Source organism: Pristis pectinata, chromosome 3 (genome assembly GCF_009764475.1).
Source record: "Pristis pectinata isolate sPriPec2 chromosome 3, sPriPec2.1.pri, whole genome shotgun sequence".
Lineage (NCBI taxonomy): Eukaryota > Metazoa > Chordata > Chondrichthyes > Rhinopristiformes > Pristidae > Pristis > Pristis pectinata.
This window is the reverse complement of record NC_067407.1, coordinates 84,677,246-84,932,551: the sequence shown is the minus strand read 5'-3', so window position 1 is coordinate 84,932,551 and position 255,306 is coordinate 84,677,246. Positions and strand designations below refer to the sequence as shown.

General features: G+C 40.1%; 5 protein-coding genes across 11 annotated transcripts; 2 read left to right on the top strand and 3 right to left on the bottom strand.

The window, feature by feature from the left end:
• Positions 1 to 2,677: 2,677 nt before the first annotated feature.
• Positions 2,678 to 29,727, bottom strand: mcm8 (minichromosome maintenance 8 homologous recombination repair factor). 4 transcript variants are annotated; one of them, XM_052010636.1, is made up of 19 exons: positions 29,587 to 29,727; positions 26,388 to 26,480; positions 24,743 to 24,825; positions 24,136 to 24,285; positions 23,758 to 23,855; positions 20,711 to 20,909; positions 20,543 to 20,628; positions 20,184 to 20,335; positions 18,143 to 18,341; positions 18,028 to 18,058; positions 17,766 to 17,910; positions 16,489 to 16,626; positions 13,623 to 13,818; positions 12,961 to 13,180; positions 11,766 to 11,975; positions 5,912 to 5,988; positions 4,744 to 4,933; positions 4,125 to 4,265; positions 2,680 to 3,811 (listed from the first exon to the last, which is right to left on the bottom strand). In XM_052010636.1, the coding sequence occupies exons 1-18, from the start codon at positions 29,708 to 29,710 to the stop codon at positions 4,173 to 4,175; spliced, it is 2,484 nt and encodes an 827-aa protein (XP_051866596.1). In that variant the 5' UTR covers positions 29,711 to 29,727; the 3' UTR covers positions 2,680 to 3,811; positions 4,125 to 4,172. The 4 variants fall into 4 exon arrangements, with proteins under 4 accessions (XP_051866595.1, XP_051866596.1, XP_051866598.1 ...); XM_052010638.1 differs by having other exon boundaries at positions 2,691 to 3,078; XM_052010637.1 differs by having other exon boundaries at positions 2,691 to 3,075.
• A 184-nt stretch (positions 29,728 to 29,911) lies between these two features.
• Positions 29,912 to 48,829, top strand: trmt6 (tRNA methyltransferase 6 non-catalytic subunit). The gene is made up of 11 exons (XM_052010639.1): positions 29,912 to 30,232; positions 35,075 to 35,202; positions 36,566 to 36,675; positions 36,806 to 36,897; positions 37,407 to 37,490; positions 38,072 to 38,196; positions 42,773 to 43,119; positions 44,372 to 44,457; positions 45,367 to 45,469; positions 45,555 to 45,641; positions 47,445 to 48,829. Exons 1-11 carry the CDS (start codon positions 30,057 to 30,059, stop codon positions 47,616 to 47,618), a joined length of 1,512 nt encoding a protein of 503 aa, XP_051866599.1. The 5' UTR covers positions 29,912 to 30,056; the 3' UTR covers positions 47,619 to 48,829.
• A 3,038-nt stretch (positions 48,830 to 51,867) lies between these two features.
• Positions 51,868 to 66,630, bottom strand: chgb (chromogranin B). Its single transcript, XM_052011228.1, has 5 exons — positions 66,455 to 66,630; positions 65,071 to 65,152; positions 64,876 to 64,966; positions 58,984 to 60,557; positions 51,868 to 51,951 (listed from the first exon to the last, which is right to left on the bottom strand). The coding sequence occupies exons 1-5, from the start codon at positions 66,628 to 66,630 to the stop codon at positions 51,868 to 51,870; spliced, it is 2,007 nt and encodes a 668-aa protein (XP_051867188.1).
• A 39,683-nt stretch (positions 66,631 to 106,313) lies between these two features.
• Positions 106,314 to 170,945, bottom strand: LOC127568232 (shieldin complex subunit 1-like). The gene is made up of 3 exons (XM_052011748.1): positions 170,932 to 170,945; positions 155,784 to 155,968; positions 106,314 to 107,206 (listed from the first exon to the last, which is right to left on the bottom strand). Exons 2-3 carry the CDS (start codon positions 155,962 to 155,964, stop codon positions 106,791 to 106,793), a joined length of 597 nt encoding a protein of 198 aa, XP_051867708.1. The 5' UTR covers positions 155,965 to 155,968; positions 170,932 to 170,945; the 3' UTR covers positions 106,314 to 106,790.
• An 80-nt stretch (positions 170,946 to 171,025) lies between these two features.
• Positions 171,026 to 223,023, top strand: gpcpd1 (glycerophosphocholine phosphodiesterase 1). Of its 4 annotated transcripts, none has more exons than XM_052011747.1 (22): positions 171,026 to 171,159; positions 175,217 to 175,287; positions 177,302 to 177,375; positions 178,040 to 178,130; positions 181,410 to 181,500; positions 182,500 to 182,584; positions 184,806 to 184,881; positions 190,050 to 190,091; positions 192,870 to 192,993; positions 197,165 to 197,402; positions 199,126 to 199,282; positions 199,666 to 199,795; positions 202,877 to 202,931; positions 206,799 to 206,891; positions 209,204 to 209,281; positions 210,600 to 210,639; positions 214,247 to 214,305; positions 214,657 to 214,722; positions 215,854 to 215,990; positions 217,580 to 217,715; positions 217,814 to 217,974; positions 220,853 to 223,023. In XM_052011747.1, the coding sequence occupies exons 4-22, from the start codon at positions 178,082 to 178,084 to the stop codon at positions 221,094 to 221,096; spliced, it is 2,061 nt and encodes a 686-aa protein (XP_051867707.1). In that variant the 5' UTR covers positions 171,026 to 171,159; positions 175,217 to 175,287; positions 177,302 to 177,375; positions 178,040 to 178,081; the 3' UTR covers positions 221,097 to 223,023. The 4 variants fall into 4 exon arrangements, with proteins under 4 accessions (XP_051867707.1, XP_051867703.1, XP_051867704.1 ...); XM_052011743.1 differs by having other exon boundaries at positions 177,264 to 177,375; XM_052011745.1 differs by lacking the exon at positions 171,026 to 171,159 and adding an exon at positions 173,572 to 173,802 and having other exon boundaries at positions 177,264 to 177,375.
• The last annotated feature ends 32,283 nt before the right edge of the window (positions 223,024 to 255,306 follow it).

Below are 255,306 nucleotides of genomic sequence, written 5' to 3'. Positions count from 1 at the left end.
GGCTAAGTTTGCAGATGACACCAAGATAGGTGGAGGAGTAGGGAGTATTGAGGAGATAGGAAGGTTGCAGAGGGACCTAGACAGTTTAGGAGAATGGGCAAGGAATTGGCAGATGAGATTCAATGTTGAGAAATGTGCAGTTGTACCCTTTGGAAGCAGAAATAAGCAGGCAGATTATTATCTAGAAGGAGAGAAAATTCAAAGTACGGAAGTACAAAGGGACTTGGGGGTACTCGTGCAGGATACCTTAAATGTTAACCACCAGGTCAGATCAGTGGTAAAGAAAGCAAATGCTATGTTGGCATTCATTTCGAGAGGTATAGTGTATAAAAGGAAGGAAGTGTTGATGAGGCTCTACGGGGCACTAGTGAGGCCTCATTTGGAATATTGTGCGCAGTTTTGGGCCCCACATCTTAGGAAGGATGTGCTGACGTTGGAGAGGGTTCAGAGGAGATTTACGAGGATGATTCCAGGAATGAAAGGGCTTACGGATGATGAGCGTTTGTCGGCTCTTGGACTGTACTCACTGGAGTACAGAAGAATGAGAGGCGACCTCATAGTGACATTTAAAATGTTGATAGGAAAGGACAGAGTAGATGTGGCTAGGCTGTTTCCCTTGGTGGGTGAGTCCAGGACCAGAGGGCACAATCTTAGAATTAGAGGGTACAGTTTCAAAACAGAGATGAGGAGAAATTTCTTTAGCCAGAGGGTGGTGAATTTGTGGAACTCCTTGCCACATACAGCAGTGGAGGCCAGATCAGTGGGGGCGTTCAAGGAGGAGATAAATAGATATCTAAGGTAGTCAGGGTATCAAGGGATATGGGGATAAGGCCGGAAATTAGGATTAGAATAGGTTTTTTTTCTTTTTTCCCCATTTCTCATTTTTTTCCCCTTTTCCTTGGAGCAGAGTCGATGGGCCGAATGGCCTGCTTCTGCTCCCTTGTTTTGTGATCTTCTGACTTCCTGGCAGCAACCTCATATCCTACTTCAAACACTACAGCATCCATTTATTCGATAGCAACACTCCCCTGTAGCTAAACGTGTCCCTTTAAAAGCTGCCTGCAAAGATTACACACAGTGTTAACAATTGTGAGAACTTGCAACATATCAAAGGAAATGTCTTGCTGAAATCAACCATGTCAATTTCAACAGAGGGAAACCCAACAATACTTGGTCCCTTTGTAACTTTCACAAACACTCATAGTGCGAGCCAGAATGTTGTTTAAACTCCAAATAAAAACAATGATCAATCTCAGGTCAAGATCTTGAATACACCAAACAATTCTGTTTTTCTAGCTTTGGAGACATACAGCTCTCATATTCTCCAATGAAATGTAAATAAACCAAAATAATCATGCAACTGGAATCATCCCCAAACTTCATGAAGCTGAATTACAGACCACTATTTTTCTTTCAGTAAAAAGACATAGGAAGCAGCTTTAATCTCAAGGCTCTCAAGGTTACCAACTCTAAATGCTAATGCCAGAATACAAGTTCCAAGTCCATAGGACACTCAAAGTGGCTGCGCAGGTTGACTCTGTGGTTAAGGCGGCATATGGTGTATTGTCCTTCATCAATCGGGGAATTGAATTTAGGAGCCGTGAGGTATTGTTGCAGCTATATAGGTCCCTGGTCAGACCCCACTTGGAGTATTGTGCTCAGTTCTGGTCACCTCACTACAGGAAAGATGTGGAAGCCAGAGAGGGTGCAGAGGAGATTTACAAGGATGCTGCCGGGAATGCGGAGCATGCCTTAGAAAGCAGGTTGAGGGAATTTGGCCTTTTCTCCTTGGAGAGACAGAGGATGAGGGGGGGGACCTGATTGAGGTGTATAAGATGATGAGAGGTATTGATAGGGTAGATAGTCAGAGGTTTTTCCCCAGGGCTGAATTGGTGGCCACAAAAGGACATAGGTTTAAGGTGCTGGGGAGTAGACATAGAAGAGATGTCAGGGGTAAGTTTTTTTTACTCAGAGAGTGGTGAGTGCGTGGAATGGGCTGCCGGAAACGGTGGTGGAGGCTGATACAGTAGGGTCTTTCAAGAGACTGTTAGATAGGTATTTGGAGATGAGAAAAATAGAGGGCTATGGGTAAGCCTAGTAATTTCTAGGGTAGGGACATGTTCGGCACAGCTTTGTGGCTGAAGGGTCTTAATTGTGCCGTAATTGTTCTATGTTCTAATACATGAAAAGAACAGAATGAATTGCCATGATGCACAGACATTGAATTAAATGTTATACATGGTGACTATTGTATTTTCACTAGCCTCTGCCAGTAATGCTAAAGTGTACAGTGCAACTTTTCACTGCTTTTAAATGTCTCGAAATCCTTCTCTTTACTTCCCTCAAAAATACAGCTAACACCAGAACTCGTTATCTGGAGTGCAAAAGGATGTAGATTCAAGCCTTCATTGCTGAGTGAAGATCAACTTCCAACTCTAGTTCAGCTTCCTTACTGGAAGACTGAATGTTTCTGGAGATAAGGAAAAGACTGTAATAACAGAGCCAAGTATTGAGAGTACTAGGACTGGGAAAAAATCTATAATTTCTAGAAACACAATAAAGTATCTGCATTCCACTTCTGAATTAATTTCTGTATTCCACTGAAAATCCAGGTCATGTTTTCAAGAAAATAAAAAGAGCATGAAAGTCTGAATAAATGAAAGTCTGAAACAATGAAAAGGTGTGGACATTGCATTTATTTTGAGACTGTTAATAAAAATATAATTTTAGTAGTTTTTATGTTTTCAAAATACATTTCTATAAGACCAACAAAAACTGTTGTGTACATTTGTAAAAATGATGATGTCACAGTATTTTTGAATCAACTAAAAGCTATGTTTGTATAAATGATAATTCATTCTACTAATGAAGTAAAATTTCTGCAGAAATGAGATGCATTTCCATACAATAAATATGCAAAGTGACAAAATATCATCCATTTAATATTTGTAATAATGTTATTAAATCAAGGAAAAATATTTGCTGAAAAATGTTCGCTTCCTTCACCCGACACTGGGTAGAAACTTCTCCAAATGCCTCAAATCCATATACAACCCACACTTCCACAGTGGACTCCTACTTGTGGATGAGCACAGATAAAACTCAGTTGAAGAAACCAGCAAACTGACATCAAATTTTATTTCTTTAATTTCAGACATCCAACATCAAAAAGTGCATTAAACTAATCCACATGCTTCTTTTCTGTCCCCACAACTGATTTTAAAGTAATCTTTTACTATATATATTTAGTCAACATGTTCCTGGTAGAAATTCTTAGATTCATATTTCTAATGGGTTAGAGCCACAAATGGCAGGATACAATTACAAGCTGACAAGTTTAAATTTGAAGTTTCCATCATGAATTTAAAAACGAATTTATAACTGCAAAGGCAAAGACAAAATAATACAATTTTAAAATGGCAAGTAAATGTCTGCATATTGTGGTCTAATTCCACCTGTTCTCTCACCACTTCAACTAAAGTCTCTTATGTAAACTCAACTTCCCTTTGTAATATTACAGAGATTATTTGTAGATTTCGATTACTTTTTAATCACTCTCCCAAGCAACGTGTACACCAGAGGATGGTGACTATTGTATTTTCACTAGCCTCTGCCAATAATGCTAAAGTAGTACAGTGCAACTTTCCACTTTTTGATGACTCAAAATCCTTCTCTGTACTTCCCTCAAAAATATAGCTAACACCAGAACTCGTTATCTGGAGTGCAAAAGGATGTAGATTCAAGCCTTCATGGCTGGGTGAAGATCAACATCCTACTCCAGTTCAGTTTCCTTACTGAAGACTGAATATTTCTGGAGATAAGGAAAATAATCAGAATAAACAATTCAGTTCCACTTCTAACTCAAAGGTTAAAAAATTAAGTATCCTGAATGTATACAGCACTGTCAGGAATGACTAGTATAATTTCCAATCCCTACCTTCCCCCCCGCCCCCCAACCTAAAGACTAAAAATGTGCTTCATCACAAGTAATTAAATACTTCCAACACCTATACTATATTGATCTCTAACTTAAAAGACATACCCCACAGAAGTAATGTCATTTTAGTTTCCATTGCCTTTGTTTTCCTTTGACGAGGTCAAAATAATTCTACAAAGGCACTTACTGTAGGAGAATGTTTGGTCTGAGAGGCAGACTCCCGATTAGCCTGCAATTACATGGTTTGGAGCTGATAAAGCCTTGGACCCTTTTTTAACAAGTAACCCTGATCATTCAGAGAATGGATAAATCCTTCAAAGTCAGATACCTGCATAATTTAAGACAAAACATTATTGAAATTTAATCTTTATCTGAGATTACAAAGCACCCTAAACATACAAGGCATCCCAAGGCTTTTTGCAGAGAAATACTACAAGAAAAGGTCAGAATATAAATGAGGATATTGAGGGAGTCAGAACAATTCTCCAAGGTTAGGTGAAAAAGATGGGTTTGCAAGATGTTTGAAGGGAAAACTGATTTTGGGCAATAGTTTTGAGTAGGACGAAAATGACTGCAAGTTACACCAAAGGTGGGCTGATAGAGCAGTCAAAAAGTGAAGTGTTGAATTGGGATGAGGTGGGGTATGGAATGTTAAAAGGCAGGGATGAAGACAAGGGAAAGAAGCTGAAGAAAGGTCATAAGAAACAAACAAAAGGAACAAACAGCATTTATATACTTTTCACCTCAGGACATCCAAATTAACTTCCCAAGCACCATAGTACTTCTAAATTACAAAAGAGATTTACCTGTATTTGTATCTCTCTTGCTATTTCCTTGAGTTGTTGAAATTCAAAAATAGTTTTATAAGTCTGTTCTGCTGTTCTGTTCAAAGCAGCCACAAATCGCTTTGCCTGGGATCGTTTGCTCATACCAGATCCATGCTGTGAGCGCTGAAAGTCTAATCTTCCAAACTCATCAGAGAAAGTATCTAATAAGCTGTGAAAACAAAAAAGGTGATTTACTGAAACAAAAGAAATACATTAGCCCTATAAAAGAAATGAGCAAACATGCAATATATAACTGTCCAAACAAAAACCAGTATGACAGAAATGAGTTAATGAAATTCATCACTTAAGAATTTTACTGCATTATGTTATTGATAAGGTAATGGCTGCCAAAATGTTAAGTAGGTTTAATTGGCTGTATGACGAGCAAGGTACTTCATATTTTTTAAACCACTGATCCTTCAAATTAGTATAAAAACTAGAATACTATGCTGATTTCTATACATTTTTAATTTTACTTTCTCATCTGGTTGGGAAATTCAATTTCTTAATAATCTGTGCCACCATTCAAAGCACTCCATCAAGCTACCAATTTATATTTATAACTCAGTTAATCCTATTACAAACTAAATGGGATTTTACAAATTTATATGAAGCTCCAAGCCACCTCTCCAAAATACTAGAATAATCAGACCAATTTTGGACTATACATTCAGCTCTAAAGCATAATAACTTTCTGTTTTACTTCTCCAACATGCTCTTGCAATCTTAAAAATAGGGAAAGAATTCATAAGCAGAAAACTGAGCATGAATGACCTTTTGTCTTTATTATAAGGTCTTTGAAATAAGCCACCCAATTGTATTCAACTTGATATTATTTAATTACAACAATAGCCCTCCAGATGTCCTCTCATTAGATGTCATGGACTTGAAATGCTAATTCTGTTCCTCTCACGACTGATACTGCTTGACTTGAGTATTTTCATAAGTTTCTGTTTTTATTTCACATTTCCAGGATATGAAGTTTTCCTTTACAACTCCGTTCACTGCCAACATTAAACATAATTATGAGGAAGAAATGAATTAGCCTGTGTTCATGTTATGTTTCATAATGTAGCCTTATATAAAGAGCAAAATATGCACTTTAATTACTACTTCTCATCCTGTAAAAGAATATTTGAAAGATTACCTGTGTTTCATGATCTCCACAACATCCTCTGCATCACCTTTTGTTGCATTTTCTCGAAGTTCTAATCTTGCTCTTGCCTTTCAAACAAAAATAAAGATTTCTTCTCCAATATCAAGTTGAACTGAATAATAATGTATCCCACTTTTAATGAGACTACTGAAAGTGAGGTTAGGATTGAGATTTTAGAAGAAAATGCCAGAAAACTGGACTAATACAATTGAAGTCATTATCAATAATGATGTACTAGAGGAAGCCTCAAGGCAACCTTGCCTATCAGTTCTACCCTCCCAACCTGCGCCCTGGACTGCCAGTTTTGCCACTACATCTCAGGTTCAGGAACACTTTCCTACAACCATTAGGTTCTTGAACCGAGCGGCACAATCTTAATCCTACCCCAGCAACAGAATACTATGGACCACCTCATGCACTAACATGGATCTGTGTTTTTTCACTAATGTCTTGTTTTGCACAGTATTTTTCTTCACTGTCTTGCATAATTCATGCACTATTTATGTTGTTTGTTGTCTGAATCTACATGCCTGTGATGCTACTGCAAGTTTTTCATTGTACCTGTACCTCTCCATACTTGTGCATATGACAATAAATTTGATTCGACAACACGCATTGGTAAATCCAGAAGTGAAATATTTGGTAACTTCTGCCTTCAAGATAATGTTCAAGTAAACATCATAATTTTTCAAATCAATAAGAAGTTGTTAGGAAACTTTAGCAAGGTGGGGACTGTAGAAAGGATGAGCAACCTAACCATGGCACCGTGGTTCAGGGATCCATTTAAGAGGGGGGAAAGAGAAGAGAAGAGAAGAGAAATGTAGATGTAACTGGGGATAGTATAGTCAGGGGAATAGACACAATTCTCTGTCGCAAGGATCGAGAGTCCCAAAGGCTGTGTTGCCTGCCAGGTGCCTGGGTTCAGAACATCTCATCTGACCTGCAGAAGAATTTGGAACGGGAGGGGAGAGATCCATTTGTCATGGTCCATGTGGGTACCAACGACATAGCAGAACCAGTTTCCTTGTTCTACCTAAGAGAGTTTGGGCAGCAAGGGACTAAATTAAAAAGCAGAACCAAAAAGGTAATAATCTCTGGATTGCTACCTGAGCCATGTGCAGATTGGCACAGGGTCAATAAGATCAGAGAGTTAAATACGTGGCTCAAATATTGGTGTGGGAGACGTGGGTTTGAATTCGTGGGACATTGGCACTAGTATTGGGGAAGGAAGGAGTTGTTCCGATGGGACAGGCTCCATCTGAACCATACTGGGATCAGGGTCTTTGCAAATCACATAACTAGGGTTGTGGATAGGGCTTTAAACTAAATAGTAGGGGAGTGGGTTCAAAATATTGGAAAAGCATGGATAAAGTAAACGGAAAGGAGAGGTTATTTAAGTCCCCAAAATAAAGAACAAGAGAAAATTTAGAAAGGGATTGAATTTAACCTCAAGCAACATTAAGACAAACTTGAGAAGAAGGGTGGCGAATACAGGACTGAAGGTGTTATATTTGAATGCACGCAGTATACGAAATAAGATAGAGGAGTTTATAGCGCAGCTAGAAATTGGCAGGTATGACTTGTGGCCATCACAGAGTCGTAGCTGAAAGGTCACAGCTGGGAGCCAAACATCCAAGGATACACATCCTATCAAAAAGACAGGCAGGTGGGCACAGTGGGTGGGATGGCTCTGCTGGTAAAAAATGAAATCAAATCCTTAGCAAGAAGTGACATAGGATCAGAAGATGTAGAATCCTTGCGAGTAGAGTTAAGAAGCTGCAAGGGTAAAAAGACCCTGATGGTTATAAACAGGCCTCCAAATAGTAGCCAGGTGTGGGGTACAAATTACAACAGGAGATAGAAAAGGCATGTTAAAAAGGGCAATGTTATAGTGGTCTTGGTGGATTTCAAAACGCAGGTAGACTGGGAAAATCAGGTTGGCACTGGATCCCAAGAGAAGGGATTTGTAGAATGCCTACAAAATGGCTTTTTAGAGCAGCTAGTGGTCAAGCCCACTAGGGAAAGGCAATTCTGGATTTGGTGTTGTGTGATGAACCAGATTTGATTATGGAGCTTAAGGTAAAGAACTCTTAGGAGGTAATGATCATAATATGATGGAATTCACCCTGCAGTTTGAGAGGGAGAAGCTAAAATCAAATGTATCACCGTTAGAGTTGAGCAAAGGTAACTACAGGGGCATGAGAGAGAAGCTGGCCAAAGTTGATTGGAAGGGGACCCAAGCAGGGATGACAGTACAGCAGTAATGCCAGGAGTTTCTGGGAGTAATTTGGAAGACGCAGGATCATTTCATCCTGAAGAAGAAGCATTCGAAAGGGAGGATGAGGCAACTGTGGCAGACAAAGGAAGTCAAAGACAGCAGAAAAGCAAAAGAGAGGGCATACAATATTGCAAAAATTAGTGGGAAGCTAGAGGATTGGGAAGCTTTTAAAAACCAACACAAGGCAACTAACAAAACAATAAGGGGAGGAAAAGATTAAATATGAAGGTAAGCTAGCCAATAATATAAAAGAGGATACCAAAAGTTTTTTCAGATATATAAAGAGTAAAAGAGAGCCAAGAGTGGCATTGCACTGCTGGAAAATGATGCTGGAGAAGTATCAATGGGGAACATAGAAATGGCGGACAAAGTGAATGAGTATTTTGCATCAGTCTTCACTGTGGAAGACACCAGCAACATGCCAGAAATTCAAGAGAGTCATAGGGCAGAAGTGGGTGTAGTCACTATTACTACGGAGAAGTTGTTGGTAAGTTGAAAAGGTCAGAAGGTAGATAAGTCACCTGAACCAGATGGACTACACCCCAGGGTTCTGAAAGAGGTAGCTGAAAAGATTGTGGAGGCATTAGTGGTGATCTTTCAAGAATCACTAGATTCAGGAATGGTTCCAGAAGACTGGGAAATCTCACATGTCACTCCACCCTTACAGAAGGGAGGGAGGCAAAAGACAGGAAATTCTAGGTCAGTTAGCCTGACTTCAGTGGTTGGTAAGATTTTAAAGTCCATCATTAAGGATGAGGTTTCAGGGTACTTGGAAGCACATGATAAAATAGGCTTAAGTCAGCATGGTTTCCTTAAGGGGAGATCTTACCTGACAAACCTGTTGGAATTTTTTGAGGAAGTAACAAGCAAGAAAGACAGTGGAGGGTCAGCGGATGTTGTTTACTTGGATTTTCAAAAGGCCTTTGACAAGGTGCCACATGAGGCTGCTAAACAAGATAGGAGACCATGGTATTACAGGAAAGGTACTACCATGGATAGAAGATTGACTGATTGGCAGAAGGGAAAGAGTGAGAATAAAAGGGACCTTTTCTGGTTGGCTGCCAGTGACTAGTGGTGTTCTGCAGGGGTCAGTGTTGGGTCCGCTACTTTTTATGTTATACAGTATGTTAATGATCTGGAAGACGGAATTGATGACTTTGTGACCAAGTTTGCGGATGATACAAAGATAGGTGGAGGGACAGGAAGTGTTGAGGAAAGCAGGGAGTCTTCAGAAATACTTGGATGGGTTGGGGGAATGGGCATGTAATACAGCATAAGGAAGTGTATGGTCATGCACTTTGGTAGAATGAATAAAGGCACAGACTATTTTCTAAATGTGGAGAGAATTCAGAAATTGGAGGTGCAAAAGTACTTGGGAGTCCTAGTGCAGGATTCCCTAAAAGTTAACTTGCAGGTTGAGTCGATGGTAAAGAAGGCAAATGCAATGTTAGCATTCATTTCAAGAGGACTAGAATATAAAAGCAAGGAGGCAATGCTGAGGCTTTACATGGCATTGGTCAGACTGCATTTGGAATATTGAGAGCAGTTTTGGGCCCCATATCTAAGGAAAAATGTGCTGGCATTGGAGCGGGTCCGGAGGAGGTTTATGAGAATGATCCCAGGGATTAAAGGGTTAATGTATGAGGAGCGTTTGATGGCTTTGGGCCTGCACTCACTGGAGTTCAGAAAGATGGGGGGGGGGGGGGGGGGGGGGGAGATTCTCATTGAAACCTACTGAATATTAAAAGGCCTGGATAGAACGTACATTGAGGGGAGGTTTCCAGTAGTTGGAGAGTCTAGGACCATAGAGCACAGCCTCACAATAGAAGGACGTTCCTTTAGAACAGAGATGAGGAGGAATTTCTGTAGCCAGAGGGTGGTGAATCCGAGGAAATCATTGCCACAGATGATTGTGGAGGCCAAGTCAGTGGGTATATTTAAAGTGGAAGTTGATAGGTTCTTGATAGTAAGGGCGTCAAAGATTACAGGGAGAAGGCAGGAGAATGGAGTTGAGGGGGAAAAATAAATCAGCCATGATTGAATGGCAGTGCAGACTCGATGGGCCAAATGGCGTAATTCTGCTCCTATGTCTTATGGTCTTAGGTTAGGGATAATATGAGACAGAATGCCACAAGTAAAATTTTGGGAGGGTTGGAATTTGACAACTAGCAGCTCTAGAGGCTAGAGAGTCTTAAACAGTACTGAATAATATATCCGTTATACAGCTCAGCCTCATTTGAGATGCGAATGCAAAATTTTGGAAAAGGAAATTAATCTATATATTAGTCATTTAGCATTATGTACAATTCCTTTATTTAAAATGATATTTTTAATAACCAGATGACTGGGTATTCCAGGCCTCAAATCTGACAGCTGAAACTAGGGGAGAAGGGGTGAATCCATGAGTTAAGTGATTTTATGGTATTGCTTCTAATCCAGAAAGAACATAAGCATTTCCTGATGCTTACCAGAAATCACCACCTGACCATCCAATTTCCCATTTTGACCCCAGCTGCTGACCCAGACCCCACTCAACCACTGGGATGTGCAGCCAAATTCTGATGCCTCCCTCCATGATCTTTCTCATCCCACACCTGCTGCTCTTACCAGTTATGCCCTTTGAGGCAAACCTCCAACCCAAAAGGCATGAAGCTTGTTATATCAAGCTTCACACTTAAAGGAACCCTGCAGGTAAGTTCTGCAGGACTTCTCAGGAAACTAACATTCCCCACTAATTCTACAGGTTGAAATTAATTTGAGTAATCTTTCCCAAAAGAAGTGCAGAATTTACTCAAATAAGTCACAACATTATGCTTTGAATAATACTCAATTTCAATGCTCTCCATCTGGTTTCAAGATCAAAATGAAGAACAAGGAAAATGGAAGATTCTGACATACTTATATGTTGTGTTTGCTTTTGTCAAATGTAAACTAAGCATCACCAGATGCCCCAAGAACATTTTTGTGCACTTGATTAAAATTAGGAACTTGTTCTGTGAATTGAAGAGTCCACAATTTTCCTCCGAAGTCTTCCATGCATCTGACAAGCTAACATGTAAAATTGGGATATCTCCTCCATGAATTTATGTTGCACGTGCATGCATGGGCTAAACCTGCAGAAAAAGCTTTGCCAAGGCATTAGAGGCATGCTTTGGCACAACTTAAAAGAGGATCTGCCAGAGTGTGAAATCTGGTGCTGAAAAACAGTTTTCAGTTGGGTCTACACTTAAATTAAAAATATAACCTTCATTGTGACTCTTGCTCAATGACCCCCAACCCAATTGCTTCTCCCACATAACTATGACACCAACCCTCCACAATTTTCAGGGTCCCCACCTCATCGTGACCATCCCCCTTCTTCACAGCCCTCTCTCTTATAGCACAGAATGTATGGTTTTACCCATTGGAAAGGATTTGAAGTCTTGTACCTCACATACACAAAAGAATTTTGTAGTTTCAGGCCCTCTTAAGGAAAAAAATCTGTTGGCCCATTGAATGCTTCCCACTTAACACATCTTTCCAGGAAGCAAAGAATTTTTTAGCTTTTGAAAATATATGCATATTTACCTCTGTGAGCCTTATAAGAGACTCCAGTTGTCTTGTGGTAATTGGAGTACTATCTGGACCTTGATTTTGTCTCCTCAACTCTAGGTAAAACTCTTGAAGTACTTGAGCTGCTTCAGCAGATAACTTTGGACAAACATAATGACGTGCATATCCTACATATTTTCTTAATAACTGATGAGGTATAGGATCAAAATATTCTCCAGAGGAAACCTTTCAAACACAAACACTTTAGATGACAATGTTATACTGTGAAGGAAACAAACATCAGATTTCAATTTACAGTCAACCATGGAAAAAGACATCCCAGTCAACAACACTAAATGCACTGTAGCACTAAATGCACAAGTAGTTTCAGAGGATTACTCAGCTTCTGAAATTCAATTTTGGTGGCACAGTACAATGCACTGATGCTACACTATAGAAAATTTATTGCTGCTGACAGGGAATTAATTTATAGGTATGTGTATTAAATTACCCAAAAAAAAATCTAGACACTTGTTTCAAATACAGAATGCTACTTGTTTGGAGCCTAGAATAATCATAAAAGCCACACAAATGAATTAATATCTGATACTAGTTTTATGAGCCAGTATTCATTTACCCATATCCCTAAGTACTAAATCCACATTGTCTCCCATTTCTTACCAATTGAAGGCTGTCCAGGTGTCATGGAACAGTATTGCCCTCTCAGCACTTAGCTAGAGTAAGCATTAAAACTATGACTCACAGACAAGTACAGAGAAATCACATCTATTCTGTCTCAGTTATCTACTTAAAGATCAGTCTTAGAAACACATTGTGAAGCTCTATTATGATTATTATACATCTCATCCACAACCCTAGTGAAAGTGATCAAATATCCCAACTGCGAAAATGTCTTAGTTGTGCCTCTAAACTTGACCATATTTACACCCAGACACCTAGTGATAGGATACGCTTCACCCAATATAATGTACATTTTCCCAGAAATTTCTCAATTCTAAATTTTGGATTTTTAGGGTCTCCATAGCATTTTAACCTTATCTGTACAACAAGCAGAAAATTGTATTTCAGTTTTGGGTTAATGGCTGGTGAGAATTTAATACTTTAATTCCAGTTACCATCAAAGTGCTGTCTTATTCATGACTATTATCATACAATTATATACAGGTCACATAAATACTTATGGTTTCATTATTTATGGATATATTTGTACCTTTAATCTGTCAGCTAAAGGTCTATCTGGTGCACTTTCAAGAAATGAACCATTCGCATCTTGTGTGCTTTGACGCGAAACTGAGGCACTGCTCAAGACTGCCTTTTTCCCAGCATGCAAGGCCATCACGTGCTCTGAAAGAAGGTTGTCATGATCTTCGTTTGGAGTATCAAGCAGAATAAATACCAAGTCGAATCTTGAAAGAAGGGCACTACCCATTCTATAATATTAAATATAAAAATGTAAACTATACGCTGTTAAGGTATTTTTGCATAATTTCATTCTGTAAAAATAGAACACTGATTGCCATTGACATGCTTAATATTACTCTACATAAAAAAGAAAAATCAAATGGTTATCTTAAGGAAGCAATATTTTTTAGATGTTTGAATAACCTCAGACGATTTTGTTAAACTAATAAATTTTATCGGATTTTTGGAAAAAATTAACTAGTTGTAGCTTTTTAATGCCCTAAATTTAGCTCCCTCTAGCTAGTTGCTAAGGCTTATGGAAAATTAATAAGGAGAAATACATCTATTATATGAGAAAATTATATAAAATCACATACATCTATATTACATAATATGGAATGCTGGAAGGACTGCCTGTCACACTACTTGAACTGTCAATGCATCAAACTTCCTTATACAAGCACAACTTACTTCAAGTTCTCAGACACTGTTTTCGCTTTACTGTAGTGACCTCCTACTGGATTAGCAGCTGCAAGAATTGAAGTTCTGGCTGGCAAATTGCAAACGATTCCAGCTTTGGCTAGACTAATACTTTGTTGCTCCATGGCTTCCAGTAAGGCCTGGTGCTGGTTTCCCATTTTATCAAATTCATCAATACAGCATATCCCTGAAATGTGTCAGAGAAAATTTAGTATAACACTCTACCATAACAGAAGAAATTTCAATTATACCAAAATAAATAATACTAGTAGTTTCTGGCAAACCAATAAGCCTACAATAACATTGCTACTACTGTTTTGGAACAAGGTGAAAAGAAAGCTAAACTTAAACTTGCTGAAATACATGCTGAAGCTTCAGGATTCAAATCTGAGTAATAATGAAATGCAGATTGTGATGGCCTTGCTGACAGGCCTAGATCTTATCCTAGCACTAGTCTTTCAAATATGACGCCACTATTCAACTCCGTGCTCTGCCAGCTCTTTGAAAGAGAAATCTAATTTAGTCCTACTCTCCATCCTTTTCCTCATAACCCAACAAATTAGTACTCTTCAATTACATTTTCAATTGGCTTTCAAAACTTATAGAATCTTTCAAGTTCTAGTTTCCAGATCTCAACAATTCTTAATGCATAGAATAGTCTCTTGATTTTCTGTTTAGTTCTTTTGCCACTTTTATCAGACAGATTAAATGTGCAGAAATATCCAATAATAATGAAACAGCAAAACCAGAAAAATCTATTCTCATAATTTTGAATGGCTGTTTTCCCCACAACCTTTCCTGCCTTTAGGAAAATAATCCCAATATTTCTTTAATCTCTACTCATAAATGAAGTTCATCATCCCAGATAAATTTATTCTGTAAACTTTCCAATGCCTTGTTAAAACTCTGACCTTTTCACCGAATCATAGTCAGGAAGCACAGAAACAGTTCTTCAGCCCACCAAGTTCACGTTCCCATTCACAATCATCGTATACTAATTCCATTTTTATTCTTCCCATATTCCTGTACATTACACCAATAACCTACACCGCAGTGGGAATTTACAGGGGCCAATTATCCTACCAACCACGCAACTTTGGGATGTGGGTGGAAACTGAAGCAACAAGAGGAAACCTATGCAGTCACAGGGGAAATGTCAAACTGCACACAATCAGCACCAGAGGTCAGCATTGAACCTTGGAGTAAGAGGCAGTAGCTGCACCACTGTGCCATAGAGGGTCAAATAGTTATTTGTAAATGTGACTTCTTAATATTTGTACTCACTGCCACCAAAGTAAAAGTATCCCATACACTTCTCTCAGCTGCCTCATCAACCTTATCTCCCACCTTCAGCAGCCTGGCAAGTTGAAGAGATATTACGAAGTTCTTCAACAAAGGGTTGGGGAAGGGGCTTCATTGGATGAGGCTCACAGAAAGCATTACAAATTTTTTTTGAATACTCTAGTGCAATTTTTTTCTGCACTATTGTGTGCAATTATGCATCAGAAATGTAATATTTTAACTTACAGTCACATTTATTACACATATTAAGAGCAATTAATTGACAGCCCAATTTTTGTTCTTGAGTATTGGCATTGAACTTGTACTGCACCCAAAGAAGCATGTTAATGTGACACAAGGTCATTCAGCTGCAATCGTCCTTCATTTGTGATGATATCATGTGCAACAGAGGTACGTTTAAATCAGGAAATTCATACAAAGGTCTTTTCTCTAGGATTGCTGCCTCAGCAGAGAGCGAAGATTACAGAAGGTTTGGAAGCACGTTAGCTAGCAGAGAGGGGAAAAGAGAGGATTGCAGAGCTGTTGGGATCAGGGCAACAGTCCATAGGGAGGGGCAAGAAATTGTGTGTCAGGAAGTTGGCAGGTAAAAAAAAACCTGAGGACATTGTTAGTGGAGAAACAGTGAAGTCTGAGAGCAAATCACTAGGAAAAACAAAACACTTGGAAGGGTAGCACAGTGGCTCAGCAGGTGGGGCTGCTGTCTCACAGCTCCAGTCACCTGGGATCAATCCTGATCTGTGGTGCTGTCTGTATGCAGTTTCCATGTTCTCCCTGTGATGGTAAAGGTTTCACTTCACATCTTCAAGACATGCGGACTCATAGGTTAATTGTCCACCGTAAATTGTCAGTAATGTGTAGGTCAGTGGTAAAATCTGAGAGGTGTCGATGGGAATCTGGGAAGGATAAAATGGGATTGGTATAAATAGGTGCTTGGTGGTCACCATGGAGTTGATGGGCCAAAGAACCTGCTTCCCTGCTGCAAGAAAAATGGATACCTCTGAGCACGGTCAGAGCTGCTTTAAATAACACCAAGGCTCAGTCCAACTCCTTACTTAAGCTATTTCACTTGTGCATACCTCACAATTATGTGGAAGTTATTTCAAGACAATCACTGCATGTCTTCAATATCACTGCGCATGCACAGACCCAGAACAAAAATCCAGAGGTGTATCAAATATTCAATTTTGTTTGTGATCAGGATTTTGATAACGATTTCTTTGGCTATCATACATAAATTTTGTGTTACAACATTTCTAAGCTATGTTGAAGTATTTTTTTTATTCCCCACCCTATCCCATAGTCACAAAGTAAATACAGCCAAGAATTCAACTTATTTCCAAAATCTAATCTACTACTCGCACCGATTTTCCTGTTCCTTTTAAATAACTGGCAATTATAAACAGACAGCATCTCACAGACTAATGAATTAGGCTAGATTAATTTTACAATTCTTAAACACTCAACCAAGTACTGTGGTCAGAAATACACTCAATGAACTTACAGTTGTATTGTAATACCCAAGTTTTCAATCACTGACATCTAATTTGTGAATTACCTTGATCACCAAGTACAAGAGCCCCTGCTTCCAATGCAATGTCTCCTGATCCACCGTCCCGAGACAAAGTGACAGTAAGTCCTGAAGTGGTGGTGGTGTTGCCACAGACATATACTCCCCGTGGGGCAATATTGCACACTGCCTAAGAATAAAATTAAAAGTAGGTGCTCAAGCACAAAACAGGGCTAAATATAAAGTGAAAAATTAGCACCACAGTTCTACAGTCAATAGCTGGTAGAATCAAAACAGTCAACATGCTCCCAAGTATCAAATCTTAGCATTTATTATGCTTTTAACATTTCATAGTACATTATTTCCAATAAGTATTCGCAACCAAATAAGTCAAATAAAATGCCCAACTATAGATTTGTCAACAATAAATTTTAGCCTACAGGGAACATCTGAGTAAATAGAAACAAAATAAATTGACGGTATAAAGGACTCTATCAAATTCAGATTTATAATTTAGTTTTTGCAACAGGTCCTTGATTTTAATGATGTAGTCTGCAAGAAGGGCATACAAGTTACAGCTTAGGCATTTTAAACATTTTCAGCCATTTACCAGAGTTGTATATTCTCCCAAGCAAAAAATAAAAGCCATTAAGTTGCCCTGAAATATTACTGCATGAGGATTCAACATATGTGAAGTTACTTCATCAATATTTTTTCGATAGAAGAGAGCACAATTCATATGTGGTATCAAATCATTTAAATATGCCTTGTTTCATAAGTGAGTTTGATAATGTAGAGACAACAATGAACTTCCAGGAATGGATATCTTTATTCCAACATTTTGCTTAGTTTGCCCACTATAAACTGCTTTGGAATCAGCCTATCTCACTTGTATACTGAACTTTATCCAATGAAAGCAAACAGCTGAACGGCATGAAAAATTAAGTTTTTTACAATGTAATAGTATTAGCAGACAGAGCAATGTAGAATTCAGTGGGGAATTAAAGAACAGCAATTACAAATCAGCATCAGCAAAAAAGACACTAGTCTATGTTTCTGCTTTCATTCACTATCACCCACTCCAGCGCCAAAATTTAGTTGTAAGATAACATTTAGAGAAAAATCAATAAGATATCCTCCTTATCTTAAAAAGATGCACAACCTTGAACAAGATATCAAATGACAGCTGACACTCCAACCACTGTGCCTTAGTCAACAACTCAAGATGAAAAAGCATTGAAGATATTTTGTTTTAAAGAAATGATTTATGCAAGTTTGAGAATGGTCAAATTTTCCTTTTTATAGGAGATATCCGTACATGATACTTGCCTGTAAAAGTTGGCTTTTTCCAAGTCCAGGGTCACCAACTATCAGCACATGAGGATCACCTCGAACAGGAATACGATTTTTATCATCCACATATTTTTGGCAGCCTCCAAAGAGTGCTAATGATAATCCTGCTTTGACAAGCTACAAATAATAAAAGAACTATTTACCTGAAGCTTTCATTATCTTCAAAAAAAGCTGAAAATATGTTTGAGCAAGGAAAAAGTTCTAATTTTTTTTAAACTAAACCATGACACTCACCTCGTGACCATATATAGCAGGGCATAGCGAACTACAAAACAAAATATAAACGTATATGTCTTTAAAACTGTAGAGTCATTCTGACAGGCAACTAAAGAAATAGGGAACAACATACTTAACAAATAATTTGAGAAGATTTTCTTCAGCTTGAATCTCTTGAATTGCATAAAGATCTTTAAGTGTAAACTCCATGGATGACGAATCACCAGAAACCTCTTCAGAACTCACATTCCTCCGTCCTTTACTATTACTTATAGAGTTGGCCTCAATATATAAGAGGAACATGCACTTGTCATCTTTGTTTCTGGATTTTCCTAAAGAGATGAAACAGAATAATGAGTGTATAGAGGACTAGTGTATTTTCTCCTAACTTCGTCACAGTTAATCAAAAGAACCAATGGAGTAAAAACTGCACAGAATAGGAACAGCCTCCCACATTCATGTAAACCTCTGGGATAGAATGCTACCAGTTTCTTTGGCACAAGTTCATAAATCTCATAAACAGGTTTAAAATGGCACAAGACCCTTATTTTGATTTTGGAATGTGGACGATTGCATTAAACAAAAGCCAATGATGAATTTGCCACTGGTAGAAAAATACGGATACAGGTGTTACTATTCCCCTTTGTTGTGGAAGTGTGAGTGTTGCCAACTCAATTATTTTAATCAATTTGCAGATAAACAGCTTTTCTAGAATATGACGTGGGAAACCCCAAGTATTACTTTAGCCCCAGTAATTTGTTTGATTTAGACACTGCCACTAACAGCACAATGTCCTTTGTTATATCCACATGCAGCCAAAAGTGAAATCTGCAGCCACAAACTCAGCATTGCAAGTTGCAACACAAATTGCAACAAATATTGAAACTACAACACATCTCAATGATTTAGATTGCATTGCAAAATTAGCAGGATATGAATCACAGGATGACTTACTGCCTTGAAACACACTCCATTCTAATCAGTTCTCTGATATAAAGGAGACTCAGCGGCACTTGGTCAGGACTGTCCTTTCTTTGCTTTGGCGTCTCCAGATCAGCATTCAGAGTGTGGTATAGACTATTAGCTTGTAACTAAACTAACATAATCATTCCAGCACACATCATTAACCTAAATCATTTGAATCTTGTACAACAGAATCAGTTGCAAAAATCAGCACCATCCGACTTTGAAAAACAGTACTTCAAATTGAAAATATATATTCTTCCTAACAACATTAAGCTATTTTTTGATTGGTATGAAAGGTGGAGAAAAGGAAATAGCAATGTTGCAAAACAAAGTTAGACGGTTGCGTTAAATAATTTTAGTGCATGAATAACAATGTTGAGAGGGAGAATATTAAGCCTACAGCAATGGCGCAAGCACACACAGAATGGCTCATGAGGATCCAGGTGAGGGGTCAACATCTGTCAGAGAATGGGAAAAATGGCAGACGTGGTGGACTGCTGACAAAAGTTTCAAATCTTAAACCTTCCACAGTGGCGAGGGTCATTCAATGAATCAATTGGAACGGAGGCTGGGGCTGGATAGGCCAAGTGTTGGAACTGCAGGTGCCCCAGCCTGGATCTGAGAGATAGCGAAGCAACCCCACCCTCCAAGCCATCAATGTCAAATGCTATCATGTTGAATCCAGAGTCATAGCTAGAGTATTAAAATTTGAGACATAAGAGACTGCAAGTGCTGGAATCTGGAGCAAAAACAAACTGCTGGAGGAACTCAGCTGGTCAAGCAACATCTGTGGAGGGAGATGGACAATTGATGCTTCAGGTCGAGACCCTTCATCTGGACAGCATGATGGCTGAAGAATGACAAGTGGATCTCAACAGGAGCGACAAGATGACATGGTATAAAAGCGTTTTAAAAAGTATAGACTTTAAGATATTCTCTACTCCCCCTCACCAAGCTCCAGAAACAAATATGCCTACTGATTTTTGCAAATTACTAGTATTAATAAAAGATCGATATTACTTTTCCAGTTTTGTCGGTTTTGTCCACAGCAGGGTGTACTTTTTTGCAGTTCATCCAGCAACTTAAGCAGGAGCTTATGCATAAAGCATAACCAATGGATAGATCTTTTTTTGCATAAGAAGCCACAAAATACAACTGCACTTGGTAGCAAGGAAAAGATGTACAAGTAACTTGAACTGCAGTCATACCTTCACTACTATTTGCCACCTTGACAATCCCTGTGATAGTCACCATATCACCTGGAACACAGCTGTCTACCAAGTCCTGAACAAGTTCACATTCTATAGTTCGAGGAATTCTCCCAGCCTCTCGCTTATCATCTGACGCAAGCTCCTGGAGTCTGTATAACAAAAAAAAATAAAATACTTTAGCTACATTGTAAGTGGGCTTTCCAGACTGAAAGATTTGCTCATCTGTGTATGCCAGAAGTAAGTTAGTGCCTGCATTTCAAAAATGTCTCCCCAGAGAAAAATCGATTCTACAGTATCTCAACTACAAACTCGAACTCTCTAAATACAGAAAATTCAAAAATCAATAGTTCACTTACTTGATAGTTTGCCAGTCTACAGTAACCGTTAATGAAGAACTTCTATTCGGTGTAAATGATCGACTACGACAATCTGATGCTAAACACTAAAGAAAGAATTTAGAATTAGTTTACACATTTATTTATAAATTTATTAGTACTTTTTCTCTGCAATATCATGTACAATACCTTTGTTGGGAGTGTGTATTTCCCATCAGGAAGAGGTAGACTTTGAGTATCTCCGCATGTATTGCAAGTAAAGGCCATTCTAGTACAGAATGGTTTGACATTGCTGACACGGACAACAGTTCCACGCAAAGAAACATACTTTCCATAGCAATTAGCTCGCAAATCTTTCAGCAAAGTCAAAGGCTCATAGTTAAAGACCCTAAAAACGTACAAATATTGCATGAGTTTTACACATTTATTTTTTATTAATATATTTTAGATATATTTTCACACATTTTGTTTTATACATTTTATGCTGATTCTCTGCAAATTGCAAATGCAAAATGCAAGCTTTTACCATCACACTGGTAGGAGGAAGGTGATATAGTGATCAGGCAACACAAATAAACAAAATTATACTTACGCTTCCCTTTCAGAACATTCAGATGTTTCTGGTATACCATAAAATAAATATTAGGACAATAGTTTAAAATTGACAAAATGTACGTAATTACAAGAATAGTATAGTTACATTCAAACCTCAAAATTTGTAATATTGTTTTCCTGAAGTCCTCATTTTAGATTTACAGGCTTCAGTCTATTGTCTAAAAAGAGTAAACCACCTTCTCGACTACTAACTTGGACTGAATCAGATTGGTGTCAGAATTCTCTTCCATCCTAAATTAAGCCTCAAACTCCAACACCATCTATCATAAAATACTTACGTGAACTTTTGCAACATGATACATCTTTCCCTTTAACCTGCCTCTTCCATAAATTCTCAATGAACTACCCAAATCCTACCCCAAGCTCATAATATGTGCATTTTATTCAACAATTTTCATGAGACTAAAAAAGCTGACACTTGACACAAAGACAATTAATTCCTGAACATACATTCAATTAGGTAGGAGTAAAACCAGGCAAGAGCAGTCCTACAGAAAGAGTGTGATGAAGAATCACTTGTTCAACAATGTCAAATCCAATAAAGGACAAAGAAGGATTCTACAACATAACCATAAAGGACATCATTTGCAATCACGTGCACACTCAGTGCCATAAGTAGGCCAGAAGTCAATGAAAATTTCAACAGCTTTTGAGAGAGAAAGGCACAAAACTACATAGTGATGAAGTTAACCTTAATGTGACAAATTACTTTGCTCTATTAATACAGCACAAATTTAAAGGAAAGAAACATAATGATAAATAAAAATTTAGTCTGTGAATATATAGATTATATTTGTGGTTCATTGCATGTTTAAATATTGTTACGTTTCCAATAATAAAAAACATACAAGTGATCCTTAAATTGTATTCTTTTGCCCAAATTATTTCAGCCTGATTTAATGGCTCTCAAGAGCTTTCATGAATGGTTATAGAGCAGCAAAAGACTACAAAAATACCAGCTGTATTTCTTTATAATCACATCCACGTAGTATAGATCTAGATTTAAAATTCCTACTGTGGAATTAAATCTTAAATTATGTAAATATGAACAGCTGAAGGCAGTAAAACAAAAACTGAATAATTTTCTCAAAAGCACTTTATCAAATTCGAGAATTACAACATCTGGGCTACCTGAACAGAGGAATTCAAAATTCAACTGGATTGGTTTGGTCTGAACACAAAAATAGACCAAAGGAATTACAGAAACAACATTCTAGCAATTTTCTTTAACACAGTTTACTAAATGCTTCATAAATTCCAATTTAATTGTACTGGTTTCTCTATTCATTCTCTTTTTGTTTACCACACAAAATATTTCCTGTAAAGGAATTATTCATTGTGTTAATCTTCTTACACTATATACCCAAAACTGCTGCATTACAATTCTATAACCACATTGTCAAATTCTGTCTGTTCCAGTTTTCAGTTTAGCATGTTCTCATCATTTTCCTGACATACTTATTCTCCATTTTTGCATCTTCAGTTAGTGAATAATTTTGTGATCCTCTAATTATCACTTTTATGCAACTTGTTTTCCCTGTACTGCCTCTCAATTTGTAGTCACTTTTGTTATTTCTAGTTACTTCTTTCCTAATCAAAATGTCTCAATGATCCTTCTCTAAAGGTGTTTTCTTTCCAGTTTTATCAGTCTTATTTCACATCTAAGATGGCCAAATTACAGAAGTTGTTTCTAATAATTAAGAGGCATGCAAATTTCAAAGTACATATTGCACTTAAAAATAAATAATCTGCAGCATCTGATTTCAATGTCATGCGGCAGCGGCAAAACAGTTTCCTTGAAAAAGATTAGCAAAGACTAAATTTGCTATTGAGATACAATTTTCTGTATCATCAGACTACTTAATTATGTATTAGGCATTGTTTCCTAGCTGTTTGACTCATTTGTCATTTGGCCAGTGCCCATATCTGTTGAGAACAAAGCACTAATATTATTTCTATATACTAATGCAACAAGTTATGATACACTTAAAAAAAAATCATTATGTGGGGAACTTTTGGTTGGATATAGCACATGTCATATGCATATGTTGGAAAGTCACTGGGTTTGAAGAAATTGAGATTTTTTTGGTCTTTTTCCCCCTCTCTCCCTACCTTACTCTAATTACTAAATGGTTGTCATCCTTTCAAAGATTACAGCTAAGCTAGAATTTGTGAAGTCTGAAATCAGTAATTAATTAACCAATTATTTGGAATCATAGCTACACTTAATATAAAACTGTGTTGGTCTGACAGAGCAAAGATTTCAGTATACTGACAAATATTTGCTTCTCTTATGTTTATTATGCTGCACATATTAGTATGATGGTTACATACATAAAGCATTGAATTTAGAAAAATATTGACGGGATAACATAACTGTGGCATAAATACCTCTTAGTAAAGTATATCTGAAATGTTCTAAACTAGTATTAATAATGGCAGGTTTTAAATGGCAAATTGCTTCTATTAATGATGTTTAAACAATAACCTTTGGAAGTTTGATCAATAAATCCACTATCCGCACCAGACATGCTTTTACCTGATCCTTTTCATCTGATTCAAAAACAAATACAACCTTTCAAGAAAACGTTTTCATTTCAAGATTATTGTTTTAAACATACCGTACATGAATGAAAGGAACATTTACAATTGCAGTCTCTTCACTTGGTAGCCCTTGTTCCAACTGAGCAGCCTGCCTTTCAAGATCTCTCGTTATTACCTGAATCAATGTAGTATAAACAACATAAAGTTAGTTATAAGCTTTACATTAGTATTTAGTTTACTTTTGAAAGAGATATAATACAATGAGACTTTCAGAATAGTATTTTTACAACAGTAGAATTTTTGTAAAAGAAAGAATGCTCTTTTACTTTTAGTTTCAGAAGAAATAAAATAACAAAAAAATATCCATTTTGATCTTGTAAAATAATGAGTATTATTTGTGACTTAACATGCACAATTAACTGAGTGACTACACAAAGAGTTACAAGATACTTCACCTGATGAACTGCCAAACCCAGGCAATCCAACAATTTTTCTGGCGTATCCCTCAATTCAGTGGCCAAATTTGGCATGAGAACAGTTAGCTCCTTATCATTAACAAGCTCCTTAAAGTCAACCAGGATGCTTCCTTTCCTTTCTATTTCATCCTTTGGAGAGAAATATTTTATATTTTCAAATGAATTTCATTTTTTACTTCTCCTATTACTATTTGCATTATTGCTGAACAGAGAGCAACAATGAATTAAATTTATTTTCTTCTTGATTACACTCCAATGCAGTATAAGAGTGCTGCATGTCATTGCACTGACATATTAGAAAGTTTGACTAAGAAGCCTCCAAGAGTGAATGTGCACTTCTGATGTTTAAAAAACATAAATAGCCTCAGACTCTGTCATATTCCTAATTCTATCAACATTTTAAATTCACTGACTAAACTAAACTTAAGAAAATGTTTTCAATAAACACAAATGTTTTAAAAATACTAAACTAGTACCTCTTTATTCCCTAGTGTGCAAATCAAACTTCCCATTATGAAAGGCAACCCATCAAAAGTAAACATTGAAGGTCGAAAAATACATAAAAGTATAGGGTTGTGATGCTTACCTTGTCATACAAATCAATATGATTTGTGAAGAACTTTTCAAAAGCTTTAATCTTTTGTACAGAAGGGGAGCTCCCAACATAAACTTTAAAAGAAATTTGAAAATCTAATTTATTATAACCCTACAAGGAAAAAGTCATATTATCATTTGCTTTATGAATGTTCAGATTACAGAAATCAAGGATATTTAATCTTTAATATATTCATTTGCTTCAATGAAAGACTTTCGTATCAGGTAAAATACTTCATACCTATTGGAGTTAGCATTTTTCCGTTCAAAGCAAGCAATTCACAATCTCTAAACTTTTGCAGCCATTTCAATACATCAGCCTTGCTAGGATAAACTTGCAAGTATATTATGGCTCAACGGGCATATGGAGGCTCCTTACATTTCACCATGTACTGTATATAGTTCTTTTTTTCTTGATTTTCTTCTCCCATTTATCTTTTAATTAGGCATTTACAATTACAGGAAGTCCCTGGGTTACGAACGCCCGACTTACAAAAGCGTGTACTTACAAACCAACCTCCATAAAGCCTATTATTTTTTTTAAAAATCGAGTTACACATAATGGTTCGTACTAACGAACAGGCGGACTACTTTGCGCGACGCTCAAAACACTGCGCGTTTTAAGCAGTTTGTCGGCCCATGAGAGGACAATTGTTAATTAAGGCTCCTTCCGGTATGCAAGACATCAATTGGAACAAGAGTGTTAACCTTTAATCATTATCTTTTCTTTTCTATCTAAACAGTTTAATATTTATGATGTTTTGGTAAAATATATACTATATACTAAGACAAACATTTGACTAATTGACACTAGATATGAACTGTACGTAACTGTTCTGACTTACACACAAATTTGAATTAGGAACTGACTCAAAAACGGAACTCATTCGTAATCCTGGGACTTCCTGTATATTACTCGCATTTAAAAGTTTTGCAGATTATCATTGAGCAGAGCTCTATTTTTAAAAATACTAGATTCTAGTTTGAAAGTGGCAACCATATGTGTGATTACCTTGTCTACCAACTGCTCTTGCATCCACAATATTGACATAACTAGCCCAGTTAATCATCAAGTCAAAATGAGTTAACAAAATCAGTCTGTCCCAAAACGTTGGTGGACTGTTTTGTTGAAAATCAGGTATGTGGTTCAGCTTCCTCCCTTGTTGAAGGAAATCATAACCTAATATTTGCAACATCAATTCTACCTACAATTATCAGTTCAAGTTCCGCACAGGATACTTTATCACTGATGGTAAGAATGGATCTAAGCACTGAAAGTTCCAAGTTACCGAGAGGAGATGGGAATGTGCAGTTGAGGTTACAATCAGAATAGCCATGATTTCATTGAATGGTAGAGTTGGCTCAAAGGGGCCAAGTCTCCCAGTCAGAATAGCCTAATCTTATTGAATGGTAGAGCTGGCTCAAAAGGGCCAAGTCACCCAACCAGAATAGCCTTATCTCATTGATTGGTAGAGCTAGTTCAAGGGAGCCATCAGGCAAACCTGCTCCTAATTCATTCTGCCAATCAGATGACAGATATACAAATGTTTGATATATTTGAAAAAATTTCAAAGTATTAAAACTTTCACATAGACACTTGCAATTATTTGCAACACAATTCCTTTTGAAAGTTTTACCTTCTGAAAAATAAAGGTTCCAACCCTTATAGGGTATAAACTCATTCAAAGTTCCTTGAATTAGGCGAGAATGAGGCTTTAGCTGTTGAAAACCTAAAACAAATGATGTTTTTCATTAATCAAAATTGCTTGCAAGGTGAAAAACAATTTTCAACATATTTTCAAATAACTAATCTGTGATTCTTGTAACAAATTACTATAATAGCATCATTTGTAGATTTACAATGCATAACTAGCTGAAAATAGACTCCAGAATATTTAGCTCCATACAAACAAGTGCTGGAAACAAATAAAGTCAGCTTACATGATTGAACATGATTTCAATCTTAAACAATCTTAGCTAACATCAACAGTAAATGAAATTTGCTAGCAAGTGTAAATGCATGGCTTCCAAACACAGTAAGTTAATTAAATCATTTTCAGATGGGGATAAACATTTTTTTCCTGGAGAAAGTGTCTAATTTCACCTGGACTTGATGTCTTTTGCTCCTTTATCTATTCTCTGAAATATAGTCAACTTGGCTAAGTTTAAGTCTTGGCGGAAAAGGCCCAATGGCATGAAGTTAATTTGCCCCGAATGGGCTCTTTTTAGATTGTTAGTGAATGAAAGGGGAAAACTGTTGTGCAACACTGATTTTTTTTTTATTTTCAAGATGGGGCTGTGGAACTTTGTTAGAACATTGGTTACTGAATCTAGATGTAGAGTGCTCCTGCTTTTGGAGGCCTTGTTGCTGACAGACAGCTTTAATGGCTGCAGCTGTTGTTATGTATTGTCACTCACTGATATTTTTACCCTTGAAAGAAATCCTTTCTATTCAGTGCTAAAACTGCAAGTAGCTGAGAAATTAGAAAAGGAAGAAAAGTGAACTTGAAAGGTTATTGGGTACCTTAACTTATGGTCTTCAAGACACTATTGCACTTTTAATGACAGCATTTGCTTACCCCCCCCCCCGCCCCCCCAAACTTAATAAAATCAACTAGTTTTAAAATGCAAGTCTAGGATTCTGCATGATACTCCCTGCCAAGTTTTATGCTGATCCTCCAGTGTAATTTGAATCTGCTCTCACATGGCAATAAAGTAAACCCAAAAATTCACTGTTTAGCCATGTGAGAATTACACTTGAATTTAACAATTAACACTTTTTGATGCACACTAATTCGTGTAGTACTTCAGAAGAAATTTTATGCATATTTAGTTACATGCTCTGCTTCTCCTAGTACTTCTGTGTCAAAAATAATTAATCTTGAAGAGAGAAAAGTTTACACATTTCATTTTAAAGCAAATTATTTTTTTCTCTGCATGACACTCAATTTAATGTTTTCCCCTACCATTTTCCCAGATAAGTGATGTTAGTATTGAGGAATAGCTATTTTTTCTCATTTCTGTCACCCACTCTATTATCACCCCTTTTGCTTTGCTCCACCATCAAGTTCTTAATTGGACCACTTGTCCACGAGGTAGAAATATTAGCTATGAAATTTTCTGTGGCCGTCACAAATTGACACAAAATCCATGTTAAATGATTGGCATTTAATTATCCCTATCCTTCACTCATTACAGACCTTTCCAAATGACCCACCACCTTCCCACTTTTTTGATCCTTAAAACCTGTTAATTCTCCAATTTTTCCCAGTTCTGATAAGACATTATTAACATGAAACATTAAGTGAAATGTTGCCAGTGTTTTCTGTACATTTCAGATTTCCAGCATTCACAATCACAAGGTTAATAAAGGTTTTGGCATCTATTTGTGCCAACAACAGCAAAAAAAAGTGCAAGATTAGATTATTCATGCTAATAACAATAACCTATATTGCAAGTAACAATAAAATTTTTCTAACTTCACTGGTCTAAGGCAAGTGAATACTAGACCAGAGAAATGACAACAAAGATAAATCAATAGGTTGGTCAAATAAATGAGCCTTCGAGAACAACTACACGAGAGGAAAGGGTTGTAAGGACTGAATTCCAGCAAATGGAACCGAAGCGCCTCAAGGGGTGATACACAAGAAGAAAACACAATAGGAAAAGTGGGAGGAATATTTTTGCAAGCAGTTATAGGAAGGGAAAAATAACACAGAATAGAATTAGAATCATGAAGAAGGCACACCAGTGGCTCCACTTCATTAGGAATTCGAGGAGATTTGGTATGTCACTAAAGACTCTTGTAAATTTCTACAGAAGTACGGTGAAGAGAATTCTGACTGGTTGCATCACTGCCTGGTATCAAGGCCCCAATGTAGACTCAGCCAGCTCCATCATCAACATAACCCTCCCGGCCATCGAGAACATCTTCAAGAGGCAGTGCCTCAAGAAGACGGCATTCATCATTAAGGACCCTCACCATCTGGGACATGCCCTCTTCACGTTACCACCATCTGGCAGGAGGTACAGGAGCCTGAAGACCCACACTCAAGTTTCAGAAACAGTTTCTTCCCCTCTGCACTAGATTCTGAACAGCCTGTGAACCTATCTCATTATTCCTCTTTGCACTATTTATTTATTTTTTGTAACATAGTAATTTTTACATCTTTATATCTTCACTGTACTGCTGCACAAAACAACAAATTTCACAACTTATGTCAGTGATAATAAACCTGATTCTGATTCTACATTGGAGATAGTGGACAATAAAAAGCCAAAACAGTGCATCAAAATGGTGTGTTGATAACCATAGAATTAGGGCAAGACTGGAAAGGTTTAGATGAACTGAAGCTTTGGGAGATTGCAAAACAGGTGGTTGACTGAAAAAGGTGCAGTATCACGTTAAGTGACAAAAACGCGTGCGGGCTTTAACTTTATATTTTTTTTCCCACTGAAGATGAAGTAAGTTACAGAGTCATGAGAAAAAGCAATGAGGTGGGATTGACTGGATTACTTTACTGAATCGGTATGAACCCTATAAATTCCTTAATTCCCCGATTCCATGCCCCGGGCACGATCAAACATCCAAGGATGGTGTCAAATGCATCAAGGTTGAGTAGGCATAAAGTTTCTCAGCCGGTGAACATATAATTTTACTTAGTGTTGGTCTGGTGGAGCAGCTGGTGAAGGTGGCACCCCACAGGCCAACTCGGGAATAATAGCTAACGCCGTTTCTCTCTGCCCGACTTGATGGGTGTTTCCAGCCTTTTCTTTCAATATACGTTTCCGATTTCCAGCATCTGCCGCTTTTGTTCTGACTTTCACCGGACTTACTTCCGTCACCCCGCCTGGATTTGTCCCAGTTTCCTCTTCCTCGCCAGGGTTTCCCCTTCCATGCACCGCCGCCAGCCCCTCTGGCACCCCTCCAACTTCTGCCGCCTCTCCAACCGGACGACATTGCAGACCTTCCCCCTTGTCTCCACTCAAATTGCCCCGAGGGTAGCCGGGCGGGAGAACGTCCTTCCCCGCTTTGCCTAAAACCGGTTCACCGGCGAGGCAGGGGGACCCCGCGACCGACCAGCCAGAGCCCCGGGCAGCCGTTCAACGTCCGACCATTCGAACCGTTCAAACCAGCTTCCCGCGCGCTGCGTCGCTTATCACTTCCGCTTCCTGCTTGCGTACGGGCGATTAAAGCGAAGGGCGAGCCAGGCGGGGTTGTTTGACATCGAGCGGTGTGGGTCGCTCCTTGTGTTTCTGTTTTGTGTGGTTCGAGGGCTCTCTTCGTTTGGCCTTTTTTGGAAGGCATGCTGGAGAATGGGAGTGGTTTGAATGTCCCTAACCGTGGGGAGGAAGGTGACAAGGGAGCGGCGGCGACGTCAGCCGTGGCGAATGCACCGAGTCTCGACACGGTCTGTGAGGGGCACCACGTGGTCCTAAAGAGAGACGACGTGTTTAAAGCTGTGCAAGTGCACAGGAAGAGGTATTTCTGCTTTAGCATCCAGTATGTATGAACCTTGAAAAGGGGGTGGTTCTCGACTTCCACAAGAACGTTTTAAGTGTTATACTAGAACAATGCAGATTTATGGTCATGTTATTAATGTCTTTAATGATCTCTCCATTACTAAAGGCGATTAGTTGTGGCATATTCTGCCTTCTGAGCAGTAAGGTTTTCGTGTCAACCAGGATACTAAGCTGGAAAATGCCTGTGTGTAAGTTCTGTTAGTGTGAAGCAGCTGATGCAATCTCAGCGGCTTCCTGGACTTGACAGAGTTAAATCTTAAAAACTGTAAAAAGGACTAAGATAACTAAAACCCAGCCTCGGCTGCATGGACTAAGACACAATAGATGCGAGCATTTTAATATACCCTGCCCATATGCATGTGCATCCTGTTCTCTCACAGAACATTGTGACCTATGGATCGTTACCCATGGATTATTCCTCAGTCCCCTACATCACTCTGCTGCAGCCCTATCCCTTCCCTTTTCGCTTCCCAATTACAAAACGTGCACTCTCAGAATCAAATTCAGGACCTGGAATGCCAGGGTGGTCATGGACAATCCCAACAGTGACAGATCATCATACCGCTATATAGCCCAGGAACTGAACCACTTTGAAATTAACATCACCATCTGAATAAGAAATCATGGATAGAAAATAGCCTGTTCAGAGAATGAGATGTATCTACGCGAATGACCAACAGGAAGAGAAATTCTGTCTTCATGACTTTGGGTTTGCCATTAGAATGAGCTAAACTGGCTTCTCAGCAATTTCTCCTGTAGATGAGCAAATATCTCAAGACCCTTCACTACATTCTGACATAGAACACGCTCATGTCAAACACTCAGACTAACAGATGAGGCCAGGAAGAAATCCTCAACAGGAGAGGAAAGAGTCTCAACAGGAGAGCAACTGATAAACCCTGGTCACTTCAGTCACCTCTGGAAAGGTGTGATTGACAAGGAAAGAATGGGGCAAGTCAACTCCAACAGAGTTATGACAGAATGCCTGGAACATGATCTTGCACTAACCAGCACCCTATTTTATCTGAGAGATAATGATAAAATTTCATTCTCAATCTAAACATTGGCACCTGCTAGCTTACATCATGAAGGAACTAATAGGCTGTCCAATTCACCTCACATGTGATGCATGCTGAAAGCTGATGAGCTGCATAATGCAGTTTATCATTTCCATCAATCATGCTCCTAAGCAGTAACGACAACAGAAATGCTGTTGCCGGAAAATCAATATCAAAGCACTTGATGCCTCTGCAAAGAGAGCTGTGCTCAATCAGCACCTCCCATATATTCTGACAAGTCCTAAACAACAGGAGCCAAGATTCTTCACAATACTTAATTTACCCTAAAATCCACTATAATTAACACTTGACACTTCTCTACTAGAGAGAACAGAAGCTGGTTTGATGGGAAAGGTGAAGAGATCCAGACGTTAATTAATTGTAAAAACATAGCAGTCTTGTGCTGTTGTTTAAAAAAAAACACCTCATTGAATGAAAAACTGGTCCGTAGGCATAAGAAAGCACTGGTTCAATATAAGAACTTGTGACCTAAAGAACAGATAGAATGTGGAAAGACAGCAGAAGATCTACCAACCAGTCAATAACAGCGATGTGTAGATTCTTCAACTTTCTCAAGACCATCTGCTACGCAAGGACCCACCTCATTGAGATCAGAAGAGAGCTTTTCAAGGATGGATGTCTTCTGGCTAGAAGGAGCACTTTAAAGAAGTTCTCAGCTGAGACTACCTTTGACACAAGTATGCTTTACTTCCTCTCACAGCACAGTATCCTCTACAGGCTCAACGCTACCCCAACCAAGCAAGAGGTTGAAAACCCACCCAATGGCTGAAAAACAAGTGTTTTTGTCTTCAGAGGCAAACAGGGCCCTTGGAGCAGAGAAAATCCCTGCTGAAGTAATAAAAAATGATGGAGAAGTACTACTGCTAATTCAAGACCTTATGAAGAGCAGAGCATGCTGGAGAAGACAGGTGCTGTAATAAAGTCCATCTTCTTGCAGAAGCAGACAAGTGTTATTGTAATAGTTACAGAGGGGTCTCCTTGCTCTACGAGGAAGAAAGTCATCACAAAGACCTTTTAAGCCAAAAAGCTCCTCCAAGGAGCAAAGTAGATTGACTCCATTAAGAGGTACAGTGCACATAACCATCATGCGGCACATCCATGAAAAATATAGGGAACAACATTAGCCACTTTGCATGGTCTTGCTTGACCACATAAAAGCTTTGATTCCATCAATGGCTGAATTATGGGAATTTCTTCTCAAATTTGGTAGTTCTCAGAAATAATTATCATTCTGCTCTGCTTCCTGGTGAAGTTGGTTAATCTACAGTATGAGCAAGAACATTGATGCTGTTTGTTTCCGCTCCATAACCCAAGATCACCCTAACCTCGGTCATTGATTTATAGTGTGTAGATGGCGCTGGTGTATGTGCACATTCAGAGAGTGAGCTCCAAGTCATTGACTCCTGCACTGGTGTACAAGAGGATCAGCCTTACACTAAACATCCAAAAATGAAGATCCTCTGAGACGGAGTCCTGATGAAGGGTCTTGGCCCAAAACGTCAACTGTTCATTTCCCTCCATAGATGCTGCCTGACCTGCTGAGTTCCTCCAGCACTTTTTGTCTGTTGACAAAGATCCTCTTTACCAGTCTGCCCCTGCCATACAATGCTGCCCTTGACCATCAGAATCCATAATAAGACTCTGGAAAACAGGAAATAAAAGCAGAAAATGCTTGAAATATTCAGCAGGTTAGGTAGCGTTTGTGGAAAGAGAAAAATAGAGTTAATGTTTCAGGTCTGAACTGTAAAAGTGAGAAAGCAAGCTTATTTAAAATTGCAGAAGGGGAGAGACAATAAGGTGCAAGGTCATAACGAGGTAGATTGTGAGGTCAGGAGTCCATTTTATACCAGGGAACCATTCAATAAGCTTATAACAGCAGCGGGATAGAATCTGTCCTTGAGCCTGGTGGTACGTGCTTTCAGGCTTTTGTATCTTCTGCTCGATGGGAGAAGGGAGAAGAGAGAATGTCCGGGGTGTGTGAGGTCGTTGATTAAACTGGCTGCTTTACTGATATTTTTACTTAATTAGGTATCTTTTGAAAATTCAAGTATACTACATTGATTCTCGCTTATTCAGCCTGGTAGTTGCATCTTCAAAAAAGTCTTCTGTTCATCAACCCATGGTGTAATCAATTATATTCTAAGTCTTCCATTCATAGAACCATGGTGTAGCCAATTGTATTCTCAATGTCGCGTTACCTCTTTTCAAGTGAACTGAGTTACAATTCAGCTTCCTCCTTTCTCAAAGCAGTGTTACCTTTGATACTTTCCTATCAGTTGAGACTGTTGCAGAATTTTGGGATTTTTGGAAATCATCACAAATGCATCTGTATCTCACTGGTCACCACTTAAAACACTGGGTTATAACCTGGGGATGTGGATAATTCAAATCCTGGGGAAATTTTTAGTTTTTAATAATTTCTCCATTACTTTCTTTCATTTAAAGTTGCTCATGCTTTAGACCCGTTGGTTCCCCATTATTTTTAATGCTTTATTGTATCTTTAAATTACATTTTGTAAGTCAAATCAACTACAAAAATTATTCAATGTCTAAGCCATTTCTTTATTCCCATTATAGTTTGCCCTGCCTCAAAGGACTGGCATTTGTTTTTGTTACTTTCCCTTTTTCATAGTCCATTTACTCACTAGTCCATCTAATTTGTTATGAATGCTTTTTGCATTCTTATGCAACACTCTTTAGTTGTATGCTTTCTGGCTTCTCAGAACAATGTGGCTGTGTGAGATTAAGGAAAATAATGTGGAGTGGAAAGCCATACCCCTTGTGATGTTCTGTTTTATGATGCTGTTATCTCCTTTTTTATGTTGTCCCAATGTGGAAGTGCTTTGCCTCTTCATCTTGAGTGGTTAAATTATTTTGTATCCCACTACTTGTAAACCATTTTGAAATAAGAGCCATTTCTTCTGATTTTTGGGTTATGCAACTACATCTGGGGAATTAAATTACTTTGGGCCACTGTCGAATTCGGTTGGAGAGAAGACTCAAAGACCACTGTTCTCGTTCAATCTCTTCATTACTTGATCCGAGGAGAGAGCACCAAGCCAGGCACCTACGTCCCGGACTGGGTGGTCTCTGAGATACATTGATCTACATACATTCTTATACTTTTTCAGAGGTGCAAACAATTGCCATACAAGGAATGATCATGCATTAGTCAGGCAGGATTGCATTTATTTTCTACATCATGATTGGTTACAGACAAAGGAATTTACTTAAAGTTACTACTTCTACAAAGCTATAGTTCCTTAATCTTTTCGGACCATCTGGTTCCACCATTTATCTTTGTATACATAAGATTCCTCATGGTGGTCTCAGGGTCAGTTTAGTGGAGCAGGAGTCAATTGTGCAGAGTTGCTGAGACAGGAACTGATTGTACTGGTACTATCATACCTCAAGGCTGCAGAAAACTAGCTGATGCAAGCAAAATCTCTGGAGCAAGGCACTGCAAAGCGAAGCACAGCTATTTCAAGCAGTCTATTACAGCCATAGTGATGTACCCTTTAATTCACATCTCAGGGCTCAATCTTTTACTCTCCTAACCTTTCCTTATACCTTATACACATTCTCACCACAACCAATACTCATGACATGCTGAAATGAGCTCTTGAGATTTTGAGAATATTTTACTTTGGTAATGAGACTTGAGATGAAAAATTAATTTTCAGTTCAGAACTTATTAAATCTCAAACATTTCTTCTCTATAGAAAAATCATCTTTGAGAAGCAGTGGTTTTACTTGGACAATGCAATTGGACATAAATATGGCACGACTTTTGAAGTTTCCATTGGTGGGGCACTCCAACCACGTAAAGCAAAATCTGAAGAAATTGAAGGTAATGACAGAAGCTCTTGTTTTGAAATCTGTATCTATGAATTGTATTTTTTTGCAGCTTAGTGTCAGTGCTACAGTTAATACATAATTATGGAACTGAAAAGGAAGGTGAGTTAATTTGCTTGGGGAGGAGAAAATGAGGGCCAAAATGTGCTTAACTTTTTGGGGGTTTTTAAGAGTATTACCAGCGAAGTGCTCCTCACAGGACAGCATGTTCAGCGATATAAGTATGGAACACTACTCTGCTGCTGGACTTGGCACCAAGTCTAAGGGAGGAGCAAAAACATTCCTGATCTTGGGGGCTGCTTCACGAGGTCCTTCAGAGAACGAAATCTGCCATCTTTCTTTCCTGGTCTGACCTATATGTGACTCCAGACTCACCCATGTGGTTGAGGCTTAATTGCCTCCTTGGTTCGGGGGCAATTGGGAATAGGCAATAAATATCAACATTTGACCAAGGATGTCTACGTCCCATGAATGAATAAAAACAAACTTTATTTGGTCCTATGGCTTTATACCAGTCATTAATGGAAAGTTTGAGTAAAATGCTTTATTTAAGCAATTGATGTCAATGTTTTGATTAATTTGCAGTGGATAAAACTGCTTTTAAAGATCAAAAATTGTATTTATTCTTAATTATATAAGTCTATTACAATTTTATTTGGATGTTTCTCTAATTACCAAGGTCATATAGAAGTGGTTGGTAGTCTAGGATTCTGTTGCCCTGGCCTAGTCACCACTTATCACAGAATGGCCATGGCAGTGAAGCTTTAAGCTCAATTAAATCTGCAGGGGAGGAAAAACTTGATGTGGCTGTGGGAGCCACAGTACATTGTAGAGGGTAGGCAGGAATGCATAGTTGAAGTTGCAGTCAGATCAGCCATGATCTTATTGAATGACAGACCAGGATCGATGGAGCCATGTAGCCTACTTTTAATTCATATGTGAGTAACTCGTGGCACAGCCCAGTCAAGCATCATTGGGCCCAGGATGTTTTCTAAATTCCCAATTGTTTAGCTTCTGGGCATTTCTTAATTGGTGGCAATGTTGTAGACTCTTTGTTTAAAGTTTAGTGCTTTGTTCTAAGAAATGAAACAAGATGGATATTTGTCATCAAGGATAGGGCAGGGTAATATTTCTGCTTAATAGCTTTATTCTCTGAAACGCACAGCCAATATTGGTTGCAGCTCAGTTATGGGAAGTTGAGTAATGTGGTTCTTCCACATTAAACACTAATTTGAGTGTTTTACACTAGTTTACACCTTGAAAACCTTTTAACCAAATAAGTGAAGCTAGATTTTTATCCATGTAAAAGGCATTGAGTGTTTTCTGTTTTAGAACATTACACATTATTTTTGCTACAGAACCCAATGAAGCAGGTGTTGATAACCGAAACATAATTGATGATGGCAAGTCTCAGAGGCTCAGCAGAGATGATATTGAGGCACTTAAAGGGCAAGGCTTGAAAGGGCAGGTAGGAATGTATTTTATACTATTGGGCATGGGCATTTGCCAAGTGTTAAACTTTTCACAGTAATTATATCCATCAGTATTCACAATAAACATTTTATTCTTAAAAGAAAAGTTTTTTTTTAATTTTACAGGATATTGTTCAACGTCTTATAGAAAACAGCACAACATTTAGAGATAAAACTGAATTTTCTCAAGAAAAATATATCAAGAAAAAGAAGAAAAAGTAAGCTGTTCATTGGGTAGGAGATGGGAAAACAATGCTTTTTGTTTTGGATGTAAATATTTTCACCCAAATTTCTTTTTTTCTTAGTTGCTATAATCTATAAATCAGTGGAGGAGGTGGTTGGGGATGGTGGATAATGATACCGATTACATATATTTTACAGTTTTCTTTCTTTAATTGTAATAAATATTAACTATCGTATTTTACGGTCAGCTTTTCCTTTTGTAAAATCCTGATTCAGTGGCTGTGCCATTTCACTACTTTGCAATGAGTGTGTAGTTAACTGACACATTGTATTAATACAATGTGTAGGCAAATTTCTGAATACTTACAGCGGCAGACTTGATTATCTTTAAAACAAAATTTGTGTGAAAGCAAGAAATATGTGTAACTAATCAGGTAAACAATAATTGTGTAACTGTTTTTGCAGTTCAAATTTTTAATTTTGCTCCAAGATGGTGAAAGCTAATTCCTAGTAACATTTTAACTTGGTTACATCTTGTTCACAGATATGAAGCATTTATAACTATCTTGAAACCCACTGCAAGAATAATGGCCATGATGTATCATTGCCGTGAACCAGGTAAAATTTGGTGAGTGATCATGCTGATCTTTTTTCCGTGAAGTTTAAAATGTTTAAAACACATTCCAGACCAGTAGCTGCTATAGTTTTGAATCCACTTCATTAACTGCCTCTTCACCATAAATAAACCAGTTTGATAGCTTGGTATGAAAGTGTCTGTTGTGACTAATGGAGATTTCTTGCTTGATGTGGGTATGTAGGTGAAATTACTATATCAATTCTTGGGGCTATAAATGGCTTTATTGTGCATCCAGGCCATGCTATCTCAAATTACTTTGTAATAGAAAGATTTTCTTCAGTTTAGAAATAAAGGACTGTAATGGTATGTCTGTGAAAGGTGATTTTTATTTCGGGGAAAGGCACAAGGAAGCGAAAAGCAACCTGTTTGGTTTAGAAATCAGTTTATAAAACATTTTATTAAATTTAATCTATTATTGTTCTGGTTCCTTCAGTATCTTTGATGAAAGAAAGTTTAAATCATTTGTGCTAAATTGCACTAAGTTAATAGTGCAGTACTTCACAAAATGATGATTATTAATTGTCTAACAACATGATATTTGAAAAAACTATTATCTAAACATTCTCTTCCAGTCATTTACGTTATGACACCCTGGCTCAGATGCTCGCTTTTGGGAATATCCATGCTGGCTGCAAAGTAATTGTAGTGGAAACCTGTGCTGGCCTGGTACTAGGCTCTGTAATGGAGAGGTTAGGAGGTAAAAAAAAATCTAAATTTGCAGACTTCTGACATGAGGATTTCTAATGTTGCAAACGTACTTCTTTTAAAATTACATTGTATTCTTACACTGACCACCCCCTCTCCACCCCCCATCCCCCCCCCCACCCCCCCCCCCCCCCCCCCCCCCACTGCCAACCCTCTGAGAACTTTATTGCACAAGCCTTCTTTATTTACAATGAGGCCCTAAACCATGGCAGGAACTTCCACACTCAGACCCATTACGTTGGCAGGGTTGGCTTGAAAAGCTCTGCCCTTGAAAATCTGTGGTAGCTGGCTATGCCAACTGTCAAAGTACTAAACCTTTTCTCGCATTCTGAAGCATTGAAAAATATTTAATCTATTATGAAATCTATTAAATTTGAAAAATAATTTTAAAAAGTTAATAATTTAAGTATAAACTAGAAATGACGTAATTCAAAATGGATAAATCTAAAAATGCAGACACTTGCCTTAATGTCTCTGGCATTTTACTCCTTCTGAAATAAATAGCAAAGAGCAGGTTGTCCATGCTGATTTTGCATTTCCCTATAAAATCCAGCCTGTTTCGTCTTGATGAAAATACCACAATGCATGTAAGAGAAACTACAAACTCCTAAAGGAAAAAGGTTTCTCAAAAAAGATAGGCTTAATTGGTCCTGAACAACCATGCTCATTATTCTCTTGTCCAACTCCAGTTGCCTCTAGTCTGGAAGGAATAGAACTTCCCAAATTACCTGTAACTAACTGTGCTAACTTGCTGTCAAATCTTTGATCTCTCCCCTCTATAATGCCACTTCTTCACCTCCTCATTTGATGTCCTTGACTGCATATCAGCCATTCGTAAAAAAGCTGTGTGTCCTCTTCAAATCCAACACAAGATCTTTGTGTCACCTGTGTAAGCCTTAGCATACTGTAAGTGGTAGCATTTTCGTCTCTGAGTGAAAAGGTCATGGGTCCATTATCACACTCCAGAGAGTTAAGCACAGAAATCTAGGCTGAAATTCTAGTGCATAGTTGAGAGAGTGCTACATTATCAGAACTATTATCTTTCAGATGAGGCATTAAATTGAGGCACTGTCAATTCTTGCAAGTATACGATAGCGATTCCATGCCATTAGTTTGAAGAAGAACAGCAGCAATATCTCTGGTGTCCTCACCAATCTTAATCAGCATCACGAAAACAGATGTATCTGTTGACAATAACATTGGCGGTTTGTAGTTTATAAATTGGCTATCTTGTTGCCAATGTTTATAGCAGTGATTACACTTCAAGCATGCTTCATTAGGTATAGAACACTTGGGGTGTCCTGATGTCATCTACGTAAATGCTGCTTTCAATCATAACTGGTTTAACTGGCCATCTCTGGATCCCTGCCTCAGAATCTGCCCCTCATGAAATAGGATAATAAGAAATAGAATCAAGAGTAAACCATGCTGCCCTTGAGCCTGCTTTGGTATTCAATGAGATGGTAGCTGAACTCAATCCTACCCATTTTTCTTTCCCTGGGGCCCTTGATTCCCACACTGTCCAAAAATCTATCAGTTTGCACCTTAAATTTAATCAATGGCTGAGCATCTATGGTCCTCTGGAGTAGAGCCATCCAGATTTTCATCACTTTGCATAATTCTTTTGCTCTCAAGTCCTAAGAGGCTGAACACCTTATCCCATGACTGCCCACCAGATGATGAGTCTTGACGCAAAGTTCACCTGTCTTATTAGTCAGACTCTAATGCTGGGTCTTGACCCGAAACATTGACTAACTCTGCCTCCACAGAGGAAGGGAGGCAGGTAGGTAATCAGGGAAACTTCCAGAGTTCATCTTGCTCCCAAACCACTACTGTGTTGGAAAATGATAGGCTGATTGTATTCTCTGAGGAATCCCAACTAGAGGCAAGATTACAGCACTGTGGGTAGCTTGGTTGCACAAGGGAAAAGGATCAAAAGTCCAAGGGTTGAGGGGAATAGACAGGTGCTTCTGCAGCCAAAGATGTGAACCTAGAATTGTATGTTGTCTCCCTGGTACCAGCATCAAGGATGTCACAGAAAGGTTGCAGGGCTTTCTAAAGGAAGATAAACAGCCAGAAGTCATTGTCCACATTGTTTCTCAAGTTATAAGTAAAAACAGAGGTGGGATCCTACAAAATGAATTTGAGGAGCTTGGTAACAGATTAAAGAGCAGGATCTGTAAAGTTGTAATCTCTGGGTTACTTCCAGTGCCATGTGCTAATGAGTAAAGGAATAGGATAGGTCAGATAAATGCATGGCTAAAGGGATGATGCATGAGGGAGGGCACTAAATTTCTGGAAGGGTTTAAGCTAACTCCGAAAGGGAATGGGGCATAGAGTCAATGTACAATTGGACGGGAGTAGCAGATAAATAAAGAAGGAAAACTAAATCAGTCGAATAGGCAGAACAAACAAAGGCAAGTTAAGGCACATTGGCTAAATGCAAGGTGAAATTGCATCTTTTTTTTAAGGCAAGGAGTCTGACTAATAAGACAGGTGAACTTTGTGTTGATCAGCACCTGAGAATATGATGCTGTTGCTTTCAACAAAGAAATGATTGAAAGAAGGGTAGGACTGGCAGCTCAACATTCCAGGGTCTAGAATCATCAGGGAATGTAAAAGGGGAGGTGGCATTGCAACATTACTGCAGTAATGGACTCCAAAATTCGTGAGGAATGAAATCCTAAAAAGCTGTTCCAATTTGGCCCATATAAGTGGACGTTAGAAACAAATAGGCCACAATCATTTTGTGGTTGGGGAGGAGGATGCTAGGTTCCCTAACAGCAGGAGATAGAGGAGCAGATATATAGATAAATCACAGCAATGTCAAAGTAATAGGATTATAGTGGTAACAAGAGAGATTGAGGACTGGATAAAGAGGGAGGAGCCTGGGGTGGGACCTAATAGAAATATACAAAAGCATGAAGGGCATAGATAGGGTAGATATTAGGAAGCTTTTCCTCATGGCAGAAGTACCTTAAAACTAAAGAGGATAGATTTAGGGTAAGGTGTAAGAGACTTAAAGGGAATCTGAGGAAGAACTTTTCATCCAGGGGGTGGTTGGAATCTGGCAAGTGCTGCCTGAGTGAATGGTGGAACAGTTTTAAGAAGTATCTAGACTAGCACTTGAATCAGCAAGGTATAGAAAGCTATGGACCAAGTGCTGGTGAAAGGTATCTGCTCCAGCTTCCTATATCTCCATTGCTCAGACTTGCTGCTTTTGGCAACTTTGAGCCTCTCATTTTAGTTTACTTCTTTGTTGGCATGGACATGATGGGCTAAAGGGCCTGTTTCTATGATGCCCAAGTCCTTTAATCTCACAACACTTAAAAAAAAATACCCTTTCTTTTTGTTTATTTTTCTACCAAAATGGATGACATTTTTCCACATTATTTTCACTTTGCCACATCCTTGCCACCTTCCCTGTCTGTATCCCCTCAAGATGAAAAACACTATGATGCTGGAGGAACTCAGCAGGCCAGGCAGCATCCGTGGAGAAAAGCAGGCTGTCATCATTTCGGGTCAGAACCCTTCTTCAGGAAGAAGTTGACCACCTGCTTTTCTTCAGACGTTGACCGCCTGCTTTTCTCCACAGATGCTGCCTGGTCTGCTAAGTTCCTCCAGCATTGTAGTGTTTTTTCATCTAGATTCCAGCATCTGCAGTCCTTTGTTTCTCCTGTATCCCCTCAAAGCCTCTTCACAGCCTCTTCATAATTTACTATCCAGCTTTGTATCATCAATAAACTTGGATAGATTAATTGTGGTACCATCAAACAAATCACCGATATTGATTGTGAATAAACCTAAGCACCAATCCTTGCAGCATCTCATTATTTACAGCCTCCCAAGCTGGAACTGACCCATGCCTTTACACATAATTATTAAAACATTCTCAACAATTTACTCTTGTATTCTATCCTCTCCATCTTTATCAATGTTTTAGTCATCTGTTCCAGCTTCCTTAAGCTCCAGCACTCAGGCTTGCTGCTGTTGGCAATTTTCAACCTCTTATTTTAATCTGTTGTTTTTTTCTTTAATATCCATAGCTTCTCACAATGGGATATACAGTTGTTGAGAATTTAAATATTTATTTACATATTTGCCATTGTTTATCTGCTGGAAAACCTTGTCTGATTTCCCAGTTGACCTGACCCAAATTGCCAGTCGTGTCCATGTGATTTACTTTATTTAAAAATTCTAGTTTCTGAGACAATTGAATCTCATTCACTGAAAATAAAAATTCCATATTTATGTAATCAATTTTCTTCTGAGGATCCTTTGCAATGAGATTAATAATTAATCCAGCCTCTTTATATAAATTAAGTCCTAAAGTGCATGTTCCTTTATCTCACCTAGATATTTTGCTCCAGGATACTGTTTCAAATGCATTCTTGTTCTCTGCTTGACCAAGCACTTTACTAACTAACCTGACTTACACAAAGTATGAGCTAAATATTATTTGAAATTAATTTCTCATCTGCAAGATAGCCCCAAACCAGAAGACAAACATGTCTGTATTTAGCATTCAGTTTCTCATTCAACATAACCTATTCAATTTCTCTTTGCAGGTTATGGCTCTGTTGTCCACATGTATCCAGGTAGCATGCCTATTAGAGCAGCAATGGAGAACTTTGGATTTCCAAAATCATTTTATGACCACCTGTATGATTTTCCTATCAACAAATTGAACAGTCTTCTTTCTGGAAAATTTTCAGCTGAGAATGAAACATTACAGAATCAAACCAAAGTTGAGTTGGGAGAAGGTAATAGGAGCCCACTGAGCACACAACAGGGTGATGGGGTGCTTTGTGCCAAGACCGTGATGGATAACAACCAAGCTGGGGAAACTGAGGCCAAGGATGTTGCTTGTGAGGACACAGAAAATAAAGAGACAAATGCAGATAGAAAATCCAATGTAAGATTTGTTTCAGTAGGATATAGATGTAGAATGTTAAATTCTAATACATCTGATTTCTGGGGCTCAGTGATTAAAATATTTATTGTGCGTGCGTGTGTGTGTGTGTGTGATATCTATTTCTTCGGATTGATTAGTTTTTATCTGGGGATAATCAATTTGTTTGATTGCTATTGAGAGCAGAATCCCCAGGTGCCCAATCCCCACTAACTTGAGCAAATGTGACAAGCAATAAAATAATGTTCAATATTTTCCATCTTCACAAAGAGACTATTTTTGCTGTTTTTCTTTTGGTTTGCATTTTCTAATTGAAATTGTGTTTGAACCTAATCAACACTTTTTATTTGCCTCTGCTCTTAACTGTTTTGTAATTTTGCATTAATTGCTCAGGCAAATTTGGTCTTGCGGAGGGGACGGGGTATGTACATTTTAGCTGTCTCATGGCATTGTCTTGGTCAGTTTAATTATTTGATCCACTTCTCTCTTCATATGGGTCACTAGAGATATTGGGGCAAGTTACTGACATGGTTGAAATACTTGCTCTGCTGTAGACTTCCACTCAGTGATCAAAGCAGCAAATTTCAGTTTCATACTACTTGTGATGCTTGAATTTCAGCCTACAGAAATTCCCAAGCAGAAGTTTCTTGGCAAGTGTGCATCTAATCATTGACTTAAAACTTAGCAAGTCTTAGTGATAACTTCAATGGGAGAAGGCAACAGAATAATTGATTTCTTCTTGCTTTCTTTGAACTGAAAAAGTGAATGCTTGTGTGGCAATTCAGAATGCTTTGGGTTTAACTATATTGAACAATACTAATCAATGTAATTTCAAAATGTAATCTGTTAAATAGTCCCTCTTTGAAAATCCGAGTGTCCTGGCTAAAACACATCCTGGGCAACTATTAGCTCATGGTTTTTGATGCTCACCTGCATCATGCACTGCTGACAAAATTTAGCCTGGAGGGAGTGGGGAAAGAACTTGATATATCTCCTTTCTGATAGTCCCTTACTTCCATACAGGGCCATACTCTTGCCATCTAATTCTGGCTGCATTGTTACTTGATAGCAGTATTGTTCATTTACTTCCTGTAGGATAGGAGATTTATTTTAATAATTTAAAAAAAAATAAAAAGACAATGCTTGTGATCTGCAGCCAGACCTTTCTTATTTGATTGTTCTTGAACAGTACTGTGCAGACTTCAAAACATATTTATATTTGCTCTTATACAAGTCAAAACATGTCTCATGACAGGTCGAAGAAAGGAAAAGTAAGCAAGAAGATCGACTCAAGAAACTGCAGGCTGCTGCTGCTGTGCTTCAGGAGAGAAATGCAGATGGGTCTGGATTTTAAACTCTTTGCTTTTGTTTTGACGAATGTTATAACTGATGTGAAAATATTGCGTGCATTTGATTTTTTTTTTGTTAAGGTGAACACTTAGTGGTTATGTTGACGGTCAGGGGAGATGCAGCCCAAGTAATGGATCCCATTGACCCACTGACTGCCCTTCACTGCTGGGGCAATTAATATCCTGAAACTATAGCAGCAAATCGCTATTCTTGCTATTTCACACCCCACCCCTAGCACAAGTGATGCAGAACCAAACCTACATGTGCTAGACTCCATGCATGCTCTTTCCCCTTTCACTTTCCTTTCTTCCCCTCTCTCTGTATATGATGCCACAGACAACCTGAATTGTTGCCGACTGATATCCATTAAAGGACTGTCCCCCAATGTGTGCAGACTTTTAAGTAATTATTTTTTATTTGAAAATGAAACTGACCCTAGCCCACTCCCTCCCATATAAAATCTTAGGATCAAATATTTTATGATTACCTGTCCATTTGTAAATTATCATTGGATGTGCATAATTGCTTGTTTGCAGTAATTTCTTCTGATATAACTCTTCATATATGTGAATGTACTATAATGGTTTTTGGTATCTTTGTCCTAAATATATGCTTTCACTTCAGCTCTATCTTTAAAATCCATTTCTGACCAAGCTTTTGCTCATCTGCCCTAACATCACCTCCTTTTGGATGGTGTGATTTTAGTGCAATTGTGCTTTTGTGAACTGGCTTGGAACATTTTACTCTATAAAGGTGTCATACAAATCCAATTTGCTGGTAATGGCAGCTCCATATAAATGCTATATGCCCATATTGTTCTTCATATAGAACAATTATAGTCACTAGCTAACTTCACTTAAATGAAAATTCTCTATGTTTTATTAAATTTTGATGTTTTAGGTTAATTATTGCAAGTAGGCTGTATCCTAGTCCCTTACTACTTTCTCTTCTGGAGTTTGTGGCACCATCCAGACCATTTGTCATCTACTGCCAGTACAAAGAGGTAAAACTAGATATTTGGTACATAATTAGTTTGATTGAATATTTGAGAGCACAGCTCAATTCATTGATTTTCTTACCCTGTCTAGCCATTGCTCACGTGCTATGCGGATCTGCGAGAAAGAGGTGGAGTTATTAACTTAAGACTATCTGAAACGTGGCTGAGGGGTTATCAGGTAAATTTAAATTCATGCTATTTGGATGTGCCCCCTTAAATAGAATTTCAGAAACAGATATTCAGCACCTTCCATTTTCATTAAATCTTAAGCTGCTGTATGGTATCCTTGTAACCAAATTGTAATGTTTTTCTAGAATATTGCAACAATTATGCAATAGTTCTTTCTGTTTTAGTCACATTGAGTGTATTATAGAGTGAAGTTGAGTGGGCAAGTTGCCTCCAAATAATTACTGCAAGCCAGAATGCAATCAGTGACCCATCCTTGTGCACACAAGCTTCTTAGCTGCTACAGCAGTTGATATGGTAATCCATGCACATTATATTAGGATAAGATACACATCAGAATCAGATTTGTTATCACTCACATATGACATGAAATTTTTTGTTTTGCGGCAGCAGTACAGTGCAAGATTCTTTAATTTGTCCAAACAATATTTTGTTTGGTATGACAAATCAACATTTTTTTTTCTATATTTATCTTGGTAACTCTGCAAATGTGGCTATTGCACATTAGCTTTTTTCCTCCAGGTCACTTGTATTAAAGTCATGGAGTCCTCAGTCATATCTGTGTTGATCATCAAACACCCATTTACACTAATTTTGCATTAACTTCATTTTATTCTCTTAGCTCTCCAAGTTTCTACCATTCGCCTACAGACTAGGGATAATTTACAATGGCTAATTAGCCTAGGATACACTTTGTACAATAAAGACTGACACAAAATATTTAATGTGATCTTTTCACAGCCTCATTCTTCAGGGAGCCAATGACACCTTGGACCTCTGTCTTCCTTCTTCGACACTTAAACTCTTATTGTCTGTTCTTATATTCCTTGCTTATTTGTCCTCGTGGTTAATTTTCTTCTTTTTTTCCTTATATACTGGAATCTGAATTTATTTTGGTCTAAGACTCCACTACTAATTTTTGGCTCTTTGTTTTCTCTTTTGACTTAATCAAGAAAATTAAGCATGGTTAGTTTAATCCTCCCTTGGAATCTTTTCTCCTTACTAAGATACATATTGCTTAATGTCATAGATTATATGTCTGTCACTGCTTGCCCACTTTCCAGCTATTCTTTCAGCCCCAACCCTTCTAGCTAACTCTGTCCTCCCTCCAGTTAAACAGTTGTTTCTAACCCAGGTTTCCCCTTCCTGAAACCTAGTGGGTGATCATTTCAAACAACTTATGCCAGGTTGAACCTAATGTAGAGACCGAGTTTACTGGAATGGTTTTTAATCATTTTGATTTATTTTAAAAAAACCTTTAATTATTATATTTCTAATTTTCAAAACCTTTTGATAGCTTAAGCAGTTCTTAATCTATTATAAGTTTTCAAAAGTATCTTGGGAACATTGCAAAGTTTTAGCAGCTTTTACACTCCTAGCTAAGGCAAGGAGGCATGGCTTAGTCAATGTCACTTTTTTCATTTCTTTTGTGTGTGGCTCTTATTTTCCTGCCCTTGGTGCCAGACCTCGTCCTCTACCTCCTCCCACTCTCTCTCTCCACCACCCCATGCACCCTAGTGATGGTATTTATTTCATGGATGACTTCTCTACACATTCCCAGTGAAGGAACCATGAGATAAATCCTGTCCTGAAGTTCCTGGTGAGCATGGCTATCTTGCCATTGATTGCAAGTTCTGGGCCATTGAAGACAGTTTACAAACTGGGCAAGCGAAAGCCATTACTGCTATTGTGAATAATTATTGAAAATGTGTAAATTTTAAAGAAAGTAGACTGAATGACTTTCAAACCTAGCTAATCATAACAACATACAAATGATTTGTCCAAATTTTTTCAGGTTTTGCCAAACCGAACTCATCCGAAGTTGACAATGAGTGGAGGTGGTGGTTATATCCTGACTGGTATCACTATTGCTATGGACAGAGACAAATCTGTTGCCAGTATTCCTGAGCCACAAGAGTTTGAAGAAGCTCTAGCTAAAAGACAAAAAGTAGAAGATTCTATAAGTTAGCTGTCTGTCATTCCTCAAAGCATTGCTGGTTATCCTGAAGCTGCTCAATACTGGAACACCATTGAAAACTTCAAGTCATGGGTTTTAAAGAGGCTACACTCTGTTAATGTAAAATGGAATTTGTGTGTTTTTGGAGGAAAGTTCAAAAGGTATACTCAATGCAGTGAAATGTATAAATGTATATCATTTGTAAAATACTTATTTTTGTGTGGATTTAAAGGGGCAAGAAAGGAAAAGGAATTAAGTATTTTGGAAAATGTGTACACGCTGAAGTTTAGCTCAAGAAGAGCAGGTTGCAGAACTCTTATGCAGACAATGCTGTTTGATTGTTCCATTTGTCTTGCCCTGCTGTAGGGCCTCCAACCTTAGGAAATGAAGGTCCGATTTAGTCAGATTTGTGGAGCCCTAGGGAGATACAACATAGGAACAGGCCCTTTGGCCCATCGTCTATGCTGACCATCAACCACTCATTTACCTTGTTTTTTTTAAAATTCCACCCACATTCTACCACTCACCTACATTCTAGGGGCAATTTACAGTAGCCAATTAATCTTATCAATCTGTGTGGCTTTGAGATGTGGGAGGAAACCAGAGTACACTGAGGAAGACCACATGATCACGGGAGAATGTACAAACTCCGCACAGACGGTACCCGAGGTCAGGATTGAACCCAAATCGCTGATGCTGTGATTTAAACATTTCTGTAAATCAAGATATGAAAATTAATTTACTGCACTGAATGTTTTTTGCTCAGTAATTTTAGTGATTTTATTTATACATTTTGTCATTGTTTTCAAGAACAATTTAACTATGTTGTCTCATCACTTTAATTAACTAATGGAATTACTTAAGATATTTTAATCAAAATTAGCTGCATTTTAAATTTTGTTCTGTCTGCGTCTTTGTGATGTGTCCTAGTGCTTTGACAAACTGCATGGATGAAAGTACTGGCATTAAATTTCTTCTTTGCAAATCTTGTTACTTTGAAAACTAATTTATTCTTTAACCCCTTTTTAAATACGGGCTTTAAAATCAACAGCTGCATGTGTTTTCAGAAAGCAAATTGTGCTATAAAAGTTAGCATGCATTGAAGACTTGTTATGTTGCTTTCTGGGTTGAAAACCAATTTTCTTAATTGTAATAAAGATACTTTCATATTTAAAAATATTCAATTTAAATTGCAATAAACTGTAATTTGCTATAGAAAATCATTTATAGAATATGTGAAAATCTTTGAGAATTACTTTGATCTATTTTCAACTATGACATATTAATCACATGAATGCATTTTTGAATGTTCCTTTCGGTTTTGACTGTTCCACTTCACCTAGATGATTCCGACTATTTTAAGATCATAATTCATATTGTTAGATGAAACTCTGAGTTTCCAGTCCCAACATTCTGTTTGCATGTGCATTCTTGTAACATTTAAAATGATGAAACCATTTCTCCCATGTTCCTTGTGTCATTGTGGAAGGTAATGTCATATTTGTTATAATGCTTTGCTCAATTAGTAATACTGAAAGTGTGGGAACAGACTTGCCTGACCATGTACCCTGATATTTCTGCATTGCTGTTTTTTTTCTGACTCAACAGGCCCACTTTAAGTAGACCTCAGTTAGCATTTACTTAATGAAGTCCTTCATCGTAGCAAAGATGTATTAAATTTGTCACTTAACAAATGTTTTATTCACTACAAGAAAGGGCAGTGGATACAGTTGGAGACTGTACCTCTTGCACGGTTCTGTGTAAACCAATACCACAAAAGTCTTTCTGTTCAGATCAATAGGAAGAAGTCCCTTAAGTAGGAGTAGGAAGCTCACTTGGAACACCAATGCTCTTCCATCTGGCAAGAATGAAGATTAGATGAATGACTGTTATGCTTCAAATTGAAATTTGAGATTGGCTAGTTTCTGACTTCTCTTGCCATCCACAGCAGCTGGTAGTATTTGACTGTCACTGAAGCAGCAAACAGCAGCGTTACTGGCAAGATATATGATTGTGATATTCACAGTTGTTTCTGGAATTGCACCCAGCGAAGTTGAGTTTACTGTACCTCCCACTATATAAATGTTAGCATAATGGAGGGGTTTTAGGAACCTCACACCTTCGTTAATCAGGGGAGTGCTAGGATCTTACAGTGCTGGATCTTGAACATATACAGTAAGTGAATGGATTTGAAGCACTGGTGACACATTGAAAGGCTGCTGCTCCAATAGCTCTCAAATGATTCCAAACTTTTAAATATGCTGAAGCAGCTATGTTTCTGAAAGAGAAATCCATTCTTAACGTCCATTTTGAGCACAAAGCATAAACAACAAAATTTAACAACTGTTTATCCCATATGTATGATTGGTGATGTTAACTTGGTGGTGTGAGAATGGTTGCCCTGAAAGGCACAAAAGAGCACAATTCCCAGAGTACGTATATGGAATAAGACTCCACTACAAAGTTAAACCAGCAACTGTATAATTTGCTTAAATAAATGTTACAGTGTTACAAAATGGGCAAGGGGCAATGTAAGAGCTAAAAGATGATACATATATCTAAACAGGATTTATGGTCAAAGTGCAATGTAGAATAAATACTGCTCCACATGTGCACCTGCCAGGACTTTGAGGCTTTAATTTGATCGTGGTCGTAAATATCAATATATACTGTTGCAGTATATACACTGCAACACTGAACAATGTTGCAGTGTTTCCCAAGTACTGTTATTGTTTTTACCTGTACTACATCAATGCACTCTGTACTAACCCAATGTAACTGCACTGTGTAATGAATTGACCTGTACGATCGGTATGCCAGACAAGTTTTTCACTATTCCTCAGTACAAATGACAATAATAAACCAATACCAGCTGTGGGTGGACCAAGAGTTAAGTGTTGATTCTGCAGACTGACCTATCTTACCTTTTCGATAGCTTTGCAATTAGCTCTGTACCTGAGTACCAGATATACATAACATCTGAGGAAGATGGTGCTCTGGTTTTCCAGTCCTTGTGCCATGCCTGTGAAGGAAGCATGTTTGCTAACAGCTGACAGAGTTTTAAACTGGCGATTTAAAGCAAAGCAAGGCAGTTTGGCACATGTGCAAATGGATTTTCCAGGATGGTCTGGGCATCCTTTCATTGTGTACCATCTGTTTCTAAAATGTAAAGTAATTTTAATCTGCTCCTATTTCGAGAAAGGAGCCAAAGTGGCTGCCAATAATCCTACAAAATACTTTCATAAATTCCAGCATGGGGAAAATGTACATCAAGAACAGTTCACCATAAAGGCACTGCAGATATTTTGAGAAATATTCTTTCACCCAGGACAAAGAGAAAGTTTGGTACAAGCTTTGGGAATCATTGGGGCTGTTTTAAATATTTGTGCATGAAAACCGCAGTCCTAATAATCGGTGGGCAAGAACACTGTTGTAAAAACTTCACCAAGTGAAGAATGTGAAACTTGGAAAGAAGTTAGCAAAATGCATTCACTTCCAATTCTAATCATTAGTAGTCAGTTATCTGGGATTAAAGGACTGGTAAGGGGCCAGTCATAAATGCATAATATTTCAAACGGCAATTCTGTAATGTCAGCCATCCTCTTTCCTCCATAAATGCTGCTTGGCCTGCTGTGTTCTTCCAGCATTTTATTTTTTTGCACTATTATAAGTTTCTCCTTTGAAGTAACTTATCATAAATGAGATGAAATAGCTATCCTACTGTTTCCTTATACCTTTGTGTTTGTGTGCGCATTAATATATAATTTTACACTTGCTGCTCAGGCTTTGAAGGTCAAGTAATTTTGACATTGAGTTAACTTCACTTATTAATACTCCATTTTTACATAGCTGTTTAAAGTAGAGAGGACACAGGAATTTGGTCTGAACACACCACGATTTTTATTTAATCCAAATTACAAGCTGAACAGTACAATAACAACGTGAAACCAGAATATGAAAATTATGAGTTATGATAATTTTCATGGATCTAGAACGAAATGTCATTTAATTTTTCATGCCTTTATCTCTGTCTGATGTTTAGCAATATAGGAATGTGCAATAGAAATATTTCCAACAGTTTAAAATACAACACAAGTGGACAACAAAAAATAATCGATACTCTGAAAACAGCCTCTTCAACGATTTTTTGTATGCATTAGATAATGAAATATATGTATTTTTTTTAGCTTTTAGAAAAAAATATGTTCAGTATAGTATGAGGTGCCTTGATAATGTAATTGACTCCTCTGACAACATTGTATTAATCTCTATGATGGTCATGCAGCTTCTCTGCCATTTTCTCCAACTCCAAGTCCATAGCTGCCAGATTTTCAAGTTCCTTCTGCTTTGGAGATAATGGAAAGCATTTCATAATTAATATGATGGCTTCTTCCTGACTATTATATAAAAACCTTACCCACTGTAGTACAGATAGTATGACATTCCAACTGCATCACTGTACATTCTGAGACAGGTTGTTCAACTCATTTGTTCAATTGCCAAATATGCTCAGTGTAGTTATTCATATCTAATATACTGTTAGAGATAGCTATTTCTAACATTATATTAGATATGGATGATCACACTGTGGTTATACATACCCCTGCAACAAAAGCCTGATGAGAGAAATGAAAAAAAATAGTTAAGTAATATACACTATATTTCTTATATAGTTTAAATATATAGTTTAACTATATAGCTTATATATTAACTATAAAACTTAAATGGAGACAGGCTGTGCTATTCATGGTTGTTTCTGTTTTTGGATTCATTCATGTCCTAATTAATTGACTGAATGTGGATAAATATTCCAGCTTATTTCAGTACCTGTGGAATTGTCAAGGAACAGCTCATAGGGAGTCCATTTAGCCCATTGTGCCTATGCCAACTCCCTGAAAAAAACGACCTTATCAATCCAATTCCACCTGTTGTTTCCTAAAGCTCTGCAAGTTTTCCCCTTTCAGTTACTTGCCCATTTCACTCCTGAAGTTCTTGAATGTGTTTCCAGGTCTCATAAGTAAAATAAAATTATCATCTTTCTGCTGGCTTTTTTTTGTTTGTTTTCTACTGTTACCCGTCTTCCTGCTACCAGATATGATTTCTTATTCATTATATCAAAAATATCATTGTTTTGAATACTTCTATCAAATTGTCTTTCCTGCTTTAAAGAGACCAAATCTAGTTTCTCAGCTAATTCCATGTAATTGAAGCCCTTTATCTCTGAAACTTTTCCAAGAAATCTCACCTCACTAAGGCATTGACATGCTTTCTCAGGCATGTAATGCCCAGGACAGGTCACAATGTTTCAGATGGGACCAAATGACAGTCCTGAACTTGCCCCTTTGCCAGTCCCAGGTTAAAGCAAAAATGGGATTAGCTTGGGGATTAAAAATGGGTTGATCAGACAGATCATGACCCAACTCAGTCTGTATAAATGGGTCTGTTTAATCTAAAACAAAGTACATGTATTAATAAAAGATGTGGCTAAGATGCATACAATCTAATAAAACATCTGATATTTGTATTAGGAAAATAAGGATGGATTTACAGCGTTTACTCTGCAGGGAACTCAAAAATACTAAATTATGTTGAATATAATCCCCAAATGCCTAATGGTTGTTTTCCAGTGGCAGCACTTTATTTCTAGATTTAAAAACAAAGTAAATTATATTATTATACTTGGTATTACATCATTTGCATTGTACTTTCATTTATTCCTCAAGGTCTCTGGAATATTAGTCCAACAACCTGACCACTACACCAACATTCCCCCAACATAAATTAGTAGCTTACAGTGAGTAATTTAAGAACAATTGATCCTGGTTAGATCAGATTTTGCTGTCATTTTCCTCTCTATGTTCCACAACTTCAGAAGTAGCTGGTAAATCAAGGTCAACTTGAAAACAGATATCTTACTATTTTAGCTCAGCAAAGTAACCATTTCCTTCAGCTGTATTTCTGTGAAAACCTTCAAGAAATCCTTGGTCAATGGAAGTAGAGGAATTAATATCTGTTCAGATGGAGATAATGGATGTCATTTTCAACATCAGATGATCTAATTCTTGAATATACTCTTCAGATAAGGATATAGGTAACCGCTGTGCATTCCTGACCATGCTCCTTAAAGCACAAACTCAGAGGGCACCATTATGATCTTTCCCCTCTGGAGAGGGCAGGCAATAAAAATGAACTGAATGTAGATTTTATGTGTTTAATTTGGTATTGGTATTGGTTTACTATTGTCACTTGTACTGAGGTACAGTGAAAAGCTTGTCTTACAAACCGATCGTACAGTGCAGTTACATTGAGTTAGTACGGAGTGCATTGATGTAGTACAGGTAAAAACAATAACAGTACAGAGTAAAGTGTCACAGCTACAGAGAAAGTGCAGTGCAATAAGGTGCAAGGTCACAACAAGGTAGATCGTGAGGTCAGGGACCATCTCATCGTATAAGGGAACCATTCAATAGTCTTATCACAGTGGGATAGAAGCTGTCCTTAAGTCTGGTGGTATGTGCCCTCAGGCTCCTGTATCTTCTACCCGATGGAAGAGGAGAGAAGAGAGAATGTCCCGGGTGGGTGGGGTCTTTGATTATGCTGGCTGCTTCACCAAGACAAAGAGAGGTAAAGACAGAGTCCAAGGAGGGGAGGGTGTCCGTGATGTGCTGGGCTGTGTCCACAACTCTTTGCAGCTTCTTATGATCCTGGGCAGAGCAGTTGCCATACCAAGCCATGATACATCCAGATAGGATGCTTTCTATGGTGCATTGGTAAAAGTTGGTGAGAGTCAAAGGGGACAAACCAAATTTCTTTAGCCTCCTGAGGAAGTAGAGGCACTGGTGAGCTTTCTTGGCCATGGCATCTATGTGATTTGACCAGGACAGGCTATTGGTGATGTTCACTCCCAGGAACTTGAAGCTCTCAACCCTCTCGACCTCGGCACCATTAATGTAGACAGGTGCATGTACACCGCCCCCTTTCCTGAAGTCAATGACCAGCTCTTTTGTTTTGTTGACATTGAGGGAAAGGTTGTTGTCATGACACCATTCCACTAAGTTCTCTATCTCCTTCCTGTACTCTGACTCATAACTGTTTGAGATGGCCAAAGTATTTTATACACTTCTATCTTACTTAAAATTCTGCAAACCATACTTCCTATGTGCTCTGATTTTTCTTTATTTTCAATCTTTTCTGTCAACATTTACTACTATAACTTGATACATCAACATATCTTCAATTTTTGCTATTTAAGTTTCACAACATCATTGCAAGTCTTGTTCACGAGATGGCAGCATGGAACAAGAATCTAAGCCTCCCAACTCACTAACTTGAAAAGTTTACAGTAGAGTACATAAGTACTATAGACATACCTGCACCACAGGGACTTTAATGGTTCAAGAAGGTGAAACATCACCATCACCTTCTCAATGTGACTGGGATGCTCAATAAATGCTCACCTTTCCGGTAATGCTGACATGGATTAACAATAAAAAAGGAAGAACCTTAAATGTATTAACTGGCCATAGGCATTTTATTTACCAGCACCATGAATATCTCAAACAATTTTAAATTCTTGTTTGCAATCACCAGGGTATGGAAAACCAAATTTGGTCCATTCTTCAAAATATGGAATTATCATGTCTGTGCCACAAAACAATAAGAACTCGCAACAATTAAACTTACATCCCAGTCTGTTTTCTATCAAGAGAAGTTTTATCTACAAGTCTCAGAGGATAATTTTACTATTGTATACTCAAGGGTATTTGCACCATTTGAGTTTATCGGCCAATCCTGATAGCCTCAGCTAACTTCTACTTCCACTTGTAAGCATTCTTTAATATTTTAATAAATATACTAAGGTGCATGACAAATCATGGAATTAAGAAATGGTTGTTGAAGTTGGAGCCTTACAAAATGACACAATGGACCCCCATTCAAATACATAGAGGGGTAGTGATGTTCTTGTGTTTGCTTCCACTCCAGTTGTGTGAATTTCAAGGTGACAAAAGAGACCTTTGCAGAATCTGCAAAATCTGTCACAGAGGGAGTAGACTGAGCCTGCTGAGGTGAAGGGTGTATTGTTTAAGATGTTATGCACTCCTTCCACTCTTTGTGCTTGGCCTCCACATGCTTCTATTAGATACTTGTGATTGGATATTTTCTTTGTGCTTCACCGGTCTTGAGCCAGGGTTTCTCATGAATTGATGAAAAGACATATTTCTTCAAGGAGGCTTTGAGGACATCCTGCATGTGCTTTCTTTGTGATCCTGGAAATCATTTGCTGAGATGAAGCTTGAAGTTGTGTTTATTTCAAGAGTCAAATGTTGGGCATGCAAACAATGAGGCCCAACATCGGAGGTGTTGAATGTGATCAGAGCTTGAATCCTGTGAATGCAGGGCTGGGAGAGAATGCTAACATTGGTTCACCCATCCTGCCAATGGATTTGGACAACTTGCAGACGCAGCACTGGTGACACTTCTACAATGTTTTGAGGTACCTGCAGTAGGTTGTCCATGTCTCCAATTCATATGGGAAAGTGGGATTGCTGCTCAATGGTTTGTGAGCTTAGTGTCAGGTTTGAGATCTTGATTTTCAAACACTCTTTTCCTTAGATGGATGAAGGCTGACTGAAGGCAATGGTGAATTTCAACATCAAAGGCTGCCTTTGCTGAGAGGTAGCTCCCAAAATATGGGAAATGAGCCATGTTGACCACAGTCAGGATGGTATTGTGTGAAGGAATAAGATAGTAAAGAACCTTTGTCCCCCGACTGTTTAGTATAAGGTCTATGCTCTCAGACAGCTCTGTGAAGACATCAACAATGATCTGGAGCTCAGCCTCCAAACTAGCAAATGTGGAAGCTTCATCTGAGTACTGTAACTTAGTGACTCAGGAGGGAGTGATTTTGGTTCAGGAAACAAAGAGAATAAACAGTTTTCCACTCATCCTGTAAATTAAGTGAAGGAACTTATAGGAAAGTTGGGAAAGGTGTTGAATAAGATTGCAATAACACATACTTGTTTGACCCCACTTTGCAATGGGCTTGGATCTGTGGTGGGTCACAGTTTGCATCATGGTGGAATAGATAGAGGATAGCCAAACATAGGAAGGATCTTCTAATTACTGCCAATTTGTTTACTGGGCTTCCTAGACCCTGATGAACCTTGACTTCCACCTCACTCATTTTTTCACTGAAGGTTTTCCCACAAACAATACTTGGCTTGCTTCATCCTCATATGTAATGCTGCTGCAGATAGTATCAGATGCTGCACCATCTTACAGCCAGAAAATAGATGCCAAAGTGTCTCATGTGACTGACAATGTGCGCACATTCTGCACAGAAATGTACAATCCACCATATCAGTAAGATGTAGGATCAACATGAGCCCCCTACAATAAAGGTCCATAATGAGTCCCAGGAAAAAGTAGATCACATTCCATTTCTTGACATCCATCTCTCCACCAAGGCAGACATTGATGATGAAATTCAGCACTGCTTTTAATATGCCAGCACAGCCTTTGGCTGTCTGAGGAAAAGAGTGTTCAAAGATCAAGACCTCAAACCTGACACAAATGTTGTGTTCTTCTGGGCTCACCTGTATGTTTCCGAGGAGACACCTCAAAGCACTGGTGAGATACCACCAAAGCTGTCTCTGCAAACTCTCCCAACTCCATTTGCGGGATAAGCAAATAAACATCAGCATCCTCTCCCAGGCCAATATCCCCAGCATCGAGGATCCAATTACATTAAGTCAGCTCTGTTGAGCAAGCCATTTCATGGGTATGTCTGATACCAGACTCCTGAAACAGACGTTGTATTCCAAGGTCCACAATTTATGTATAATTTATTTATAATTTATATTCTGTGTGTTGTCTGAATCTATATGCCTGTGATGCTGGTGCAAGCAAGTTTTTCATTGTACCTGTACCTCAGCGTACTTGTGCACGTGACAATAAACTTGGCTTGACTTGACTTAACAGGAGGTTAGAGGAAATGATTCAAGGATGTTCTTGAAGCCTCCTTGAAAATCCTCACTTGCTGTTGGGAATCCCTAGCTGTTACCACTCAAAAATGGAGGAGGCACCAAGAAGCTCCTGTCTCTCCATCAGGAGCCACATGGAAGCCCAGTGACTTTAGTGGAAGAAGTGTACCACGGCTATACTACCCACCCACCTGCCCCATCAAGCATCTCCAGCCGCATTTGTGGCAGAGTCTTCCCATGCTGGCTTCATTGGCCACTTCAGAATATATAAAACTGGAGAGGAAGCAAATTACTCTTGACCTTGGAGGGCTGTCAATGAAGAAGAAAGATTAGGCTCCAGGGCCCAATGGTGAAGAAGATGTTAGGTATGCAAATATGAGACTTAAGAGTAGTTCCAGGATCCCTTCTGAACAATGAGCTGGCACAAATACAGTTTAGCTGACTACATTTGAGATAACCACAAATACATTTGGATTAACCTGTGGTCTTTAGAGGGACTACTGGAAGTTGATACCATAAAAACATGTTTAAAAATGCTTACCTGACTGTGGAACTAGGTTTACTTTCTGACCACATCCACAAAGCAGTCCAATGATCATTGCTGGCCCCTCTCAACCCCACTCCCAATCATACCCTCCTCTTGTCGATCACCATTACTCTTCTGGGGCTTCTATCTCTCTCCAAATCACTTTCCTGATCACTTCCTAACCTCAGCTGGTGACACAAGAGACTTAAGTTTCAATACATTGTGAACTACCTATGGATATGTAGTGTGTCCACAGCCTGATGATCTTATTTGAAGCCTTAATTCCAATACTGAATAGACCTTCAACTTACTGGACACATGGTTCATTCCCTATGGCTGCTTCACCATATGGGTATTATTCCAATTTCAACCCCCTCCAACCAAGAGGCCTTTGAACTCTCAGTCACTCAACATATTCTAGACAGAGATCAGTAGAGATTTAGATACAAAGGGAATCAAAGAAGTGATTTCATATTATTATCTCTGTAATAGATAATGGATGTTGCAAGAGTAACAGTGCTGTAGATGTTCTTAGAATTGAAAAAAATATTTCTTAAGAAATATTTATTGGGAAAATACTTCACATCCAATTAAGTTGCAATAATTTTGTTTTAGAAAATGAAAAAAATAAGATTATAACATAGCTGTGGATGATTATGTCTTATAAATAATCATTGTTTTATTATATAATGATGCATCATTGTAGGGTTCATCAGATTATTTTAGATTATGGGTGGAAAATCAGCCATTTTGCAAAGTAAATCATATCAGTTATTCCCTCAAACATTAAGTACTTTTTCTTAAAATTTAAAAATGTAAGTTAACAAATACCTTTATTATTGTTCATTTAAAAAAATATTAGGCTTACCTCTTCTTCAGTTAATACTCTGTGGTTCATTTTTTTCTTTCCTTCATTGTGATTTTGCTTTCCCTTCTCATCCTCAGAACCATAAAGTTTTGGGATTTCCATGGACGGCTTCCTGGACTTCAGATAGTGTGCCAGCTTGTCCATTCTATCATACATCCTTTCCTCTTGGAAATCATGGTCAAGGTTTTGCCTTATGGGGTGTTCTTCATTACGTTCCTCATTCTGGCCTTGGTCCTGCTCCTCACGTCTTTTTTCATACTCTGTTCTCTGCCTCTTGTCATCATGTTCTTCGTATTCCGGATAGAAGTGACCATGCTCACTGCGCTTTATTTCCTCTTCACTGCCAGGATATCTATCCTCCAAACTATGCCTTTTCTTCGACCAAAACTGTTGGACTGTATTTCTCTCTTCCTCTTCATCTTTTCCATTGCTAGTATATCTTTCTTCTGTACTTTCTTCTCTTTGGTGCTTCTTTTCATTGGGATTATTTGTTTTTTCCTCACTGCTGTGTTGCTTTTCCTCGCTGTAATATCGTTTTTCATCCCCCTCTTCTTCCTCTTCACTGTGGTGCCTCTTGTAGTCAGTATGATGTCTCTTTTCTTCCTCTTCATTGTATTTTTTTTCTTCACTATTGGTCCTTTTGTCAAGGTGTTTTTCCTCCTTTGATTCCTCTGAGCTACTCATGGAGTGCCTATTTGTTTTATCCTCATACTCCACCTGGTTTTCATATCTTTTAAGGTAATTGTGGATATTTTTGATGCTTTCTAGATCTTCACTAGATTCATCAGATATATCTGAGTCCTTCTTATTTCGGTGGACACTCCTATCCTCATCTGAATGACCATAGTTGTTTCTCTTCTGGTAGTGTATGGGACCATTATGTAATTTCTCTCCTTCTTCACTATCTTGCTCTTCCAAATCTTCAGAGTCAGGTTTCTTGTGGTCATAATGACCATTTCTGTTATCTTGATTATTGAGATCTTCATTAGATCCCTCTGCCCCTGTGTCAATATGTCCAAGTCTTCTTTCATTCGAGTGTCCATGAATGCCAAATTGTTCATCCTCCTCAGAAGGCTCTTCACTTCTAATGTCTTGTCGCTTGTGATGAGACACATTGATTGTACTCTCGGTACTGTCTGCTTTCTGTGAGCCTTCTTGCTCATGAGTGGTATCTTCCTCGCTGTGTTTCCTGTATGTTCTTTCATTATCTTGCTCAATTCTTTTATCTGCATATCTCCTTTCTTCATGTTGTTGATTTGAATGGCGATCTCCATGGTCTCTGACATGATAAGTGTTTTTTACTGGATAGAAGTCTTCTATACTTCTACTTTCTTCCTTGCTGTTATTCACCTCAGTTTTTTCTTCTTCATGGTCTTGTTTGTAATGTTGTCTTTCCTCACTCTCATCTTCACTTTGTTTGTCTTCCTCATAATGCCGCCTCTGGTATTCCTCAACAGCCCTCTGGCTTCCCTTATCTTCATAGGGAGGATTTTCAGAGTCCTCAAGGTGCTTGTCCTCTTCATAATAATTATTTCCTCCCTCATATTTCTTTTCTGCTACTTCATGCTTCTCACCTGGAACAGGATGCAACAATGAAGCTTTAAGGAGAAAGCAGCCTGAAAACTCAAGTGCTTATTATTGGGAACTATGTGTTTTTAAAACACTGTGAGAGTGAACTATGCTGAATACAAATGGTGCCTTACAGCATATATAGCATATCATGGATATTTTGACCATGCGGTTCCATGCATGTAAAGTTGGGTACATAGTGGTGACACCAATCATCATGTAATGCAGGTTTGATGCATTCGGCCACATTGGTTTCCATATGTGCAAAAGATTTATAGGCATCAACTTATGAAGAACATACAGAAAATCAGATGCTAAAAGAAGGAAGCAGCATTGCTTGTGCATTACTTAAAGGGCTACACCATTACTGACATCTTTGTGGGTGAGGAGGTGGGGGAAATGTTTTGTAGCAAATATCAAAAGGATAAGCTGAATCACAATGATGGAACAGACTATTCAGCCAAATATTACAATGATTACAGCACAGAATGAAACCATTCAGCCCATCTTGTCTGCACCAGCTCTAAGCCAGAGCAAATCTCCAGTTCCATTCACTGGCCCTTTCTTTGTAGCCTTGCAAAATTTTCTTCATTATATATTTATCTAATTCCTTCTTGAAGGCCACAGTAGGACCTCCCTCTAACACATTTGTTGTTGGTTCCAACCACACAATGTGCAAACATGTTTTCCCTCACATTATTCTTAGTTCTCTTCTCCTTTACTTTATACCTTGGCCTCCACCCATGGGTACAGAAGAGGTTCACCAGGATGTTGCCTGGACTGAAGAGTATTAGCTTTAAGAAGAGGTTGGGCAAACTTGGATTATTCTCTCTGGAACGTCAAAGGCTGAGAGGCAAATTGACATAGTTTAAAAATTATGAAAGGCATGGATAAAGTAGGAAGTCAGAGTCTTTTTCCCTGGGTGGAAATGTCCAATATTAGAAGGCATAGGTTTAAGGTGAGAGGGGGAAAGTTTAACAGAGATGTGCAAGGCAATTTTTTACACAGAGAGTAGTAGGTGCCTGGGACATGCTGCTGGGGGAGGTGGTGGAAACAGATACAATAACAATATTTAAGAGGCACATAGACAGACACGTGAACAGGCAGGGAATAGAGGGAAATGGACCATATACAGGAAGATGGGAAGAGTTAGATTGGCATTATGGTTGGTGCAGGCATGGTGGACCAAAGGGCCTGTTCCTTTGCTGTATGTTCTATGTTCTTCCACCAAAGGGAACAATCTCCCACACTAGTGGGAGAGCACGAACAAGGGGACATAGCTGCAAAATAAGGGGCGTGTCATTTAAAACTGAGGTGTGTAGAAATCTTTTCTCTCAGAGTGTGTTGGATCTCTGGAATTGTCTGCTCTAGAGGGTCATGCAGTACAGATCACTAGATATATTTAAGGTGCAGATAGATAAATATTTGGAAGATCGAGGAATTGAGGGCTGGGGAAATGAGGGAGTTGAAGCCTGCATTGATTAGCCAGGATCATATTGAATCATGGGGCTGGCTTGAGGGGCCTGGTGGTCTGTTCTTCCTCCTATTTTCTCATGTTCCTGCGTTGTCTTCTACCCACTCTGTCCAGACACTCATCTTTTTATAGACTTCTAACCAAATGTCCCCTCAGCCTTCTCTTCACTGGAGAAAACAGTCCCAAACTCTCCAACCCCTCCTTATAATAATTCTTTATCTTAGGAACCATTCTGGTAAGTCTTATCTGGACCATCTCCAATGCATTCACATCTTTGCTATAACATGGCAACCAGAAGTGAACACAAGACTCTATATGAGACCGGGTGCTCTGTTATATTTTTCACTGTGGGAGAGTTGAAGTTAGTTTGTGTTACTTTTCTTCAGACTTAAGTATTGTGCTCTATTTCTCTGCCAATACCCCTCCCTCAAATAACAGAGTTATAGAATCATAGAGCAGTACAGCACAGATACAGGACCTTCGGCCCAACGAGTCCATGCTGACCACGGTGCCCACCCATCTAGTCCCACTTTCCTGCATTTGGCCCATATCCCTCTAAGCCCTGCCCCTCCATGTATCTATCCAAATGCTTCTTAAATGATACTATTGTACCTGCCTCAACCACTTCCTCTGGCAGCTCGTTCCATATACTCACCACCCTCTGCAGGAAAAGTTGCCCCTCAGGTCCCTTTTAAACCTTTCCCCTCTCACCCTAAATCTATGCCCCCTTGTTTTGGACTCTCCTACTCTGGGGAAAAGACTGCTACCATCCACCTTATCTATGACCTTCACGATTTTATAAACCTCCATAAGATCACCCCTCATTCTCCTATGCTCCAAGGAATAAAGACTTATTCTGGCCAACCTCTCCCTGTAGCTCAGGTCCTCTAGTCCTGGCAACGTACTTGCAAATCTTTTCTGCATTCTTACCAGTTTACCCACACCTCTCCTACAACAGGGCGACCTAAACTGTACACAGTACTTCAAGTGTGCCTTACCAACAACTTGTACAACTGCAACATAGTGTCCCAACTTGTATAGACAGTGCCTTGATTGATGAAGGCCAGCATGCTAAACACCTTTTTCACCACCCTGTCTGCCTGTGATACCGCTTTCAACAAACTATGCACTTGTTCTCCGAGGTCCTTCCGTTCCGTTACACTCCCCAGTCCCCTACCATTCATAGTGTAAGTCCTATGCTGGTTTTACTTTCCAAACTGGATCACCTCACACTTATCTGTATTAAAATCCATTTGCCACTCCTCAGCCCACATCTCTATCTGATCAAGATTCCCCCTGTAATCTACGATAACTTCCTTCACTATCAACAACACATTCTAATTTTGTGTCATCCACAAACTTACTTATCAAGCCTCGTGCATTCGCATAAAAATCACTTATATACAGAGCCAATAACAAGGGCCCCAACACTGACCCCTACAGTGCACCACTCCACTGCAGTCATCAGCCTCCATTCCGAGAAACAACCTTCAACCACCTGCTTCCTACTTCCCAGCCAATTTTGAATCCACCTAACTAGCTCTCCCTGGATTCCATAGGACCTCACCTTCCAGACCAGCCTACCATGTGGAAGGCCTTGCTAATGTCCAAATAGACAACATCCACTATCCCGCCCTCATCTACCTTCTTGGTTATCTCTTCAAAAAGCTCTAAAAGGTTCTCAACATTGCTCAGTATCACGTTGCTCTTGTGGGATCTGGGTGTGCTAATTTGAAAGCTGCATTTTCCATATTCCAAAAATGACTTCACTTCAACAAGTGTTCTGGTGTCTTTGGAAAGCCAAGATGCAAAAATCAGTGTACTAACACCCCTCTTACTTGGTCAGAATGCAAGTAATAGAGACATCGTTATATTCCATGATCATTTTGGGGGCGAAATCCCCGTAAATACTACCCTAGCGATCGTTTTAAGAAAGCGATTCTTGGCGTTGAATGACCTGGATCACAAAATCCAGGCTTGTACCGACACAAGGGTTTCAGTGCAGCCCTTCTCGGTACCCTCAGTCAGGTAACCGAAACTCACTTTCCTTCACATTAAACAGAGCAAGGAAACGCCAACATCGCTCGTTCTTCTTTGTAAGTGAATTTGAAATTTGGGAACATTTAAGGGCAAATTCGATTGAGCGCAGGGGAGTTTCGTGCACTTACCCAACTCATTCTCACGGCTTACACATGAACATTCCCTGGACTTGAGTGCATGTAATAGAGAGACTTAAAATCCCCAATTAGACACTGTTCGATCAACACAGTTTTCGTAACGATCAACGACAAAAATATTGCAGCAAATGCGCAAAACTTGCTGATGTTTATTGAAACCTATCTCAATGCCAGCTCGCCCAGGGCGCCGTGTTTGGGATTGCATCCATTCGCTAAATAGACTTGGAAAAAGACTCCAACCCTCCCAAACCCAGCACCCTTAATAAACCGCAACTACATAGTTTAAGAAAATGTATTTGAAACATTGGAACAGTAAAAGGCAGCGAGATTGTCTATTATTGGTAGTAGTTTGTTTTAATCCCTCCTCATTTGAAATGAATTTTATCGGATTATTATTTTAAATTACCACGGTATATTGAGTTGATAAATAACTATCGCATCACCGCCAAAAGATAAATTCCTAATTTAAACATTTACTCTCCTCCCCACCCACAGACACAGACACACACACACACACAGAGTCTTTGTTCCAAATTTCAGCGTCGATCGTAGATTCGACCGAAGACAACCACTTGTTTAGCATTTTTCAGTCATCTTGCATTAATGATCAATGTAATAGTTAAACTCGGGGCGGTTGGTGATGTTATTGACCATACAAAGATATACGCTTACTTTTCAGGATTTCCCTGCATTCCGAAGTCACTGGAGAAGAGTCTTGTTCGGAAAGAGCATTGGAAAGTGCCTCGATTATACACCGCGTCACCTAAACGAGAAATGTCGGACATGCTCAGCACTTGTCTCCTCTGTTCGTGCTTCAGAAAAGAGAGAGTTAAAATTCTGCTTTGGAGACATGTTCATGCAACGTACCAGTTCATCCTTCTGTGCGTCCCTCTCTACCGGCAGCGCGCTGACCACTGCCAAGAACAAGAAATAAACATAATGACTGCTCCTGGAACAAAAACAAAACTACCCCACAGGAAAACGAACTGGAGAACCCCAAGCAAGAGAAAGTTTGCTTGCACCTGACCTGCAGGTTAGAGTCTGGTCGTGTTTTCAATATGTAAAACTATGGATGAGAAAGAAACTTACCAAAATGGTTCCCAGGATAAAGAAATTCTGAGGGTTGGAGAAGCTGGGACTGTCTACTCCAAGGAGAAAGTGAGGGATATTTGATAGACGTCTTATAAAATGATGAGATTCTGGACAGAGTGGATAGAACACATGAAAATAGGAGCAAGAGTGGGCCACTCGGCTCTCAAACCTGTCCCGCTATTCAGTATGATCATGTCTGATCTATCCAAGTCTCATCTCCTCTTCCGCGCCAGTTCCCCCAAACCCTTAATTAAAACAGAAATACTGGAAGAACTCATCCCGTATTCTCTGATGGAGCACAACTTCAGTGGAAGTTTTCATTTTAATATCAGCAGGAGCCTTATTGGTTTGCCTTTCATTTTGCGTGTTTTTAATTTTATAATGAGGTAGCTGGAGGAAAAGTATTCGGGAACATGTGGGACCCCTTGGCGATATGTTCACAATGTGTCCAGTCCCAGGACCTAATGTACAATGTAGCCTGAGTAATCTGCTAATGGAACTGATTGCAACCCACCTTTCACGGTACTGGGCATTGATCTTGTCAATAAATGACGGGTACTCTGGACTGTGGTTGTCAACATGCGCTTTTAAATAAAACAAACAAGAAATGATGGAAATATGAACAGACTATATTCGAAATACTCAGCAGGTCGGGCAGCGTCTGTGGAAAGAGAAGCAGAATTAACGTTTCAGGTTGAAAACCCTTCATCAAAACTGAGAAAGAGAGAAAATAAATGAGGGAAGGAAATGATGAAAACACTCAGAGGGTCTGGCAGCTCTTGTGGCGAGTGAAGCAGAGCTAACGTTCCATCAGGACCACAAGCCCCACGAGAACTTGTCCTCCTGAATATATTCCAACATTTTGCTTTCATTTCCACTGCCCAGCCTCCGCAGTATTTAGCTTTTGCACTCGCTTTTATATGAACAAAGATTTAACAATAAATCGATGCTGGGATATCACAAATCTGGTTGCTTTTGTTGTGATCATCAAGAATATGAGGGGAAAATGCCACCCAAAGGTCTGCCCAATCGCCTCGGGGAAGGTTCGCCAGACTGGCTGGATCAGTAACCAGGACCCATTCGCTATCCAAGGTGCTGAAACAGAGAAACTGTTGATTAAGAATACGGATTGAAATAAACAGGCAAAAGCAAACATTACCTGCCACGGCAGGCAGAAAAGCCAAGGTTAGGAGAGGCAAAAAACGCATAGTCTTGCTCGAAGCCTTGCGCGCTGAGAGGAGTTTGTGGGATGATGGTGCTTTTCACCCGCTCTCTGCAGTCTCTGGATGGAGCCGAGCACCAGCAATCCCAATTTAAAGCGACGGCACAGCGCATATAACGCGCTGCTGGTCTTGGAGGCGGAGGCAGCCTCCACACCCGAGAATCATCGTCATCAAAGCTCCACAAAAGCTTCGGCGGAAAATGTTTCTGCGTAATCGTTCACTTCCATTTATTATTTAGTTCATTTTTTTAATCTTGGTAGACGGAACGAGTGAATCTCCATCTCGTTTGTTTGTCTAGCTCAATCGCACCATGGCGTTCTCAACTTATTGATTCTGTGCAGTAGTTCTGCGGTTATTGGGAGACGATATCAGCCTCAGAACAGATAAAGAAAATTATATTACACTTTTTGTTGTCATTTTAGCCCAACCTCTTCCCATTTATTTCTCTCCTGTGGTATAATTCTACAGGCAATCAAATCTCTTCAGCAAAAGATTATTCTTTTGGTTTAGGACAAAATAACAACCTGAGAAACAATTCTGGCTGCGAAGCTTGAACTTTGGAAATACAATTAATGGACTCTTCCTAATTATCAGATTTACATAAAAAGGAATGGGTTCTTTTTTTTAAATACCGATTTCCCTTACAAGAATTACTTGAAATTAGAGCCTCAAAAGTATTTCCACGAATCACATCGTTGATCTGTATCGAGGTTAAAGATGAACCTTAAATGCCTTTTTTAAAAACCTGTTTAACAGTATCCGTTTTTATATTCATACGCTGTCATTTTCTTTAAGTTGGCCAGATGCAAATGAGCCGAGGATGAAAGAGAAGCTCGTCTACCAATCTATTTTTAATGAGAATAGCCTGAATGTTTCCTTATTTTAGGTCACGTTTCAACTCACACAGGTAATTGAGATCATATAATATTTAAATGGAATCCAACGCCAGAATAAACATTGGTGGTTAATTACCTAAAACCTAAAACTGCAGACAGTGACTGAAGATTGTTCCAATCCAATAAACCTGAATCAAGAACTGCCACCAACATCATTGTCCTCTGTCACAAAAGAAATGTTCCTATACTGTTGTTTACTTCAGTTGCACTGGCATTTAAAAGCACTTTATTCACAGCCATTGAAAACATTGGAGGATTAGAACTCAAATTCATTTTGATCTTGTCTGTAAAATGTGACTAAATGGAGCATGGAATTAATGAATGTGTGGAGAAAGTGGTATATTTCAGAAGAAAGAATCTTTATTAAATTTTAATAGACACATAAGTTGCATTTTGAGGTTTGATACAATAAGTATCAAGTTGATGGTTTGTTGGTTATGCCTTGCAGTAATGTGTAGGCCCTAGAAATAGAGTCGTAGAGAGATAAAGCACAGAAACAAGTCCTTTGGCTCACTGCATTTGTGCTGTTCATCAAGCACACATTTTCGCACAAATCATACCCTAACCCATTTTATTCGCCTCACATTCCCATTAGTTCCCTCATAGGTTCCACCACTCAGCGACACACAGGGTATTTTACCATGATCACTTTTAACCTACCAACCTGCCTGTTTTTGGAATGTAGGAAGAAACTAATGACCCAGAGAAAACACACACAGAGGCAGGGAAAATCTACAAACCCCCCAAGTGACAGCACTTGAGGTCAGGATTGAAATATTCTCAGCTCAGGATTAAATGATTTGACCGATATTCAACAAAATAGTGTGTAAATTGCCTACTTTGAGGCAGGGGGAATTTTGATGTCCTCTATGACAGGTGATCTGGACATCATATCCGACCATGACAGCTTGGGAAATTGCCTTCAAGTGATTAAATATATCCAGAATTTAGAAGAAGCTCTTTTCCGTATTGGTGATTTTGAAACAACTGAATTGTCATAAAAACCTCATTGATTTCCTTTTGTGGAAGACATCTACTCCAATTGGTTTGTCTGTAATGTGACTTTAAACACTCAGCAATATCATGGACTCTTAAATGGATGTGCAAGTCACCTGGAGCACCTAGAGATGATGAATAAATGTCATTCCTGTAAGTGATATCCATGCTTGAAACCTTAATTTTAAAAATTGGAGATCCTTAAAGAACTTTAGGGTGGCACAGTAGCACAGTAAAGTGCTGCCTCACAGCTTCAGTGATCTAGTTCAATCCTGACCTTCAATCTAGAACATAGAACATAGGCCCACAGTGTTGTGCCGACATTTTATCCTGCTCTAAGATCTATCTAACCCTTCCCTCCCACATAGCCCTCCATTTCTCTATCATTCATGTGCCTATATGAGAGTCTCTTAAATGTCCCTAATGTAGGTATCCCCACAACCTCTGCCGGCAGTGCATTCCATGCACCCACCACTCTTTGTGTAAAAAACTTACCCCCGACATCCCCCTTATATCTTCCTCCAACCACCTTAAAATTATGCCCCTTTGTGTTAGCCATTGTTGCCCTGGGAAAAAGTCTCTGACTGTCCACTGGATGTATGCCTCTTATCATCTTGTACACCTCTATCAAGTCACTTCTCATCCTCATTCTCTCCAAAGAGAAAAGCCCTAGCTCACTCAATCTATCCTCATAATACATGCTCTCCAATCCATGCGGCATCCTGGTAAATCTCCTCTGCACCCTCTCTAAAGCTTCCACATCCTTCCTATAATGAGGCAACCAGAACCAAACACAATACTCCAAGTGTAGTCTAACCAGAGTTCTATAGAGCTGCAACATTACCTCGCAGCTCTTGAACTCAATACCCCGACTAATGAAGGTCAACACACCATATGCCTTCTTAACAACCCTATCAACCTGCACAGCAACCTTGAGGGATCTTTGGACATGGACCTCAAGATCCCTCTGTTCCTCCACATTGCTAAGAGTCCTGCCATTAACCTTGTATTCTGCCTTCAAGTTTGATCTCCCGAAGTGTATCATTTCACAATTTTCTGGGTTGAACTCCATTTGCCACTTCTCAGCCCAGCTCTGCATCCTATCAATAGTGTGGAGTTTGTGGAGTTGTGGAGTATATTCAAACTGTGTGGAGTTTGCACATTCTCCCTGAGTTTTCTCTGGGTGCTGTGGTTTCATCCCACATCCCAAATACATGCATGTTGGTGGATTAATTGGCCACTGTAAATTTCCCCTACTGTGTAGGTGGGTAGTTCAGTCTGGGGGAGTTGATGGGGAATGGGAGGAGAATAAAATGAGATTAGTGCAACTGGTGCTTGATGGTCAGCATGGACTCAGTTGGCTGTAGGGGCTGTTTCTGTTCTATTTGACTCCATGAGAACTTATAAAGATTAAAAGAATATGGCCTTTTAAACGCATGGCAATTAAAATGTGTTTGAGAAGATGTATTTCAGAAATAGGTAACAGAAGTGTTTAAGTGTTCAGCCTTTACAAAATCAGGAAGTTAAGGGAGGGGAGGATAAGAAAATGCAGGGAAGGGCCAAAAGTTAATATCATGACTTGAAATGGAGCCTGTGGCCAATGTCATACTGACACTGTCCCATTAAGTTAAATAATGCCTGGCACAAGTATCTTTCTGATCAAGGATAATCACAATCTTTGTCATTTCAGGATACCCTCTTCAGAAATTGAGAGTACATTATATCCATCAGAATGCTGGCTATCATATCCAGAGGTCCTGAGGACTGAAGCAAGGAAAAATGTCACATTTAAGTCTGGTGCAGTATGTTTAATGATCAAAAACATGAACATGATAAGCAGTACAAGCTCCAAGGTGCAGTCTATCAGTCTGTTCCATGTTTACTTCATGCCCATACCACGACATCATAAAGTAAGTAAATCCTGAAAAATCTTTAGGATACTCTGGAGGTGCAACACATAAATTGAAACCTTGCCACAATCACACATTCCAACAATTTTAAGTATAGCACAATAAAACCACCTTTTTTTAAGAAATGTACTGGTATGATTAATCTGGGTAGCCTTGTCATATTAATCAATGACCAATGTATCAATCACCCAGGTGATCATATGTAGGCAACAATGGTTTTAATGGTGCAGTTCCAAATCATTGTTGGTGGTGATCTTGCCATTATTGTGTGGATAAACCACCTTGGTAATATGGTTGCTTGGGCTTTGCTCTACTAATGTGTAGGAACCTGAGGTAATTGTCCTAAATTAGCTGTAGTGTGATAACTGATCTAAAACCTATTGATAACATCAGAAGACCTCCTTTTATCCTATCTCAATGGAGAAATACTGTCTTTCAAAACAAACCTGACCATAAAAATGACTCTTTGGAAAAAGAAATTCATGAGAATTAAGACATATGGGGGAAAGAATCTAGCAAACACAGCAAAGGAAAAATGCAAAGAAAGTCCATGGAGACTTCCTTTCTCCCATTCCAAATGGAAAACACGGAACAGAGAGCAATGCCAGAAGAAATTTGCCTTGCAACAAATCTGAAGTCTTTGTGAAACTTGACAATGGCTACAACCATCTCAACTCTCTCAAACAGAAGAGTGAGGAATTGCAAGCTAAAAAGAAAATGGGCAGAAGTCTTGCACTCCTAACTCCGTGCTCTCTCCACACCAGATGAAGCAGCTGCAGCAACAACAAACAACTCTCATTTATAAAGCACCTTTATCTTAGAAAAATCTATGCATGTTTCTTCACAGGTGTGCCATCAAGCAAAACGTTGTTGCCATGTCACATCAAAGAATAATTGGATAGAGGACCAAGGGCTTGGTCAAAGAGATAGGTTTTAATGACGGCCTCAAAAAAAGGCCATTGACAGGTAGACAGAGATTTAAGGTTTAAGATGGAGGCAGGTGCTGGAATTTTAGTTAAGGTCCTCACTGGCAAAGCCATGAATGGTGGAAGGATTAAATGTTGGATGCTCAGAAAAGGCAGAATTAGAAGAGTCCATATATTTTGGTGGGTTATGGGACAGGAGGAGATTACAGTGTCAGGCAGGGCCAGTTGCAGGAGTGCTTAGAGATGGGATGGCTATGAGTTCTGGAACTCAGCTAAGGGTCAAATATGAAACCAGGATTGTGAGCAGTTCTGGTTTATTTTGAAGGTTGCCATGGAGAGGATGGAGTTGATGGCCAAGGAGTTTGTGATGGGGACCAAACATGAGAGCTTTGGTCTTTCCAGTAGTTAATTGAAGGAAATTTCTACCCATCCAGTAGAGGATGTCAGACAACATCTCTTGATTTACAGCAGTCAAGAGCAATCGTGGCAAGATGAAGCTCGGTGTCATCCATGTACATGGATTGATGCGATATTGGTTAATCTTGCCTCCACACAAATGGTTGATGAGAAATAGATAAGAGCCAAGGACATATCATTGGGGAAGACTAGAGGAACAGGAATGATGTGCGAAAAAAAAAACAGTAGAGATAATTTTCTGCTTATGAGAGGATAGATATGAATGGTAGCAGCTGAGTTTAGTCTCATCCAGAGTAGGGGTATTGGATGAGGATGGTGTGGTTATCCACATCAAAGTCCATGTACAGGAATATGAGGGGGAGTAAATTACCTTTATCACAATTTCACAGAACCTCATTAGGAACTTTGATTAGAGTTGTCACAGTATCAAGATAGAGGTAAAAAGCCCATCAGAGGGATTCAAACAAGGAACTCTGAGTAAGAGGGGGTTGAATTCGGGAGTTTACAATATATTCAAGGCCATTGGCTGAATGGTTGACTCCCATTCCAATATTCCAATGTAATCTTTTTCCCATTTGTATAAAATATCTTGCATTTATTTGGGGGATGTTCTTGGGAGAAGAAAGAGCTTGGAGAAGGAGAAGAGTTGTGCATTCATTGTGCTGCTACACTAAACAGTTGACATGGTCTTTGAATAGAACATAGAACATAGAACAATTACAGCACAATTCAGGCCCTTCAGCCCACAAAGCTGTGCCAAACATGTCCCTACCCTAGAAATTACTAGGCTTACCCATAGCCCTCTATCTTACTCAGCTCCATATACCTAACAGTCTCTTGAAAGACCCCATCGTATCAGCCTCCACCACCGTTTCCGGCAGCCCATTCCACGCACTCAGCACTCTCTGGGTAAAAAACTTACCCCTGACATCTCCTCTATATCTACTCCCCAGCACCTTAAACCTATGTCCTCTTGTGGCCACCAATTCAGCCCTGGGGAAAAGCCTCAGAATATCTACCCTATCAATACCTCTCATCATCTTATACACCTCAATCAGGTCCCCCCCCCCCCCATCCTCCATCTCTCCAAGGAGAAAAGGCCGAGTTCCCTCAACCTGATTTCATAAGGCATGCTCCGCATTCCCGGCAGCATCCTTGTAAATCTCCTCTGCACCGTCTCTATGGCTTCCACATCTTTCCTGTAGTGAGGCAACCAGAACTGAGTTTATTAATTTCATCCTGCATATTTAGTTTTACCACAACTAAGATGACTTTACATAGCAACGTAAAAATAGAAGAATAGGACCTACTCCACTGTTTAATTATACCTTAGCTGACCCACCAACGACATTAGTTCTAAAACCCTTGGAGTCTTGAGCTTACAAAAATCTATCCCAGTTTTGAAGTTTTCTATGAATTTGAGAATGTGCAAAATCAGTCATTTAAAAACAGCCATTGCAGGACCGTGGAGATTTATATAGTAAATATGGAATGAGTTATCCAGAAATTTGCACTCAGAGCATATTTTTGAAAGTACACATTTTGTCTTACTTGCTCTAGCAGATTTACACTTTATTTTTTAATAGCTTAAATTCTTCTCTAGTCCCAGTTGACAACAGAATGACTTCAATCAAGAGGATTATTGGTCTAACTTCCGGTCCCCTTCAACACTGTCCTACATAATGGAAAAAATGCATGATTATAATAACTTCTTCAAATTCCTCTTATGCCCTTCACCCCAAAAGACACTGGGCCATGACTCGCCCCTCCCCATGTAACATCAATGCAGATGTGTTTCAGGAAGAAATTTTATGGCCTGCCAGATTAATATGTACTATAAAGAGAGACAGACCTTACACATAACTCAACCAGTTGAATCCGTCCTTGTGGCTGAAAATGTCTTCCTCCTGCGTAGTCATGCCATGCAAATGATGGAGTATGAAGATGTTCCAAAATATTTGGAGGCATACAAAAAATAGTGCATAAAGAAAGGAAGAAGGCCTGAATTTATATCATCTTTCACATTTTCAGATCATTCCAAAGAAGGAATTCATTTGAAGAGTAGTCACTGTTGGATATGGGAAACACAACGGCCAATTTGCCCACAAGCTCCCACAAATAACAAACAATAACAACCACAGAAGGAGAATTAAATACTGGTCAGGACATATATTGCTTGCACAAATTGGTTATAACTTTGTTTATGTGTCGTATCAATGCAGAAAATGTCAGCAATGATGTAAGTAATGATGCGCTTCCATGGTTCGAAAAAACCTTAAGGAGACAGCCCTTGTAAACCCAAGATGCAAAGTTCATTTCCAATTTGAAAGAGAAAAGTAATATTTCAGGAGTGACCTGAACAGGTGAACCAAAAGTCCCAGATAAAGCACTGAGCATTTCGTCTTTTCCCAGATGCTGATCAATCTCTACAGGCACATCCGGGTCTTTTTTTTTGCTGTGTTGTTTTCCCACTGGTTTTGCCCTTTTGACATATTGATTTAACCCAGTGTGCATGCTGAGCAACAAGTGAAGTAAAAGCAAAATGCTTCAAGTTGTCTAATAAGAGAGATTTTATTAATTGGCTTCAGTGAGTCTTGACTTGATTAGTGAATTTAATAAATCAGAAATATATTCCCTGAAAATGCAAAATTGGTTTCTCAATGCCAGATTAATCTTAGTATCAGGGTACAGTGTAATTAAATTAAAGCCAATTTTTTCCTCAATTTATATTATAAACAATTTAAACTTCAGGCTTATGTGGCAGGAAATTAAATTATATATTTAGTTGTCTCCACTGTAACAAAAAGTAAGTGTCATTAAGATTCGTATCGGGCTCAATTCATTGATGCCCCCAAAAGATTCCTGTCAGAGCACAGAATTCGATTACTTTAACTGCAGGGTGTGCAGTTGTCTGCTGCACTTTCAGAGAGCAATGGTTTCTTTCACTATTCATTGTATCCAAATCAATAAAGACAAGTTACAGAGAACTTTAGGAACATTGTGTGGGTAAAAGTGCTGATTGCAAATAGATTGAACTTAATAAGACCCATATATGTAAATGATATTAAATGATTCACGTCACTTACTGAAATGTGATTATATTAGTACTCCTGTTAGACCACACAAAGCTTTCAGTGTCTGGTCCTGATTTAATCTCATGGACAGTGAGGGCAGTAAATCAGAATACCCTGAGTGCTTAAAGAAAGTAATTACAATACACACAGTATTACAGATTCTTTTAAAATTTCCTCTCACAGCAATTCTTTTCTCCCCTGTGGTGCCATCTAGAGCCCCATCATAATCAGGAATGAGCTCAGTGAAGCTTTTTTTTTATTCATTTTTGAAATGTAAGCATTTATTACCCATCCCAAGTGGCCATGAGAAGGAAGTGGTGTGCTTTCGTTGAGAACTACTGGAAGATGTTACTTACAAAGGAATGGCTTGCTGGAGACGTTGAGATTTAAGTATATCAGCAGGACCAATTAAGGATGGTAGATATTCTTCCCAAGAGTATATTTGTTAATAAGCTGTGTTTTTAAAAACAAATTGATAGCTTCATATTTTTCTTCTATTTCCTTACAACAGAGATAGAGGTTATTCAGCTCATTGAGTCCATACTGGCTCTCAGAGCATTTCCATCATTCTCTTTCCTCTACTTATTTCCTGTAACCTATTCTCTCAGAAATGCTGATTAACTTCCCCTGATTCTCCTGGCCACCCACCTACACTAGGGGGTAATGTATAGTGGCAAACTAACCTACCAGCCAGCATGGTGGGAGGAAATGGGAGCATTTGGGGCAAACCAGTGACAGGGAGAACCTACAAACTCCATGCAGACAGCACCTGAGGTCAGGATCAAACTCTGGTCTCTGGTGCTGTGAGACAGCTGCTCCAACTTCTGTACCACTGTGCTTCATAAGAACTTCCATTAGTACTAGCTTTTACTTTTAACTCTGGTGGTTCATCCAGCTTTTGTGATCAAACAGTCACAAACAAACTGTCCCCAAGGTTAATTACATTAACACTTGCCTACACACTTTCTCTGGAACATCTGGATATGGAACTCATAGTGATTAGAAAGCCAATGCCACATACTGAGATCTGAGACCTTTGACTAGGACAAGCAGGTTTACCAATCAAGTTTACCAATTTACCAAATTAAAGAATCCAAGTGCAGTCTGAAACAGCAAACGTTAGCAACAATATTTAATTCAAAGTAAACACATACAGAAAATGAAAAAAGACTTCGCAGTGGAGCAGCAAAACGGAGAGAAAATGAAAAAGAGAGATTAACAAAGAGAAGAGTGAGAGAGACAATGAGAAAAAAATTGCTTAATAAAAATACATATTTTTAATATTCCAAGGTGTTAAAATCTGACAGAATGACTCTCCAGACTTTGGTGATAGAGTTTGGTAGAAATAAAAGCCAAACCTTGTGTGTAAACTGGTATGGACAGGCTCAACCTCTTACAGGCAAGTTCAGTGAGTATCTATGAGCAAGTCACACAACTTCATAGCCTTAATGACATGACAGGTGATGGTGTTATGACCTGTTGAAATGAGTCATTCTTCATTCTTTCATTCTTTTTGCTTTTTTCAGCTTTTGAGATAAAACATTCATTATCAAGACAGAGTTAGTCAACTTTTTCTCATTGAGATGAATGCAAAGTTTGTATTTTGAGAATTGGAGCTCCAGTGACATTTTATGTCGAATTCAAACGAATTTGGATATTGAGGGATTCATGGAATCACACAGCATGGAAAGAGGCCATTCGGTCCAACTCATCCACGAAACCAGTGGGCACCCTTCCGTATTAGTCCCATCATCCAGCACTTGGTCCATAGCCCTCTATGCCAGAGCAATTCAAGTGTTTATGTAGACACTTCTTAAAAGCTGTCAGTGACCCAGCTTCGACTGCTCTCTCAGGCAGTGAATTTCAGGTACCTACCACTCTCTGGCTGAAGGTGGTTTCCCTGATCTCCCCTCTGAATCTCTTCCACCTTACTTTAACCCTATGTCCTCTAGATTTAGCTACCTCTGATATGGGGAAAAGTTTCCTGCAGCCTACCCTATCAATACCACTCGTAATTTCATATACTTCAATCGTATCCCCTCTCAACCTCCTCTGCTCCAGGGAAAATAGACCCAGCTTCTCCAGTCTCTCCCCATAATTGAACTGCTCCATTCCAGACAACATCCTGGTCAATCTCCTCTGCACCCTCTCCTGTAGTATCACATCGTTCCTATACTTTGATGTGTGGTGGGCAAAACTGCAGGCAGTACTCCAACTGAAGTCTGACCAAAGTTTTATAAAGAGTAACTTCCCTACTACTGTATCCACTGCCCTGACTAATGAAGTCCATTATCCCATATGCTTCCCTAATTATGTTGTCTACATGCATTGCCACTTTCAAGGATCTATTGACATACTCTGAGGTCCCTCTATTCCTCAATGCTCTCTAAGGCTTTACCATTCATGATGTATGTCCTAGCCTCATTAGCGATCCCACACTGCATCCCCTCACATTTGTCTGGATTAAACTCCAACTGCCTTTTTACAGCCCATTTCACCAATATGTCAATATCTCTATGCAGCCTAAGACTACCTTCCACACTATCAACAACTCCGCCAACCTTTGTGTCATCCACAAACTTACTGATCTTGCCTCCCACATCCACATCCGAGTCATTCACACATATATTACAAACAACAGTGGTCCCACCACCGATCATTGTGGGATACCATAGTCACAGGCATTCAATCGCAAAAAACAGCCCTCTACATCACCCTCCGTCTCCTGCTGCCAAGCCAATCTTGGACACAGTTTGCCTGCATCCCATGGGCCCTAACATTTTGAGCCAGTCTCCCACGTGGGACTTTGTCAAGGGCTTTACTAAAGTTCATGTAAATCACATCCACTGCTCTGCCCTCACCAGTTGTCTTCATTACCCCTTCAAAGAATTCAGTCAAATTCATCTGACAAGATCTGCCCTTGACAAAGCCATGTTGGCTGTCTCTGATTAGTCTCTGCCTTTCCAAGTGATCATTAAACCTTCTCACTCAGATTTTTTTTACAGTCAAATATATCAAAGAATATGAGGTAGATTCAGGAAAGTGGCACTAAAATAGAAGATCAGCCATGGTCTTATTGAATGGGGCGCAGGCTTGGGGCACTGAATAGCCTATACCTGCTTCTATTTCTTATGTCCTTATTACAGCACAGAAATAAGCCATTTGATCCAATAACCTATGCCTATAATTATACCCCACACAAGATGTTCCCATTGTACTTAACCTAATTCTATGAACATATTCTTCTATTCTTTTCTTTGTCATGTATTTATTTAACATCCCACAACTATGCTATTATCTTAGCTACTTTTTTCTGTTTGCGAACTCCATGTTCTTAACATCCTTTCAGTAAAGAAGTCCTCCTGACTTCCTAATTTGATTTATTCGTGACAGTATTTATTATTCCTGGTTTTGGTCTTACCCACAAGTTGATAAACTGGGAAGAAGTTTAACGTTCGTGAGCACATGCAACTGAATGTAGATGGGGAAATGAGGATAATAGAACTCCACGTGCTTTGGGAATAAGCTCAAATCCACCTGAGCCTTTTTTTTCCAGGGAGGTAGAAGAAGAATTCTGCAGCCAATTCATTTGGAGGAGACAGGTGGCAATCTAAATATGAGGAAAACAAACACTGCTTTCAGAAAACCAGTAAATGATGGAAGCACTCATCAGTTAAGGCAACTTATGTGGAACGAGACTGTTGGTGACCTTCATATAATGCTTTAACTTGCTTTGCTGGTTTTACTGTTGGCAGGTGGGTTTAGGGGGAAGGAAAATGCCTTTTTAGTAGTACTTATGGGGAAAGAGAAGCAGGAGCACTTCCCAGGTTCCATAGGCTGCAATGCACCAGGTTACATTATCGTCACATTAGGCCAGAGAATGAGTCCCTCCAAGTCCAGTCACAAACTCCTGACATACAGTGCTATTACTATTTCTAAGTTCCCCGTCATCAACATCTTAAAGACCACGATTAATCAAAAACCTAACTGGACCAGCCAATAAGAGCAGGTCATTCTACTTAACTTAGCCCTATGAACATATCCTTCTATTCTTTTCTTCCTCGTATATTTACCTAACATCCACAACTGTACTTTTCCTGTTAGTGAACCCAATGTTCTTAACAATCTTTGGGTAAAGAAGTTTTCCTATTGTGTCAACTCCCCCCACCCCCACATCCCCCCCCCCCCCACCGACTCCCCAAAGACGTTTACAAGCTACAAGTCAGGAACATGATGAAAACTCTCCACTTGCCTGGATGCGTGCAGTTCCATCAGCATTCACAAAGCTCAATACCACGTAGGACAAAGCAACCTGTGAGATTGGCACCTCATCCGCCACATACTCCACCACCAGCCCACAGTGGCTGCTGCACGCTCCATTTAAAAATGTACTGCTTTCACTTGCCAAGGATCCTCTAACAGTGATTCAAAAAATCCACACCCTCTACCACCAAGAAGGACAAGGCCTTCAGGTGCATGGGGACACCACCATTTGCAGGTGCCCCTTCAAGTGACATTTCATCCTGTAATTTCATACCTGTTATTAAACACCTGTTTGGAAATTTCTATTGTCAGGTCGCATCAACTGGCAAGTGTATCAAAACTGTTTTCCCCTTCGCTCATCATCCGACTGACATTGTGAAATTAGCACCCAGTAACTCACTGCTGATTGCCATTCACCGAAGACTCTGGTTTACAGCCGGTAAGCTCCCACTTGCTCCTTACTCCTTCAGTGCAATGGCTGTGGAAGTTATATTTGACAAGCAGCAGAGACGCAGTTGAAATTCATCCCACAGACATGCTGCAGTGAAACTTAACCGCAGTTTTACTGACAATATTTATCTGTTCATTTGCAGCTCTTAATCACACCTTGGTATGTGCATAGGTTTTGTAATTAAAGCCACAGAACAATGAATTCAATTAAGATGAGCCAAGGCAACTATCGATGCAGTGTTTCATAATAAACTTTCATATCTTCACAAACCTGTGATTAATGCTGTGCTATTTCAGGCACAAATCTTAACCAAAAATACTCTACTTGCAATGCCCTGGATTTCTTTTGTCTTGTTTTATTTCCGTATATCATACCACATACCATATTCTGTAGGGTATTTTCCTGTTACATGCACTAAGAACTGTATTTAAGTAACTGAGAAATATCATGCAGAAAAACAGTGAGGTCCCTGCCAAATGACTTCTGCTTATTGTCACTGTCAGTGAAGGAAAATTCTCACTTCATGTAAATGCTTCAATTTGTGTCAGTACCATAGTTGGTTTTCTGAATTGGAGAGTTTGTCAATGTTTCATACAATATCTTCACAGTGCGTTCCATCAACATGTCCATGTGGCAGATGACACTCCACATCAACTCAAACTCACCAGTTTGATGCTCCACAATGGCTGCATTTCAAAGCTGTACAGGGATTAGAAATAAAATAAATACAGCACAATTAATAGAAAATGGCTTAGGTAGCTCAATAAAAAAATATATATGCCAGTTATTTTTACTAGATTCATAAAGTGATGTGAGAGTTGTGATCAGAATGTTAATAGGAAAATCCCAATCAAGTGAAAAGGTTCGTTACATATTACATAAATGAAGGGGCCACTTCAATGTTGTGAACATTTTGCCAGATAAAAGAAATTTTGCTCAGCTCCTGACAGACATGGAAGGACGGACTCTGAATGTACGTGCCCAGTCTAATTTCACAATCTGTACAATTTGACATAAGTAATGATCACTAATAGTAGATTCTTTGCATAGTGCTAAATAAACAAGTATTAAGGGTTCAAATATTAAAACATGCACAGCTAAGGCACACATTTAGTCCCAATTTTGTCAATGTTGCTTGATATAAAACATCAGATCTAACTTTATTTGTTACATGGCAAAACCAATAAAATAAGTCTTCAAAGATTGCTAATGATTTTTGTCTACAAGCTTGTTCAGTATCTAATAAACCCATTTTATTACAATGTATTATTGCAGTGTTCTCAAAGGACTCCTTAAGCAAAGTTTGTATCTGCAAACATTTTTTTGTGTCAAATATTAAACCCAACAGCACTGTGAAGTAAAGATTTTATCTGACCTGACATATGTGAAGCTAACAAGATTACCAAAGCAAACCACACGGAGAGTGGAGAAGTACTGATGCATACTGAGCAGCTTCAATTGAAAGAATTTTAAACTGGGTTACTCTGGCTAGAAACAAGTCCTGGAAACATCAATGGTTGAAGAACTGTTACAGCACAGATACATGCCTTATGGTTCAATAAGCCTCCAAGCATGTTTTTTGTCACAAGTTTTCTAAATTTTTCATATTCTCCAGCTCATCCTAACTTATATTTCTCCTTTTCCAAACATTATTTTTGAAAATACTTCATTCAGTGGGAGTAGTATAGATAAGTATTTGATGGTCAACATATACATGATGGATCAAAGGACCTGTTTCTAAGCTGTTTGTTCAATGACTCTATAATTCAACCACTGATTTCCGGCTGTGGCTTCAAAATTCCAGCACCCTTTTGTGTAAAGTTTAATTTGGTTTCCTAAACCATCTTTAATTGGTTTTGTCATTATCTTAAATTAGTGCTCTCCCCATTGCAGTGGCTACAGTCTCTGGCTGTTTATTTATCTCAGTGTAATGAGATCATGGTTAAGGGCATTATCAGAATTCAGAAGTGTGATGCACAGCTTTGCATTCTAATTCTTTTTTACAACTAAATTACTAAGAGCTGCAGGGACATTGGAGAAATGTGTGTTTTATTATTATGATCAAGAAGGATCATCAAAAAGAGAATTGGTTCAAGGGAGGGTCTTAAAATATTGATGTGAAAAGCCAAGGAGCCCATGATGTTGCATTCAGCTGTAAACTGTTAATAGCTGCCACAGTTTCTCCACCCACACCAGAGGGAGTTATATAAACAACCTGCATTTTATTCATCCTCCTTAATGCAAATCTAACATTCCAAGGCACTTCACAGGAATGTAAATCAGGCATAATTTGAGAACGAGTCACAGAAGGAACCATTAAGAAATTGATCAGAAGCTTGGTCAAAGAGGTTTTTTTAAGGAAAGTAAGGAGAGAGTGTTAGAGTGGCAGTGACGCTTATAGAGGGATTTAGGGTGTAACCTGATGAAGGAGAAGAGGCAAGGCCAAGGAGAGAAAACAAGCAAGAAAATTTTTAATTTGAGCAAATGTTTGAACTAGGAGTCACATATCTTGTCAAGCACAAAAGCAAGGTGGGAATGGTGTAAGTGGCACTAAAGACAGTTCTAATTGTGTGATCAAACATTGCAAATTCCTTGGTTGGGATATGGAATGTGCTGCCTGGGGCAGTGGTGGAGGCAGGTACATTGGTCAAATGCAGATTACTAGATAAGTATATGGAGGAATTTAAAATAGAGGGATATGTAGGAGGAAAGGGTTAGATAGTCTTAGGCAAGGTTTAAAGGTTGGCACAACATTATGGGCAGAAGGGCGTGTATTGTGCTGTGCTGTTCAATGTTCTGTGTTAACTGTGTATCAAAGGAACACATTCTCAGTAATGCAAAAAGACTCATTTCACTGTGTGTTTTGATGTACATGTGACTAATATGTAAAAAAATTTTACAAAACTACTTCACTCACAAGGAATTTCAATTGCTGGAAACACCTGGAGGAACTTTATCTATGTGTTGTTCACAGTTATTCACCTTTTAAATTACACTCCCAAACTCACTGTTGTTCACTACCCTCTGGGTTAATCAGAAGCAGAGAATTTAAAATATGTTTGCCAATCTCCTATTGAAGATAAAAACACATCTGAGAACATTTTTGTAGAACACAACAGAGATTGTGAACTCTAATCTGGCATGTATTCTGAGTTTCCTATTCAAAATATTTGCTACTGGTGAAATGACAGTTAATTCTATTAGAAATAAAAGGAGATAAAGTTACAATCCCCCCCCCCCCCAGTTCACCATTCACCAAATGATGCGCCAATTCACCTGATTAAGTTTGTTGGCCTGCAGATTCCAATGCAGACATTTGCTCATCTTGTTTTAGTTGCTGAACTATACTGGTCAACTGAGGATTCTCAAAGTAGGACCAAGAGATGATTTCCCTGTTGCTGGGGAAAATTAGAATTTTCATTATCAGCAAAGAATATATACCATTAGAAAGCACAATAGCAAGGCAGATTGTTCCATCGGGCTTCATCTCAATGGTTAAATCTCAGGAAGACATGCTGATGAATGAAGAAGAAGCTTGATGTAAATAATTACAGAGATGACTTTTGCATTTGTGAGATTTTCTAAGCAGGCAGCCAACTTAAATCTTTCCACGGTCCCTAACCAATTAGAAGTTTGAATATAGTGCCCTAGCACAGATACAGAATCATGAAGAGTCTAATTACAGCGAAGGAGGCCATTTGGCCCATCAAGTCCATGCTGGTTCAATGCAAGAACAGTCTAGTTTATTATGATTCACAGATGTTTCTTCCAAAGGAATAAAAATAAATGGAAGGATCCTTAGGAGCATTGATGTACAGAGGGATCTTAGGATGAAAGTCCATAGCTCCCTGAAAGTGACAACACAAGTAGATAGAGTGGGAACCATCTCCTAGTAATATCCTGTTGTAATCTACAGCAACCTTCTACACTATCCACAACACCACCAACCTTTGTATCATTAGCAAACTTACTAACCCACCCTTCCACATCCTCATCTAAGTCATTTATAAAAATCACAAAGAGCAGGTGTTCCAGAACAGATCCCTGTGGAACACCACTGGTCACCAACCTCCAGGCAGAATATGATCCATTACCACCACGCTCTGTCTCGTATGGGCGAGCCAATTCTGAATCCACACAGCCAAGTTTTCCCTGGATCCCATGCCTCCGGACTTTCTGAATAAGCCTTTCATGAGGAATCTTATCAAACACCTTACTAAAATCCATGTACGCCACATCCACTGCTCTACCTTCATCAATGTGCTTTGTCACATCCTCAAAGAATTCAATCAAGCTCATGAGGCACAACCTGTCCCTCACAAAGCCATGCCCATAAATCCTGTTTCTAAGAATCTTCTCCAGTAATTTGCCCACCACTGTAGTAAGACTCACTGGTCTGTAATTCCCAGGGTTATCCCTACTCCCTTTCTTAACAAAGGAACAACATTTGCCACCCTCCAGTTCATCTGGCACTACTCCTGTGGCCAGTGAGGGACTCAAAGGTCATCGCCAAACACACAGCAATCTCTTCCTAGCTTTCCATAATAACCTTGGAGATATCCCGTCCAGCCCCGGTGACTTATCCATCCTAAGTCTTTTCAATAGTTCTAGCACATCCTCTTTCCTCATGTCGACATGCCCTAGCATATCAGCCTGTTGTACACCCTCCTCACAAATGTCAAGATCCCTCTCTCTCTGGTGAATACTGAAGCAAAGTATTCATTAAAGACCTTCCCTACCTTTAACGACTCAAGGCACATGTTCCTTCTTTTATCCCTGATCGGTCCTACCCTCACTCTAGTCATCCTCTTATTCTTCACATACATGTGGAATGCCTTGGGGTTTTCCTTGATCCTACTTGCCAAGACCTTCTCATGCCCCCTTCTAGCTCTCCTAAGTCCATTCTTAAGCTCCATCCTGGCTACCTTGTAACTCTCCAGGGCCCTGTCTGATCCATGCTTTCTCTCTCTTGACAAGATATTCTACATTTCGTGTCATCCACGGTTTGTTCACTCTACCATCCTTACCCTGCCTCAATAGGACAAATCCATCCAGAGCCCCATGCAAGTATTCCTTAAACAACCTTTACATTTCCTCTGTGCACTTCCCCAAGGACATCTTTCCCAATTTACGCTCCCCAAGTTCCTGCCTAATAGTATCGTAATTCCCCCTTCCCCAGTTGAACACTTCCCCATATCGTCTGCTCCTATCCCTCTCCAAGGCTGTAGTAAAGGTCAAAGAGTTATGGTCACTATCTACAAACTGCTCTCCTACTGATAGATCTGAAACCTGATGAGGCTACATTGCCTAGTACTGGGTCCAGTATGGCCTCTCCTCTCATCGGCCTGTACAAATACTGTGTCAGGAAATCCTTCCTGTACACACTGAACAAACTCCGTCCATCTATCCCCTTACACTATGGAGGGTGCCAATCAATATTAGGGGACAACAACCCTGTTATTTTTGCACCCTCCAAAATCTGCCTCCTGATCTGCTCCTCAGTGTCTCTGCTGCTATTGGGGAGTCTGTTGAATTCTCCAAATAGAGAGATTGCTCCCTTCCGGTTTCTGACTTCCACCTACACTGACTCAGTGGACAATTCCTCTAGGACATCCTCCCTTTCTACAGCTATGACACTGTCCCTGATCAGCAAAGCCACTCCCACCTCTTTTACCTCCGTCCCTGTCCCTTGTGAAACATCTAAACCCGGAATATCCAGCAGCCAACCCTGCCCTTGCGACAGCCAAGTCTCTGTAAATGGCCACCACATCATAGTTCCATGTACTTACCCACACTTTAAGTTCGTCAGCCTTGTTCCTGTACTTCTTGCATTAAAGTAGACACACTTTAGCCCATCCAACTGATTGCAATTTTGCCCTTTCAACTGCCTATCCTTCCTCACAGTCTTTCTACAATCTGCATTTACTTGTACACTACATGAACCAAGCTCTGACCTATCACTCTGGTTCCCATCCCCTGCAAAACTAGGTTAAACGCTCCCCAACAGTTCTAGCAAATCTGCCCGCAAGTATATTGGTCCCCCTCCAAGTTCAGGTGTAACCCATCCCTTTTGTACAGGTCGTACCTTCCCCAGAAGAGATCCCAATGATGTCTCCTGATCTGTCCAGCCTCTCCTGATAGCACATGCCCTTTAATCGAGGCAGCGTCCCAGTAAGCTCCTCTGAACCCTCTCTAAAGCCTCAACATCCTTCCTATAGTGAGGTGACTAGAATTACATGCAATACTCTAAATGCGGCCTAACCAGGTTTCTATAGAGATGCATCATAACTTCTTGACTCCTATCCTCAATACCCCAATTAATAAATGCAAGCATTCCATAAGCCTTCTTAACCACTCTGTCTACCTGTGTAGCCACTTTCAATGAATCATGGATTTGCACCCCAAGGTCTCTCTGCTCTTCAACACAGTTAAGGGTCTTGCCCTTAAGAGTGTACTGCCTCTTGACATTAGTCCTACCTAAGGTGCAAACACTCACATTTATCCGGGTTAAACTCCATCTGTCATTTCTCTGCCCACATCTGCAACTCATCTATATCACGCTGTATCTGTCGCCAGTCTTCTACACTATTCACAACTCCACTAATCTTGGTATCATCTGCAGATTTACTAACCCACCCATCAACATACTCATCCAGGTCATTTACGTACATCACAAATAGCAGAGGTCCCAGCACAGATCCCTGCGGAACACCATACTCACAGGCCTCCAGCCCAATTAAGTCCCTTCAACCACCACCCTTTGTCTTCTATGGGCAAGCCAGTTCTGGATCCACACAGCCAATTCTCCACTGACCCCATGCATCCGAACTTTCTTGATTAACCGATTGTGTGGGACCTTATCAAATGCTTTACTGAAGTCCATATAGATGACATCCACAGCTCTACCTTCATCAATATCTCTCGTCACCCTGTCAAAGAACTCAACCAGGTTAGTAAGACACGACTTGCCCCACACAAAGCCATGCTGGGTTTCCCTAATCAAGCCATTGGATTCCAGATGCTCATATATCCTACCTCTAAGAATTTTCTCCAGCAATTTCCCTGCAACTGACATGAAACTCACTGGTCTATAGTTCCCCAGATTTTCCCTTGTTCCTTTCTTAAATAGAGGAACATCATTAGCCACTCGCCAGTCATCTGGGACTTCAACCTGTGGTCAAAGAGGACACAAAAATACCGGTCAAGGCCCCATCAATTTCCTTTCTCACCTCCCTCAGTAACCTGGGGTATATCCATCGGGCTCCGGGGACTTATCTACCTTAATACTGTTTAGGAGACCTAACATTACTTCCTCCTTGACCTCTAAATGCCCTAACATGTTACCGCCCTCAGTTCCAATTTCCTGGGTAAATACTGAAGAGAAATACTCATTCAGAAACCTCACCCACATCCTCTGCAACCAAACATAGATTCCCTTCTTATCCTTAAATGGTCCTACCTTTCCCTCATTATCCTCTTATTCCTGACGTAAGTATAGAATGCCTTTGGATTCTCCTGAATCCTACTTGCTAAGGATTGTCTCATGGCCCTCCTGGCTTCCTAATTCATTTCTTGAGTTCATTTCTAGCTTCTCTATATTCATCATGTGCTTTGTCTGATCCTAACTTCCGAAGCCACTACATACTTGTCCTTTTTCTTCTTGACTAAGTTCATTACTTCTCTGGACATCCAAGGTTCCCTTATTTTCCCCATGCATGTCCCTTCCTTCTAATCGGGACATACCTATCCTGCACGCTGTGTAGTTGATCCTTAAACACTTTCCATATGCTTGACGTGGACTTGCCAGCAAAAAGTGTTCCCAGTTTACTCTACCTAGTTCCTGCCTTATGCCTTCATAATTAGCCCTGCTCAATTTAAAGCCCTCCTGCTAGCCCCATACCTATCTTTATCTATAGCTATCCTGAAAGTTAATGAGCTGTGATTACTGTTCCCCAATTGCTCACCCACTGATAGGTGAGTCACCTGGCCAGGCTCATTACCCAACACCAGGTCCAGAAAAAGCCTCTCCCCTTGTTGGACTGTCAATATATTAATTTGGTAACCCTCCTGGATACACCTAACAAATTCTGCCCCATCTAACCCTCTTGCACTAAAAAGGTCCCAATTTATATCAGGGAAGTTGAAGTCTCCGATGACCACGACACTGTAATTTTTACACATTCCCCAAACTGTTTGCATATCCATCCCTCAATGTCCCAGTGGCTATTAGGAGGTCTGTAGTACACCCCAAGAGAGTGATTGCACCCTTCCTATTCCTGAGTTCTACCCAGATAACTCTGTATTCGAGCCCTCCATTTTGTCTCCCTGGAGTGCAGCTGATACTGTATTTTGATCTCTAATTAGTATTGCAACTCCACCGCCTCTTTTAACCCCCTCTCTATTCTTCCTAAACTTCGAAACCCTGGTACATCAATCACCCATTCCTGTCCCTCCCTCAACCAAGTCTCTGTAATGGCCACATCATAGTTCCATGTACTGATCCATGCTCTAAGTTCATCACTCTTGCCCATGATACTCCGAGCATTAAAGTATAAACACTTCAAACCATTCGTCCCACACATCTGCCTAATACTACATACCCTGACATCAGCCTTTCTACACCCGTTCCCCTCACTTACCGACCTGTTTTTCCTGTTCCCATCCCTCTGTGAAGCTAGTTTAAATCTTCCCAGTAGCATTAACAAACCTCCCTGCCAGGATATTGGTTCCCCTCCAGTTCAGGTGCAAACCTGTCCCTCTTGTACAGGTCATCCCTTCCCCAGAAAAGGTTCCAATGATCCAAGAACTTGAAACCCTGTCCCCTGCACCATCTCCCCAGCCACTCACTTGTATGTGCTATCATCCTGCTCTTTCCTTCACTAGCTTGTGACACTGGAAGTAATCCGGATATTACTACTTTAGAGGTCCTGCTCTTCAGCCTCCATCCTAACTCCCTACACTCATTTCGAAGGACCTCCACCCCTCTCTTGACTATGTCATTGGTACCAATATGCACCACGACCTCTGGCTGCTCACCCTCCCCCTTAAGAATATTCTGCAACCGTTCCGAGACTACGCATGTTAGGGTCACAAAGGATAACAAAACTGGCCGGTAAGGTGGCATAAAACCAGAACAAACCCTTGCTCATTTTTTTTGTCAAGTTCTCACTTCTGAAATGTATTCATTAATTAAATTTGGAAGGAAATATTTAGAACACACAATAATCACCAGTTTGCTGGTTGTCAGCAGGAAATTTGATAAAGTACACGATCTCTAGTGTTCTCTGGAAATCCCATGCATTAAGTCGATAATTTGTGGGAATTCTTTTGCTTTCAAAGCCTTTCTGGAATACTTTTCAACAGTTACTTTCAGGGGATACAGAAGTTTTATAAGAAATCTTTAAATATTTATCATCGGGCCAGTACTTTGGAATGAAAATTTAATTTCACTGCAAAAATCCTTCACTTGAGAACATTAAAGATACAAACTATCTAAACTATAATCAACTTTAGTTTTAAAGAATTCATAAAATATGTGTCTCATCGCATAAAGAACTTTTTGAGAGGAAATATAAGAAAGGTATTGACATTAAATGCAGCAGAGTTTTAAACAGTAAAACATTTCTATAATACTGTTAAAATATTAACATTGACACTTCTTGTTTATTCTTTATCAAGAAGTTATTTTTTTGAAATATTTCATAAACTCCGTCAATAAACTCGAGCATCTAATGGAAAAAAGATATGTTCTAGAATTAATAGCTGAAAGCAAGATATTTATTCAAGGCAAATAACCTCAATGGGCATAATTTTTGACATTATTTTCTTAGATTAGCCATCTGTTATAAATTTGTGAAGATTGCAATTATGTTGACTATCTTCCACGGATTCAGTTTAATGTAGAAATCTGGCCATCTATATCACTTTGCCCTGTTTGCCTGTCTACTTTCTTGCCATATATTCCATATTTTTATTTCACATTTTCTTACAAAATTGAAAGAGGCCACTTGGCCCGTTGAATCTATGCCAGCTGTCAGATCATTCCCATCAGTCCAATTCCAACCCCCCCCAAATTATTTCCCTATTCCCTTTCATATGTCCATCAGTTCATCCACCACACCACCACCCCCTTGATTCCCCACCTACACTCGAGGCAATTACCCCACCAGCATGTCTTTGGGATGTGGTAGGAAATCACAACATATGTCAGTGATAATAAACCTGATTCTGATTCTGATCTGAGCACCCATTGGAAACCCATGCAGTCATAGTTATAGAGTCATAGACTAATACAGCACAGAAACAGGCTTTTGACCACATTTGGCCTGTATCCCTCTAAACCCTTCCTATCCATATACTTATCCAGATGCCTTTTAAATGTTGTTATTGTACCTACCTCAATTACTTTCTCCAGCAGGTCATTCCAGTCATTGGGAGAACATACAAATTCCCAAGGGCAAGATTGACCCAAGTCTTTGAAGCTGTGCAGCAGTAGCTCCTACAGCGCTGCTGCATTGCCCAGACTTGGTTCTTGATTACAAATCAAATCTGGGGTCTAAATAGGATAGATGCACCAAGTGGGGCACATGACTTCCAGTTCACCAGAATTAGAAGAACTGGGAAATGGTAACATTTCAAGGATTTGAATCTGGGCCTCCCTCTGCTTTCAATTTATCCCCACTCCAGTCCATTTGTACTCCTTGTGTGAGGCCCTAAGGTATCAGCACAATTCGGAACATAAATCCTCAGGACAGAAGAAAAAAAAAATTTTGCAAATGCAGCAACTTACGAAAACAGAGTTAACGTCTCACAAGCTGACCTTCAATTTGAAATGTGCAAATGAGGTAAAATTCACATGGATCTTGAAATTATTTTTAAGGATTTGCAAGGGACCTGAGGGGCAACTTCTTCATGTGAAGGGTGGTGTGCATATGGAATGAGCTGCCAGAGGAAGTGGTTGAGGCAGGTACAATAACAACATTTAAAAGGCATTTGAATAAGTACATGGATACGAAGGGTTTAGAGGGATATGGGCCAAACACAGGCAAATGTGTTTGGTTGGCACCATGGTCAGCATGGACGAGTTGGGCCAAAGGGCCTGTTTCCATGCTGTAATACTCTATGACTCTGTGACTCTGTATGTAACCAAGCAGGATTGCACATTTTTACAAATAACATATTTTGTTTAAATTAGTTAAATATTTTATTTTACCTCTGTGGCGACTCACCGTCTAGTCGGGCGAACCGGCTCGGCAGTCGGGTCACGCGGTGTCGGAGCGACGAGGCCCAAGATGGCGGCGGGCCTCGTCTTTCCGAGCGACGGGGAGAACCCGCGCGCGGGAAAGTCCTGATGACGTAGGACTTACGTCATTGCCGGTTTTTCTTGGGCGGGAGTTTTCTCCCTTAAAGGGCCCGCGCAAGGCGGGAAAATAAACCAGTTCTGTTTGGCAATCCTCCGAGTGAGTCTTGTTTTATTCTGCGGTAGCAACCGCTACATTGGTGACCCCGACGGTCCAAACGGCTTTTGGACCCACGAAATGGACGACAGCGCAGCAGCCAACGCAGTGGCCCTCAAGCTGCCCACCTTTTGGACACTTCGGCCCAGCGTCTGGTTTGACCAGGCCGAAGCGCAATTCCACCTTCGGCAGATCACCTCCGACTCCACGAAGTACTACCATGTTGTTAGCTCTCTGGACCAGGAGACAGCCGCCCAGGTTGGAGACTTCATCCAGTCACCTCCGGAGGAAGATAAGTACCCAGCTTTCAAAGACCTTTTGATCCGGACCTTCGGCCTCTCCCGTCGTGACCGCGCCGCCCGCCTGCTTCATCTGGATGGCCTGGGGGACAGATCCCCATCCGCCCTAATGAATGAGATGCTGGCATTGGCCGAGGGACACAAGCCATGCCTGATGTTCGAACAGGCCTTCCTCGAACAGCTCCCCGATGACATCCACTTGTTGTTAGCTGACGCCGACTTCAGCAACCCCCGTGAGGTGGCCGCCCGGGCAGATGTCCTGTGGAGGGCCAAGCGCGAGAGCGGTTCGTCCGTCAGTCAAATCACCAGGCCGCGAGCCCAACGCCCGCCTTGCCCGGCCCCAGCAACCGAGCAGCCACACCCCAGGAACGCAGACGACGACACGGGTGACCAGCTGTGCTTCTACCATCAGAGGTGGGGTGCGGAGGCCCGTCGATGCCGCCCACCCTGCAAGTTTCAGGGAAACGCCAGGGCCAGCTGCCGCTGATGGCTACGGCGGCTGGCCGCCAACAGAGCCTCCTCTTCGTTCAGGACAAGAAATCTGGATGGCGTTTCCTCGTTGATACTGGAGCAGAGGTCAGTATTTTGCCCCCGACAGGCCGCGACACTCGTGACAGGCCACCAGGTCCTCTACTCAATGCCGTCAACGGTACAACAATACGGTCTTTCGGCACCCGTACCCTTCAATTACACTTTGGCGGCAGCCGTTTTACCTGGACCTTTACCCTTGCCACCGTCGCCCGACCACTCCTAGGAGCCGATTTCCTTCGGGCCCACAACCTGTTAGTCGACCTGCGAAGGAAGCGGTTAGTCCACTCTAGCACTCTCCGGACCTATCCCCTGGGAGAAATCAGCCCACCAGCCCCGCGCCTGGACTCCATTTCCCTTTCTGGCGACGATTTCGCCAAGCTCCTAGCCGAATTCCCATCGATTTTGGCACCTTCATTTACAAATTCTAGGCCCACACATGGGGTACGACACCACATCATTACCACAGGGCCACCCCTTCATGCCCGAGCACAGCGATTACCTCCAGACAAGCTCCGCCTGGCAAAGGAAGAGTTCCGTCACATGGAGGAGCTGGGGATTGTTCGCAGGTCAGACAGCCCCTGGGCCTCCCCCCTGCACATGGTCCCCAAAGCCACCGGAGGGTGGAGGCCCTGCGGCGACTACCGCAGGCTGAATGACGCCACCACCCCGGACCGCTATCCCATCCCTCACATCCAGGACTTCGCAGCGAACTTACACAGGGCCCGCATCTTTTCCAAAGTGGACCTCGTTAGGGGATACCACCAAATCCCGGTCCATCCGGATGACGTCCCCAAAACTGCGATTATCACCCTATTCGGCCTGTTCGAATTCCTTCGGATGCCGTTCGGCCTTAAGAACGCCGCGCAGACCTTCCAGCGGCTGATGGACGCGGTAGGCCGAGACCTGGACTTCGTGTTCATTTACTTGGACGACATACTGATCGCCAGCCGTAACCGCCAGGAACACCTTTCCCACCTCCGCCGGCTGTATTCCCGCCTCCGCGATTTCGGCCTCACAATTAACCCGTCCAAGTGCCAATTCGGACTTGACTCTACCGATTTCCTTGGCCACAAAATCACCAGCGACGGGGCAACACCCCTACCCGCCAAGGTGGATGCTATCCGCCATTTTGCCCGCCCCGACACAGTCAAAGGCCTACAGGAATTCCTTGGGATGGTCAACTTTTACCATCGTTTCATCCCTGCAGCAGCCCGTATCATGCGCCCATCTGTTCTCGCTGCTGGCTGGTAAGGGCAAGGACATCATCTGGACTGACGAGGCTGCAGCTGCTTTCGTTAAGGCCAAAGACGCCCTGGCAGACGCCACGATGCTGGTACACCCCAGGACTGACGTCCCGACTGCCCTCACGGTAGACGCGTCCAACACCGCGGTGGGTGGGGTACTGGAACAGCTACTCGAAGGCCGCTGGCAACCCTTGGCATTTTTCAGCAAACACCTTAGACCGCCCGAACTGAAGTACAGCGCTTTTGATCGGGAACTTCTAGCGCTGTATCTGGCGGTCCGGCATTTCCGATACTTTCTAGAAGGCAGGCCTTTCACCGCTTTCACCGATCATAAGCCTCTGTCCTTTGCCTTCTCCAAAGTCTCCGATCCCTGGTCAGCTTGTCAGCAGAGACAATTATCCTACATTTCCGAGTTCACAACTGACATCCAACATGTCTCCGGAAAGGATAATGTCGTTGCTGATGCACTTTCCAGACCAACCATCCACAACCTATCCTTGGGTGTCGACTACACGGCCCTGGCTGACGCACAGCAAGCCGACGACGAACTGCCAAGCTACAGAACTGCAGTCTCGGGTCTACAGCTCCGAGATTTCTTGGTTGGTCCAGGTCAGCGGACCCTACTTTGCGACGTTGCGACTGGTCAGCCCCGCCCTATAGTCCCTGCAGCCTGGCGGAGACGCGTTTTTGACTCGGTACATGGGTTGGCGCACCCGTCCATCAGATCTACTGTCCGACTGGTCGCCAGCAAGTTTGTCTGGCATGGCCTGCGCAAACAGGTCAGTGAGTGGGCCAGGACTTGTCCGCACTGCCAGACGTCAAAAATCCAGCGACACACCAAGGTCCCACCACAGCAGTTCGAGCCTACCCGTAGGAGGTTCGACCACATACATGTCGACCTCATGGGCCCTCTGCCGGTTTCAAGAGGAGCCCAGTACCTCCTTACTATCGTGGACCGGTTCACGAGGTGGCCTGAGGCAACCCCCCTGACTGACATCACAACTGATTCCTGCGCCCGAGCGCTGCTCACAACTTGGGTCTCACGTTTTGGCGTTCTGGCCCACATCACTTCAGACAGAGGCACCCAATTCACTTCCAGTCTCTGGGCTGCATTAGCGAACCTGCTAGGGACGCAGCTGCACACCACCACGGCCTACCATCCTCAATCAAACGGGTTGGTGGAACGTTTTCACCGCCATCTAAAATCGGCCTTGATGGCCCGCCTGAAGGGTCCTAACTGGGTTGACGAGCTGCCTTGGGTCCTGCTCGGCATACGCACTGCCCCCAAAGAAGACCTCCGCACTTTGTCAGCTGAGCTTGTATACGGGACGCCACTAGTTGTCCCCGGGGATTTCATACCTGCCCTTCGGGACCAAGAGGAACAACCCCCAGCAGTCCTACAAAGACTGCGTGAGAAGCTTGGCGCCTTGGCCCCGATTCCCACCTCATGGCACGGTCAAGCCCCATCCTGCCAGCCCAAGGAACTACGGGACTGTAAGTTTGTTTTCGTTCGCAGGGGCACACCTCGGGCGCCATTGCAACGACCCTATGAGGGACCGTTCCGAGTCATACGGAATAACGGATCCACTTTTATTTTGGACATTGGAGGCAGGGAACAGGTTTTCATGGCGGACCGCCTCAAACCGGCCCATTTGGATCTGCAACAGCCTGTCGAGGTTGCCACGCCGCGACGCAGAGGCCGCCCCCCTAGGCGGCAGCTGGCACAGCCCATGGACCTTGGGGACTGTCTCGCCGGTTCTGGGGGGGGTTGTGTGGCGACTCACCGTCTGGTCGGGCGAACCGGCTCGGCAGTCGGGTCGCGCGGTGTCGGAGCGACGAGGCCCAAGATGGCGGCGGGCCTCGTCTTTCCGAGCGACGGGGAGAACCCGCGCGCGGGAAAGTCCTGATGACGTAGGACTTACGTCATTGCCGGTTTTTCTTGGGCGGGAGTTTTCTCCCTTAAAGGGCCCGCGCAAGGCGGGAAAATAAACCAGTTCTGTTTGGCAATCCTCCGAGTGAGTCTTGTTTTATTCCGCGGTAGCAACCGCTGCACCTCATTTAAATAAATAATACAGTAATTTTGCACAGACTGAATTTCATTACTTATTAGTTTTACTAAATCTGTAGATATATTCTTCAAGAACAGAAACACCATTTCATGTTTTCTAATCTATTATTGTGTGACTGTGTGACAACTTGCTGAAAATCTACATGCAACAAACTTAAAGGTCTTTTTTTTCACTTTCAGCACTTTCTGCGAATCAAAATGCTAACAGTCCACTAATAAGACATTTCCAGTGAAAAAGAAACGTGTCTAAAGGAGAAATGAACAGATAAATTGACGTCATTAAGAGCATGACCTCTCTGACTTGAAATAAAAACAGAAAATGCTGAAAATCCTCAGTAGGTCTGGCAGCATCTGTGGAGAGAGAAACAGAGTTAACAGGTTCAATTATCCAACCCATTGCTAGCGGTTACACTGATGGGACAGAGGTGGTTTGGTGGAGGCACATGTTGGTTACCAAAATGCTGGCCTTCGAACTACCTGTACTCCAGCTTCTAACTGCACTGTGAGCATCAGGAATCTCTTGGCCTCTGTGTCAGTGGGCAACTTCTTGGATTCAGGCTCTGCCAAGATTTCTTGGCATACCTGGATCACTGATAGTGGGAGGTCTCCAGCTGAATGAGACCTCAGGAAGGAATAGAATCTTTGCCCAGTCTGGGTCTTGGATGAGTTGGAGGGTGGGGAACTTCTAATTTTAATATATACTTTAATATATTACTCTTCAGTTCATTTTATATTTATTTATTGGTTAGAGGCAGAGAATACAAATCATGCAATGACTAGAACTGAGCTTTGCCCATTAGCTGTGCCTATCAGAAAATTCTAAGTGCACTGCCATAAATTTATAGAGCCATAGAGTCATACAGCATGGAAACAGGCCCTTTAGCCCAACTGGTCCACGCCAACTGTGCTGCTCAGTTAGCGAGTCCCATCTGTCCACATTTGGCTCATAGCCCTCTAAACCTCTCCTATTCATGAACTTATCTAGATGTTTTTTAAATGTTGTTAATGTGCCCACTTCAACCACTATTTCTGGCAGCTCATTCCAAATACGTACCACCCTTTGCGTGAAGAAGTTGCCTCTGATATCCCTTTTAAATCCCACACCTCTGATCTTAGACCTATGCCCTCTTGTTTTTAGCAACCCCTCCCTGGGGAAAAAGACTATGTGCTTTCACTCTGTCTCTGCCCCTCATGATCTTATATATCTCTATCAGGTCACCCCTCGATCTCTTACCTTCCAGGAAATAAAGTCCTAGTCTGTGCAACTTCTCCTCGTAACTCGGGCCCCCAAGTCCAGGCAACATCCTGGTAAATCTCTTCTGCCCTCTTTCTAGTTAAATATCATCTTTTCTTTAACAGGGTGGCCTAAACTGTACACAATACTCCAAGTGTGGCATCACCAACATCTTATATAACTGCAACATAACTCTCCAACTCCTGTACTCAGTGCCCTGACTGATGAAGGCCAGCGTGCCAAAGTCCTTCTTCACCACCCTATCAACCTGTGATGCCACTTTCAGCAAACATTGCACTTTTTGTTTATTAATTCTAATATGGATTGGAAGAATTCCTGCTGGCAGTATACAATCAGAAAAAAAATGTCCTACAATCACTTGCGTTAAAAAACATACAAATAAGTTACAGTTCCTGCCTACAGGAGAAAACAGCAAGGCTAACCTAGCTGATTAGATTGTGGGGATTATGGTGCAAGCAGAAATGAGCACCAGGAGATGGATAACTATTCTGCGCATCTCCTTTCCAGGCAGAGTATTTAGTGTTGGTACAATGTTTCTTCTTAAAATGAAACTGTGTTAGCCCAAGGATTTTGGATGTTGCCCACTGCCTCCCTCCTTTCTTCTCCCTCTTCTCTTGCCCAGCCTTAGGATGTTCTCTTTAAAGACCATCCTATTAACCATGGAATGTCATGAGAGGGATGTAAACAGAATAAAACGGTGTTCATTTAATCCGATGTGTGTTACAGGAAAGCAATTAATCTAGCTATCGATTGACAACATAATGACTATAGTACAGAACATTCTTGGAGCTCAATTCAAAACAAGTCCAATTAGGTACATCAGTATAGTTTTGCCAAAGGTAATTTTTTATTAGATTTTAACACATGGAATGAGAATTTAATTATTTATTGAGCACAGAACACTTATGCTGTTCTGATGTCAAAATTATGACAGCCATGTTAAGTTCAAAACTAAATGGTAACATGAAAGTTAACAAAGATTTGAGATAATTGACATTTTTCATAGTTTTGTAAATAACTTGAATTTTCTCATCTTAACTCTTCAAATATAAGCTTTGAGCCTTGAAGCTGGTGACTTAAATCTACCCATTTATCCTGTGGGTTTCTCAGTGTCCTCAGTGATCTTCCTCTTGGATGGCTAAAAGTCACATCATTTGGTTTCGACATTCTCTTTACCGGTACAATTCAGCTGGATAGATCACCCTTCATCCAAGTAAGTGAAACCTTGGCTGGTAAAGGAATGGAATCTGCCTTTTCAAAACTTTTCTTTCCTTCTCAGTTCCACTTCCAGCCTCACAGTTCCAGTGACCCAGGTTCACTCCCGACCTCCAGTGCTGTCTACATGTTCTGTGTGACCATGTGGGTTTCCTCCGGGTGCTCTGGTTTCCTCCCTCATCCCAAAGGTGTGCGGATTGGTCGGTGAATCGGCCACTGTAACTTCCCCCAGTGTGAAGGTGGATGGCAGAATTGGTAAGGAGTTGAAGGGAACGTGATGGGAGAATAGGTTACAGAGAAAATTAGTTGGAGAATAGAATTGGTCAGTGGGTTGGCGTAGAGTTGATGTGCCAAAATGGCCACTATTTATGTTGTAAGGAAATTGGGAATTATGGAAATTCTGCTCACAAATTAAGTTACTTGTTACTTTTCTGAATGATATGGTCTTGCTGTGCTGTAGCCATTATTTGGCAATAGATCCCTTGGCTGTGACGTTAGAGTGTTTTTATCCTTGTTTTCATTTTCCTTCATTGCCTCGCCTCCTCTCTTTACCTTTGTAATTTGCAGCCCCACAACTATACACAAGTTAACAATGCTGACCACTTGAACACCCTACAAAGTTAACAATTTCAGTATCAGCAGACAGGCCACCAATTGCCAAAGCCCTAAGCTCTGGAATAAGACGATAAGGAATAGGAGCAGGTGCAGGCCATTGATGCACTTTCTGTTTATTAATTCTAAGATGGATTGCAAGGATTCCTGCTGGCAGTATACAATCAGAAACAGGAAGCCCTACAATCGCTTGAGTTCAAAAACATACAAATAAATTACAGTTCCTGCTTACAGGAGAAAACAGGAAGACTAACCTAGCTGATTAGATTGTGGGGATTATGGTGCAAGCTCTGTAGCTCTTTAGCTGTGACACTTTACCTGGCATTCTGTATTGTTTTACCTTGTGCTACCTCAATGCACTGTGTAATGAATTGATCTGTATGAATGGTATACAGGACAAGTTTTTCACTGCACCTCGGTACAAGTGACAATAATAAACCAATTCCAATTCCAAAGCGGAAATAAGCACCAGGAGATGGACAACTATTCTGTGCATCTTCTTTCCAGGATGTGTTGCTGCAGGCCATACAATCCTTCCAGCCTGCTCTGCCATTCAATAAAATCATGGTTAATCTGTTCGTTGGCCTCAACCTCACTTTCCTGCCTAATCCTCATAACACCTGATTCTCCAGTAGTCTAAAAATCTATCTCAGTCTCGAATAAACAGCTTTGCAGTATAAATGTTACCATTCACAACCATCCTAAACCTCTCTGCCTCACTTTCCTCCCTACAGAAATGTATTAAATTATATCTCTTTCATCTGCTAAACTATCACCTCATGAGGGTTGGTGACCAACTGAGTTCGATAGGTTGCCTTGTAATTTATTACTCATCATAAAAGCATTAGCTGAATACAACATTGTTGATGAAAATGAGGTGTAAAGCTCTCAAGATGTTTCTTTTTTCCCCAGATGACAGTAAGAAAGTGCCACTTTTTAAGAAAAAACAAACTTCCTTTTTACACAAAGGCTTTTCAAAGTGGCTTGAAGATTTAATGCTCCTCATATAACCATGCACTCAGAGAGACATTCCAGGTATAGAGATGGTGTGGTGAACTGATTGATAGTTAGGAATGGTAGCAATGGAATCACAGCAGAGTCCAGCTGAAGTATACTGGTGGATTGCTGACTTCCAAGGAGATGACACTGAAGGCATTAACAGTCTGGAGCTGAGTTCAAATCCCACCCATGATAGCTGAGGAATTTAAATACAATTAATAATCTGGAATTAAGAAATTGGTATGAAAGCTCCAAATTGTTATTTGGTTCACCACTGCCCTTCAGGGAAGGAAATTGGTCATCAATGTAGTCTATAATATTCTGATGAAAGGTCATTGATCTGAAATGTTAACTCTGTTTTTCTTTCTCCACATTTTGGTATCTCCAGCATTTTCTGTTCTATGTTGCATTTCCAGCATCTGCAGTTTTTTGTTTTGTTTAGTCTATAACGTTACTCCATATGTAGCTGACTAAAGTGGTTCAGAATGCCACCCAGTTGTATCAAAGCACAGTGACCTCCCAGCATTGACCTCAGTGCTTCAAGAAGAAACCACCACCTCCTCCAAGAAATGAATATTAAATACTGACCTTCTCAATGACACCTAGATTCCATGAGAAAATAAGAACTGTCACCAGTGCTAGATTCCATTCTCTAGATTTAATAAGTAAGGAGGGAAGGAAAAGGGTTAAAAAGTTATCTACAGAGTGCTCGTGACTTCTCCCATGGTCATGTGTGGCAGTGTGACTTAGCAGGACTATTTTTGGATATCAAGTACCAGGACATAAAAGCTTCCACATTTTCTTTTTAATTATTGATGAACGTTTTATAACTTCTGTGAAAAAAAATTTAAATAAATGTTGTAAGCTGCACATCTTTGTAGCTGAATTGAGAAGAATATTCAATGTTTTACAATTTTTTCTCAAGGCATTGCTGTTAGTTTAGCCTTCAAAAATTTTGCAGTGCTAGGGCACTTGGGCAGTCTGTTGAGTTTGGGGTTGGAGCACCAACTCACTGTGGCACAACATGGGTTTGTAGCTCTGATTTCCTCATGTCAAGTTTTAAATCTTTAGCTGTGCTAATTTGAAGAGGCCAGAGGTACCTCAGCTGAGAAGGACAAGGAATTAAGTTATCAATTGCATTGCCTTTGCACATCTTGATGAGTGGTTATAATGCAGGGAATTTCTAATTTCGTCAGCACAGGAACAGCAGGATGTAATTGATGTCTGTTGAATTAAATACAGCTCTCAAGGGACTGAATTCACAGAACAGCAGGGATGGGAAATGCAGATTCAGATTTCAGCTGAAGTATTTTGACCAATGAAAGATGGCGTGAAAATTCACACTTTAATGGGGGCAGGATGAGGCCTTGAGAGCGGTTGTTGTCAGGCTAACTGACAAATCACTGGACTGGGAAAGAGGCTGTCATCCTATACTCCTAGTTCATAGCAATAATCAAAGAGCACAGTTAAAGGACTCACAATTTTAACCAGAGGTGAAATAAAAATTAGTGGAGATGTAGAATGGGCTGCCAATTTGCTATTTCCATTTTATATTGTTGCACAAAATTAAAATCTACCCTAAAATGTCTGAGTTAGCTGGCTATTATCTTAAAAAGAGTGTCGTGAATAATCTTCCAAATGTTCTTATCTTTCACTGGTAAGAAATGTATTTCACATCCTAGTGATATCAGGACATCAGCAGTTTTATTGCTGAAATCCTCCCTTTGTTCTCTCTGGACTTGACTATTCCAACTCATTCTGACTGGCCTTGTAGCTTCCATTCTTCATAACCCTGAGGCCATCTAAACTTCAAATGTGCATGCCCTAACTTGCAGCAGTTCCTCTTCACTAATCACCCCTGACTTCAATGGCTCACAGTAAAATTAATGGCTTGATTTTCAAATGCTCACCTAAGCTTTCAATACCTCCAAAGCCACAATTCCTTTCCTCTACAACCTTGTCCAGCCGACCACTAGATTGTCATAAAATCCCATCTCTTTCATTAACATCCTTCAAAGAAGGAAACCTGTATCCTTACTGTCTGCTCTATATGTGACTCCAGATCTGTAGCAATGTTGTTGACTCTCAGCTGCCCTCTGAAATGGCCTAACAAGCTACTCAGTTTTATAACTGCTACATTAAGACATGAATGAAACTGGACTGACCACCCACCTTCTGCCTAGGTACTGAATTTTGCACAGCAAAGTCACTCCCAGCACTGTCAGCCTTGCAAAGTCATCCTCGTAAAGTCATCCTCACAAACATCTGGGGACTAGTGTCCAAACTGACAGTGCTGCCCCACAGACTAGTCAAGCAAAAGAAAAACGCAGTTGTCCTCATAGAATCAGAACTTACAGGGAACGTCCCTGACAGCTTCCTCACAAACTCTGGGTATATCCTGTCTCAACAACAGGACAAATCCACCAGAGATGGTGGCACAGTGGTATTCAGAGAGAGTAACGCTTGGAATCCTGAATATTGACTCTAAAACCCATAAAACCTTGTGTCACAAGAGAGACTGTGGATGTTGGAACTCTGGAGCAACACACACAAAATTGCTGGAGGAACTCCGCAGGTCAGGCAGCATCTATGGAGGGAAATGAACTCCTGATTGCAGCACTACCAGTCCTGATGAAGGGTCTCGACCCAAAATACCGACTGTTCACTTCCCTCCATGGATGCTGCCTGACCTGCTGAGTTCCTCTAGCATTTTGTGTGTGTTGAAACCTTGTGTCATCAGGTCAAACACGGGCATCAAAACTTACTCCTGAATACCACCTACCATCCCACTTCAGCTGATGTATCAGTGCTCCTCTCTGTTGAGCAACACATGGAAGAAGCACTGAACATAGTGAGGACATAGCATGTACTCTGGATGGGAGGCTTCAATGTATATTACCAAGAGTGGCTTGGTAACATCACCACTGGCTGATGCTAAAAGATATAGCTGCCAGAATGAGCTTAGACCAGGATGCAAGTGAACCAAATTGAGGGATAAACCTATTTAACCTCATCCTCACCGATCCATCTCACCAAAAATCTGTCCTTGGCCATATAAGTAGGGAGGACCAGTATGCAGTCTTTCTGGAGACAATGTCCTGTCCACATCAAGGACCCCCTCTACCGCAATATCATCATGCTAAAAGGGAACAAACTGAGAACAGACACATGAATTCTGAAAAATGAACAAATAAGAATGCCTCTAAGGTATATGTGCTCTTCCATTTCAAAGGCCCTTTGCATTGCTAATTTTAATTGGTCTTCTGGTGGGGCTGTGCTTTCAGCTGCTGAGTTCTGGAGCTCTGGAGTTACCCACTGTCTCTTATTTTACCAGTAGGGTCCTTAAGACTCACCTCTCTGGCTAAACCTTTGTTCATCTGTCCAAAGAGGTCCTTAAATGGCTTGGAATCAATTTTTGTTTGCTGCTTCTTCTCAGGCAGTTCCCTAGGATCGAGGATGACTTTCCTCCATTCTAGTTTTGTGGGTTCTGAGGTAGCTCATGAGAGCAATGTGGGAAGTGGACTCTTTCATAGATGGGGCAGTAGGTGACCACTGGGGCAAATGGATGGGTTGTTCGTGAGGTGGTCTGCTTTTTCTGCCACCTACACAAGGCTTCAATGTACTCCAGATGCATGGACCTGAGATTCCTAATATCCCAAATGCTCCTTCCCTGCCCTGACAGTCATGACCCAGAAATTCCCAGGAGTCAAGAGGGGACATTGTATTTCTTCAAGAAGGCTTTGAGCACATCCTGGAATCTATATTTTCATTTGTCTAGCTAATGTGGTCTGGAATGTTTTACTACAATAAAGAAATCTGTATAAATTGTTGTTGCTGTTGGTATAATGAAGTGTAACACTGCTGCTTGATGTGGCATATAAGTATCATTTGACTTAGATTTGAAGGATACAGGACTAGTCATTGAACCTTCCTTACAAAATGACCTTTGCCTGTGTAAATATGAACTGCTTTCAGCAGTAATTTGATATTCAGTACTGGGATCTAACCTGGATTGAAGGTAGAATCCCACTTGCAAGTAAATGGTCATATTTACTGACATATTCTTATCATCAATACTAATAAAACCAAAAAAGCTGCATTCATCTTCTTTGATACAACAGGGATGGATTTTAAAAAATTACCTTAGTTAATAATCCAACTTTTCATAATTGTTTCCACCTCTCTTCTTTTTGAAGCAAAGCAAAACCATCACTCAATAGTCCAAACACTGCACTTCTTCCACAATGTTATAAATAGAACACATTTTGAATTGATTTTAAAGTTATTTTCTCCTTTTTATAAATGACACTCTTCAGCCTGCACATCATTACCAAGAAACTATGGGACCATTCATGGCTTGTAGTTTGCTCCACTGTTGTTGGATCAGAACTTTTACTTCAGTTGCCAAATTAGTTGATGAACTCAGGGCAAGACTGACCTACAAAAGAGAACTGAAGGACCGCTCTGTGCTTTGTCTCACCAAAACGTGGCTTATACCTGCTACACCTGACTGTGCCATTCAACCTGAGGGCTTCTCAATCCATCGAATGGACCATACAGCATCCTCAGGCAAAGTTAGGGGCGGAGGAGTCTGCTTCTTAATCAATAACTTGTGGTGTTCGGACATGATGGTCCCGGCGAGCTCCTGCTCACCCAGCCTGGAATATCTAACGGTGAAGTGTCGACCATTCTACCTGCCAAGGGAGTTCACTTCAGCTATCCTGATGGCAGTCCACATCCCACCACAGACGGACATGAAGACTGCACTCAAGGAGCTATACTCCGTGGTCAACAACCTTGAGACAGGATGCCCTGAGGCCCTCTTCATTATCGCAGGTGACTTCAACCTCAAGAGTGTGTTCTCAAAATACTACCAGCACATCTCCTGCTCCACCAGTGGCCCTAACACCCTTCACCACTGCTATACAACCATCAAAGATGCCTTCCGAGCCACCCCTCGCCCTCACTTTGGGAAACCAGACCACCAGGCTGTGCTCCTTCTCCCTGCATACAAACAGAAACTGAAACGGGAGGATCCAGTACAGGGAGTCGTGTAGTGCTGGTCTGAGGAAACAGATGAGCTTCTATGCGACTGCTTTGACACAGTGGACTGGTCCATGTTCTAAGACTCAGTTGCCAGCCTAGATGAGTATGCCACCACCATCACAGATTTTATCAGCAAGTGTGTGGAGGACTGTGTACCAAGGAGGACGATACGGGTGTTCCCAAACCGGAAACCATGGATGAACCAGGAGATCCAGTCCCTACTGAAGTCGAGGACTGCTGCACACAAATCTGGTTATCCTGACCTGTACAAGAAATCGAGGTATGACCTTCAGAAAGCTATCAGGAATGCCAAGAGACAATACCAACTCAAAATAGAGTCCCAGACCAGCCGTCAGTTATGGCAGGGCTTACATGCCATAACAGGCTACAAGACAAAGACGGGCTGCATAGCTAACAACAGCGCATCCCTTCCTGATGAACTTAATGTATTCTATGCGCATTTTGACCAGAAAGGAAGTGGATTGTCACTGCCCACCCTGACAGACTCCAATGCAACTGAACCCATGGTCACTGTCGAGGACGTAAATCAGTCTTCCAGAGAGTGAACACAAGGAAAGCACCCGGCCCAGATGGTGTCCCTGGCCGTGTGCTCAGATCTTGTGCTGATCAGCTGGTGGAAGTATTTGTAGACATACTTAACCTCTCCCTGCTTCAATCTCAGGTTCCCTCCTGTTTTAAGAAGACCACTATCATCCCGGTACCGAAAAAAAAGCAAGGTAATGTGCCTCAATGACTACCGACCAGTGGCTCTGACATCCACTATCATGAAGTGCTTTGAGAGGTTGGTCAAGGCACACATCAACTCCAGCCTCCCAGACAATCTCGACCCACTGCAAATCACCTATCGGCGAAACAGGTCTACAGCGGATGCCATCTCCCTGGCCCTACACTCAGCTCTGGAGCATCTGGACAGTAAAGACACCTACGTTAAACTATTGTTTATTGACTACAGCTCTGCCTTCAATACTATAATCCCAAGCAAACTCGTCACCATACTCAGAGACCTAGGACTAAGCACATCCCTCTGTAACTGGATCCTTGACTTTCTGACCAACAGACCGCAATCAGTGATAGGCAGCAATACCACCAGCACGATTATTCTCAACACTGGTGCCCCACAAGGCTGTGTCCTCAGCCCTCTACTCTACTCCCTATACACTCATGACTGTGTGGCCAAATTCTGCTCTAACCCCATCTACAAGTTTGCAGATGATACCACTGTAGTAGGCCGTATCTCAAATAACGATGAGTTGGGGTACAGGAAGGAGATGGAGAGCTTAGTGGCATGGTGTCAGGACAACAAACCTTTCCCTCAATGTCAACAAAACAAAAGAGCTGGTCATTGACTTCAGGAAAGGGGGCAGTGTACATGCACCTGTCTACATCAATGGTGCTGAGGTCGAGAAGGTTGAGAGCTTCAAGTTCCTGGGAGTGAACATCACCAACAGCCTGTCCTGGTCATATCACGTAGATGCCATGGCCAAGAAAGCTCACCAGCACCTCTATTTCCTCAGGAGGCTAAAGAAATTCAGTATGTCCCCTTTGATACTCACCAACTTTTATCAATGCACCATAGAAAGCATCCTATCTGGATGCATCACGGCTTGGTACCGCAACTGCTCTGCCCAGGACTGCAAGAAACTGCAGAGAGTTGTGGACACAGCCCAGCGCATCACAGAAACCAGCCTCCCCTCCTTGTCTTTATCTCTCGCTGCCTTGGTGAAGCAGCCAGCATAATCAAAGACCCCACCCACCCAGGTCATTCTCTCTTCTCTTCCATCAGGTAGAAGATACAGGAGCCTGAGGGCACGTACCACCAGACTTAAGGACAGCTTCTACCCCACTGTGATAAGACTATTGAATGGTTCCCTTATATGATGAGATGAACTCTGACCTCACAATCTACCTTGTTGTGACCTTGCACCTTATTGCACTGCGCGTTCTCTGTAGCTGTGACACTTTACTCTGTACTGTATTGTTTTTAATGCACTCTGTCCTAACTCAATGTAACTGCACTGTGTAATGAATTGACCTGTACAATCGGTATACGAGTTTTTCACTGTACCTTGGTACAAGTGACAATAATAAACCAATACCAATAATTGGCTGGCAGAGCCTGTTTTGCTTGTTTTTATTGAAAAGGTAGCAGTGTGGTCAAAGACATGGGGTTCAATTATCATAGCAATTGTTCCACATTTACTAAACAGAGTCATTAATCCTTGCATTGCAGGTAAAATAAACTCCCAGAATAATGACTTCAGATGTTTTTTGATGAAATCAGTCACATAATTTAAAATGTAAGTCTGGATACCACACTTAGTTGTAGTTGGGGGTCAAATGCTTAAATCCTCTTCTGCTAGTTTAACCTGGATACCAGCCCGTTTAAATAGATTAATACTTCCACTAACATGGAAATCAGATCATTTTCATGCAAATACACTTTCTACAGTTGGAGTAATTATATAGGCATTAAATGTCACAAAATATAACAGATCAACATCCTTGTTTGTACCAAGAAACAACAACTAATAACAATATTATTACAAAAGTTGGGTGTCTGTATCTGGCAGATGGTTAAGTTATGCATAGTTCTTCACTTTAAAATCTCCTGTTGTATAAAACTGACAACATCCTGTGAGAGTCCAGGCAAAGGGTGGAATTCTGCAGAATCTCCAGCTGCACTGACAGAGCAGCAGAAGTGCATATTGTTAGCATTCCCTTGCTTGAAAATATCAGGACCATGTGTATGAAATGAGACCAGTGCCATTTGAAAGCTTCGAAGCAGATATTGGCCACCCTTCTCTTGTTTCAATTGTGAAATTTTTGAGGTCAACAGGCGTACAATTTTCTCCGAAAGAGGGTTAGACTCCAAAGGCTTCTTTTGTTCTGTCTCTTTAAAAAAATCTTCCATTGTTTGTGTGATGCCAGTACATCGCTGCTTATCTTGACTGCTTGGATGCAGCTCTGCAACATCAGCAAGGCCATCTTCAGAATTTGGATGGTCTGAACCTGCTGACGACATTATTCGTTAACAGTCTTAATTATCGTTCCCACATTAATAATTTAGAACCAAAGTATGAACTAGTGAAAAACTAACATTATAATCTTCAACTTCACTTGTTCATGACTTTAAAAAGTGCCAATGTAAAATAACTTTTCATTTGTTGTTATCATTAGTTGAACAAAACTGTACAAATTACTTTATAGTTGAAATACAAGTAGATAGAAAAATTAAAAATACAGCATTCCACAGTAGATGTTATTTTAAATGCCCTTTATGTGCTCCTACCAAGCCTAAATAGACTGTTTAATATGCTGTTTTAAAACAAGCATTCTTATTCTCATTTTTTAAATTAATTCATTCATCCTGATTAATAAGAATTAGCATATATTCTATCGTTGGTATTGTGCACGTTACTAGGATATTCACTGGAATGAAGAACAATGAGAGGGGGCCTCAATGAAACATGCAAGATTCTGAATGAAATTGACACGTTCAATGCTGGGAGGCCGTTTCATTAGGATGGATGACCTCGACCTAAGGAGCATTGTCGAAGGTAAGGGGTCAGCCATTTAAGACTGAAGTGAAGATAAATTTTTTATTCACAGGGTTGAAAGTATTCAGAATTCTCTACCGTATATGGAAGCTCAGCCACTGGGTACATTTAAACTGAGATGGAGAAATCTAAAGCTATTAATTGATATGGGAAACGGGCAGCAAACCAGACTTGAGAACTGGGATCAGCCGTGAAACTGCATGGCAGAGTGTGGCTAGGTTTTATTTCTTATATTCTTAAATAAAGATTAATCCATCCACTTTGTGAATGTGGCCTTTAATAAATCCTGTGAAAGGATGAATGATAATCAAGTGCACCATAAAAACCTGGTGAATTATTGACTGTGCTATGATGTGCTGTTGATTGGCACTGAGTAGGGGAGAACTCATACTGCTCCCCATGATTTCCACTCATAGAACTCTGGAAGAAAGAAAAGCACATGTATATAATCATATCCTACAGACAGACATTAAAAATAAATCAAGGAGAATTCCATCTTCTGCTCATACATGCTTTCTAGGCTTGTTGTTCAAAAACAGCATTGATAGGGACCAAATAATTGGTCATTTTCCTGGGGAGATGGAGCGGGGGAGTTGGGCTTTGAACTGGAAGTGTAATGTTAATCAAAGGATCACTTCTGATGAAAGGTCAATGACCTGAAACACGACGTCTGATTCACTCTCCACAGATGTTCCTTAACTTGCTGAATACTTCCAGCATTGTTTCAGTCCTGATGCAGGGTCTCGACCTAAAATGTTGACTATCAGTCTTAGAGCATAGAACACAGAACATTACAGCACAGTGCAGGCCCTTCAGCCTACAATGTTGTGCCGACATTTTGACCTGCTCTAAGATCTATCTAACCCTTCCCTTCCACATGGCCCACCATTTCTCTATCATTCATGTGTCTCTTAAATGTCCCAAATGCATCTGCCCCCACAACCTCTGCAGGCAGTGCGTTCCACGCACCCACCACTCTCTGTGTAAAAAATTTACCCCTGACATCCCCCTTATACCTTCCTCCAATCAACTTAAAATTATGTCCCCTCGTGTTAGCCGTTGTCGCCCTGGGAAAAAAGTCTCTGACTGTCCACTCGATCTATGCCTCTTATCATTTTGTACCCCTCTATCAAGTCACCTTTCATCCTCCTTCTCTCCAAAGAGAGAAGGAGGATGCCTCTACAAATGCTGTGTAACCTGCTGAGTTCCTCCAGCGGTTTGTTTTTTTGCTGCAGATTCCAGTTTCTGCAGTCTCTTCTGTCTCTGTTTTATTCCATGTTTTCAGCATCTGCAGTATTTTGCTTTCAGATTAAGATAATGCTTCAAGCATTTTCCACTATGGGGAATTGTTTCAGATGGTGCAAACTGTTTCCATACCCAACATCCTGGAAAACAAGCAGAGCAAAGCAAAGGTCTCACTGATAGAATGCAAGTCAGGTCCAATTGCAGGTTCAATTAATTCCCCGAGGTAAACAAGGGAAAAAGGGATTGTAATTTTTCAGTTCCCATTCTTTGTATATTTTATCCTTGATCATGCCATAATGGATATTTAGCTACAGCTAACCTTTAGGGTCACTGTGAAACCAACTCATTAGAAGCAGTAATTATATCTAAACTCTATACTCAGTCTTTTCTGAAGTGCTTCAGACATATTACTGCACTGAGCAACTTATTCCAGTGCAAATAGAAAAATGGGCACAATGACAGACTTTGTACACCTCCAGTGACACAATGGCACTTATTTAGGTTCTATCATCAAAATAATTAACTGCCGAAACAGCTCACTGCCTCAGCACAACTATCGGGACTGGAGCATACCACTGTGTGCACATTATTCATGGTTTGAACCTTGAAACCTAGAAACGATGAATAATACACAGTACACTGGGGAATCAGGGCTGCATTAATATTTCATTCTGTCAAAGGGAATAGCTTATACTTTGCGCAAAGAGGAGAGCTCTCTGACAAGGCAAATGTGCTCTTTATCTTGATGCTGTCCAAAAGATATAACTTACAAGAAATAAATTGTTCTTTGTTTGTCATCCAACCAAATTCAATCTGGCAATATTGAGCACAAATTTAAGAATGAGTGGTGTCTCCTTTCCCATTTGCTTTGCTTTCTTCACAATAAATTGATTTCTGGTGTGTATCAATGGAATAAACTAAATTAACATCTTTCGGATCTCTGTAGTAATGAAAGGCAGAAATGGTATTATTACTCCTAATAAGCAGCAGAGGTTGTTCCAATATCAAAAATCAAAGGTACAGATTTTGATCTGGTAAAAGCTGTTTTGGTCCTTAATAACTTTCTTTTCAAAATAACCATCAGTATCCCATTTCATGTTTTGCCAGCACAGCCTTTGATCAGTCAAGGGATTGGGTATTTGAGGATCAGGACCTTGGACCTGCCACAGAATTTGTAATGGACTGGACCACGGTGATTGCTGCCTTCCTATGTGTTTCTGAGACCTCAGCTATCTGCAGCAAGTACCACAAGGGACTGGAAAGAGATCACCAAGCCTGTCTCTGCAAAATTCTCCAAATTTACTGGACCAACATCAGTGTCCTTTCCCAGGCCAATAAAAGGGCAGGCATGGTAGTGTAGCGGTTAGCGTAACGTTATTACAGCTTCAGCGACCCGGGTTCAATTCCGGCCGCTGTCTGTAGGGAGTTTGTACGTTCTCCCCGTGTCTGCATGGGTTTCCCCCAGGTGCTCCAGTTTCCTCCCACATTCCAAAAGACGTACGGGTTAGGAAGTTATGGTGTTGTGGGCATGCTATGTTGGCGCCGGAAGCATGGCGACACTTGTGGGCTGCCCCCAGAACACTATGCAAAAGATGCATTTAACTGTGTGGTTTGATGTACATGTGACTAATAAAGAAATCTTATCTTATCCTCAGCACTGTGGCTTAGTTAGCTCCGTTGCGCCACACCACTTGCATACCCAACACGAGACTGCTGAAGCAGACACCCCTATTGACGAGACACAAGAGACTGCAGGTGGTGGAATGTGGAGCAATAAACAAACTGCTGGAGGAGCTCAGCAGGTCAGACAGTATCTGTGGAGAGTAACGGACAGTCAACATTTCAGACCAAGACCTTCATCAGTCCAGACCCGCAATGATGAACGTCCATCTCCCTCTACAGATGCTGCCTGACCTGCTAAGTACCTCTATTCACAAATTAGAGTCATAGAGCAATACAGCATGGATACAGGCCCTTTGGCCCACTGAGTCCATGCCGTCCATAGTGCCCAAACACCTAGTCCCAATTTCCTGTGTTCAGCCCATATCCCTCTAAGTCCTGCCTGCCCCTCCAGGTATCTATCCAAGTGCTTCTTAAATGATACTATTGTACCTGCCTCAACCACTTACTCTGGCAGCTCGTTCCATATACTCACACCCTCTGTGCGATAAAGTTGCCCCTCAGGTCCCTTTTAAATCTATGCCCCCTAGTTTTGGACTCCCCTACCCTGGGGAAAAGACTGTTACTGTCCACCTTATCTATGCCTCTCATAACTTTAAACACTTCTATAAGGTTGCCACTCATTCTCCTACACTCCCAGGAATAAAGACTTAGCCTGGCCAACCTCTCCCTATAACTCGGGCCCTCTAGTTCTGGCAACATCCTCGTAAATCTTTTCTGCACTCTTTCCAGTTTAACCACATCAGTCCCATAACAGGGCAACCAAAACCGTACACAGTACTCTGAGTGCAGCCTCACCAATAACTTGTACAACTGCAACATAATGTCCCACCCTGTATACTCAGTGCCCTGACTGATGAAGGCCAGCATGTTAAACACCTTTTTCACCACTCTGTCCACCTGTGATGCTGCTTTCAATGAACAATGCACTTGTACTCCTAGGTCTCTCTGTTCCATTACACTCCCTAGTGCCCTAACGTTCATAGTATAAGTCCAACGCTGGTTCAACTTTCCAAAATACATCATCTTATGCTCATATGTATTGAAATCCATTTGCCACCCCTTGGCCCACTTCCCCAACTGATCAAGATCCCCCTGTAATCTCCGATAACCTTCTTCACTATCAACAACACCTAATTTCGTGTCATCCGCAAAATCACTGATCAAGCCTTGTGCATTTGCATCCAAATCATTTATATAAATAACGAATAACAAGGGTCCCAACATCGACCCCTGCGGCACACCACTAGTCACTGGTCTCCATTCCAAGAAACAACAGTCACCCACCACCCTCTGCTTCCCATCTCTGAGCCAATTTTGAATCCACCTAACTGGATTCCATGGGACGTAACCTTCCAGATCAGCCTACCGTACAGGACTTTGTCGAAGGCCTTGCTAAAGTCCAAATAGACAACATCCCATGCCCTACCCTCATCTAACTTTTTGGTTACCTCTTCAAAAAACTCTAAAAGGTTTGTCAAGTACAACCTTCCACGTACAAAGCCATGTTGACTGCTCCTGATCAGACTCTGTCTATCCAAATGCTGGTCAAATAAGAAGAACAGGCGCTTATTCAAAGCTGCCAATGGAAGACATTACCAGGGGAACAGAGGGAAGAAATTCAGGGAACTAAGGGGTTATTGTTTAAGAATAAAGGATTACTGATTGAAGACAATATAAAGTGATCTTTTTTTTCATCTCTTGGAGAGTCATGATAGAGGCAGATACATGGATAGGAGGGGTTTTGAGGGATATGGGCCAAAAGCAGGCAAATGGGACTGGCTTGGAGAGCACCATGGTCGGCATGGATAAGTTGAGCCAAAAGGCCTGTTTCCAATCTGTATTATTCTATGACTTTATGAGTCCTTGGAACTTCCATCCTTAAAGGGTGGTGAAAGCAGAGTTTTTGGATTAGGTTAGCAGGGTTAGATAGATTCTTATTAGGCAAGGGGGTGAAGGGTTACCAGGGATAAAGGTTACAATCAGATCAGCCAGGATCTTATTGAAAGGTGAAGTGGAACTTGAAGGACGAGCAGCCTACTCATGCTCTTAGTTTGTATATTCCAATGTTCATACGAGTGGAGAATGTGGAGTACTATGGTCTGGAAGGCGCTACATTTTATCAGGGGATGGTGATTGTGGAATGATCTGACCAAGAGAAGCTGTAGCCCATAGAGTCAGGGGAATTTATGGCAATAGAGTGCTCATGAAGCACAGGTCCAGTCATTTGTAGAGGTTGATGAGAAGCAAATGAGGTTGGGCCTGTGGTAGGGGACAAGGCATAGAATGCAGGGTTATGGAGAGAGAGAGAGAGTGAGACTAACAGGACACTGTTTCAGAAAGTCTGCATGGACCACTGGGCCAAATGGCCTTCTTCTGTGCTGTAAGACTCTATGATAATCCTGACCAATAACCTCTGACAAATCTAAGCTAACAGTGTGGGAGAGAGAGTGACTGTGCAATTGTGTGAAACATGCAGATATTTTACATCTCTCCTGATCTTTATTTCCTTTAACTTTTGCACAAGCTCCTCCATTGGGTTTTACTGCATGCTGCTAGGTCAACACAAGATGAACAGTTGCTTATTCAAATAAGAAGGGTGTCTGAACTACTTTAATGGAAGACACCAATTAACCCAAGATAGCTAATGTTGGAATTGGTAAATGAAAAATATTGTGGCTTCACAATTCTTTGCTTAAGGAAAGCCAAGAGAAGAAATGTTCTCCTCAGTCAGGTATATGAGAATGTTCCAGACAGTGTAGAGGAAAAGGGACACACAGTACTACTTGGGACACTTGTCACACCAGAATAATCAAGTTGCAAGTAATTTGTGATCCAATTACAACAAAGCGAGCAAGGTTTATAACTTTAAAAGAGCTAAATTCAAAAAGAGGAGGGATGAAAATTGCTGGAAAAGGATGGTTGTCTACATGGGCTACCTTTAAAGGAAAAGTACAGAACAAGAACACACTAAAATTGTAGAACATACTGAAAATATGCTGCCTTGGGAAAACAAAAGTAACCTTAAGCAGACTAACTAAGTGAAATAAGGAAGAGGAATTATTCCCATATTCATATGTGGAGAAGAATCTCAATGGGACACGAACACATGCTGATAAATTACAAGAATGATGAGCCTAAAAGAAGCCTAGAAAATAGCAGAGTGATATAAAAACAATCTAGTAGTTTCACTGTTACCATCACTGATGCCAGCTTTTCACTCCCATGCCCCAAAATTTATTTAATTAGTTGAATTCAAATTAATTAGCTGCTGTGACTTGAACTCATGTCCTCAGATCAATAGTTTAGGTGTCTAGAAATGAGTCCAGGAACTTAACCACTATGCACCCTGACTTATTTTCGGTTAGTGAAATTTGATGGAAATCTTTAGGAAAATTAAGCCAAGAGCAAGATTTGGATTAACAGAGGAGTCAGTGGTTCCTCTCAACAAAATTCCTCTCAAATTTGTTCTGCTCTTACTCAAAACATTTTATTATTAAAAATTAGGAGTAAAGACCTTTGGTGTCAAGTCAATTTGGTAGCACTCCTTCCAGTCAGAGGTTGTGTGGTGAAACTGTGCAGAGAGATCTGGGCTGGACATTTCAGTTCAGCATTGGTGAAGGAGTTATCTGTGAGATTGAAGAAGCTTTACTGAGAAATTCAGTGTCTGAACCAAGAACAGGTCAATAGAATATTTAATTCAATGTAAAATCATGTAGAGAAAGCAAAACAAAGAGGGGAAGAAAGTATGGATTAAGTGAGAGGGATAAAAGAAATAGAAAGAAACATTTGAAACAAAAACATAGCACTTTAAAAAGACATTGATAAAATCCAAAGGAATAAGACTCAACACTTTAAAAAAATTCAGTGCCAGAGAGGCCATAGTTAGCAGTACTGAGGACACAACACACTGATAAAGATTCACTTAGACTTGAATACAAAAGGTCTATGTTGTGCAGTGGTTACCTGATAGGTAAATACACCACCCATGTGTTTCAATGTTAAAATCTCTTGGCAAGATACTGTTAAAACAAAGCTTCCAAAGAAGCAGGACAACTTGGACAAAGGCTTCCTGATTCCCATTTCTCTTTGCTGTCTGATCTTTACTCTTTAATAATGATGCGTCCAAATTGTCTCACAGTTATTCATCCCCCATTGTTGGGGAGAATAAGTGACACAGAAATCTATTTGATTGGGATTTGTCTTTAAATATGATTACTAGCAGAAGATCAGGAAACCATTGACACCTTTGGATTTATTGCAAGTTTTATTGGAGGAACCTCAGACTTACTCGAAGAAGTCTCTGTACATGAATATCACAATAGGCAAATTGAGGCAAAGCTCCTGGAGTCATTATTATTCTTTCAATCTTTTGCCTTTCGTGAAGCAGCCTATTTGAGGTGCTGGCTGGTGACCCTCCTCTTCACGTCACAGTGCTGCATTCAGGCAAAGGCTCTGATGCTTGAGGTCAAGTTTTCACTGTTAATGTCCATGTCATCCATGGATTATCACAGGCTCTTTTTATCTTTCAAATGTAATTCAGATCCACGTGGTCCAAGCAGTCATTCCGTAAGTACAGTCGGAATCCATAATGCAACTATTAGCATGGTTTTAAAGACACCTCTAAGGCCTACATTTTTAGGAAGTCATTTCAAAAATATTGCCAGGCATAGAGCAACCCACAGCAGTGGTCCACCATTCTGCAGCTCTGAATGTAAATGTACATACCACAATCCCTAAGAGGAATTAAACAATTTTCTTCTGATATACTGTCTCCATTTAACCATGTTGTGTTCATCTTTCTTTCAAGCCACTAACTCATGCTTGAAGTGTTGATGACAGTCACACACTCACTAGCAATCTAAAACTTCTGAACTGTAAACCCAGTCTGGCAGGCTGAAAATTCTCAAATCCAGAGGGGTTTGAAATAAAATTTCACTTATTTCCAGAGGAGACAAAAGCACACCGCAAAACTGACATCATCATTTAATAGAGCATAATGGAGCTGATGTGGGAACTGATATGACATACTTAATTAGTAAAGTTACTTATGAGTTTCATGTAAGGTATATTATCTGAATAAATATAAAGTCAGCTTTCTCTGTACTTGTTCAAATGCACTTCTCATCACAGTTGCAATCGATGCAAATGCAGCATCAGGACTCACAGGCAGTTATGAGATAAACAGATGTTTATTGTTGCTGGTCAAAGAATAAACGTTTGTCAGAATGCTCTGAAAAATCCCCACCCTTCTTCAAATTGCAACTATGGATTTTTGTTCTTGCACTTGAGGTGAAATGCAGCCTTGGATCACAGCTCGATGCTGAAATGAAACCTCAATTTACATCATGTTCCTGGAATAAGGGTTGAACTCACAATCTTCTGACTTAAAAGGGAACAACACAAACACTGAGACAACAGGCACTGTTTAGAATCTATTCAGTAAAGCATGAATTAAGCCTGAGCTGGGAAAGCTGAATGAGAATGAATAAAGCATTACGGGCTAAATACTCTGAGGTTCTGCTTCTGGTGAGGAATGAGTGCAGAAAATTATGCAGGCCAACATTAAGTCTCCCGTCCACCAGTGCTTGTGGGGTGTTATAGCAAGAGGGAGGTTTGTGCCACCTTCCCACCACTTTTGCTTATTGAAAGCAGGCACAGGAAGGGCATCTGATCCAATATATAAAAGGACCTAATATAGATGGTGAATGCAGAAAATGCTCAGGCATTTCTGAGGCAGATGCAACAAGTCAGGCAGCATCTGTGGAGAGAATGCCAGTTCTAACATTAGCTCTATTTCTCTCTCTACAGGTGCTGGCTGAACTGCTGAGTAACCCCAGCATTTTCTGATTTTATTTCAGATTTCAGCATCTGCATTTTTTTTTGCTCTTCATTTGCTATTTACTTTAACTGCTGACTAGAGTCCATAAGTTTGGATGTGTATGCTATTTTAAATAGGTGCCAACTGTGGATGGCACACTCTCCAGGTGAAGGCAGGTGGCAGTAGGGATCCTGACTAGGAGGCCCAGGTTAGTATGGTTAGTATAACTTCTTATGGTTCACTTTGGATACCACAGGAGTCATCTTTCCCACAAACCCTCACCGCCTTTGATCAATGACTTACCAACAGCATCCACCCCACATAATCATTACAGAATTGGCAGGGACCTAGGCTCTAACAAGTTTTAACTTCTACCCATTAATGATTCATCCCTGTCAACATCAGGAGGGAATCAGAACTGGGAAATGTACACAAATCCCCGGGAGTTGACGCTCTGAGATTGTAGAATCATACAAAACAGAAACAGGTCCTTCAGCCCACTGAATCCCTGCCAAATATCAAGTACTCATATACTCTAATCCCATTTTATTTTCCACAGCAGTGTAGCAGTTAGCGTAGCACTATTACTGCATCAGCGACCTGGGTTCAATTCCACCGCTGTCTGTAAGGAGTTTATATGTTCTCCCCGTGTCTGCATGGGTTTCCTCCAGGTGCTCTGGTTTCCTCCCACATTCCAAAGACGTATAGGTTAGGAGTTATGGGCATGCTATGTTGGCACTGGAAGAGTGGTGGCACTTGCGGGCTGCCCACAGCACATTCTCAGTAATGTAAAAAGATGCATTTCACTGTGTGTTTTGAGGTATATGTGACTAATAAATAAATAAAATTTATGAATATATAGATATAAACTCACCCCAGATCCTACCATGCAACTGCACACTAGGGGCAATTTACAGTGGCCAATTAATCTACCAGCCCACATGTCCTTGGGATGTGGGAGGAAACCTGGGCACCCAGGCGAACCCCATGCATTCACAAGGGGAATGTGCAAACTCCACACAGACAGCAGCTGAGGTCGGCTGGAGGTGTGAGGCAGCAGCTCTACCAGCTGCACCAATGACCACCCCTAGATGTTTAAAGTTGGTCACCTGCTTTGGCCCCACAGCCCCGAGATAAAACAGGATATCTGGACTGTGATAAAATGTGGTCTATAGTTTCTGAGCTGCAGGAAGAAATAAAATTACCTAAAAGAGAAATAGTAGCAAATTAATTGGTCTTTTTTAATGTCAGAGGAGTGAGATAATGTCCAGACAATATCCTCTTGTGATGTTAGTTAGAGAATATATCAGGATGGGGGAAAACATCGCATGTTTTACTTTGGTTGTGAGATCTCCCCAAGGGATGTGGGCATTGCTGGCAAGCCCAGCATTTAGTGCCCCATCCCTAATTGTATCAAGAAGGTGGTGGGTCATCTTCTTGAATCACTCACAGTGGCTTGGTACAACAGAGTGATTTGCAGATGTTGGAATCTGGAGCAACAAACAATCTGCTGGAGGAACTCAGCGGGTCAAGCAGCATCTGGGGGGGAAAGGAAATGTCGACATTTCAGGTCAAGACCCTGCGTCAGGACAGTTAAGAGTTAATCACATTGATCAAGATTCACAAGAACAACAGATCAGATAGCAGGCTTTAATCTACCTTCAGAGCTACAGCTGACACTGTCATCAGTAACTAACAAATAAGGACATCTGCATTTGCCACAATAAACTGTATATAGATTCTTCATTAGCAGTCTTGCAACTTGAAAACTTTTTCTTGCTTTCATGGTAAATATTCCTTTAGATAGATTTTCCAGTTAAACATTAATTTTATGTAATGTTCTTGATCTGCTGTACACGGATAAATCTGCCGCCACCATTTTGAAAACATTATTTATTTTCTTTTTTAACTGTAAAGTATTTTTGTAATCGAAGTATGTCTGAATTAATTAATTTCAGTGAAGCAGTCGTACAGATCAATATTGAAAGTATAATGCCTTTTGATTAAGGAAAGCAATTATCTTGGTAAATTCCTTGGAGTGGCAGCATAATTATTTATCTTGAACAGAGATGTGCAGCACTGGAAAATAGATCTCTCCCAAAGGAAAATGCATTAGCTATCCATCCCCTTGTGGTTCTTCCACCATTCATCGAGGTCACGGTTGATTTCTAAATTAAACCCATCTACCCATCTTGGCAGCATATCCTTTTATTCTCTTGCTATCAACATCAGACTTAAAATTATTATTGAACTTTCATCTACTGCTTTTATTGGAGAGAGTTCCACAACTCTCCCACCTAATGTATGAAGAAATCTTCCCTCCTGATTATCCTGGCTCTAATTTCAAATTATACTCTAAACTCCCCAGCCAGCAGAAAAAGTTTCTACCATACCATTTTTAATATTATAAAATGCTCCAAGGTACTTCACAGAAGATTTATTAAACAATTTTTGACATGAAGCTATTTAATATTACGGCAGATAGTAAAAGGTCAGGTAGTGAGGAAGCTTTAAAGAAGCGCCTCAGAAATATAAAGAGGGGGGAAGAAGTGGAGGGAGTGAGTTCCTGAGCTTAGTGCTTTGGTAGCTCAAGGCCTGGTTGTCAATAGATGAGAGATTAAACTGAGAGACGCTCAAGAAGCCAGCAGCTACATCAGGCAATTATGCAGCTGATGATGTTACACAGATCAGGAGGGACAAGACTGGAGAAAAAGATTTGTAAAGAAGGAGGACTATAAAACTGAGGCTTTGTTAAATCAGGACTCAATGTAAGCCAGTAAGTACAGAGAAAATAGATGAAAAGAACTTGGTAATCATGTAAGAACATGGTTGGCAAAGTTTTGGATGACCTCATGTTTACAGTAGAACAGGAATAGTCAAGGCTAGAGATAATAAAACTATGGACGAGAGATCATCTGCCCAGCCCTTCAAAATCCTAATCAGGATATTGTGTGTGGGTTTTGTGTGTGTAGCACATGAGTTTCTGCTTGTCCAAGACTAAGTGCAGCTTTTTTATAGGTGAATTTTTCAAAAAAAAATCAGACGCCTCATTATTAGGTTTGCTTCTAAACAGAGACACTGGTCATGATGACTATTTGCATGGTGCAATATTAACTCCCAGTTTTCCAAAAGAAATTCCAAATTAGCCAGTTGAAGAAGTTTGAAGGTGGGATCCAGAGGGAATGACGTGCCAGCATGAAGTCCAGACGTACAAGATTGTGCCTTTGCCAGTAACTCCTCTCTTGATGTTCTGCTGGAGACTATGGAGGGTCAGAAAGAAGGATACTCTTCCAAACCAGAAGACATGGTTTTTTATGAAAGATCATCCAACTAAAACATTAATTCTGTCTCCCTCTCCACTGATGATGCCTAACCCGTTGAGTATTTCTAGCTTTTTTTGTTTTTATTTCAGATTTCTACATCTGCATTTTTTTTTGCTTTTCAAACACATGGTTGATGTGCATTTGATGCTAATGCAAGTAAGTTTTTCAATGCACCTGTGCATACATGTACTTGTGCATATGACAATAAACTTGATTTTGACTTTGAAGATCACGGAGGAGTGCAAAGCGCTGAAATGAAATCCAGAAGTCGGCAGCTGGAGTTGGCTTTCTGACACTAGGTTTCACCAGTTTTAACTGTCCCAACATTCCCAATCCACTCACCACTCCACACAAAAATTTCCCCCCCAAACTAAAGTAAAAGCTGAGTGAATTCTATAGTGCCGAACAAAATGCCAGTTTTGTCCCAGATGGCAGTCTGGAAAACACAGGCCCAAGTCTAATCATTCTGCACACTGCTCTGCTGATTATAATCAGTCAGCTGAATAATGATACAGTCCCTTTATTTCTGCACTCAGCACATTGCTGCTTAAAGGACAAAGGCTCAAATGGAGTCATTCTCATCCTGTTTTGACTTCTTTAGAGATAAAGTCCACAATGGAAAAGGTAGAAATACCTAATTCCCAACAATATACTTTCTACCAAGAAAATGTAAAAAAAACTTAAGCATTATAGGAAAATATATTTCATTTGTCACAGCTTCAATTTTTGCTTTAAATTGGGTTTTGGGTTTGTTAGTTCGGAGTAATGCTTTGTCTCCTTGCAATAATATAAAATTAAAGCACTGGATAAAAATAAGAACAGAATGTAAGGCTTTAGATTGGGACCACAGTTAAGTATGCTCACTCTGGTTTGGTTATTGCCTATCATCCAATCCATGTTCAACTGGAGACTACTTTTGTATTCAATACTGAGGAAAATCAGCTAATATGTATAAAACATGTGCTTTAATTACTTAACTTGCAATATCTCTGAGGTATCTCTGAAAAATGACATGGTACGAAAATATATAACATCAAAACCTTGTTATTCTTCTTAATGACTTTCCTTCATTGATAGTATGAATGAATCACTGCTTGTACATTATTTTTACTTACAGAGAAGGTGGAAGGGTGTCTTTAATAAAGGAAGAATTTAAAACTAGTTTTTGATCAAAGGCAGATTATGGTCCTCAAGCATTCAATTCCTCATGCAGACAAAATTAAAAGATAACCACATTTATGGTTTTGATATATGGTTACTGAAATAAGCCTTGCAAAAACAAAGCAATCTACCTGTTTATTATTGTAAAATGGGCTACAGTGCAAATGAATGTTTTACTTTGATCTCAATTTTCTTTTCATTGTTAATTTAAGAATTTTCTGATGCCATCATTAAAAATAGCAGAACATGGTTGATTCTCAGCAAAATCTGACTTATATTCACTTTTGATTGTAGCATAATATTGGAGACAGAATGTTTTTGTTGTGTATGTGAGTACAACTTATCAGCACTGAAAGCAAATATAAGGAAGTCTATTGGAGTGATAACCTCAAAGAGTGCACAACAACTTCCATTTATACATCTAATAAAACATTAGTCTGGCATAGTAATTACATTAGATGGTGCACACAATTAACTCCTACTGAGTTTGCTGCACTACTTCAATCCATGGCAGTGCCTTTAACATTTGGAATATCTGGAAACAGTCAATCCCTAAAATCTTGTTCATACCAGAGCCAAATTTCCCACCTGAACATCAAATCTTCTTATAATCTACTGAAGGCATGTACACATTTGTAGAAACTAAGAGGAGAAATGTATCTGTTCTTCAAGAGAATATTTGATTGGGAATAACCAGTGAATGAGTCAGAGAATCAAAGAATTGTCATACACTTAATGAGGCTATTCAGCCCACCAAACCTTAGCAGAAAAACTCCAGCAGTTCTACATTTGTTCCTTCTCAACAACATTGCAAATGATTCTCTTTTAAATGTCCATGCAATTTCCCTTGGAAGGCACTGATTGGTTCTGTTTCCATCACCCTTACAAGCCGTGAATTCCACAAACTAATTACTTTCAGAATGATAAAGTACCCTTTGCCTTAAATATTAAATCTCTGTCCCCTGGTCCTTGAACAGCTTGCATCTATTTACCCTATTTATATCTGTTATGATCTTGTACACCTCCACCAAATTTTCTCTCACTTTCCTTGATGCAAGATAAACAATCTTACTTTCTTCAGTCCAACCTTGTAGCTAAGCTCCCTCATCCCTAGAATCCCACTGGTTAATCTTTTCGGCACTATATCTTGGGATTTCATTTCCTACTTAAAGATTCAACCTTTAGTAATGTCCCAAACAGTGTTTTGTACCAATTCAATGTGATTCATTTAAATCAGAAAATTTCACTTTAAACAGTTTATCCCATATATGCACCTTAACAGAATGATTGCACTATGTGCATTAATTTTACACATGCACACAGCCAAAAGTCAAACATGTAGAAAAACAAAATATGCATATTAATTATTATTGTTTTGTTTTCAGCTAATGGAAGACCATTGTGTTTTCTAAATTCTAAAGTGACATATGACAATGGAAGCCAATATATATCAAAGTTGAGTCTGAACATTTTAATTTTCTGAATGACTAATTTTAAAACCAGTAATGAAGACATAATCCAGTTTTATTCCTTTCTGTTTATAAATATCATTAACACAGTGCCATTTTTCTAAGCTATACAATTCATCATCTGTTCCTATGTGTATGATACGGAAAGTGGTTTGCGTTCAGATACATTTTTATGAATCATTGCCGCACTAAAATAAATAGGGCTAATTTAGATAATGTAACAAACAAAAATATAGCCCAGAATTTCCTGTAAACTTACACCTTAGTCGGCATAAAATTAATCCGTGAGTTCTCGAACATTATTGTTCCAGTGATACATGTTACTGTTTACAAACCAAAATTACATCTGCATTGCTTCATTGGAATCATTGTCATCTTCCTAAAATTTCAATTATGCAAGCTCCATTTCAACTCCATTCAAATCAATGGCAATTATTAGCTTATTTGATTCTTAATCGTTGCTCATAATCAGAGCATGATACAGCATAGAAGATGCCCACATGCTATGCGAGCTTTGAAACAGCTATTCAATTAATCTCGCTTCCATGGTCTTTTGCCAGAGCCTTGCCAATTTTCCCCTTCAGTAATTATCCAATTCCTTTTTCAAAGTTATTATTGAATTTGCTTTTGCTGCCTTTCAGGTAATGGTTTCCAGATGACATTGCGCTGCAGATTATTTTCCCTTCATCTCGCCTCTGCATATCCTACCATTTACCAAAAATCTATCCCTTCTGGTTACTCAACCGTCAGCCACAAGACAACATTTCTCTTTGCTATCTCTATTAAAACCCTTCCTATGAACACCTCTATCAAAACCCTTCCTATGAACACCTCTATCAATCTAGAACATAGAGCAGTACAGCAGATGCCAAATTAAAGTAATCCCTTCTGAGTGCACATGATCCATATCCCTCAATTCCCTGCATGGTCATGTTCAACACCATGACTTTGTGTTGAACAACGTTAAACACCATCAGTACTCATAACCAAGCTTCAGAACCTGGGCCTCTGTACCTCCCTTTGCAACTGGACCCTTGACTTCCTTATAGGAAGACTACAGTCAGTGTGGATCTGGAATAACATCTCCTCCTCGCTGGCTATCAAGACAGGCACACCTCAAGGCTGTGTGCTTAGGCAACTGCTCTACTCTCTCTACACTCATGACTGTGTGGCTAAGCACAGGTCAAGCACCATCTATAAATTTGCCGATGACACCACAGTGTTGTTAGTAGAATCCTATCCCTAAAAATTCTCTTCAATAGCTTCCCTACTATTGATGCGAGGCTCACCGGCCTATAATTCCCTGGATTATCCCTATTTCCCTTCTTAAACAAAGTAACAACATTGGCTACTCTCCAGACCTTGCCTTTAAATTTCCCAGAAGCTGAAATTTTTCCAGATTCTCCAACTAGTGAAGTCCAACATCTCTGGCACCATTCTGGCAAATCCTCTTCGGATTAATACCGGGAGTTTAAGATATGTGGGAATATTTGTTGGATTCAAATAACTAAAATGCTACTTCTTGTCACAGTCCTTGAAAGAAAGAGACTTGCATTTGTACAGGTCTATCAAGCCCTCAGCGTATCCCAAAGCATTTTGTAAACAATGCAGTTTATCTGATACGTCCACTGGAACAAAGTGAGGAGATGCAGCGGCCTGATAGGTTCCCACAAACAACAATGATACAATTTGATGATAATCATCTCTGAGTACTGTTTGAGGGATAAATATTGAGTGACAAAGATTGGAGAAGTACTAAAGCAGTATTTGCTTTGGAAAATAATGGTTTAATTGTTTCATAGCTATGTAAAATTAGCACAATGCATGGATCACACCTAATGTTTGCCCCCTGCTCTGCACGAACCTCACATGGTCCCGGGGTCCAAGTGAGCTGGAGGTTTTGCCGTCACAAAGAAGAGTGGCCCACAAGTTGGCAAGTCTTGCACTCAGACTGCCCTGGTGGCATTTTCATGTCTCACTATTAAAGGCCTTTTTCATTGTTTCTAAATGTCTCTGAAATATGTTTAAATAACTTACTTTCTAATTAAAAAAATAAGCAAATTTAAAACTCATAAATCTAGTATAAATTGATAAAACCATTGACATTTATTAAAATAAAACAAAAAAAAAAGACTTTTCTTTTCAGGCTGCTAATAATGCCAGGTACAAAGTGCATTCCAGGCACTCAGCTCAGCAAGACTGAGCTCCATCCCAGATTCAGTTCTGGGCCCAGTGGCTGAGCAAGAGGTTGCATGCACCAGCAACTAACCTGCAGCCCATTCTGTACAAATTATGCTAAATAATTTTGAATGCTAAATAATTCTTACAGCTAAGGAAATCTAAGAATAATGATTTATTGGAAGAATTAAAATGATGGTTAAGTATAATATGCTAATTATTTCAGCTCCTCATTTTTTTGTTTTTTTTAGGGAATAGAAATAAGCTTTAATAGTGATGACACTATATTGTATTTTCAAAAAATTGCATATTAACCTATTTATAAAGACAAGGCAGTAAGTACCTCTAAAAGGCAAAAGCTTCAGCAAAATTTTACCAGCAATATTTCTACCATATAGTTAAGGTATAGAGTCAATAATTAAGATACCAGGCTTAAACAATGGAAGAGAAAGTGGAAATCTGGCAGACAAGGAGAGTGATAAAAATAAAACATGGTACAAAGAAACTAATCAGAGGTGGAAAAGAATGAAATAGCCTTGGAAGGAATATCAAAGTCTACAGCAAGTTCTTTAATAAATACATTAAGAGAAAAGGGCAGGTAATGGGGAATAATGTGACATGGGTAAGAGAAAAAGAGAAAGCAAAGAAACAGCAGGCTTGTTAAATGTTCGCTCCATTTTAAGGGAGAGCAAAACAACAGAACAATAATGAGTTAAACAGAACAGCTTAGTAGATTTAGTATAAGCAAAAACTGTTATTAGAGAAAATAATTAGGCTCATAGACAAAGCCACAAAGTTTACCATGAGGGCAAATTGCAAAACTTGCCTTTCATTTCTTTGATTTAGAAGGATTATTGGTGGTCTGAGATGCTAATAACCATATCAAGATTCTGCAGTAGTTGCTGAAAACAATTTCTTCCAGTGAATGAATTGAAAATAGAATTAGCAGTAGATCTTTTTGGGCATAAAATCAGTACACACACTTTTTACACCAAGTACAGTGAAAATCTGGAATGTCCTTTCCCCAAAAAGCAAATGCTGCCGGATTAATTGAAATATTCAAGGCTGAGACTGTTAATTTTTTGTAACGTAAAACATATCAAGGGACATGGAGCAATATTGACCAGTTACAGGCTGGCCATGATCAGATTGAATGGTGCAATAGCCTTGAGTGCCCAATTGGCCAATTCTGTTCTTGTGTTGTTGTTTCAATAATGATTATAAATAATGCATGTTATAGAATAGGCCATACTCAAGAGCTTTAAACACTCTTATTCATTAACAATTAACACTTTAACACAAGCTCAGACATACCCTCAGTGTTGTTTGCCTAATTAATCAGTGTTAGATATGAATGTACAGCTTTAATACAATGTAGACAATTAATTATTGAAAAGGAAGAGCTCCTTTGTTATTCTTCCCTTAGAGAATCATCATCTACTGACATAATAATACAGCCCAGTCAGAAATAGTTACCAAAAAGGCAGCTCTGGTACACTTTAAATACCATGTAATCCATGTGATGACTTTATCTCTTTGACATACTTTTTACATTTCTTGAGAAGTATAACATGATGTTAGCTAACTATTTCCTTTGAGGATTTATTTCCTCAAACTTGATATCAATGTTATTTTAAGGCACAGCTCTGACAGGTGACTGATGGAGTTACCTGTCCATTGCTGTCAGGTGAGATCTAAGCCATTTCCTGCTGGATGAAGAGAGAAGGGGAGAGGAGAAAACAGAAAGAAAGAGAGAGAGAAAGAAAGAAAGAAAAAGAGAGAGAGAGAGAGAGAGAGAGAGAGAGTTAATTATTTGCTAATGCAGAGTCCAGTTAATAATACAGCCTAGTTTGGGAAGTGGAAAGGCATGAGAGCATGGGGAGGATGTTTTTATGGTTGGTTTTTGCACAAGCTGCCTGTAGGCTGGATTTCTTTTATCCACTCCTCCTTCTTTTCATGCGTCCAATAAAAATAAATGGTTAGGCAAAACTCCAGTTGTTGTCTGATTGAATGACATCCAGTAGGCTGCTAGGAACTCAAACTAATCCAAGCAATGGTGACGTAAATGGGTGATCGATACTCTTTTAATATTTGCATGTTCAAAACAAAATGACATGGATGTATTTAGTACTAGTTGACATCTGCAAGGTCAGAGGCTTGGGGAATTTTCAAAGGGAAAGTTGTCAAAGAGATGAATCATAATCATGGAGAATTTTAAGGAATGATTCTGTACAAGACTCCTGCATACTTGAGTTAGCAAAGAGGAATAAATATTCACAGCAAACATTTATAATTTCTTGTAGAAAACATTGTTTTTACAGCATAAGTTATGTGAACTTTCATCTTATAAATCTGGCTTCCAAGAAGTATGAGCCCCTTCTCCACATGAACACACACAGCTTTCCAAGTACTCATCTCTAATTTTCGTGACTCCAGCTCTAATTTGCATTGCAAAATCAAAGTTGTCCTCATTAATGAATGCACTCCCTGCACAAGGTTTGAGTGACAGTTATAATTTGCTGTAAGTAAGATTGAAGTTCAATCAAATTTTGTACTCTTGCATAAAATCCTAAAGCTGGTTAATAAACAGGATTAATACATCTTCAAAATAAGGTAAAGTAGTTGCAAACATGCAAATTTTATAACCTTACTTCAGCTCATTCCAAGGCACTGTAATCAATTCTAAATTTTGATGAGTGTGACCACATCAGCCACACCTTGGGTCATCTAATTAATTGTCCAGAGATATACAGTAAATAGCAGGGACCTTAGAACAGCTGATGAACAGAGGGACCTAGGGGTGCAAGTTCATAGCTCCCTGAAAATGGTGACACAGGTGGACAGGGTAGGACAAGCAGGTATTTAGCTTGCTTGCTTTTCATAGGCAAGGATATTGAGTATAACAGTTGGGACATCATGTTGCAGCTGTACAAGACATCAGTTAGGACACTCTTGCAATATTGTGTGCATTTCTAGTCATCAGACAAAAGAAAGGAAGTGGTAGCGCAAGAAAGAATACAGAAGAAGATTCACAAGGACATTGCCTGAAATGGAGGGCTTTAGTTACAAAGAGGAATTGAATCACTTTCACCCTACCAGCCCTTCGATCCAGCACATCGTCCTTCGTCATTTCCACCAGCTGTGAAGGGAATCCCACCACCAGTCACATCTTGCCTTCTCCTCCCCTTCCTGCTTTCCACAGGGACCACTCTCTCATGACTTCCTGGTTCACTCATCCCTCCCCATGAACCCCTCCCCGTCCCCTGGCACTTTCTTTTGCAACCAAAGGAGGTGCAAAACTTGATCCTTCTTCCCCACCACCATCCTGGGACCTGAAAAGCACCTTCTAGGTCAGGCAAAGATTCACGTGCACCTCCTCCAACCTCATCTACTGCACTCAGTGTTCTCGATGTGGACTTCTCTACATTGGCAAGACCAAGCTTAGACTAGGCGACTGTTTTTAGCTCCCGGTTGCATTCTATTTCAACTCTCTTTCCCATTCCCACTCCGACTTGCCTTCTGTACTGCCAGGGAAAGGCCAAACGCAAATTAGAAGAATTGCACCTCAAATTCTGTCTGGGTAGCCTACAACACAATGGTATGAACATTGAATTTTCCTATTTCAGGTAACCCGCAGCCCCCGCATTCCTTTCTCCTTCTGATCCACCCAGGTTACCTCCCCCCTCCCCCCTTTTTCCCACCACCCTCCAGCTCTCTGTAACTAGTTTCATTCCCCTCCAGTAGTCTATCACCCACACACTCAAACCAATGGTTCTCTTATCCCCTCCCCCAAATGGTTCCATCTACCCATCATGCCTCCCTTATCTGGTTCCACTTATCACCCTGCTTACATATCAGATTCCAGTATCTGCAGCCTCTTGTATCTCCACATCACCTTCCAGCCTGTCTCTATATCCACCCTTCCCTCCCTGGCTCCATCTGCCCCCTTGTTTTCGCTGACTCCAAACTCCATCACTCCCCTTCCCTCACCTGGCTCCATCTGCCCATCATCTCCCTCCTCACCTGGTTCTACCTATTTCCTGCCAGCCTCTCCCTTACTCCTCCCTCTCATTTTATACCGGCTATCTCCCCTCTACACTCTCAGTCCTGATGTAGGGCCCTGACCCAAAACATTGACCATCCTGACCACTGAGTTCCTGCAGAAATTTGTTTCTCTGTGCCAGAAATTGAATAGGCTGGGATTGTCCTCACTGGAATGTAGGAGGCCGAGGGGTGACCTTATAGTAGTTTATAAAATTATGAGGGACATAGATAGGGTACATAGTACAGTCCTTTTCCAAGGGTAGCTGAGTCTAAAACTAGAGGTTTAAGGTGACAGGTGAAATATTTAAAGGAGATCTGAGGGGTAAGTTACTCACACAGAGGGTGGTGGTACGTGGAACAAGCTGAAGAGGGTAAGTCAAGGCAGGTACAATCACAGCATCTAAAAAGTTCATGGATAGGAAAGATTTAGAGGGATATGGGCCAAATGCAGGAAAATGGGACTAGTGTGGATAGGCACCTTGGTCAGCATGGGATGAGTCAGGCCCAAAGGCCCTGTTTCTGAGTTGTACGACTCTATGACACCTTTCCACATCAATCCGGGAACACAGCAGGTAAGAGCACAACTTGGTATCCTGGATGGAAAATGCAGACAGATGCAATAGATTCAGGCAGACATTACGAGTATATTTTATATTTCTGTGGATTGCATATGCACTACACATGTAAAATAAATGAAGATATAATGATCATGGCTACAATGTCAGCACATTCAGATGATGTTTATAAAATAATACAATAACATTCTGCTGGTTTATTCAATATTGGTAAAATTTAATTTAGACTTTGTAATATTTCTAGCTAATAAATAAAAGATTGCTGGAGTACTGGACACTAATGTACACTCTGGCAGAGTCATGACATAGATCCTGCAGATCTGTATTTAGCCTGAGGAGGAAGGTGTCCAAATAGCAGATAGAAACAAGGTTCAAATTAAATTTATTTAATATAGCAATAGCGAGGCCCTCAGGTTATAATTTAAACCCATGTGATAAAACAAGAGTTTTATCCTTTGTACAGATGGTTGATGTCATTCTGTGACCTTCAGCAAAAAAAAACAGGATCAATAAACAGATTTAAAATTTGTCAGCACATCCTTTTTTGGGTCATTTACCTCAAAAGGATCACAGAGCATTATTTTTCCTTTTTGTTGCTTGAGACTAAGACTGATAGCCAGGAGAAGGAAATACTTGTAGAAGACATTAAAAAGTTTTTACTTCCACAAGATTTTCAAACAAAAGAAAAGAAATGCTCCTAAAAGCAGCAAAGCCTAGATTTTGTGAGTCTGGAAACAACTCTGCAGATGTGGTCCAATCATAGAGAGACTCTGTCGAATCAGATTTTGTGTCCCAGTAATCTTCATAACAGAGGTATACAAATATCCCCAGGAGCTTAACATTTTAAACACTTGCCTGGGGAACATGAGGTAGCAGTTCTTAGGAGCTCACCATTAATGAGCAAATTGTAGCAGTGATAGACTCAATATTCCTGTGTTCATTGTGCACCTACGTAGCTGAGGCCGTTGCTTTTTACTCTGGGTGCGAGGCTCTGCTGTAGGAGGTAACTCCAGAAATGGTCCTACTTGGGAGTCCCAACATCTCCAGTTCACAGTCAACACAGTACACACAGGCCATTCAGCCCACCAATCTGCACCGACCATCAAGACACCCCATTTACACTCATCCCATCTGATTCTTCCTCACATTCCTATCAACACTCCCGTGACTTCCACCACTTACATACACACCAGGGGCAATTTACAATGGCCAACTGATCTATCAATCCACATGTCTTTGGAGTGGAAGGGAAATCAGAGGACCCAGAGGAAATCTTATGCGGTCACAGGGAGAACATGCCAACTCCACACAGATAGCACCTGAGGTCAGGATTAAACCTGGGTTGCTGGAGCTGTGAGGCAGCAGCTCTACTGACTGCGCCAATGTGATATCTGTAAAATTCCAGACTGAAGCTCCAGGGAGCTGCTCAACAAAGTCAATGTAACTCAGCTAAGTACTGATTAAACGTCTGCCTTTCCAGCTGAATGTTTCCTGCAAGGATAGGCAGAAAGGAATCATTTTCCTACTGTCAGCTGGTTTAGGTATATATGTTATGAAGCTATATGGTGCCTTAAATTTAACGCCCACGTCCTTTTAAATCTGGTATCAAAATTCAATATTAACCTCAAGGTTGGTTTCTTTTGGTTGTGGGGAACAATAAGTACTGAGGCAAATGTTCAGGATTTTGCAGGATATTCTCTAAGATTTGGTTCCTCAGGTAATTGCCCTGACTGGTGACTTAAATTTTATTGTAGTCCCTCCTCACAGTGGAATACATTATATAACTGATGATGATATGCTCCTGCCATTATAAAGCAGCAAATCATCTAACACAGAGACGAAGGACCGAATGGTCACTGTCCGTGTTGTACTATCCAACGGAAAACTACAGAAGGTTTGGGTAACTTCTGTGAAATCCTAAGTCATTTGCACCTAGCCTGGACATAACAGAACCCTGTGGGTGGGCACCCATGGCTTTTTGTTTGATCTGCTGAATGATTACAAGGCACAACCAATAGCATAAAATCTCATAGAGTATATCTTAAACCCTGAGGAGATTTGCACTTTGTGTGCATGGGTCAACCGGACTCACAGAAGTTTTATCTGTCTTGCACACACTGCAAGAACTCTTATTTGTCAATGTAACTGCAGGGTTACACGTATCTCATTCAAATAATAGATATGGTGAAGTTACAGAAATCATTTACTCAACAGCAAGTGGATAAGCGTACTTGTGGGAGGGTCAAGGCTTCATTTTGTGGCATAGGTTTCAAAGTACATTCTGAACCTTTAATTCTGTGCTAGTATATTTCTTAGAAAGGATTTACTTATATTTATAAAATATCAGACAGAAATATTTAATTCCATTTCACAAAATGAAGGAAGATGTCACAGATTCAAAAATGCATTCTGACTTGCCTTCAAATCTTCTGCCTTTTGAAGAAAAAAATTTGCATTATTTCATGATTTCAAGATGTTCTGAAGCTCATACAGGCAGTAAAATATTTTTGAAGTGTATTCACTATTGCAACATCAGAAAAATGGCAGCCAATATACCCACAGCATGCTGCTTGAGACAGCAATACGATAGTGGACAGGTAATCTGTTCTCTTAGTGATGTGTACTGAGAAGTAAATATTGATCAGATCACCTTGATAACTATCTTTGAAGCTGTGCCTTGGAACATGAAAGAGCTAATGAGTCCTGGTTTCATGTTTTCTCTGACAGGTGCCACCTCTTGACAGTGTAAGCCTAAAATTCTGTACTCAAAAGTTTTGGAGTAAAACTTAAACTCATGGACTTCTGGAACAGAAGTGAAAGTGCTATCCACGGTGCTTTGGTTGTGACTTTTGGAGGAGAGGTACCAATAACTTTCAGTGGCAGATCTTCTAGCCCTGGCTTGCAGCAGCTTTCATAGTTTTGTTTTTATACCCTACATAACCATGTCTCTAAGAGTGAAGCACTGTTGTTTTATCAATAGGTGGACTGCAATTAAACAATTCTAGACCAAGATCTCTTAGTAAAATGAACGTTGCAAAGTCCTGGTTAATGAAAGGCAAGACAAACCAAAAACAAAACCATATCATTATAAATAAACATTTTAGAAGGGAAAGTTTTTTTTACAGATAACAATTGCATTAGTAAGCATAGCGACTACGTAGGAAGCACTTTGGATAACATTATGCCATCAAATCCTTTAGCAGCGTGCCACATAAGGCTGCATCATTTACAAAACAAAACATACTAGCATTAAAAACTATGCAATCTTAGGACATTTTTCCCATTTTATTAAATAGTTATCAAACGGATATTATGGAATTTATCAGATTATTAAAAAATATCCTTGCTGAGAACGATGCAATGTATTTAACTCTTAAATCTGTTTCATTTAAGACTGTCTTTGTAATAAATTATGGAACCTTACCAACTAAAATAGGTTTTCCAATAAATCCATTCCATCTGATAGAATGAATTTAATTTCCTGTCAAGACATTAGAGATCCATAATGCAAAGAGAGTTCAACAAAATCTTACAATCTGCTGCACCTATCAGATTTGCATGAAGCCATTGATACTTCCTTGTTCCCAAATGATGTCATCAGACACTGATTTGTTGATTTAAAGTTGGACTCCACAAGTTTCAGGCAGCTGTCCTTGCCACTTGTATAGAAGGACAGGTTAAGATTCAAGACAGTGGATATGCCCAAGTAAGAACTCCATCTGATCCCAATCGCTACTCAAGCCATTATATTTGCTACTGAAACTTTTTCTCCCATGTTTCCAACCATAACATTGATTTTCAAAAGATGGTTTCTCATTTCTTACTCAAGGTAAAGGATCCACAGAGCCAACAATTTTGTCTTGTCCCTTTTAACTGATTGTTGGCAGAGCACATGTGGGCAAATACAAGCCCACAACTGCAACCTCCTATGGGAGGTAGATCAAAGAGGCTGTAAATTATCATTGACCATTTCTGTCTCCAACCATAATGTATTACTACATCATCCAAAACACAAATGTCAATTACAACTATACACCAAGAAATCCTCAACTTAGTGAGCAGAGTTGATGTTTACTCTTATCTCGTTTGTGTAATCAATGATTAATGTACTATTCAGCCAGTTTATTATTTAACCCCCAAACTAGGCCATATTAAATTGTAGGCAGCAAGATATGCCATGACGTAGTAAGGACTTCATGCTTAAGAATCAAAATACGGTTCCCATGCAGGCACACTGGTAGCTTATTCATTTTACTTCCTTATCATTGAATGCAGTCCCAAGAGTTAATAATAAAGCTGTTTATTGTTCAGAAAATTTCATTGAGAAAACAAATTGTAGCGCAAAGCAATCAATAATGACTTGCAGTTCCTTTTGATTTAACTGGCTTTTGTGATATTCAAGATTATGGAAGTCTCACTTACATCACTTCAGGATATTATAAATTAAGCAGGTTGCCTGCAATTTGTCATACTATTTCTTTGCTCTGGGATCATCATTAAAAAGATGAATTGGTACTTTAAAATGTGGTAAGCACTAAGGTAACACTGGCATGTAAGCAGCTTCAGCTCTTTATTGCAGCAGAGTTTTGCTGCATTTTGGTCTGAATAATAAGATTCAAAGGCTCAAAATAGAAGCTGGCTACCTATGTTTCCTCATTGCTGATCCTCTCCACATATAATGGCCCACTCCAACTGGAAAATGGAATAGTTAAGAACAGAAGGAACAAGAGGAGTAGGCCTGTTCATAAAATCATGACTGACTTTCAATATCCACTTGAATTTTCCAGTCTAGCCTCATAACCCTTGATTCTGTTTGTACCCCAAAACTCTGACCTCAATCTTGAACATATTGAACAACTGAGCATGCACCCATCCCAGGTAAATTCCAAAGAATCAGAACTTCCCAAGTGAAGAAATTTCTCCTCTCCGCAGTCCTCAATGACCAACCCCTTCCCTTGAGACCAAGACCACTTGCTCAGTACATTCCAGCCAAAGGAAACAACATCACAATTTCTAACCTTCTAATCCAGTAACCTTTCCTGATGGTGTTTGAAAATTATCACTAAATTCTTTATAGCCAGAATGAATTTGCACCCTTAAGATCACAGAAAGTTATGGACAACTACCAAGCTGCCAATTCTAAATAATAAGGCTTTTAAAAAATACATATATCAGGACCTTTTATAAGCATAAACATAATCAGCAGATCATGAAAAATGTCAGGGATCAGAAGTCAACCAAAATAAATTTTATACAACCTTTACCTGGAATTTGGAAGAGGAACAGGCAGGAGCTCGACCATGAGGAACTCCACAGATCACAATAACAAAAGATATTCCTTAAATGCTTAAAAAATTTTCGTAGGACATATAGAGTAAATGATACGGATCTTGCTGAAAATGGCGACACAAATGGACAGAGTAGTGAAGAAGGAATTTGGTATGCCTGCCTTCATAGGCTGAGGAATTGAGTATAAGAGTTGGGACGACATGATGCAGCTGTACAAAACAATGATTAGACTGCACTCGGAGCAATGTGTACCGTTTGGGTCGCCAAGCTACAGGAAGTATGTGGAAACAGTATAGAGGGTGCAGAAGCGATTCACCAGGATGTTTCCTGGAATGGAGGGCTGTAGTTATAAGGAAAGATTAGATAGGTTGGGTTTATTCTCACTGGAACATAGGAGGCTGACTAGTGACCTTAGAGAGGTTTATAAAATTATGAGAGGCATAAATAGAATACGTAGAGTATTTTTTCCAAGGTAGGGAGTCTAGAACTAGAGGACACAGGTTTAAGGTGAGAGGGGAAATGTTTAAAAGAGAGCTGAGGGGAAAATGTTTCACACAGAGAGTGGCAAATATCTGGAATGAACTTCCAGAGGAGGTGATAGAGACAGATGTAATTACAACATTTAGAATGTATTTGGACAGGTACTTGGATAGGAAAGGCATAGAGGGCTATGGGCCTAATGCATGCAAATGGGGAGAAGCGTAGATAGCTATCATTGTTGGCATGGATGCGGTGGGTTGAAAGGGCCTGTTTCTCTGCTATACAGTTCTATGACTCTATGCCCTGGTTATTGGAACTGCAGGAAGATGCTGAAGATGTAGGATGATCAACCACCTTCGACAACTCAATATGTAGGAAGGGTGATGAAGGCATGCTCACACTTCCTTTGGGTTAGAGACTACAGTCAACAGAATGGTTACTATCCACTTATATAAATTGAACTGAAATCATACTTCCTGCAAACATTCTTGTGCATCTGTGAGCTTTACTGAGACCTTATTAACACAACTCATAGCAGGCCCCAGCCAGGAACTGCCCATTATTATGTAGCAGCTCATGACAAGCTGCAGTCCCATGTCTTCAAGGAGCTTGTTTCCCTGATGCTGCTAGAAGTGCTGCAGCAAGTACAATGCAGTTATACTCACTGTACTCAGCCGCAGCATCACAATCTATGCAAATCCATCAAAAAATTAATCCGACAGCTCCTCCATGTTACAAGCAACAACACTGATTTGCATCTAAAAGGAAAGTTATACATGGTATAAAATGTTAGTTTTCCACCCAAATTTCAGACCTAGCCACATATAGAAATAACAAGTAACCAAAAGCATTGACGTATAAAATTCCTCTAATGAAGGCTTCAAGGTTCCTGTGAAATGTCATGGGACATTTTACTGTGTCAAAGTATGTAAATAAATGCAAGTGTTGCTGTTCTCTGCACCGCCTCCAGTGATTAAAGACTTTCATGCACAGAACAGAACTGGATGTGGTATTCGTTCAGTAATCAATGTGAAGGGCAGTCTTAGATTTGATAGAACGGATGAAAATATAAAACACTGGATATTGATGTCATTTGTTTTAAAACAAGAAAGAGATGAAGAAGACCAGTAAGGTACTAACTATGAATATAATTGAGTCACCTGTCATTTGAAGATAGGAGCAGGTCAAACTTCTGTCTATGTTCAAGAAACAACTACAGACAACCACAAAGCATATTATTCCATGCAGATTAGTAGATTCCATTGTCATGAGTCTATTTGAGGAGAATTTCTGTTACAATAATGTAATAAACATTAGAGTGTTTTACTTAGAGGGGAATAAGTATGCTCTATTGATTTCTTCCAGGAAAATCTTGAAATGGTGTACCAGAAGTTTGAAAATGCATTTGATAAATTCATCAGAAAATGTTATTAGTCAGACTCAAAGCTCTGGGAATGCAGAGTAAATTCAGGAAATAAATAAAGAGCCAATCAAAGTGAAAGAAACCAAATTATCATGGATACCCAAGGATAGAGAGGAAGTACTAAGCGGACGGCCCCAGGAACTCATTTACAAAAATGATTCAACATTTGGAAACTCTTGTTCAAATTGTTCGGAAATCAGAAGCAGCAGCTCAAAATGAACACAATGTAATGTACAAATTAGGTACAAGTCCTTCCCGGGTTTTAAATGCCCGACCTATGGACACCCCATTCACACAAATGGGCATTTGGGAGACCAAAGGGATGGATGTGGATGGATTTGCTGGCTGCTGCGGGGCTGCAGGCATCTTCTGCTGGGTGGGAATGGGGCATTTCCATGTGCCTTTTCTCCCCTGCCCCCCACTCCAAGCTGCAACAATCGGGGCTGGGTAGGGCCGAGCCGAGTCAGTGAGGCCAACTGGCGACCGCTCTCCCTGCGCCTGCTCGCTCTCCCATCACCACTGTTTCTGTGATCCTCTTGCACGCACTGTTTTTATTCATTTCCAACTTACAAACAGTTCTCATTACGAACAGTTCTCAGAAACAGAATCCTGTTGTAACCTTGGAACTGCTTGTATCTGGACATATGAAATCCAATGCAGATAATTGCAAACTATTCCACATCTCCATGCAGAATGGAAAAATAGCCATGTTTATTCCAAAAAAGATGTTGACTTTTATTAGGGTAAAGTGAAACAAGGGCTAGGAAACCTGGTAACCTCCACACTGAACATTTTCAGCCGATGCAAGACCTGTAAAAGGTAACTTTAGAACTGATATAAGGGAGCTCTTCTCCACACAGTGTGTGATCAATACATGGAATAAACTTCTAAGTAAAACCATGGATGTAATAAGGTAACAATTAGATATTGCCATGCTGGTGGTTATCCAATCAAAGACTTTCCATAATGTTGATTACTGAACTTAACATATTAACTCATCCATCCTTACTTTACTGTCATTTTAGAACGGCATAGTGGGGCAGCAGTTAGTGCTGCTGCCTCACACCTCCACAGAACCGGGTTTGATTCTGACCTCTGCTGATGTCTGGGTGGAGATTGTACATTCTCCCTCTGACCACATGGGTTTCCTCTGAGTGCTCCTGTTTCTTCTTAATGCTAAAGAGCACTGGGAAGTTAATTGGCTACTCTAGTGTAAGATTGGAAGGCAGGGAGTGGTAGAGTATGGAGATGTGAGAGGAAGAATGAGACAAGTGCAGATGGATGTCTGAGGATCAGTGCAGACTCAGTGGGCTGAAAAGCCTGTTTCCATGCTGTGTAACACTATGACCGTGAACCATGGTCTTCCTTGTCCACAATTATTTTGTGATTTTCCATATTTTAATCACTGCATGGTACATTTCAAACATTCCCATCAAATAAATGTAGTAACGGAAAGGTGTTGTCCCTGTGTTCTCTATTTTTCTAAATGGTTTCACAGGCTGAATGAGTTCATACTCACAAGAAACAAGAGCAGGCATCAACCAATTGGCCCCTCCAGCCTGATCCGCCACTCAATGACATCATGGCTGATTCAGTCTTGGTCTCAACACCACTTTCCTGCTCTCTCCCCACACCCCATCATTCTCTGGTGGTTCAGCCCAGGACACATATCAAGACAAAGGTGGTGGCCAACATAACAACTGTTCCTTCATTACATCCTGGGATCTAATTGGAAATTTATTCCAAGGGCTGATCATATTGTGTGTGGAGAAGGTGTTGAAATCAAAGGTCATAGGAGATGGTACAGAATCCAAAATTCTAACAAATTCTGATTTGACTAATGGGTTTAAGAACCCTGATGGTGGAATGACTTAAGAGATGCTAAGGCTTTTTCTAATCAAAAAGACTTGTTAAAGAAGATAATAAGTGTAGATTAATTAGAATCTATAAACGCAACATACAAAGACTGCATGCAAAGGCAATTTCAATCAGCAAATTTAAATTAAAAAAGCAGCAAAACTTTAACTAAATTACAATGAAAAATCTAACAAATTCAGACAAGTGACTTTAATGCTATCGGTATAGGTGCTACAATGTCTGGTCCCAATGTTAAAATTGGACTTGGCAATGCAAATGCTGAGCCTGTGCATGGAAACTCTTCTCCCTGAACTTAAAGTGCAGCAACATTGAACTGTATCAGAACTGGCCAGTTCTAATGAAAGATCATCAATCTGAATTGTTAAGTGAGTTTTTCTGTCTCCATGTGGATAATCTGAATTAGGAGACAAATCGGACAAAACAAAACTTAATCATGGACAGGCTCAAGGTGCATAATGGTCCATTCTTGTTTTAGTTTTAGAACCATAGAACAATATGGCCCAATACAGGCCCTTCGGCCCACCATGTTGTGCCGCCCTTCAAACCACACCTATGACTATCTAACCCCTTCCTCCTATCTATTATATTGATCTATTCAATATAATTCTCCCAAAACAAAGGAAATTAAAAGTTAATCATTATCATTTATACTATCATATTAAGCTTGTGACAGCCAAAAAGGTTATTTGGTTTGCTGCAAACATTAATATTATTATTATTACAATAACAACCATTCTTGGTCACCTTTTACTGGATCAGTATGGGAGAAAGAAAGGCAGACAGCACTGAAGAATTTAAATGAAGATTTTTTTTTCCTTATCTGTTTTTATTCAAGAGGCATATCAATCTGATTGAAACAAGGAGAAACAGACTTTTGTACAGTGGCCTTCACAACTTCAGGCTGTCCCAAGTCACCTTACAACCAATGATCTTCTTCTGAAGTAATTGCTGTGGCTTCGGGGAAACAAGGCAGAAAAATTGTGCTTAGCAAGATCTCACAAAATGAAACTCATGACCAGGCAGCCAGTTTCAGTGACAATGTTTGAAGGCTAAGTGTTGTCCAGGATACCAGTGCCATGGGATTACATACTTCCACTTTAAATGGCAGATGGTGCCTTGACTTATGTCTCATCTGAAAGTAAGTGCTTCTTTCATAAGCTAGGAAGTGAAACTCTCATTCAGGCCAGCTGCCTTCTGCTGATCAGTGGTGATCAATGTGAGAATCTGATTTCCATAGAAACCTTTTAGCTCTGAAACTGAGAGGAGTGATATCAATACATGAAAAAATGGGCAAACTATATCATGAAAATCTTTATTTTAGAAACTGTGGTTAAGCTTTATAGAAGAAAAGCTAAACACCACCGAGCTGGGTTGACTATTAATAATTAATTCTGCCCTTTTCAAAACTTTCACCCGAAATTTCAAGTGTCCTTTTTGTATCATTCTCACTGTCAGAGTTGCAATGTTTAGCATACAGTTCAGTCTCCTGTTCAATCCCACTCAAACTTCAAAATGTGCACCTTCCCCCTTATTTTGTTATGCATCGTGTTTCCCCTATGTGGTGCCTTTTACATCTCTCTACAGTGCTCCTTGAAATGTTTTGTTTCACGAAGGGTGCCCCATAAAGTTAAAACTGCTGTTATTAAAGGAAGTTAAAGGGATATAAATCAAAACATCCGTGATAATAATCTAATCTTGCACCGTAAAGTATTTGGATACATAACTATTATTCCCACAATGTTATCAAGTACTGTACCGAAACAATAATGGATGTATTTAGCCCAATGACATTACGTTACTCATTTTTCAATCTTTGTTAGCAGATGAGATTATCATTTATATGCTTTTGCATCATAACATGCTTTACAATGGAAATTTAGGCTTTGCTGAGATTGTTTCTTTTTTTTCCAAGAGCTTTGAGGTCAAACTATCAATGAAATGCTCACATTACTATTCACAACTGCAAAACAAAACCTGCGTCAATTAATTGATTCCACTAAGTCACTGACACTGGGAGTACCAGGAGTCCTATGCACATGCACTATAAAGTAAAATGAAAATAAATACAGGGCCTTTGTCTCATTTAATTAAAACATTCTTTTTAAAGGACAGACCCAATTGCAATACATTGTTTCATTTTTTATCTGCTATTTGAACAGAATACAAGATGGAGATCTTACTTATTTTCTCAGGTATTATTGGAGTAGTTACAGTGAATAATGGCACCTCTGATGAATAAAATAACCCAACTATAGGTAAGTGTGACTTATTGCAGGATGAAGCATTTAGCAGTCCAAATAAAGAAAATCAGTTACAAGGTTTCACTAAGTGTACACAGTAAATGCAGCATTGAGTATACCCAGCAGTTCTATAACACCATAACAACTCCAAACATTCCATAATTCTGAAACAGCAAAATGGCCATATCCACTTCATTATTCTAAAGAATTAATTTCATAGGTCCCTCATTGGCACAATGCATTCATCCATTGACTAATTCAGCCACCTAAATTCAAGCACTAGTCTCTGTTGTGTGATTTGGTCTCAGCAGAAGTGCCAGCAGAAATGCTGTAACTTTACCTCACACTGGGTTCCTGCTCCTTCCTGTTTGCCTAGCTATCTCTCCACATCTGTGATGCTATCTGTAGTTAATGAACCATGTTAATAAATTTAGCAAAGGATTGACTCTGCATTGGTGCTGAATGTCTGAGCCATGAAATGTTGATTTACATTCCCAATTGGTCAATTTTTACAGTTGAAGTTAGACGCTTAAGTTTTAAGGATAAGTGAGGAACATGGCCGTTGGCACAGTAGAAATATTTAAGGACCCCGGGGATCAGTTAACGACAATAAACAGGGTAAGGGTGTCCATGTGTTGTGAATTTCTGCTCATGTTACTCTGGGACACAGGAGAGATTAACACTGCATCAACTTTTCCAGACAGATGGAGTCTACTTAATGCTTCCCATAACAGAAGCTTTAAGTAGACTATAACCATCGTTCTCAAATTCACCATAGGAACAGTTCACCAGGCCAGTCTCCCATAACTCCTTGGGGATGCATCATGAGTGGCACTTGCAGTAACCTGCCAGCAGGTAGAGTGCTTGCACTTTCAATCGAGAGACATTGATGTGACTGGAGCTGGAGATTTGCAAAGCAAAGACTGTGCTCCACAAAAACTATAATTTATTTTCTGTTCAACAAACAATAAAAATGTAATTTTAAAAAATAGTTTCTACACGTGAACAATGCTATGTAACGCTGAACTTGTTCAAACTGAAAAATAAATTTTGGAAGGTTGAAAATCCAGTGAAGGCTTGTTCAGTCAGGGTAATGATAGTTTTGAGAATCAAACTTAACCTTCAGTAGTTTAATACATGACAGCCCTACTAAAGAATACCCTCCAATCTGGAGCTGGGATAAAATCTGAATTCACTCACTTTTGAACCTCTTTATAACACTGGGAATGACCAACTTGCTCTTTTACCAATGAACAAAAGAATTCATGGCATTCTTCGCAACTTTAGGCCTAACAATGAGATCGCTCTAAGAAAACATGGGGATGGGAACTTTTACTTTTGGCACAGACATGAAAATGAACTGGCCACCCGAATTTCCTTTCCAAAGATACCAATACATAATCACAAGTTTGCTCTGTCCCCTGCCCAAACTGAAATTCAACCCTGCATGATTCAAAGGTAGGTGTTGCTGCAGTTTCATTCGAGAGCATCCTCCCATTTTCAATGTATAAACAAAACTCAGCATTAACTGAATAAATTCAGCACAAATTGATGTGAATAAAACTAAATTAAGAGTGCAAAGCACAGTATTACTTTAAATTCTTCATTCACTTTCAACAAATACCAATAAGACAGCTATGCAATCGATGAAAATAAACTCAAAAATAATACTTAATTTTCAATGCTGACTTTCCTTAAATTATCTCCCATCAAGGAGTTAACAACTAAATCCTTTTCTTTAACAGATTAGACTAGAATGTTAATATTCCTCCACAACTCCCCTTGCTTTGGTCTGAACTCACACCTTTCTCAAGTGAATGAGGTCACCATCTGTACACCAGCCAGCCCTGACATTAAGCCAAGGAGCCAGATGTGAAGTGCAATCAGCCCCCCTCTCCAGCATATCTGTGTTCTAATTGTGACGAGTCCAGCAGCAGGGCATGAAGTCAGATGCACCAGCATCTATCCTCCTGTTTGTTTTGGACTTCTGCATTTGTCTGGAACAATTTGAGCCATGGATAGCTATCCCTATGGAACTGAATTTATTGTCAAATGCTCCTATGAAGCACTATATAGCGGTTTGCTTTGTTAAAAGTGTGATATAAAATATTAATTGTTTCTGTTGCTGTTGTCATGAACAGTTCAAATGAAGCTCAACAGAAGATTAAGGAAGAGCACCTCATCTGTCAACTGAGCAACCCAAATCATTTCTTAGTATCATGTGCAACTATTTCATAAACAATATCCTCATTTATTTCAGACTGAAGGCCCTGGCAATGATTCTTCTCCTGTCACTTACACCTCATCCAGACCTATCTTTTGTCTCACTGCTGCTGACTTAACTTGCACCATCTTGGCCTCAATGGAGATGACTTTGAGAAGCTGTGCATGACACACGTACGCTTCTATATTGCATGGTCTGTGTATATGACCAAGAACAAATTCTATCCCATTATCTCTGCTTGACCAGCTGAGCATTTGCAGGATCTTTTGTTTTTATTTCGAACTTCTAGCATCTGCAGTATTTTGCACTCGTATTATTGTGCATTTTGCACATTCTAAGTGGGAAGAGGAAATTTTGTAAATGAGCACTTAACTGGCTATAAAATGATTTGGTACTGGTGTGCTGTAAAGCACTATACAGTTTGGAATAGCTGTTACTTTCTTTTGCAGTTCCTACTATAGCCAATCATTAAGTTTGCCACAATTGCTTGTTAGACTTTGGGATTTGACTTGGGACATGGAATTATAGCTTTGGCAAAAAATGTCCATGTTCATTCTTCATTAGCTATACATACCTTCAAATTAGTTGAGGTATCAACTGATTTTTTTTCATCCCTACAGCAAAAATCAATGGTCTATTCACTCTAACAGCCCATTCAGCTGACTTTGTGAATTTTTCTGATTTTAAAAGGAAAGGAGACAAATTGCTTCAGATAGAACTTCTCTCTAGAAAGTTTAAACATTATTCTTTCAAGTGAATAACGATTGAGCTTATACAATCATGTAGATGTCCTTTGACTCATGAGAATCATCTGACTCCTATTAATAACTCCAGATATATGATTCCAGATAATTCTGCTAAGAGGGTAATTGATACTTTCTATATATTTTCAGACTCTGACATGGGGTATATTAGCTTCATCATCTCTCCAAAGTTTCTTGGAAACATTAATTACTTATGGACTGTTAGCACTTCAGAAACACTGCCCCACAGTTACCATCTTACATCAAGAACCTCAGTGAGGCATTTAAGTTACTGAATCAGACTGCAGAAAGGTAGTTCTTTAAGCTGCTACCAGAAGCAAACCAGCTGTCAGAATTTACCAAGTGGCTAAGTCAATGTTTTCTCAAGCCCCATTACCGTGAAAGACAGGCTTTACACATGTGGCATCTGAGGACTTTACTGACAATTAAATATTTAGCTCATGGCAAGGATCCACGAAGAGTAATGCGGTAAGGACCAAATTGTCTGTTTTAGTGCTGTTGGAAAAGAGACACAAATTGACCACGGTGCAAGGGATAAATCCTCTGTTCTTCTTTGTAAGACCTTTCACACCCACCTGATAGGGCATCTAGGGAGCAAGTTTAGCATCCTATCTAAAATACCATCAAGGTCATACTCAGGCTAAGTTCTGACATCTTTATCCCAACTTGACATGTAAAGAAAGACTCTGCTGGAGTCAGGGGAGTATTGCATGATGCCTGTTTGGAAAAGCAGGTCAAAGCAGTAGCTGGCAAGGTCATGTTCAAATCCTTTCTGAAGAGGATCACAAAACTGCAATTAAACACCCAAGCCTCCAAATTATAGGGGCCAAATTAAAAGCATTTATCAGAAATGATCCCTAAACTGTGATAACCGTAATGCATACTAGGCTTGTTTCACTTGCAGTTGCTCCCACTCCACTGACATAGCTTTACTCGATATGCCAAAGGAACTCCATGTTAGAGGTTGCAGCCCCTATATGAGTATCTGAAGGGGCTGCTCCTCAGGTTATAGCTGCACTTCAGCCCCATGCTCCTGATCTTCAGTCACCTGGTGTTGGGGGGGGAGGGGTGTGGTGGGTAGATCAGTCGAGGGGTCTCTTGGTAGGTCTTGGACTCCATGATGTTTATCAGCTGGGAGAGGGGGAGATGTTTCCTTTCTGCTTTTATACCCTGGATGATTTGAAGTTGGCTCCCCAAGTTTGTAGTCACAACAGATGGGATGGGAAGTACCTAAGTGATGTTCATACATGGGAATATTCAAGGATGAAAGCAGGTTGCACAATGTCTTTCTGTGGTTATATTTCTGGGTGTGCTCTCAAGACTGCATGCGAGTTTGACATGGTCACCCCAAACCCCTCATCATAGTAAAATAAATCTTACTCAGAGTTTAATTTTCACAAGTCAAATTTGGGGAACTGAATAGGCTGTAGTGAAACACTCTCTTTCATATTTAACTATATGAAAGGTGTTCCAGAATAGTTCAAGTTGTTTCTGAGTTTATGCCACGAGTACGCTTGTCTCATCTCTGAGAAATTGGTAAGAAATGTGGTATGATCACTAACCCATGATCACATGTAGTTCCATAACCATTACGTCATCACTACACTGATGGCAGTGCTTCAAAACTGCATGACATTTTTTGCATGATCCTTGTGACTGCTGTTCTGCAATGATCAGCTCACAGCATTATTTTAAACTGCAAATAATGCAAATTATTTAATAGAAAGAAGCACAAAATAGGATAGCAATTTAAAGATATATGCTGTACCTTCAAATTTATCCAGACCGGTGAGGTTTTGGAGAAGGCTGAATCAGAACTTGACCTCATATTTTACTACTCATGTGCTGCTGCAGTCGATGGTGTTTAGTTTCATGTTGACAAGAAAGAGTTTATCCTGAACAGAATAACGTTCCATTCATCAACCCATACAAGATGACTCATTGTGTATGATGATTCCCATCTACTTTTGAAGAGCAGGTTTGCCATTGCTTGCTGTATATTTGTTTGTTATTCCATCCTTTTGGGTTGTCTCCTTTGTAGATTTGATTTTTTGTCAATTGAAGAAGTAATATGAAGGACAGAGTCCCTTACAAGCATTTGATGCTGGTACCTGACCTGGTCAGGTTTCTGCACCCACTCTACAAAAAGATCATCTCTCTTCTGCTTTGCTCCACCTGCTTTCCATCTTCATTTTCTGTACTCTGCTCCATTTGCCCTTCAGGATTCTTCTTCCACTCCTTACTGGACTAAGTGGAACACAAGAAGCTCGTCCACACCCATTCTGGCCATTGGTTATCCTTCAATCAGCGTCACTAATCCATTTATCTGCTATTTATCTCATTACAGCCTTTGGAACCCTGCTGTGTCCAAATTGGATGCAGCACTTCCAACAACACAGCAGTTACTGCTCTCCCAAAGCAGGTTTGGATCTCTAATGCTGCGAAATGGACTATGTAATTTGAGACTTCTTAACCATGTCATTCATAATAATCATAAGTCAAATAATTATTGTCAGCAGAAAGCCTGGGGCTGGAGTGGTCATGCATTACCAAGTAGCAATTTCAGGGGTGCTTTTTTAAAACAATGAACCTGATTTTAATTCCATGTCAGTTTTCAGTGGGTAACAACATGAGTTGGACACCCACTATTGCAGAAATCAGGCAAGTACGACTGAAAGAACTATAAACGTCCAGGTGTACTCATTATTTTCTTGATTTTGCATCTTACAACTTAGAGAAACTCGTTTCAGCACTGTTACAAATGTTACGTTATTCAATCTGTGATGACAGAGGAGCCACTGCATATTTCAGCTGAAATGTGTAACAATGAATAGTTCACAAGTTGGTTTCAAATTATTGCAAAGCACTGCAATTAACTATGGTCCCCAATGATCAAAAAGGATGTATACACTTGGCCTACCAATAACCATGCACACATTTCCCAGTAAAACAGCGTCTGGACTAGATTTCAAAAATAACTCATTGCTTGAGATCAGGAAACTATCTATATAGTGCAAGGCCTGCTCTTGTTCTTCCTCACCTTGAGCTACTTCTTGCCATATCATCTCCAGAAGCAGAGTCAGTTTCTACACGTGTGTCCAGAGCTCCCAGCTCAATCTCACGCCCAACTCTCTCGAAAACTACACCAAACGTTAGATTGCTTCTCCAACATACAACAAGATCTCCTGTGGGTTTCTGTCCAACGCTCCAGATTCCTCTCATTTAATTGGCTACTGTAAATTACCCTTTCATGTGGATTAGTGGCAAAAAAAGTTGATTGGCATGTGAGAGAGAATAAGATACAGAGAAATAAGGAGAGGGAGAATGCAATTGATGGGCTTGCTCAGCCGGGAATTTTTGTGATATAATACATATGTAAGTGTAGTCATCCTATTTGCTCAGCTTCTGCTCTTTTCCAGCCTCCTTGAGATTATTAAGGTTTTTATTTTTCTACTCCTTTTCAAAACAAGGCTGTTAAGCAGGAAGTAGTCCCCTGCACCATTTCAATTAACTGAGCTACTCATCCCGTTTTGAAAACAAATGCCACAGCAGATTCCTAATATTAAAACTTGTACCTTCTTCCATGCACCTCAGCAAAGGAAGGCTCTTTACCATAAGAACATAAGAATTAGGAGTAGGAGTAGACCTTCTGGCCCTTTGAATCTGTTGTACCATTCATCAAGATCATGGCTGATCCTTTTACCTCAGCACCACTTTCATGCTCTATCCTCTTATCCCTTGATTCCCTTCAGAAATCTGTTGTTCTGTAAATGAACTCAATGACAGCCCTCTGAGGTAAACAATTCACCACCCTCCAAATGAAGTAATTTCTTTCCTCTCTGTCTTAAATAACCTACCAGTTGCTGTGAGACTGTGATTCCTGGCTCTAGACTGCTTAGTCAAGGAAAACAATCATTCTGCATCTGTCCTGTTGAGCCCTGGAAAAATTGCTTAAGGTTCAATGAGATCACATCTATTTCTTCTAAACTCTGCAGAATGCAGGTCTTCTCTACTCATTCTTTTTGGCAAACCCAGTATCCTAATAACCAGTCTGTTGAATCTTTGTTGTACTCCCACTGTGACAATATATAAAGGAAACCAAAACTGTACACAATGCTCCAGGTGTAATCTCACCAAAGCCTTGCATAACTGCAGTTTATTCTTATCATTTACTTTCCTAATTGCTTGCTCATTCGCTCAAAATGGCCCTGTATGTCACACATTTCTGTTTGGAAGTATCACAGATATTAGCAATCATTGATAATGATCAGTTGGTACAGTACTGGCATGTGTTTAAGTTATCAGACAATCAACTAGAGGTCTGGACTAACAATCCAGAGGTGTCAGTTCAAATCCTAACATAGCACCTGGCAAATTTAAAGTCAAAGTCAAAGTTGAGTTTATTGTCATATGCACAAGTACATGTATGCACAAGTGCATTGAAAAATTTAATTGCAGCAGCATCACAGGCACATAGCATCATTTAAGTAGCATTTGCAAGAAAAACATAAATTAAACATAAATTATACACAAATTTCACAAGAAAGAACACAATCACAAGAACACAATTAGATGAAAACAAAGTCCATTTCAGAAGAAAAGATGAAAAAAAAGCAATTTAACCACCAGATTTCAGAGCAGCTCATATGGTTCACTAATATCCTTTAGGGAAGAAAGACTGCCAGTCATTACCTGGTCTGGTTTATGGGTGACTCCACAATTTCAATAATATGCTTAATGCTCGCCACTTGACTGGATGAATATTGCTTTGACAACACTCAAGAAGCCTGCAACATCCAAGACAAAGCAACCCATTTGACTGGCACCACATGGCTGCCTTAGCATTTATTCCTTCTGCCACTCATCATGGCTGTTGTGTGTGCCACCTACAAAATGCACAGTCATTATTTGCTAAGGCTGCATGACAGCACTTCTCAAACTCCTGACCTGAACAGCTGAGAAAGAAGAGCTCAACAGGTATATGGTAAAATTAACACCTGCAGGTTTCCCTCCAAGTTGCCCAACATCCTGATTTGGAAATATACCATCATTCCTTCATTATTCCTTATCCACTGACATGTTCTACAAACCCACCGATGCCCACAGCTACCTCAGTTACAGCTCTTCCCACTCTGTCTCTTGCAAGGATGCTATCCCTTTTTCTCAATTTCTCTGCCTCCGCCGCATCTTCTCCCATGATGAGGCTTTTCCACTCCAGGACATCCAAGGATGTCCAACTCATTTTCTAACCGGGGCTTCCACACCACCCACCCACCCCCCCCCCCCCCCCCCCCCCCCCCCCCCCCGCTGACTGCTGACTGTGGTCGAGAGAGCTCACACCTGTATCTCTGCCATTTCCAGAACCTCTGCTCTCACCTCCACCCCTCCCAAACCCAACAGGGATAGGGTCCCACTTCTCCTCACATTTCAACCCACCAGCCTATTCCTATATACTGGGCTTCCCCTTTTCCTATCTTCAGTCCTAAAGAAGGGTACTGACCCAAAACATTGACTGCCTGTTTTTCTCCATGGATGCTGCCCGGCCTGCTGAATTCTTCCAGCATGATAGTGTTTTTCCCTAACAGCACTGTGGATGCACCTACACAGAAAGACTGCAATGGTTTAAGGAAGTGGTTCAACACCATCTTTTCAAGGGTAATAAAGGATGAGCAATAATGCTGGCCTTTCCAATGACAGTTAAAAAATGTCTGAAAGAAAATTGTGATTATTTAGATTGGTGAATATTCTTATTATGGTAGTTCAGCTGTTCTTCCATAGACAACAAATACAATAACATTCTACTGCAAAATTCACACCAGTATTCAACACATCAGACAACACCAGTGAAGAGAGAAACCAAGATAATATTTGAGGTCACCAACCTCAGATCAAAGTAGATAAGAACAAGGCAACTTGGATCAGACATCACCTTAAACTCTGAACATCTGACGAGTTTTGACTGACGCGTGGAATATTTAATACTTTGAGTCATTTTCTTCAAAAACGCCAGTGTTATTCAGTCCCTCATCCTGCATTTATGTATCCAAACAAGAATTTACAGTTCCTCACACAACAATGTTGGATTTCTATTCTCTGGCATGCTCTGAAACTTATCTATTTCCTACAGTAGCTGACTAATTTCTGACTACCAGGGAGGATGAGGAATCCTCAGCTCTCGCCACAAGGGGAAGAGAAGGGAATAGAAGATTAAAGAAGCATAATTGGTTGGTGGAAGAGATAGACAAAACAAAAATATAGAGCTAATCTGGGAGTTTTTGAAATAAAACACTATCTCAGTAAGGAATGAAGAGCTTAGACATCAAAGAAAAAGGAGAAAAACCACATGTAAATGGCAGGGTTTAACCACACACACACACATACATAGAAACGGATGGTGGAGGAGGTGCTTTTTGAAGGTGGGGTTACGAGAGAGACAGGGGGAGAGAGAGGGAGTGAGAGGGAGGGAGAGGCAGGGAGAGGTTTCCCTCCAAATTAATTATTTCCAAATTTTAAGCATTCTCTTCTGTTAATGTGCTACTTATGCACATTTAAGTCCTACTATTATGAACTGCAGTAGTGTGCTAGTATTGACTGGGAGCATTTGCTTGCAGCTGTGAGTTGATAGCAACCACTTTCCCAGCCAGGAAAGAGGAAGCAGAGCTCCATAAATGGATAACCAGATGGAGTCAAGGATAGTTCCTGCTGCTTGTACCCTAAGTGCATTTTTCACAGACTGAAAATAACTAACGGAGCAGCTGACTGCCAGCCAATGTTTTCCTGGAATTGGTGACCTTCTGTGCATTTATTCAGAGTAAATAAAACTGATCCAGAATATAAACAGGTTCTCCTATCACATGCATACTCGAGAGCGGGATACCTAAAATATTGAGCTGAATTCAGCTGCTGTAGCCAGTGGTTCTGGAGGAAACCAGTAGCACCCAGCTGCTCCCACAAAATTAATTCTTGGGCTTGCTGGGCTTGCTTGGTTGTCAGAAAAAAAATTAGGAAAAAAAGTACTGAGCAACTCCCATTGAGTGACTCAGTTGATTGAAATCAGGGCAAGCAGTGCTGTGGATCAAATATCACCTATAAAGACACTCACAACCTGCATGGTGCAATCTCTGCCTCAGTTAGGAAGCAGTCGAGCTACCGCTTGAAAGTTTGCATGGACTCAGCGTCAACCACCAAGGTATTTCAGAGGTTTGCTACTCTCTGTAAAGAGAACTGCTTAATATCTGGACAGTCAAGAACTTTCAGTCTTAGAGGTACCCTCAGAGTTCCTAAGGAGATATACAGGAAGTATATACAAGAGATATGGAAGTAAATCTTAATGAATAATCTCAGAGATGCCAAGTCAGCAAGGGAGGAAGCAGACATTGAGTTTGGTAGGAATCGAATCATCATATAGACAAGTTTTTTTACACAAAAGATGATGACTAATTTGACAGGCTGCCAGGAACATGAGTATTGGACTCATTTAAGATAAAACTAGCTACTGTAGTGGGAAGGTATTATGGTTAGTATTCTGAAGGGATGGAATTAGGTCAATGTAATTAAGTCTATGCTCCACAATACTAAGGAAAGGCTCTGATGAAATAGTTATGCCTCTTTGGAATCAGTGAACGTAATGATTTCTTCTGAAAAGGGTGAAAAATAACCCAAGGGATCACAGAGAGGCTAACTTGAAAACATTAAGAAATCAGAATAATAAAAAAGTTAACAATACTGCATGTTTAGAAAAGTATGTATCAATCATAGATAATCAATGCAAATTTATAAGTGGCAAATGTCTTTTATTGAAATTAGTTAGGACATCAGCAAGTGCACTGACAAAGTGACGGAAGTCAAATGATTCTTTTGTACATACGTAAGGCAGTTAGTAATACGTTGCACAAGAAAGTTTAGTCCACTTGACAAAACACGATGTTTTATAATTATTGCAGGATCAAGACTAATGCCCTTAAATGTATCTCCAGATCACTGAGACACCCAATTCTGATGCACAAATTCTTCAGCAGCAGTGCTATGTTGTTGCTCAGGGAAGTGGGATTTGCAGTCCTGGTTTGTTCCCATTCTCCTTGCTCTGTTGCCGCATTCTGCCTCAGCACTGAGTCATTGGACCTCACAATAGCATGTGCCTTGAGGGACCAGCTAGTAACATGCCAAGCAAACAGATTGCTCCTCCCAGTCATTGCATTGCTACCTCTGTGCTTGAGGACAACTTTGACCACGCCTTTTGTACTGTTTCTTCTGGTCACCTCTTGGGTGTCAGAGAGCTGGGAGAAGCATTCCCTTTTCTCATTGCTACCATCAGGGAGAAGGCACAGGAGGCTGAAGACCCAAATTCAATGATTCAGCAACAGCTTCAGATTCCGCCATCAGATTTCTGAACAATCCATGAGCCCATGAACACTACTTCATTATTCCTTTTTTTGCACTATTTATTAATTTTTGTAATTTATAGATTTTTATATCTTTGTACTGTACTGCTACCGCAAAACAATAAATTTCATGTCATACATCAGTGTTAATAAATCTAATTCTAATTCTGAAGGGTACTTAGGATAATTTTACTGTGGTAAAGATGACAGATAAATGGAAATTGTTGCTGTCATACAAATGGCAACATTTACCTTCATACCTGTTATATCTATTGATGGTATGGCGACTGAAGGAAAGGCTTTCTGAAGCTTAATGTTTTACTGTTGAGCTAAAGTTTCAAATTCAGGTTCTAACAAATCACGTAGTCTCCAAATCTCTGAAATTGGATCATTTTCTTGATCTAAGAATTAGCAAGAATATTAAAAGATACAAGGCCAATACAAACTCTACTTCCCCACTGAAGTAATTTTCCCTCTGACCACACTGACCCCAAATGTGAGTGGTCCTTGCCACCCTGGTGCAGCACTTCTCCTCCTCCCCCAATTCCCTAACCAAGATTTCCTCTTCTACAGCTTCCTTCCAACTGCTAACAACACTGTTTCACGTGGTCCCATCAATCCCACCATAGTGATTGCACAACCCACACTCCCCACTACCGAGTCAGTTTCCTAGTCCCCATACCTTACTGAGGATATAATTTCCAGCTAATTTCCTGGATCCCTCTTATGCTGAAGCTATTAACCCTGTAGCCTGGGGAAACATCCTCAGAAGTCCAGCCAGAATTTTGGACATTTCAGTGATATTAACTAAAGTTTAAAATAATTATAAGAAATAAGGACTAGTCAAATCAAACTCTACTCATACGACAGTAGCATTGTCCCAGAAATCTGTCTGCTAAATCTTCGCTGCTCAGCCTCTATGGCCTCTATGTCTTTTTGGCAAAAAGACCAAAACTGCAAACAGTATTCCAGGCACAGTCTCATCAAAGCCCTGTAAAGTTGTAGTAAGACATCCATGCTGCTGCACTCAAAATTTCTTGATAGTAAGGCCAGTACATCTTTTTCTCCTTCTTAACTTGCTGGATGTGCATGTTTGTTTTCAGTGGCTGGTGCACAGGACATCCACAGCAATTTGTACATTAACATTTCTCAGTCTATCAACATTTAACTAATACACTGCCCTTCTGTTTTTCCTATCGAAGTGGATAATTTCACATTTATTCATGTTATGCTGCATCTACCACGCAATGTCCACTCACTCAATTTGTCTGATTTGTCTTGAAGCCTTTTTTGCATCTTGCACACAACTCATTGACGTATATTTAGAATAGCTCGAGACCAAGCAGTGATACCTGTGTTACCCCAGCAGTAAGCCTCTGCCATTCAGAGAAAAAAGCATTTACTCCTACTCTTTGTTTCTAGTCTGTCAACTAATTTTCAATCGATTATCCTAAAGTCCCATTGCTTTAAATTATACATGCTAAGTTCTTCTCTGGGACTTTATCAAAGGCCTTCTGAAAATCTAAAAACTCTGTGTCCATTTGTCCTCCACTACCTATTTTACAATCTTCAGAAAAATCCATTAGGTTCGTCAAACGCAATTCCCCATCAATAAATCCATATTGATTTGGTCTATTCCACTGATATTTTCTAAATGTCCTGTTATCATTTATTTTATAAGGCCCTAGCACTTCCCCTATTAATTATGTATGTTCTGTTGAAGGTCCTCCCACAGCACTATTGGGTAGAGTATTCCAGGACTTAGATGATGAGGAACTAATGAAATATTTTCAAATCAGGATGGCGTCCAACTTGTAGGGAAATCTGCAAGTTCCCATTTGCGCGTTGCAGTGTATTTTTTTGATGGTACACCCTGTGGCCACTGCACACCAGTGGTGGAGAGAATGAATGTTTATGGTGGCTGATGGGGTGCCAACCAAGTGGGCTGTTCTCTTCCTGCTTCGCATCTAGCTCCTTCTCTGACCTTACATGTACCTTTGACTCTGTCAACCAAGAGGGACTGCGAAGAATCCTTCTCAAAGCTGGCTGACCTTAGAAATTTTTCTCCTTTCTACGTGTCACTTTATGGCATACATAAGACTGATTCCAACCGTTGAGTCCACCATAGACCCAATTCCAGTGCAGACTAGGGTCAGGTAAGGCTGTGTCATCACTCCAACCCTTTTGTCAATCTTTCTTACTGCAAACTGCACACTTCCAACAAGTTTCCTGCAGGAGTGGAGCTCATCTTCTGGACAAATGGGAAACCTGTATCACCTTCACTCCATAAACAAGGTCACTCCAACCAGTATCAGGTGCAGTATGCAGATGATACCTGTGTATATCCATATTCACAGCAGAGTTCCAAGTCACTGTTGACTCATTCACTGAATCAAACAAGAGAATGGCTCTTTTGCAAAACATGAATCAAATAACTATCCTTTGCTGACCTGCCCTCACAATATGACACTTACCCCAATCCCCAAACATAACGATCCATTACGAATCTCTGGAGAATGCGGATTGCTTCCCAAGTCTCAGGAGGCATCTCTGAGAGAAGTGGATATCAATGATAAAATAAACCACTGCCTCCGGTGCGCCCCTCCAGTCTTTGAAAACTGCTTGATGAAAATGATCAAGGAATTCTGGAGGTAGGTATTCTTTGATTAGAAACTCCACCTCTCCACGAGGGAGAGAAACAGTTTGACTGGCATTTGAAGTCCACAGTCCAACTGAAGTGTGTGATCTGAAGAACAAACAATAGGTGGAAAAAGCAAAGGAGATCCAGCAACTTTCTGATAACTATAATATTCATGGACCTTTCAGCATTATCAAGAACACCTACAACTCAAGAGCCCCACCTCATAGTAACCAAAGAACAAAGGACATCTTATCAAGGACAACAAGGCAATCAATGGCTGCCAGAGGGAGCACTTAGAAAAACTCTTCGGCTGAGACTTTCTGCCTCATGGATTTGTCTTTGACTCCATTCCACAACAGACTATCGAATTCAGTCTCACAGCTATCTTGGGTGGACAAGAGGTTGAAGAGGCCATGTGCTGAATGAAAAACAACAAGCCCTCTGAACCAGATGACCTCCCTGCTGAAGTTCCTAATCTTAGCCATGAGGAATTCCTGACTCGAATTCACAGCTTCATGTCCCTCAGCTGGGAAGAAGAGGAAAAGGCACAGAACTCAGAGGTACCTTAATTGTGAAAAAGTAAACATTGAAAATTAGCACACAAACAAGGAATAATAAGAAAGTCTATCTTTGCACAAATAGTGACTTGAACATGGAATAGTTTCCTGGTTAGATAAATAGAGACAACAAATCCTGGCAACAATTAAATCTTTCTTCATACAAGTAGTGACTTGAACACGGGAGACTTTACTGGTTAAACAAACAGAGACAAAAACTCCTGGAATCACATACAGTACATACAATGAGATGCTACAGTGCGAGAGCTTTGGATATTTCTATTTAGATGAATTAAGAGGGGCTGTGCAAACCTTCTCATCATAAATTGTCGTGTCATTTTGTCATTTGTGCCTGTCAGATGCATGTCCTGATATCCTAGCCACAAATGAAACTAAGGCTAAACACTGTTATATTTAATTTCAAATTTTCATTTTTCAAAGCAAAAAGCAAACAAAACTTTTATCTTTCATTTAGTATTTTCTAGACTCTCAGCCTTTCTTGTAACAGTTGGAAGTGTGAAATCTCCCTAAAATGATCATGAGCTAAACTGTCTTGCTGCGCCAAACAATGGGATTGTATTTCTTTTGTTTAATTCTGCCTTTTGTAGGAATGCGCAATATTGATGAAGGCACTTATTAAAATTCCTATTGCATACCTGTATCTATTGTAGGCTTCACTGAGAATAAAGTGTTCACAGTTGACTCTGAAGTACATCCATCAATATCTTCATCAGACATTAGCTGACCATCTCCAACTGGTAAGCTGAATGTAGCTGGTAAATCCAGTACACTATTGCATTCTGACAGGTTACTTGATAAAAAATCATTCGCAGACATGATGCTGAGGGAGAGGAATGAGCAATTATTTCAGTAACTCCTAAATACATGCTATATACAGTAAACTGCAAGATCTGCTGCTAAGTCCATCGTAACTTTGCTGTTAAAAACAAACATATGCACACGCGCGTGTGTACACACACACACACACACACACACACACACACACACAGAGATTTTTAACCAGCAATGATTATACATTTTATGAGACAGACATAATTTCTGTTTAGCATGAACATGTATCAAGCTTCTATTATACATATTAACACAGAAACACAGCTGAGCTCAGTGGACTGGGTAAAAAGTGCCAAAATCCACTTGGAAAGGAGAAACATGTGAATGGGCAGATGAGAAGAAGAAATGTTTCTGAGAAAAGACAAGAAGTTGGATGAAATATCCTTGTGTTCCTGATTCCAGCATCCATGCACATAGATCACAGAGAAAACTAAATCCAAACGTTGTCAAGCATGCCTCCAGCGGTAGCATCACAAAGGCTAATAATCCACAGGTACTAATCCAAAGGCTTGAGCACAAAAACCTAGATTGAAACTCCAATGCAATGCTAACCAAGTCTTTTTGAAACCATGCCTGAGTTCCTCCCACCGGACTGATAAAAAAATCCTAAAACACTACTCACAGGATAACCAGTAGATATTTTTGGTGTCGCACTTAATGTTTATTGATTAATCAATATTAATAAAACAAATTATTTGGTCATTATCTCATTTTTATTTGTGAAATCTTGCTCTACATCAGTCATGATGTTGCTTTATTGCTATTTAGTCTTGGTTGCCTTCTGTTATAGTGTGAAATTTCAAGTATTAAAATAGAGATATATTCACAAATAGTTCAGGAATCCCTGAGCTTAGCCCTTTAGATTTCATGATATTCAGCAAGTTGGCATATCAAAGTGAAATAAAGCTGATTCCTCTGTAAATGATGTGTAGTTCTGGTTACCCCAGGAAAGAAGGAATGTGGAGGAACGATGTGGAAGCTTTGGAGAGGATGCAGAAGAGTTTCACCAGGATGCTGCATGGATTAGAGAGTATTAGCTCTAGGGAGAGGTTGAACAAGTCTAGATTGTTTTCTCTGGAGTGTCAGAGGTTGAGAGGAGACCTGAAAGAGGTCTATAAAATTATGAGAGGTATAGATAGGCTAGATAGGACTCTGAGGGTAGAAATGTCAAATGCTAGAGAACATATGTTCTATCTTCTAAAATTTCTGCTTTCCTAAATCCACTACTCATACACTGAAGTTGTATTTTGAAACTGATACAGCATCTTTCGAACAGGATCAAAACCAACATAATTTCAGGATACTGCATTGTGTATAACAAAGAGATGATATATTTGCATAGAAATTATATTTCTTCTTCTTCGGTAGTCTCATAGGATTGAGGACAACTTATTTCTACTCTGGTTTTGTGGGATCTGAAGTGGCTAATAAAGCCAATATGGGCAGGTGATGTCCAATGGGGCAGGCAGGTAAGTAGCTTATGAGATGGTGCTCTTCTTCCGCCACTTATGCAGGGCCTTTGTGTCCTGATTCATGAAACAAAATTTCTCAGTACCATCCTAAATGCTCCTTCTCCACTTTGAGCAGTCATAGGCCAGAGGTTCCCAGGAGTACACGGGGATTCAAGCAGGCTTTGAACGCATCCTTCAGTCTTTCTTTCCATCCGCCTGGTAATCTTTTCCCATGACCGAGCAAGGAATAGAGTGCCTGTATTGGGTGTTTGGCGTGCAATTGACCTAGCCTGCCCAACACAGCCAACAGTGTGATTAATATTGTGGTACTGGCAAAAAGACTCACAAAAACAGAGACATTCCCCACGCGTGCCTCTGAAATATCTTCCTTCTTCCTGAACTGTGGGTTGCCCTCTGCCATAGTGGACTGAGCCCTTGAACACATCTCATCTATTTCCTGCATTTCTGGTCTCACCCTTCTCCTTTTGGACCAGGCAAGAGCAAAGTTCCCTTTGTCCTCGCCTTCTGCATTCACTGGATAATCCTTCACAACTCCGACCAGTTCTAACAAGACTCCACCACCGCACACATTTATCCCTCTCTTTTCAGCACTTTGAAGGAATTGCTCCCTTCATGACCTCCCGGTCCAGTCTTCTGTCCCCACCAAACACTCCCTGTCTTTTGGCACTTTCCCATGTATCCACAGGAAATGCAACACCTGTCATTTTACCTCTTCACTTCCCACCATCCAGAGACCCAAATTGTTCTTTCTTTTTCAATCTTTTTATTAGGTTTCAAATTAATACAGATTAATATATAACATCAATGTTTGTACATGTAATACAAAGAGATCAGGAGAACAATCATGGCATGGATAATCATAAAGAACAATAAAGTATTAAAAAAATCTGTAGATCCAACGATCTCTTAGTGAATGAATATAATATATAAGAAAGGAAAGAAAAAGATTTATTATATAAATATAAAAGAAAGAAACAAAATCCCCAAAACAATAAGAAAAATTATAAACAATATATCAAACCAAACTAAGCTAAACAAAAAAAAACAAACAGAAAAAAAAACTGGACTAAAATTTCTCAGTAGAAACAAAGCAATATCATGTCGTCAACTCCATTCCTCCCAAATTGTTCTTAAAGATGTTGCAGTGAATCACTGCACTTCTTCCAATCTAGTTGTACTATAATCTGTGTTCATTGCACTGGAGAAGCCAAACATAAATTAGATGATTGCTTGCAGAGTACTGCATTCAGAGAGCAGGAGTGTCCCCAAGCTTCTAGTTGCCTGCCACTTTAATTCTCTATCCCACCTCCATCTCTCTGTCTGTGGCCTCTTGCACTGTTTCAAGTAGGCCCAAAACAAGCCTAAGTGACAACACCTCCTCTTCCATTTGGGCGTATTGCAGTCTTCATGACTCAACATCAAATTCTCCAGCTTTAGGTAAATCACTCTTTCTTTTAGTCTGTATCTGAACTCACCATTTCTGCCTGTCATCACTTTGGTTCTGCTTCACATTTTCTATTAGTAAAGCTGGCCTGCTGGACACATCCCACAGCCTCGGTATTAACAACACATTACACAAAGAAGCATAATGTGCTTCTAAATGCTACTCTAGCCCATTTTGTCTCACCTTGTTGGAGATATTCCTTTAGTTCTACCCACCTCTCTGCCACTGGAAAATCTCTTTCTTTCCCAATTCTGACAAAGAGTGTTGGACCTGAAAAGTTAACTGTCTCTCTTTCCATAGATGCTGCCAGACCTGCTGAGTGTTTCCGCCATTTTGTGTTTTTAATCACAAAAGCACACCACAGTCATGACACAAGCATGATGTTATCTCGGGGCCAAGCTAGTGGCAAAGTCCTCATCCATGCCTCAGCTACTCCAATGGGTTTCTAGCTGGTTCCTCTAGCTTCTAAAACTGTTGGCCATATCTTCTGTTCTGTGTTGTTATTAACTTAGATGGCTACAGACCTCAAGAGTCTTGCTTAAAATTCTCATCATACTTAAATTCCTTCACTCATCTCATCCTTCTCTGACCCTGTAAATGCCTCTTGTTATTGCAATGGCAACTACCCCATATTCTTCTTCCTACATTCCACTGTCTTCTCCCCAACTCTCATCATAACTAAATCAAGTGGTGACACACCAGGTTAACAAGAATAACTCATCCAACACCAAAGATATATACCTCGTACATCAAATTGGATCACTGTTTGTTTATTTGACCATGAACTAAATGTTCCTGTTTTCTTTGGCAACTTGTTACTGTGGCATTTCCTTTCTGATAATGTGCATCAAAAGTTTTACCTTGTCACAGCCAGGTCTTGTCTTAAGCTTAGAGTGACACAGAAGACCCTCAGCCCATCAGATCCATGCCCTCTCTCCTTATTTCCCTGAACCCCTGCAACTCATTCTGCCTCACATATGCCCATCAGCGTATCTCGGAGTGCCTCCATACCACACAGGTATATATTTGACAGCCAAAAACTCATTTGCTCTTCATTAAATGCTTTATAGAACTCCCATATTCTTTGAAGAGTCATAAAAATCTGTCTAGAAGAAATTTCATAAGTTATAATTCCAATTAAAAAATGGCATCCAACAATAAAATGTTTGATGTAGCGAGTAAAGTTGCCCAGCACTATAACCGCATGACTCAAAATTCTTTCTGTTGCTGATCTTGGATCAGTACGGTGTTTTCCCTGCAGAGATTCTGATGCATTCAGACCTCAATCATATCATTCACATGGCTCTCATCACTTATCTTCTGACAACAACAGTATCTATTGCAAATTTTTGGAGCTGATAGTATTTACAATGAAGAGTTTGCAGATGTATTCTATTCAATGTGTTTGCATATTGGGCAGAAGGTATGTGCAAATAGGGGCTCTTCTACCTCTCCAGATGTTGTCTAGCTATGTTCTCCAGAATTTTATGATTTGATTTCAGATTTCTAGCATCTAAAGACCTTGATTTTGTTTCAGAAAGAAATTCAGTCAAAAATAAATTCATCAAAATATATTGACAATCTTCCTTCAGCATCACCTACTAAATGTACATGAGCACTGTTAAAAAATAACTTCGTCAGCAAAATCTATGCAGAGGATTTGACAAGAAGTGCTTTTTTTTAGACAAGAATTTCAAATGATCAGCAAAGTGCTGTTCTGAGGAAATAAAACTTGCTGAATTACTTGCTTCCCCAAACCCCACACCACCACTTCCCCAGTGTGTCCCGCTCTGCATAACTTTTGTTGATTTAGTAAGGCTTTTCTTTGCTGGTTTATCACTAAGATTGAAACTTGTGTACCGTCAATAAACAAAAATCAACAAAGTTCAAAAACCTCTTCCTCACAATTCTATTGATTTCTGGTGGAATTTATCCTCTCCTGGTAAGCATATCAGCAGAGTATAACATCCAGACATTGAGGTCCTGTCATAAAGCTTTGACCAAAACAACTATCACCCCAATGAGCTCCCAGGAAGATCATAGAAATAACGTACAAGATAAGTGCCATTTAATCTATTTAAGTGGTGTTGCTTGAGAGCTGAATATTGGCTAGAACACGAGGAGACCTACCTGGGTAGGTATTGTGCTTTGGCAATGATGTGAATGGAGGATAGTTAATCAATAAATTGGTTTATTATTGTCACATGTACTGAGGTAGAGTGAAAAACCTTGTTTTGCATGCCATCCATACAGATCATTTCATTACTTCAGTACATCAAGGAAGTATAAGGGAGAAATGTGCAGTTGTACACTTTGGAAACAGAAATAACCGGGCAGATTATTATCTAGAAGGAGAGAAAATTCAAAGTACGGAAGTACAAAGGGACTTGGGGGTACTCGTGCAGGATACCTTAAAGGTTAACCACCAGGTCGGATCGGTGGTAAAGAAAGCGAATGCTATGTTGGCATTCATTTCGAGAGGTATAATGTATAAAAGTAAGGAAGTGTTGATGAGGCTCTACGGGACACTAGTGAGGCCTCATTTGGAATACTGTGCGCAGTTTTGGGCCTCACATCTTAGGAAGGATGTGCTGATGTTGGAGAGGGTTCAGAGGAGATTTACGAGGATGATTCCAGGAATGAAAGGGCTTACGTATGACAAGCATTTGTCGGCTCTTGGACTGTACTCACTGGAGTACAGAAGAATGAGAGGCGACCTCATAGCGACATTTAAAATGTTGATAGGAAAGGACAGAGTAGATGTGGCTAGGCTGTTTCCCTTGGTGGGTGAGTCCAGGACCAGAGGGCACAATCTTAGAATTAGAGGGTACAGTTTCAAAACAGACTTGAGGAGAAATTTCTTTAGCCAGAGGGTGGTGAATTTGTGGAACTCCTTGCCACGTACAGCAGTGGAGGCCAGATCAGTGGGGGCGTTCAAGGAGGAGATAGATAGATATCTAAATAGTCAGGGTATCAAGGGATATGGGGATAAGGCCGGAAATTGGGATTAGAATAGGTTCCCCCTCCCCATTTTTTTTTCCCTTTTCCTTGGAGCAGACTCGATGGGCCAAATGGCCTTCTTCTGCTCCCTTGTCTTGTGATCTTGTGAAAAGCAATAACAGAATGCAGAATATAGTGTTACAATTACAGAGAAAGTGCAGTGCAGGCAGACAATAAGGTCAAGGTTGTGAGGTCAAGAGTCCATCTTATTTATAAGAGGTCTGTTCAGTAGTCTTAAAACAGCGGGATAGAAGCTGTCCTTCAGCCTGGTGGTATGTGCTTTCAGGCTTTTGTACCTTCTGCCCAATGGGATGAGAGAGAAGAGAGAAAAGAGAATGTCCAGGATGGGAGGAGTTTTTGATTATGTTGGTTGCTTTACCAAGTGAGAAGCGTAGACAGAACCCATAGAAGGAAGGCCGGTTTTTGTGATATGTTGAGCTGTGTCCACAACTCTCTGCAGTTTCTTGCAGTCTTGGTCAAAACAGTTGCCAGATAGGATGCTCTATATGATGCATCTATAAAAATTGGTGAGGGTCAACAGGGCCATGCTGAATTTCATTAGCCTCCTGAGGAAGTAATAGTCTACTTTACATCTTCCCCAACTTTTATTTCCATTGTCCCCAAAGTCAAAATCTACACATCACCCTTTGCTTTCTTCAAATAGGGCCATGGCAACATATATTAAAAAGAAAGGAAGACTTGGGCTATAGGTACGAATGTATTATTAGAACGTTGTTTTGATTGTTGCTAAGGTCACATTTGAACAGCTGCTTATAAAGCTAAAATGTTCAAAATGAGTAAAAAACCAGCAGCAATCTTTTGAACCAATCATTGTTTCTTCACAAATACAAAATCTCAGCAGGACAAAAACAGGTCAATGTTACAATTGTCCTTTGGATGCAGAAATAGGACCAAACAAATGTAAGATCTGAAAACAACCAGCCACAGTAGGTATATGAAGATGTCTGAATGCATAAATTTGCAAATATGTAATTACCTTCAGCAAACTTACTGTCCAGCGAGGAAATTAAAGAAATAGAGTCAAGCCTGTGTCATGGTATACTGTGCAGAATCTGGATTGCTTTACACAACTTATGGAGAGAGAAAATGGTAGTAATTATAGAAAAATATAGCAATCATAAACTGAATGTTCCATATCAGAAATAAAAAAAGTACTGGAGACAAAAACAGTTCAGTCAGTTTTTAGGCTATGAAGGAGACAGCTTAATGATCAGGCAGCTATAAGGGAGAACTTGATCCAAGAAGTTAACCTTTCTTTTTTGCAGACATTACACACACATTGTAGGTTTACAGTATTTTCTTTCTGTTTATTTAATTACTTATGTGAATGTTCTCCACTGTGAAAAACTTTGAAATTATTCCAATGATTATATTAGTACCCGCTTATGAAAGCTTACTGCAGAGAATCTGAAAACATTCATTTTTATAATATAATCTATTAATACAGGGTGGTGGAATTCCCAATGTATTACCTAAGTAGCAGTTAAACTTACAGTTTTTAAACATAATAAAGCAAAGTACAAATAATTATCCCCTTTCTCAATAAAGTTAAAAAAAAACAGCAGACAGCACAGCTCTTTACCATCCCTACTGAACAAGATTTTCTGTCTTCAATCTTCCAGTAACCATCCTGTCACCAACATTCCCTGTGCTTTCCCCACCCACCTCACCCTAGAACAACAAATATGTTTACTTTCTGATTTCTCATTGTTCTGATGAATGTTAACCCCGTTTCCCTGACCACAGATGCTGCCTCAAACTATTCCACTTCTGCGCCTTCCAGAAAACAGAAAACATATTCCTAAAAGATATGTCAGTAATCAAGCTATGGCTATTGTTTTAAGAATTAATACATATTTACAAGTCATTGTATTCCTTTATAGCATAAAGCCCAATAGGAAAAGTGGCTATCATGAGAACTTAAAGATAGTATCAGATCAAAGGCTTATAATGTTGCCAAGAAGAGCAGGAAACCCAAAGATTGGGAAGTCTTCAGAATTTAGTAAAAGAGGCCAAGGCATTGTTTTGGAAAGGGGAAGGAGAATATGAAAACAATCCAGCAAGAAACATAAAAACAGACAGCACAGCATCTATAAATATATAATGGCAAGATAAGCTAAATTTTAGATCCCTACCAACTGAGAGAAGAGAAATTATACAGGGGAATAAGGGAATAATAAAAAGTTCAATAAGTATTTTGTATCTGTCTTCATGAAAAAAGATACAGAAAATTTCCCAGAAATAGTGGGGACCTACTAGTCTAGTGTGAATGATCAGTGCAAAGACATTAGCATCTGTAAAACATTAGTATTGGAGAAATGAATATAGCTGAAAGGCAATAAATGCCCAGGAACTGGTCACATGCATCGTAGGGTTTTGAAGAAGTTGGTGGTGGAGATGGATACACTGCTTGTCAACCTCCAAAATTCTATGGATTTTAAAATGGTTGCCAGATATTTGAAGGTTACCCTACTATTTTAAGAAAGAAGGGAGAGACAAAATAGGAAAATATAGACCAGGTAACATAACATCAGTAGTTGGAAAAATGCTGGAATTTTTCTTAAGGAGATGGAAACAAGGATCTTAGAAAGTAATTATGCAATTTTTTGGATTTATGAAATAGAAATCATGTTTAAGGTTTCTGCGGTTGTAACTAGCAGAATGGGTAAGAGTGAACCTTAAGTGGTATATTTTGGCTTTCAGAAGGCCTTCAATAAGTTGCCCTCAGAGATCATCAAACAAAATTAGTGTGCAATGCATGGGGGTAATATACTGTTGTGGATTGGTGACTGTTGAATAGACAAAAAGTAGAGTTGGAATTGAAGAGCTATTTTTAGATTTGGGAGGCAGTGACAAGTTGGAATTAGAACTGGTTTATTATTGTCACAAGCACCGAGATACAGTGAAAAGCTTTTGTTTGCGTACCACAGGGATCAGTGCTGTACAGAATTTACATTAAGATTTGGATGAGGGGATGAAGTTCAATATAACCAAGTTTGTTGATGAGACAAAGCTATGTGATAGTGAAAAGGATGCAGAGAAGCTAGGGGGGGATATTGACCTTAAGTGATGGAAAATTGAAAAATGCTAGTTTTCTTGAGGGACTCGTGTCAATTACATGATTTTCTGAAAGTTAACATGCCATGCAATTAGGAAGTCAAACAATATGTTGATGTTTACTGCAGGAGGATTTAACTATAAAAGCAGAGACATCTTGCTCCAAGTATATAGGGCCCTGATGAGATCATGTATGGAACATTGTGCATAGGTCTGATTCCCTACCTAAGGAAGGATACAGTAAAGGTTCTTTGGTGAGTTTGTTGTACGAGGAGAGGTCAAGCAAAATAGGTCTATACTCTCTTGAGTTTAGAAGAATGAGAGATGATCTCATTGAAATGTACACAATTATTGCAGGATTTGACAGGATAGATCCAGAAGTGATGTTTCCCTTGGTTAGAGCATTTAGAACCAGGACTCACTGTGTCAAGGGGCCAGACTTTTGAGGCAGGGATTCCAAAAATTTCTTCACACAGAAAATAGCAAGTCTATGAAATTCTCTACCCAAGAGGGCTGTGGAGATTTAGTTGCTAATTAAATACAAGAAAACGATTGATACATTTATACATCAAGGGAATCAAGGAATGTGGCACTGTTGAAAGTATGGCTTTCTCCTGCTTCGATTTATTATGTTCTTTTGATTGATAACTTACACCAGCAAACAGAATTCCAGTATTCAGCAAAATATTCACAGCTTTGCACAAGCTAATTAAAGAAATTATTGACATTACTGACTTACATAACCGTCACATGACAAACACTGTAACATTTGCTAAACCTTACGCAAAAGGCAGAAGAGGACTGAATTGTTTACCTTAGTTAATCTACAGTGCTGAGTTTTGTAAAAAGTATAACTAATACATTTCCACCACTGTCTCTCAGTTTCATCTTGTCTGATCATTGATTCTCAAACAGAATGGGAATAGTCCCTGACCCAATTTATTGCTGCCCACTTTACTGAAATGGGGTGACTGGATGTGGACTCTTGGACTGTCTGAGATGTTCCAGTCAACTCCTATTTTAACCATTTACTTTTTGGAGCCAGTTAAAGTGTCTACATATTTAAAACTCCAATGACTTTTTAGCTAAAAATTGCCCTGCTTATTGCTAGATTTATATGATTGGAACACGTAATGCACTTTTAGTGTAACTACGCACTTTATACAATTTACAAGATTGTTGGGATTCAGTTTTCATGGGTAATCCTGAATTAAATAAGAATGACTAATAAAAATCCTGAATTTACACCATTATCAGGTTTTAAGTTCTTGAGCACAAAACAAAGTGCTGGGAAGAACTCAGCAGGTCGAGCAGCAATCTGTTGCGGGAAGGGAATTGTTGACTTTTCAGGATTTAAACAGAATTTAAATCTGCTACCTGCCATGTTGCATATGAATTTGTGTACCAAATCAGTGGTTTAGGTTTCTGGGTTACTAGCCCAGTAACACAGCCAAAAGTCCATATAAATGTATATTTGATAATATCAGAACTTCTCAAAGTGTTTTTTTTGTTAACCAAGTGCTTTTATGATATGGTTATTATTGTTAAATGGGAATTAGAACATAGAACAGTATAGTGCTGGACAGGCCATTAGGCCCATGATGTTGTGCCGATTTTGACGCCAATTTATACTACATGTCCTCCTCCTGTGTATCATCCATATCCCTCCATTCCCTTCATATTCATGTGTCTATCTAAAAGCCTCTTAAACCCAACCAAACTGCCTGCTTCCACTATTACCCCTGGCATCTACCACTTGCTACATAAAACAATTGCCCCTCATGTTGCCTTTAAACTTCCCCCTTCTAAACCTTAAAAGCATGTCCTTTGGTCTTTGAAATTTCTACCCTGGGGAAAAGATTCTGAATGTCTATCCTATCTATGCCTCTCATAATTTTAAAACTTCTATGAAGTCTCCCCTCAGCCTCCGACACTCTAGAGAGAACAACCTAAGTTTGTTCAACCTTTCCTTATCACTCTTACCCTCAAATCCAGGCAGCATCCTGGTAAACCTCTTCTGCACTCTCTCCACAGTCTCCACATCCTTCCTATAATGGGGCTGCTAGAATTGCATGCAATATTTCAAGTGCAGTCTGACTAAAGATTTATATAACTGCAGCATGACTTCCTTACTCTTATACTCAACACCCCTACCAATCACACCATATGCCTTCTTTACCACTTTATCCACTTGCGTAGTCACTTACAGTGAACTATGGACCTGGACCCCAAGATTCCTCTGTATCTCAATACTATTAATGGGTCTCCTATTAACTGTATACTTTCTCCTTTCATTTAACCTTGCAAAGTGCAACACCTCACACTTGCCCAGAATAAACACCATCTGCCACTTCTCTGCCCATATCTGTAACTAAACTATATCCCACTGTATTTTTTGATAGTCCTTTACACTGTCCACACTTCATCAATCTTGGTGTCATCCACAAACTTGCTAATCCATCCATCTACATTTTCATCCAAATCATTGATATATAATCACAAACAACAGATGTCACAGCACCGATCCTTGTAGAACACCGCCAGTCATGGACCTCCAGCCAGAATAACAGCCTTCCACCCCTACTCTCTGTCTTCTTTGGACAAGCCAGTTCCAAATCCAAACTTGCAATTCACCCTGGATCCCATGCATCTTTATCTTCTGAATCAACCTACCATGAGGGACCTTATCAAAGGCCTTACTAAAGTCCATGTAGATAACGTCCACTGCCTTACCCTCATCAAGTACCTTTGCCATCTCCTCAAAAACTCATTCACGTTTGTAAGGCATGACCTGCCCCACACAAAGCCATGTTGACTGTCCCTAAGCAAGCCATGCCTTTCCCAATGCGTATAAATCCGATCCCTCAGTATCGTCTCCAATAACTTCCCTACTACTGACGTGAGACTCACTGGCCCATAATTACCTGGAAATGTATGCACACAGCATAGTCTGACAAACACATTGAAATAACAAACAAGATATTTATTTTCCTGATGTAGTTTAAGGGATAAATATTAGCTAGAAATCCACTAATAATAGTACCATATGATCTTTTTTATTCATTTAGGAGTGCAGACAAGACCACAGCATAACATCTTATTTGAAAGACTACACCTCTGACAATGAGTAACAAGGATCTTATTGCTAAACTGCATGATAACATGATTATTCAAAACACTTCTCCAAAAACTTGAGATCACACCAAAATCTAATTTGCACGTTTTAATTTGCATCACATAATCCCATTCAGTCATTATCCAGGTGCTCACAAATCTACATTGGCTCATAGACCTTGTCTCAATTTTAAATTCTTATCGCTGCATTCAAATCTCTCAATGGTTTTGTCATTCCCATTATCTTCAGTCTTCTGTATCCAGACAACTGTCAGATGTCTGTACTTCAATACTGGCCTCTTAGCAACTCTAATTTTAATTGCAGTCCCTTCAGCTGCCAGGCCAACAAGCTGTGGAATTCCATTCCCAAACCTCTCCTACCCCCTTTCCTGCATTTTACTACATTCAATCCACAGGGGCAACTCTGAGTTTCTGTTTGCCTGCCACTTTAGTTCTCTATCTCATTTCCACTCTGACCTATTGATTTATGGCCTCCTATCTGTTACAATGAGGCCCAACATAAGCTTGAGGAACAGCAACTCATCATCTGTCTGGGCATATTGCAGCCTTCTGGACTTAATATTGAATTCCACAACTTCAGGTAATTTGATTTCTATTTGTATCAGTCACTCATCTGTGATATTGGCTCAACTCGTGTGTATTTTCCCCTTTTTTCATTTTTTCTTCTGGGAATGGAGGTCGTGCCTATCCTGTCCTGCCGGGCACATTTTCCTGCTCTGCATTTTGCAATTCCTACACTCTTTTGTCCATGTTTCTTTGTCTGTGTTCTCACTCTCTAATTGCTCCCATTCATTCATTGACCAGATAACTTTATTTACAGCTTATCCCCATGGTCACCCTGGTTCTACCCTATCAGAGACATTCCCCTCCCCCACCTTCCCTGCAGTTTAACAAGCTTCTTCTGTCTCCTTCTCAGTTCTGTTGAAGAATCTTCAACCTTAAACATTGACTGTGTTTCTCTTCCAAGTGGAGGGGCCTGACCCGCTGCATATTTCTGTTTTTTGTCAATTTCCAACTTCTCCAGTTTTATTTTCATTCATTACCTCTTTTTCCACCTTGGTCACCAGATCAGTGGTTTAAGTATGCCATAATATCTCTGCCATAAATTCCCCTCCTCCATCAGATTTCTGAATGGTCCATGAACTTCGTTATTCATTTTTTTCCCCACTATTTATTTTGTAATTTATAGTGAATTTATGTCTTTGCACTGTACTGCTGCCGCAAAACAACAAATTTCATGACATAAAAGTCAGTGATAATAAACCTGATTCTGAATGTTTTTTTACTTGGTTTGGCACTGGTGAATCTTGCAGGCAGAAAATAGGGGCAAGGCAGCCTGATGTACGTCTTGTTGATGAACTCACAGGGTATTTACATAAGAATATTTGAAATAGGAGGAATAGGTCATTCCACAAGGTCAGCTGATCTCCTACCACAAATATAATTTTCTTGACCTCTTCCCATCTCCTCTAATATCAAAATATCAACCTCAGTTGAATGCAGTCAATGACTGAGCCTCCACAGCCTCCCATCTGGGTGAGAGAAGTTCAAACATTCACTACCCTTTGAATGAAATTAGGGAAACAGTTAAGAAACAGGAAGAATAAACACGGTTAGAACAGCAGACTACCTGAAAGTTTGTCCTTCTGATCTAGAATAAGGAAAGAGCAGAGGTCACAATCCTGGTGACAAAACTGTCCAAGATCTTGCCTGCTGCTCGACATGAGGTGACAATGGAGAGGGGTTTAAGAAGATAGCTTGCAGTAAAGAAGCCTGGGGTCATCTCAGCAGTCTCAGATGATCTTGGTATAGAAACGTAGAAAAACTACAGCACGATTCAGGCCCTTTGGCCCACAAAGCTGTGCCGAACATGTCCTACCCTGGAAATTACTAGGCTTACCCACAGCCCTCTATTTTTCTCAGCTCCATGTACCTATCCAACAGTCTCTTAAAAGACCCTATCGTATCCGCTTTCACCACCGTTGCCAGCAGCCCATTCCACGCACTCACCACTCTCTGAGTAAAAAACTTTATACACCTCTATCAGGTCCCCACTCATCCGCCGTCGCTCCAAGGAGAAAAGGCCAAGTTCCCTCAACCTGCTTTCATAAGGCATGCTCCTCATTCCAGGCAGCATCTTGTAAATCTCCTCTGCACCCTTTCTATGGCTTCCACATCGTTCCTGTAGTGAGGCGACCAGAACTGAGCACAGTACTCCAAGTGGGGTCTGACCAGGGACCTATATAGTTGCAAAAATACCTCTCGGCTCCTAAAGAGGGAAGGAAATCTGGTGAATCTACGTAGTCTGGCCTGTTCATGAGTCCAGGTCCACAGTAATGTAACTGATCCTTAACTGCACTGTGAAATGGCCCAGTAGTCCACCTGGTGAACAGTTTTGACAGAAGACAACAGGCTGCCTTTTGTGAAATCGGCAGTGAGTGGGGGAAATCAATTATCTACCACTTAAGCCTTTGTCCCCACGTGGAAACGAGAGCTATGCTGGGGAAACTGACGACTTCAATGGGGACTGCGGCATCAAATTTGGATCTTAGCATGAAGTCGGGCAGAAATGTGTTCAACAGAAAATTCAGAGGCTGAAGATCTGCGGTTTGAAGCATCATTTGCTGTAAGCGAATTGAAAGGGAGTTTCTTTCAAGGACAGAGGTAGAGGGAATTGGAACGTGGGTGACGGGCCTGATCAACAAAAATAAGGGACTGCAGAGTTTAAGAAGGCCTTTATATAATAAAAAAGTACCACCTTTAAAATAAAAGATGAAAACTAAGGGACTCCAAAGAAAAACTGCGAACAGGAAACAACGTTACCTTCCAGAGTCCGTTGGGTTGCGGGAGGTCACGTGGTGGGTTCGCAGCGATCGACAGGCAGAAGGCACCAATCAGAGAGAAGCTATGGACCAATGGGAAAGGTGGGTGGGCGGGATCTGCGGTGATGCTGTGACGGTAGGGGAACCGGAGGAGTGTCGTTGATTTTCCTTTAGCCGCTGCTTGCCGGTCGTCGTCGGAGAGACGGGTCAGATTGATGTCTTACCTCAGGTGTGTGGCGGATTGGGAGGGGAGGGTGAAGGGCTCGCTTTTTATCGGTTGATAATGGAGATTTGTGCTTCCTTGCTGCCTGTTTAACGGGGGCGGTTATTGGTCGGTGGAGGAGATGTTTCGCCGCTCGGACCTTGGGGCAGGCAGACTGCAACCGCACGTCGACCCATCCCAGCCTTTCTCTAACCACCCCCCCCCCCCCCATCTAACCGCCACTCCACCCCTACCAACCCACACCGTCCCGGCTCACCCCCGCCCGCCCCAGGTTCCTCATCGCCTTTTTCCTCCTCCGCACCACCCCTCATCTCTCTTCTCCCCTCCCCCCCCCCCCCCGCTCGAATCGGCACTGTCCCAGCTTCTGCTTCCCCCCCCCCCCCCCCAAAAAAGGCACCGTCCCGGTTTCTCCTCCTCCCCCCCACCCCCCTCCTTCGTCCCCCCAACCCCCTCCTTCGTCCCCCCAACCGGCACCGTCCCGGCTTCTCCCTCATCTTTCTCTCCCCCTCCTCCTCGAATCAGCCCCGTCCCGGTTTCTCCTTCCCCTTCCCCCCCCCCCCCAAACCGGTACCGTTGCGGCTTCTCCTTCCCCTTCTCTCCCCCCTCCCCCAAACCGGCACCGTCCCGACTTCTCCCCTCCCCCCCCCCCCAACCGGCACCGTCCGGGCTTCTCTTTCCCTCTTCCTCCTCCTCCCCCATCCGGGCTTCTCTTTCCCCCCTTTTTTCTCTCCCCCTTCTGCCCACCCGGCACCGTCCGGGCTTCTCTCTCCCCCTTCTGCCCACCCGGCACCGTCCGGGCTTCTCTCTCCCCCTTCTCCCCACCCGGCACCGTCCGGGCTTCTCTCTCCCCCTCCCCCCCCCCCCAAACCGGTACCGTTCTGGCTTCTCCTTCCCCTTCTCTCCCCCCTCCCCCAAACCGGCACCGTCTGGGCTTCTCCCTCATCTTTCTCTCCCCTCCTCCTCGAATCAGCCCCGTCCCGGTTTCTCCTTCCCCTTCCCTCCCCCCCAAACCGGTACCGTTCTGGCTTCTCCTTCCCCTTCTCTCCCCCCTCCCCCAAACCGGCACCGTCCCGACTTCTCCCCCTCCCCCTCTCCCCCCTCCCCCAAACCGGCACCGTCCGGGCTTCTCTTTCCCCCCCTTCTTTCTTCCCCCCACCCTTCACCGTCCGGGCTTCTCTCTCTCTCTCCCCCCCCCCCCCCCCCCCCACCCGGCACCGTCCGGGCTTCTCTCTCCTCCTCCTTCCCCCCCCCCCCCCCCCGGCACCGTCCGGGCTTCTCTCGTCCTCCTCCTTCCCCCCCCCCCCGGCACCGTCCGGGCTCCTCCTCCTCTTCCCCCCCCCCCCCCCCGGCACCGTCCGGGCTCCTCCTCCTCTTTCCCCCCCCCCCCCCCCCGGCACCGTCCGGGCTCCTCCTCCTCTTCCCCCCCCCCCCCCGGCACCGTCCGGGCTCCTCCTCCTCTTCCCCCCCCCCCCGGCACCGTCCGGGCTCCTCCTCCTCTTCCCCCCCCCCCCCCGGCACCGTCCGGGCTCCTCCTCCTCTTTCCCCCCCCCCCCGGCACCGTCCGGGCTCCTCCTCCTCTTTCCCCCCCCCCCGGCACCGTCCGGGCTCCTCCTCTTTCCCCCCCCCCGGCACCGTCCGGGCTCCTCCTCTTCCCCCCCCCCCCGGCACCGTCCGGGCTCCTCCTCTTCCCCCCCCCCCCCGGCACCGTCCGGGCTCCTCCTCTTCCCCCCCCCCCCCGGCACACGTCCGGGCTCCTCCTCTTCCCCCCCCCCCCCGGCACCGTCCGGGCTCCTCCTCTTCCCCCCCCCCCCCCCCCGGCACCGTCCGGGCTCCTCCTCTTCCCCCCCCCCCCCGGCACCGTCCGGGCTCCTCCTCTTCCCCCCCCCCCCCCCCGGCACCGTCCGGGCTCCTCCTCTTCCCCCCCCCCGGCACCGTCCGGGCTCCTCCTCTTCCCCCCCCCCCCCCGGCACCGTCCGGGCTCCTCCTCTTCCCCCCCCCCCCGGCACCGTCCGGGCTCCTCCTCTCCTCTCTTCCCCCTTCCCCCCCCCGGCACCGTCCGGGCTCCTCCTCCCCTTTCCCCCCCCCCCCCCGGCACCGTCCGGGCTCCTCCTCCCCCTTCCCCCCCCCCCCCCCCGGCACCGTCCGGGCTCCTCCTCCCCCTTCCCCCCCCCACCCAAGCACCGTCCCTGCTCCTCCTCTCTCCTCTCCCCACCCCCACCCCCCAGCACTGTCCGGGCTTCTCCTTTTCCCCCAATCCCTACCCAAGCGGCACCGTCCCAGCTTCTGTTCCTCTTCCCACTCCCCCCCCCCCCCAACCATTACCGTTCCGGCTTCTCTCCACCTTTTTCCGTGCCTTCCCCCGGCCAACCGGCACCGCCCGTCTCCCCCCTCTTCCCACCCCACCTCAAATAAAAACAAGTAACATACAACACCGTCCTAGCCTTTGTTCTCTCTCCAGCCTCTTCCCTCTCTCTTCGCCGCACCCCCCCTCCCCCGCCAAAACAAACCCGGTTGGTGACTTAGTATGCAGCTAAAAGAAAATTACTGCCGGTTGCCACGTTGCACCCACGCTTCGAGGTTTTAGAGAAGCGCATCCCCCCGCATTCAACGTGTTGGATTTTTAAAGTAGTTTGGAAATGAGTTGTGTAGGTAGGAAATTTTCCGTGTGGAATATCAGGGGAGAGCTCTGCTGTGGTTTGAGCGCGGGACGAGAAGTTTTTAAGTGAAAAGCAGGGTGGGTGATTTTGATTGGAACAAGTTGGGTGGGTGTTGGATCAGCTGATTAGTGTGGGATCGGAAATGGGCAGTACATTTTGTAATTTGCAATGTCGAGCTTTTAGGGGCAGTAGGCAGATATTTACCAACAGTCAAGTTTAAACATTTGTATAATTATAATTAGTAATTGAAGAGTAAGTCATTGTCCTGTGAAGTATGATCAAAATATTCTGTATACTAAGCATGGAAACAATCGATTTATAATTTCATCAAGAATTAAAGAAATTGGAATTCAAAATGTCTTTTCACATTTTTAAGGATATCTTGAAAGATCTGGTAACATTGCCTTTTCCATTTAACATCCTTTTGGCATGGTCAACCACAATTCTTCAACATCTCTTGTCAAGTGCAGTGGGGATATCCTTGCATTATTCCAGTCTTACCCAATTCAGTTATAGACAGAACACAGCCAACCCTAATTTCTCTCACCCAAAACTTTTGGATTCCCTCACTCAAGATTCTACCCCCATCACCCACCATTTTACTGAGCTTTTGAATGTATTCTAATGGTGCTACAACATCTCTCAACGTTTCAACTGTCTCTACGTTGAACAACACTCAACCTCTAAGCCACAATTTTCTTCAGCTAAATAGTGTTATTACAGTACTCTTGAGGCTGAGCTAAATTTACTAGCTGTATTACATACATGTGCTCCTGAATCAGTCTTCCCAATGTTGAAATCATTCTGTTATTTTTCACTTTCAGATTTGACTGTTCCAGGGTTTAACTGGCCAGTACTCCAATAACATATGCCAATATTATTGATTGCATTCCACACCCAGTCTTGCATAATCCCAAATATCTTAATCTCATTGTGCTTCAGTCTGGCTGGTTAGGGTGAGAAAAATGTGCTGTTTGCCTTTTTCACTCTGGTACCCTATGGAGAATGAGATGTACTGGATCCCTAATGACCATGCGTTGCTGGACAAACGCTGACTAAATTATATAAGCAGTTGTCAACTTGATGATTGCAGGTGCCGTTTGACAGCTGCTGACTGTAAAATCTGGACCAATCTGTCCTTGGATATTTTCAACTAGGGATAACAACAAAAGAAAGTACTGATAGGAATCAACTTCCATTTTTACAAACAATTAACTGCTGTGCATATTGTTCTTTGTAAATTGTTATGAACTTTGGGTTGTATTCTAATCTTTTTCTCTCTGAGTGAACTGGCATTATTGAGTCATGTACGGTCAAGATTTAGTAGAGTTTAATGCTGCTAGCTTTAAATGTGTTAAAAGTAAAGTTTAAGTTTAAAAAATAAGTTTTCTTTTGTATATGAGCAGGCCTGAAGATTTAAATACTATCAGTGGTGACAGCAAACCAGCATGACACAGTGGAAATCCAATTTAATGCAGTACGTATACAGTACATTTGTAAAATATGTTTTGTTTTCACAAGATGCATAGAGGCTGGTGTTTCAGCCAGATCACATGCATTTATGCCATTACTAGAATTCCTCACCTCAGTGTATTTTAAATGCCTATTCGTGATAGTTGCATTTTAATTATTTGATATAGATCATTGAAGTATCCAAAGGCACAAGGCACCCTAAGACTGTGGCAGTGACTTGATGTTGAATTCCATGCATTGGTCAAAGCCGTGTGGGGTTTGCTTTACAAACATATTTAATATCTGAAGTTCTAAATGCCTCAAAATAATCTGGGGAATAGGTGTATAAATAGTGCGTAAGAGTTAACAATTAAATGTCTAATTTCCATTCAACATTACTATTCATTGGGAAATTAATTAAAAGAGGAAGAATTTCCCTTTGGATTATCATGTAAATTTATACAACTGGGGTACAAAGTTTTTGACTCTATTCACTTAGAAAATGGAATTGATGTAGTGAGATTTCATCCATTGCATTTTCAATGTGTGTTTCAGTTAATCTGTTTAAAGCCATGCAAGATTAACACTGACATTTGATGTATATTAATCCATTCATTTAGATTTATTGTGCATTTTAAGGATTGCTAATAAATGTTTACATAAAGTTTGGGCTTGTAATTTACTATGTCCATGGTTATGTCCATGTCCATAGTTAGAGAAAGATTGTGCGTAATGAAGTTCCCCAGGGATAATACTGGGGCCAATGGTTTTCTTATAATTTGAATTTGGATGGGCAGGACACGGTTTTCCAGATTTGCAGAAGACAAAATGTGGAGGCATTGTAAACTGAAGAGAACAGTAGACTATCAAGGAGATATCAACAAGTTGATAGGCAGCAGATGAAATTTTAATGCTGAGGTGTGAAGTGTTGTATCTTGATCAGGAGAAGATGCAATTATAAACCAGAGTGGAGAATTCCTTAAAGGCATGCAAGAACAGAGGAATCTGTGGTTAAGTGCTTGGTTCATTAGTGACAGGATAGATTGAGATAGTGGTTAGAAAAGTATCCTAGACTTATAAGTAGTTACTTGGAGTGTAAGGAAGTCATAAAACACAAAATTAGAGTATTAAGCACAAATCTGGGGCACCACACTTTGGAAAAGGCACTGAAAAGATTTACTAAAATCTTTTCAGGCTGAGCAGCTTTAGTAATGTGGCTAGACTGAAGAGGCTAGAGTTATTTTCCCTTGTTACAGAGGACATTACAAAGAGATTTGATAGATATTTAAAATCATATACCAATAAGACAAAGTTGATGCCGAAACTGTTCCCAGAAGAAAGCTGGGATGGAGAAACAACTTGCAGGGCTGTGGGGAGATGGTAGGTGAGTAGGACTAGTTGGATTGCTCTTGCAGAGAACTATTACAAACTCAATGGGCCATATTGCCTTCTACGCTGTAACCTTTCTGTGATTATGCATTTGTGATTGTGCATTTTTGATTTTCTAATCTAAGGTAATGTTTGATTGGCTACTTGCACCTGCCTGGCTAAAGTAATAATGGTTAACTTGGTTTCAGTGTTTGATAGTAATTAATAATATTTTGACTTTGTATCATTCTGATAAAATGCACACAGTTTAAGTAACTTTTCTGCTTTTGATAGCAGCTTAAATACATCAGTATTTGTAGTTTACTCTCAAAGCAACGTTAATGTTTGGGTGAAAACAAGTAGTAATTAAATTGAAATGCAGGATTGCAATATATAAACAAGATGTCCCACCTGAAATTTAATTAAATTTCTACAGATATAGTTATCTTGTGTGTACCTGTTAACAGTAAACTGACAAGTCGTAAACTTTATGAAATGTCTTGCAGTGGCACAGAATATAAGAAAGGCAGAAATAGCATCACCACTTAGTTTACGCTATCCAAATAATTTAAAACTTATATATTTGCCAACCTGTTTTGGCAATGGTATTACAATACATTGTCTTTTGTACAGGTGGTGGTATTTAACAGAATTTTGACTCGTAATTTCAGACAGACTGTGGTTACGTGGCAGTTTTGAAGTTTTATTTTCTCAGCTGTAGTAAGCAAAAAGCTTGGATCATTGTGTAAGTATCTGAAAAGGTTTGAGCCATGACTTTGGGTTTAAGAAATGCATTTTTTTTAAGAGGGAATTGTTGCAGTAGAGCTTATGGAGATTTCATTTAGCACACTTAGCAGGGACTAAAATCATCATTTAATAAAATATTCTTTAAAAATTGGAGCTTTTCCAAGAACTTTCGTTGATTTAGTAAAATTGGCTATTAGCTGCTGTACAAATAATCTGGAGTTGCTTTCTGCACAGTATAGTCTTTCTAAACTTGCTTTCAAGATGGTAGGAGAATATAGCTTGCTTTCAAGATGGTAGGAGAATTAATTACATTGCTTGACCATGGGCCAATGGCTCAGATGGTTTTGATGAACTATTCTTGAACCTAGCTTTACTGCTTAATGCTATTTGATGTTTGAAGGTGACTCTAATTGAGTAGGGGAATCTTGGCAGCTTCCGCAGCAATGCAGCTGAGATTGAAGCCAAGAACTGATGGGTTGAATTCAACCCTAGTCTCCCGATTGAACAGTGATGGGGAAAGGAATGTTGATGCATTGAGCATCTTAGAACCTAATTAGTAATTAGATTTTATCTTTTGTATATGCCACTTAAGACACTTGTCCCTGGCAACAATTCATTTAACATGTATATAAAATAACAATTCTTTTAATTTTTTTTAACAGTAGGTAACATCAGCAATTGATAGTGCCTCAGCGTCAACAAGGATGGTCACTTCAAGGGTTACTTTCAAAATAAAGGGAATTACATATCCAGGTAATCTACGGAGAATTGAAAGATGAATGGTAGAAGTGAAAATCCATGTCACTAATTAAGTTACAAATGAGAATACAGGATTTCGCACAAGGGATTAAAATGCTATATTCAGGAATTTTTCACAGTAGTAAAGTTACACATTTGATCTGGTCTGTCACTTTGCATCTTTTTGACCAGTTTTTTCTTGGATTAACAACTGATTTTTTTCTAGTGGACAGATAGATGATATTAGATTATCACTGTGCTTGGTTATGATGAGATTTGGGTAATTAAATTTACCTGTTTTACTGTTCAATACTTCTATGGTTGATTTGCTAAAATATTTCTCTCCACCTAGGTGTATGGTTTAAATAAATAGCCTTTTATATTTGGAAAATATCTTGAATTGTGTTGTAAGCAAGCATGTTTGACTGAAGGTAATTGGATAGTCAGTCAAATCAATGCATTGGTTATAATAGACTAGAATCACTATAGCTCATCTAGAGTCAATAATTTTGGTAGTCTTAAAACAGTATTTGTCATTTGGCTATTGTTGTGCTCGTGTGTATGATTTATGAAGCTTTGCTGTCAATGGCTTAAGAGTTTTTGTTTTAAAGACTACTTGGGCAAGGGTGCCAATCATTTAAAAAAAAATTCCTAATTGACAGTGTTTCAGTCTTAAGTTACCTGGAGTGTCTTTAATTGTTTCCTTTGTCAAATACTTCTATGGCTAGTACTTTGGCCTGTTATGAAAGTGGCTTCAGACTCCATGGATGACATAGAATTTTTGTTCAGGCAGCAAGAATGGTGAACAATACAAGAGCACTACTGTATATGCTGGAAATCTGAAATTAAAACAATGTTGAAAATAGGTAGTTTCTATGGAGAAAGAAACAAGATTAACATTTCAGCTCAGAAATGAAAAGCCAAGAGATCACAAGAAATGGTCATTTTCCAATTGAAAGCTTTTCATCAGATTGGAGAAAATAAGATGTTGTAATTTTCAAGCAAGTATTTTGAGATGGAAAGGCAGATTGGAGATGGGAATGAAAATGGGAGAATGCAATGAAGTCCTTGATGGAAGTGTAGGGAATTTAGCTGTAAAATTTATGGGCTAGTAATAGATATTGATTAACAGCATGTAAAAATTGAGATGGGGAAGGTGAGAGCAAGTTAGAAATTGGAGCAAAGCTGATGAAATTTTTCAGTTCAACATGAGAGATGAATGTGTGTTGATAGTCATTAATGAGCATGAGAGGAATCCTGAGCAGGATCAGTCGAGTTTATTGTCATATGCACAGTACACATATGCACAGGTGCAATGAAAAACCTAGTTGCAGCAGCATCACGGGCACATAACGTTAAATAAGCAGCTTTCACAAGAAAAACCTAAATTAAACATAAATTATACACAATTTATTCAAGAAAGAGCACAACTAGAACAAAAAAGTGCATTTTAGTGCAAAGTGATCAAAGTGGTCATAGTGTTGTTAAACTGTAGTGACTAGAGTTTTTTCTGGTTGGTTCAAGAATCGAATGGTGAAGGGAACTAGCTGTTCTTGAACCTGGTGGTGCGGAACTTCAAGCTTCTGTACCTCCTGCCTGATGGTAGCTGTGAGAAGATGACTTGGCCTAGATAGTGTGGATCATTGATGGATCTTGCCGCCTTGAGGCAGCACCTCCTGTAGATACTACTGATGGTGGGCAGGGATGTGATTGTGATGTATTGGGCAGAGTCCACTACTCTCTGCAGCTTAAGTTCCTGTGCATTCAAATTGCCATTACCAAACTATGATGCAACCAGTCAGGATACTCTCAACAGTACATCTGTTATAGTGTTTGGTGACAAGCTGAACCTCCTAAGAAAGTAAAGATGCTGGCACACTGGGCCCAGGACAGGTCATTTGATGTGTTGACACCCAGGAATTTAAAGCTGCTGACTCTCCACTGCCAATCCCCCAATGTAGACTGGCACATATTCGCCTTCCTTCCCCTTCCTGAAGTCAACAGTCAACTCTTTAGTTTTGCTGACGTTGAGCGAGGTTGTTCTTGCAGCACCACTCAACCAGGTGTCCTATCTCGCTCTAGTAAGCTGACTCATTGTCACGTGGGATTCATCCAACAATGCTTGACATGTGCCACTGAAAAGCTGACTTTGCTAGGAACCATTTGAACTCCTTGGGTAAAACCCTTTTATTTGGAAGGATCAATGGATAAGTAGAGTGCGAGGTTATGATGGAAAGTTGTGATGATAGGTGACCAAACCTTTATTTGGCAAAATCAAAGGGGTCTAGCATGTGTTGATTAGGAGGGTTGTGCAGCAAAGCTACTGTTCATCTGAGAAGCTTGATTTCAAGTACCATGAGCATGATCTTTTGAAAAGTATCACTTTTGTACATCACTGATTCAGATTACAGGTTTGTTTAGGTTTGCATCTTTTTGTTTATACTAATTTAAGAGTCAAGTGTAAATTCATTAACAGAGACACAAGAGATTTTCAGATGCTGGAATCTGGAGCAACACGCATAAAATGCTGGAGGAACTCGGCAGGTCAGGCAGCATGTATGGAGGCAAATAGTTGACATTTTGGGTCGCGTCTCTTCATCGGGACACGAAACATTGACTGTTTATTTACCTCCATAGATGCTGCCTGATCTGAGTTCCTCCAGCATTTTGTGTGTTGATATAAATACATTAAATTGTTTAAAATAATGCAAGTCCATTCCTGATATTTTACAGAATGCTATTCTACCTTTATCCACTATGGGAAGGATTGTGGATGCTTTGGAGAGGATGCAGAAAAGGTTCACCAGGATGTTTCCTGGATTGGAGTGTGTCAGCTAGAAGGAAAGGTTTAACAAACTAGATTTGTTTTCTCTGGAGCGTCAAAGGATGAGGGGTGACGTAATAGAAGTAGATAAAATTGAGTTAGATTGGCAGTGTGGTAGGCGCAGACTTGGGCTGAAGGGCCTGTTCCCATACTGTACTGTTCTATGTTTTGGCTATACAGGACTTTAAGTGCACAACTTTACAGAGAAGTGAAAAGGGGTTTAATTTTTACATGACATTCTCTGCAACTGCTTATATTTTTGGATTACGTGTGCTTTTAATGTGGAGAGGTTGACTTAGCCAAAGGTACTATAAGCCAATTAAACGTAATTAAAATAGTTATTCAAGTAATCAATATTTTAGCCCAATAATCTGAATTCTTGGGCAAAATGTGAAATTTTATAATTTTTGGTCTGGTCATATTTCATGTGCATGCCTTTTCCTCAAAGTTAATTTTTTTTGGTATTATAGGTGAAGTGTTTGCAGTATGTGGGAATTCAACTGCACTTGGCAGTTGGTCTTTTCAGAAAGCTGTGTTTCTTGAACCCAATGCAAATGATAAGTAAGTACAACTATGTTTTTGGATAAAATGTTCAGATTTAGATAAGGCCATTCAGTTTCCTGTTAGTTCTAATTCATTAAAATGTTTTATTTCTTTTCTATATACCTTCTCTTATTTTTGACCTTCTTTCTGAACAACATCAATGGCTGCCTGTCAGTTGCAGAGTTAAACTCCTTTCTTAATCAGGCTGCTGAGGTGGAGCTTCTTGATGACCAAAAGAGAATATTTCTAAATAAGGTGTGGCTAATGCACTTCACTGACTAATACATTTGGATATTGGGGAGGAAGAGGATGAATCCTGTTCAACGAAGTCTTCAAATTGCCTTCCTGTATGAAATGTCTGCAACCAATATTAAGCCATTGTTTGATTTTTGCTAGATGTTTTCTTATTCCTATTATTGATATTTTGTTTTTTTTTTTGCTTGGCTCTTGTACTTTGCGTTTGACTTTGGGAGTATATTGGTGTGGAGCCTGCTCTTGATTATTGATAGTGAATTTTTTTCATGGCTCATCTCTCCCAAGTGACTGAACACATTTTTATAATTTCATCACAATTTTCTCTCTTACCTACCAGCCCCTCACCCTCCCCTACTGTTCATTCTGACAGTCAAATTTTGGTTTAATTTCCAGCTGTTTTTTTAAATGTTTTGAAGAGGAAGGAACTGCAAGGAGGAGAATTTCCTCCGGATATTTGTGTTTTTAAATATCTATTTTTAGGTGTAGTTTTTGATTTGCTGAGACTGCCTCATATCCTTGTATTTGAAATCAAAGTTCAAAATGAAACTTCTTCTTTCAATCCCATTTTTCCCTGTCAACAATCTTCAATGCAATTGCAGTTTTCCTTCTGGTCTAAAATGGCAGCCAACTATTCATGCATTTTGTTGTTGTTGAGGCTAACCATTTGATTTGTGAGAACCTCGGTGCTATTTTTAAACAAAAATTTATTATAGTATAATGCTTTTCTCCTTTTTTTTCCCCCCACCCCCCAATCCTTGCCAGCATTACATGGACTGCAACAGTTGATCTTCCAAGAGCCACTCTTTTCCAATATCGCTATTTCAAATGTTATGCCATTGAACCCAAGGTAAAACTCATTTTCTAGGCAATCCAAATTGAAATGTAATTTTTAATTTTGTTTTGAGAGTTCTGCTATAGTATGTTTAATTATTTAGCCTCTTTATTGCATAAGCAGTTACGGTGACTGGCTTAAATCACATCTGAATTTTGCTCTCCCTCCATACTGCTGTAAGAATAGCATGAGGCTTTCTACAGCTGAATGACACATTGACATTTTCTGTCCTGGAATAAGCATAATTTTTCAGGGGAAAAGGAGAGAACGTGGGACAGTTTTTTTAAAAAAAAATCTGGATTTTTTTTTAACCTAAACTCATCCCACTAAAAGTTCTGGTATTCTTAACCTACCCATTGATACAGTTAGTGCTTGTTGTTTGTAACTTTGATTATATCTTGGTGCTTTTGTGTAAACCTTGTGTCAGGGAATCATTTAATGGTTGAGGTAGCATAGTGTACGATTCTACTATTTTCTTCTTCCACTTTGGCAATTCCACTCTGTGCTGTCACAGATTTTCCATGGCAAATGTATACTCTTGACCAGTGTTCCTTCTCAACCCTTTGCATTGGGGTTTTGAATAGAAGTTTATAACTGAATCATTTTAGCAGCTGTGAATAATCTGTAGCATCATCCTACTCGTCCTTCTCTGTTTGCAGTAGATTGGCTATTTTACATACTGCTTACCATTTGAATCTATTTTGATGATAAAATTGTTGCAATTTTTGTTTGTTTCTGTTCACTTATAAAACGAGCAGTTTTGGGAAATAGAGGTGACCTAAACTTTGTTTTGTTAATTGGCTTGCATAATTCACTGTATATTGACAACAAACGACTGTGATAACCAAAATATAAAAATTAACAAAAATGGATTGAAGTGAAAGAAATTTAAGCTGGTTATCAGTGTTGCCACTAGGACTTCTATAAAGCATAACTGTGGCAACATAGAGTTTTTCTGTCACTTGAAGGGTTGTGTCCTTCTAAACCTGGGTTCTAGCTGGAAAGTATGTTGAGGAATGCAAAGTTAAAGCGCTGGCGATTACATGTTTCTTGCTGCTGAAAATGTTGGAATCAAGTTAAGTTCAATGAAAGGTGTTCAGGCTATTGTTGTAAAGAGAATTTTTCAATGGCCTTGTATGGAGTCAGCCTAATCGGTTTCATAATTCACACAAGTTTTGATTAAAATCTGTGATAGACCAACATTCAATGGAATGTTCAAGTTTATTTAATTTTGTCTTTACATTTTTTTTGCTCTCCAGGTGAGTGATATACTAATATCATTTTTGCCAGTGCCTAGCATTAGCATTGGGTACTCCCAGGATCAATGCAGTGGAATTGCCTTTGGTGCACTGCTCCTTCTTGTCCAATAATGCGTTTTTGTATCTTAATTCTTGCCGAGTATGTTGCAAGTGAGTGCAGAAGTGGGGATTGTTTACTGTGGGCCATTGCACCCCAGAAAATGTCTCAAGACTGCTTGACTTTTTTCAATATAGCTTCTTATAATTGGCAGAGAGAAGGGATGGGTCTTGTAAGTCTGTTTCAAATGATGTCCTGAAAGTGAAAGGACAGTTTTTTAATTCATTTACGCCCTAGTCCCTTTTATATGTAGTTTGAAGACCACTGCACACTTTATGGTCTTGGGTTTTTTTTTTCAGCAATCCTTTTTGTATTTCTTCAATATTTTGATATTTTAGTTGAAGAAATGTCTCGCTCTCCAAATTACAATAACTAACAGCTGCATTTTGTACTCTTCATTGCACATGCATGATTTAAAAAATCTAATCCATCAATAGCTGTGCAAAGCAACTCTAAAGATGCTGGCCTGTTCTTATGCATCCACCAGTGCTGCTGATCATTCAGCCAGCCAGATGGAGGCTTATGATAATAACCTGGCAAAAACATTGTCAACATTTCTCCCCTCTGGAGAACTAATGGGACCTGTAGCAGAAATGTTAAGATTGAAAGTCTGGAATAACTAATTCAGATCTGCATCTGTTAATTTTCTAATAGCTTATACTACAGTCAATCCAGTTTTTATATTGGTTTCTAACCTCAGTATTTATTGACTTGGGCAATCTTTGTCATCATTGCATGAATAGTGCAGAATGAAAACAATGTAAATATTCTACCAGAAGTAGTTTTAAAAACTTGTATCTCTTGACCTCCAAACTTGCATTTTCTTCTGGTCCTTTTGTATTATTATAAAGGGCTTTAATCTTTTTATCACTTGACTCAGAACCCTGCTGATCTTCGGCAAGTGCTAGTCAACAAGTGGGAGACTCATCCTCATCCACGATCATTTAATCCGTCGGGTATGTCACTACAGTGTATTGAGTTTCTGTTATTTGCCAGATTGGCAATAGCAGGGGTACTTGTGATAAATTAAACATTGGACAATTGTAATTTACTTTTCAAATTTAAAGAAGTATATTTTTAATGCAAGTCTTTCATCCCATATTTTAAATACTGTGCAAGTGTATCTGTCATGTTGAACAGAATATGTGATCCACAACACTTCAAAACAGTCATTCTATCCTGCCACCAACCCTCCTACCCCTTTACCTATCAAACCTATGTTTTCATGCTCCTGTGTGGTTCCCCTTGCAATCCACATCCAGGACAATCTGAGTTTATGTTGCAAACAATGTAATCTCTTGCAGTAAGAGACAAATTTGTTTTGTGGCAAAAGCTGCTTTGTTGATTCTGCATTATGTGCTATAATTAGAGTATGAAATGAGTTTCTTGTGAAAGAACCCATTATACTGATCCTAATATTATGATTTCAACACCCCACCAACTTCCTGCTACTTAGTTTTCTTTGCATTGTTCTTACCACCATTCTTGATAGTGCAGTTGAACTGCAACCTTCTCAAGATGTCTGCTATCAATCTGCCTGCTTTGATATAAGTTAACTCTTTCATGACAGTTAATCACTACTTTTTGTTTTAACTTTATTATTTTTCTTCTTATCCACTCACCATCAACTTTCTCAAAGAAAACTTTTCAAATTCTGTTTGGTGCTATTCTTTAATTAGTTGATTTGTCATCTGGAACTGGCCAAGTGAGAAATTGGAGGTACAACGCTGCTGCTTACTGCATTGAAGCATTTAAAAAGCTGTGTCAAGGTACCACTCTGTAGTATTGGATTGAATTGATCTGACAATACATTCCAGTTTGGTGCTTTTGGAATGTCAAGACAGAAGATCTAACTAAGCATTGGCAAGAAAATACCTTTTTCCATACAAAGTGCACATATTACACAGCAATTTCTGCTTCTAAACAATGTGCTATAGTTTTGACTTGAGTTAAAGGATTTTTTTTTCTTTAGTTTTAAATCGGTGGTGCTAGATTTCGGTGTCTTGGATTAAGTACGACACTGGCATTTGCACTGATCTTTTATTTGTGACAATTGTATTTGGCATTAATAATTCCACTTTTGCCAGTTGCCCACTTTGTACTTTTATTTTGGCAAGTGTCACCTTTTGCCCCTTGATTTTAATTTTTCTTGAATTGTTAACTAAGTTATTTCCCTAGTCTCCCAAACCCCATTTCACTTTGATTTTTTTTTCAAAAATTGGAGCAGCATTCTGATTTCCATCATATTAATTTTGTACTCGAGATATTCTGCTTCTCCCTCTTGATCCCCTATGATGTGCACTGTGATTAGAAGAGCCAAAATGTAGTCTCTTCCTTCCTTCCCTTCCTGCCTCCCTCCCCCTGCACCTCTGAATCCAGCTGGATGACCTTGTAGGAAGCACCTGATCTTCCCACAACTGAGTGAATGGAATCATTAAGATAAGATTTCTTTATTAGTCACACGTACATCGAAACACACAGTGAAATGCATCTTTTGTGTAGAGCGTTCTGGGAGTAGCCTGCAAGTGTCGCCACGCTTCCAGCGCCAACATAGCATGCCCACAACTTCCTAACCCGTACGTCATTGGAATGTGGGAGGAAACCGGAGCTCCCGGAGGAAACCCACACAGTCACGGGGAGAACGTACAAACACCTTACAGACAGTGGCCGGAATTGAACCTCAATTGCTGGCACTGTAATAGTATTACACTGACTGCTATACTACCGTGCAGAAGTTAACAAATGCATGACCTTGGATGGCATTCCACAAAACAGCGCATTGCTGATTCAATGTGCCATTTTGCCCTTAATTTGTAATTAAGTTTTTATTAAGGTTTGGATTTTTAAATACAGACAAAGGAAGCAATTAAGAGCTATAAGGTTGAGAAGAATTAAATTGCATGTCACAGGTGAGTACAATATTTAGTAGGATGTATAATCCCAAAGTGGACCATCTGTACAGAGAACACAGCATCAGATGATGAAGAAAAGATTTGATGAAGACCTATGTTGAAATGCTGCACAGTTCCCCTAAGGTGTTGCTGTTGTTCAGACAATACCATCTCTGGGTGCTTCATGAAATTGGTTGCTTTTGTTCCCTTTTTCTTGATTTCCTTAATTGCTTTAATGAAGGTAACTATCTTTGAGCCTTGTCAGAGACCACTCGATTTGTGGGTCCAGCTGACTGCATTTAATGTATGAAGTCAGCTTCCTTCTGGTATGTATCCACAATAAAATGTTAAAAACTTCCTTTTGGCTTTATAGCAAAGGCACAAACAGATAATCAGAGATTAGGAAACCTCAACATGCAATCAGAATTAGGATCTTTTGAGCTTCGTCACAAAAAATAATACCTCCTATACAAAGAAGTTAAGTGTTAACAGCTCTATGCCTCTACATCCCAAGTACTATTCTTCTGGATATGTTTACAGCAGCAGGTCATGGACGAGAACTGGTGCTCAAGTGGCTCAGCACTTGCCTGTTCATTAAAATTTGCAACTCAAGTGACAGTGTTCCATAAACATGCTATTGTCATTGCTGTAAAACTTTCAAAGATGAGATTTCTTCCGCTCAAATACCAGCTTTCCCCTTGTTGTGACAGTCATAAGTGTAGAATTCCAGATTTCTGGTGCTAATGAAGAAACAGAATTGAGCACCATCCTTTTCGTTCTGCTTCTGCTAATTGCTTGATTTCAACTAGATCCCAGTTATAAGGTGAGCCAGGGACCATTATGTCCAATAGAGAATTCAAAGTCGTAGATCTTTTTTGAAAAGATGCCAAAGTTTTTTTATTAAATAAGTGTTTGAGGATATAGTAAATACCATGTTTTGCACGAACCATGAAGACAGTTAATGTAATTGAATATCGCTTCTTGTACATAACCTGCTGCTGTAGAACCATTATCCAGAAGAATAGTACTTGGGATGTAGAGGCATAGAGCTGTTAACACTTGACTTCTTTGTGTAGGAGGTATTAATTTTTGTGATGAAGCTCAAAAGATCCCAATTCTGATTGCACGTTGAGGTTTCCTAATCCCTGATTATCTGTTTGTGCCTTTGCTATAAAGCCATAAGGAAGTTTTTGCATATTATTGTGGATACACGATGAGAACACTGAAGGTCTTGAATCCAGGTCCTTGCTATCCCAAAACGTGAAAGAGACACACATTTTGGCAAATATAAAGTATCAACTTTTACCTTCCTTTCTAGGATAAGGCCAGTACTGGGCTATCATGTTCCATCATACATTAACAGTCCAGAACAGACAAGTAGATTAACTGGTTCATATGAAGCATCCTTGATCTGAAACCTCAACCTCAACTCTGTTTTTCTCCCCACTGATGTTGCTTGAGTTGCTGAGGGTTTCTAGCATTTTCCATTTTATTTTGGGTGTGTTTTCTTTTCCCTCCAAGTATGTGTTCTGTACTGCATGATCCTCTTCCTAGGTATTTTCATTGAGCCTCATCAGCATACCTTTCCATTCCTTTCTCCCTCTTGGATTTTACCTAGCTTGCCTTGATAACTATTTTTGCTGCACGCTTCAGCTACTTTCTGTAGTAGCAAGTTCTGTGCTTAAACCATTCTCTGAAATTATTGCTGCTTCATGCAATATCGTTTGGTATAATTATAAATGAAACTTTGCTCCTTACCATGTGGTGTGCCAGGAAATTGAAACATAAGCTGCCTATGGTTGAGTTGGTTTAAAGTATGCTCGATCATCTTAATGATACAGTTTGAGTTTCTTATAGACTTCATCTGTTGTATCTCAAAAATATTGCCACTTCGTGTAAACCTGACTTCTAGCACCAGGTGCATTGCCTTGTAGGTACAGCTCATGAAGTAGTTATGATTTGCCATTGGTGTAGCACTTGTTGGCTCAATGTCCTATTCAAACATTTACATGTTTAAGTAACTACCTTATCTAAATAACCTAAATACTCAGTAAAGGTCAGCTAGCCCTAGTCTGGAACTCTGTATCAATCCTTGCCGTTTAACAGTGAATAATCTAAGAGTTGCAATTTGTGTTGCACCTGTTGGCCATCTTAACCAGTTTTAATAAGGATTTGTATAGATATCACAAACTATGAGCAGGAGAATATTTTTGTAAGGAAGTGCATTTTATGCACCTAAATGCATTCTTTCCAAATGAATAGCAAATGCTTACATCCTGACGAGTATTCATCAATTTTGTAAAGAGATTGCACATTACAGGGAAGTTTACGAGTAAGCCAATAGAGTGAGATTACTGTGCAGGTAACCTGCCTCTGGGCTGAAATGGCTGGGAATGACTTACATTCTAGGTCCAGGATCAGTACTGAGTTCTTAAAACAATCAACCTTTCTATATGGGCGTTTGAAATTTTCTTGTGGAACACATTGAAGTAATTGCGCAACTAAGCAGAAAGTTTGTTCAGTGGTTTGACTGGTAGCTACTGACTTCCTGGTTACAGTAATGCAGAGTCCCTTTCATTTATAACAGCTCAGAATTTTATAAATGGATGATGGGGGGTATTGGCTGATATGTATGTTAATTCATGTGCCCCAACAAGGTGAGATTTGTCCACTTTTTTAACTGGTCGAATAAATTCTGCTTCATGCTGTTAAACTTCTCCCATTGTAGTGAAGATAATTTCATAGCAATAGAGCTGGTCTGATCTCGGTGCATTGTGTGTGCACTTGTTTGTCCTAGATTTCTATTATACTGTTGGAACTTGTGTTTCACGTTATTGTTAGTTGCTACATTGCTCTTCAATCCTTGCCTTTCAAACATCACTAATTGATGCTGAAGTCATTGTCCCTATCTTTCTTCCTGGCTCTGGGTATTGAAGCGACTAAAAATGCTTGCTTTTCAAGTCTTACAATTTTTTTTGCGTTTTCAAGACCTGGATGTGACCTTCAGTGCTCAGTATGCTATCCGGGAAAGGTATTTGAATAACTTTTTATTTCTTTTTGATGATAAATATATTGTTAAAATACTTCAGTATTATGGATTATAAAACATCAAGTATATCCTGTGCTGGAGAACAAAGTTTAAATTAATTCCGAGCTCAGTATTACAGTGAGGAATGCAAAATTGTTCAGTTTTCAAACAATTATTGACTTCTCCCAATACTTCCTTTTTCTAGAAGTGGAGTGCATTTTGGATGATGGATACTTTGGGATCCACAGTAAGTAAAAGTATTCAGTGTTTTTAACATGAGTTTAAAAAGTCACAAATACAGGAGTTTCTGTGGATATGATTGCCCTTAGGTTGGTTTTAACATGGAATACTATTGCTCTTGGATGGGCATGAAGTACTTGCACACTTCTAATCCTACCATCTGTTGGCATAATGTCTGTGCAGTCAGTAAGCAGGACAATGGATAGTGAGAGTCTCTTCAGGAAGTCAGACTAAAGAATCCTCACTAAGACATGGTAGTAAAAAAAAGCCAAGAGGCATAAAGCGAAATCTAATATTACATTTAATATTTGAACTGTATCTAATTAGAACATTTGAAAATATGGAAAATTAAGGAGAGGGGAGAAAAGAAATGTCGATAGATTATTTTAAGCATCGAAGATTTTGAAGTATTGTGAATTTTTTTTGCCAGGTCAGAATGTTTAGATTATTATCCAGTTTTCAAAGTTTCATTTACTCCTTACTGTATTTGCCCTTATTGCTTTCCCACCTATTCTTAGTATGGAATGAATTAATAAACATAGCAAGTTTGCACTGTTGTCAGCTTCTGGATTTCCACATATAACTGCATATATTAAGGCACCAGAAGTTGTTGTCAGATTTATTTTTAACTAGGTGGTGCTTTGGGTCATTCTGCATGCTGTACAAACTGCAAATTTAACAGTAAGATCTTCCAAGCCTCAGGCTTGGATCAGAAGCATCCAGTGATTACTGACTGAATTTTTGTATTTTAACTGTTTATTATATACACTGGATGTAATATCAATAGAAGTTGGATAAAGTTTATAGTGTTGTCAGAATCATCTCTTATCTAAAGAATTGCTATAGTCACTAGTGAATCCAATTCTTTTCTCTGAATACGTATGTATAAGGCATGGAAGCGACTCACAGAAAACCTGGTGCACATGTTTATAACGCAGCCCTGATTGAGATTATCTGTAGTCTATAAAGAATTAGTTAGAATTTAGTCTCCTTTTCATCTGTTTGACTTAGCCATATCTGAGTAACTTCTGCAGTTCTGGTTTCATTTTCTTGAGTAAATTTGTTCTGATTCAAGTTAAATAATGTTGCAGTTTAAAAACTAAAATCTTGTATGGTTGATCAGTACCTGGGGTTTGTTTTGAGGTTTGTTTCGAATGTGTTAATAGATTTTTCATTGATAATGTTGTGCATAGTCGCTTTCCATTGTGTAGTTAAATAACTCTGAAATCAGTTAAGGTTAGATCAAGGAATATAGGTTTACAACTTTCTGACCTGCTTAGGTACTTTGACATGTCACTCAGTGCACTTCTGTACCTTGCATTGTGGAATTTGTTTTAGTTGCCCTCGGCATAGACAGGATGAAGAATCCTTCCATGTAAAAAGATATTTTGGTTCAAACACTTCCCTCAATGAAAGAGACCACTTTTAAGCTGTATTTTTATTTGGTAAAGGTACAGTATAGTTATAGAATATGTCCAAATATAATTTTAACAAATGTCTCAGGAGAGAAATGTTACAAAATTTGCCACATTGATCCTTTTAATAGTTTTCCTCTGACATCTAATAAATTATCTTGGTTGTTCTTTTTGTTTAAAAAAAACATCTAGTTTGCTTAGCAGTCTTTGACACACATACTAAATATGCATTTCATTCTCTATTACCTGACCCCATTGGTATTGAAAACGTATTCTTTGACACCCACCCACCCATTTCCCTCCACTACCTCCTCCCACTTCCCAAGTGTTGGGTGTTTCTCCTCCTATTGTAGGCCACGTTGATCCATATATTTCTAAGTTTATTTCTTCCCAAACTTAAGTTTAAATGCTTAACACATCCAAGTAATAGCTCCCTCACTGTCGTAGGCCAATATGGATAATGTTGGTTGTTAATCATATCCTGTAGAGTGACCATTTTTTTGTCATCACCCCTCTTCACTAAACCTACTCTTAATCCCTGTTGTTGTACACCATCTTTAAGAAAGTTGATGACAGCTAGGGTGAGGTAAGAGAACTGCATCTTCTTATTGGCAACCTGTGTTTCTAGAACTTGAGAAAGGAAATACTTAACCATAATTGGCCCTTAGCCCTGCTCCCTTTTAAGTTTCACTCCCTCGAGCTAATGCCACCCCATGTACCAAATATTCCTTCCATCTCGTTGGTAGCTCTTGGGAGCAGAAAGAAAAGCATAACCAATTTGGAAGACATAAAAATTGTTAAAAAGACAAAAAAAAATCCTTACTTGTAATGGTTGATCAGTCGAGTTCGAGAAGCAGAAAGGATGGCAGAGTGTATTGTCAATGGGTTTAATGTGCTACTTTAAAAAACAAATTTTTGCTGACTGCCTCATTTATTAGCAACTGGTTTCTTATTTCTAAATTCTTTACAATGCTATATGATTGGATAGTGTGCATGAATTAATCTTTTGCCTCGAGTTGGTAATAAATCTAATCCACTTTGGACTAAACCCTTTTGCGACGCAAGCTCATTTTGTTTGATTCCTTTGACGTTTGTTTTCTTTCCATTTCACTAGCCACCTCTTGAATGCTAAATTTAGTGCACAATCCCCCACACAGTGTTGATGTTTATGAAATATTCAATTGGTGTCATGTGCCATATGTTAATTACATGCCTCAACCAGAATATAACGTTAACTAAAATCTGACAAGCATGGATAGTCTGAAGTGTGGCTGATTTTGCAGTGTTACAATTTTTTTTAATGTTTGAGAATGATTTAATTGTGTCTTTTTTTTAAAAAGACACAAACTGAGTGACTTGATTTATTTCAGATGGTATTGAAAAATTGGATTCTGGGTGGTTAACATGTCAAAGTGAAATTCGCTTGAGGTTGCACTATTCTGAAAAACCTCCAGTTTCTATATCCAAGAAGAAGTTCAAGAAATCAAGATTTAGGTAAACCATTTTTTTTTGTTGTCAATGTTGAAATTTTTAAATAAGACTGTAAAGGATGTTAAACCTGCACTTGCGAAAACAGTTGGTAACAGTTGCATGTTATGCAGTTAAGATCGCTATAAATTGGTTTATTATTGTCACATGTACTGAGTTACAGTGAAAAAACTTGTCTTGCATATTGTTTATAGAGATCAATTCATTACAACAGTGCATTAAGGTAGTACAAGGTAAAACAATAACAGAATGAAGAATAAAGTTCAGTGCAGGTAGACAATAAGGTGGAAGGTCATAACGAGGTAGATTGTGAGGTCAAGAGTCTATCTTAATGTACTAGGGAACAGTTCAATAGTCTTATAACAGCAGGATAGAAGTTATCCTTGAGACTGGTGGTACATGCTTTCTAGTTTTTGTATCCCCTGCCTAATCGGAGGGGGGAGAAGAGAGAATGTGCAGGGTCTTTGATTGTGCTGGCTGCTTTATCGAGGCAGCGAGAAGTATAGACAAAGTCCATGGAGGGGAGGATGGTTTCTGTGATGTGCAGAGCTGTGTCCACAACTCTCTACAGTTTCTTCTGGTCACGAGCAGAGCAGATGCCATACCAAGCCGTGATGTATCCAGATAGGATACTCTCTGTGGTGCATTGGAAAAAAATTGGGGAGGGTCAAAGGGGACATGCCAAATTTCTTTAGCCTCCTGAGGAAGTAGAGGCATTGGTGAGCATTCCTGGCATATCATCAATGTGATTGGACCAGGATAGGCTATTGGTGATGTTCACTCTCGACCTCAGCACCACTGATGTAAACAGGAGCATGTGCACTGCCACCCCTCCCTTCTTGAAGTCATTGACCAGCTCTTTACCAAATGATATTAATGTTCCATTGATCGAACCCAAATTTAAAAGAATATAGTTAGACTGCCTGACTCCACATTGGAATTGGATCAGTCCATATGCATTTACAGAAACTGGTGAGTTCTGTGCCAATATTTTAACATCATCACCTGAAAAGTGTTCACAAGACGATAGTAAAATAGAAAATACTTAAAAGGAAGGTCTTCCCATAATGTCTTTTGCCTTTCTAACCTTCTACAAACTATCTGGAGAGCAGCAAAGACACGGTGTAATGTCAACATTCACATTTTCATCAAATTTTGTCTTCTGATCCCACAAACTTAATTTTCAGGGGGACTCTTGACATTGTTATAGTTTTATTTCCTCATGTCGGTTGTTATTATCAAAGACAAACTATTTCTGTATTGGTGGTTATCCAATTAACTATTTCAGAGTTGCAGTCTGTTATTTTCAAAGACAGCAAATGGTATGTTATTTTGTGTGTAGTTGTCTGAGGGAAGAATGTGGCTGCAGTTGGAGGTTCTAGTATTGTGTTTTGGAAGTTTTAATACTAAACTGATCCACTGCTATAGGAAGACAGTGAACTACAAAGTAACTTGATACATTCCTTGAGATTTCACATTGACTGCCAAGATCATCAAAGTTTGCATCGAAAATGGGCTTCAATCACAATGTTCTAACTCCAAGTTGGAAATGCTACCAACTTGCATAACATGAAAAATTCAGCCTGACAACTGAGCTTAATTATGTTTTTTACCTTTATCAAAATTAATATCTTTAATAATTTTAAAAATAACTTCAATATGGAGAAGCCATATAATTAGAAAATCATTGAAATCCAAATTACTAGAGTGACATTGTGCATAGAGTCACAGAATGGTTATAGCACAGAAGGTGGCCATTCAGCCCTTCTATAAAATTAAACATAATTTGCCTTTAACAAATCTATGCTGGATTGCCTTACTAGATTCATTTTCTTTCGGGTAACTATTAATCCTGTCCCATCTCAATGTTTTAAAGCTTGAGACTTAACTGACTGGCCTGTAGTTGCTTGGCTTCTTTGTTGCTTTTTTTTTGAACATGGTAGTTGTATTTGCTCCTATACAATTCTCTTGCAACCCTGTTAAAAGTTATATCAGAAGCAACATAAGTGCTAGTTTTCATTTGAAAGTGGATGTTTAAGCTTTAGAAGGGGTTTTCATTGGTTGACATGAGATCCATTTAATGCATTTTCATCTTGAATCAACAACCACTTGGATAATGGCAGAACAAACAAATCACAATATAGTTTGCCTGCTCAGCCATAAGTAAAACTCATTGAAGTGTTAACCATTTATAATAGATGAAAATTGGAGTACCAATCAGTTTGACATACCTGATTGAGGAAAAAAGTTATGTCTTTCGTCTGTGATTATTGGAAAATGGGTAGTGTCAACAGAATTTGGATGAAATTCTGATGTGAATTTGATACCTTGTGACCAAGCTGAAATGGAATTCTAAGTTTTCAGCTTGTTTCATAAAGTATTATACTGTATATGGATTAGATTACAGATGTCAACCTGTTGAAGATTATGGGGCTAATGGGAATGGTATAACCTACAGTCAAAACAAAAATCTGAATTCTTCTATGGAGAAGGCTTTAGTGATGGAGCGATAAGTCTCTGGAACACTTCATAGGATGGTACCTGAAGATGATGATGAAACAATTTGAATCTCTTTTTTAAAAAAAACAATGCTATGAAAATATCTTGATGCAGTAAGAGTAATTTGGCACTTGATATGTACATATAGCATGCTTGGGTTGAGTTAGTGACTTGAGGCTTTGGTTTCCAAACCTTTCAATTATTGAACTTCCTTCGTATCATTGAGATTTAATTTATGAAGATTAGATCCTGTGTTGTATTTTTTTTACTAATCAATAAAAATAGTAAGTTATGTGACTATCAAGCTAGCAATTAACTGCTGGGGTGCATTTTAAGCTGCTTGTTCCTGTTAGTGAACGTTGTTGGACATGAAAGCAAATTTGTGTTCATTAAATGGAAAAATACTATATTTGGAAGATTGTTTAAAAATTACTTTCTACTATACCAACTTTTTGAGGGGGGCACGGTGGGGGGAACATCTCAAAGCACACAGTTGAAGTACTTGGGATAAAAATAGCAGAAGGAATAGTATTGTAAAGCTCCAACAATCTGGCATACTTGGGACTTTGGTACTGAACTAGTAGACTTTCTAGACTATTGAATGTTATTCCTATTAGTACCCCAACACACTTTTAATTCCCTCTTTTAGATCTTGCAGTCTTATAAACTTTCTAATGAATCTGATGAAGGGAGCATGGGAAACAGGGTTGTGGTCAGTTTAAAGAGAACACAGGAACTAGGGTTCCAGTGAGTTGATTGGGTGCACAGCAGACATCACCTGGTGAGCTAGTTGCTGTACTAATGGGATTTCAGACAAATTGCAAGATAACGAAATGTGTTAATTGATTTTAGTTTTTGGGAATTGCAGGAAGTTCATGCTCCACCACTGGAATCCATGCATTATATAATTGGGAAGTTATCCACAAAGATTGCTGACAAGTTCAGAAAGAGAAAAATGTTGAATAACGGCACTTACATGGAGAAGTGCTACAAAATCTGGCCAGTGCATAGAATTGATATCTGCCCTGCCCTACCCTATTTTGAGGTTGCAGAACTAGTGTAAAGGGAGCTGATCAATAGGCACCAAGAATGTGTCCTGTAACTGTCACATTTTATCCTGCATTCTGTTGTTTTCCCATGTACTACCTCAATGCACTGATGTGATGAAGTGATCTGTATGGATGGCATGCAAAACATAGTTTTTCCACTGTACCTTGGTACATATGACAATAATAAACAAACTTACTAATTTACCAAAACTACTTCCGAGTGGAAATATGTTCCAAAACTTGATTTTCTTTCTCGCCAGTGATTGTCCAGCATTGTACAAGAGTTAATGTTATACAACTGAATTATTCCCAAAACATTATTTTTAATGAAGTTTTTTTATTTGGATTCTTCCCCAAACACATTTTGTGTAAATGAGTAAACCTGATAAGGACCCATTTTGAAGTTGTGTAGAAAAAGTAATGATTTCTCAAGTTTTTAAGTGTTAACAATTACTTAAATTGCCTGGTTGATAGAATAACTTTGGACACTGGTACATGAAGGTTGATTTTAAAAAGTGAATCCTTTAGTTAAATAGTCAAGCGCAAGAGTAGTTTCCTCAATGAAATGAATGTTGAGTGAAGACTCATAACCTTTTTAAAACTTAACATTGCCTATTTTGTACTTTAAGGGTAAAGTTGACATTGGAGGGATTTGAAGAAGAGGATGAAGATGATGACAAACTGGTGACTCCCTTGGCTGAGAAAATTGCACCTACTTTAGAAATCGCCTTAATCAGTAACAATGAATACAAGTCACGTCACTCACAGCCAGAATGTGGATATGCTTTGGAAACTGGCCAGTGGACAGAATATAGCATTCAAACTATGGAGCCAGATAACTTGGAGCTGATTTTTGACTTCTTTGAGGTATGAAAATATTTTTTTCTTCTAGTCTTAAATATAATTTATAAACTTCTAATTATTGGCTTGATTTACAGTGTTTGGGGTAGAAGCGAAGGTTTCATTATGAAATCTCTAATTTGGAATATTTATTACATATTTTATGAGGAAAGTCTCTCATAAGCTATTTAATGGACAGAATTTGTACACTGACCAATGTTTTCTCGTCTTCTGCCCCACTACTGAAACACCCTAACAGGCTAAGCCTTGACTCTTTATTGATTTTGTTGTAAGTAAGAATATTTATTGGGTCATTGTATCTAATACAGCTTGATTGTTTGCTAGTTAAAGTATTTATATCCTTTTGCTGCCTGGAGAAGTTTTCTTCCGGTTGTTTGATGCAAATTTTTAATGTCCAGTTGTAATTCAGTCTGAAGAAAAAGCATTTATTACTGCCATTTTTGAATCAGAGCTTCATTTGTAGCTGTAAACAATGCACTAAGTGTTAAATTCTGAAGATAAAATAGGAGTGACTGCCCTTTAACATCAAAGCTATATTTGATGAATTGTGGCATTAAAGACCCTTGGGGGGGAAGCTGTCAACAATGATTGAAATCCGTGCAAGAGAAGATGGTTGTGATTGGTCATTCATCCTAGCCCCACTATCAGCCTGACATTGGCAGTATCGGGTTGATGACTTTCAAGTTCTCTGATAATGCCTCCCTCTTCCCCTCTTTTCCACAGCCCCCCCCCCCACCAAAATCAAAAGGTGGGGGTGTTTATTGCTGATACACAGAATTAAACGAGCCATTCTGATATGTCATAGATTCATACAGCGTGGAAACAGGCCATTTGACCCATCACTTCCACGCCAACCAGTGAGCACTGATCCAGCAGGGGTATTGGAAAGGTGTCCAGCAAAAAGAAGACTGGTATAACAGAATCTGGACATAGGTGCAGTGAGATTTAAGAAATTGAATTAGAGCAATTTTGGGGCAAGAGATTAAAATAATTTCGGAGGAAATGGACACCAAATTAATGAGGAATGAAATGAAGCACCATGAAGTGAAGTCGCAGGGAGAACATGCAGACACTACCAGCTTGATCCTAAATGGAGATGAGTAGTAGCAGAATAGTGGGCATGTGGTGGGTGGGGGTTGATGGCATATCAGAGAGACAATAGGTTGTAAGGGAATGGGATTACTGAAAACCAGCATAGAGTCAATGGACAAATGACCTCTCCCATGTTTTTTTATGTTGGAGTTCAATGGAGACTAAATTAAAATCTGGAGACCTTCCTGGAATAGGACTTACTTCAATGAAGCGTTCTAAAATAGTGTAGGATATGGATTTGTGAAATCGGGTGCTTTATGGTTAACTGAAGGATCTGTTATCTAAATATATGAGAGAAGGAATCTAATTTATCTGCTGCTGCCTGAATGTTATCTAGGTCCGGCTGCAAATTGGAATGGCCTGTTTCATTTCTGAGTTGCAAACAGATTGAGCACTGGAGGTCAGGAGTGAACCCAGCTACTGGAGCATTGAGGCACTTGCAGTACCACTGTGCTGTCCATTGAGTCACTGACAAACATAAATCCAGACCAGGCAGTAATTAATAAAAACCTAGAAATTGTGCAGTAAAAGGTAGTGAATGATGGCTAAACCCTGTCATTCTCCTTTGAGCCAGTTGAACTGCTTGTACTTTTAAATATTGTTAAATCTCATTCACTTGTCTATTTGCATTTTACAGGAAGAGTTGGGAGTAGCAGTGGTACAAGGTGATGCACTTCCTGGTCATGTAGGCTCAGCCTGTCTTCTCTCTTCAACAATTGTGGAAAAGTCCAGTGGAGTTATCACACTTCCCATCATGAGTAGAAATTCAAGACAAACTATTGGAAAAGTAAAAGGTACCAGTATTCAAAAATGAATAGGCCTGGAAATTAGATTGATTAGTAACCCTTCTATGTATAAATTGGTATTAGCTCATCATACCAAAGACTTCCTCATGAAATCAAGGGTGGAATGGTGTACCTACCACATGATGAATGGATGTTATACAAATTCTCCTGTACAAAACAAGATGAAGACTTTTTTCTCATGAATACCTGTTCAAGTGAAAATCACACCTTTTAAACATTGTGTTGACATTCAACAGACTTGATCAGTTTCAGCGTGCTTTTGGAAGAGCAAAACTGCCTTTCACCTACATAAGTCAATATTAGTGTTGAATCTGAATGAAACTTGATAATATGCCTGCAAGTATGCAATAATCATTTCTATCTGTCTTCAGTTGACTACATCGTTATTAAGCCCCTGGAAGGCTTTACTTGTGATATGTCTCCTTCATTGTCCAAGTACTGGAAACCCAGAATGGCTTTAGATGTTGGGCACAGGGGTGCTGGAAATTCAACATCTGCAAAGTAAGTACTAAATTGAAATTCCTTCTGGCTTTTTTGCCAGGCAGTAAGGTGTCTTGTCTACACTTTCTGCCAGGTTAGGTGGATAGCAGAAGATTCTTTAGATGTGCCCAGTCTGTAAATCTGCACCCAAATATCAAACAACCCCTTTTCTATTTATCCACTTTCAATTTGTTAGTAAATATTTGGTTCATTTTATTTTCTTAAAGCTTATTTATCTCGATCTCATGCATATTCATTATTTTAATAAATTTTAATTGCTAGATTTAGTTTTAGCATTTATCATTGGCCTCATTCAGCACATATATTAAGGCTGGATCTAATGTAAAACTCAGTTATATTAAAATAGTATGTGCAGTAGTGGTAGATCAAGTAGCTTTATAGATTTTAACAATCATGTATCTACAAGTACTTTAGTCAGTTTTTCCTCTGCATTCTCATATTTATTGTAGAACTTGTTCTGTATAAGCTGGTCTTGCTTTAATGGTCTGATTATATGCTGGCTGCATTTGCAGTTTTTGAACCTTTTCCTTTATGGGAATATTTGCATTTCTTTTTCCTTATGTTTTGCTTTTCAAATTTGGTGTTTTGAAAAACATATGTATTTGAAAATTTTATATATTGATGTCCATTATTATTGAAAAATAGCTTTTAGTACCAAATGGCTGCATAGTGGCAAATCATTGTAATGGGATTTACAGCACAGACATGGGCCATTTACCTGCAATAGATGCCTCGATGTAGGTGTTATATCAACATATTCGCACCTTCACTCCCCCGACTCCTAACTTGCTTCAACAAAACCATACTGACTTGCCCTTCTATTCCTTTCTCCTTTGTGCATTTATTCATGATAAATATTTGGTACACCTTCTTGTCTCGTATTTTAATCATCATCATCTTTCCATTTTCTATTCTGCCTTCCCTTCATCCAACAATAATTATAATGATGGTATTACACACAGTGGCATGCAAAAGTTTGGGCACCCCTGGTCAAAACTTTTGTTACTGTGAATAGCTAAGGGAGTAAAAGATGACCTGATTTCCAAAAGGCATAAAGTTAAAGATGACACATTTCTTTAATATTTTAAGCAAGATTACTTTTTTATTTCCATCTTTTACAGTTTCAAAATAACAAAAAAAGGAAAAGGGCCCAAAGCAAAAGTTTGGGCATCCTGTATGGTCAGTACTTAGTAACACCCCATTTGGCAAATATCACAGCTTGCAAATGCTTTCTGTAGCCAGCTAAGAGTCTTTCAATTCTTGTTTGGGGGATTTTCGCCCATTCTTCCTTGCAAGAGGCTTCAAGTTCTGTGAGATTCTTGGGCTGTCTTGCACGTACTGCTCTTTTGAGGTCTATGCACAGATTTTCGATAATGTTTAGGTCGGGGGACTGTGAGGGCTATGGCAAAACCTTCAGTTTGTGCCTCTTGAGGTAGTTCATTGTGGATTTTGAGGTGTGTTTAGGATCGTTATCCTGTTGTAGAAGCCATCGTCTTTTCATCTTCAGTGTTTCTACAGACGGTGTGATGTCTGCTTCCAGAATTTGCTGGTATTTAATTGAATTCATTCTTCCTTCTACCAGTGAAATGTTCCCCGTGCCACTGGCTGCAACGCAATCCCAAAGCAAGATCGATCCACCCCCGTGCTTAACAGTTGAAGAGATGTTCTTTTCATGAAATTCTGCACCCCTTTTTCTCCAAACATACCTTTGCTCATCACGGCCAAAAAGTTCTATTTTAACTTCATCAGTCCACAGGACTTGTTTCCAAAATGCATCAGGCTTGTTTAGATGTTCCTTTGCAAACTTCTGACATTGAATTTTGTGGTGAAGATGCAGGAAAGGTTTTCTTATGACTCTTCCATGAGGGTCATATTTGTGCAGGTGTCACTGCACAGTAGAAAGGTGCACCACCACTCCAGAATCTGCTAAATCTTCCTGAAGGTCTTTTGCAGTCAAATGGGGTTTTGATTTGCCTTTCTAGCAATCCTACGAGCAGTTCTCTCGGAAAGTTTTCTTGGTCTTCCAGACCTCAACTTGACCTCCACCGTTCCTGTTAACTACGATTTCTTAATTATATTACAAACTGAGGAAAAGGCTACCTGAAGACACTTTGCTATCTTCTTATAGCCTTCTCCTGCTTTGTGGGCATCATTTATTTTAATTTTCAGAGTGCTAGGCAGCTGCTGAGAGGAGCCCATGGCTGCTAATTGTTGGGACAAGGTTTGAGGAGTCAGGCTATCTATAAAGCTTTGAAATTTGCATCACCTGGTCTTTCCTAATGATGACTGTGAACAAGCCATAACCCTAACAAGCTAATGAAGGTCTGAGACCTTGCTAAAAGTTATGAGAGCACAAATCTCTTGAGGTGCCCCAACTTTTGCATGGTGCTCCTTTCCTTTTTTTACTCTAAAATTGTACAAAACAAAAATAATACACGGATCTTGCTTAAAATGTTGAAAAGAATGTTTCGGCTTTAACTTTATGACTTTTGGAGATCAGTTCATCTTCTACTCACTTAACTATTCACAGTAACAGAAATTTTGACCAGGGGTGTCCAAATTTTTGCATGCCACTGTCTACACTGTGACACGTTTGCAAAGATGACTTTTATTTCCTTTATGTCCACAATTGAAATAATATTACTTCAAAAAGGTACTCCTTTATGTACCTATTCCCCATCCTGCTCCAGTGCTTCTTGAGTAAGAGGCTGGAGGAAGTTGACTCACTTTTTAAAAAATTTTTTTCCTCAGGTTATCTAACAAATACCGACTACATAGCTTGGTCAACTTGTACTCGTTCAGTAAATTGAAAGCACTTGTACAGGGATTTATAAATGTTATTTACATTTACTAAGCTATATTCTTTGTACTCTGTCTAACATCAAAGTTTGTAGATAAAAATGTCATTTTTTTTAATGTCAGAAATTTTCATTTCCAATTTACAAGTACTTTGGCTCATAAATGTTGGAGATTTAGATATTTGGTTATTCCACTATTATGAAATTAAGGAGCTATACATATAGAAACAACATATATTGTGGTTTCATAGAGCTGATTTTCTTAAACAAAATTGTGTTTTAGCCTCGCAAAGGTCAGAGAAAACACAATAGCTTCCTTTAAAAATGCCGCTAGTCACGTAAGTAATAAAACAACTCTGCATGTTTCCAAGTATATGTTGCCTTAAAAGGTCACACTGAGGACGTAGTTTGTCCCAAGAGTTTAAAACTTATTGATGTAACTATTTGATGAACAAAATGACTTGTGACCAGGACCAATATTACCAGCCTATAATTTGCAGCATTGTTTTTAAGTATAGATTTTTGTTTTGTTATAGAAAAAAATGTTTTATAATCGATAAAATGACATGTTTTCAATCTAATGGTCAGAGTCATTTAAAATGATTTAAAATAAAAACTTAAAACTTAATATTTGAAAACATTACTATTAAAAGCATGCATGTTACAATAAAAATAAGAAACTTAACTTTCTTAGTATCTCTGTGCCCATTCAAAATAATGGGTTTACTTTGGATTCACCAGCTAAGGCTGGCACAAGGCTGAGAGATCAGATGCAAAATGGTCTGCCTTCTCAGTTCAGAACATTGCAGAATGCCCTCTAGCACTTTCCTGACTTCCAACAGTACAGTGCACAGAGCAGTTCACTATGTTGCAAACAGTTGTCTTTCATTTGCTCTATCTGCCCACGGTGTGAACCTGGTGTCAGTTTCAGGTGTCTGCTGTTGGGCATATGAAGAACATGGCCTGCCCTTTTGAGCTGACTGAGTGTGATTAGGGCCTTGGTGCTGGATATGTGGATCTGGGAGGGTCTTGATGCTGGTTTGCTCATGCTGCCACTGGATTTGGAGGATTTTGCAGAGACAGTTATCTCTCTGGGGTTTTGATTCATTTGTAGATATAGTATGCCTCAGAAACATGCAGTAGGATGAGAGGAATTTTGTGCAGTGTTAGACGCTTAGTTGTCTAGATAACCTTAAGCTGTGGTACACTGAAAGCAGTAAATATCATCTGCTTTTATTGAGAGGTGGCTACCAAGATGTGGGAAATGGTCCATATTTTCCGTTTTCTCCTTATGGATCTTTATTGTTGGGAGTTTGTTGTGCTGTGGGGTCAGGTTGTTAGAGAACCTTTCATCTTGCAAATTTTAAGTGTAAGGTCTGTTTTCTTGTACACTGAGGAAACAAAACGACAATAACTTAGAGCTCGACCTCCAAATGTATGCCCATGCAAGCATCATCTGCCTGTTGCACTTCTGCCTGATTTTGAGACTACCAAAACATTTTTGAGGTTCTATAGTGGAAGTGAATATTTATTCATTTGTCCTCTTGCTCCATTTCAGTGCGGTGCTTGTTGGAGGTGATGTGTAACATGGTAGTGATAAAGATTGAGAAGTGTGGGAATTTTGATGCAACCTTGTTCTACTCTACCAAAAAGGACCTCAACTCCAGGATCATCCTAGAAAGAAAGATCCTGAGGTTATTTTATTATGCCTTTGCAACCCCTCTGCCAGATCCACTTCAACATCAACCCTAAAAAATTTGATGGATTCTTTCTACCTCTTTATAGAAGGCCATGTGTTCAACTCTGTACTGCTTTACCCCTTGCCCATTATTCCAGACGTCTGAAGATTCACTGTGGTGCTCAACCTCCCTCAAATCACTCCTGAGCTTGGCTATGAAGCCTAGCTTCTGTTTTCTTGATGGCATTCCAACTAACTTCACTAGCTTCACCATCTTGGGATAATGGAAATTGCTGGATGTATGTCAGGTGAGGCAGGCTCTATGGAGGGAGAAACAGACAACATTTTAGTTAAGATGTTAAAAATATATCCTGAGTTGGAGGTTAAGAGGGGCAGAGATAGCAAAAAGATGGTGTGCACTACAGAGTAGTGATGAAGCCAGACTGAATGACACAAGTCATGATAGTGCTGGTTAAAAGTGTGTGAGAGCTGCATTTTACTTTCGTTCCTGGTTTTCTCCATTTGGGCACTGTCCCCTCCCATCCATGTGGGGAGGAAAAGGAGACCCAAGGTCTTCTACCTTTCCATCTGCAACTTGCTTTAATGTGCATTTATTCCCAGATCTGTGCCCACCTCTTCCATATGTACCAAATCATTTATATTCTTTCCATCACACTGAAGAAACTAATGAATGAACTTGTATGACTTGCAATTTATACACTTTTTGCCGTCAATCTGTCTTTTTTTTCAATGACCTGCCAACAACGCCCTTGTCTTGATCTATGATACTGCCCTTGGCTCAATTCCAAACTACCAAATGTCCCCTCTTCACATTTTAAACCAACACCAAGGACTTGTAGCTGCCACCCTGCTTTTTCCACATGTAAAAGTCACCTTGGCAACATCATCCAAAGCCACAAAATCAACTTTATTCCTCTTTCAAGATCTCTTCATTACTGTCAACTGCAAGTCCATATGTTTTGTAAAACCTGTAGCTTTGATATAAACATTTGGGAAGACTAAAAATTGGCTTTGGCTGTTATTACAAAGTATGTTTGTTTATCACTTGGTTTCATTTCTTTTCAACTGTCTGGCAGCACCAACCGAATTGCATTCCTAAAATTCCATTTGACTTTATGCTTCTATTTCAGCCCAAAACAAGTGAATTTTAACTTCTGTTGATTAATCTGTTTTGAACTTGCATTTATAACTTTCATCTTCCTGCACATTCCAAAAGTACTTGATGTTTAAGTATATGTGAAAATTAGTGATTATTAGAATGCAAGAAAATGTGGCAGTGAATTTAAGAATCCAGAGGCACAACAGACTGCAGATGCTGTAATCTGGAGCAAAAACCAAAATGCTGGGAAAGCTCAGCTGCATGACCTGCTGAGTTCCTCCAGCATTTTGGTTTTGCTTTGAATTTGAGAATCTGTCTTGTGACTTTGCCTTAATTTTATCTTTCCCCAAATGTTGATTGGCCAGGGTGTCGGGAACTCATCAAGCATTATAATGGATCTTTGAATGTCCAGAAGTGGATAGGCAGGGCCTTGATTTGATATTTTTGTCAGAGAGATTCTTCCTATTGAAGCATTTAACTGGATTAGGTTACCTAATGTCATAGCATTTCTCCAGTACAGATAGTTGAAAGTGGTCACACCATCTAGCTAGCTGCTTTTTATATTTTGACTACTGTTTAATGGTGACCACCTGAAGGAGCTCAAATGAGATATAAAACGCTTTTTTTTTTGCTGCTTTAATTCAAGTGTTCAAACCAATTGAGTTGTCAACTTGTCATTGGTTTGTACCTATGACTGCACATACTGCTATTGTCTGTTTAGCTCAGCTGGTTGGACTTCTGCCTATAATCTTCAAGGTTATGATTTCGGCCTCTTTGGGACTTGAGCCACAAAACCTTGAGTGACATTCCTTGTTGAGTACTGAGGGAATGTTGAATTGTTGAAGGCATTGTCCCACTGAATTATTACATTGATTACTGGCCCTAATGGTTCAAAGGAACCTTATTGACCAAATTGCACTATCGTTTTAAGTTTGGAGTTCTACTTCACATTTCTTAACAATTAGCCAGTGTATTTTTAATAGATGATTGTGTGCAAACTCCAACTATATTTATATGTGTAATTTACTGAAAAACTTTGAAGCACTCCTGTGATGACTGCACTTGCATAGCATTTTCTCCCACCTCCAGGTTTTTCTTTTAACTGAGCCATTAACGTAGTTAGTAATCTACAGCAATGGGAGGGAATATCAAGCAACAAGACATAGGAAGGGAGAACAATACATGTTACAATACATTAAAATACAAACGTTTGGTATCATCAGAAGTCCATTCATCTGTTGCAGTAGTGCAGTATAGTGTGTAACAAATGTAATCCCTTTTAGTAGAGGCAAATCTGAAACATGAAATAAGCATGAAATTGGCTGTTTGGTTATTTTACGAGACTCTGTTTACCTCACTATTGCAGTATAATCCCTAGACAATAAGGAGACGCTTCATTTCTTTCAGGGTGCTGCCTTTGTAGAATTTGATGTACATCTTTCAAAGGACCATGTTCCAATTGTATACCATGATCTCACCTGTTGTATATCGATGAAAAAGGTATGTGTTTTTTTTCCTCATTTTTCCATTGGAAAGATATTTTAATAGGCACTTAAAGTAGTTAATGACCATTAAGACTGACCATCAGTCCTGTGACTTCTATCGAATGTGGTTGCAAAGAGGCAACCTCAATTGTAATCTTCAGCTGCAGTTTGAAATTGTGGTTTAGTTACTTTTGTTTTTGGAAGAAATTAATGTGGATTGTTTTATCATATCTCAATAATAGTGTCCAGAGTGTAAAGTTGTCCATAGTTCAGGGCTGATTAGAAAATTTAACTTAATACTGTCAGGATGGTTCATTTGGGGAAATGGGTGTATCAGTGTTTTACAGGTACTGTTGAAATTGGCTCCTAACTACATTGTCTTCACAGCTGGTGTAAAGATCAAGGCCTTGTGTTTTGTGCTGCAGGGCTGGTGAATCTGTTGACTTTAGCTGCCATTCCTCCATCAAATTGCTAGCAACTTCAGAATTTGAGCATGTTTGCAGTTCAGCTGGAAAATCCTTAATTTGCTGTCACTGACTTTCCTCCATAGTTGCTCTGTTTGCAGCTTTATCCAGTTGAATAAGAAAACATGAGATGGATTTCAGCTACTTCTGAATTAGCCCCAATGTAAAATGCCCTGAAAATACTGTGTTTTGCACAAGTTTTGAGCCATAGTTGCTACTTTATTAATATTCCAAAAAAGAACTGACATTGGTGCTTGTGTATTATCATTCCCTCATTTTAAAATATAAAATATTCTAAGATTTTAAACAATTTTGATATGGCAACACATAGCTTAATCATATGTGTTACAAACTTCATGTTTAGTGGTCTGTAAAATTTTAAAACAAAACATGAGCAGAGCAGTGCAGTGGTGCAGCAAGTAGAACTGCAGCCTGACAGCAGCAGTGACCTGAGTTCAATCCTGACCTCAGGTGCTGTCTCCATGGAGTTTGCACGTTCTCTCCATGACCGATGAGTTGCCCTTGTCGTGTAGGTGAGTGGTAGAATACAGGGGGAGATTAAAAATTGGGATAAATGTTGTGTAAATGGTTGATGATCGGCACAAACTTGATGGGCCAAAGGGCCTGTCCCTGTGCTGTTTACTCTCTATCTCCTTTTTTAAACAAAAGTGTTGTACTTTCTCCTGGCTTGCTGGCCAAGAGGTTTAATATGATTGGCTGCTTGGCCATCTTGATATCACTGTTGCTAGATGCCAGAGGTGGCACCTGATACAAAAGAGGAAGTGATCTTTGTGGAGTTGATTCCTTTGAAGTCAGCAGTAACTTTATGGCAAGTTACAAATTTCTGGCCTAAATTATTTATCTTGGGACTTAAATTATCTTGAGTTTTGAAAGGACATTTAAGAGATTTGAATTATCTAATTGTATTTATGAGTTTGTAAGAACATATGAAATATGGAAAGAATGCTGAACCCATCAATCCTAAAAACATTCTGCAGCAGAAGGCTTATTTATTTGATTTAGTTTGGAATTATTGGTTAGAGAATTATTTCCTATTTTTCATGGTCCAGGTGTTGCTTTTGCAGCATTGGAAAATCGGGATAAAACGGATTTGATTCTTCTAAAAAAAATCAGTTTCTTGGGAGGAAGGGAAACAAAGTCTGCTTTAGATCAGTCAAAAAAGCATTAAAATGAATTTGATGCTTGCACATAAAACACTTCTGAATTCTTAATTAAACAGAATTTAATGCTGTACATAGAACAGTACCTCATAGGAACAAGCCCTTAAGCCCATGATGTCTGTACCAGTCATGATAGCAAATTAAACCAACCTCATTTGCCTGCACATCATCCATATCCCTCCATTTCCTGTCTGCTCACGTGCCTGTCTAAATGCTGCTTAAACATCACTACCGTATCTGCTTCCACCCCATGCTGTATGCTTCCTTTACCACCCTATCCATTTGCGTTGCCACTTTCAGAGAGCTATGGACTTGCACCACAAGATCCCTCTGTACATCAGTGCTCCTAAAGGTCGTGCCATTTACTTTGTACTTTCCCTTTACATTTGACGTCCCAAAGTGCAACACCTCACACTTGTCTGGATTAAACTTTGTCTGCCATTTTTCCACCCATATCTCCAACTGATCTATATCCTGCTGTATCTTTTGATAACCACCTTCATTATCCACAACTCTGCCAATATTTGTGTTGTTTGTAAACTTACTAATTACTGTGGTATGTTTTGCTCATCTTTTAAAAGTTAGTTAAATCCTAAAATTCAAGTATTTTTGTAACCTTCTGTTGCAATTTTTTTTTGGAAACGTGTGTATTGTATACTAAGCAATGTTGCTTATTTTTCCAGAAAATGGACAAAGAATCTTCAGAATTATTTGAAATTCCAGTCAAGGAACTTACATTTGAACAGTTACAACTATTAAAAGTAAGAAACTATAAGAAAACCTAATGATATTCTCCAATTGTATATTGTCCATAAAAACAATCCACAGCCATTCGCAAAACGTTTTCATTCCACATTCATCACCCACCTTAATGCGCAATAAGAATAACTATGGGTACGGTCAAGAATCCGGTTAGCTTGAATTATCAGTGCACAGCCATAACCACAGCTAATTAATGTCCTTGCATTAAAAACAATTTTGGAAATACATAAGTCAGGCAGCATTTATTAAGAGAGAAGCAGAATTATCATTTTGGGCCAATGTCTCTTCTGTTAAGTTGATTGACATGAAACATTAAATCAAATTAGTGTTTTCTCTCCACAGATGCTGCCTGACCTGTTTATAAGTATTTACATTTTGTTTTTTCAGCTTTCCAGCATCTTTAGTTTTTTTTGCTTTTTGTATGTCACAAGTTTTTCTGTTATTTATTACAAAACGGTGTTAAGTTTGTTTTTGAGCCTCTATTAATTGAGAATTACCCTTGATTTTCTTTACCTGAAATATTCCTTCAATCACTTGTTTCTCAATCCTGGTGAAATGAGTGCTCGTCATTTTGTTTTAAGTAATGTTGATCATTGTTGCTTGTGAAATCTAACAATATCTTCAAGTCATCTGATCTTTTCTAAATATTCAATAATGATTCAGTAATTTTTGTTGCAGTGTCCCATGGTTAGACTTCGTTTCAGTAATACTTTTGTTACGTTAAATGTAGCTGACCATGAGCAGGATATTAAGAGAGCACTTTGCCTCACTAGAGTTTAAAGGGGTATTTCCATGCATGATTCTGAGTATTGGCAAGTCTGAGTATAAACTCTTGGTACACCCTGCAGTAGTAGAGGAAGATAGTTTCTCTCAGCTACTATCATCACCTGGAAAAATATTTGGGCAGCAGTGATTAATTCGGAGCAGGTCATACACAGTCTTGGTTGTGAATGCATGTAGAAAAACCTACTAGCAAGGGGAGTTAACGTTTATTAAACTTGCAAAAGGGTATCAATATTGTATTGTAATCCATTTTTATATTATACACTGATATTGGTGTGAAGCCTCAAAATCCAAAATTAAGTTTTAAAACAAAAATTGAGTGTTCAGCCTGGTCTGGTTTTACATTGTTTGAACTGCATTATCCATTTTACTCATGTATTTGTTAAGCTCCTGTAAGCAGGGATGCATGTTTATTCTTAACTAAGCAATGTTACATGTTACAGAAATGTGAAGCATGGGCACAATAGTGAACTGGTGTACTTGTACTTTCTTGCATAATAAGTGGCACACTCACTTGTCAATTTTATCTTTCAGCTGGCTCATGTGGCTGCTTTGAAGGTGACTGGCGATAAAGGTACATATAGCATTACCACATTTCAAAGATTCCACATGACATTGATTTTATAGTTTCAATATTGTAATTTGAAATCCTTACACAAATGTCATGCTAATTAGTCTGCCAAATGACAGCCCAGAAAATAATTTACTCATTGAACCAGTTAATTTTTAAATGCTTTAATTCTTTATATACAGTATTTCTACCAAAACCTCTTGCTTTAATCGGCATGCAAATTAATCATTGGAAAAGTACAGGTTGAAACTCTCAAGTCTGGTACACCCTTGGGACTGAGCCACAGAGACTTTCCCCAGTTCACTACCACCTGAGCAGGTGAACTGTTCTTTTTAAGTATTGATACTCCCCAGATCAGGAAAGGGTTCACAGGAAATGCCTGTAACCTGCTTTCCTTAAGTCAGAAATGCTGTTGGCTAAGATTGTGAAAGTTGCACTGGTAGGTAAATTAGCACTGGTAAGTAAATTAGCTACAGTTTAATACAGATCTCTTTACAATATTTTTATTAAATCCATGAAAAAAATAGAGTACATGCATCAAGAGAATAAAAATACTACTGAATACGTTGTGTTAAATCATACTTAAGATCACAATACTCTAAATTAATAATCACGTAATAATTAATAAAGGAAAAAATTGAAATATTTTATTATAAAAAATATCTACTCCCACTACCAAAAGCCGAAGCTGTTTGATGGAAAAAAACAATAAGGAAAAACCCTTAAAACGTAACAATGTCAGCCAATATCTGCATTTTAGACACCAAATCAGAGATTTTGAAAATAATTCAAAAAAAGGTCCCCACAAGGTTTGAAAGTCTAACTTAGATTCAAAAACTGAACAACGAATCTTCTCTAGATTCAGGTATGACATAACATCCCGTAACCATTGAGCATGAGTAGCTGGAGTAATTTCCTTCCATTTAAGCAATACAGCTCTCCTGGCTATAAGAAATAGAAGCCAGAATGTGTAAATCAGAAGCCTTCAAAGTTGTATCTTTTTCTCCAACAATCCCAAATAATGCAGTCAAAGGATTAAGTTTAAAATTTATTTTGAAAAGTGCAGAAAAAGTTTGAAAGACCTCTGTCCAATACTTTGTGGATTTGGTTACAATTTAGAAAATATTTTGGTTTATTGAGTTTTTCTTTATCCAGTCCCATTTTCTCTAATTATTTTTTTAAACCTTCTATGACTGATGTAGTTTTTAAAGAGTGGGACAAATTAAGTATTACTTGTTTTCAGGATCTGTTTGTTGGAGAAAACCTTTCTTCGTTTGAACAATTGTCTACCTAGTATAATTTACCAAGAACTCATTTTTTTCGATATTCACAAATTAGAGATTTTCTTCGATCTCAATTACATTCATTTCCTTTGAGTCCTGATAAAAATTTATTAGATGTAATTTTTAATTTGGAACCCTTTCATGATGGCTCAATATCTAATATTTATGACAGATTACTAGGAATGAGTAAGGTGCCGCTAGATAAAATTAAAAATGCTTGGGAACAAGATTTGCAGATGTCAATTTCTGAGGAAACTTGGAATGAAATTTTCAAATTGGTTAATACTTCGTCATTATGTGCCCTTCATTCTCTCGTTCAATTTAAAGTGGTCCATAGAGCTCACTTGTCTAAAGATAAACTATCCCGTTTTTATTCTGATGTATCTCCTTACTGTGACAAATGTAATAACGGAGTGGCTTCTCTAATTCACACGTTCTGGATGTGTCAGTCTTAAAAAATATTGGACAGAGTTTAATACAGATCTTAGTTAATTTTAGATCTTGGTTAGAATTAGTTAATTAGTAGTGATCTGTACTACACCATGGGAATTGCCAGGCCACAGGATAATGTACCAGTGAGTTTCAATGTGTACAATGCAGTTATTTAAGAATAAATATTTTTTATTTAACCACTTAATAACAGTAAAAGTTGCTGGAGCACATTTACTCTCGGTATCTATCAGTCTGAAATAACTAAAAGAGAGAAATCCTTTACAATTCAGATTTTTTTTAAAACATTAATGAAAGGATTTTAGTGACAAATTTCATGTGCCAAGTTTTTTCATTTGTGGGTAGTTTAAGTTGATGTTTTTCCCCTTTCTGCTCATTTCTAAAAAGGGAGAGGAGACGTCAGGTTTGGAAAGGTGCATCTTTGCCTATCCCTGGTAACTAAATGGCATAGAATAGTGAGTTTACTGTGGAAGGCTGTGAAAGGTTAAATTATAAAGTTGCTATATTTAAATCTACATTAGTAATTCTAATATTTAATTAGCATAATCTTTATAAGATTGGGGACAAAAGCTTGGAGAATGCAATTAAGCATTCAGTTCATGTGTTACAAAGTGGAGCCTTAAATGTACAACTTGAGTCTGGGTGAGATGCTGGACCCATATTTGCTGAGACTTGTGATTCCATTGCATTTCTGTAAAGCAATAAAATGGGGACAAAAAAGTATTCTGGCCATTTGCTCTCCAACTTTTGGCATCTTGTTCTATAGGATTCCACAGACCTTTGCTTTCTCAACACCCAATCAAACTAAATTAAACAGCCATTTTTGAGAATTCTGATGGGTATGGATTGACTTATCTTAATTCACAGGTATTTTTTTTTAGGAGAGTTGATGTTAGTCATGGTAATCCTATGTTAATTCTGGCCTCAGTTAATGTTGTTACTCAAGTAAAACCTCACTAGCAGGGAATGTGGGGGAGGTGGAGGCAAATATCCATCAATCTTGCTCTGTTTGAAATAGGACTGCAATGGTGTGATTTCCTTCATTTTTTTGGTCTTTATTACTTAACTACTTGGAAAATTTTCCAAGTAGAATATTCACCCAATTTTTCTTTTTTTAGTGTTTCTGTTTGAAAATAATTATTTATATGCCATGATTTTAAATGCATGCAAGAGTGATATGGCTTTTTTTTTACCTGTGAGAATAATGTATGCAACTTGGTCATGACTTTCTTAGTGATGCATTAAGAACAGTGAAATGCACATACAACTTTTTAATTATGTCATGGTTATAATACTTGCTCTTTGTACATTATTCATAAATTAGTGCCATTTCCAGTTTGTTTGCCAACAATGTTCCCAAGTAGTAATATTGCCTTCCATTTTTTTTCCCACATATGACCCCGATGTAAATCCAATTGGTTTCATGCAAGTCCATTTAAAATATCCAATTGTCTGTAATAGACTCAAAAAAAATGATGATGAAATAATGTCCTGGGAAACCAGTTCCTTCTGACTTTTTTTGGTCAGAGGATTAGAAATTCTATCAATTGCTGGGGAAGAGTGAATATTAATATTTAATCAAGTTCTCCATATCAAACTATTTTCTTTAAATTTTGCATTTATACAGGGAACATCTTGGATAACATTGATTTCACCAGTTGATCTTTTTATTACCTTTTGAAAGCAAGTCTGCTTGAAAATTATCTAAGCAATAACCTGATGTTTCAGGTATTCATTAAATTCAATGCATTAGCTGAAAGAAGTGAATTTAATCTTTAGTTAAAGTATTGCTGTGTTTATCCATGATTTTATAGAAAGATATTTAATCTCTAATTTCAAAATTCATATCTGAGCTTCCTGAATTTTTAATTCCTTAGAAAATTTGGATGATGAAAATGATGTTTCAGAAAACCAGCCATTTCCTTCCTTGCAGCAGGTATGTAATTTAATGAGCAAAATCTAAATTGTATAGAATTTTCAACAGGTAATTTTGAATATCATATCCATCTTGAATGTGAGACTATGCTTAAATTGTCCAAATCTCCATAAGTGGAAAGAAATGAAAATGATATTCACTGTTATCTTTATTCAGTGACAGAAAATATCTATGGAGACTATCAGTTTAATTATGCATAGTAGCTCTGAGTCTATTAGGATTGTTTATTTGTGTGATTACTTATTCTACAAAGCTATTAATATGTAGTTAAAATTTGTACTTGAATTTTTGTGGATCACTTGTGAAGCAGGTGCTTTTTAGCGTAAATTAAAAGATGTAATTTCTTCTTAGGTATTATTATGTGTGCCTGAGAATATTGGATTCAACATTGAAATTAAATGGCCCTGTCAACAAAAAGTAAGTAACGTATTCTCAATAGTTAAGCATTGGCTGGTTATCTTTGATGGGGTTTGTTCGCATGTGGTCAGTGCAACGGTCAGATAAACTTGTTTATAGTATTAACATCATAACAAGACAACTAGGTGAAAGGCTATCTTTGACGAGGTTTATGTATTCTTGATGGCCATTTGCTGGCACAAATTGCAATCACCGAATGTTATTAGTTTGGTAACTTTTTGTTTTGGGGAGCAGATGCTAACACTTGACGACAGTTGCTCAATTTTGTGACTTCATCGCAAGATTTGATTACTTGATTAATAGCATAATGCACAGTCCTAAAATTGTAAGGCTTATTGTATTCCAGTTGTTAATTCCATCTGTGTTTGCAGAATAATGGGACTAAAGTCTTTTGTTGTAATAGTGTTGTTGCTATATACCACCTGAAAAAACTAAAGTCAATATGTAATCTGATGTTTAATGTCTACAATGTGATGGATGTCTTTAAGTGATGCATTAGTTTTCATTAAGCACTGAGGGGTAACTTGCACTTGGCTCCGGTTGTTTAAATCAGGTTATGAAAGGATATTTCAAGATCTAATAAAAAGGGAAAAACAGTTAATATGTTCCTAGATACAGTAATTTTACAAATTTTAGCTTGGTTAGAAGAACTATTGCCTCTGATTCAAGGTTGAGTACTCATGCCCAAATCCATGAGTTGTGCAGGTCGTTCAGTGATACTTCATAGTGATAACAAAAGTGTACTACATTATTGAAGTTGCTCCTTTCAAATGAGATGGTAAACCAGAAACTTGTGGCAATTTTTAAAGGGCAATATTCTGCCAAATATCCTGAGATTAAAATATTCTACTTGTTGACCCTGCAGGGAGTTTTATAAATATCCAAACAATGCAAGACATTTGGCAAAGCAGTTCATAAGGAATCTTGATAGGCCACAAGTATGACTGGTGTGGGAGTCAACTATTGCAGCAGAACAGAAATGTGGAAGGTGTTGGTAAAATGTCATCTGTAATATAGCAGAAAAATACTGTGTAGTTGAGATTCTACTTTATGCACTGCTTATCGTATGCTGTTTATTTGCAATGCCTGTCTCCAGAAACTTAAAGTGCTTTTTCTTTCGTCTGTTTATAGGATGGTACTTGGGAGGGTAACTTGCCAACATATTTGGACATGAATAAAGCTATTGATGTAATCCTAAAATGTACTCTGGAAAATGCATCTAATCGACATATAGTGTTCTCCTCATTTGTTCCTGATGTCTGTTCTATGTAAGTTTTAATTTAATATTTGAAATCATATCTGTAGATCTTCATTGAATTTTTGGAAATATTTTTGCTCAATGATATTTTGGTAGTGATGCCTGCAGTTGTCCAAATCCAACATAGCTGACAAGTCAAAACAGAAGTAAGGAACTCTTTACTGCAATTGTATGTACTCTAGATGCATTCTCACCAAGGCTCTATGCAGTTGTAGGAAGATTAAGTTAATCTTTCTGAAGAACCTTTGACCTGAAACACTTGCTTGGCTTCTCTCTCAATAAATGCTGTCTGGCCTGACTGTTTCTAGCGTTTTCTGTTTTATCTCAGATTTCCAGCATCTGCAATTTTTGATTTTCCTTGGGTTTTGTGCTTGGCTCCAGCACTTTAGTGACAATGTTATCATGTGAAAGGTGGATATGAGAGTGTAAGATTGCCAGCTTCCAAAGATTTTGGAACTAGTTGAAAAGGAAAGATATTGCAGATGTGATGATAATTGATGGTCTGATGTTTTGACTAGTGTAGTGAAAGCAGGATATAGAAAGTGTGACTTTAATCAGGCTTGTGTAACACTTCCACAACTTCCACAATTTGCAATTCAGTAGTCCAGGATGCAATTCACTTACTATTCCCTTTCCTTTACTCCTTCATAAAGGAAGAATTTGTATGAATCTGGAGAAGTATCTGCATTTGGGGGGGGAACGCAGGGTATGCATGTCGAAAAGCCATGAAGTTCAAATCCAAGAGCCTGACTGTTTCATTCTGGAAGCTGTAATGTGTACAACTTTGTGGCAAATCAGTGTTAATCTTGCTGATAAGTTTCTGCTCGTTTTTTGCAATTGAACTTAAATGGTCAGATTGACACACTGAACTGTTTTAATTGAAACAGTTTAATTGAAACTAGATTTATCTTTTTTTCCTCCTAGATCTTGAGTATGTATTCCTTTATTCTTTGGTTTAACCTGATTCCTTTTGAAGCTAGTAACTTTGACTAGGTTTTGTTACTATTCTTTGTGTGCAGTTAATGTTTTGTGTACTAATTTTCAAGTGACATTTAGAATACTGTCAAACTGGTAATTAGACATCAAGAAACTGATATCTTTCAGCAATGATCATTTCAAGGCAGAAATTTATCACATTTTTGCATTTCCTCATACATTCTGAATCAATTAGTATCTGTCATTGTAGATTTGTTACATAAACACTTTTAAATTGTCATTAATGCCAGACACAAAATCCTGGAACACTCCCTAACAGCATTGTGAGCATACTCGCACCTCAAGAACAGGTTCAGGAAGGCAGCTTGCCACCACCACCTCGCCGTTAGGGATAGGCAATTAAATGCTGGCTCAGTCAGTGGAGCCCACAGCCCTTGAATGAATTAAAAAAGAAGCTTCAGCCATCAATAGCAAGCTACAAAATAAAAGAAACATGTGTTTTATGCCCCTGGTGGTGAATAGAGTTCAAATATTTGAGTTCTAATAAGGTAAGTTGTAAGTACGAGATATTACTTCCTTTTATCTACATGTTTTCCTACAGGGAATTGCAAAAAAAGGAAAGAATTAATATTTCTTACGAAGTTAAATTCTTTGTTTTTCTAGGATCAGGCAGAAGCAAAACAAGTATCCAGTTCTTTTCTTGACCCAAGGCTATACTGATGCCTATCCAGAGCTTATGGATCTCCGGTGCCGAACCACACCAATTGCAATGAGTTTTGCACAGTCAGAAAACCTTCTAGTAAGTTCCAATCCTGTGCATTTCCACAATCCTATGTATTAATCTTAGTACTTTGTATTTGATTAGTTTCATTTCCTTGTTATTTTTTCTATTAATAGGGAGTCAATGTTCACACAGAAGACTTGCTGCGAAATCCAGGGTATATTCAACAAGCTAAGTCAAAAGGTTTGGTCATATTTTGTTGGGGTGATGATACCAATGAGTCAGAAAATAGGAGAATACTGAAACAGAAAGGAATTGACGGCCTCATCTATGACAGGTACGATCAACACAGTGAAACTTAATTGTACTAAAGCTTATATTGTGTGGAATGTTAACACGGGTGAATGCTTACAACTGGTAAGAATTAGTTTTATTTTGAATGCTTTGGGGATTTCATTAGCAAGGTTGAAATATACCACCTGTTTTATGGCCTTAAAGTGGTGGGCCATTTCAAACAGTTAGTAGTACTTTAATGCAGCAGAGTGGTTTGCTGTGCCACATGAAATAGCAAGTATCGGTTAACTACACTGGTTAAGAACTGGACTCTGAGGGCAAAACTGGAAAAGCACACTTTTCCTGGGAATTTGCAGAAATACAGCATTATTGTCACTGATACATTTATAATTGGACACCCTAGAAAATGCTGTCTTCAGGTTCATTTCATGTCCAATTTCTTGCTTTGTTCTTCATAACACTGAAACTGCAACTGACCTGTAAATTCCACTTAATGGATGAGGACTTTGAATAATTATTTCCTGTGGTATATTTGACAGAAATAATTCAGTCATAAGTAAAATACGGAGAATTAACAAATTATTTAAAAGGCAGATAATATGGGAGCACTTCATTGTGTATGGCATCAAGGAGCCCAAGTAAGTGATTATTTAGGGACCAATTGTCCAATTCCCAGAATGGCACTGCTGGATTAAACAAGACAGTGTTTGGGGATCAATCAGCTTCATTTATTTCAACATTTATCATCCTTTTCACAAGGTCCTTTCTGTTTACAACTCAAACAAGTTCCTTGCCTGCCGCTAAAAGTCTTAGGCGACATCTGGTTGGATAATGATTAGCAGGTGCCATTTGCGCTTTTCAGGTGCTGTTCAGTGACCATCTACAGCAAGTGTCTAGCTTCCCTTGACATTCAACCATATTGTCATACCTGAAACCCTCATCAACATTGTTGGAATTGACTAAAAACTAACTGGACTGGCAAGCTTGTACTTTACATGAAAGAGGTGGTCAGAGATTATAACTTGCATGCATCCTCAAAGCTCTTCTGTCAACCACAAAGTGGAAGTCTATGGTATAATTGAATATTCTTCATTTGCCTGGATGAGGGCTGCAGCAACACCAAAAAGCTCAATGCCATCCAAGATCAAGGTAGCTTGCTTTATTGCCACTCTGAATGTTCACACCATCAAGAGTTGGTGCAATGTGCCTGCAATGTAACCATCAACAAAACGAGTGCAGCAACTTGCTGAAGATTCTTTGACATCACCTTGGATCCTTAATTTAAACGTATTCATGGAACAGTATCTCTTGCCAGTCATTTTGGTAGCTTGGAATCCTGGTCTGGGCTAGTTACTATGCAGTTGCTGCTGGGCCAAAATCCTGGAAGCACCTGTATCTTCAGCTCATCGCTGCTTTGGGCTATTAAGGTTGTCTAATAAATACTGGACATGAGATCAGTGTCACATCTTGTAGACTGAGTGATAGTGTTTTTGATTTTTTTACATCATCTAATGTTTTCTATTGATCCCTTGCAATTGAGTTCCCTTCAGGAAAAATATCTTTTAACTTTCTCTGGGGTTGTGACTATTTGTTGCTTACATTAAAGCAGAAATGTGGGTGTATTTCTGCAGAAGATCTGGCCATATTTTTTATTGGGTTTATCATTGGCTCAGCCTGAAATTTTTTGTTCCCAGCATCAACCACGTTTGTGATCATCTACAAGTTGCTGCCAGTTGTAAATTTGTCTGCACCTTCAGTGCCAAGGTTGTTTTCCCATTTGCTGTATGCTTGACTGCTTTGAAATTGATATATTTAAAAAAAAAACTGAAACAAAAATTGTATATCATTGCCTCATTTGTAGATTGCTTCAAATCAGATGGTGAGTTCTATTGCTATCCAAGGTACTTTGTGCAATAGAGTCATGGAATAATACAGCAGAGAAACAATCCCTTCAGCCCAACTCGTCCATGCCAACCAAGGTGTCCACCTATGCTAGTTCTGTTTAGCCTGGATCCCTCTAAACTTCCTATCCATATACTTATCCAAATGTCATTTAAGTATCATTATTGTACCTTCCTCAACTACTTTGGCAGATTGCTCCATATACACATCACCCTCTGCATGAAGAAGTTGCCTCTCAGGTCCCTTTTAAATCCCCTCACTTAAACCTATACCCTCTAATTTTTATTTTTGTTTCCCTTTCCTATACTGTAGGTCCTTTTGTCAAAGCAAGTCAAAGAAATTTAAGGCATCTTATGTGCACAAAGTTAATAAAATTTGCTCCCAAGGGAAACTGTTGTTACATTTTGGATATTGCTTTAAAAAAACATTTGTTTTAATGGAATTAGTGAAGATCAGTAGATGTTTATGAAGGAGAATATTTTTAAAAACTAATGTCTCATTTTTAATTTGCACGTTTAAATTTTATCAGTTAATGCCTGAATTACCCCAAAAAGCAATTTGTGCTGAGGGAGTGCTCTGTCTTTTCAAATTGGGGCCCATTCTACATTCTGGTGAATCTATAGGATTATTGGGGTATTTGAAAAGCAGGGGCTTCGTCCCCAGTGATCTGGCCAATAGTTAACTCAAAATCAAAAAAAAATCTCATTAATATATTTGTGGGAGCTTCCTTTATGCAAATTGGCTGCTCACTTCACTTCATTACAGTAGTGCTTGTACTTTAGAAGTATTTCATTGGCTGAAGCAGTCTGGATATAATGAAAGGGATGTGAATGATGCATGTACAGTCTGTTAGGCTGACATCTGACAATATACATTTGGGATTGATTGACTTTGACTTTATTTTTGAGCAGCTCATTCTTGTAACCAGCTGAATCATTCATTTCTACCTCGCTAATGTTTCTAATATGTTAAAGAGGAATATTTCAGCATTCAGATGTTACAAATTTTATTTTAAACAGGATCTGTGACTTTCTGCTGGGGCAGACAAATATTTTCCAAGTTGAAGAATTAGATGAACTGAAGCAACAGTTACCAGAGGAAGCATTTGTTGATTGCTCTTGTCCTGATATCAACCACTTTACTTGCCAGTCAATTCCAGGGCACGATGACAATGGAAGTGCATATTCAAGTGAAATAAAAAGTGGCGAGCAGGAAATGTACAGTACAGAATCGGACTCTGGGCACAGCTGTAGTTCATTTTGATCCACCCTTCAATGTTACTGAGGTTTTTATCTTTGGAATGACATGAACATTCTAGTTCCTTAATTTTTCATGTTGTCAATTAGTTTAAAAGAAACATTTGCTGCATATATGTCTTTGGAGAGGTGGAAAGCCTTTTATTTTGTATATATTTTGTGCCATTTTAAACTCTCAGATGGGTGAGGGTCTTTGCATTGTTTAATTGTATTGTTGTTTATATTTGTAAGTTTATGTTGGTATTCTGTTAATTTTTATTTGGGCATGGATTTCACATTTGAGTATATGCACATGCTGATTCATTTGAGGAAGAAAACTCTGTTTTCATAGAAGGTAACTGATGGGAAAGGAAGTGCCCAAATTTACAATCGAAGTCAATTGTAACAATATCTGCCTCATGTAGTAACACTTGCCATAACATTTTTATAAAATGGATGGTAATTGCATTTGATTCTTCTGATATGTTCTGATCAAAAATATATAAAGAATTACTGTCTAGATATCAAATGTTTGTTATTTTTGCATGTAGATAGTGTACAAAACAGATGTTTTAATAGATTAGATGTCCTAATTTCCATTACTCATAACAGAACTCAATGTTAAATTATTTGCTTTCAAGTGACAAGTACTGACTGTTCTCACTGTATAATAAACTGGGTATTGGTTTCAATAATTTATCTCTATGTACAAATGAGGTTAATGCAATGGAAGAACAAAATTATGTAACTTATTGGTATACTAACTATGTTATTGAAGCATTATAAAAGGATTTTTGTAGTTAAAACTTCATATGAAGGAAATGCCAACTGTAAAGTTGATTCTCTAAATCTCAGCAATTCAAAGTCTGTTGCATAGACTTTAGCAGATGGGTACAACTGCGGTCACTTTTTTCAAAATTATGGATTTGACTACGGTTAGTAAATTTGCTATTTAAAAATCATGTTTTGGGGATTATTTTAAAAAGTGTGTGGCTTGTGTCCATCTTAAAAATGTAATAACATGGAATTGGGGCTTTAGTTAAAATTTGAAGTTCAGATTTAATATCTCAAATGAACTGAGATTCAGTATTGTACAATTATGTGGCCTGATACATGTTGACTTTTCTGGTCTCAGGTATATTATTGTAGGACTCTTGTTGGGTTAAAATTAGTATTCTGCTGTTGAGTTAAATTGGTATTTGCAATTTTGAATTTTAATTCAGATGCAGTGGAAATAAAGATCGTGACTTCATGTTGCAATCTGAGTAAGGGCAAAAAACTGAGAACAAAACTTGAGCAACTTGATAACCTCATTTGTTTCCAAAATTTGGTTTGTACTTCTAACTTCTTTTACCTCCTATTGATTATTTTGACATTAACTATAATTGGGTTTGTATTCCAATGAGGATGTCTCTGCAAATGCTTTTTCCTTGGCAGCTGTACCTCTTTTTGTGACCCTTCAACAAAGAGAGTTCACTCTTTACTTTTAGTACTTTTGCTGTATTATAGTAATATTAATACAAGGATGTAGCTGTTATCATTTTACAGTAATTCTAATATCTTTGAATTGATCTGGCATTGTAATTCTGTCAAGAGTTTTGCATCTCTACAAGTTATCAGCTAGTCAGTATTGCTGCTATACTGCTTTAGAAGCTGCATCTTGGTTTACTATAAATAGCAATGTAAACTGATTTATATTCAATACGCAAGTCAATAATCTTTACAATTCAAGATAGCATAGCTGAAATTTGTAACTTGCATGTGCATTCTCTATGATAGAACTCTACAGTTATTGCAGAAGTGAATAATATTTGATCTTAAAAATTATAAAAACTTGTTTCACCAAATTTGTCTGTGGTCTGGTCAATTTGGTGGACTGTGAGCTACTGCTGTTTTTCCATTGTTTTAACAGTGTACATGGAAAATTAGTTTTGAGATCTTGTGAAAGGATTGAAACTGTCTCTAAAGCAAAATAAGAATCTGATTTAATTGTGTGGTGAATCTTAATGACTCTAACATTCCCTTCCTGAATAGCTACACTTCTGTCTTCCATTTTACATCTTTTTTTAAAACCTACCATCTTGCTTAGACTTAAGTTACAAAATTAGAGAACAGGTGCTTATGACCATTTTCTTCATTCTTCTGTGAAATGCCTTGATGTTTTTACTAAAGCTTTAAGACAGTGTGTATATAGAAGCTATAGGTGTATTTAAGTGTGAGGAACGCACTAACTTTAAAGGACAAGTCATGGCAAAGCAGGTACAATAAATCTCAAGATAATTTGGAAATCTCTGAAAGGAAACTTGCAAGGTAAAATGAACACTTTTTGCTGCAATGGAAGGAGAGAAGGGAGTGCCTTGGGTAATAACACAGGGAACAAAGCAATTCTGAAAACCATCTTCACAGGGAAGATTATGAAGAATATGTTGCTACGGTGTGTGTACATGTTGTAACCCATATCCCAGCAACACTATCAAACAAAATTTGACACCAAATTGAATGAAAAGATTTTGGGGCTGGTGACCAAAAACTTGGTCAAAGAGGTTGAATCTTGAGTGTCTTGAGGAAAGATGGGTAGAGTACAATGGAGAGATTTAAGGAGGAATTTTAAAACTTGTTGCTTTTGGCAGCTGGCTATGATGCAGAGATTAAATTTCAGCAGTGTCAAAAGGCTGGAATTAGAGGAGTCAAGTATGTCAGAGAAAGCTGAAGATTAACAGGGATAGGGGGGGGTGAGACCATGAAGGAATATGACAAGGTAGTGAACTTTAAAACCAAGGAATATAAAGGATATAAATATTTATTTTGCATCACAATTAGTCCATTCACTGTATATGGCTTTGACTACCACAGATAGAAATGCCATTTGATTAAGAGTAATTGCTAGTTGTTGTTAAACAAGAACTGCTATAATCAGGCTCATGATTTTTGTAACTGGTTTTGACAAACAGACCTTACAAGAATTTCTAGAGTCCTCTGTTGGGCACAGCTGACGGAAGTTCAAGCAGTGTATTAATAAACACTTCAGTTACAGACCCTCCCCTCCACATTTCAGTTGCTTCCAAGGCTGAACAAGCATTGCACTTTTTCATTGTCAAAAATGTGCCACGAAGGTTTAAGGCCAGGTCAGGCAGGGAGAGCCAACAAATATAGACCAATGTTGGGAGTTTGATTTCAGGTATTTTAGTGGCCAGGACAGTGGTAGAAGAGGATTCTGCAAAGAAAATTGGGACTACCCAGTTGTGGATAAAGGGTAGAGAACATAGCTTCCAAACATGGATCTCATCTGGAAGGTCAGTTGACAAATTTAGAGGCTTGGGGTCAAAGTCAAAAGGGTTGAGAGTGAAATTGGAGCCTGGGTGGGTTCTGTCCCTTGTGGGAGCCATGTTGGGGGTGTTGAAGAATCAAAATGAAGTGTGTAACCTCTGGGGGCATAATGCCACTCAGCATTGTGAAGACCTAGTTGCCTTTTAGAGTGTCCATCCATGTCCTGTCCTGGGACAACTTGATCCAATTTCCTCCAAATTGCTCCAAAATGGGATCAAAAAGCAAAATAGCTGAAGGTGCTGCAAGAACTTAGCAGGGCATTCAACATTTGTGGAGAGGGAAGTAGACTTGACACTTAAGGTCTGTGATATTTCACGGTTGGGGCAGGTCTTTGGCCTGAGTCTTCAGCTTGGTATCTCTCAGTAGAAGCTGCTTGGCCTGCTGAATATTCCCAGCATTTCCCATCTTTCCTCCAAAATGAGCATTGAATAAAATCTGTGCTCACACTATATGGGAAGTCTGATATTTCCTACTGTGAAAGGTTGTTTTAAAAAATAATTTAGTTATCCTGATCTTGTGCAAGGTTCTTTACAAGTGCAAGTCTTTTTCTCTTAGAGTCATAGTTATACAGCACGGAAACAGACCCTTCAGCGCAGCTCATCCACACTGGCCAAGTTGCTGTCCTGAGCTAGTCCCATTTGCCTGCGTTAGACCCCTATCCCTCTTTGGAGGTTTTTCCCTCAGCTGCTGCTGCGTAGATTTTTACTCCACTTTATCGCAGGTTTGTTTCTTGATGCTGAATCCACGTATTTGAGATAATATTTAGGAGGTGACAATAAATGCTGATGAGATGTTCCAAGAGTTTTAGGATAGCCATAAGCAGGTTAGCTATTCACTGTTGCTTGGAAACCTGCATTTCTCTGCTGCCATGTGCATGTGTTTTGCTTTTGGAGTTAAAGTTGCTCAGTTTTAAGTTTAGTGTTTTTTAAGTCCCATTTCCAATGTAGATTAGTACTGTACCTTTGGCAACCACTCAAGAAATCTCTGGCCTAACCTGCCGCCAACAACCACATCCCAGCTGTAAAACACATCCTGCATCTAACTTGCTGCCTGGTCTTTGTCAGTTGCCACTTTAACTGGGGCGTGATCATCCTCCAGCTCTTCCCCACGCTCACCTACCCACCCCCAGTAAAGCAAACTGTAAATATAATTTGTGATAGGTAGGCCAATCAGCAGAGGTTAAAAATGGAACAGGCCTTTAATGATTCAGAAAATAATTTGACTCTTTAATCCATGTTTTTCTACCCTATATTCTGAGAAGCTGTAGGAGAATCTTGTGCTGAAGAATTTCAGGAACTCTGATGGGCCCACCAGCTATAACTAACTGAATTCAAAGATTTTGCTGTCCTGTAATCTCATACAGGCAGGAAAGGAACCACACCCATTAGAGCAAAAGCACTTTCTATTCCTTCATATCTCGGTCCAAACAAATGGGTTCCTCTGACTGAAAAGTTAGTCATTTTCTAATGGTCTTCTATGAATAAAAAACGTACATCTATCGCATTTCAAGATGAATTCTAGTTGTAAATGTATGGAGGGACTTGAAGGAGTAGATGTAGATAGTACCATGTGGGAAAGTACAAAACTAAGTGTGGGAAATATAAACTAGTTTCCAATTGAGAATCTGAGAGATTTCTTCACCCAGAAAAGTAGTTAGAACATGGAACTCCTGTTCACCTTGCCATCACATTAAATAAAATCATGAATTGGACTGTGGTAATAGTCTTTTTGCAGAGAACCTGATCTACTCACCTATTCAACGCGTCAGCCTGCCTTAAAATCCCTTTGGAATTAATTACAGTGCAAAGGTACAGTAGCCTAACAATATCTCTGAATTAATTAAGTGCTGGAAGTACATTCCAGCAATTGAGCATTGTCCCGTTTCAGTTCTTAGAATTACATAAGGTCCACAGCACAGAATTAGGTCATTCAGTTCACTTGGATTTCACTGGTGTTTATGTTCCACACATTGCTTCTCCCACTCTTTTAGAACATATTTCCATATCCAACCTGATTAACTACCTTTCCCTGAAACACATCGAGGCCAGATCCCTCATCTAATCCTTGTAAATTCCATCCGAGTAAGGATACCTTTCCTGAATTTTCCCCCTTGGATTTATTTACTCCATATTTAGAGTTGGTCATTCATGTATGTGGAAACATACATCTATGCGGTTATAACTGAAGGCAATTTTAGAAAGAAAGTACTCTCTTTAGTCAGGTAAGAAGTAATAATGCTTTTCCAGACCAACGAAGGCCTGGTTAACCTCTGTCCTGGTACCAACCCCGCTCCAGCACACTATCCAACTGTTCTGAACAGAAGATGCATCTGCCCCACTATTCTTCAGACCACCCAATTTTCATCTGTCTCAGTTGCACAGTCTTTGATTTATAGTAGAAGCCTAACAACTGAGATACAGTGACTGAGAGTTAAAACTAAGTCCTGTTCTCAGTAAGTAAGCTGTTATAAAACAATTTAAATAGAGAAAGAAAGTTGGCCAAGCTGGAGTTAAATTTATCCTCCATATTCTGAGAAGCTGAATGTTGTGCTGAAGGATTCTAGGAAACCCAATGGGCCTCTTGATGAGATGAAGGATTATCTTACTCTTGTGACTAGCGGAAATAACTTGCATAACTTCTAACTCGCAAACGTATGGGGGCACATTTCCAGGCTCTTGTTGAGAATGTAATTGCAAGAACCATTTTATGACAAAGTGTCATAAACCATTCCCATCAGTTAGTTGTACTTTGGGTAGATTCTTTTACCTTAAAGCTGGAGTGATGCAAGCCAAGACGTTTAACTCAGCTTTTTTTAAATGAATGAAAAACTTGGACATCTTTTACGTTTACCTACATAAAAGAACTTGCATGAACTCTATTTATTAAACAAGTCCTTAGAACAAATTTGGAATGTTGGTCAATTAGTCCCTTGGCAGGCAATCTAAATTACTCACTATACCTATCATTCTTCAGCTGTTAGATTCGTTTTAAGCCAACTGCAGTGTAATGATAACCTGATGTAATGGCTATAACTATGCACTGAACTGGTATTCTGAGAAACTAGTTGAAAGTGTAAATGACTTAAGTCGGATATTATCCACTAATACATTTCCCACTTTTATATAATTTGCAGGCCTTGAAATTACTTATAGGATGTTTTGAGGCCTGATGAATTAGGTAGACACATGGCAGGCAAAAGTTAATGCAGAGGATTGCGAAGCAATGCATCTCAAAAGGAATAACAGACAGAGGTATAGAAACTAAATAATAGAATGTTCAAGTTGGTGCACAGAGAGAGTTGGCTCCCAGTACATACACAAACCTTTAAGGATAGAAACACAGGTTCAGGTGGCTGGGATATTGGGCTTTATTAATAGGTCATAGAATATAAAATCAAAAAAAAAAGCAGTGCTAAAACTTTGCAAGGAACTGGTTAGAGCTCAACTGCTGTTTATATCCATTTCTGGGCACTACACTTTAAAAGAATGCCAAGACCTCAACAAGACATTGGGGAGGAATTTACTGAAATTGTACTAGAGCTGAAGGACATCAGTTGTGTAGAGAAACTAGAGAGATTACGATTATTCCCTTCAAACAAGTAAAGCTTACGGGCGATTGAATAGAATTGATCAAAACTATGAAGCGTTCTACAAGGGTGGATGGGAAGACTGTTTACATTTGGAGGAGGAAACTGATTTAAGATAATTGGCAAAATAACTAAGATGAGAGTGGGTGACACTGATCATGAACGAACTGTAGTGGAGGGAGATTCAGTGGTAACGTTTGAAAGGTGAGTGTATCTGTCCTTGAAAAGGAAGCATTTGCACGGCAGGAGGGACTAATTGAGAAACTCATTCAAAGAGCCAAGATAGAACCGATGGGCCAAAAGGTCTCTTCAATGTCGGACAATTTATAGCCACTTTATTGCCCTATCTAGTGGATGGTATTAGGTGTCAGTGCTGAGACAGATCCTGGGCCAGGAAGGGAATTTTATCTTCGAATTATTTTTAGATTGCAACCTTAGACTGAAAAGGGAGCTTTGGGCTTCTCTTGAACCACTTGGATTGCTGGCAGTCCCGTACCATAAAGAATGCACCGTCGTTAAATGGAAAATTGATTGAGCTGTACAACCTCAATATGTGTTTTGTGTGAACTGAATTCCTCCCACTAGCTTCGTGCAATGCTATGAGAGTTGACTGACATGAGCTCGCTACATTGACATGTCCACCACGTTGATCATCCATTCCGATCCTGTACTGGATTTTGTCAGCCACCTTCCCCAGGCTGCTTTTCCAGGCCATGCCTTGGATTCTGACCTGGATATCCCCATTCCAGGTTTTCTCAACCATTACCCACTTCCCACCCCTATCCCCACTAACCCTGGGCTGCAACCCAAGCTGAATGACCCAGATGTACATTAAGCCTCTGCCTGGATTTCTCCACTCACCTCAATCTACAGCATGCTTAGCCCAACCAACCGCCACCCCCCCCCCCCCCCAGAAAATTGCGGATGTTTCTGCTCTTGGCAAATGGAGGATTGCAATTGACAGGTCAAAGTAGGTCATGACCCCAGACTTCCCAAATAGACACCCTATCCCAGAGGTTTTCAACTTGTGGTCCGTGGACCCCACAAGCCAAGAAAAAAATGGAAAAGCGACCTGTTACAAAGTCATAGCTTACTTGCTTGCTCCAGTTTTCCATTATTCAGAAAATTGGCCATATCTATTCTATCTGTTATAGGCAACAATCTTAGAGACTTAGACGGTGTTCCCTTCCGGTAAGCTGCTGTTTAATATTCAATTTGTGTAGTCAGAGTAGTCAGTAGTGTTCACTACTCACTACTATTCTGTTGTGCACTGTAGTGTTAGCGAGACTGAGTGACGTTGTTGGTGTGCCTTAATAATATTGCTTACTTACCGTGCATTTACACCACAGTGACGTCACTGTTAAAAGAAAAGTGCGCAAGCGTGTGAATTTTAGATTGGTTTTGATAATTTTGTTTATCATTAATAGTAATTAAACTGTCCAGCGTGTATTGCTGAGTTTGGAGAAATTTCTGAAGAGAAAAGGTGACCAGAAACCGGAAGATTCTGATGACGAAGGGGATAAGGGTGACCGAAAGAGAAAACAACGCAAGTGCGATCCAGAATACATTTCATATGGCTTCATCGCAGTGGGGACAAATGCGGACCAACCCCTCTGTGTTGCGTGTTTGCAAACACTGTCCAACGATGCAGTGAAACCAGTGAAATTGAAGCGCCATTTAACAACAGTGCATCCAGATATTGCCAGTAAGCCGAAGGAATATTTTGAGCGGCAAAAGGAGCTGTACCTCAGGCAGAAAGGCAAAATGACAGCCTGCGCCATTGTAAGTGAGAAGGCTCTTCGTGCATCATATTTGGTAGCATTACCAATAGCACATTCCAGAAAGCCTCACACAATTGGAGAAGAGCTTATACTGCCTGCAGCAGTACATATGTGCGAAGTTGTACTGGGAAAAGAATCCAGTCAAAAACTGAAAGCCATTCCACTGTCTGATAACACAGTAAGCAGAAGAATTGGCGATATGGTGGAAGATATACAGAGCCAGCTGATAGCACGTCTTCAGCAAGTCAGATTTGCGAATCCGCTCGATGAAAGTACTGATGTTGCCAGTGCTGCGCAGTTGTTGGTTTACGTTCAATATTGCTGGGAAGGAGAGGCTTTGGAAGACTTTTTGTTTTGCAAGGCGCTCCCAGGGCGTACAACCGGTGAAGAACTTTTCCGTGTGCTTGACACTTTTTTTGTACGATCGGCATTGGCGTGGACACAGTGTATTGGAGCATGCACGGATGGTGCTGCCGCAGTGATGGGACGGAAGTCAGGTCTAGTCGCACGAGTGAAAGAAGTAGCTCCACATGTAGCAGCAACCCCTTGCATGATTCACCGTGAGGCTTTGACTGCAAAGGATATGGATGAAAATCTTGCGGATGTGTCTTCCACGTGCATTAAAATCGTTAACTTTATCAAAGCCAGGCCGCTCAATCACCGTTTGTTTGAAAACATATGCCGTGAAATGGAAGCTGAGCATAAGCATTTGTTGCTACATACAGAAGTCAGATGGCTGTCACGAGGCCGCGTTGTGCAGTGTGTATATGAATTGCGAGATGAATTGCTCATTTTTCTAAATGAGCATAACGGATCATTGGAACAGTTCTTGACAGATGAGACATGGGTTGCCAGATTAGCTTATCTTGCAGATATTTTCAACATTTTGAACAGCTTAAATCTATCACTGCAAGGACCTGATTCAAATGTTCTTAAAATGCATGACAAAATCAATGCCTTCCAGAAAAAACTCCGTATCTGGAAGGGAAAATGCGAGCAAGGCGTCTATGATATGTTTCCGTTGTTGGCTGACTTTCTGACAGTGAACGAAACTAAGACAGAGGCCATTGCGAACACCGTTTTGAACCATATTCAACAGCTGTCACATTATGCCCATGAGTATTTTGGTGACAATGACAGGAGCATGTTTGATTGGATTTGAAATCCGCTTGAATGCATGCTTACTGATTTAACTGGACGTAAACAAGAAGAATTGGCGGAACTGTCATCTGACAGGACTTTGCGCTTGCAGTTCAACCGAATGTCACTGTTGTCGTTCTGGATAGCATGTTCCCAGGAGTATCCACTGTTGTCCAGCAAAGCCGTCAATGTTCTGTTACCATTTGCAACCACTTACTTGTGCGAAATAGCATTTTCTGCAGTCACTGCCATGAAAACCAAATACAGATCAAGACTGAATACTGATGATGACATACGTGTATGTTTGTCGCACATACCACCACGTTTGGACAAACTCTGCAGTGCAAAACAGGCACAAGCTTCACATTGAACTGAACACTGAAAGACACCACTGGTAATTATCGGTGATTGAAATAAACACTATTTCAATATGCCTATGTGCAGTAATTTAAGTGTTGTATGCATGAATTATCGATTGTTTGATCTTGTGGACTTTGGGGGGTCCGCCATCTAACAAGGACATGTTCTGGGTGTCCGCAGCATGAAAAAGGTTGAAAACCATTGCCCTATCCTGTGCTTTGTTGGGCAAAGAGATTGTCGGGCAGACATAGGAAAAGATTTAAGGATGTGCTCGGAGCATCCTCGCACAAATGCAACATCCCACTGACTATTGGAAAGTGGGCCACAAAAGGGAGCGGCTTAAATTTGGAGATTATTGGGAATTTGGGTTAAAGTTGTAAAAATAAAAGGAGTACCATAGAACCATAGAACAATACAGCACAATACCGGCTCTTCAGCCCACCATGTTGTGCTGACCTTTAAACCACACCTAAGACTATCTAACCCCTTCCTCCCACATGTCCCCCATTTTAAATTCCTCTATATGCTTATCTAACAATCTCTTGAACTTGACCAACGTACCTGCCTCCACCGCTACCCCAGGCAGCGCATTCCATGCACCAACCACTCTCTGGATGAAAAACTTCCCTCTGATATCTCCCTTGAACTTCCCACCCATTACTTTAAAGCCATGCCCTCTTGTGTTGAGCATTTGTGCCCTGGGAAAGAGGCGCTGGCTGTCTACTCTATCTATTGCTCTTAATATTTTGTATAACTCTAATACAATTAGATTAAATAGATTACTATACCTCTAGTACAAATAGATTAAACATGGATTATATAAGAGAAATGAACAGGCATGTGATCGGTCATATAATGCTGAGCAGATAACATTATTGATAAAATATCAAAATAAGGAGCAGAGTATGTGAGTGCTTCATCGTTCTGTGCGCTTTACTTCCTTGGTTTTTACATATTGGGAAAAAAAACAGCAGAGAAAATTGTCAGATTTTAACCCCAATGTTCGAAGAGATGAACAGTAATTGTGAGCAGGACAAACAATAGGAATAAAGATTCCAGGCAGGTGAAAGGAAACCAAATGAACAATATGCAGCTCTAGTGGAACACATCGTAGCAACAGGCGAGTAGCATCCAATCATTGTCAGGACAGAGAGGGTTCTGGAGGAGACTATTTTCTTAGATTGGGGAATTTACAGGGTTGAGTTTATACTGCTGTTACTAGCTTTGTATTCTAGATCTATTTAAGTACTTGAATTAAAATTCCCCAGTTGCCATGATGGGAAACTCATGCCTCTCGATGAGCAGTCCAAGCTTCTAGGTGCTCCAGTATGCACATACAGTACAGTAACCTGTATTGTGCTTGAGGAGCTTTCTACTAAAATTAATGTATGTAGCTAAAACTATGGGCCACGTCTTGGCCAGTCAGTAGTTTGTTTTGAATAACACTGACCTGCAGACAAGAGCGAATGTACATTGGTTTTGAAAGACACTTGCATGAATTATTTCTGATTTTCAGATCTCCCGAATTAGTGGGGTTTATGATCCTGAATCTGGGGTGATAGGAACACATGGATCTACTATTTCCAAGGGTTGAGCTTATTCATTTTAAGATTGGATCAGTCTAAGGTGGGGAAGGGGTTTCTTCTTGCTTTCTATTGGTGTTTAACAAATTTAGCTCTTGTTGGTTATGGAAAAAAATTCACTCAAAATATGTATCAACTTTTGGTCTCCATAATGCATGATTAAATTGAAATCAGTAATATTAACATACATGTTATAAATTCTATTAGTTTATTAAAATTTACCATTCTCTACCAGGTTACCATTATTATGCCACTGACCAGAACACCTCACAAACAAATGGATTTAGATATTAGTGTACTTGTGCATATTAAAAACAGTGAGTGCTATTTGTGAAGCGAATTGAATTGAAATGTAAATTTTATGCTGTTGACATTTCTTGCTGACACTGAATTTTGTAGTGAAGAAATGAATGATTTTTCCAAAGCAGATCTTCAGAGTAATTTGTTAGGTTTTTTTATGTGTGTTTAAAAAGACCAAAAAAATTAAGTCCTAACTTTCTCTTTCTCGGCATTTACCTTCAATACACCAAAGCTATTCTTGAGTCCTCAAGTGCTCAGACACCAATTCAAGGATCACCTAATATGTTAAATCTTCAGCTATTTTTACTCCCCCATTGTCGTAAAACCCACGCCCCATTCAAGCCAACTACAATGAAAGGTGCAGATGTCAATATGATTAATATTATTTCTAATCACACTTCTAACATGATTCTCATTTATATACTTTCAGGCACACCCATGTCCTCTGATATTCGTGGTCAGTTCAAAGTTTAGAGAAATTACATCATTGTATATGTCACTTGCTGTTGTGTGGCAATTACTTATCTCAAACTTTCACTTGCTGTTTCCACAGCAACCCAAGATATGCCCTTGGTTTCCACATACCTTTGATAATTAATCCCTTTTATTTGTCTTGTTCTTGTTTCTCAATTTGCAGTTTGATTAGCTCCCAATGAAGTTTTTATAACAAGTTATTCAGATTTCCAGCATCCACAGTTGTTGGGGATATTTAAAGCACTTTCTTTTTCAACCAAAGGATACTTGTGTAAATTCACAAACTAGTCCCTAAGTTTCATTCCTTTAAGGGAGACACAAATAGCCTAAAAATCTAAAAAGAACAAATATTTCATAACATTTCACTGTCTTTTGCCTGAAGTGGAATGATATGGATTTCAAACAATGATGAGATGGAGTTACAGGAAGGAGATGGAAAATCTACTGGCATGGTGTCAAGACAACAACCTCTCCCTCAATGTCAGCAAAACAAAGGAGCTGCTCATTGAGCTCAGGAAGTGGGGTAAAGTACACACCCCTATCTGTATCAATGGTGCTGAGTTGGAGATGGTTGAGAACCATGTTAATGCTACAGCTAAGAAAGCACACCAACAGTTCTACTTCCTCAGGAAGGCTCAAGAATTTTGGCATGTCCCCACTGTTGTGTGAAATGGTTCTTTTCAGCTTAAGGATGAAGGACTCTGGACACGAACTTTGGATATCAAAACTAGTTTAATCACAAAGGCAAACGCGGGGACAGAATGGATGGGAACAGATACACACTCACACACATGCAGGAGACTGTGAACGTGAGGGGGAAATCACAACTAGGATAAGATACACTCACACACACACACACTGATACACACAAGCACACAATAACAATATACAACTTCAGGATATAATACTTCAATGCTTGACCCGCACTAGCATTGGCCCTTAACGCTCCCTGAGTCTGAGTGAAGATGCTCCCAAACCATGTGGTGATGCACTCTTACCAGTGATCTCTGCAGCGTTGTCTCACTACTCCTGGGGTCATCAAAGAGAAAGGGCTAGGGGATTGCAACCCTTTTTATGGTGCTAGGAGGCTGGATGGAGCCTCACTGAGTGATTTAAATGGACCAATGGTTTGGGAGTCAAGGACAAAGGTGCCTGCCACAGCCAATGGTCAGGCAAGTTCAGAGACAAAAGGTACTCTCACACCTGAGGGGTGGGTGGAGCCGCACCTTGATTGACAGTGGTATAACTTCTGACCCGAGGAGCAATGCTGTCCTCCGACCAGCGGGGGTCAGGGTCGTTACTGTCATGTGACAGCCATGTGCTGTCTCACTACATTCCACCCCTTGGAAGTTAGATGATTTGCCAATCAAGGGGGGAGCTATCAGGACACACAGAAACCATAATCAACAAAAGGAGGGCAATGGCCAGTGGGTGACAGTAGCCCAACATCCCCCAGTGACCCAACCAGCCACTTGTTTCCCTTAAGGTGTCGTGCTGGAGGAGCTGGTCCCTTGGTTCTGAGTTTTGGCCACCGAGTCCACGAAGTGAGCAGCCAGGTTGGAGGGGTTGCTGGATTTATCAGAGATAAAGTTGCAGGACTCCTTTGTAATCACCGCATATGTACCACCATTCGCAGCGAGTGGACCATCCAGGGCTGTCTGATTCCATCAGGTTACCAGCCTGACTGCAGCCAGCTCCGCTGCTGTCGTCGTTTCTCATGGGACAGTCTGGCCGTGCAATACGAGGGGCAGGCTATCCTCTCGAGCCTCTCCGCCTCCGCGATGGCCCTGCTGTCCCTGTACCCGCTGTGTGCTGGGTGCTCCCCCTGTTCATCGAGTGTGGATTCAGGGCACCGTCAAACACTGGAAGACAGCAACTGTACCAACCCGTGGGGAGCCACGGGTAGGTACTGGAGCCAGAGATCCAGTGGGTCCTGTTCGGAGTTTAGGGAGCCCCAGCTTAGCGGCGCCATCAGCAGTGGTTATGGGGGCACCTGGACACCAGTCTCGCTCAAACTCACAATGGCCAACTGAAAAGGTGGAACTGTACTCATCCTGGAGTCTACACCAGCATTCCCTTGGCGTGCTCAGTAACTGTGGAATGCTCTGAGGATCGGGACTCGCGTGGAGGTCAAATTGTATGAAAGGAAATACCAGCTCCTGAAACACCCACCCCATTCAGAATCTCTGGAAGGAATGTGCAGTGGTGGGGGAAATGATGAGAACTGCCATCCAGCCCCCCAGAACATGGATATAACGAGCTCGACAGGCGCAACAGGGAGACCGAACCTGACAGACGCAACAGAGATAAAAGGAAAACTAAAAAAAAAGAGTCCATGTAAACAGTCCATTCTGACAAATAACTAAGGGAATCATCATCGATGGCAAAGCTTCAGCGGCATGTGCTGTGATTCAGGGGTAGATTCAACTGTTCCATATGTTCCATGGTTCCATCTTTGGAGGTGCTGGCGGACCCATGGGTAATTTCAAGGGAAGGTTGAGCAGACATCTCCTCAATCATCGCAGTCAGCAGGAGATGGGGGTGGGGGGGGGGGTGGGGGTGCGGAGCAGTGCCATCGTCCTGTAGCGGGGGAAACAAACTCATTCCCGGCAGGTTAGGTGTCGGGTATGGAGACAGGACAGGTTGGTTCGACCCGGAATCGCGACCCAACGAGTATCCCCGGGACCGCACGCAACGACTTCTCCCTTCTGAGGGGGTCCATTGTAATGGGCGTCTGACACCCCTAGGGGGAGTTGAAGCAAGGGGGTGGGGTGCAACCTTGTTCAAGTCCACCGTCATGCACCGTGTCCCGTTCTTTTTTGCGGACGGGCCAGATGGGGCTACTAACAGGGAAGGCTGTGTGCCTAATGACTCCCTCCTGCAGCAAGGCTTGAACAGCCTCTGTACTATCTTGATGTCCCCCGGGCACCCTATACTGCCGACTGCAGACGACCTTGGAGGGAGGGGGGACAACAACCGGTTCCCATTTGGCCGCCCCCACCACCACCGTAGCACGGGCGACTCCAAAAGTGAACCTGCCTCGGGTGGTGTGTAGGGACTGTCCCTTTAAGACATTCATCCCCAGTGTGCATTCAGGCAAATCTGCAATTAAGACAGCTACAGTCCGAGGAGGTTGGTTCCCGATAGCCATGCGGACCTTGACTTCCCTTGTGGGCAAAAGGGAACCCCCCAACCCCTCTACCTGCATCTGTGGCCCCTTCCACGCAGCAGCGTTACCCGGGATGATGGTGTGTTGGGCACCCGTGTCGATGAGTGCCATCCACCTCTACACATTCCCTTTTCCCCAGTGTATCGCTACAGGTATACGTGGCCTCAGGTCTCCCAGGCAGGAGAGGGCGGTGGAACAAATGCGCCGGGACCCCGGTCTTCATCCTGTGGGACCGGGGTGGGGTCTGCCACCCCATGGGTGAAGGTTCCTGCTGGCGGAGCTGGGCTATTTCTTGTCTCAGCAGGTCCTGGAGCTGAGCCATGAGCGCAGGGGAGACTGTTTCAGGTGGGGGAGGGGCAGAGGCAATATCAGTATTTGCAGGGGCAGCCCCCTGTGTCTGGCTTGGACCTGGGGTGGCTGTGGATCTTCCCGTGGCCGGGCTTCCCCCCACAGAGCTCTTTCCACCGCGCGTGGAGAACAGAGGTCGGGAACCCGTCTATGCTGGCGCGGTCCACCCCTGCGCGCAACAGGTCTAGGTATAGCTGCTTGCGCGTGGAATGGGGGGGTTGTGTCCCCAGCCCTCGTCTCCGCTCTGCAGACCTGGGTGGGATTCCCCCACTGCAAGAACTCCAGCCCTTCCAGGAGGGTGATGGCATCCTGCAGGTCTTCCCGTTAGCCGGTCCCAAGAGGGGCAGGACCATTGGCCTCAAATTGGGGCATGCAGTGGTGACCAGGTACCCCGTTAGCGCGCTGGTCGCCCTGGTGTTTTCTAACAACCCGCGATCGCTGGGCTTCTCATAGATGCCAGTCACCAGCGCCCATAACCCTGTAAACTCCATTAACTCTGTTTACACTTCCCGCTGCCTTGAAAAAGCAGCCAACGTAATCAAGGACCCCTCCCACCCCAGTCATTCTCTTTTCTCTGCCCCCTCCCCCTCCTATTGGGCAGAAAAAACAAAAGCTTGAAAGCATGTAACACCAAACTCAAGGACAGCTTCTGCCCTGCTGTTGTCCGATGCCTGAATGGACCTCTCATACACTATAGATGAATTCTTGATCTCCTAATCTACCTCATCATGGCTCTTGCACCTTACTTGTTTACCGGCACTGCACTTTCTCTGTAGCTGCAACACTATATTCTGTATTCTGTTTCCTTTTTACCATCTCGATATGTGCATGTATGGTAAAATCTGTCTGGATGGCATGCAAACAAAAGTTTTCACTGTATCAAGGTACATGTGACAATAATAAACCAATACTAATAAATCTCAATTCATCGGCTGTATTTCTAACTATCAGAAAAATGTTTAAGAATTATGTGTTAGGGTAGCTGATAGCATGAGCAAACAATGTGTGTGTGTGTATATGTGTATGTATATATATATATATATATATTTATATATGTGTGTGTGTGTGTGTGTGTGTGTGTGTGTGTGTGTGTGTGTGTGTGTGTGTGTGTATAATAAAAAAGATAGGTATTTTATGCTCTGTAGTAGAGTGCTGTGTTAAGGCCAGCAATGGTCCATTTGCCTTATTCGATCATCACCTAGAAACTGCTGAAGGTGCAAGTGTTTTTACCAAGGTGCGGGTAGGTTGACAGGACCCTGTGTTCAGAATCTCACTGTGTATCGGTATTGGTATTGGTATTGGTTTATTATTGTCACTTGTACCGAGGTACATTGAAAAACTTGTCTTGCATACCGATCGTACAGGTCAATTCATTACACAATGCAGTTACATTGGGTTAGTACAGAGTGCATTGCGGTAGTACAGGTAAGAACAATAACAGTACAGAGTAAAGTGTCACAGCTACAGAGAAAGTGCAGTGCAATAAGATGCAAGGTCACAACAAGGTAGATCGTGAGGTCAGAGTCCATCTCATCGTATAAGGGTACTGTTCAGTAGTCTTAGTGCTGCATATTGTTTTCTCCTGACAAAATTCAGCAATTTCGGTGTTGCCATTGTGATTCCAGGAAGTCCTGATGGAGACACAGAGATTGCAGGTGCTGGAATGTGGACCAAAAAAAACAAACTGCTGGAGGAACTCACTGGGTCAGGCAGTATCTGTGGAGGGAGAGGGTCTTGATCCGAAATATCGACTGTCCATCTCCGTCCAGCAGTTTGTTTCTAATCCTGATGAAGAGCGCTGAATTCCAAAATGACTCTGCTCCTCCACCCTTATAAACCTAGCACACACCTTTTCCAAACCAGAAAACCACAAGTACACAATAAAATGATTATGAAATAGGTCCATAGAATTTTCAGACATTATTTTAGCAATAACAAATCACAAGTTACTGCCCTTGAGTGGAACTGCCCCCTGATGAAGCTTCCATTTTTAGCTGGGATTTCATAGGCTTTAACTTGTTGTGACCTCCAATTCTCTTGTTTGCAAGTATGCTTCGGGATTCATGTGGTTGTTTCTGACATTACCTGCATTGTCCTGTGGCTGCTCAATGACATCCCACAATTCTCATGCTTTGTGGGGTTGAGGTCAAATCAGCCTATTGGGTGGAAGTGTGTATGTGTATCCTGCTCCAGTCTCAGGTAACAGGCAGGTTTCTGGCAAAAGCTCTTTACAAAAAAACGCAACTTCGCTTTTATATGGAGCCGTTCATAGCTGCTGGAGGTCACAAAGAGCTTTGCATCCTATGAAGAAGTATTGAAGTGTAGTTGCTGTTGTAATACAAGAAACGGGGCCTTTAATTACACACAATAACCCACCAGAAGCAGCAAAGTACCAGATAGAAGTCATTTTACTGCAGTCCCTACTCTTTCAGCTTAGTCATTCATAAATATGATGCAAAGCTAAGACACCAGTACAGATCTTCTCCATGACAATAGCCATATCCTGCCAATTTGAGTCGGTAACCATTATCCCTAGCACTTCTGCTCTTACCCCTCCTTCTCTCAGCCAGAGCAAGGATGCTTGGGGTTCCCTTTGTCCTCACTTTCCACCCCACCAGACTCCACATTCAATGGAGAATCCTCTGTAATCTTCCACCACCTCCAATGAGACTCCACCACCAGACGCACCTTCCCCTTCCCTCCCCTTTCAGCATTCTGAAGGGGTTATTCCCTCCACTACTCTCTGGTTTAATCTCCAACTCATGACATTTTCCTCTGCAAGCAAAGGAGATGCAACACTTGATTTTTACCTCAATCTTTGTCACATTATACAGAATACAAATCTATATAACTACGATAGATAATGTCACCGTGGTGGTGAATTGTTGGACATTGCTGGATGTTTTCACTACATTGAGCCAAATTGGCAAATATGATTGTGATGTGACTTTATCGTAGTTTCTCCACTGGCATTCAGATTAGAGATGCCAATCTCACTGGCAAAGATTTTTGTATGTGTGAGCACTATGCAGTCCAGCTGGAGGTCCCTGCCCCTGCCACAGTCTTCAAGCTTTGGTTTGATTGTGCTTTTCACCATGATTGCTAAACTTCAAACAGCTTTGCTTTTGGGAGTGCTACTTTTAGCAATCAAAGGTTTCATTGTTGGCTCGTTTGGAGGTTCAACGACGTAGCTCTGTTCTTCAATGATGAATAGACAATAGACAATAGACAATAGGAGCAGAAGTAGACCATTCGGCCCTTCGAGTCTGCACCGCCATTTTGAGATCATGGCTGATCCTCAACAATCAATATCCTGTTCCTGCCTTGTCCCCATATCCCTTGATTCCCCTATCTATAAGAAACCTATCTAGCTCCTTCTTGAAAGTGCCCAGAGAATTGGCCTCCACTGCCCTCTGAGGCAGTGCATTCCACAAATTCACAACCCTCTGGGAGAAGAAGTTTTTCCTCACCTCTGTCCTAAATGGCCTAGCCCTTATTCTTAAATCATGCCCCCTGGTCCTGGACTTCCCCAACATCTGGAACATATTTCCTGTCTCTATCTTGTCCAATCCCTTAATAATCCTGTATGTTTCAATCAGATCCCTTCTCAATCTTCTCAATTCCAGCGTGTACAATCCCGTGTACAATGAAGCATAGACAAAATCCAGGGTTAACAAAGATGAACTTTACACATTGACAATATAATCCAATAAATGAACAACAGAGGGCCCTGATATGGCTTCTAATGTGCAACTATGGCAACAGTAAAGCTGCCTATTTTCACCTCCATAATATTGCTACGTTTCTGCCTCTCTTCTGCTCAAGCATTACTGAAACCCTTACCTATGACTCACATTACCTTTAAACTGGTATTAATACTGCCTGGTATTTTGTTAGCCACTGTAAATTTAAGATCAGCCAAAATCATTCTAACTCCTACCACTTCCTATTCACCTTGCAGCTCTGTGTCCATTGATCTCTGATGGTTCTTGGTTAAGCACATCCCAGTTTCGAAATACCCTTGTTTTCAAATTGCTCCATAAAATCTCTCCTCTCTTTAATTTCCTCCATCCATGCAGTCCCCTGACATATCTTTAATTATTGGATAGCTAATCAGTCCACCACTGGCAATCATACATTTTGTTGCCAGGATCCCAGCCTCTGTAAATACTTCCTGCTCCTCTATCTCTTTATTCCTTTAAGAAGCTCCTTCAAAAATCAAGTAATCTGCCTTAATATGATACGCTTCAAGTTTTGTTGATGACACCCATGGATATTTTCCTCTGTTTCACGGGCTGTTTAGATATAATTTGTTATTATTGTCTAAATCTGCCTTTATACAAATCCCCACTCTTGACTGCCATCACATTATCATGAAAAGAAATTTCCAATAGCTCTGATTATAAAGTTTTCATATTATGTATCTTCTTTTTGCATTGTAACTCTATTTTTATATACAGTCTGTATAGGTTAATTTTATTCTAGTGATTAATATGTACATTTTTAGGTTAAAACTTTTAAAACCTTGTTACCTAGCAGAAACATATGGCTCCATAACAAGCACATTACCACATAATGATGCAGTTTGATGTTGAAATTTCATTTAATGACTTTCTTTTTCATTAGTCATAATATCATAAATTGTTATCTCCTAAAATGAATGTAATTATTAAAGGTTATTGCCTTTATATTATCAGTCACATTGGGACAAAGGTTAAGCGACACAAGAAGTTATAAATTTGAATTAATATAATAATAATTGTAGAAGGAAGTTATTGCAGGTAAATTTTAATGGCTTGGGGGGCTTGGTAGTACTATTTATTATGGATGTTTGGAAGGATACATTTGATCATAACCTTATAAACACTCCCAAAATTATTCACTTTAAAAAAATGCTGTGATGCTTTCAACAATGAATGTGTTACCAGAATGAAAAGATACACCCAATAAGAAGGATCAAATAGATCAGGATACCTGTGCAGTAAAGAGAAAGCTGAGGGGTGATGTAATGGAAGCCTCCATGAAAGTACTTGACAAGGCCGGCACAGGCAAAATGTTTTCACTTGCAGCAGTGACCAGAACCAGCAGCTTGAATTATACACAAATCACCAGTCTACCTAATGGGGAATTCAGAAGAAACATATTTACCTCGAGGTGATTAGAATGTGGAACTGGCTACCACATGATGTAGTAGACGTGAATAACCTGGAGACATTTAATGGATAACTGAGAAAACATCTAAGATGTAGCAGGATAGGAAACTGGTCTAAATGAAGAAGGTATGGTGGAGGTATGAGTGGAGCATAAACACTAGTATTGGCCCAGTGGGCTAAAATGCCTGTCTCTGCACTGTAATTCCTGTGATGCTTGTTTTCAATGGCCCAGCAACCTTACCTAAGGCAGAACTAACCCACTGGGATTAGGAAAACTCCAGAGTTAATGACTTGTGCTGAGTCGCTTGAACTGAACCATTGTGGTAGCAGAACGCTTACTTTTGTCTCATTTACACCAAAATTCTTTGTCATCTCCACCATGACAGCCAAGTATTAATACTGTTTGGTCATCACTTACATTCTGAAAAACAACATACAAAACAATAACCTGTTTGGCGCATGATGATAATTACTGGAGGTGTTCATGTTTTCAGTGGTCAAATAGTGTGTTGGCACCATGGGTCAGGCCTCACTGATGAATAATGGGAACATGGAACTACAACAGAGCAAGACCCCGAGAGCAATGGAAGCTTGTTTTAACAAATGTTTGCATAGCTTCCCCAGAATCCCATTGCCTTGTAAACCCAGTGGCTCTTGAGTTTTTGCCCTCTTGTGGTGAATGTAGATATTGCAGTATGAATTAATTCATTAATGGCATGGAAAGTGCTGCGCTCAGCTTGAGTTAATCGGACTGCAGCTAGGTAGGAATATGGCACTGCATCTTTCTCACTAAACCACACTGGAAAGCATGCCTTTGTAAAAATCTATATGGTACTTTTAATTAATTTCTAAGCAAAAAGGTAGACTTTAATGAGTTAACTGTCATAGAGTTACACAGTGAAGGAAGAGGCCATTTAGCCCACTGAATTTATGCTGGCTCCCTTGATGAGCAATTAGTCCGACTCCCCCATTTTCCTGAAAAATCTGCTTATTTAAGTACTTACCCAATGACCTTTAAAAGTGACCATTGAATATCCTCCACCAGTTACTCAAGTAGTACAGTTCACATTGTGGGGCAAAAAAATGTCTTTACACTTTTCAACCCTGTCACCTTTAGTTATCAAGTCTTCATATGTGGAGACAGTTTTTCTTTACTTACTGTATTTACTAAACCTCTTATGATTTCAGCACTTTGAAGGTTGTAAATGGTAGGATTATAATGTTAACAATTCTAGCATTAACGGTATGCAGAGAAATTGTTTACATTTCCAGGCAGGAAGAGTACCCAGTACTCCAGCTCTGTTAGAATCTGAGCAGTCCAGGGAGGATTGACACTCAGTGCCATACACCTTGCATGCCAAGTGAATGACAGCTCTTCACAAGTGAAAATAAACTGACTTAGCTTGGTTATGCAAATTAAATAATGGACAAGATTTTAGCCTGTCTTGTCCAGTACGGCAGGGAGAGGATGTAACATTGCATTTGGATCATCCTTGCTTCAATCCCAACAACCTCCTCAATTCTCTTACCAAGTTGTTTCATTTTGGATGGGCACCCACTCTTGCAGTTCCTCCTATACCTCCCCATCCCCTTTTCCCAAACCCCAGGGTATGAGCGGCCTTATTAATGCCTCTTATTAATGTTACATAGAACATAGAACATTACAGCACAGTACAGGCCCTTCAGCCCACAACGTTGTGCCAACATTTTATCCTGCTCTAAGATCTATCTCACCCTTCCCTCCCACATAGCCCCCTATTTTTCTATCATTCGTGTGCCTATCTAAGAGTCTCTTAAATGTCCCTAATGTATCTGCCCTCACAACCCTTGCCGGCAGTGTGTTCCACACACCCACCACTCCCTTACCTCTGACATTCCCCTTATACCTTCCTCCAATCACCTTAAAATTATGCCCCCTCGTATTAGCCATTTTCGCCTTGGGAAAAAGTCTCAGACTGTCCACTCAATCTATGCCTCTTATCATCTTGTACACTTCTATCAAGTCACCTCTTATCCTCCTTCTCTCCAAAGAGAGAAGACCGAGCTCACTCAACCTATCATAAGACGTGCTCTCCAATCCAGGCAGCATCCTCGTAAATCCTCTTACACTCAAACTTCCAGAAGACCTGTGTTGTTTTTGTACATTGCTAATAAACCTGTTGGTATTGGAGGGTCTAAGAGTTTATGAAGGTGTAAGAGGAAGGCTTGTCACTATACCTGACTGGATCATTGGATTGATTGCTGTCTACTTTGTCTGCAGGGTTTCCAGATGGACTGGGCCAGCGATGGATAAAAGCAGAGCATGCTAATGGCTCTCAAGATCCCCAAAGCCCTGAATTCCTTTCCATTTAAGAACATAGGGGTGCTTCTGGAGTTTACGACAGTTTTAGGGCATCATCACTTTTAATACTATGGCTGATTGCACAACAGGATATCTGGAATAAAGGAATTTAGTTCTGATGAAGCCACTGTTTGAATTTGGATTATGTATTCAGAGGTAAGAAAAGTAATGTATGATCAGAGGGATGTGCTTAAAATAATGGATAGGAATTAACGGCACAGATAATGAGTGACACTGCTAGAAGAAGAGGAATCAGAGAAAGGGGGATGCATTTTCGGAAGTTAAACCAGAGCAGGACATACACAGTGAATGGCAGGGCCCTGGGGAGTGTTGTTGAACAGAGAGCCCATGGGGTACAAGTTCATAGTTCCCTGAAAAGGGTAACACATTTCAACACAAGATAGACAGAGTGTGAGGAAGGTGCACAGCATGCTTGCCTTCATCAGCCGAGACATTGAGTATAAGAGTTGAGAGGTCATGCTACAGTTGTACAAAACATTGCTTTGGCTGCATTCTGGTTGCCACACTGTAGGAAGGACGTGATTAAGCAAGAGAGGGTGCAGAAAAGATTCACATGGATGTTGCCCAGATTGGAGAGCCGGAGCTATCAGGAGAGATTGGATAGTTTGGGCCTGTTTTCTCTGGAGCGAAGGAGGTTGAACAACAACATAATAGAAGTGCATAAAATGATGACAAGGTAGATAGAGTCTGTTTCCCATGGTAGGGGTGTTTAAAACGAGAGGTTTGAGGTGAGAGGTTTAAAGGGGCTCTGGAGGGTAAATTTTTTACACAAAGAGTAGTTGGTATCTGGAATGAGCTGCCAGAGGAGGTGGAGGAGGCAGGAAGAGTAACAACATTTACAGGGCATCTGGACAGGTAATTGAACGACTAGGGCATGGAGGGATAAGGAATTAATGTAGGCAAGTGGGATTAGTATAGATAGGCATGATGGTCGCATAGATGCAGCGGGCCTGTTTCTATGCTGTATGACTGTATGATTACGACAAACGTTTTGTTACAGATGTGTAGTGACATGGTGTCATGACAACAGCCCTCAATGTCAGTGAAACAAAAGAGCTGGTCATTGACTTCAGGAAAGGGAGCGGTGTACATGCACCTGTCTACATCAATGGTGCTGAGGTCGAGAGCGCTGAGAGCTTCAAGTTCCTAGGAGTGAACATCGCCAACAGCCTGTCCTGGTCCAATCATGTAGACGCCACGGCCAAGAAAGCTCACCAGTGCCTCTACTTCCTCAGGAGGCTAAAGAAATTTGGCAAGTCCCCTTTGACACTCACCAATTGTTATTGATGCACCATAGAAAGCATCCCATCTGGATGCATCACGGCTTGGTACGGCAACTGGTCTGCCCAGGAGCACAAGAAACTGCAGAGATTTGTGGACATGGCCCAGCACATCATGGGCACCAGCCTCCCCTCCATGGACTCTTGTCTTTACCTCCTGCTGCCTTGGTGAAGCAGCCAGCATAATCAAAGACCCCCACCCACCCAGGTCATTCTCTCTTCTCTCCTCTCCCATCAAGCAGAAGATACAGGAGCCTGAGGGCACATACCACTAGGCTCAAGGACAGCTTCTATCCCACAGTGATAAGACTATTGAACGGTTCCCTTATACAATGAGATGGACTCTTGACCTCACAATCTACCTCGTTATGACCTTGCACCTTATTGTCTACCTGCAACGCACTTCCCTGTAGCTGTGACACTTTGCTCTGTATTCTGCTATTGCTTTTACCCTGTACTACCTCAATGCACTGTGTGTTGAGTTGGTCTGTACAAATGGTATGCAAGACAAGTTTTTCACTGGACCTCGGTACAAGTGACAGTAATAAACCAACACCAACACCAAAAAAGGCTCCTCTTGGCATGAGCAGTGACAGCTGGAAGGAGATTGCCACAGGGAGCAATGGGAGAGCAGCAGCAAGGGGGATCCAACTGTGATGAGCCTGGAGATGGAGTTGTGCTTCTGGGCAGTGTGCTGGCACCACCAATGTGTGTAAGGCCACTCGGGAGTCTGTGCCCCCCGAGTGGTGACAATTGGCAGGAAGTGCAAAGGCTGGCACAGGATCAGGCTACTGAATCAGGGCTTGGTGTGCAAACTGCAGCCACAACCCAGCCTTCAGCGGCAGGTGGACGTCAGGTCGGATAGCTCCGCCAACGTAAGGGCCGATGCTGAGGCTCCCCTTGAATTTCCTGGACTTGGACTCAATGGCTTGGTGAGGTCTGAGACTTCTTCAAACAGGAAAAGGCCGAGGACTTGCCGATCAGATCTCTACACCAGAAATGCATTTTTAAAGCCCCTATTTGCAGTGCTATTTCTTCTCAGCTGCTCCTGACTGTTTCTTGCGGTCATAAAATTATACAGCCCTTCAGCCCATCCTGACCATGCTGACCATCAAACACCCATCTATACCAATCCCAGTTATCAGTAAATGGTCTGTAGCCTTCCATGCAGAGGCGACTCAAGCGTTCATCTATATAGTCCCCACCAAGTCCTCAGCATGTGCTCGGAGAGAAAGAATTTCTCATCAGATCTGCTCTAAGCCCCTTCCCCTAAATCAATGCCTTCTGGTTACAGCCACATCCGTCTATCTCCCTCTTTTCCCATCTACTTCTCCGGGCCATTTCCTCCTGGGTATCTGGTTGGCTCTCCCCATCGGCACCTCTTCACGAGATGCTTCAAGGTAACTCCTGGCAGCCGAGACGACAAGAAGTGGTTTGCTGCTCATGGTCCACCAAAGGCTCAGGAGACCAAGGCGTTCCTCACCGTTTGCTAACTTACTCCTTGGCAGCAAGACGTCCAGCCGCTGAGTTCTAGTGAGGTGGGAAACGGGGCCGAAGCGGCATCATCTGCTGCTGTCCTGTCAGATGCCAGCGTGATTCTGCCGTGGCCCTGTATTATCCTCCACACCATGACCAGCACCTTGCTCATCTTCCTCCTGGCCTGTCGCTCATTGCCCTGTCAAATCCATGGGACAGGAGCCAAGTCTGGAAAGAGCTGTATCCTTCGAACTGAAGTGATAGGGAAAGGGAAGTGGAGAATTTCATGTATAGAGTGCTGCTTGAAGTTGTCAGGGCAATGGTGCAGGAGCTCAGGTTGTAACCTGGCACCTGCATGATGCCGCCAACCTCATCACTTGCCATGGCAGCAACCAGGTACTGTCCCAGGAGTTAAGCAGACACTTCCCTCAAAGCCCTTCAGCCCACCCTGTCTGTGCCGAGCATCGAACACCCATCTATTAACAATCCCACTTACCAGCACTTGGTCCAGAGCTTTCTGTGCCTTGGCAATTCAAGTGCTTGTCTAGGGGCTCCTTAAGTGTTGTGAGAGTACCTGCAGTCTACCTCCTCCTCGGGCAGCGTGTTCCAGATTCCCGACACACTCTGGAACACACGGGATCTTTCAAAGGCAGGCAGTATATTCCAAAGCACGTTTGCAATCCAAACATGCCTTTGCCTTTGATGAAGCATGAATGAGCAAGGAGAAGCCTAACAGCTGAGGAACATCAAGTCATAGAGCACTACAGCACAGAAGCAGGCGCTTTGGCCCATCTAGTCCATGCCGGCCTGGTTTTCCACCTAGTCCCATCTACCTGCACCTGGACCATAGCCCTCCATAACTCTCTCATTCATGTACCTATCCAAACCTTCTCTTAAATGTTACAATTGAACCCGCATCCACCACTTCCGCTGGCAGCTCGTTCCACACTCGCAACGCACGTGCCAAGTGAGATGGGAAAGGCAACGTAAGGGAGGGGGATGGGACAAGCATCTGAAACCATTGCAGAGGAGGAAGAGATGTCGTCGTGAGCAGAGTTCACTAGCCAGAGGGTAAAATGTTGGCCTGAGCCCGGAAGCACTGTGACGTATTAGTTGAGAAATCTTGCTTTAAGACGTGTTGCCTTTCGAGGTTTGAAGAGTGTGTTAGTGGTTGGGAAGAGTGTGCACTTCTTTGCTTGCGCTGCCGAGGACGTGGTGTCTGCCACAGCACTGTTCTGCAGGCCTGGCAGTTGGGAGAGAGAGTTTACTGCCATTGGCAGCGCTGGAAGTAAACTCCCTGCAGGTGATCATTCTGTGAAACCCAGTAAATGATGGTGCAGCAGTTAATGCTACTGTCTCACAGTTCCAAGGATCCGGGCTGGATCCTGACCTCGGATGCTGTCCGCGTGGAGTTTGCACGTTTGCCTCCTGCCCTCGTGGGTTTCACCCCCGGGTGCTCTGGGTTCCTCCCACATCCCAAAACTGCGCTGGTAGGTCAATCAACTCTGTAACTTACTCCATAGTGTAGCTAAGCGGCAAAAAGAACTGAAGGGGAGATGATGGGTATGTGAGAGAGAATAAACTGCAGGATTAGAGGGAAATAAGGAGGGGTAGGAGAATTGGCTTGCTCTGTTACAGTAAGTGTAACCCGCATGTATCTGATGGGACAAGTGGCCTCCTTCTGTGTCATAGTAAGTAAAGTCCTGTCTTTAGAAGCCCTTAGGAGGGGCCTGCTGTCTGAATGAAGCCAGTCAAACGTTCTTCTTCTCTGGCTTGGTGTCGTCTTCTGCTGCCATCTGGGTGTTTGAGCAGCGATAAGTGGCAATGACATGATGCTTTCACAACTCAGCATCACCATAAAAAGCAGATTACATTTCAGAGCCAAACCTTGTCCTCAAACTCATGTAACCAAATGACTGCTAGATGATTCTTTGTGTGTCAGCTGGTGTTACATATCTTAAGCACATCTACTGTAACTGTAACGGTACACAGTGAAGGTTGTACCCTGGGTGACACAAGCTGTTTATCAAACAACCTGGGAAAATATTTTCATCAGCTAAAACTGATGAAGAAGTAACTTTATTGACAACTGTTCTCTCACTTGTGGTCAATATTTCACACATTCATGTCAACATAAGTAAAGTAAAGACATTTGAAATGCTGTTTTCATGTGAAATAAACCATCTTTGCACTAAATGCTTTTCATTTCAAAATATTTCCTTAGGTGATGAATGAAACTGAATAAATATAATATGTCTGTTATGAATATGAGATGTGTTTAGTACATATGAGGTTTGGAAAGGTTTTCCTGCCAATTGTATTGAAATTTCAGTTCAATAACCCAAGCTTTTCCCACTTCCACTCCATTCTTTTACTTCTACTCACTGTTTTACCTCCAACGGGGAGATAACTGCCATTCACTCTCCAGCTTCACCTCGAAGCACTTTCCCACTCCAATGCCTTGGTATTGAACAAGACTTATTCATTAGAAATTCATTCTTTGGGGTGTGGGCATCATTAGCAAGGCCAGCATTTATAGCCCGTCTTGTCAGAACTGATCTCATCTAACTAAGTGGTATGCTCAGCCACATCAGAGGGCAGTAATCAAAAACCATATGGGTGTAGGACCAAGGACACATATAAACCAGACTGGGTGAGAAGGGTAAGCTACCTGCCCCAATGTGATTTATTTCACAACAATCAACAGTTTCGTGTCCACTTTATACCACATTATACATAATACTTAATAACCAGGTTCTTTCTAAAAAAATTGAATGCAAATGATCATACTCATGTTTTCCAAATTATTAGGCCAGATCTTACTGTACCTGGCTGTGCAAATAAATCAGTCAAATCTGATAAAACAATGCTTCTTCCATATTACATTATTGAGCCATAGACTCACTCAGCACAGAAACAGTCCCTTCGGCCCATTGAGTCCACGCCGACCATCAAGCACCCATTTACACTAAGCTTACTCTATTCCTCTTTATTTTGTGGTCAGAAAGTCATTAATCCTACCAGCCTTTCCTTGAGTATTCTATTTGATTGCAATTCTATAAATGAAGCTCTGATGAAACATCCCTTTTTCAATAGATTAGCATAATATTAGACATATTTTTGTGCCTTTAGTGAGTGTGGTGTCACCAACAAGGCCAGAATTTAATGTCCACCTCTAAAAGGCTACTTCAGTAGCAGTTAAGAGTCAACCTCATTGCTGAGAGTCACAAATTGAGTAAGAACAGTACATTTTCTTCCCATCTGAATATGTTCTTGCACTAATCTGATTGTCATGACCCTTTTTATGTTCATTCATTCAGTTTAAATTTCCCAGTTGTCATGGTGGAAAGGTGAACTAGATCGGGATCAGTGGTTCTGTCCTTTAGATTATTAGACAACTAATATAAACAGGCACAGTAGTGTAGCAGTTAGCATAACACTTTACAGCGCCAGCGACCTGGGTTCAATTCCGGCCGCTGTCTGTAAGGAGTTTGTACGTCCTCCCCGCGTCTACATGGGTTTCCTCTGGGTGCTCCAATTTCCTCCCACATTCCAAAGAAGTACAGGTTAGGAAGTTGTGGGCATGCTGTGTTGGCACCAGAAGCGTGGTGACACTTGTGGGCTGTCCCCAGAACACTCTACGCAAAAGATGTATTTCACTGTGTGTTTCGATGTACATGTGACTAATAAAGAATATCTTATAACCACTACACTGTCATACATGTAAATTATTTAATATTTGTGTAATCCTGTGTCAGCTGTGACTTGTTTTTGTTTATTTATTCCTTTATACAGGATGGATGTCACTGGTGTCCTTAATTGCCCCTGGACTGAAGAGTCAACCGCATTGGTAGGACTGGATTCACATATAGGCTAGACAAGGTGAACCAGATTTTATGATAATCAGGTAATTTCATTCATGACTGCCACTACGGAAAAAAAATCTAGATTTATGTTGTCCAATTGCCATTGGCATCATTTCAACTTGCATCACAAGATTAATGATCTAGTATTCTGACTGCTACTACAATAACTGGAGCTCTGAGGAAATTTTGTCGGCCTGCAACAATAATTCCATTATACTCGCCACGGATGCCACGTGACCTGCTAAGCATTTCCAGCAACTTCTGTTTTTTATTTCTGAATTACGGAACCTGTAGTTACAGTCCAGTAATTTAACCACTACTCTACCATATCCATGGCACTGTTGCCTCAGAAGGCTGTGGTTTCTAATGCAGGGGACCTGACCGTAAAAATCTAGTGCATGATATAATGGTGTTGTAAATTACTAAACTATGGTGGTGTAAGTTACTGGGCTAGTAACACAAGTGCTTGGATTAACAATCCAGTGACCATATTTCGTGACAACTGTGGCATTTAAATTCAGTTGATAATCTGGCATTAAAATTTAAAAAGCGCTTATCTTAGTGATGATGACCACAAAACTATCAGAATGTCCTAAAAAAAGATATCTAGTTCACTAATTTCCTTCAGGGAGGAAAGCGGCTGTCCTTATCTAGTCCAGACCATGTGTGACTCCAGACCCACACTACTGTAGTTGACTCGTAAAGTGGCTACTGAAATGGTCCAGCAAACCAGTGGCAATGATGGATGGGAATATAGATGGTCTTTCCAGTGGTGCTGACATCCCAACATATAAATAATATAGAGCAGGATGATACTGAGGAGAATCACCATTTTTCAGGTGATATATTAAACTGAAGTTCCCCTCTCTTACAGGTCTACTCTCTCTCAGGTAGACGTAAAAGTTCCCATGATACTATTTTGAAGAAATGTAGGGGAGTCATCTCTAGTACATGAAGCAGTGTTGCTTATCCAAGGTTAAGATTATTTGCTCATTATCACTGTGTTGTATCTGGGACTGGGCTGAATGCAATATGGTGGCTGCTGTTCCTTCCAAATGTTCTCCACTGGGTGTAAGGAACTTTGGGATCTCAGTTTGTGAAGTATCCCGTGTAACTGTAAGTCTTTCTGTATTCCCACAGAGGAACACATCATTATAATATTGGGGACAGCACAGTGGAACAGTTAGTAGAGCTACTGTCTCATAGCTCCTGTGACCAGGGTTCAATCCTGAGCTCTGGTGCCGTCTGTGTGGTGTCTGCACGTTCTCCCTGATTCCTGCAGGTGTTCCAGTTTCCTCCCACATCCCAAAGACGTATGCATTGGTAGGTTAATTGGACAATTGTAAATTGTCCCCAGTGTGGTAGAATCTGAGGTGGGGCGGGGGGGGGGGGGTGGAATCAAAACAAGGGAATATTGTTGACATTGGCTCGGTGGGCTGAATGACCTGTTTCCATGCTGTATGACTCCATAAGTCTCTCTGATTCATTTCAAAACATTGGTCTGGGCCTGGCTGTGCCTGATCCAGCCTGCCACCTGTACCCACCCCATCCACCATGCTAATCCCTTGGCCGCCTTTCTCTTTGGTGGCTCAGTGGGATTGATCAGACTTGGGGCTTGTGCACCATGGTCATCCTGTGAAAGACATTCTCAACTCTTTAACTGTTTCCAACAATCAGAGGCATTTTTAAATGGGTCTGAATTGTTTTAAAAAAGTTACCAATTCAAAATCAGAAAGTAATAAATTTACTTCATAGAAATTAACCAAACTATATGGTGCGATAAAGAAATATAAAGGAACTATTACCTTTCAAGGTCAGCAACCCCCATTCAAATGAATGGGGCCACATTACCCATGCCAGAGATACAAAGAAAGTGATGGGGCTATTGGAGATGGGGTCACACAATCAGGCATGTTTTGTTTACTCTCTCTCTACTGCCCTCATTCATCTGCCCCTATTTACTCTCCACCACACAGCCCCCTCTCTTTGATAACACTGATAGCATTGCGCCACCTGGACAACCTTGGTCTCCACCCTAACACAGACAGTCCCTTTGTTCTCTCCACCTCTCTCTTCTCTAGGACTTAAAGCACACAATTGTTTTCTCCCTTTTCCCGGTCCACTGAAAGGCATGAAACGTCAATGTTAACCCTGTTTCTGCCAACCCCCCCCCATAAATGCTGAATGCTTCCAGGACCTTCTGTTTTTATTTCAGATCTCCAGCATCTGCAATATTATGCTCTTTAATTATTTCATCCCAGTCATGGCTGGTACAAAGCTGAGAGGCCTGATACAAAGTGCATCTGCTTCCTTGACTCAGGACATTTGTTTTCTGCTGCTAGACCAACAAAACAGGGCGTCAGGTGCTCCGACATCTGACCCCCAGTTTCGTCTACTGTCCTCCCTTATCAGATTCCATCTTGTTCAGGCCTTTGTCTTTTCCACCTATCACCTCCCAGCTTCTCACATCCCCTCCCCCCACCGCCCTCCCCCCCAGCCTACCTATCTTCCCTCACCTGGATTCGCCAGCTCATGCTCCTCCCTCTCCCCCACTCACTTCCCCCACCCCTTTTATTCTGGCTTCTGCCCGCTTCCTTTCCAGTCCTGATGAAGGGTCTTGGTCCAAAAAAATGTCAACTGTTTATTTCTCTCCACAGATGCTGCCTGACCTACTGAGTTCCTCCAGCATTTTGTGTGTGTTGCTCCAGATCTCCAGCATCTGCAGAATCTCTTGTGTCCCCAGGTTGTCTGTGATGTTCAGGTTTCAATGCCTAACAACTAATTATTTCAGGTTACTGATAAGATAAGATCTTTATTAGTCACATGTACATAGAAACACACAGTGAAATACATCTTTTGTGTAGTGATTTTGGGGGGCAGCCGGCAAGTGTCGCCATGCTTCCGGCGCCAACATAGCAGCCCACAACTTCCTAACCTGTACGTCTTTGGAACGTGGGAGGAAACCGGAGCACCCAGAGGAAACCCACACAGACACAGGGAGAACGTACAAACTCCTTACAGACAGTGGCCGGATTTGAACCTGGGTCGCTGGCGCTGTAAAGCATTGTGCTAACCACTATACTACCGTGCCTCTGTGCTCTACCGTGCTACTGAAATCAGAGAAAGCTGAGAGCTATCCCATATACTGTGGATGGCTGGCAATTCCCTGTGGAATCACTGGCTGAGAATCAATACATTCCGTCCCATTGATCAGTAATATTGAAAGCTGTTTCCTGTGAATGAACCACATTTATTTTAGAAGCAAACCAACAATGTAATCCAAGTGAATGCATGTAAACAAAAATAATGCTTGAATCGTTTTGCTGATGCATCAGCTGGTTGAATTTTCTGGCTCTCAAATGCATTTGTACGTGAACGTGATTATAAGCAACACCTGAAATAATTAGTTGTTTCAGCAATAATGTGAATATTAAAAGAAAAATCCATTTCAGTTTGGCGTCTGCTTGGGATGAAATTTAAGCACCTAAAGCTCTGTACAGGCTCCAAACAAATTAAAAAGCCTTAGGAAGCAACTTGTAATGGGGATGTAGATGATTGAAGATAACACACCAGGAGAATGCCTGTGAAAGTGTAATCAGCCCTTATTTGCCGGTACCATGGAAACAAGGTTTAAAATGTGTTTCAAATAGAAATTAACATTCAGTGTAAAAGAGATTTTAAAAGCAAAAGAGAAAACAGTCTTTGACATCTGTATTATTTCTGAAAATGCTTTAGTGGATGACAAGATATATTAAAGATAAAGTCACGTGGTCACGTTTGGATGTATAAAAGAAAAATGTGTAAGTCACATGCGAAATGCATGAGTACAAGATGGTTGGTATTATCCATTCTTTCAATCAACACTGTCGTCATTGTGAAATCTTTAGCTGCTTAAAAATCACACTCCGAATCTGGCTTGAAAAGATTAGAGTCCTTAATTTTTCAAAGTACATCTCCTTACTCTCCAGCCGGAATCTGGAAACAAAGCTGCCAGAACTAGTCAGATCCAGTCTCCAAAATGCACAAGAAATCA

Coding starts and splice junctions, on each gene's coding strand:
- trmt6 (XM_052010639.1), top strand. CDS start 30,057: ATGCTGGAGAATGGGAGTGGTTTGAATGTCCCTAACCGTGGGGAGGAA. Junction 44,458..45,366: donor CAGGAGAGAAATGCAGATGG/GTCTGGATTTTA, acceptor TTGATGTTTTAG/GTTAATTATTGCAAGTAGGC. Junction 45,642..47,444: donor CGTGGCTGAGGGGTTATCAG/GTAAATTTAAAT, acceptor AAATTTTTTCAG/GTTTTGCCAAACCGAACTCA.
- chgb (XM_052011228.1), bottom strand. CDS start 66,630: ATGCGCTGTGCCGTCGCTTTAAATTGGGATTGCTGGTGCTCGGCTCCA. Junction 60,558..64,875: donor ATGCAGGGAAATCCTGAAAA/GTAAGCGTATAT, acceptor ATCCTGTTCCAG/GTGAGAAGCATGAAGTAGCA. Junction 51,952..58,983: donor GAGTATTAACTGAAGAAGAG/GTAAGCCTAATA, acceptor TTATCTCCAAAG/CAGAAGGAACTTGAAAATCT.
- mcm8 (XM_052010635.1), bottom strand. CDS start 29,710: ATGTCGTCCGGTTGGAGAGGCGGCAGAAGTTGGAGGGGTGCCAGAGGG. Junction 18,342..20,183: donor GGTGGCAAATAGTAGTGAAG/GTATGACTGCAG, acceptor TCATCTCTTTAG/GAAAATCCAGAAACAAAGAT. Junction 4,266..4,743: donor CAAGAGAGATACAAATACAG/GTAAATCTCTTT, acceptor TAAATTATGCAG/GTATCTGACTTTGAAGGATT.
- LOC127568232 (XM_052011748.1), bottom strand. CDS start 155,964: ATGTCTGCGAATGATTTTTTATCAAGTAACCTGTCAGAATGCAATAGT. Junction 107,207..155,783: donor GAAGCCTACAATAGATACAG/GTATGCAATAGG, acceptor TGTCGTCAGCAG/GTTCAGACCATCCAAATTCT.
- gpcpd1 (XM_052011744.1), top strand. CDS start 178,082: ATGGTCACTTCAAGGGTTACTTTCAAAATAAAGGGAATTACATATCCA. Junction 184,882..190,049: donor ACGATCATTTAATCCGTCGG/GTATGTCACTAC, acceptor TCCTTTTTCTAG/AAGTGGAGTGCATTTTGGAT. Junction 202,932..206,798: donor TTAAAAATGCCGCTAGTCAC/GTAAGTAATAAA, acceptor CATTTCTTTCAG/GGTGCTGCCTTTGTAGAATT.